This window comes from Heterocephalus glaber, unplaced genomic scaffold (genome assembly GCF_053883595.1).
Source record: "Heterocephalus glaber isolate CG9 unplaced genomic scaffold, H.glaber_assembly_v1.0 deba00000347, whole genome shotgun sequence".
NCBI lineage: Eukaryota > Metazoa > Chordata > Mammalia > Rodentia > Bathyergidae > Heterocephalus > Heterocephalus glaber.
The window spans coordinates 4,105,831-4,394,188 of NW_028258143.1; the positions used below are offsets into that span (position 1 = coordinate 4,105,831).

General features: G+C 35.2%; 1 protein-coding gene and 2 pseudogenes across 4 annotated transcripts; 2 read left to right on the top strand and 1 right to left on the bottom strand.

Moving 5' to 3' along the window:
- Positions 1 to 76,949: 76,949 nt before the first annotated feature.
- Kynu (kynureninase) lies at positions 76,950 to 200,574 on the bottom strand. 4 transcript variants are annotated; one of them, XM_004836128.4, is made up of 15 exons: positions 200,369 to 200,574; positions 195,656 to 195,775; positions 193,807 to 193,988; positions 183,215 to 183,335; positions 176,179 to 176,261; positions 156,045 to 156,106; positions 154,545 to 154,616; positions 153,282 to 153,356; positions 150,398 to 150,544; positions 131,988 to 132,086; positions 131,144 to 131,217; positions 87,911 to 87,963; positions 85,723 to 85,808; positions 79,665 to 79,895; positions 76,950 to 77,887 (listed from the first exon to the last, which is right to left on the bottom strand). In XM_004836128.4, the coding sequence occupies exons 3-15, from the start codon at positions 193,973 to 193,975 to the stop codon at positions 77,774 to 77,776; spliced, it is 1,386 nt and encodes a 461-aa protein (XP_004836185.2). In that variant the 5' UTR covers positions 193,976 to 193,988; positions 195,656 to 195,775; positions 200,369 to 200,574; the 3' UTR covers positions 76,950 to 77,773. The 4 variants fall into 4 exon arrangements, with proteins under 4 accessions (XP_004836185.2, XP_004836184.2, XP_004836186.2 ...); XM_004836127.4 differs by having other exon boundaries at positions 195,656 to 195,781; XM_004836129.4 differs by lacking the exon at positions 195,656 to 195,775 and having other exon boundaries at positions 200,369 to 200,573.
- On the top strand, positions 151,966 to 152,082 carry LOC147829839 (small nucleolar RNA SNORA40; annotated as a pseudogene).
- Positions 200,575 to 237,158: 36,584 nt separating the features above from the next.
- Positions 237,159 to 239,006, top strand: LOC101709775 (mitogen-activated protein kinase kinase kinase 3 pseudogene; annotated as a pseudogene).
- Positions 239,007 to 288,358: the final 49,352 nt, after the last annotated feature.

Below are 288,358 nucleotides of genomic sequence, written 5' to 3' on the forward strand. Positions count from 1 at the left end.
TTTCAAAGAAATTTCCATCTCTAAAGAGCCTTTCTCCCTGAGTTTAATGTTGACAATTTGAATTTGATGGGCATAATGTTAGTTAATTCAGTGTTAAGTTTCAACTGTTAATTTCCTTTTAAATGGTAGGCTATAGAACTGATTATAGCAATTTTATGAACTATAGTTTTCAAGCATTTGCTTCACAATTTCCTCCTTTCTAGGGGATTTCTTACTGTCTGTGTTTCTTTTGATGTGCAGGGCCATTTAAGTCCTCCATGCATTTCTGGAAAACTAAAACTCCAAATCTAAGCCTGTTGAACCTCTTGTCACACAAGTATTTGAAAGAATGATACTTAAGGGAAATAGAAAATGACACTTTTCCCCTCATCTTTTGAAGACGAAATGATCCACCCCCTTCAATTCTACCGAAAGAGATTCCCAGCTCATTTTCTTTAGCAAGAGCTTTAAAGTGTAAAAAACTCATCAAATATCTTTTCCTCTGAGACAATGTCATCTGAGTTCAAAGGATGTATACAGCTCTGCAAAACTGCTGTCTTGTTTCAGTGATAAGGCCTTGGCTTTCATTTTATGTTTGATTCTAAGAAAATCAAATCTGTTTTTATGTACACTATGACTAGAAGTCAGAAAATTAGGAAAAATAATCTATTTCTGCAGATAGCTTGGGAGGGGTTCCAGTTTTTTTTTTATCCTAAAATAACTCTTCAACTAGGTTACATTTTCACTCTCTAAGACATGTTTGATTATTTCAACTGAAAACACACACTTCTCCTCCCATGCAAAGGAAACCTTGACTTGGGGTCTTGGGAAACAATACTGTCTTATTCCTATGGTGAACTTAAAAAAAAACTTTGCTGGTTAACTGAAGGACAATACTTGGTTATTTAATTATTTTTCCCCAAATGTGATCAAAATTCCTTCACTATAATTACTGTAACTTTAAAAAATATATATCATAATTTATCAGTTAAAATGTGTATGAGCTTGTTGTTGTCATATAGGTAGGTTTTCAAGCTAGGAATATACTTTCTTTAATAGGTGCTATTCAAATTTTATATTTCCTCCAGAGTCAGTTTCATTAATTTGTCTTCCAAAGTACTTCTTAGAAGTTGTCAAATTTATTTCAAAAAAGATTTTTGTAATATGCTTTCTATATCCTTTTAAATTCTGTAAAATCTGTGGTTATGTCCTCTTAATTTTGATATTGTAATTTAAAAATGTATAATTGATATTGTGTAATAGGAAGAAAAGATTTAAAGGAGTGGGGGAAGTGGGAGGGGTAGGGGAAAGAAAAGAAGGGAAAAGAAAAAATATGAGAAAAGAAAAAAATAGAAACAAAGTCTTTGCAAATAGGGAAGGGTGGAGGGGGTGAAGGGAGGTCAGGGGAAGGAAAAATAAATAAGAACCAAGATATTCATGTAATGGTACAAGATCCCAATGATGAATGTAACTGTATTGTATACCTAAAATGTACCAATAAACTTAATGGAAAATAAAATAAAATAAAATAAATACGTATGTATATCAAAATCTCAGCATTAGTCACCTATTGAATTAGAATTTGGGGGCAAAATGTATAGAACATACTCATTCTTAAAAACATTCTAGGATGTACAATTGTATACCATATTCTAATCCATTAGATAAAACAATATCCATTATAATGTCTGAGCCATAATGTATTTTTTCCTATTCATTTGAAATGATCTACAGCTTTTAAGCAATAAACTGCAATGGGCTGGGGATTTAGTTCAGTGGTTCCGCCGCCTGCCTTGCAAGTGCAAGGACCCGACTTCGATCCCCAGTACCAAAAAAAAGAGACTAGATTCTGCTAACATGTAAAATAAAAGACCCAACAAAACCACTAGAGGAAGGAGCACAGAGTTTTGGGCGGAGGATTTAGCTCAGTGGTTCCACCCCCTGCCTTGCAAGTGGAAGGACCCAAGTTCAATCCTCAGTCCCCCCCCCCCAAAAGCAATAAACTTCGTATACTTCAATGAGGAATTAACCCCCTCGTGCAGAACCTGATACCATTATTTGCTGTGGATAATAGGCAGATTTCTTAAAAAGTAAACGTATACAGTAGTTGTAAATAGTTTTTCAAGTTAATATATATTTAGAGGCAAAGTTGACAAGACAATTCAAAATTCACAAATAAAAATATTTGCCATGACAAAATGCTAGCATAGATTTTATTTTAGATGAAAGATTTTACGTATCTTTTATTCTCAGGTATCTTATTATGTAAATAGTTAGAAAAATTATTCTGTAAATGTCCTAGTAGATATTTTCGAAATGAATGAGATTCATTCAACTTCTCAAGAAAGATTTCCCCATCCTATACAACAAACATTACTAAAACTCTTGGCGTCGGAGGGGTGTGAGCACCCACAGAGCAGATGAAGGCAACACAGAAGATGAGCTTTGTGTACTACTGTCACTCTGAGGCCCTTCATCAACCTCACTTACAGATTCAGCCCTCTGTTAAGAATCTAATAAATGTCGCCTGCCTTGCAAGCACAAGGATCCGAGTTCGATCCCCAGTACCAAAAAAAAAAAAATACTAATCTAATAAATGAATTAAAATTAATAACGCTCAAAAAGTGAATTGAACTTTGAGAAATATTATGTTTAAGAATTTGTCAGTTATCGATGAAGATTTCTCTTGTTACCTAGTTATTGTATTTTAGTTAATAGTGAATATTGTCAATTAACATAAGATATAGATAAAAATTTTAAAAGTCAAACTATTATGTATTTTTTGGTCTTTCAGATCAATCCTAATTATTGTTAATTAATTATACAGATAGGATAATTTTATGACAGTTATAATATTTATTTTTTTCCGTAAATATTTCTTGAGACTATATGACACATTAGGTGCCTTCTCCTTTGTGCATTACTTTAACCCCATTCAGTCTATTTTTCCCTTTCTCCAAATCTGCAACACTCCCATTCCACAGGCCACTATTTATGCTGTCTCCTCTGCCTCAGAGGCTCTGCACCCCACTCCCTCATGTTACTGCTCACTTTTCCATGTCAACTTCTAACAGGTCTTAGCTTAAAATGCCACCTCTTTGTTCACTATCTGCATCATGCCATGATCACATGTTCGGTCTTGTCACACTATCGATTTTTTATGGTATTATTTCATCTATTTTTTATTTATTCATTTCAGCACTTTTCCAAGAATGTGAGCCCTAATTAGGTCAAATATGTTTTGGATTACAATATGTATCTCCAGTACCCAGTTACACCTGGCTTATAACATGTGCTCAATAAATGAGTCAATTAGTTTCACAATAGGGAACTCAGTTTATAAATAATAAAGAAGTTATGCAAAATAATATTTAAATTCATTTCAATAAATATTTATTGAGTATTGCTTTGGGGTAAGTTTTAAGAGTACCTATATATTCAAGGCAGGTAAACAAACATGATTGATATTCATTTTCTATATAGTTAGGACTACACTATATTACATATATAAAATATGTAATATCAATGAATATAAATGACAGACTAAGAGTTCATTTGTCTTACATAATAAGAAATCTTGTATGATATGGTGTCTCACACTGATACAGTGGCTTAAAATTGCAATTGTCTAGCTAGCTGTGACTCTGCCTTTCTAGCTTCTAGATGGCTGTGTTAGCTCATGCCTGAGCTTCTTACATAACAAAAGATGAACAAAAAAGCATTCTTCCAAATGTTTCACATAACAAGTTTTCTTTTATTCTTTGACTAGTAATGGCCAGAAAAATAATGTGCTCTTTTAGGGAGGTGTGTTGACAGCCTAAAGAAAGTTGGAATTCTGTTTCATAGGACAAAGGGGAGAATGGTCATTGGATAAGTCACTGTTTCTCCTTTCTAAAAGAGATGTTTACCTAAAGATATATTAATTAAATTATATTAATTTTATACAACTAAGATTGCTAATTTTTTTTTTACTTTACAGATCAAAATATAAAAGACTATATTTACTTTAATTATAGACAAGTAAAACCACGATTAGTGAAAAAATAGTTCTATATGTCTAGTGTTTTTGTACACATATATACACACATAGATGTAGATGTACACAGACATACACATTAAGGGGTCAAAAGAGAGTGAAATATGTGATTAAGCTAAAGTCTGCTTTGAGTTTTTCTTGTCATATGTGATCATTCTTTATTCTTAAATCAAGGATAGCCATCAAACATTTGTTACCCAATCTGTGTTAAATATTCTGGCATATGTATTGCAGATGTTTTCATTATTCTACTTAACTAAGGAACTAGTTCTTGAGACACTTGCAGATGCAGGGCAATGCCACATAGTAAGCAAAGGCTGCCAACAGAGGAAAACATACTGAGTCCTCCTTGAGAATGCAGAACTTCTTATACGCTCTAGACACTCAGCTGCCCAAACTCCACTTCCCTTTAGACAAACCTTGCTATATGGTTTTACTGATTGACTGGTGTCTCCATGTCCTCCCTCAGTTTCATTTATTTTTAGAGTAATGGCAGATAGGATCCACATCAGAAAAACAGGAGGCAAACACAGAAATACATTATTTAATGGAATATCAACTGTCATATCATCATCTACCCAGTGGTCAGTTCTGGGAGAGCTACCTGAAGAACACAGACTGGTGTCAGTTTTATATGTCATTTGGTGCCACCTTGTGGCACTTGTTTACAAGTTTTGTGGCTGCTTGGGACTTTACAGGGAGGCCATGAATTCAGAAATCTCAGCTCCATGGCTTTATAGTTAGTTGGCACCTTGGTTTGAGTCCCATCAACTAGATATAGGGATCTGTGGGCAGAAAAAGACTGGAAATGCAAAATTCATAGCATCTCATGAATCAGGGCTTCTTGTGCTTGCCCTTTGCCTACCCTCTTCTTGGAAGAAAATAGAGTTACTCTATCTCACAAAGCAAGGTTGGATAGTGGAGAATCAATATCATTCATTTTATACTTCAGTGTGATCTGCTAAAAAATTGTACTATATTTAAAATATAAATAATTTAAAGAGCCAAATATGAGAAAGATGACAGGAAACAGGTAGGTAGACTTTGCAGACCTGAGAAAGGGATCTGGGGAAGGAGAGAGAGGGAAATTGACATGTTGACATGGAGAGGGAAAGGGAAATAAAAATTGTTAAGATGCAACTTGTATAAATAACAGTTCCCTAAGGTAAATATAATTGTTGTGTTTCTCAAACATATATTAATAATAAAGAAATTACAATTTTCTCATATATAGCCTTCTTGAGATATTTCTTTCATATGATCCAAAGGCAATAGACAAATCTAAAAAATGAGTATGAAAACTCAAATATTTAAATACTGGTAAGTCATAGAGATTGGTGAATGATTAGTAGGTGCTGGTCATTACTACAAGTAAACACCTGCAGCATCCAGACATGGTGCCATCTCCGTCTGGCAGACTGCTCTGTATTCTAACTGGTGGAGCAATCTAGGGCCAAAACCTCGCCCCCCAAGATCTCTACTTAAATTATATGTTTTTCAAGTTAAGGAGACTTGGATCTGAATAGTCCCAGGACACTAACAAATATAGTCATGTTGAAAAGTCAGTACTGAGAGATTTCAAGTTTTATGAAGGATTTTAGGAAATTAAAATTTTTCTTTTATATTTCTATATGTAATTTAAATAACTAGCAGAGCAACATTAGTGTCATTTCTCATTTTCTTTTCAATAGTTTTCAACTATTTTAAACTATACAGGGTTTTTTTGACTCATCTAACCACTGATTTGCTGCTATTCACCTGCCAACCTCCAAACAACCACATTGCAGATGAATCTTTAAAATGGAAATGCCATGGCTTCATTTATCTCAGAAGCAGGAGGTCATATCAATCCCAGAGATTGTTGTCAATGACCATTCACACATCAATATAGATTGCTTCTTCTCTAACAAGCAACTGAGACAGGGAGGGAGCCCTTCATTGAGATGAAACTCACATTTTTAGGGGACCCAGTTCTGGCACTCTTTCTGCCCATACTAGGAGGAATCTAGAGGAAAAGGGAAGTTTGACCATCTGGAGTCTGTGTCTTTGCTCCATAGATGTCTGCTGTCACTGAAGATGGGGGAATTTCCTGCCAAAGAGCTCAGTGCCTCTTCCTGGAGCTTATTAATGTCCCTTCCCTATATCCTTCCTTGCTAGGGCAGGTCACCTAGCCAACGTGTGTACCACTAAGCCTCAGGGTTTTAACTAAGAGAGAGATGGGGTTTTCTGGTAGAAGGGTTAGATGAAGCTTGGACATGCATTTCAGTGAGGAACCTCTAGCTGCGTCAGGGTGGGAAGAGAGAGTAAGGCTCAAAGAGAGCACCGAGGACAAGGACTCGGCTCTGCTACACCCTTATTCTGGGGTGGACTACATGGCGCAGCAGGACTCCAACTTTAAATCTAGTTTTACACGCAATAGTGAAGTGATACAGGCCAAGGTGAAAAAATAGAACTATGTTTTATATAACAGTTTATTAACAATTTATATTAAAACATTGAAATATCTAGCAATATGGTGTGAGTCTCTTTGTTCTCCTGCTTTGGGCTCTACAAATGTTAGTGGTGGACATAAAAGGTCAATCTTCCAGACATGTGATACTAGGTATCATCCCCTGCATTTTGACACAAAAAGGCCAGTGAACTTTGGTTCATTTCCATATACTTCTTCATCAGCCTTCTTGCCCCTTTCCAAACTGCATCAATCACTGCAACTTCTACTCCTAGTGACTGACTTTTTTTTTTTTTAAAGAAATAAACTTAAGAAAAAAAGTTAGCAGGGTCGGGAATTTAGCTCAGTGATTCCGCTGCCGGCCTAGCAAGCATAAGGTCCCGAGTTTGATCCCTGGTACCAAAAAACAAAAAAACAAAAAAACAAGGTTGGCAAATGGAAATTTGAATCCCTGTAAGCTGAGACATGTAATCTGGAATAAATCAACTTGATGAATATTAACCAAATTAAGTTCAAAGGTAAAATGTAGCAAACAAATCTCTCAGTTTAAGCAAAAATCTAAAACTATCACAGTAAGACTGGATAGGAAAGGATAAAATTAAACCAAAAGTAGCTTCTGAAAATAAACAACAATCTATAAAGCATATATGGTATGGGTCTTATCATAGTATGTCATAAAATTTTTTCTTAAATTATAGAGGTTTTTTATGATTGTTAAGATCCCAAAGGCCTTGATGGTTTTCTTAAATAATCTATAATATATGGAAAAATTGAATGAGTGGAGTTGAGAACTCTGTCTCACTGCTTCTCTAGACCCAAATGACATAGGTCATTTTAATAGTTAAATGACATTAATATGTAAATAAGCAATATTTTAGAATTTGAACATATTTCACTAGCATAGAGTGCAACACATATGCAATTAAATAAATAGGTGTTTTGATAATCTATTGGGCAGTTCTTTCTTGGTGGTCTATGACACTTTATCACAAAAATATTGAATGATGTTTTGTCATGCTGGAAAATTATACTTACTAGTCTATCTTCAGAAGATTTATTATTGGTACAAAATATACTTTTTATAATGTACTACATAGCAATATTTTATTCTCATAATTTCATTCTTAAAAACGTCTTTGACCCATTTGTAATCTCCACATGCTTTGATAAATGGCTGAACAAAATCCCTATTTTAAAAAGAGTGTTTCAATAATTTCAAATGGGAATTGTTTTCATGTTCATGTTATCCATTGTAATCCCTCATATGCATTTTCTCTAATTGCAATTTTATGTGCTCTAAATTGCCTAAATATGCTTTTTATGATTTCATTTATTTATTCTCTTTACTTTTCCTCTCATGCCACTGTATTTTGCAGTTTTGAAAATTTTTGATACCTCCTGGGTAGAAATGTGGTGTTATAGTTGAGAAGTGAAAGTACTGTAGTATAAGTCAGCCACCACCAACTATATCAGGCATATTTAATAAATTTTAAATGCAAGGTCTATGTTTTACTTTTAGCTTTTGCTAAAAGTAGCAAATTTTTGATGCATTACTTAAAATTGAATACAAAGACAAAGAGAATTTTGAAATATATACCTCAGAGTATTAACAAGTATTCCACTCTTGATATAAATGTCAGAGAAAAAAAAGATCTGATCAACTCTATTGGTGAAATACTCAATTGTTGTTGAACAGAATTATAAATGCCTTTGAGATAATGTTTTATCCTGGAGCAAAATAATTGCTTGCTATGTAAATTTTGACTTAATGTTATAAAATATTGTTGTAGAAGTAATCGAGAAAGTGGGACCACCACGTAACTGTCCAGCTCATTTTTGTGTCATAACATCTTAGGTTAGAATTGTCCAGGAAATAATACATTTTAGTCATTGAAATCTCTTTTTTCCCCCAGCACATTATAGCACCATAAGTTTTCATTTTCCCCAATGTCTTTTCTGCTATAATAATGGCTTGAGGATTTAAATCCTGTGCTGTTCTAGTGACTTCAAAGCCTTAAAATTGCAATTGAATGAGGCAGTTCATCTGTCATTATTCAAATATGGAGCAATTATGATGAAATAAAGATAAAATTCCATTGAGAAATACTCCAATCAATTTTCACTTATATTTAACTAGAAACATAAAATGATGCTTAGAAGAGTAAGTTTAGGTAATAAAATTGAAGAATAAAAAAACATTGAATTACTGATCTATAACTGAGTCATTTGTGAAGGTTTCAGGGCATGTAAATAAAATGTGTCATTGATATTGAGTGAAAGTTTGTTGCATGATAAACAAAATAAAACAAAAGCCAAACCAAAAAAAAAAAATCCCTATTACTTAATTGGTCAAAACTGTTGAAAATTGCTATCTACCACAAGTCTCTTGTAGAATATTATGGCCACATTCAAATCCCAGCTAGTCAGTATAAAATACAATTGGCCAAAGTCTGGAGATATAGCTCATTGGCAGAACACTTGCCTAGCAAGTGTTAGGCCCTGGGTTCATTCCATAACAGTACAAAAATAAATAAATAAAAATTAAATGAGCCTACATGACTTTTGTCTTTCTTTCAGAAAAGGTGTTTATGCAGTGACAAACACCTGCTATATCAAATAAAAGAACTTTTTATTCCAACAGAACATTTTTCATTTCCTAACACCAACTGCAGTTTTATAATTCTGTTATCTTTAACTTTACTGTATTGTTTTTATTTAAATTTCAGTTTTCCACTTATTTAATCAAATTGACCCAAAGGGCCATCCTGTAGAATGCTAAGCTGTGTTCTAAAAGGAGCTACAATAGAAGTAAAATATATAGCATGATGTCATATAATAATTATACATATATAACTTTAATGAACTGTTCTTCCATTCATTTTGTATAATTTTATTGAAAACTTTTCTACATTAATCTTTTTAAGTTCTCATCCTTCTTAAACTCATAAGCAAAATGTTCTACTTTTAGCTGGTATGATTTATCATTTTCTCATTTTTTGCTTTACATATATAATTTCTAATGTAAAAGGGAGCTATTAATATTTGTGCTTCAGCTATATGAGGTTTCTAACATTAAATGAAAAATATGATGAGTGAGTTTAATATTTCAAGCAAACAAATAGGTACATGATGAATGCTTACTTATGTTCCAAATCTCCATGCACTACTTAGTGGATGAGAACCAGTACATGGATAAGGTGAAAACTTGGCAATGGAGGAAATCTTTAAGGAAATAACACTAAGGAAATATTTAATTTTGTTATGAGAATATTTAGTTAGCTCATATAACTCTGCTAGAAGAGATAATGATCATATCCATCAAAAAGTATCTTGTCAGGGAGATGTGAAGAATGAGCTGAAAATAATCAGAGGTAAGGCAGGAGAAACATCTTCAAACATTAGTATGGCTAATGCCACAAAGGAAGGGAAAACACGGTCTGGTTTCATTGAAAAATAGTTTAGAGGTACAAGTGTGTGACAATTAAGCCTCGATGGAAAATGAATTTGTTTTAGCACTATGTAAGGGATTAGTAAAGCGTGCTTCTAAGTGTGACTGCACAGGACATGGAAGCATGACCTCAGACTGTGCATCTGACCCTTGGCTCCTTCCTCTCTGGCACTGGTCCTATTCCCATTTTGCTCCCCAGCTGCCATGAACTAACCATCTTCGCTCCATAATGCCATTCAATCATGATGTTTCTGCCTTGGAGCCAGCCTCACCATAGAATGAATCCTCTGAAACTGTGAAGGAAAATAAACCCTTAGTCCTTTAAGCTGTGTATGGCAGGTATTTGTTCCCAGTAATGAAAATCTAACCAGTAGAAAGTGACTGGTTAAATATGAGGCCTAAGAGGAAATGGCTGTATATTGTACTTATTTTGTTCCTGAATTCTTGGAAATAGTGACAGTTTTAAGAAGGACTTAATCAGAATATATTTGCCTTTAGAATATATTTTCATCTGTAATATGAAAACTCAAAATGTAAAATATGATCTAAGACATAAATATGTACAAGAAGTGCATTTTAGTAATCCAAGGTAACCAGGCATGCTGTTGCATGCCTGTAATCCCAGCATGTGGGAGGCTGAGACAGAACAATCATGACTTGAAGGCCAACCTAAGCTGCCTTGTGAGACCCTGTCTAAAAAATTTTTTAAAGCTATAACCCTAATAATAGGAATAGAGAAAAATGAACAAATTCTAAGGATGGTAAGAGGTAGAATCAATATAATTTGATGATTGATTACATGTAAGAGTTTGAAGGGAGAAAGCAAACAGTAAACAATGGGGCTAGACTGAGCAAATGAATGGAAGGTAGGGTATTTACACAGAAACAGCTTGAAAGAGGAAGAGTAAGAACAACTTTTATTTGGGGAATTTGGGAAGACAGCAGGTTCAGTTTAACCATGTTAAGAATGAGATGTCAGCAAACTTCTCTTGTAGACCTGCTAAGGAAGGATGAGAATTGTATCCCAGTTAAGTTCTGATGACTCACTGGGTAATAATAAACACTTAGAAAGTGAAGGGTATATAACAGAAATAGAAGGAAAGAACATGTAGATCAATTTGTATATTTATTTTTGTGCTATGAAAACATTACATTTAAATCAACTTAGTTGAGGTATACAGAATCTTTGTTAAAGTGTTCTAATAGACATACTCACATTGGGGTAGGAAATAATTTCAATAACAAACAGCTTTCAGTAGTCCTTTTATGATGAAGAGAAAAGCTTTTCATTTTTGATAGTGAAATCAATGACAATAGGCTCCAAATTTTGGTCCTCACATTTATTTGACTGTTCTCTTTTGAAAAGTCCATTAGCTTCTTTAGTGTTACAAAAGCAATAATAGTAATATAGTTTATCTTAGAGGGTTATTGAAAGGCTTAAATAAATACAGTATATGCAAATGCCTCGTGTATTGTAGAAGTAATGCCTGGCACTACATTGAAATAAAAAATGTCTGATGTAGAACTTAAAAAATTAATAAATGAATTTTAAAGTGTGTATTTTTCTCTCCCTATAAAAAAATCTCTAGTGCATTAAGTGCTAACTGATAGAAACCTGGGTTCCTTTTGAAAACTGACTGCCCCATTTATTAAAACAACTACTTTCTCGCACGTGCCCTGTGTACAGAGTGATGTTGCAGGTCACCAAGGAGCTGCAACAATGTAAAACATATTCCCTGTCTTAGAGCAGCTTACTGTATAGTTATTAATTTAAACCCAGCATAGATGAAACAGCAAAAGAGAAATAAAAAAATATTTGAGAATGTTAAACAAAATTTTCAAAAGGATGGTGAGAGGAAATATAGACCAACTAAGACTCGGATACTGCAAATTAGACTGATCACTTCACTGTTGGTTGCCTAGAGCACTTTGGGCATATGAGATTCATTTTTATTAAACCATTGCTCATATAGAACTGAGATTAAAAGAGTTAGTATATAGTCTTACAGATTGGCTTTAAATTCTGGTTCTACCGGTATCAGCCACACAACCATAAGCTTATTATTATTTAGCCTTCAAAGCCCTACTTTGGAAGTAGAGGTTACTATTATCTATCCCATAGCATTGTTTAGTGATTTATATGAATAATATAAAGCCACTACTGCAGTTTCTTACTTATGAAAAAAATTCAAGAGATAGTACAGTAGTAAAAATAAAAAAAATTAAGTAATAACCAGCCAGGAATAATATTTTATTACTAACAAATTTTACAAATATTATATATTTAGTGTTCATAACTTACCTGTGAGTTGGATAATACTCTTAATTGTGGTAGGGACAATGAGACTTGGTGACAGTATTTTCAGACAAGGAAAACAAGAAGTAAGAGGGCTTAGAGAAAGAACAACGTCACAGAATGACTTTGTTTTTTGAGAGTTGATAATCATACAGATCTGGAGAAATATATGGAACTGACTGGATATCATTTTCATGTCTGTTAAAGTTACACGACACTGAGATACTGTGAAAATCCTCCAAGCTTCATAGTCCTTAGATCAGGAATGGAGAGAATGCTAAGTTTAATAAACGTAAGCCTTTGATGGAGATTATAGACTTCTTTTATCTGAAAATTTGACATTACTCAAGCTCAAGAAAATAATCCAAGTGTTTCTGCATTTTAAGTTAGACAGGTTCTGTGCCATCCTGTACATGGACATGGGAAGTCCCATCAGAATCCCAGATAAGGCCTGATGTGGTGCTTCCGGCCTGTATTCCCAGCATTCTGTGAGGTTGATGCAGGAGGATTACAAGTTTGAGCCCAGCCTGGGCAATTTATCAATTTATGGAGACACTCTCAAAATAAAATATTTTAAAAATGAGCTAGGGATGTAACTCGGTGTGAATGCTTTGGTTTCATTTCTCAATACCACAAACAAACAAACAAACAACATCTGGTGCTTTTTTGGCAATATATTCTGATCCTTAAGAACCACAAAACTGTACTGCAACCCTAAAAGTTTCATGGAAAATGTAACCTCCAAAACTCTTATGGGTGTCAGAATTGTTTCCTATGTGTAGCATTTTTTTAAGCTCTGGTAAGATTTAGAATTAAACATCAAAATATTTAAGAAAATTAAACACATGATACTATTGTTATATTGTTATTATTGCTAAGCAAACTACATACTTACTATTTTAAATATTTGAAGCCATTTGAAGAATTTAGCCTATTAAAGTTATTGGTCAGACTTGTAACTCCAGTTCAAAACATGAAATTGTTTAATCAACTTAAACTTGAGTTCATAATTTAGAATATTAATTTATATAGAGAATTAGAATATGTATAGTTTTATTAAATTTTAGAATTTAAATTAATAACTTTTGTAACAATTACATAAGTACTCAAAAAATTTTCAGATAACGTAAACATTTAATAGTTAAATCAAGTATTCTAAGTTCATATTTGTAGTTTAAAATGTTTAAAGGATGTTTCCCAATGACACCAAATGTTCATTAAATGCTTACTACTTGAAAAGGATCTTTTTTGAGAAAGTTTAAGTAGGTTCACTAATAAAATTTTATTTTCAAACAGTTGAAAGAGAAGAGTTTTTAAATTTAGACTATTTGTAGATTCTCTCTCTTTCTCTCTCTCTGTCATATCATGAGACATCTTTCGCAGACTATGTACAGAAAGAAAAAAAAGTCTTGTAAAAGATCACTGAACTCTTGACTATCACTCAGCTAAGTGGAATGATAATGGGTTTCCCAGAAGAGGTCTTAACACCATTAAAAGTTTATCTGAAAATTGCTTAGGCAGTTGATCAAGAATGTTAGTTTCTTCCCAGAAAGGGGTAGTGATTTAAGAAGTCTGCCCCAGACCAGGTTACAAACAGTTTTCCCTTTATCCATCTTTTTATTTATTAAAAAAGTTTGAATTTTCTAAACATATACATGAAAGATAAGTTTTGTAAGCTGATTAATTCTAGTAGTTACTGAAGAAATAGTTTTTCAAAAATTTTCTTTATTTTTTAAACAAAAGCATCTTCCTATTAGACTATCAGTTATCCCTAACCACCTACAAGATCACTTCTTGCCCCCAAAGACCCAAAAATTTAACAAACAGAAGCAGTTCTTTGCACAGACCCCATGTAATATTTGTGCATATATATATATATATATATGCATTGCATATGTACATATTTATGATGGCTCAATTGTATTTTATAACATTTCTATATTGTCTAAACTTGTAAGGGCTTGTCATAAAATATACATATATACAATATACTGGGCTCATTCAAATAAAGATAAAAGATTAGAAACAGGGAAGGGGAAAGTAGAAGGAATGAGAACATGACCCCTTTTCCTTTCCCAATAGCTAATCCTAACATCTCACATAGGCCAGTACATACAAACAATAGTAAGTAGAAGCGATTGATATAGGAAATACTAGCTATTCCACCTCTATTGGCTCCCAAATATTTCATTTTATCTTCCTGATTCCAGTCTGGTGTTTTTCCATGACTTTGATGCCCAACCTCTTCTTTAGGACTCAAATACTCATATTTCAAAACTGTTATTTCTTGGAGTTCTGGGGACTGATACCTGTCAGTGAATTTTAGTGCCTATCCTGAAGCTTTACTGCCTCCCCAGGATCAGTTTGAAATTATGGAAAAGATGTGGGAGCCCCACTACAAGGGAACTCAGTCAAAGGGCCATCCCACCCTGAAACACCTTGTGGGATTGGCTAAGAAATTTGTTTTGAATGTATTAAAGTTCTTTTTTTCATCAGTGCAGTGACCCCTCCAGAAAAGTATGTTGAGCTTAAGAACATTTCCCAACAAACCTCCTGTACACCGATCTCCACCTGACTCAACTTCCTGAAACCAGAAACTTCAAAGAAAACATGGATAAATGAGCAGAAAGCCTACTTTTCAAAGGAAAATCTGCCTTTTTACTGATGGGAAATAGGACATGGAGGTAAAGTGATTCAGGTTAAAAAAAAAAAAAAAAGAATCAGGGATTTCCATGGTAACTAAGTCACAGTAAGGGACGAGAAAAGGAAAAATCAGAAACCAATGTGGTGGGTAATATAATTACTCTCATAGATGTCCATGACTCAATATCAGAACCTGTAAATATATTATCTTGTATGAGAAAAGGGACTTTTCAGGAGTAATTATGAGTAAGGGCCTTGAGGTAGGGAAATTATCCTGTGTTATTCAGATAGGTCCAATGTTATCAATTATTTAAAGGCTGAGAATTTTCCCACTTGTGATCAGAAGCTTTGGAGCAATAATCAGACAGAGGTAGTGTTGCAGCTTTGAAGGACGGGGCCAAGAGCCAAAGAACTGGGGCAACCTCTAAACTGAAAGATTCAAGAAGAAGAATTCTTTTCTTTTCTTTTTCTTTTTTTGTCCTGGGGATGGAACTCTGGATCTTGCACTTGTGAGGCAGGAGGAAGCACCACTGAGCTAAATCCCAGGCCCAGAGGAATTCTTTTCTCAAACTTCCAGAAACCAACACATCCTATCAATAGGCTGATAGTATCCCTAGTGAGACTTGTGCTGGATTTCTAACTCACGGAACTGTCAAATAATAAATGTCTGTTGTTCTAAGCTACTAAATTTGTACAAATTTGTTGTAGCAATGGCAAACTAACACGAAACCTTAGGAAGAACTTGAAGAAACCAAAAATTCATTGAGCAGGTGGCCAATTGTAATAAGAGAAGCAGATGGCAACTTGGAGATGGAAGCAAGAATTTGAGAAAGGAACAGATTTCAGTTCTTATGCAAGTTCTGTATCAGAAGGTCAGGAACAATAGTTGTTGCTGTTAGTTAATCATTTGGTCTTCTTCTGGACTTCCTGCTTATGATAGATATAAGATTCTTCCCTAGTTTCAGTGCTGGCTGGATATTAAAATATGTGTCAAATATGTATTGCCACAATTCGTAGGAAAGGTTATGTCTGGATATAAGCAGCAAGCATGCTATGGAAATCAGTGAAGACAGCATAGACTTACTAATCAAGGAGAACCAAGAGTTAAAGGCCAAGAAACTAAAGACTTTTTAAAAATTATCCTAAATTTTGTTATTTATTGTCAACAAAGTATGTAGCTATCAAAAAGTAAATATTTCAACTAAAGTAGGCAAATTAGTTTCTTGAAACTCTCAGTAAGAGTTCGTTATGGAATAAGGCAGTTTTTGCATTTTAACATTAAATTTATTAGTAACCTGTTGTTATAGATTAGATGAAATTTTTATGTAGAGTGAGATTGCTGTTTGCTCTAATGTCCTATTTATGCCTCATTTTCAAAGCTTATTGGGCTAGAAGAAAAAAAATAAAGCTTCCCAAAACCTTCCCTGTGTGAACGTATGGCTGAAGAACTGTTGACTTAGCTGAGATACAGGAGACACTAACACTCAGGGAACACTTCCCATTCTCAGTAGATTTTTGGAAAGGGAACACGATTATTCACATACTTAGTATCTACCAGGTATCTATCATTTCTTTTTCTTGAAGTTAGTATGGTAGTGAAGACCACAAATAGACACACAGTTGTAGCCCATCCTGTCTCATGCGAAAGAAGCTGATGTATGAACAGGGCTGCTCATGTATTTTCTGTGAATCAATGAATAGATCTTGCTCTCCATGCTGAATGTCTCAGATTTGAGACAAGTGTGCAGTGATTGAAACCAGAGAATCCTCTGAGGGACTATGCTGTTTCCTGTCAGGTGAGAAGCAGGATTATAAAGATGTATATGCAGCTAAACTGAATACTGTGTAAAAGGGTTACTCACAACCTTGTTATCCCCATTAAGAGGGATTGTGGTGCAACTGAGAATTGTGGAATGCTCACAGAAGTGAAATGCAGAGAGGAATAAAAAGGAACAAAGAAGTAGAACTTAAGGGATCTGGATATGGACTACTTCGACAATCACTTTTTACTCCTGAAAGATATGGGGATGAAGAGCTCAAGGCTCCATTGACCCTTCAGCAAAGTGCACATCTTTAGTGGTAGAAATATTGGAGAGTTATATTCTAAGTCATATGTGAGCATTTTCCCTCCTTTTCTGGAAAACGGGATACTTTGTCTGATTTCCAGCTAGAGCATCTAACTTGTATTTGAACACCAGAACTCGTTTTAGCCTGAAGTTGCGCATTTGTCTCTCAGAGGCAGCTGGCAAGACAGGAGAAGTTTGTTTTGACCTTGTCACACTCAACCTAGGTGCTCACCCTGCTGAGCTATATCAGGCAACCACACAATATAGGGTTTTCCTCACTTTTTATCTTTTCTGACTAAATATATTTAGCTTGAGCTTTGAAAGTGAAAACTTCTATATGCAGCAATGCCGCCAATCACTGTTTTCTATCTGATTCCCTTATTAGTTCCCTGAAAAAAGCCCTGTAAAGTTGAGTTAACAGAGGATTTTTAAAACCTAAAAAGAAGTGGAATTCTTCATTTGTCCCCTAAACTAGGATTATAACTCTCCTCTCCTTTCACAAAACTTGGTAAATACACTTCTGATTTAGATTTTATTGATTTGTATTTCCAGTTCTTCATTTGGGCAAGAAACATTTTTCTCTATTTTAATATCGATTTCTATGTTGGATATAAGGGCTTGTAAAATATCAAAAAATTTAAACAGTATTTTCATTGTGGAATAATTGTCAGTCTTTTATGATTGTGAGATTGAAGTTGCTTCCTACTTTCTACCTTTGAAGAAAATATTTGGAAAATCTTGCCTAAATACGTATGTGACTATGTCTGCATTCCATTCTATTTCCAAAGATAACCACGACCATACATCACATCCCTTGGGGGTTTCCTTACAATACTTTAGTCTGCTTCATCATCAGGAAGTGGAGTTTATCTCCCTTTCCCTGAATTCTAGGCCAGCTAGCCCTGTTACTTGTTTTGACGAAAATGCAGATATGTAAGTAATGCCATCTTGAATATTTTGACCCTTCACTCTTATCTCCATGAAATGCAATCCTGTAAGACATGACAAACTATGGTTCATAAACAAAAAAGCCAGCCAATGGAGAACCATCCAATTTTAGAACTGAAGAATATTGAGTAAAGAGAAGCATTTTCTTTCAGCCACCAACATTTGGGATGGTTTATTATTCAGAAGTAGATAATTGAAATATTTGGTTTTTTCTCTTAAATTCTTTTATTGGTACATTTTAGGTATACAATACATTTACATTTATCATTGGGTGCTTGTAACTGTACATGATATGTCTTGGTTTTCACTTTTTTCCCCCATTACCTGTGTGCCCCTCATCCCCTCCACCCTTCCCTATTTACATAGACTTCGTTTCCATTTTTTTTTTTTCTCATAATTTTTCCCTTTCCTTCTTTCCTTTCCCCGTCCCCTCCCACCACTCCTACACCTTTGGAACTTTTTTTATTTCAAAGTATCAATTATTCATTATTAATCCTTTTAACCCTTATTTACACTTTCAGTTTCTCACACTAGAGAAACCATTCAGTATTTATACATGTGTGTCCTATTTATTTCACTTAAGAGTATGGCTTCAATATGCATGCATTTAGCTATGAATGACTCTTGTTCCTCATTCTTTATGGCTTAGTAATACTCCATTTTATTAAAAAAATATTCTTCACTCAGTTTCCAGTTGATGGGCACTTGGACTGTTTCCAAGCTTTAACTATTACAAACTGTGCCATTATAAACATGGGTGCACATATATCTCTGTGGTGTGATTCTTTTAATTCTTTTGGGAAGATACCCAGCAGGGGAATAGCTGGGTCAAATGGGACCTCTAGTCCTAGTTCTTTGAGGTATCTGCACACTGATTTCCATAGTGGTTGCTCCAGTCTGCACTCGCATCAACAATGGAGAAGGGTTTCTTCCTCCACACAACCCTGCTAGCATTTGTTATTGGTTGATTTCTTGATAGCAGCTATTCTTTCTGGGGTGAGGTGAAATCCTAGTGTTGTTTTCATCTGTATCTCTTGAATGACCAGTGATGTTGAACATTTTTTCATATGTTTATTTGCTGCTTATACTTCTTTGTCTGAGAAACGTCTGTTCATTTCAGATGTCCATTTTGAAATTGAGTCTTTGAATTTGGGGGTCTGATTTTTTCCAGTTCTTTATATATTCTAGATAGTACTCCTTTGTCTGAGGTACAGTTGCTAAATTTTTTTTCCCACACTGTAGGTTGTCTCTTAGATCTGGTGATGGTTTCTCTTGCAGTGCAGAAGTTTTTAAATAAGATGAGATCCCAGTTGTTGATTCTTTCTGCTAGTTCCTGTGTTATTGAGGTTTTGTTCATAAAGTCTTTTCTGAGCCAGGGATTAGCTCAGTGGTTTTGTTACCTGCTGTACAAGTGCAAGGACCCGAGTTCGATCCCCAGTACCAAAAAACCAAACAAACACACAAAGTCTTTTCCTATGCCAACAATGTCTTCAAGAGTTCTACCTAACTTGTTTTCCAGCAAGTTTAGTGTTGCTGACTTAATATTTAGATCTTTAATCCACTTGGTTCTTAGTTTAGTGCATGGCAATAGATATGGGTCTAGTTTTAATCTTTGACAGGTTGAAATCCAGTTTTTCCAACACCATTTATTAAATAGGCTATCTTTCTTCCAATGAAGGTAGTTGGTTCCATTGTCAAAGATGAGGTGGCTGAGTATGTCTGAAGTTGTTTCTGTGTCTTTTAATCTATTCCACTGATCCTCAGGTCTGTTTCTTTGCCAGTATCATGCTGTTTTTATCACAGTAGCTTTGTAGTATAGCTTCAAGTTGGGTATTGTGATACCCCTAGCCACGTCTCTGTTGCCTAGAATTGCTTTTGCTATTCTAGGTCTCTTCTTATTCCAAATGAATTTTTGGATTATTTTCTCTAGTTCTCTGAAGTATATTGTTGGAATTTCCATCAGCATTGTATTAAATCTATATAGTAGTTTTGGAAGTATGGTAATTTTCACTATATTGGTTCTTCCCACCCAGGAACAAGGGATGTCTTTCCATTTTCTTATATCCTCCTCTATCTCTATTTTCAGACTGTTGTAGTTTTCAGTGTAGAGGTCTTTTGCTTCCTTTGTTAGACTGATTCCTAGCTATTTCATTTTTGGGGGTGCTATTGTAAAAGAAATTGTTTCCCTAATTTTTCTCTCAGTGAGTCTATTTGTGTATAAGAAGGCTATTGATTTTTGGGTGTTGACCTTATATCCAGCTACTCTACTGAATCTGTCAATTAAGTCTAGAAGTCTTTTGGCAGAGTTTTTTGGGCCTTCTATGTAAAGTATCATATCATCAGCAAATAATGACATTTTAACTTCTTCCTTTCCTAACTTTATTCCTTTTATTTCTCTTTTCTAATTGCTGTGGCTGGTGTTTCCAGAACTATATTGAACAGGAGTGGTGATAGTGGGTATCCTTGTCTTGTTCCTGATTTTAGCATGAAACTTTTCAGTTTTTGACCATTTAGTATGATATTGGCTGTTGGTGTTTCATAGATAGCTTTAATCAAGTTGAGATAAAGACCTTCTATTCCAATTTTCTGTAGAGTTTTTATCATGAATGGGTGTTGGATTTTGTTGAATGCCTTTTCTGCATCTATTGAGATGATCACATGGTTTTTGTTCTTGACTCTGTTAATATAGTGTATTACATTTATTGATTTATGAATGTTGAACCATCCTTGCATCCCTGGGATAAATCCAACTTGGTCAGGGTGTGTGATCTTCTTGATGACACTCTGTATTCTGTTTGCCAGTATCTTGCTGAGGATTTTAGCATCTATATTCATAAGGGAGATTTGCCTGTAGTTCTCTTTTTGAGTTGTGTCTTTCCCTGGTTTTGGAATTACAGTAATACTTGCTTCCAGGAATGAATTTGGAAGTCTTGCTTCCCTTTCAATTTCCTTGATGAATTTAAAGAGTAATGGCATTAATTCTTCTTTAAATGTCTTGTAGAATTCAGCAGTGAAGCCATCAGGACCTGGGCTTTTCTTTGCTGGTAAAATTTTTATTACATTTTCAATTCCACTCATTGTAATTGGGGTGTTTAGAATTTCTATATCTTCTACATTTAACTTTGGCAATTTGTATGTATCTAGGAATCTGTCCATTTCTTCTGTGTTTTATATTTTATTAGAGTACACATTCTTGAAGTAGGTATTGATGATGCTCTGGATTTCTGCTGGATCTGTTTTGACTTCACCTTTTTCATTCTTAATTGCATGGATTTGAGCCTTTTCTTACCTTTTTCGATAAGTTTTGCTAAGGGTTTATCAATTTTATTTATTTTTTCAAAAAACCAACTCTGATTCATTAATTTTTTGTGTCATTCTCTTAGGCTTCATTGCATTGATTTCTGCTCTGATCTTTATAATTTCCTCTTTCGTGCGAGCTTTTGGTTTGTTATGCCCTTCTTTTTCTAGGAGTTTGAGGTTCTGCATTAGGTTATTTATCTGAGTTCTCTCTGTTTTCCTAATATGGGCATTCACTGCTATGAATTTTCCGTGTAGAACTGCTTTCATTGTGTCCCATAGATTCCTGTATGTTGTACTGGCATTTTCATTTACTTGTAGAAACTGTCTAATTTCTTCTTTAATTTCCTCTGTGACCCATTGGTTGTTCAGGAGGGTGTTATTCAATTTCCATGTGTTTGTGGGAATTTTTCTGTTTCTTATGCTATTGATCTCCAATTTTATTGCACTATGGTCTGATAATATATAGGGGATAACTTTAATTCTTTTACATTTACTTAGACATGTCCTATGAACTAGCATGTGGTCTGTTTTGGAGAATGAACTGTGTGCAGCTGAAAAGAATGTGTATTCTGATTTTGTGGGGTGGAACACTCTGTAAATATCTATTAAGTCCATTTGTTCAATAGCTTGGTTCAGTTCTGGAATTTTGTTGTCAATTTTTTGTCTATATGATCTATCTATTTGTGATAGTGTGGTATTGAGGTCCCCCACTACAATTGTATTAGTGCTTATTTGGTTTTTCATGTCCATTAATATTTGTTTTGTATAGTTGGGGGCATTCATATTTGGTGCATATATATTTAGGAGTGTCATCTCTTCCTCTTGGATTGTTCCCTTCACAAGGATGTGGTGACCATCTTTGTCTCTCTTAATTAGTTTTGGCTTGAAATCTACTTTGTCTGCAAATAACATTGCTACCCCTGCTTTTTTCTGGGTTCCTGTGTCATGGAGAACTGTTTTATATCCTTTTACTTTCAATCTATGAATTTCTTTTTGAGTTAGGTATGTTTCTTGTATACAGTATATTGTTGTATTTTGCTTCTTAATCCATTCTGCCAGTCTTTCTTTTGATTGGTGAATTGAGGCCATTAACATTGATAGTTATAATTGATAGATATTGACTCATCCTTGTCATGATGTTTTACTGTTGTTGGCTCTTCTATTTCTTATTTTTCCCCCTTTTCCTTTAGTTTCTTACCTTGCCTGGTGGCTTCCCTCTGTTGGGCCTCATGGAGTTGTGGCCTTCATTGTTTTCTTCTAGGATAATGTTTAGAATTGGTTGTAGTGCTGGTTTGGTGTTCAAGAAATTTCTCAGAAATGGAAAAATAGGAACAAAATCTTTGTAAATAGGGAGGAATGGAGGGGGTGAAGGCAGGGCTGGGCAAGGGTGAAAAATAAGAACCAAGAGAGACTATGTAAAGGTGCAAATTTCCAATGATGAATGTCATTATACTGTATACCTAAAATGTACCTATGATTAGAATGAATAATTGATAATGCAAAATAGGAAGAAAAGGTCCAAAGGGGTAGGGGTAGTGGGAGGGGCAGGGGAAAGAAAAGAAGGGATAGGAAAAAATGCTGAGAAATGGAAAAAATGGAAATAAAGTCTTTGTAAATAGGGAAGGGTAGAGGGGGTGAAGGGAGGGCTAGGAATGGGGAAAAAATAAGAACCAAAATGCATTATGTAAAGGTAGAATTCCCAATGAGAAATGTAATTGTGTTGTATACCTACAATGTACCAATAAAAGAATTTAATAAAAAAAAGGAAATTTCTCAGGTGCTCTTTGTCATCGAAGTATCTAATTTCCCCATCAATTTTGAAAGATAATTTTCCAGGATACTACAGTCTAGGTTGGAAGTTATTTTCTTTTAGGGCTTGAAATACTTCACTCCAGGCTCTTCTTGATTTGAGGGTTTGTGTTGAGAAGTCTGCCTTGATTCTGATGGGCTTTCATTTATAGGTGATTTGTTTCTTTTCTGTAACTGCCTGTGGGGTTTTGTTCTTCTGTTGGGTTTCTGGGATATTGACTATTATATGTCTAGGTATAGACTTTTTTTTTATCATGTCTAGGTGGAGTTCTATATGCCTCACTTATCTGTATGTCCAATTCTCCATCTCTGTCTGGGAATTTTCTACTATTATTTTTGTGAACAGCTTTTTTATGTCTATTGTACTTTCTCCCATTTTTTCGTGGACTCCTCTAGGTCTTATGTTATTCTTCTTTGCATCATCTAGCAGCTGCTTGATTGATTTCTCATGGCACCTTACTATTTTAAGAAATCTCTGTTTTCATGGTCCATAACCACAATCCTGTCCTCTATATCTGATATTCTATCTTCAGATTCTCTTAATCTGCTCTGCATGCTTTCAGTGGAGTTTTTAATCTCCTGGATATCTGTTTGAATCTGTTTCATAGATTTCATTTATTTCTTATGTTGGGTGATCATGGTTTGCATTTCTGTCTTATGCTGGGCATTCATGCCTTCCAGCATGTTTCTGAGCTCATCTATTTTTTTATCTGTTTCTGTTCTAGAGCCTCTAATCATGTCTTTCACTCTGCTCACCATCTCTGTAATTATCTGGGAGATTATTTCTGCTTTGAATTTTTCTAGAGCCTCATTCATCTGTTTTGTTACTCCTGTGCTATCAGTTCAGGGTATCCAAGTGGTTGACTATCAGACTTTTCCACCTCATTTCCCCCAGATTTTACCTTTTGTGGGGTGGAAGTCTGAGTTTGTGACTTGCTTAAATGTCTTCTCATTTTTGTTTTTGGTGCTGTCCTTGGCTTAGTTCCTGGGTTGATACTTTGAAGTTGCTTATTGTAAGTATCTTTGTTGATGTATTTAGAACCCTTGTAGAATGATTGTTTCTCAGAGGTGTCTTCCAGATATAGCTGGTCTTTAGGTTTTGACTCTCTAATGGCTCTGAACTGTCTCATTTTCATTATACCAGGAAGGGAAACTGATTAGATCAATCACAACACCTTAGCCCAAGTGATACAATCAGTAACACAACAGCATCAAGTACCTCTTATAAAATGACAGTTTGTGGTAGTTATTAATCTATCACCTGTAACAGTGTGTATTAAATCAAAATCAAGAACCAACCCAACATATGCTTATATTGGATAAACTCTTCAATATAGCAACTTTACCCAAGCATGGTGGTCTGGTGTGCCTTTATTGCAGAGGTTCTCTTCACTTTTCCAGTGGGGTTGTTTTCATCAGGGTGCCTGAGAGAGGCCCTCTCTCTGTTATTCACTTCTGCAGCTCAGGACAATGGCTTTTATGTCCCCCTGTGCTTCATGTCCTGGTCACAAGTTGGTGGAGCAAGCCAGAGAACGCAGGTCGCAGTGAGCCTGCAACTGCTCTGCTCATGCATGGCCAAGCTGGTGGCTGCTGGGCATGCCCAGTGTGTGTGTGCGTTGCGGGGGGAGGGGGGGATGTTTCTTTATTTAGTAGAAATACCTAGAAATGTAATGATAGTATTAGTGTTAAAGAGTCTAATAATTCTGGAAAGCAATAAATGAAAAAATTTATTTCTTTAAATCATGATTTCTATAAGAGCTCATAGTAATGTTTCAAGGAAAGACAGACATAGTCTAACAAAATTCATTGTTCAGCTCTGTAAAGTTATGCTCCCATGAGTCTTCACTGAAGTTACAGTATTAACAATCAGGGTTTTTTCAAGGAGGAAAAAAAAAAAGACTTTTTGTGTCTTCCAATACTTTTCTCAAGTTATAAACAGATTAAGAAATAGTTCTGGTAGAACATAGAGTTTTCAATAGACTAGGGATGATAGACTTTAGCGTGCTTTAGAATAACCTGGATGGTTTATTAAAACATATTGCTAGACTCCACCTGTAGTTTCTCAATCAGTAAGCTTGAGATAGAGCCCAGGAATTTGGGTTGTAAAAAGGCCCATAATTCTACCACTGCTGCTGCTGGCCAGGGGACCACACTCTGAGAGCCACTACATTAAGCCACCATGGTGAGATAAAGAAATTTAGAAGTATGCAGACTATATCCCAGAAGAGAGTCTATAAGATTTGTTTATAAGTGATGTAGTCAGGATTTGCAAGGGAATAGATTTAATAGAGGACACATAATTTATAGGATTATTTTATAATATTCATATAAAAAGTCAATACAGAGAAGTGCAAGAGATTGTCCACATGCTAGAGACCCAAAAACTCCAGCCAAGTCCCTGAATCCCATGGCAATGTCCCCCAAGTCCAGCCAAAGGTCTAAAGCCCAGGTCAATGTACTCCATGAGTCCAAATGGAGGCCTAGAGCCCACAGATCCCACAGCAATGTCTCATGCAAGTCTATATTGAGGATCTGCACCAAGAAGGCCCAAGGGCAAGTAGCAGAAGATAGAAAGTCTGCATTGGTGGGGTGATGGATTTGTGCCACCAGGCTGAGGGACTTGCACTGGACCCAGGAAGTGATGCTCAAGGCAAAGACTAGAGCTGCCCTGAAAAAAACAAAAGCCATTCCCAGTGACAGCAAAGACCAGAGCTTCTTTGATGATGAGAACAGTCAAGTTCATATCAGGAAAACCCGCCACAAAAAGCTTTTTGAAGAAAATCAACAGAAAATGATTTTCCTCTCCAGGTCTCTTTTTATGCCATTGGCAACAATCCTCAGGTGGGTCTTCCATGCCAAGAACTATGCAGACTCAGTTCAGCTGGATTTTCCAAGTTGACCATTAGTTAATCCACCACAAGTATTTAGAGTTAAACAAAGATTGTGTTGAGAATGAGAAGCATGTAAATACCCCTAGTTTGATTTCTGAGTCAAGGGAGGACTTTGAATTTTCAAAATTCTAAATAAATAGAAATCTGACTGGGAGAGTGATTGATCCCCAGCTGGGATAGCTACAGACGAGAAGAAATCTTGGTGCCACCTGATGCCAGGGGAAGGAGAGGCTCCAATTCCTACTTTCAACCCATTCCTGGTTGTTGGCAAACAAAACTTAGATAATAACAACCCTATCCAAGTGGAAATCTGAAAGCAGATAAGAGTTAAAATGATAAACTTTCCAAAATGGAACACAGAAAGAGTATCCATTAAAAAAGCCCCAGCAGGAGAAAGGCAATTCACATCAAGGGGATTTGGGCTAGATCAGATTTTGCCATCAAATGAGTTAAGATTACCTTTAATTAGCAAGTTTGAATCTTCTCCTAATTGCTTCATAGGGGTTCAGACCAACAGACACTTAGTGGGAACAGGCGTGGGAGAGTGTTGAGGGCACATTATTTTTTCCATCATTGAATTGTAATCTTTACATTTTCACTTTACCATAAAATCATAAATTATATAGCAACTAAAGGATTTTTTCTCTCCATATCCACATTTTTTTCTCTCCAGTTCACCAACATTCAAGACTGTCTCTTGATGTTTGAGAAATCATCCCAAACTTTTAAGGCTAAAAATCAACATACCTCATGAATTTTGGGTCCAGATTATGAGTTGTCTTGGCTTTATGATACTCAGTTACATTCTGCTGGCAAATGGACTGATTTATAAATTCAAGATTTCTTTTCTCCCATATCTTGTGCTTTAGTCAGATGGTGAGAGCTGGGTTCCATTGGTCTGCTGATAAAAATATCTCCACGTGACTTCTCCGGCCTGAGAATCTTAGAGTGAGTGACTTCTAAAATGGTAGCCACCTTCCTCTTGAGAGAGCATTCTGAGAGAACAGAGTAAACTACAAGTCCTCTATGAAGGCTATAGAAGACCCACATCATGTTAGTGAAAAAAGTATATTCCCAAAAGAATTAAAAGAATCTAGAGGCCTGCCATTCCATTGAGGACTATGTGCAGATCTCAGAAAGCAGCTGTGTGGTCCAGACCAGTGCGGCTATAGGCAGATCCCAGTTGGGGGTCTGCCTCCAACCCAGAGCCTCCTGCAAGACCACCCAGGCCCTGGGTCCACCCGGAAAGGAGCTGCATGGGCATGAGGGTTTCTGCCAGAGGCTCAACTTACCATTAATGACAGCCAGGGACCCTCCTGGAGAAGAGCTGTACAGTCACACAAGCAATACCCAGAGGCTTGCCCAATACCATTGATAATTGCATGGTGAGCCTAGCCAAAGCCTGTGCAGACAACAGAAACAGGTGCACAGCCCCCAACCAAAGGGCCTCCCAGACAGTAGCTACATAGGGGTCCCTTGGAAAGGCACATCTAGATACCATCATAAGAGTACTCAGGCCCCAGCCAGAAGCCTGCCCAAACAACAGGTCAGCTCAGGGATCCAGAAGAACACCCACTCTGAACCCAGGAATTGGTGTACTGGTGAGCAGCAGAGTAAAGGCTGCTCTGTGCTTGCTGAGAATTCAAGACCACTGGGTGATCAAAATGTTGTCTCAACAAAGGCACAGCAGGCTGCATCTGTTGAAATGAGAAGACACATAAACAAGTCTCAAAACCAGACTCCAGATCACCTACAGCAACCCCAAAGGGAGACAAGATGGAACAATCTGATACTCAACCACCTGGACTCCCTGAACTGGCAACAAAAGAGGATCTGAAGAAAATAAAATTGGAAATAATTTCTGAGATAACAGCAGAGATTGTGCCCATAGTACAAGACATGATTAATAAACCTAGAGTGGACACAGATGAAAAAAATAGAGGAGCTGAGGAACATAATGGAATCCCAACATAGGAAACAAATGGAATCCATAAAACAGATACAAACAGATTTCCAGGAGATTAAAAATGCCATTGAAAGTTTACACAGCAGAATGAGTCAATGTGAGGATATAATTTCAGATATAGAAGATAGGATTGCAATTAGTGACCAGGAAAAGAAAAAATTCTTAAAAACAGTAAGGGACCATGAGAAATCAATCCAGCAGCTGCTAGACAATGCAAAGAAGAATAATATCAGACTGACTGGAGTCAATGAAGAAACAGGAAAGAGTACAGACTACATTAAAAAAAACTGTTCACAGAGGTGATGGCAGAAAACTTGACAAATAGGGTAAAAGAACTTGACATAGAGATAAGTGAGGCATATGGGACTCCAACTAGTCTTGATCAAAAAAACGCTACACATAGGCATATAATAGTTAAGATTCCAGAAACCCCAAGGAAGAACAAAATTCTACAAGCAGTTGGAGAAAAGAAACAAATCACATACACAGGAAAGCCCATCAGAATCACAGCAGACTTCTCAGCACAAACCCACAATGCAGGGAGAGTATGGGCTGATGTATTCCAAGCCCTAAAGGAAAACAACCTCCAACCCAGATTGATGTTCCCTCCAAAACTATCTTTCAAAATTGATGGAGAAATAGGATACTTTCAAGACAAAGTGCACCTTAGGCACTTCATGAATACCAAACCAGCACTCAAAAAAATTTTACACAATATCCTAGGAAAAGACAATGAGGATCACAACACCAGGAAGCCCTGCAGAATGAATCCATCAGGCACGACAAGAAATTAAATGCAAATAGGGAGAATCCAACAAAAAGAAAAGGTCACAACAAGGATAAGTCAATATGTATCAGTTATAACCATCAATGTTAATGGTCTCATATCACCAATCAAAAGAAATAGACAGGCAGAATGGGTCAAGAAGCAATATCCAACAATACACTGCATAAGAGAAACACACTTAATTCAAAAAGAAACTCATAGACTGAAAGTCAAAGGGTGTGAAACAGTACTCCATGTGATAGGAATGCAAGAAAAAGCAGGAGTAGCTATCCTCTTTGAAGATCAAATGGATTTCAAACCAACACTGATTAAGAGAGACAAAGAAGGACACTACATCCTTGTAAAGGGAACAACCCAAGAGGGAGAGGTGACAATCATTAATATATATGCACCAAACACTAGTGCACCCAACTATATAAAACAAATACTAATGGACATGAAAAATCATAGAAGCACTATGTAGTGGTGGGGGACCTCAATACCCCACTGTCTCAAAGAGATAGATCAACTAGACAAAAAATAAATAACAAAATACTAGAACTCCATCAAACTCTTGAACAAATGAACTTAACAGATGTTTACAGAAAAAATCAGAATACATTCTTTTCATATGCACATGGGTCGTTCTCTAAGATAGACCACATACTCATAGAACATGTTTAAGTCAGTGCAAAGGAATTGAAGTTATCCCCTGTATATTATCAGACAATAGTGCAATGAAATTGGAGATCAATAGAAAAGAAGCTGCAAGAATTTCATAAACTCATGGAAACTGCAAAACACATTTCTGAATAACCAATGGGTCACAGAGGAAATAAAAGAAGAAATCAGACAGTTCCTACAACTAAATGACAATGCCAGTACAGCATATTGGAATCTATAGGACCCAATGAAATAGTCTAATGAGGAAAATTTCATACCAGTGAATACTCACCTTAGGAAAACAGAGTGAGCTCAATTACACAACCTGATGCTGAACCTCAAGCTTCTAGAAAAAAGAAGAGCAGGTCAAACCCAAAGCTCTTACAAGGGAGGAAATTATAAAGGTCAGAGGAGAAATCAATGCAATGGAGACTAAGAGAACAATACAAAAAAATCAATGAAACCAAGAGTTGGTTCTTTGAAAGAATAAATAAAATTGACAAACCATTAGCCAACCTTATCAGAAAAAGGAAAGAAAAGGCCCAAATCTATGCAATTAGGAATGAAAAGGGTGAAATTACAACAGACCCAGCAGAAATCCAGAGGATCAGCAATACTTACTTTGAGAGCATATACACCAATAAGATGGAAAAAACAGAATGGCCAGATTCCTAGATACATATGAATTACCAAATTTGAATAAGAAGACCTAAAAATCCTAAACGACCCAATATCAATCAATGAAATAGAAAATGTAATTAAAATCCTACCAACTAAGAAAAGCCCAGGTCCTGATGGCTTCACTGCTGAATTCTACAAGACATTTAGAGAGGAGCTATGGCCACTATTGGTTAAACTCTTCAATGAAATTGAAAGGGAAGCAATACTTCCGAATTCATTCCTGGAAGCAAGAATCACCTTGATCCCCAAAGCAGAGAAAGACCCAACCAAAAAGGAGAACTTTAGGCCAATCTCACTAATGAACATAGATGCAAAAATCTTTAATAAGATACTGGCAAACAGAATGAAGAAGGTCATAAAGAAGATCATACACCGTGACCAGGTGGGATTCATCCCAGGGATGCAGGGATGGTTCAACATATGCAAATCAATCAATGTAATACACTGTATCAATAGAGCCAAGGACAAAAACCATATAATCATCTCAATAGATGCAGAAAAAGCATTTGACAAAATCCAACATGCATTTATGATAAAAACTCTACAAAAAATTGGAATAGATGGTCTCTACCTCAATCTGATAAAAGCCATCTATGAAAAACCAACAGCCAATATCATACTAAATGGTCAACAACTGAAATCCTTCACACTGAAATCAGGAACAAGACAAGGATGTTCACTATCACCACTCTTGTTCAATATAGTTCTGGAAACATTAGCTACAGCAATTAGACAAGAGAAAGAAATAAAAGGAATAAAGATAGAAAACAAAGAAGTCAAATTGTCATCATTTGCAGATGATAGGATACTCTATATAGAAGACCCCAAGAACTCCACCAAAAGTCTTCTAGATTTAATAAACAGATTCAGTAGAGTAGCTGGATACAAGGTCAACACACAAAAATCAATAGCATTCCTCTACACAAACAACAGACTCACTGAGACAGAAATAGGGCAAACAAATCCTTTCACAATAGCATCCAAAAACTGAAATACCTAGGAATCAACCTAACAAAAGAAATGAAAGACCTCTTCTCTGAAAATTATAGCACTCTGAAACAGGAGATCATCAAGTATATCAGAAAATGGAAAGACATCCCTTGTTTCTGGGTAGGAAGGATCAACATAGTGAAAATGGTCATATTGCCAAAACTGCTATATAGATTCAATGCAATCCCAATTGAAATTCTGGCACCATAGTTCATGCACCTTGAGAAAAAAATCCAAAAATTCATTTGGAACAAGAAGAGACTCAGAATAGCAAAAGCAATTCTAGGTAACAGAGACATGGCAGGGGGTATCACAATCCCCAACCTGCAACTATACTACAAAGCTACTGTGATAAAAACAGCATGGTACTGGCAAAGAAACAGACCCGAGGACCAGTGGAACAGATTAGAAGATGCAGAAACAACGCCAGACACACTCAGCCATCTCATCTTCAATAAAGGAGTCAAATACCCTCATTGGAGGAAAGATAGCCTCTTTAATAAACGGTGCTGAAAAAATTGGGTTTCAACTTGCCAAAGATTAAAACTAGACCTATATCTCTCACTATGCTCTAAACTAAAATTGAAATGGATGAAATATTTAAATATTAAAATAGAAACGCTGAACCAGCTGAAACAGAGGTTAGGTAGAACTCTTTTTGCTTTTTTTTTTTTTTTTTTTTTTTTTTCCCCATTAACCTTATTGGTACATTTTAGGTATAAAATACAGTTACATTTATCATTGGGATCTTGTACCATTACATGAGTCTCTTGGTTCTTATTTTTCTCCCCCTTCCCTTGCCCTCCCTTCACCCCCTCCACCCTTCCCTATTTGCAAAGACCTTGTTTCCATTTTTTTCCTCTTCTCATATTTTTTCCTTTCCATTTTTTCCCTTTTCCTCCCCCTCACAATTCCCCTGCTCTTTTAGACCTTTTCTTCCTGTTACACAATATCAATTATACATTTTTTAAATCACAATATTAAGATCTAGGAGACATTACCACAGATTTTACAGAATTTAAAAGGATATAGAAAGCATATTACAAAAATCTTTTTTGAAACAAATGTGACGACTTCTAAGAATTAACTTAGAAGACAAATTAATGAAACTAACTCTGGAGGAAATATAAAATTTGAATAGCACCTATTAAAGAAAGTATATTCCTAGCTTGAAAACCTACCTATATGACAACAGCAGGCTCATAAACATTTTAACTGATAAATTACATCAAACATTAAAGAAAGGAACACTTCTCCCCTCATTTTAGGAACTCAACATTGTGCTAATCCTAAAACTGGATAAAGATAATAGAAGAAAAAAGTATGAACATAGATAGAAATTTGTTTAACAAAAAAAACTATTAGAAGTCACATCTGGCAGGATGTAGAAAGCGGTTTCATTATAGGGATGGTAGTGTTGGCTCAGCATTGGAAGATCCACCCTCAAAAGTAATCATTTTAACCAAGGAAAGGAGAAAGCCATATGATCCTGTCATTAGTTGGAGAAAGAGTATTGGACTAAATTCTACAGCTATTCATGGTAAAAGCTATCAGGAGACTAGAAGTAGAACAGAACCTTCTCAACAGATCAAAGACATGTACTCCATACTTCCAACAAAACTCCTTCTATGAATGGAGATGATACAATGCTTTCTCCCTAAAGTGGGGAACAAGGGCACATATGCCTACTCTTCATCTGTCCATTAGACTTTGAAACATAGGTCTAAACCAAAATGGTCTGGGAATAAAATGACACAACTAGGATAGGACTGGCATGACAGAAGCAAAATCTTTATATGTTGATGAAATGATCATCTACAGAGAAAATACTAAGAAATCTCTAGGAACCCCTAGAACTTGTACTTGAATTTAGCAGTATTAGAAAACACAAGGTATATATAAAAATTCAGATCTGTGTATACTTGCTACAAATGAAGAACTGGATGCTGAAATTTAAAAGTTATGTAGGAGTACAAAGGACCCAGAAAAGCCAAAAAAAACAACAACAACAAAAAACTGTTGGAAGACATTTAGCACCCAATTTTAAGACTTCTTCTAAAGCTACAATAATCAAGGCAGTGTTGGTGTAAGGAAAGACATATAGATCATTTGAATAAAACAGAGAATCTAGAAATAGAACCACACATATATGCCCCAATGAGTTTTGAAAGATTATTTAACATTAGCATTTTATAGAATATAAACTCGATTCAGGAGCCGAGGAAGAGATAGTGTCTTCAGCAAATGGCACTAGAACACCTGGTATCCGTATATAAAAAAATAACCTCAGGGCTGGGGATTTAGCTCAGTGGTTCCAGCTCCTGCCACACAAGCTCAAGGACTGGAGTTCGATCCCCGGTACCAAAAAAAAAAAAAATTAACCTCAACCCTTTTTTTCCATACATGAAAATAACTTGAATGGATCTATGAACCTAAATAAGAAAGCCTAAAAGTATAAAACTTTAAGAGGAAATTATAAGGGAAAATATTTATGAATTCAGGGTAGGCAAGAACTACCTAGGATACAAAAAACATGATGCATAAAAGAAAAAAATTGATAAATGAGATTCCATCAAAATTTAGAACTTTAAATGACATCATTAGAAAAGTAGACCTTAAACATACCATATTTACAATACATATAACCTATGACCAGAATATATAAAGAATTCTTAGAGCTCATTAATAGACAACCCAATTAAAATGTAGACATAAGAAGATGATAAATAGCCGGTATAGCACAAGGAATGGTGTGCAACTCTAGAATCAGAAAAATACTACTCAGTACAATAATAAGATTGAATTATACACTCATTAGGGAGATGAAGTCAAAAGTTTTAAAAGCCTTGTCATGACTTTTTCTTTTTGTTGAATTCTCCCCCTTTGCATTTAATTTCTTGTCATGCCCAACCAATTCATTCTGCTGGGCTTCCTGGGGTTGTGATCCAAATTGTCTCTTCTTAGGGTATTGTCTAAAATTTTTTTGAGTGCTGGTTTGGTATTCATGAAGTTCCTGAGGTGTTCTTTATCATGAAAATATCTTATTTCTCCATCAATTTTGAAAGATAGTTTTTCAGGGTACATAAATCTGGGTTGGAGGCTGTTTTCCTTTAGGCCTTGAAATACATCATTCCAAGCTCTTCTTGCCTTAAGGGTTTGCATTGAGAAGTCTGCTGTGATTCTGATGGGCTTTCCTCTGTATGTGATTTGTTTCTTTTCTCTCACTGCTTGTAGAATTTTGTTCTTCTGTTGGATTTCTGGAATCCTAACTATTATACACCTATGTGTAGATTTTTTTGGATTAAGGCTAGCTGGAGTCCTATATGCCTCACTTATCTGTATGTCAAGTTCTTTTCCCCTCCTTGGGAAGTTTTCTGCCATCACTTCTGTGAAGAGCTTTTTTTTATGTCATCTGCACTCTCTCCTCTTTCTTCATTGACTCCAATCAGTCTTATGTTATTCTTCTTTGCATTGTCTAGCAGCTGCTGGATTGATTTCTCATGGTCCCTTACTGTTTTTAAGAATTTTTTCTTTTCCTGGTCATTAATTGCAATCCTATCTTCTGTATGTGAAATTATATCCTCATATTGACTCATTCTGCTGTGTAAACTTTCAATGGCATTTTTAATCTCCTGGAAATCTGTTTGTATCTGTTTTATGGATTCCATTTGTTTCCTATGTTGGGATTCCATTATGTTCCTCAGATCCTCTATTTTTTTATCTGTGTCCTCTCTAGATTTATTAATCATGTCTTGCACCATGAGCAAAATCTTTGCTGTTATCTGAGTAATTATTTCTGATTTCATTTTTCCCAGTTCCTCTTTTGCTGCCAGTTCAGAGAGTCCAGGTGGTTGAGTATCAGATTGTTCCATCTTCCATTGTTTCTCTTTGGGGTTGCTGTAGGTGATCTGGAAGTCTGTTTTTTAGCCTTGTTTATGTGTCTTCTCATTTCCATGGGAAGGGGTGTTTCTGGTGCCCATGCAGCTCACCTTCTCTGCCCTAGGAGCTTGGAATGGCAGTGGTGGAGCTTCCTTCTGGGTGCTGGGACAGGCTCACCTTCTTGGCCCTCGGTTAGGTAGAACTTTTAAAGACATTGGTGTAGGAAAAGATTTTATGAACAAAACCTCAGTTGCCATGAACTAGCACAATCAACAAGTGGGATCTTTTCTTATTAAAATCTTCTGCACAGCAAGAGAAACCACCAACAGTGTGAAGAGACAACTTGCAATGTGGGAAAGATTTTTCACTCATTGTTCCTCAGACAAAAGTCTACTATGTAGAATCTATAAAGAGCTTAAAAAATCAGACCTTCCAAATTTAATGACCCAATCCAAAAATGGGCATCTGAAATGAACAGACATTTCTCAGACAAAGTAGAAATAGCAAATAAACATTTGAAAAAATGTTCAACATCACTGGTCATTCAAGAGATGCTGATGAAAACAACACAGATTCCACCTCACCCCAGAAAGAATGGCTGCTATCATGAAAACAACCAATAACAAATGGTGGTGGGGATGTGGGGGAAAAGGAACCCTACTCCAGTGCTGCTGGGAGTGTAGACTGGTGCAACCACTGTGAAAATCAGTATGGAGATACTTCAAAAAACTAGGATTGGAAGTCCTATTTGAACCAGCTATTTCCCTGCTGGGTATCTTCCCCAAAGAATTAAAAGAATCATACCACAGTGATTTATGTGCACCAATGTTTATAGCAGCACAATTCATGATAGTTAAAACTTGGAAGCAACCCAATTGCCCATCAACTGGAGACTGGATAAAGAAGATTATTTTTTAAATAAAATGGAGTACTACTCAGCCATAAAGCATGAGAAACTGGAGACATTTATAGCTAAATGGATGCACATTGAGGTAATACTCTTAAGTGAAATAAATAGGTCACACATGTGTAAATACTGAATCGTTTCTCTAGTGTGAGAAACTGAAAGTGTAAATAAGGACTAAAAGGTATAATAGATAATGCAAAATAGGAAGAAAAGAGGCAAATGGGGAAGGGGAAGTGGGAGGGATAGGGGAAAAGAAAGAAGGGAATGGAATTAATAAGAGAAAAAGAAAAAATAGAGACAAAGTCTTTGTAGATAGGGAGGGGTGGGGGATTGAACGAGGGGCAGGGGAATGGGGAAAAAATAAGAACCAAGATGCATTATGTAAAGGTGCAAATTTCCAATGATGAATGTCATTTTATTGTATACCTCAAATGTACCAATAAAATTAATTTTTTAAAAAGAATTAAAAGAATCGTACCACAGCGATATATGTGCACCCATGTTTATAGCAGCCCAGTTTGTAATTGCTAAATCTTGGAAACAGGCCAATTACCCATCAACTAGAGACTGGATAAAGAAGATTTTTTTAAAATAAAATGGAGTACTACTCAGCCATAAAGAATGAGAAACTGGAGACATTTATAGCTAAATGGATGCACATTGAGGCCATACTCTTAAGTGAAATAAATAGGACACACATGTGTAAATACTGAATAGTTTCTCTGGTGTTATAAACTAAAAGTGTAAATAAGGATCAAAATGTATAATTAACAAAGTGAAATAGGAAGAAAAGGTCTAAAGGTGTAGAAAGTCCGAGGGATAGTGGAAAGGCAAGAAGGGAAAGAAAAAACTAAGAGAAAAGGAAAAAATGGAAATGAAGTCTCTGTAAATAGTGAGATGTGGAGAGGCTGAAGGGAAGGTAGGGAAATGGGGAAAAAACAAGAACCAAGATATATCATGCAAAGATATAAGTTCCCAATGATGACTATAACTGTATTGTATATCTAAAATGTACCAATAAACTTAATGAAAAAAGTGGTTAAAGTCAGCTCAGATTCAAGAGAAGACGGTTAGATTCTATTTCTCAGAGGGAAGAACAAACAAGTATTGCTGACTCCCTTTTTTCTGTAATAGAGATTGAACAAAGGGCCTTTGTATAAAGCTACATTTTCAGCCCTTTTATTTATTTATTTTTAAATTTTGAGATAAGATCTCACTAAGTTAATAAGTTTCTCCAGCTAGGCTTGAATTTGTGACTCTCTTGACTTATCCTCTAGGAGTGCAGAAGGTACAGGAATGTTCCACTAGGTCCAGCTGACCACTTTTAATCCTACATCCATTCAAGGAAAAGAAAAAAACTGATGATTCTCAGCAATTACTTTTCAACCTGTTTCTGTTTTCACTTTATTCTTTATTAACAAAGATTAATATTATCTTAAATATTTATGGTTCATATGTGATATTTAGGAGTGTATATACATAGTCATGTTCTTTGCCATTTATTGGGTGTTTATTTCTTCTTTAGAAACTTATTTAGACTCAATATTTTTTTTATATCTTCAGAAATCCTTTTTTGCTTTTGTGTTGCATATAGACATACACTAAAAGCAAAAAATGAGTAAACCATAAAATAAACTAAGACTAAACAATTTTCAGAGAAATACTGAATTGTGGAAGAGATTTGATGTTATATAATCTCTGGCTCTAGGAAATTATTTTAAACTTGGTGAAGTAAATAAAAGGCTATTGAGAAATACAAGACATCATATGCATATATATATGCACACACACATCCCAGCACATACATGGAGATATAATATTCTGCATGATTAAAGGATTATAAAAAGGAGAATTTCTAATTTTGTTTTTAAAAATACAATTTCCATTTTATTTTCCCCCATAAAGGATAATTTTTCTTCAGTCTTTAAGGATGCAGCTCCCTAAACTGGGTCTAAATCAGGGTGGGCATATTTTATCTTTTGTGGCTTCAGGAGATCAACTCCTCACCACCTGTGAAAGCTTCTACTTCTTGAAGGTCATATGTTGATTCTTTTTCATATGTTAAATTAACTCTTTCTTTCAAAACAGTTTAAAGATAAAAGAAACATAAGAAATGAAAAGTGGCAGGTGATAACATTTGTGGAGTGTCAGTTGAACCATGTTATTTCATCTTCCTAGAAACTCAGAATGGAAACTAGATGATTCCCCACCCCACACTACAAATTTCAAAAAATAGGGCATAGATAAGGAAATTACACAAATCATAAAGCTATTAAATCTTGGAATAGGATTCTAACTTAGTATCTCTTTCCACTTCCCTAAAATATGACCTGGGTATTCTTTCCACAAAACCACACTCTCATTAAATGTTTTCTATTTTGAAAATGAATTCAGATCTCTATGGAGAACATTTGGAGATTCTTGTTAGTACTATGTTAAGATCTATTCCTACACACACATATGACAAAATTATAGCAGTATCTAAAAAATGGTACTTTTTAAAAGTTAAAAATATATTTCATAGAAATCACAAAGATCATTTTTAAAGTATGGAAATCAAAAATAGTACAACAAACAGTATAAGCAGAGTTTAAATTTTCCATTGAAAATGCTGTCTGCAATAATGTAATCCATTTTTGACACACTTAGCAAATAATATGTAAAACACTGACACCTAATGTTGACATTTTGTATTATAATTTCAGAGAAATTTTGGATATCCTATAATGAAAATTAGGAAGCTATTAAAGAATTAATATTAAAAAGTCAAATTTGTATATAAAAGTATTTGTCCTGTATATTAATAGAATATTCTTCAAAATTAAAAAAGTAACTCATGTGTATTTGTACATAGTATTAAAATAGGTGTACAAGTAGATTGAATATTTGCCAGTATAAGTCTATTGTTGATAATTCTCCAAGAAGTTAATGTTTTAATTCAATAGTCAGTATTATCTTTTGCTGTAAAGGAGCAAAGAGAAAAAATGTTGTCATTGTGGATGATAAAGTCCATAACTCTAACATAATAGTATGAAAGATGCCATGAACCATGCATGCATGAATAAGCCTGGCTGAATTTTAAAAATAGGTTGACAGTTAAATGTGAATTTTATATAATTTTCATGTCATGACATATTGTTTTAATTTTTTTCACTGTTTGAAGATATGAAAACCATTCTTAGCTTAAGAATTGAACAAGAAGAGATTGTGAATTGAATCTCCCCCACCCCCGGGGTTCATAGTTTGCTGATCCTGTTGTAATGGCTTTTAGTTCAGTGGGCAGTATAGGACCAGGTGGAGGAGTACTTCTTTCTCTTTTGTTAAAAACACATTAAATAAAAGGGTCATTGAAAGATCTAATGGATATTTTGCTTGATCATGATAATTACTCCCCTCAGAGGGATGATGATCTATAAACTTTTTGATATTAACTGGAAAAGGTATAAGAACTAACTGGTTAATTTTTAAATTACACATATGAATTGATGTTTTTGTTTCTTTACATTATATAATAGTTGCACTGGAAAGGACTTTAGAAAACTTAGAGAATGATTTTAAACTTTAGGTAGGAAATCTTGGGGTATGAATGAAGTTTAGTGGTAGAGCATTTGCCCAGTATGGAAAATGCCACAGGTTCCATCTTTGCCACAACCTAAATACATATAAATAAATAAAATAAATATTGACAAGTAATATGATTTTTAAAAGCATGACACTAAGTTCAACATGCATCATTCTTTGGCACACACACTGTGACTTTTGTTTAGAATGATCTGTCCTGTCCCTCTCTTTTGTGTTTCTTATCATCCAAGTCTTATTTAAATATCACTTCCCTAGCAGGGGTTTCACTTACTACCCTATATGTAAAAAAAAAAAAAAGAGAGAGAAATGTTATTTTCCCATTCTATACCCTGTTCTTCTTTACCAATATCTGTAAACCTTTACTATGCTCCATGTATTAAAATCATGGCTGCCTCTTCTCTAAACTGTAAGCATCCTATAACTAAGATGACGGTTTCGATTTTGCTCATCACTCAAATCTCTGTGCCTATTACAAAGCAGTGTCTATAACCAAAGCTCAGTGAATATTTTAGAAAGATAAGTATATAAATAAAGTAGTTTCAAATCTACTTTGGTTGAAGAACAATGATGAGAGGCATGCATCTTTATCTGCCCCGATTCTTGCTCTTCCCTCTGATTTTAAGGAAACTACAGGACTCCATTTTAAAATGAAAAATCTGAAATCCAATTAGTCAATATTGCATATCTATAAAAAGTATGATTGGTTTTTCCTTTTGGAGGGCAGAAACTGAAAAGTTTACACTATTAGAACTGAATTTACTAATATAAAGAATAAGCATAAAAAGACATGACAGAGAAGTAGCAAGATGACTTTATGACAGGAGAGAAAACATGGGACAGCCCTGGTCTGTGCAAAAGATCTCATGATAGAATCAGAGCTTACAAAATGCTTCCTTGTATGTATTTTTGAAAGTGACTGGACTGAGTAGTCATTGTAGCTTCTCTTACATTTGATGAAATGGATTTGCAATATTAATACTTTGAGGGTTTTCCATGTGTGAAAGACAGTGGAAATGAAAGATTTTCTGAAATTTTAATGTTAGTGAAGGAATTGTTAAAGTAAAACTTTATATAGAAATTTATATTTTAGGAATATTTTAGTTATGTTTCTTCATTATGTACTATACTGAAATGTAGTGGGTTCAGATAACAATCTTTTACTTCTATGATTTAATAGATTTACTAAATGCACTTTCTGATTCACACAAATGTGATAGGCTGGCTAGAATTTTCCAAATTGTTCCTCCTATATGTTGTCTACTTTGTTTTTACTTTTGGCTGGTATATCAACAGTGGTCATTATTACAGCCTTAATTAACTTGGACTGCCCCAGATGACTAATTAAGGTTTCTTAGGGTATAGTAGGCTAATTCAAAGAGGATTCCAAGTGTCACAAGTACAGCTATAGATTTCTTAAGGTTAAGCTCTCAAAGTTACAGAGTGCCTTTTCTGCTACATTTGTAGATTGAGTCAAGGGTTAAATTTCATAAAGGAAACACTACTTGACATAGGAGGGCAGACAGGTCCCAATAAAATTATAGTGGGTGACCTTAATGTTACCCTCTCAGCAATAGATAAGTTGTAAGAGAGAAAAAATCAGTAAACAAACATTCCTATTAAACTATATCATACATTAAAAGGACTTAATAAGCACCTACAGAATATTATGCCCAACTGCAGAATACACATTCTTTCAGCTGCTCATGAAAAGTTCTCCAAAACGGATTATACTTTTGGTCATACAACAAGTCTCAACCAATAAAAAATTAGAGGCCCTACCAAGGTCCCAAGTCACTCAGAACATGCTCCATCAGCCTGCTGCAGACAGACAGGTCTGTGCACTCCCTACTGAGGTCCTGAGATGCATGGAAGAAGCCGAATCAGCCCTCTGCAGACAGGCAGGTCTGCCCATGCCATACCAAGGTCCCTAGTCGCAAGGAAGATGCTGAATAACCCAGCTGCAGACAGGCAGCAACCTGGTTCCACGCTACAAAGACACAGAGGACATCAGAATACCAGACCAAGGTACTGAGTCCTGCTGTTCCCGCCCCAGAGGTAGGGGCTTCTGAGCCACCATCCCACTGCTCCTGGTCCAGAGGAAGGGGCTTCCGGGTCACCATCCCTCCCACTGCACCCAGCCCAGAGGAAAGGGCTTTTGGGCCACCTTCTGTCCCACTGCTCCTGGCCCAGAGGAAGGGGCTTCCTGGCCACCATCCCTCCTGCTGCTCCCAGCCCACAGGAAAGGGCTCTTGGATTACCATCCCTACCGCTGCTCCTGGCCCCTGTCCCACATCTCCCACCTCAGAGGAGGTAATCTGCACAGGTGCGAACAGCCCCTCACCCCAGTTGAAACGAAAAAACACATAAATAAGTCTCAAAACCAGACTTCCAGATCACCTAGAGCAACCCCAAAGGGAAATGAGATGGAAGACTCTGATACTCAACCACCTGGACCCACTGAACTGGCAACAAAAGGGGATCTGGAAAAAATGAAATTACAAATAATTTCTCAGATAACAGGAGAAATTGTGCCCCTAGTGCAAGGCATGATTAATAAATCTAGAGAGGAACTCAGGAACATGATGGAATTCCAACATAAGAAACAAATGGATTAAAAAATAAATAAATAAATAAATAAAAAGAAAAGAAACAAATGGAATCAATAAAACAGTTGCAAATAGATTTCCAGGACATGAAAAACTCCACTGAAAGTCTACACAGCAGAATGAACCAATGTGAGGACAGAATTTCAGATATGGAAGATAAGATTGCACTTAGTGACCAGGAAAAGAAAAATTGCTTCAAAATTATAAGGGAACATGAGAAATCAATCCAGCAGCTGCTAGATGATGCAAAGAAGAATAACATAAGACTGATTGGGCTCAATAAAGAAACAGGAGAGAGTGGAGATTACATAAAAAAATCTCTTCACAGAAATAATGACAGAAAGCTTCCCAAGCAGGGGAAAAGAGCTTGACATACAGATAAGTGAGGCATATAGGACTCCAAATAGCCTTGATCAAAAAAAAATCTACACATGGGCATATAATTGTTAAGATTCCAGAAACACAACAGAAGAACAAAGTTCTCCAAGCAGTCAGAGAAAAGAAACAAATCACATACAAAGGAAAGCCCATCAGAATCACAGCAGACTTCTCAACACAAACCATCAAGGCAAGAAGAGCTTGGAGTCACATATTCCAAGCCCTAAAAGAAAACAGCCTCCAACCAAGATTGATGTACCCTGCAAAACTATCTTTCAAAAGGGATGGAGAAATAAGATACTTTCATGACAAAGAGCACCTTAGGAACTTCGTGAATACCAAACCAGCACTCCAAAGAATTTTACACAATATCCTAGAACAGACATTGAGGATCACAACCCCAGGAAGCAAAGCAGAATGAACCCATCTGTCATGACAAGAAATTAAATGTAAAGGGGGAGAACCCAACAAAAAGAAAAAGTCATGGCAATGACAAGTCAATACATTTCAGTTATAACCACCAATGTTAATGTTCTCAATTCACAAATCAAAAGAAATAGACTGGCAGAATGGGTCAAGAAGCAAAATCCAACAATAAGCTGCATATAAGAAACACACTTAATTCAAAAGGAAAATCATAGACTGAAAGTGAAAGGGTGGAAAACAATACTCCGTGCAACAGGAACCCGAATAAAAGCAGGAGTGGCTATCCTCTTTGCAGATCAAGTAGATTTCAAACCAACACTGATTAAGAGAGATGAAGAAGGACACTCCATCCTGGTAAAGGGAAGAATCCAAGAGGAAGAGATGACAATCATAAATATCTATGCAACAAACACTAGTGCACCCAACTATATAAAACAAATACTAAAAGACATGAAAAGTCATATATGCACTAATATAATTGTAGTGGGGGACCTCAACACCCCACTGTCACAAATAGATAGATCATCTAGACTAAAAATAAGTAATGAAATACTAGAACTCAATCGAACTCTTGAACAAATGAACTTAACAGATGTTTACAGAGTCTTCCACCCCACAAAATCAGAATGCACATTCTTCTCAGCTACACATGGGTCATTCTCCAAAATGGACCACATACTCACACATAGAACATGTTTAAATAAGTGCAAAGGAATTGAAGTTATCCCCTGTATTTTATCAGACCATAGTGAGATGAAATTGGAGATCCATAGCAAAAGAAACTCAAAATATTTCATAAACAGGTGGAAAGTGAACAACACACTTCTGAATAACCAATGGGTCACAGAGGAAATTAAAGAAGAAATCAGACAGTTCCTTCAATTAAATGAAAATGACAATACAACATATCGGAATCTATGGCACACAATGAAAGCAGTCTTACAAGGGAAATTCATAGCAGTGAATGCACATGTTAGAAAAACAGAACAAGCCCAATTAAGCAGCCTGATGCTGAACCTCAAGCTTCTAGAAAAAGAAGAGTGGGACAAACCCAAAGCTCATACAAGGGAGGAAATTATAAAGATCAGAGGAGAAATCAATGCAATGGAGACTAAGAGAATGATACAAAAAATCAATGAAGCCAAGAGTTGGTTCTTCAAAAGAATCAACAAAATTGACAAACTCTTAGCCAATCTTATCAGAAAAAGGAAAGTAAAGGCCCCAGTCCATGCAATTAGGAATGAAAAGGGTGAAATGACAACAGACCCAGCAGAAATCCAGAGGATCATCAATACCTACTTCCAGAACCTATACGCCAATAAGTTGGACAACACGGAAGAAACGGACAGATTCCTAGATACATATGAATTACCAAAGTTGAATGAAGAAGACCCAAAAATTCTGAACAACCCAATATGAACCAATGAAATTGAAAACATAATTAAAAACTTATCAACTAAGAAAAGCCTGGGCCCTGATGGCTTCACTGCTGAATTCTACAAGACATTTAGAGAGGAACTGCTGCCACTACTGTTTAAACTCTTCAATGAAATTGAAAGGGAAGCAATACTCCCAACTTCATTCCTGGAAGCAGGCATCACCTTGATCCCCAAAGCAGAGAAAGACCCAATTGAAAAAGAGAACTATAGGCCAATCTCACTGATGAACATAGATGCAAAAATCCTTAATAAGATACTGGCAAACAGAATGCAGAAGATCATCAAGAAGATCATACACCCTGATCAAGTGAGATTCATCCCAGGGATGCAGGGATGGTTCAATATATGAAAATCAATCAATGTAATACACTATATCAATAGAGCCAAGGACAAAAACCATATGATTATCTCCATAGATGTAGAAAAAGCATTTGACAAAATCCAACATGCATTTATGATAAAAACCCTACAAAAAATTGGAATAGATGGTCTCTACCTCAAACTGATAGAAGCCATCTATGAAAAACCAACAGCCAATATCATACTAAATGGTCAAAAACTGAAATTCTTCACACTCAAATCAGGAACAAGACAAGGATGTCCACTATCACCACTCTTGTTCAATATTGTTCTGGAAACATTAGCCATGGCAATTAGACAAGAGAAAGAAATAAAAGGAATAAAGATAGGAAATGAAGAAGTCAAATTGTCATTATTTGCAGATGACATAATACTCTATATAGAAGACCCCAAGAACTCCACCAAAAGTCTTCTAGACTTAATAACCAAATTCAGTCAAGTAGCTGGTTACAAGGTCAACACACAAAAATTAATAGCTTTCCTCTACACCAATAACAGACTCACTGAGAGAGAAATAGGGCAAATAATTCCTTTCACAATAGCATCCAAAAAACTGAAATACCTAGGAATCAACTTAATGAAAGAAATCAAAGACCTCTTCTCTGAAAACTATGGCACTCTGAAAAGAGAGATTGAAGATGATATCAGAAAATGGACAGACATCCCCTGCTCCTGGGTAGGAAGGATTAATAGAGTGAAAATGGCCATATTTCCAAAACTGCTATATAGATTCAATGCAATTCCAATTGAGATCCCAGCAGCATACTTCTTGGACCTTGAGAAAAAAATCCAAAAATTCATTTGGAGCAAGAAGAGACCTAGAATAGCAAAAGCAATTCTAGGTAACAGAGACATGGCAGGGCACATCACAATCCCCAACCTGCAACTCTACTACAAAGCTACTGTGATAAAAACAGCATGGTACTGGCAAAGAAACAGACTTGAGGACCAGTGGGATAGATTAGAAGATGCAGAAACAAGGCCAGACACACTCAGCCATCTCACCTTCGATAAAGGAGCCAAACACCCTCACTGGAGGAAAGATAGGCTCTTTAATAAATGGTGCTGGAAAAATTGGGCTTCAACTTAACCAAAGATTAAAACTAGACCTATATCTCTCACCATGCACTAAACTAAAATCAAAATGGATTAAAGATCTAAATATTAAAATAGAAACTCTGAACCAGTTGGAACAGAGGTTAGGTAGAACCCTTGAAGACATTGGTGTAGGAAAAGATTTTATGAACAAAACCTCAGTTGCCCGTGAACCAGCACAAACAATCAACAAATGGGATCTCTTCTTATTAAAAGGCTTCTGCACAGCAAGAAAAACCACCAGCAGTGTGAAAAAACAACCCACAATGTGGGAAAAAACCTTCACCTGCTCTTTCTCAGACAAAGGTCTACTATCTTGAATCTATAAAGAACTTAAATAGATCAGACCTCCCAAATTTAAAGACCCAATCCAAAAATAGGCATCTGAAATGAACAGACATTTCTCAGACAAAGAAGTAGAAATAGCAAATAAATACATGAAAAAATGTTCAACATCCCTGGTCATTCGAGAAATGGAAATGAAGATGATGCTGAGATTCCACTTCACTCCAGAAAGAATGGCTGCTATCATGAAATCAACCAATAACAAATGCCGGCAGGGCTGTGGGGAAAGAGGAACCCTGCTCCACTGCTGGTGGGAGTGTAGACTGGTGCAACCACTGTGGAAATCGGTATGGAGATACCTCAAAGAACTAGGACTGGAAGTCCCATTTGACCCCACTATTCTACTGCTGGGGATCTTCCCCAAAGAATTAAAAGAATCATACCACAGTGATATATGTGTGCCCATTTCATAGTAGCAAAGTGTGTAATAGCTAAAACTTGGAAACAGCCCAAATGTCCGTCAACTGGAGATTGGATAAAGAATATGTGTTTTGTTTATAAAATGGAGTACTACTCAGTCATAAAAAAATGAGAAATTAGAGACATTGATAGCTAAGTGGATGCACATTGAGGCAATACTCTTAAGTGAAATAAATAGGACACACATGTATAAATACCAAATAGTTTCTCTGGTGTGTGAAACTGAAAGTGTAAATAAGAACTAAATGTATAATAGGTAATGTGAAATAGGAAGAAAAGGGGCAAAGGGGAAGGAAGTGGGAGGTCTAGGGGAAAGGATAGAAGGGAATGGCATTAATATGAGAAAATGGAAAAATAGGAACAAAATCTTTGTAAATAGGGAGGAATAGAGGGGTTGAAGGGAGGGCTGGGCAAGGGTGAAAAATAAGAACCAAGAGAGAGTATGTAAAGGTGCAAATTTCCAATGAGGAATGCCATTATATTGTATACCTAAAATGTACCAATGATTAGAATGAATAATCGATAATGTAATAGGAAGAAAAGGTCCAAAGGGGTAGGGGTAGTGGGAGGGGCAGGGGAAAGGAAAGAAGGGAAAGGAAAAATGATGAGAAATGGAAAAAATGGAAATAAAGTCTTTGCAAATAGTGAAGGGTGGCGGGCATGAAGGGAGGGCTAGGAATGGGGAAAAAATAAGAAGCAAGATGCATTATGTAAAGGTACAATTCCCAATGAGAAATGTAATTATGTTGTATACCTACAATGTACCAATAAAAGAATTTTAAAAATAAAATAAAATAAAATATTAAATCAATGTCTGTATCTTATCAGATCATAATGGGAAGAAAGTACAAATCAATAGCAAGAGAAATTACAGAAACTATACAAATACATGGAAATTGAAAAATGCACTTTTGAATAATCAGTGGGTTATTGGAGAAATCAAAAGAAAAATTAAAAATTTCTAGATTCAAACAGAAATTGAAACAGCATAAGAGATTCTGTGGGATCCACTTAAGGTAGTTCTTAGAGGAAAGGTTATAGATATGAATACCTACATCGAAAATCAGAAAAACTCAAATAAATAAACTAATGATGCATCTGAAGGTCTTTCAAAGATGTGAACAAACCAAAGCCAAATCCAACAGAAGAAAGGAATAACAAAGACCAGAGGTAAAAGTGAAGACATAGAGACTAAAAGAACAATATGAAGGATCAACTAAACAGAGTTGTTTCTTTGCAAGTGTAAACAAGGTTGATAAACTTTTAGCCAAACTAAACAAAAATAAATCCAACATAATTCAATTTCAGATTAAAATAGGTGTATTAAAAAAAAAGAAGAAAAAAAAAAGAAAATGGGTGTATTATAATAGACACAACTGAAATCCAGAGGATCATTAGGGATGATTTTGAAAATGTAAGTTCCAAAAAATTGAAGAATCCTGAAGAGTATGCATAAATTTCTAGACACGTAAGACCTGCTGAAATTGAACCAAGAAAATCAAACAAAATAAACAGATCAATATTGGTCAATGAGATTGAAGAAGAAATTTTTTAAAAGTCTACCAAAGAGGAAAAGTCCAGAACTACACAAACTGACTACTCAATTTCTTTTTAGAACTTTGAAGAACAACAATATTCCTTAAATGATTTCATGAAATAAAGAGTAGCAATGCTTCAGTCTATAAGATTAATATCACCCTGATGCCAAAACAAGACAAGAACAGATTTAGAAAGAAAATTATAGATCAATATTCATGATGAACATAGACTCAAATACTTAATAGAATATTTACAAACTAAATAAAATGCTTAACAAACTTTAGTAAAATACTTGCAAACCAAATTAATTAATGCATTTAAAAAACCATACACCACTGTGATTAATTTGATTTCATTTCAAAGATGTAGGGATGGTTCAATATACAGACACTAATAACTGGAAATCAACCCATAAATAGAATCAAGAATAAAAATCACATGATTGTCTCAAGACATCTAACAATATTCAATATCCCTTCATGATAAAATCCTTAAGCTAAATATAGAAGTATCATTCCTTAACATAATTAAGGCTGTATAAGATATTCCCATAGCTAACATAAGACTGAATGAGGAAAATCTGATACCATTTCCTCTAAAATAAGGAAGGAGTTGAGTATCTATTATTGTCACTCTGACTCAATATAATACTTGAAATTTTAGCCAGAGCAATTGAACAAGAGAAAGAAATAAAAAAGGAAGAAGTCAAATTATCTTTATTTGCAGATGATATGATCCTATATTTCAAAAACCTTAAAGACCTTAAAAGCTCCACCAAAAGACATTTAGATTTGATAAATTTAGCAAGTAGCGGAATAAACAATAAACATAGAGTAATCAATAGCTTTTCTATGCAGTAATAATGAACTCACAAAGAAAGAGATCAGGAAACAACTGCATTCACACTAGCTTAAAAATACATAGGAATCCATCTAATCAGGGACAAGAAAAATCTCTGCAATTAAAATTATAGAACATTGAAGAAAGAAATTGAAGAATATACTGAAGGATGGCAAACCTCCCAGGTTCATATAATGGCAGAGTTAAACTTTTAAAATGGCCATATTACTAAAAACAATCTATGGGTTCAATATAATCATCATTAAAATTACAAAAGCATTTTTCACAGAGCAGAAAAACAATCAAATTTCATATTGAAACACAGAAGACAGAATAGCTAATGCAATCTTGAGCAAAAAGAGGAATCTTGATGGTATCACCATACTGATTTTAAAATATCTTGCTGATACTTAGTAAAAAAAAATTAAGTACTGCCATAAAACAGACAGACTGATGGAATAAAACACAGGACACAGAAATAAATACTCATAGCTGCAGCTATTGTCAAAACAGCCAAAAACATATGTTTGGGGAAAGACAGACTCTTCAACAAACAATTCTTGGAAAACTCGTTATCCATATGTGAAAGACTGAAACTAGATCACAATCTCTCTCCCTGTATAAAAATCAACTCAAAATGGATCAAAGATTTAAATACAAGACCTGAAACTTTTCAACTAATAGAAGAAAACACAAGGGAAATACTTCAGAACACAGACACATGAGTGACTTCCTGAACTGCACTTTAATAGTTCAATAAATAATAGCAAGAATCAATACACAGGCTCTCATCAAATTAGAAAGCTTATGCACTGCAAAGCAATGAATGATTAACAGAGTGAAGAGACAGCTTACTGAATGAGAGAAAATCTTTGCCACCAAATTCTTCTGAGTCTTAATATCCTGACAGAATAAATAAAGAACTCAAGAACTTAATTTAAAAAAGAAAACCCAAATTATGAAAATGAACTAAATAAACATTCTCAAAAAGAGAAATGCAAACAACCAATATATCAGTCACTTGACCAATTCTGGGACAAAATACTGAACATAAACAACTTATAGGAGAAGAAGGTTATTTTGGGTTCCTGGTTGCAAAGAGTCCATTCCATGGTTAAATCAGAAATGGCATGGTGGAAGGCCAAGGTAGAGGAAAGCTGGTCAACTCATGGAAGCCAGAAGACAGAGAAAGACGAAAGAAGCCAGGGTTAAGAATCCACCCATCCAGGTCACAACTCACCTTTGTCCAGGGCCCATCTCCTAATGACTCATTCAGATATGCATTCATCAAGGAATTAATCCAGTGAGGAGTATAGGATACCTGTGATCCAATCACCTTCCAAAAGCCCGATTTCTACACACTGGAATTTAGGGGGCATTTCACAGCTAAGCCATAACAACTAAAATATTTGAAAAATGTTAAGTTGCTTATACATCAAGAAAATGTAACAAAAAAGAAAATGTAAACTAGAACTAGATTGATAATCCATCTCACTTCAGTCAGAACTGCCATCATCAAAAATATAAAAGTAATAAATAGTGGTAAGGATGTGAGGAAAACAGAACCCTTATTCACTTTTGGAACACAATTAGTCCAGCAAGTATGGAAATTAGTATAGAGGTTGCCCAAAAAACTAAAAATAGAACTATCATACGATACAGTTATAGTGGACCCTCAAGTTACGACTTGCCTGACATGAAAAACTTGGGTTACAACTGGAATTTTAGTTTTAACTTGCAAAGTCTTTAGTTATGACCCAAATGTTGGCTGCTTGTGCTTCCAGTTGGTCTCAGATACAGATTTAACCCTTAAAGAGTTTTGGAAGGAACATTACAACATCCTTTGCTGTGTGTGGTTAATTGAGAAATCCTGAGCCCATTTCTCTCCAAGGACTTTGAGATCTGTGTGTGTACATGAGAGAGACTTTGAAGGCTGTGTAGAGGACCCTGAGCCTTCAATTGACCAACTGGAGCCACAACCAGCCCTCATGAACGAATTAAGTTTGTAAGTCAAGTGTCCGCTGTACACTACTCCTTGTTACATACCTACTAGAGTTAAAGTGATCATATTAATGTTTACACCTGTATACCCATATTCATTGTGACATAATTTACAATAGTCACATTTTTAAAAAGTAGTATGTGTACACAATGGAGTACTGTTTAGTCACAAAGAATGAAATCATCTGCAAGAAACTGGATACAGCTGGAGATCATCATGTTATGTAAAATAAGACACACTGAGAAAGACAAGTATCACATTTTTTCTATATTCTTTGGAATCTAGAAAAACGATGACATGAAGGTAGAAGGAAAACTATTCAACAAGAGGAAGAGGTTTGGGATGGTTGAATGTGGGTTTAAGGAGGATGTTAATGAATGGATGTTATCAAAGTATGGTATATACTTGTATAAAAACGCTACAGTGAAACCCAATATTTTGTTAACTTAATATAAAAAACTAATAATATCAGGAAAAATGTCAAGGACTGGCCTACATTCAATGTGAAAATGGATTGCATAATGGTTTCAACTTCAGGATATACCATCTTGAATCTAGAAATTAGAGTTAATTATCTGAGCTCTAAAACCACACGACCCTTTCAAATAGAAAACACATTTACTTCTTCTATTACCTTCCAATTTCATTCTCGTTTGCCATCAGGCAAAAATTTAGTCAGTTTTCCCTAATTAGCATGGTTAGACACAGACATGGAAAATGCAAAACATATAATTCCATTCAAAGTGTGGGTGAGAGTACGGAAGGCACACAGCAATCAGTGGTCCACAACAATTCCATTCTGTAAGTGCCACCCATTCCTGGATTACGACTCAGTTTTACTCCATTGGAATAGTTCTCCAGAGTTGTTTGGCTCATCTTCTGGGCTCTTGATTTAACATTATGAATCTTTATTCCTTTTATTTATTTATGCATTGGAGGGGGTACTGGAGATTGAACTTGGGTCCTTGTGCTTGCACAGCAGGCGGTGAAACCACTGAGCTAAATCCCCAGCCCTTTAATCCTTTTATATGAGAAATACATCATATTTGAAGATGAGTAGCTTTGCCATTCTGCTCCCTATTACATTTTTTACCCGTGAATGATTATGTTCCAATTTATCTGTAATAAGTAAATTGAGAAAATATAAATTATCACCTCGGTTTTTGTAGCCAAATGTTCAGTAACAGCTTAGTTGGATCTGCTAAATCAAGTATACTTACAATCCTGCAAAGTGCTGATTTGGGCTGCAGTCACCTCAAAGCTCAGACAGAGCTGATTCTTTTCCACCCCCACTTCATTAAAGTTGGTTGTTTTGAATTACATTCATTTTTTTAAAGACAAACTGATGCAATTCTCTTAAAACTGTGTAGATTTTCTATGTATCAAATTATAGAAGTATCATTAAACAAAACTATCATCTAGAAAGTTCCCATTCCATATTTTGTAGAAAGTTATAGTGCCATGGGAAGGACAGTGTTAAGATTTTCAGAAGCAATGATGTCTAGTTAAGCAGGCTTATTTTTATATCTCAGGAAAAAATAATTACAGCTTCACTTTTGATATTGAGTCAGAGGCCATGTTTACAGAAAGATTTGATCTCTGCTTTCAGGTTTTATTTTCTTGGTTAATTTTTTTCTGGGAAAGAGATTTATATTTGAGAAATTGAAAAATTTTATTTTTCAACCCTAAAAGACCTGATTAAAATGTTTCCTCTATATTTTTACTAAAAATTGAACAGTAGTTCTTTCCTTATTTCATCTCTACCCCTGATTCTTATCATATGAAAAATAAACAAACACAACAAAAAAGTATTGTCACTTTTACCATTCTGTCTGGAACTCTTCATATTATCTCTTGTCACTAGCTGATGGGCCAACAGTTCTCAAGCCTCTGATATCTAAACACTCATCATATTTTCAATTTTCATTGAGAATCTTTTTTTAAACCCTTCTAGCTCCAATTACTTTCTGGTCTTAAAACTAATGGCAAATATTCTAGGCTTCAGTTACATGCTCACCCCACCTCTTGGTACCAAGTTTTTGTTTAGTTTTGTATTAATATATAACTATCCCAGACCTTAGAATTTTAAAACAACCAATATTATTTCTCACATCTTTGTGAGTTAAATAGGTGATTCTTTTGCTTAATGTAGTACAAGCTGAAGTCTGAGATGGCTTACATGCCCAAAATGATCTCAACCATGGGGTAGGTCATTAGTGTTACCTGCTATGGCAACATTTCCTACAGAAATGCATGTGTTGGAAATCTGGGCCCCAGTGACACAGTGGTGAGAGGTAGAAACTTTGGTAGATGATTGGTGTGACCTTTGGAGAACCTCTATTAACAGATGTGTCTACTCATGCCTTAATGTATTAATGGATTATCATGGGAGCATATTTCTTATACAACTGGGCTCTCTATAACATGGTTACACTTTCTTGAAGTGTGATGTACTCTACCTTAATATGACAAAGCAAGAAGCCCCTCATCAAATTCCAGATAGATACTGGAGTCAAACTCTTATACTTCCCAGTATCCAGAATAGTAAAGCAAAAAAACTTTTTGTTCTTTATACATTACTCAGTTTCAGATAATTTGTTATAGTAGCAGAAAACAGACTGAGACAATCACTAATGCTGCAAAATAGATTTTGTTTTATGCAGAACATTACATGAGATTGTTTTGCTTACTTGAAAGAATATTCACAATGGTGAGAGGAGAAGCTGCACAATTCTTAAAGTCAAGCTTTGGAGGTTATATGATGTGACTTATGCTACATTTTATTGATTGAAGCAAGTTACTGCACTAGAATTATTTTATGTTGCAAGGGACTACAAAAGGCCTACATACCAGCAGGAATGGTTATTAGGAGCCATATTTAGAGTTCAGCTACACAGCATAAATGCAGTGGTACTGGTGTAAACTATGAGTTAAAGGGAATGAGACTTAAACCTGACAGAATAGGAATCTATTAGACTACCCCAGGCAAGAAACGTTTACAGCAGAATCCATGGTATTTATAGTGGATGGAAAGAAAACAAACCCAAAATACATGAATAGCACCAATAGATTTATACTTGAGAGAGAGAGAGAGAGAGACTTAAAATAATTTATGAATTTTTTCTAGAGCATTTTTAACCACAGTGACATCATTTAACAAGTGAACGTGAAACAGCTTAATCTCGATGCTTAAATCAATATAGATGTCTATCTTCAAGCTTTGAATGCTTTTAGTTTTAATTAGCCATAGGCTTTGTCTTCTGTCTGTCCCCCTAACACCAAAGAGGCAGGGTAGAAATAAGCATATTGAACTTCTACGTACTTCCAGGTCTAGAAGAATAGTAAGTAGTTCCAATATGATTTACATTTGTGGAAACTGCAACAGATTATGAGACTTAGATGCTCAAATAAATGTCCATAACCTTTACTTCATACACTAAGTTTGACTAAGTCACACAAATTACAATTCTATTGATGGATCATTTTATTCTTGTCTCACAATCTACAGAATTTTCTATTTTTTCTTTTTTTTGCACTTTATTAAATTCTTTTTTTGTATTAAATTATTTTATTGGTACATTGTAGGTATACAACACAATTACATTTCTCATTGGGAATTGTACCATTACATGATGCATCTTGGTTCTTATTTTTTCCCCATTCCTAGCCCTCCCTTCACGCCCTCCACCCTTCCCTATTTACAAAGACTTTATTTGCATTTTTTCCGTTTCTCAGAATTCTTTCCTTTCCCTTCTTTCTTTTCCCCTGCCCCTCCCACTACCCCTACCCCTTTGGACCTTTTCTCGCTATTTTACATTATCAATTATTCATTCTAATCATTGGTACATTTTAGGTATACAACATCATGACATTCATCATTGGAAATTTGCACTTTTACATAGTCTCTCTTGGTTCTTATTTTTCACCCTTGCCCAGCCCTCCCTTCAACCCCTCCATTCCTCACTTTTACAAAGATTATGTTCCTATTTTTCCATTTTCTCATACTAATCCCATTCCCTTCTGTCCTTTCCCCTAGTCCTCTCACTTCCTTCCCCTTTGCCCCTTTTCTTCCTATTTCACATTATCTATTATACCTTTAGTCCTTATTTACACTTTCAGTTTCTCACACCAGAGAAACTATTCAGTATTTATACATGTGTGTCCTATTTATTTCACTTAAGAGTATTGCCTCAATGTGCATCCACTTAGCTATCAATGTCTCTAATTTCTCATTTTTTATGGCTGAGTAGTACTCCATTTTATAAACAAAACACATTTTCTTTATCCAATCTCCAGTTGACGGGCATTTGGGCTGTTTCCAAGTTTTAGCTATTACAAACTGTGCTGCTATGAACATGGGTGCACATATATCACTGTGGTATGATTCTTTTAATTCTTTAGGGAGGATCCCCAGTAGTGGAATAGCAGGGTCAAATGGGACTTCCAGTCCTAGTTCTTTGAGGTATCTCCATACAGATTTCCACAGTAGTTGCACCAGTCTACACTCCCACCAGCAGTGGAGCAGGGTTCCTCTTTCCCCACAGCCCTGCCGGCATTTGTTATTGGTTGATTTCATGATAGCAGCCATTCTCTCTGGAGTGAAGTGGAATCTCAGCATTGTTTTCATTTGCATCTCTCAAATGACCAGTGATGTTGAACATTTTTTCATGTATTTATTTGCTATTTCTACTTCTTTATCTGAGAAATGTCTGTTCATTTCAGATGCCTATTTTTGGATTGAGTCTTTAAATTTGGGAGGTCTGATCTTTTTAAGTTCTTTATAGATTCAAGATAGTAGACCTTTGTCTGAGAAAGAGCAGGTGAAGATTTTTTCCCACATTGTGGGTTGTCTCTTCACCCTGCTGGTGGTTTTTCTTGCTGTGCAGAAGCTTTTTAATAAGAAGAGATCCCACTTGTTGATTGTTTGTGCTAGTTCACAGGCAACTGAGGTTTTGTTCATAAAATCTTTTCCTACACCAATGTCTTCAAGGGTTCTACCTAACCTCTGTTCCAACTGGTTCAGAGTTTCTATTTTAATATTTAGATCTTTAATCCATTTTGATTTTAGTTTAGTGCATGGTGAGAGATATAGGTCTAGTTTTAATCTTTGGTTAAGTTGAAGCCCAATTTTTCCAGCACCATTTATTAAAGAGCCTATCTTTCCTCCAGTGAGGGTGTTTGGCTCCTTTATCGAAGGTGAGATGGCTGAGTGTGTCTGGCCTTGTTTCTGCATCTTCTAATCTATCCCACTGGTCCTCAAGTCTGTTTCTTTGCCAGTACCATGCTGTTTTTATCACAGTAGCTTTGTAGTAGAGTTGCAGGTTGGGGATTGTGATGTGCCCTGCCATGTCTCTGTTACCTAGAATTGCTTTTGCTATTCTGGGTCTCTTCTTGCTCCAAATGAATTTTTGGATTTTTTTCTCGAGGTCTATGAAGGATGCTGCTGGGATCTCAATTGGAATTGCATTAAATCTATATAGTAATTTTGGAAGTATGGCCATTTTTCACTATATTAATCCTTCCTACCCAGGAGCAGGGGATGTCTGTCCATTTTCTGATATCATCTTCAATCTCTCTTTTCAGAGTGCCATAGTTTTCAGAGAAGAGGTCTTTGATTTCTTTCCTTAGGATGATTCCTAGGTATTTCAGTTTTTTGGATGCTATTTTGAAAGGAATTATTTGCCCTATTTCTCTCTCAGTGAGTCTGTTATTGGTGTAGAGGAAAGCTATTGATTTTTGTGTGTTGACCTTGTAACCAGCTACTTGACTGAATTTGGTTATTAAGTCTAGAAGACTTTTGGTGGAGTTCTTGGGGTCTTCTATATAGAGTATCATGTCATCTGCAAATAATGACAATTTGACTTCTTCATTACCAATCTTTATTCCTTTCTCTTGTCTAATTCCCATGGCTAATGTTTCCAGACCTATATTGAAGAAGAGTGGTGATAGTGGACATCCTTGTCTTGTTCCTGATTTTAGTGTGAAGGATTTCAGTTTTTGACCATTTAGTATGATATTGGCTGTTGGCTTTTCATAGATGGCTTCTAGCAGTTTGAGGTAGAGCCCATCTATGCCAATTTTTTGTAGGGTTTTTATCATAAATGCATGTTGGATTTTGTCAAATGCTTTTTCTACATCTATGGAGATAATCATATGGTTTTTGTCCTTGGCTCTATTGATATAGTGTATTACATTGATTGATTTTCATACATTGAAGCATCCCTGCATCCCTGGATGAATCCCACTTGATCAGGGTGTGTGATCTTCTTGATGATTTTCTGCATTCTGTTTGCCATTATCTTATTAAGGATTTTTGCACCTATGTTCATTAGTGAGATTGGCCTATAGTTCTCTTTTTCAGTTGGGTCTTTCTCTGCTTTGAGGATCAAGGTGATGCTTGCTTCCAGGAATGAATTTGGGAGTATTGCTTCCCTTTCAATTTCATTGAAGAGTTTAAACAGTAGTGGCAGCAGTTCCTCTCTAAATGTCTTGTAGAATTCAGCACTGAAGCCATCAGGGCCTGGGCTTTTCTTACTTGATAAGTTTTTAATTATGTTTTCAATTTCATTGGTTCATATTGGGTTGTTCAGAATTTTTGGGTCTTCTTTGTTCAACTTTGGTAATTCATATGTATCTAGGAATCTATCCATTTCCTCTGTGTTGTCCATCTTATTGGTGTATAGGTTCTGGAAGTAGGTATTGATGATCCTCTGGATTTCTGCTGAGTCTGTCATCATTTCACCCTTTTCATTCCTAATTGCATGGATTGGGGCCATTACTTTCCTTTTTCTGACAAGGTTGGCTAAAGGTTTGTCAGTTTTGTTGATTCTTTTGAAGAACCAACTCTTGGCTTCATTGATTTTTTGTATCATTCTCTTAGTCTCCATTGCATTGATTTCTCCTCTGATCTTTATAATTTCCTCCCTTGTATGAGCTTTCGGTTTGTCCCACTCTTCTATTTCTAGAAGCTTGAGGTTCAGCATCAGGTTGTTTGATTGGGCTCTTTCTGTTTTCCTAATATGCGTATTCACTGCTATGAATTTCCCTCGAAAGACTGCTTTCATTGGGTTCCCTAGATTCCGATTTGTTGTATTGTCATTGTCATTCAATTGAAGGAACTGTCTGATTTCTTCTTTAATTTTCTCTGTGACTCATTGGTTATTCAGAAGTGTGTTGTTCAATTTCTACGTTTGTATGAAATTTTTTGAGTTTCTTTTGCTATGGATCTCCAATTTCATCACACTATGGTTGGATAATATACAGGGGATAACTTCAATTCCTTTGTACTTATTTAAACATGTTCTATGTGTGAGTATGTGGTCGATTTTGGAGAATGACCCATGTGCAGCTGAGAAGAATGTGTATTCTGATTTTGTGGGGTGGAAGACTAAAACATCTGTTAAGTTCATTTGTTCAAGAGTTCGATTGAGTTCTAGTATTTCATTACTTATTTTTAGTCTAGTTGATCTCTCTATTTGTGACAGTGGGGTGTTGAGGTCCCCCACTACGATTGTATTAGTGCATATATGACTTTTCATGTCTGTTAGTATTTGTTTTATATAGTTGGGCACACTAGTGTTTGGTGCATAGATATTTATGATTGTCATCTCTTCCTCTTGGATTCTTCCCTATACCAGGATGGAGTGTCCTTCTTCATCTCTCTTAATCAGTGTTGGTTTGAAATCTACTTGATCTGCCAAGAGGATAGCTACTCCTGCTTTTTTTTCAGGTTCCTGTTGCATGGAGTATTGTTTTCCACCCTTTCACTTTCAGTCTATGAGTTTCCTTTTGAATGAAGTGTGTTTCTTGTATGCAGCTTATTGTTGGATTTTGCTTCTTGACCCATTCTGCCAGTCTATTTCTTTTGATTGATGAATTGAGACCATTAACATTGATAGTTATAACTGAAATGTATTGACTTGTCATTGCCCTGACTTTTTCTTTTTGTTGGGTTCTCCCCCTTTACATTTAATTTCTTGTCATGCCAGATGGGTTCATTCTGCTTTGTTTCCTGGGGTTGTGATCCTCAATATCTGTTCTTAGGATATTGTGTAAAATTCTTTGGAGTGCTGGTTTGGTATTCACGAATTTCCTAAGATGCTCTTTGTCATGAAAGTATCTTATTTCTCCATGAATTTTGAAAGATAGTTTTGCAGGGTACATCCATCTGGGTTGGAGGCTGTTTTCTTTTAGGGCTTGGAATATGTGACTCCAAGCTCTTCTTGCCTTGATGGTTTGTGTTGAGAAGTCTGCTGTGATCCTGATGGGCTTCCTTTGTATGTGATTTGTTTCTTTTCTCTGACTGCTTGGAGAACTTTGTTCTTCTGTTGTGTTTCTGGAATCTTAACAATTATATGCCTATGTGTAGTTTTTTTTGATCAAGGCTATTTGGAGTCCTATATGCCTCACTTATGTGTATGTCAAGCTCTTTTCCCCTGCTTGGGAAGTTTTCTGCCATTGTTTCTGTTAAGAGATTTTTGATGTCATCTCCACTCTCTCCTGTTTCTTCATTGAGCCCAATCAGTCTTATGTTATTCTTCTTTGCATCATCTAGCAGCTGCTGGATTGATTTCTCATGTTCCCATATAATTTTGAAGCAATTTTTCTTTTCCTGGTCACTAATTGTAATCTTATCCTCTATATCTGAAATTCTGTTCTCACATTGGCTCATTCTGCTGTGTAGACTTTCAATGGAGGTTTTCATCTCCTGGAAATCTATTTGCATCTGTTTTATGGATTCCATTTGTTTCTTATGTTGGGATTCCATCATGTTCCTGAGCTCCTCTCCAGATTTATTAATCATGTCTTGCACTAGGGGCACAATTTCTTCTGTTTTCTGAGAAATTATTTCTGATTTCATTTTTTCCAGATCCCCTTTTGTTGCCAGTTCAGTGGGTCCAGGTGGTTGAGTATCAGAGTGTTCCATCTCATTTCCCTTTGTGGTTGCTCTAGCTGATCTGGAAGTCTGGTTTTGAGACTCATTTACTTGTTTTCTCATTTCGACTGTGGCGGGTGGCTATTAGTGCCTGCACGGATTACCTCCTCTGAGCTTGGTGAGGTGGGACAGGGGCCAGGAGTACCAGTAGGGATGGTGGCCCAAAAGCCCTTTCCCATGGGCTGGGAGCAGCGGGAGGTATGGTGGCCAGGAAGCCCCTTCCTCTGGTCCAGGATCAGTGGAACAGCAGCTCAGAAGCCCCTACCTGTGGGCCGGGAGTGTTGGGAGGGATGGTGCCCTGGAACCCCCTTCCTCTGGGGCAGGAGCAGAGGGACAGAAGGTGGCCCAAAAGCCCTTTCCTCTGGGCTCAAAACAGTGGGAGGGATGGTAGCTGGGAAGCCCCTTCCTCTGGATCAGGAGCAGTGGGACGGTGGCTCAAAAGCCCCTACCTCTGGGCCGGGAGCAGCGTGACTCAGTACCATGTTCTGGTTGTCCGGTGTCCTCTGCATCTTTGTAGTGTCGAACCAGGTTTCTGTACAGAGGAGGGGGGGTGGGGGGGCGTCCAGTGGATTGTTGCTGGGGCATGGGCTGATTCGGCATGTTCTGCACAACTTGTGACCTGGGTACGGCGTGTGCAGACTTGCCTGTCTGCAGCGGGCTGATTCTGCATGTTCTGCGCAACTCTCTACAGACTTTTTGATAGACTCAATACTTGAAAAAATTTAAATTCCAATATGAGATCAGGATATTCAATGTCATTACTTGCATCTACCCAGTTGTGACTTCTTTCAGAATTAGACCACATGGTCATTGTAAGTGGGTGTATGCTGGTAACTGTTTAAGAGCCATCAATTTGAGTATATTTCCTACATGAAATTGTTGCTTAATGATGTATATTAATGTGCTAGATGAAAATAAAATAACAATCAATGATATTGAATATTTCTCCAATTTATGTTATTCGTAATGCAGCAGTTATAGAAAGACACATACATTTTATTTAAGTTGTTAACATTTTATCCTTAAGTCTAGAAAATCAATGAAACAATAAATCAATCTTGATTTGTGGTGTTTGTCACTTTCCATGGTATAAATCATCCTACCATGGCTGACTGCAATCTATCAATGTAATGTTAATGAACGAAGAATTGAAAAGAGGTATGTCATTAGGTGCCATTTTTCCTAGTCAGATGCAGTAGACATAAAATCCTCAAAAGTATGAATGATAGTAAAATGGGTAGGAAGTGATCAGTTTTGAATATTTATTGCCATCTTTAAAAAATACTTTATTTGAAAATAATTATAGATTACAGAGAAAGGTGCAAGAAATACACAGGCAGATTGCTTGTCACCCCCTTGACTTTCCTTCTTCCCTTGCTTTCTTCCATAAATATAGTTTGACAACATAGCACTAAACTGACATTGTACAATGCACAGAGCTTATTCATATTTCACCAATGATATACGCTTTCACTTATATGTATATGTAGCCCTATGCAACTTATCACATGTAATGTTGTGTAACTACCACAACAATAAACATACAAGCTTTTCTCTCACCAGCACCTCAAGTTACTTCTTTGTGGTTATTTCTCTATCAATTCTCAATGCTGAATTTCTGGTAACCACCAATCTGTTCTCAATATTTTGAAATGTATTATTTCAAAAATGTTATATAAATTAACCTGTACAATGTGTAACCTTTTGAGATAGACTTTTCCCCTAAACATAATTCTCTTGTGGTCCATGCAAGTCACTGTAAATATTAAACAAATGTTTATTTTATATTTAGAAGATTTTACAGTATGAATGGATCAAAGTTTAATTATCCATCCATTAAAATATTTGTGTTTTTCTTCTGATTATTGATCTATTATGAATAAAACTGCCATAAATATTTGTGCATATATTTTTGTATAAACATAGATTTTCATTTCTGTGGTATAAATTCCACAAGTGTGGAATTCTAATTCTAAATTCTAATGTTAGCATATTTTTTTCATTCTAGAAAAAACTTACAGACTATGTTGCAGAATACATGGCCATTTTACATTCTAACAAGCAATAGAAGAATGATCTAATTCTCTGCATCCTCATCAGTATTAGGTATAACTACTAATTAGAATTTTAGCTATTTTCTTTGGTGTGGACTGATACGTCATCTTCATTTTAATTTGCATTTTCCTACTGGCTAACAATATCAAACATATTTTCATGTGCTTATTTGTAATCATTATATCTTCTTTGGTGAAATGTCTGTTATTTTGACCATTTGCTATTTGGATTATTTGGCATATTAATTGAGTTTTGAAGCTATTTTACATATTTCAGCTAAAAGATTACTTTCAAATATGTGGTTTGAAAGTATTTTTTTCTTATTGATTAGGTTATTTTTCATTCATGAAGCAAGATCTTTCTTGGAGCAGAGACTTTCAATTTGGTAAGGTCCAATTTATCAATTTTTCCTCTTATGGATTATACTTTTGTTAACAAGTCTAAGGAGGGCCAGGGATTTAGCTCAGTGGTTCCGGCGCTTGCCTTGCAACCGCAAGGTCCCGAGTTCAATCCCCAGTACCAAAAAGAAGAACAAGACTAGGGAAACTTTACTTAACAATAAGTCTGAAAGATTTTCTTCTATGTATTTTTTCTAACAGTTTACAGATTTGTGTTTTACATTTAAGTCTGTGAATTATTTTTTCGCTCATTTTTGTGTAAAGTGTGATATTTGGATTGAGATTTATTCTTTGTTAATAGGTGTCCAACTGTCTCATACAATTTCTTGAAAACTTTCCTTTAATTTGCTGCTTTTTTGCATTTGACAAAAAGAATGGGCCACTTTGGCATGGGTTTCCATGTTGGTTCTCTATTTGTCCTATTCATTTACACACCTATACCTCCTCCCATATCATGTTACCATATCATTATTGCCCCTTGTATTGCAAGTTTTAATGTTGAATAGAATGATTCTTACCCATTATTCCTCTTAACATAATTTAGAATATTTTGTATTATTCCAGATAATTTTTCATTCCATACAAATTTTATAATAAACTTGTCTATGTTTACAAAAACTTGTTTTGGAAGGACTTGTCTTAAATGTATCAAGTTAGAAGGAACTACCATCTTTACTATGTTGAATCTTCAAATCCATAAATACAGAATGTCTGTACATTTATTAATATCTTTGATTTCTTTCATGAGCATTTTATCATTTTCAGCATACAGAGTCTGCATATTTTTTATACAATTTATAACTGAATATTTTATTTTTTTGGAACTCTTGTAAAGGCCTTATGTTTTAAATTTTGGTTTCCCTTAAATTTTCATTGTTTGGGCTTATACTCAGTTTCACTGTTATGTGTACAGAAGCATGTGATTTTTCAGTGTGGAAACTGCTTCCATTAAAATTACCTAGTTTAGTTTAAAGCATGATATTCCTTCTTTCTTTGCTGATGTTACTAACCAGAGCTTTATTATCTTTTTATTGGTTCATACATACATGAGGTGGATGAACAGAAGGAAAGGGATCAAGAGACAGTGGTGAGATGGAAGGGATAGGGGATGAGAAAAGGAATTAAAATGTGTGACGTACCTGGAGCAACTCCTGTCAAGGAATGAGATCACCGTGTGCTGCAAATAAGGACTAATAAAAAATAATATGTACATATATCTGTATATATTCCACCCTAAAAAAGAAAAGTATGTGAATAGTTTTTCATCATATAATTTCTCCTCACCTAAATTTTTCTGACTAGAAATCTCTTTTAAGTATTGTGTGTCTGCAAGTAATGGCAGGATTAGTCAATACCTTTTGGATGATTTAATTCCTTTGTTTTTCATACACATGGCACACACTCACTCACTCACTAGGGTTACTTTTTAAAAAAATTATATAATTTTTCAAAATTTCCAAAAAGTATTTAATCTAATAAAGAAAAAATTTAGTTCAACTGTGATTTTTCATGATTCAGCTGCTTATAATAAAAGCATTTATAGATTTATATTGAATATATGATTTTGTGAATTATCATATAATACCTTCTCTTTTTCAGATTTTACATGTAAATGTGAGTAGAAAATATATTTCAAAAATAGCCTCTATTTCCTCATATGTAAAGTAAAAGTAATGCTGTTAGGAGGGCTTATATGTGGCATTGCCTGTAAAGCGTGTCACCAAGTGTTTTGAGTTGGCAAATTCTCAATGAATGTAACTTCCAATTTTATATTACTTCATGTCCAAGCAGAATTGAATTATTCAATTATCAGCCAATTTAACAATCCTAATTTTATGTATCTTATTATTTGTTACTTGGAAACATGGCTGATGGTGATATAACTTAATTCCACCAAATATTCATTAAAATAGGAACTTCCACTTAAGATTTAAATAAAAAAAAATAAGGCTATATTTCTCCTTTTGTAGATGAGCTCTGTCCATGAGGTAAACGTTCTGATTTTCATGTGAAAATCAGGGGTAGGGTAGTGCAACATTTTATGTTGAAAATAGTGTAAGTCAAATGCATTCAATGTACCTAAAGCAAGGAACATCATAGCTGTGCAACACAGTAGACTGTAGAGTACCAGGTGTTTACCCCATAGTCACATGACTGCCTGACACCTCTAGCTCACTACAGCTGCTTACCAAATCAGGGGAGTAGAGTAACAAAAATCTTTAGCCCAGGAAAGTTTTAAAATTCAGAATTTGGCATATAGTTTTCACTCATTGCCATTGTAAAGCAAAAATATTACAAATTTAAAAAGAGTGCATCAGGGAACATCTGTAATCCTTCTTTATTCATGATTTGCCTTTCCATTTCAATTATGTATGGTCAAATCATTAAATGGAAAATTCCAGAAATAAGCAATTCGTAGTTTTAAATAACATTTAGTGCAGTATATTGTTATAATTAATCTATTTTATCCTTAAATATTAATCTCTTACTGTGCCTAACTTAGAAATTAAACTTTACCACAGGTGTGTATGCTTGGGGGAAAAATAATATATATGAGATTTGGTACTATCCATTGAGAGGTATTGGATAAGGGGAGACTACTGTATTAACCTAGCTATTCCAGTTGTGGCAGTTTAACCCAACAAAACTGATCAAAGTACAGCTATTGTATTTTTGAACTTTTGAAGGTCAATTGAAATAATCAATTTAATTGAAAGTAAAAGAACAATTTAACATGGGGGATAAGAAGACACTCAAAATAATTGGAAGTGTTATATATATTTTTTGACTTTTAAGTTTTGAGACCTAGCTTAAATTTTAGGCATGTCATGCTATTTTGTTATTAATTTGAATATATCTGCATCCTCCAGCAATGTTTTTGATATATAAATACATATTACAGCTATACTTAACATGCATATATATATATATATATATATATATATATATATGAGGTGAATGAACAGAAGAAAGGGGATCAAGAGATGGGGGAGAGAGGGGGGAGGGGAGAGAGGGGGGAAGGAACAGGGGATAAAAAAAGAAAATTAAGATGTGTCATGTACATGAGCCATGATATATACATATATATGTATTACATATATACAACTATATATATATATATCATACAGCTATACTTGTCTCACCAATTACCTTGTATTTAGCAGAGATTAAATTGTGCGTGAAGACTTGAGGCAAAGAATTGGCCCATGCATGGAAGAGCAGGTTTCTATTTATACAACACCATTCTTCCTCAACGCACTCAAGCCTGGATAGCAGTATGTTGTCTAGCTTCTCCAGAAATCTTCCTTTTTCATTTACAATAATAAAAATTCATTTTTGTCCACATGTTTAAAATGTTTTGAAGCTGCCATTCACTAACAGCCTTAGTTTAGTTACACACAAACTGTTTGAATGCCATCAAAACTTAAGTTACAGCTTTCTTTCTAATTATGAGCCATACATTATTGTCTACATCATCTGTTGAATAAACAGCCTTTGTGCCTGCCAAAAGAATATCTGGAGGTGTTCTTGTTTACACTGTATTTTGATAATACAAACACAAACATGGCTTATTGCATGTTATAATTAATAAAACTACCATGCTCAAAACATTACCTTATTTTTTCCCTCTTAATTGCAGCTCTTTAAACAAAGTTGATATTAGAAAAAAGTTAACTTTTATTGAAGGGAAAACAAAACATTTAAGATAAGTTTTGCTAAAACTTTGGAGTCACTATATACGAAAGAGTATATATGTGTTAAAATATGATGCAAAGTTAAGATTTTCTATCTTAAACTAAAATATAGAGAGGATACCTTTTACCATGAGCATATCTACAGCAGATATAATACATTCAGATGAAAGAACTATAAGAATAAGTATTAATTAGTTTTCTGACAACATTAATTACCAGTTTGAAATCAATTGTACTTTCTTCATTCTTTTCAATGAATGAGATTTCTAACTTTAAGAAGCTATTTTAATTCACATTTTGGGAAATATGATTGCATAGTTATAATGGACATGAGTTAATGTTTCATGATTAAGCATGATTAATAAAATATTTCTGTTTAGACATTAGACAATAAAGGATAGACTTTTGCAGTTTATGTTGACCTCTCACTATTGGTCATTCATTGACTTTTTTCTGGTTTTACATATAATTATTTATTTATTCAATGCTTCCCAGATAGAAAACAAAATATTGATTTCTTTAATTTTTTTTATCAAAGTAAATGATGTAGTCAACAGTCAGGTGGAATTACTACTAATTTTTACTACTAATTACTAATTACTAATTACTACTTATTTTTACTACTAATATTTGTGCAGCTATTACTTAAATAGTTTCATGTATCACCTAAATTTTAGAACAAAGCTATGACATAGTACTATTATTATTTTGTGAACAAGAAAGTCAATGCATTAAACATTTAAGATACAAGATCATAATTAGGTGGTGAAAACAATATTTGAAGTCTGAAGTTTGTTCTCAAAGCCTGTGAATTTAACCTTGAGAGAGTATTTCTTTAAACAATGCAGCTTTTATGTTAAAAACTGGTCCTGGGGCCGGGGATTTAGCTCAGTGGTTTCGCCGCCTGCTGCGCAAGCACAAGGACCCGAGTTCAATCCCTGGTACCAAAAAAAAAAAAAAACAGTGGTCCTCTGATCCATCCACACCAACTTTGAATTCCTACTAATTGGGAGGTAACTGGTGTAAATTATTTTCTCTGTTTCTACTTATATTTAACTCAAAATTTTAAAACAGCATGGTTTGATTGTTATTTTTTCATTTTAACTTTACAATAATACTGTTTTTCTCATTGTGAAAAATGAGAATCTGGCTATTCTAGATTATCCTCCCTCTCAGTGTGTGCTCATGCCACACAGACATACACGTTTTCTCTCCCCTCATCCTCCAAATACAGTTAGATGATAATATTGTTTACATCAATATTCATTGCCTGCTTGTAACTACAGAAGTATTACTTACAACTAATAATGCATATATATGAAAGAGTAGGGATATATGTTAAAATATTAAACGGCATTTTAAAACATTAAATGAGGTATATTTTGTATACTACATGGTTTACTCTGAATTTTTAGTGCACTATTGCATTTTTAGAGTGAATAATTGTCCCCTTGCACATTTACTCAATATTGCTGTCTATTATTTGGATCTTCAAATTAATTCTCACAGAACTCACAGTTCCTCTCATAATAACCACATGTAGCAAGCATTGGGCATCTCATCAGTTTGTGAGTGTGGTTGCTGGGGTTGATTAAAAAGGGAAAAGTTAAGCAGCGAAAGACAGAAAAATGCAGAAATCAAACTCCCTGGACCCTCTGATCAGTTGCTGCAATCTTGTGTGTTTTCTCTCTCGGGTTGATGAACTGCTGTTGTCAAGGAACTTGTCTTCGTACTCAATTTGAGAATCTCCTTGCCCGCCTCCATCATCCAAGGTAGTTTTCTGAGGAGTAGGACATGGGAGCCAAACATTGCCAGACCTTAGTCACCTAAAATTACCTTTGATCTACCTTCATTAACTGATAGTTTGGCTTGTCATGGAATTCTAAATTGGAAATCTTTCCCCATCCGTTGGCTTCTTGTATTAATCCTCTAATTATCTAATCTGTTTCTTTTTTTTTGGTACCAGGGATTGAACTCGGGTCCTTGCGCTTGAGCAGCAGGCGGCGAAACCACTGAGCTAAATCCCCAGCCCTAATCTGTTTCATTTTTGAGATAGTGTTGAGATAGTTTCACTATTTCGTATTCTAAAATTTCCTTGAAATAGTATTTCTCATTCTACATTTTTAATTTTCAAAAACTCTCTGAAGGTTTTTATTGGGGTTTTTTTTCCTTTTCTTCCGCTTTATCTTCTCAATTGTTATTGAATTATTTGCTTTGTTTGTACTTTTGGACTTTGTCCTGCATTTTAAATGTTATTGTTCATGGTCTAGTGATACTTTGTGTTTTCATTCATTTTTAAAATGAGAACTCTAAAATCCAGGTGCACCCGTTTTGTGCAAGGGCAGAACTTTTGATTGGTGGACACGATTGTACTACAATGAGCTCCATAAAAGGATTTATTGCTCTTATCAATTGTACTGGGCCATTTTCCCAGAAAAAATATCTATAAACATCTGGATGGGCTGGAGCCTAGGTATATCGAGTAAGTTCTTGGGATTCAAGTGGGGGTCAGTGGTTGAAACATTCACTATTCAGAATGCAAAATTTCACTGAGACATCCTGTTTTTCAGCCAAATGAGTCATATGTCTCCTCAAGTGTACTGATGTCTCCAGCACTAGAGTTACACTGATTCATTCTCCATGTAGCCTCCTGCCATTTTGGGTGTGGAAAAAATGCAGTGCTGTGGTTGCAAAGGATGGAGAAAGAAACTTAAGTCTCTCTCTGCTAATTTTACATATTTTCCACCACCTGTTTTCCATTTCGCCTGCATCCTGGCTCTCAGTGATATCTGTACTTATAATACCTACACATTTCAGTGGTCCTTTGACTCGAATCAAATTTTTGCACCCTGACATCACTTCCTCCACCATACAGGGGCAATTATATTCAGCTTTCTCTACCTTGTTAAGTCAGTTTCCTCTACTTTCCATCTTTGAGTGTGTTGACATCCCTCTCTCTCATACATACACAGGTCTTGATACTTGTAATTTGAAGATAGGGCGTTTTTATGTTTATGTCACTTTTATTCACTCACTATAATTTTTTAAATGATTAGTTATCTGGAAATGCAGATTATTATATCACTCTTGATTCTGTGAAGTGATTGTAGTTCCTCCAGTTTTCCAGGAAAAGTGACTTAGAACATTTATTGTTCTTGTCATTTTATTTCATTGTTATTTTCTTTGGCACACATAGAGTGCACATTTATATTAACAAAGTAGAGATATCTAATGAATATGTAGTCATACAGGTATTGAGCATCAAATCACATGGAAGTGTCTGAACAGATCACAGTGAATAGATCACCTTTGCCTGGACTGAAAGCCATTCAAGAGAAGTTTTTTTTAAATTGCTTTCCTTCAATCTTGCTAACTGTTGTTGAGACAAAGAAATATAAGAAATAGGAAGATAATGAACAGAGTTTATAATAATATAAGTAACCAGTTTGTTATGAAATAAGTTAATATACCCACCAATATAACCAGGGAGCAGTTATAAAATAGCAATATTATTTAACAGCCAGTGAAAAATGTGACATTTTGAGTCAGCTACCAGTTTCAAGCAGTCTGGTTCTGTTGTTGCCACCTAAAAAAAGACTGTCTGTGATTCTCTCTTTCTGTTCTTTTTTTTCCTTTTAATTGCCATTTTTTTCCCAGACCAGCTGTAGCATCTATGTCCTGACTTTGATCCAACTACTTACTTTAACTCAAAGAAAATGTCTCCCAGAGACTATGTATATCACTGCAATGTCTCCATTCTTGACAAGGTTGCTGTTTTAACAGAATAGAATGCAAAGAGAGCTGCGGTAAGTGAAGCTCCCACATACTAGGAAGAGAAAATTAAGACCTCTGTTTAGTAAATATTGGCACAAAAGTGCAGAACTTTTCACCTAAAATAATACTGTGTACATGTGAGATTAAAATTTCAGCTGAGGCCATGAGAGATTAAAATTTCAACCGATACCAATATCAGCTTGTTTGCCTTTTCTAGTACATAAGAACATTTCCATTTGATATAGTACAATTAAGTCATTTCATCTTTAGTCTTGAATGAGACACTGGCAGGGATCTTTGAGGTCTCCCTAAGGAAGCTGCAAGGTGATATTAAATTTGACATAACCAGGGCATTTAGACACCCTTGAGTTTTAACATTTTAAAGTTATATCCAAACTGGATTTCAGAATGAAATTGAATTTTCACAAGTAGAAAATCGGTAGCTGTTCAATGTACAAACTCTAAATACAACTTATTTTGGATATATTCTAGTGGGCTTAGGTCAGAACCATATTCAGTCATGAAGAATTTTATATGAGCTGCTCTTTTGATTGCCTCAAAGTAAATGTGTGTGGCTGATACTATTTCTTAGGACTGCACATTTTTCATTAATTTACTCTTCATGAGAGGCAAACAATATTTTCAGCACAATGGTAAGTACTGAGGGTACAGTGAAAAAACTAAAATATTAACTGCATCACTGAGTTAACAGGTGAAGAAAGAAACATAAGCATGCAAACACAGTAGAGAATTTAATACTACCTTCCAAGTTGAAGTGTATTTTTAATAATTTTATCATCAGTTTAAAACATGAGGTGGACTTTCTTATGCCAGAAGAAGGGCTTTGGCCTTATATCTCACTTTTGTTTCTTACATAGTTGTATTAGTCACTTCCCCACTGCCAAGACAAAACATCTGACCACCACAACTTAAAAGACCACAGGTTTATTTTGGCTCATGTTTTTTGAGGATTCAGTCCATGGATTGTTGGCTCCAAGGTAGAAATGGTATGGCTGAAGGCCGTGGTAGAGGAAAGCTGCTCAACCCATGGAAGCCAGAAAGCAGAGAGAGAAAAGAGAAGGGCCCGTGCTGGGGACAAGTATACATATTGAATGCCAGGGATTTAGCTCAGTGGCACTGTGCTTGCCTGGCAAGTGCTAGGTCCTGAGTTCAATTCCTGATCCTGGAAAAAAAAAGAATACATACATGGAGGTCATGCCTGCAGTGATTCCCCCTCTGATGGGCCATCTATAAACATGAGACTTTGGGGGAATATTTTAGATCTAAGCCATTAACATTCTGCCCCAGTAAACTCATATCTATCTTATTGTTAAAAATTGATGTATTCCATCTCTAACAGTCATTACAGTTTTAACTGTTCTACAATTACAGAAAAGTCCATGTCCAAAGTCTCCTCTGAGACTCAAGCCAAAGTTTTTATGGTGAGTCCTGGTAAAAATCAAAAAGAAAGTGAAATATTTTAAACACATACAGGCACAGCATAAACATTTCCACTTCAAAAGGGAGGAATAGAGCAATAAAAAGGAATGTGTGTGGGCTGGGGATTTAGCTTAATGGCACCATGCCTGCCTGGCAAGTTCAAGGTCCTGAGTTTGATCCCTGTTACAAAAAACAAAGAAGAAGAAAGAGAGAGAGAGAGAGAGAGAGAGAGAGAGAGAGAGAGAGAGAGAGAGAGAGGAAGGAAGGAAGGAAGGAAGGAAGGAAGGAAGGAAGGAAGGAAGGAAGGAAGGAAGAAAGGAAGAAAGAAAGAAAAAGAAAGAAGGAAAGAAGGAAGGAATGTTGGACCAAAGCAAGCAGCACCAATATTAAATCTTATACCTTCATATCCAGCACTTGGTAAAGGTTGTGTGAGATGTGAACTCCAAAGGGCTTAGCAAGCCCTACCTCAATGGCTTGGCCAGTTGCAGTGCACATGGCCTCTCTCTTGGGCTGATTTTCCTCAGGAGATTTTACAATCTTCCTGGGATCGCCAACTTCTTGGGGTCTCTATTGCACTTTCAGCTTTACTTTCATTGTTTCATGTGTTGGCCCCCTTAGGGCACTTCCAGTATCTTATGGCCCCATAACTCTTGTATTATATGTACCTGAAAAAGCAGTATTACACTGATGACATCAAGGTTTGCTGTAGCTTGAGCAGTAACTCCCTAAGACCATTGCTACAGGACCCTCTGTGTGTCTGGATGACTGAACTCAGGAATACATTTTCCTAGGCAACTCTGAAAGAGTAGCTTTCCCTAGAGCTTTCTTCTAAAAACAAAGTTTTTGAAAATAAGTTTACCTTTTCCACCTTTGAACTTGCAAACGGTGGGGGTCTCTCCAATTCATGAGATGCCTTCAGACTAACTTTTCTATTGTCCTGATGCTTGGCTTCTTTTTTTTTTTTTTTTTTGATACCAGGGATCAAACTCAGGTCCTTGCACTTGCAGGGCAGGCAGCAGCACCACTGAGCTAGATTCCTGGATTTGGTTTCTTTTTAATATTCATGTTTTTGTCTGCAACTTTTTAAGCTCTTCCTTTCTGGGGAAACTTCAAACTTTTCTCTTAGAGTTTTTATTCTTATTTCTGATTGTAGATATAGCTAAAAGGAGCCAGCAGTACCTATGCCACAATCTGAACATTGGGCTGCATGGAAATCTCCTCTGCAAGATTAATTAGTTCATTACATTTAGTTTCAGTTTCCTGCTAAGTCTCAGGACAAGGGTAAAGTATAGATACATTCTTTGTCAGGATATAATATGCATGGCTTCACACAGAGACCACCAAGAGACAGAAAGATACAACCTGTGTGACTCACCACTGTGATCTACACCTTTCATAGACTGTGGGGATATGCCATTTTGACCACCACTTAGTCACTGTGTGAACCTCTTGGAACTTGTACATATTTGCTTTAAACTGACCAATTAAACTTCACTGTGGGAAATCCGTTTGAAAAAAATCCTGGACCTAATAAAGGCCATGGTTTATGAACATCTTTCTTTCTTCACTTGTTCACTGACCTTAGAGTGTGTGTTCAAGTGTGTGTGTGTGTGTGTGTGTGTGTGTGTGTATGTGATCCAGGTTCACTATTTACCTCCCAAGTATTTATAAATAACAAGTCTAATGTTTCCATCTTTTGTATCTATCTTAGATACTTTTCTCAGAGCTGAGATACAATAATTGCAACTCTATAGAAAAAGGTGTATTTTGGATGACAGTTTGTAGAGGTTTCAGTACATAGTCATCTGGCTCCAAGGCAAGGTGGTTTGGCAGAGTGGCATAGCACAAGAGAAAGAGCCGTGGCATAGCAGCATAGCAGCAAGCATAGCAGCAGAAAGCAAAAGAGTGATCAAGGGAAAAAGGAAAGAGATACAACCCACCAGTTCACAACCCTATTGACCCAACTCCTCCAAATATGCTTTACCTCTGATCATCATGGTCAACTATAAACTCATCAGTGGACAAATGCACTGGTGAATATCACACCCCCATGATCCAATCACCCCACGCCCTCCCAAAGCCCCATCTGTGAGCCTGAGTCTTTGGGGGGAGAACATCTAGACACAAAATATAACAGTCTTCTAACCACTAGAGATTGATTCCAAATTAAAGACCCTAAATTAATACAAAATTCTATCTTAAGAAAATTATAGATTTGTTTTACATATGCAGACAGAAGGGATTGTTTTGATTATAATAAGATATGGTAAAAAAGTTATATATATGATTTTATTGAAGTCATGAATTTTGAGGCAATTGTTACGGATTTTCATTTAAATCATCATTGTTTGTTATTTTTTCCTTAATTTTCAAAGATTAACAAAAATAGAGAGAATCTCAAATATCATCACCCTGTTTTCAAACTTCTCAAGATTTTATCATTTCCTTCCTTCCCTCTTTGCTTCCTTGCTTCCTCCCTTTCTTTTTCCTTTCTTCTTTTACTGCTTTCTTACTCAAGATTAATAATTACCAAGATATTCAAGTATTTATCTCAGATATGTGGATATTTAACTTATATGGCAAAGGGTGATTATGATTAAGAGGTAGAGGTAAGGTCATAAAACATTTAAAGAATACAAACTATAAAATACTTATCATTATTAAGAATATTTGAAGAGGGCCGGGGATTTACCTCAGTGGTTAAACCTCCTACCTTGCAAGTGCAAGGACCCGAGTTTGATCCCCAGTACCAAAAAGAAGAAAAGAATATTTGAAGGAAATGAGGTATTACATTGGGTTCCCTAGACACAAAGCTTGATAAAGGGATTTGTATAAGTCTGAAAAACCTGGAAAGGAGAAAGTGAATAATCCTATGAAAGGGGAAAAAAGCTGAACAAGGTGAAGTCTCAGATACATTGAGTCTTGTCTTAATCCATTGAATAAAGGAAGTTTGTGAAGCATAAACTGCAATATGCAATTCCTCACTCTTCCTTCCTACAATAGGTGAGGGATTTTTGTAACATTTTCAAGGTGGTTTTCTTTTTTCCAGTCAGTCAGTCAGTCAGTCGTCAGTCATAGTGTGTGTTATCATCCCGTAGAGAAGGGAGACAGCTCTGTGTAAGCTATTCGCAGATGCCACTCAAAAACTGGTAAGGGGAATAAGAGCAGGACCCTGACCCCTACTGCAAGGGCTTGAAAACATATGCAGGCCCAAAACATTCAAAGTAACCAAGTGATTTTAAAAAGTCAGGTAATTTAAAATGTAATTCAATCCCAGTTTCAGAAAATTAAAAATAAGTTTCAAAACTTTTAATCAGGAGCACAATCTGGGAATTCAAGGAAACAGAAAAGATGAGAGGGAAATTAGAGAGATTAATAAGAATGAAAACATTGTAACTTGCACCTTATTGGAGTTTCAAAAGGAAATAATGAAAAAGTAATGTTTGAATTAATTATATCTTAAAATTTTCTGAAATTTAAATTAATTATCAAATTTTAGAAGTACAGTAAATAAAAAAGTGAATACCTTCTTAGGTAAAGAATAATAAAATTACAAATCACTGAAGATAAAAGCATTAAAGAGTTCAAAAGAAAAACTCAGAAGAAGTAATACAGGAAAATTAGAAAGGAAATGGAAAGTTTATTTGCAGATAATGACTTCTTACATAAAGACACTGCATAACTAAGTGACTAAAATTTAGTTAGAATTCTGAACATAGAAAAAATCAGTCTCAGTCTATGTCTATATAGTGCCAACTATGAGTTAAACATTACATTTTATAAAAGACAATGTGTCAAATAATAATGAAATTATAAAACGCTTAAGAATATTTTAAACTATATAAATGTGCAGTTCATTAATGAGAAAATAAAATATTTGAAAAACATTTAAAAAGTCATAAATAAATGGAGATAAATGTTATATTCTTGGGTAGGAAATCACAACATGAAATGAGTCAATTCTTCCAAAATTGAACTAAAACTTAATTGCCATTCAATGAAATCTCAGCAGGAGTTTTAGGAAGCACAATAAATCCATTCTAAATTTATTTAGATATATTCTAAATTTATAAGTAAAAATAAAAGGGCTCTGGATAATAGATAATCTTTACACAAAGAAGATAAAAATTAAACTAGCAGATGCCAGACCTGACTATGTTATAGTAATTCAGGCAATGTAGAATTGAGAAAAGAAGAAACAAAGTACCCTAAACAAAGTACAGGTAGCCCAGAAAAAAGCACACACACCAGTGTGTGTTTGTGTGTGTGTGTGTATATATGCGTGTGTGCCTGTGTATTTGTGTTGCTATGTGTGTATAGGAAATTAACATATTGAAATACACACTATACAAATAATCTGTATGGGTGAATATGGAATAAATTTAACACCTCGCATCACTTATAAAATTACTCTTAGAAGTATTAAAATTTAAAAATGGGTTTGGGATATAGGTTAGTGGCATAGCACATTCCTAGCAAGTGAGAAGACCTGGGGCCAATCCCCAGCCATAGAAAAACAATTTTAAATTTGATTTACCACCTCTTTAAAAAGTTTGTTTCAACTTAGCATAAAAATTCAGAATAGAATACTATGTAGCAATGAAAAAGTTCACAAATGGATAAAACTCACCAAAACACAATGTTGAACAAAAGCAGCAGAAGAATATGTACAGGATCTTTACTTTTATACGAAGTTTGTAAATAGGCAAAATCAGCTAGAGTATTTTGTGGGTACCTACTTAAGTGTAAAACTTTAAAATGTAAGCAATGATTTATACAGAATATAACTCTCTGGTTATCTCTGTATCTGGGGAGGGAAAGGAAGGTAAGCTGGGAGGGGAGGATTTCCAGTGTTCTATTTCTTGGGAGACCAGCACATGGTGCTGATTATGCTTTGAATGATTTATATACAAATAGCTAAGCTTTTAATGTGGTTAACATGAAATAGTTTAGAGCATAACTTCATAAGCACCCTCAGCACTTTTCCTCAGTTGCCTCCCTTATTAACTCATTCAGTATCCTAACTCATAGTATCTACTCTTTCATAGGAGTTATAGTTTGTAGTTGTACACTTTCTTGGGTGTTTCCACATTGAGTATCTGTTCCTCTTACTAAGCTAACTACAGTATTCCTTGAGAGCTGAAACTGTGTCTATTTTGTTCCCCACTGTAAGACTTGAAACAACTCTTTCTAGATGAAGCCGCACATGGTTGAGTTCTAATATTTACAGAACTCTCCCATCAATGAAGGTGAGTTTCACCACATGACTGAGTGGGAAGCTCTGCTAAGGCAACTATGTAATCGCTCGGTTAAGTGAGATAACACAAATGGTGCAGCACAACCTGCACATGTTTTCCACGTACAAGCAATCATCGATATTGTAAGTTGTTGGTGTTGGATTTCACACGCTACTTCACATTGCCATGTAAAGTAGTTGTCTATTTTGTTCACATTTATCGAATGAACAGCAATGTCTATGTTGCAATCACTCTTTCTTACTAGTTTCATGTGCAAATATAGAATGTCATGCTAATTCATAAACACATTGTGGCATCAACACTGAAAACGGGAAATCCAGCAGGGCTGTGTTTAACTTTGCTTTTCATGGTGAATAAGAAAGACCCGTATATGTGGGATAAAGAGGCCAAAAGATGAAACCCTCATTTCCTAATTCTAATCTTCAATCACTAGTATCTGGAAGAGTCTCGACTCTTTTTTTTTTTTTTTTTTTGGTTACTGGGAACCAAACTCCGACCTTGTGCTTTCAAGGCAGGTGGCAGCACCTCTGAGCTAAATCCCTGGCCCTAAACTTTTCTCAGAGTAAGTTTCCATAAGAAAAGAAGAGATTATGGTAATATAAAATAAAGGACAACCTTTGGAAAAATATTAACTACTGACAAAAGTGAGTGGGGATATCAATTTAATTTCAAACAGCATTTCTTGAAAGAGATAAATTACAGTGATAAATATCAGAGCACAGACATTTTATGAATGTTTTTTTCCTACACCTACTATTTTAAAATTAAACCTGAGATGTTACACATTCATTGTGAGAGATGGTAATGCAAAATAAAGGCTAATGGTGGTTTTAAGAAGCTAATTATTGAAAATGGAAATACATGTCACTTTTTGGAGTTGATAAAATGTGACACAAATATCACATGTGGTCTATAATTAATTATAATGGCATTAATTAATACTCATCTTTGATATTAAATATATTTTAGTGTAGATTGTGAACAAAAACACAGTTGAAAGCCACTGTCATAGAAAATGTATTTTCCTCAAATTGGATAGAACATTATAAAATCATACATAAAACAGATTGTTCAACTACAATTATTTAAAAAAAACCCTGGTAAATTAATATTAAAGGAATATTTCCAACATTGTCCCAAGAATTCCACGTACATTATGAAGCTGTCAGTTGGATTATAATTAAACCAACAAAATCATTTCAAAGCCCGTGAAATGTGGTAGCTAATAGAAAATTTAAACCCTAAGGATTTGTCAAACATCAAGAAAGAAGATAGCCCTGTGCATTCCTCAGGACCATAGTCACTTGGAAAAATCAGATTTTTCTGTAACATATATGATTTGTTACCAGTGACAGTCAACCAATGTTTGAATATTTCTTAATAATTACAATGTGAATAGTAAAAATGCTATTATAGCTTTCAGAAAAATTTGCTAAAGTTATTTTAACAAAACATTGCTAATCTTTTATTTATGCAGAATCAAGTACAGAAGTGAGCAACTTGACAAACTTATAAACATCATGAAAAGAATTGTAGAGAGGCACTGGAGCCACTCGAATGCCATGGGGTTCTCTCTTGTCACACTAAGGAAAAAAATAAGATAAGGTCAAAATATTATTAGCACTTTTCACTTACTAAAAATCTACACTTAAGATCAACTTTCAGGAAGCATTCACACTGACTTCCCTAAACCCTAATATATAAGTAAGTTTTGTCACTTTAAGTAAGATATGGTATTTGGTTTTTTTTTGAAATTGTCTTCTTAATGACCATTTGAATAATAATAAGTTGGAACATGAATAGCCAAAGCTCTTTGTTGAACTGTACTCAGCAATTACCTTCTATTAGCATTAAATAGATCAAGGGTCCCCAAACCCCTGGCTACAGACTTGTCCTGACCCATGGGTGATCAGAACCAGGCTGCACAGCAGGAGGTGGACTGGCAAGCTAGTTACCCCTCAATGCTGAGTTCTGAATCCTGTCAGCTCAGTGGGGCACTGGCTTCTCATAAGAGCAGGAACTCTACTGTGAACTATACACTTGAGAGATGTGGGTTGTGTGCTCCTTTGAATCATCCCCAAACCATCTTGCCACATGCCCACACTTCATCTGACTGTGGAAAAATTATCTTCCATGAAAGCAATCCATGGTGTCAAAACATTAGAGACTGCTGATAGTAGATCCTATTACAGTTTTGCGGAGAGGAAACTCTGGAGGAGATAAAGCCCTTGGACACATTTAAGTGAATATGAATGTCACAGGGATTTAGAGAGCTTTAGCATATTATCCTCAAATTCAATTCTCTGATCCCACAATAATGAGTTGGGTATATTTCTGGGAATGTTGCTAGGTCCTGAATTAGGACCAGATAATTTGACCTGGCCTGAAGATCAGCAGGGTTGACTTTAAGAAATAACCATTAAAGGCTGTATAATGGAGTATATATCTGTGTGCTGTCTCATTAACTTCCCCCAAAATACAGATGAGAAATTTTAAATAAACAGATCTTCATGAAATTTCCCAAGAACACTCAGCTTAGAAAAAGCTCAGGTAGGTATGCAATTCTGATTTTCTGATTTGTGCCTCTGGAATCTGAGGTGACTTTTCCTAAAGATTTGAGAGTGACATGAGTGGAACAATGTCTAAATTATATCATCTTTTGATATAGCTGGGGATTTAGGTCCGTGGTACTGCTGCCTGCCTCGCAAGCACAAGGTCCTGAGTTCGATCCTGGGTACCAAAAAAAGAAGAGAAAGAAAAGAAAAAGAAATATATTGCCGTTTCCCCTGAAGTTGTCAATTAACAATTTCTTAGCTCTTTTCAAGAGATTAAGAATGCCATTTAGGGCTATGAGTTTACAAAAAAAGAGAAGAAAAACAAACCATTATTTCTTTTAGTGTTACTGTCCTTGAGAAATTGACAAGAGTAAAAATAACAGTACAATCAAGCAAATAAATAAGGCTGATTGCTTTTTTGTTTGTTTTACTATATTATGTTCTTTCACTTTGTATATAAAATAAATATATATTGGGGATTTTATGATTCAAAACTAGTGAGTTGATGAAAAATATGTTCTAATCTACTATGATGAAATAATTTCATTTTGCCCTAACAGTTGTGAAAAGTATTAGTAAGTTATGTAAAATGTATTTCTTGTAACCAAAATTTGAACTTATTAGAACTGACAGGTGGACAGATCTTAGTACCCTTCGATTTGCACGGTGGGTGATGAATGTTTAATCGACAATTTTCTCAACTGACTGATTACTATGAAATGATACACAACAATGAAGAAACCTAAGAATCCAAACTTTATCCCCAGAAAGAGAAAATTGAGAACAACACAAGCAATACACTTACCACCACGCCTCTTTTTTGTAGTTCTTCAAAAACATCTTTTTGGGATCTAGGAAACGCTAGTGTTAACTGGCAGCCCCGCTCCTCTATATGGGATGGTGTAATTATGTTCACAACTGGTCCCTTGATTTCTGCTTTCTTTTTGCTACAGTAAAGCTTGATCAGGTATTCCAGATAACCAGTTAACAAAATGGATTTTCTCCTCAACGCTTTTAAAGTTGCTTGCTTAAAGATCTACAGAATGAGAAACAATCAGATTAACAGTGCCATATTGATTTATAAAGGAATAAAAATTAAGTGCAAATCATGCATAAAAAGGAAATGCCCACTTTTGACCTATCCAGTAAACATCTCATTTTAGATAATTTGTTCTGTACAAACATGACATGTTTTTCATGTGTTACCATTAAATATTGGAGGCAAAATTTCCATGACAGAAAAAATGTAAAAATGTCATTTAAATAATACTTTCAAAAGAAAAAAATTAGGAATATATTCTTTCAGAGTTAATTGACAGTATAATCACCAAGTGAAATACAATTTAATAAACTCATTTAAATATTATGAAGTATAAACATTTTTCCTAAAACCATTTTACTAAATCATAACTAAAAAACATTTTCTATATTCTTATGTATACTTTCTGAGGTCCACAAAAAGTACAGGATGAGATACACATGTCTATTGTAAAAGACAGTGTTATGAGCATTATCTGTAATTGATTTACAGGTTCCTCCGTCTCCCCAGATTAGAAGTTAGAAAACACACAGTTAAACAATGGAGTGAAGTTTTTTCAGAAACAGAAGCAAATAATGTATCAAAATACATTTATTATTACTGAAGCACTTGGGCTTTCTTATTTCCTTCCTTTTTTCCTTCTTTCATCATTGTTTTCTTGTCAAACTCTATCACTGGTGTGAAAATCCTGCATTTTGCTGCCTGAGGTGCCTTGTGTTAAGGTGAGTGACAAGGGTCACACAATAACTGCTGTTGGAGCATCAGGGGTCAGAACAGACTTGCTTTTCTGGCTTATCCCTTAAGGTCAGGTAGAGTTTAAAAATATATCCTTCACAGAAGAGCTGAATGAACTGCTAACAGCATGATGCACTGGCATGCCACCTAATGTGACTTTTCTGTACTTTTCCATATCATGGGCAAAAGTATCAAAACCAAGAATAGGGTCATGTGGTGATACCTAGATTTTATCAAGTCTATGAAGACAGTTACTTTTGTATGTGCCCATGGCCTGTGTGGGCAGTCATTCGAACAGTACTCAAACCTGCAGGCACAGATTTTCTGGTACAATATTGAGTGGATCCGAAGCCTTGGCTGAAGGAAAGGATGGATGTGTGGAAGGTAACTGCATCTACCGAACATGGGAGGAGCAGAGAAGACAGACTGGTATTCTTTGCTCTTCAAGCACCCATCATGGACTAGGGCTGAGGCCTGTGAAGGTATCAGCTGCAATTGCTGGCCAATATCTTTGTTTTCAGAAGGAATGTGAGGTCTAGGCGCAAACAGCACTGCCTTCGGAGTCAAGTGACCCAAGTTGTATGGAACTGATTGGAGCAATTTCTTCATTTCCGTAGGTAAAGCAAAACATAGATAGCCTTGGAATAAAGAGGATTCAAGGGAACTCAGCTGAATTTTAGATCAGTATTGACTCAGAGCCGGGGAGGAGACACTGGCAAAGTACAGCCCACATGTACTTTTATTGGTAAAGTTTGGAATGAAATACTACAAAAGCAAATTTTCCAAGATTCTCTCTGAGTATTAATAATATTCTAGAAAATTTTAATTAAGAAACAATTCTATAAAATATTATAGTTCTACTATTTGCCCTATAATATACAGGTAGGGTAATGTATGAAGTACAATTGTCCCTCAGTGTTGGTGGGAAACTGGCTCCAGGGCACCCTGAGATATCAAAATCTGCAGTGCTCAACTCCCTTACATAAAAAGCGATAATACTGACATATAACCTACATACACCCTCTCTTTTTGTTATCTCTTGTTATTTTTTGAATGTAGGCACTTGAGCATGCTAAGCAAGTACTCTACCACTGAGATACAACCTCAACCCTCCTTATATATTTTAAATCATCTCTAGATGACTTTAAATACCTAGTCCAATATAATTGTTATATAACTAGTTGCTGTCCTATATTGTTTAGGAAATTATGATAAGAAAAGAAGTCTGTATATTTGTAATATATTTCCCAAATATTTTCAATGCGCATTTTGGTTTCACAGAGACAAAACCTATGAATAATGGATACTTTTAATAATAGCTCATAAGTTCATTAGTTCATAGTTCGTTAGTTGCATTCATAAGTTAGTAATTCTTTGGAGAATATTACTAATAGTTTTTTAGGTTGCTTTTACAGATTTCTCTCGATAACTAGGCATCATTTTTAATGACAAATTGTCTGAATTTTAATACACTGTGAATGTTATTTCTCTTTAATAAAAACTTTTAAATATAAAAGTATTTTCCACATTATGAGTCCAAAATAATTTGTGTTCTGAAGGTCATTTTAAATTTTCCTGATAAAGGGAAAATATATTCTGAGGCTTCACATAAAAACAATAAGAGGGGCTAATAGGAGTTAAGAGGGAAATGGAACATATACCCTCTCTTCTTTTTTCCCAGAGAATTTTCTACTTTCAGTATTCAGAAAGAATATTTAATAAGAAAAAGTTTTAACATGTAGTTTAAAGGTGTTCAACTTGTAACAAAATTCTTGGCAGTTTCTGCTATGTGGGTTATATTTTCTTAATGAATAAAATGAACACAAAGCCAGAAAAGTTAAAATTGAATAGAAAAAGTTTGCATAGTATGGTATTTTCGATGTCAGATTTTTCTCTTAAATTCTTAAAATGGTTCTGTAATGCCACTGTGAGGAAAGGGTGCATTTGTATGATTGTTCTTTTGGGTCTTCCGAATTGCCATATATTGCAATTAAATTGCTCTATTTTTATTTTGAAGCAATTTTTTTTTTTTTTTTTTTACCAGGGATCAAACTCAGGTCCTTGCACTTGCGCAACAGGCAGTGAAATCGCTGAGATAAAACCCCGGCCCAATTTTGAAGCAATTTATTTCACTAAGAATTTGAATATTGAATAGATCTAAATTCGTCTACCTATTGGTATTTGTAAACACGAACCTTTGAAGTACAATATATATAAATTACAAAGAAATACCTGGAAGGATTAAGAAACTTGCAAAGTACTCTGCTATAAATATCTTCATTGTACCGGTGGCAAATAAATTCAAGAGGAATAATTTATTATTTAATGCCATATTTAGTGTGTGCTGTGGAATGGGGTGCTTGTCTCCTCATTCCTAGTCTGATTTCTATTTCCCTTCATCCACAATATTTTTTAAACTACTGTATAAATGATTATGATTTAACAATATAAAGAAAAAGTTTGAAACTGTGAAATACCCTTTTAATGATATCAATCTATTATATCCTAATATGGTTTGAACAAAGCCATATTAATATCTTTTTGAAATTATTATATTGAGACTCTGAGGTCATTTTCACGCAAAATCAATCCTTAAGTACACACTCTCTCCTCCAGATGTAAGTATTTCTAGAAAGGAAAGTGTTGAAACAATTCAGAGGCTGTGAATTTATTCCTTTCACTTATTCAAAGTTCATTCACATTATCACTTACAAGGGAATAATTGTTTTTAAAAGATAAGGTAAATACTGACATGATAAACCGACTCAGACAGGTAACTCAGAAATGTATAGAAAATGGGGTATTTTAACAGAGAATGAGAAGGATATATTATTGGGTAATTTTAAAATGTTATAATTTATCATGAAGAGGGTGGATTTTGAAAAACATTCCCACTAATATAAAACTTGACCAACTGAAGATAATTCTGGTCATAACAGAGTTCATAGTGAATGACTTCTACAGGAAATTCTAGAGAAGTACTGAAGTGATAATAAACTCCAGAGATATGCACATCCCTCTTCTTTTGGCTTTCAGGATCCTTTTGGTAGATTTAAGTTTAATATTAGCGGGAAAAAATTAAAGCAGTCTTCAGATTCTGAGGTTGAAAACTCTGCTTAAGTGTCTAAAACGGTGTAGTAGGAAACTAGTAGCAAGAGAATCAGGAATTTGCCTCCTTTCTCACATCAGGAGGTGTGTTGGGAGAAAAGCCAGCTCTCTGCCTGGACCATATCAAAATGAGAATTTCCAAAAGAAAATTTTTAGGTATGTCTGAGAAGCCATTTTGTAAAGAAAAGAAAAATCAGAGGAAATTATGTCAAGTCATTATGCCAGTCATTCCCAAGGCACGATTGGGTGCCTTTCATATTTTAACTCTTCTCTGTGAAAAAACTTGCAGAGTTGGTTGAAATTTGCTATATTTTAAAATCTTCAAACAAAATATTTATCTAGATGGATATTATAAAGCAACTCAAATATTGGCATCTGGCTTAGTAATCACATTTTTCTTTTAAAAAAAATTTTAAAAAGAAAAATGTGTTGATGGGTGGAAATCTTGTCCCTGGGGCTATTTTCCAATTGAAAAAAAAAAAAAAAGCCAATTTGAAAACAGCACATTCCCCATCTAGTGGTCAAAATGGGTAGGTACATTCTAAATTGGAGGGAAATGAAAGTGAGACTTTCACTATCTAGTGGTAAGGCGGTATGAGAACAGAGGAATTTGACACTGCCCTCCAGGGACCAGAATAAAAAACTGCTACGAATATTCACCGAATTACAGAATTCAAGATTTAGAATAAATTTTATCTCTGTCCCTTATTTGATGCTGAAATCCCCCACAAGGTTTTACTAAAATATCATAAAATAGATGATTTTAGAATATATTGTAAAAAAAAAAAACTTCACATTTTTCTTTTAGTAGCTCTATATATGAGCCAGGGATGTAGCTTGGCACCATGCTTGCCCTGACAAGTGCAAGGTCCTGACTTCAATTCCCATTTCCAGAAAACAAAACAAAAACCCTTCTGTTTGTGCATAATATTTATGCATACTTACTAAAATATATTTTACTCTATGCATTTAAAATTATGCTTAAGCAAAGCTTTTGTAAATAGAGAGGGGAGGGGTCTTGAGAGGGGGAAAGGGATAAAAGAAAATTTGTTTTAAAAAGTAAGATAAAATTATGTTTAATGTATGCATCATTAACATATACTCAATAATTACTAACAACATATATTTACAGGAATGAATTTAATCTAGCCCTAAATAATGACAAAGAAATAAGTTTGTTTTTCTATATATGTACATATATTTTATCTCTTAAAAATATAGACATCTGTATATGTAACATACATATTATACATACAATATATATTACATATATAGCCTAACTCACTATATAAATGTTAATTTTAGGGTGAGACTATATTTATGCCAAAACATGAATTAATTTAAGATGAAATATTGACTTAAATTAGTAGAGATTATACATGGATATGACATAGAAGCCCCAGAAAATAAAGCAAAAATCTACCTTGTGTAATGAGGCAAACTTTTTAAAATATTTGGCTTATTCTAATTATTCATACACTCTTCCCACATTAAAGTAAGTCTTCTTTAGCTTTGTCACAAAGTACATTTCCAATTCATTGGTTCATGGAACTAGAAGAAACAAGATTTCCAGTAATCATGTCTGACCCCCTAATACTTTCCCAATAAATACCTGTTGCTTGAGTGAATTGATGAAGAATTAAATATTACAAGCTTATTTTGCTTAAAGAGAAAACTCAGAGATCAAACAACTTATTCAACTTCACTAACTGGAACAAACTAATGTCTCTCCAGGTCAGTTCCAGGTATTATTTACAGTCAACAATGTATGGAACACTATGATAGGGGTGGGATATACCAAAAAAAACCATGATAACCTTATATTCACCATCTCAATAGAAAAATGCTGCCTTTTGCTCATTGTTCATTCATAGTGCATATTTATAATATTGTTGATTAGCAGAGAAAGCACAACAATCTGGCACAACCAGGTAGGGAGAAAAGTTAAAGATGTGAGAAAGCTGAAGCATAGATTTCCTACCTCCAAACTGGCATGCAAGGAACAGACCAGCAAAATGGGAGGATTGGAAATTCGGAATCCACTGACCCCAGGGATTAACTGCAGCTCTGAAAAAATTAATAAATGGTCACTATGATAGAAGATATATTAAAAGAAGCCCCAAATTTGTAAAGAAATGAGAGTAAAAGAGTGAGAGTAAAAATAAAACTTTTATTCTTAGGCAGGATTTTTGTGATAGTCAAGAGAAACTCTATGGAATGAAAATATTAGCATTGAGTTGGTTAGCTTTCCGTTTCTGGAACATAATATCTGATGCCCACAATTTAAAGGAGGAAAGGTTTATTTTGGCTCACAGTTTCCAAGGTTTTATTCCATGGTCAACTGTCTTCAAGGGGTAATGGCTTTGTTGGGGAAAGCGACTTAATTTATGGTGTGCCAGAAACAACATGGCAGCCAGCATTGCTTACTTGTGACAGCTAGGAAGCAGACAGCAGGGGAAGAGCCAGAGCAGAAGGGGCCAGAGAACAGATACAGTCCACAAGGTAATGCCCTAACTACTCACTCTAAAGAACTCCATCTTCTAATTGCTCATTCAGCTTTGAACTCATCATTGGGTTGACACATTGATGAGATTCACGCCTTCACAATTCAATTGCCTCCTCAGAAATGTATTAATCCAGTCAAGCTGACAATGAAGATTAACTGGCACAAGCATCCCCCCTACCGTGCCCCATGGCGATTCCCGTCTTCCCTCTCCCATCATCTCAGTAGATCATGGAACACAAGAACCCTTACACACAACATAAAATTGATCTCTTCTAGAAGTTCTTCTGGAACCTGCCCTCTCTTTCTGAGTCTCAAGCCATCATTTCCTAATCTACTCCATGTTTTGCTTTCTTATTATGAAGACTGGCCAGGAGAGAGAACAGCAAGATTGGGGTGACATGTAATTATAATGTCACCCAGAGGCAGAACAATGAATAGCATGACCTAATAAGGTGACTATTAGCTCTAGAGTTATTAGTTACAGTGTTTTTTTAAGGAAAAGAAAGAAGCTTCTTTTATTCTTTATAAAAAGAAAAGCTCTACCTAAGTATGATATATTAAAAAGATAAATTAATAACAGATATTATCATAATTAGATTTAGTACAATAAATTATAGCAAATCACCTATAAATCCAAAATAGTTAAGATAGCTACTTAGGAATTAAGGTAAAATGATGAAAACTCATAGATCCTTAGAAATGCATTTAATATGTGACTAGTCAAACTATAATGTTTACATAGTTTAATTGGAATGTGGTCACAATCATTTATCTGTGTTTCCCTAAAGGTGCTTCACTACCACAATACAAAGCTCAGCATTTGCCAGAGAGATTATATAACTCAAAATTTAAAATATTTTCTACTTTTTCTATCTCTGATCTAATCAAATTTCTTTATTTACTGAGAAGAAAACCCTAACTCAAATAATTTAAATAAATGACGTAACAGAGCCTATTATTTCAGTGGACAAGATAACACACAGGTTTCCTGATTTATCTGGAAGAGACCATCCTGAATCTTTGACTCATAAACATTGAAGTATATTTAAAATAGTATCACAGGATTGGCAGTATTCTGAAGGATCTAGTTTATGCTGTACCCTCAAAACACTTCATGATGCTTTCAGTATTGCATAGTTTCAGTTTTACCCACTGGAGCTTGAAGTACTGCTATATGTAACTTATTTTATAGCTTTGAATTTGTTATACAGTCATCCAAATCCTGAAATATATATTATTCTCCTTAGATATGTGGACCAACAAAATGATGGCCCCTCAATATAACTTTGATTTGCAGGATCACAGAACTGTTAAGCAACCATTTGGACTGACATCTCAGTCTCTCAGGGTCTGACCTCAAGTGACAAATTCGCTCCTGATTTTACTGCCTGGTGTTTGGACACCATGTTGATGGGATCTGACCATCCTGCATGAGCTGTATATTAGGGTTCATTTCCTTTTATCTCTCTACAAAGGAAGAGACTCAATATCATGGTAAAATCTATAAACAGTCTCACACACAGAAAACGTCATTTCTTATTTTAAGAACTCTCAGTGACATTTTCAAAGAGCACGCTTCCTAGGGCATATAATACAAAAACAGATGAAAATTAAAATAAAGTTAAAATAAGATAACATTTGAAATGAAATTCCGTATACTTACTATTATCCATTTTAAATCTGGTGCTCAGTTCATGACCAAACCATCCCACTAACCTAAAATACAAGATAACTTTAGGTAGTTTAATCTACAAAAATAACTACAACTCATTTTGGAATTTAAATGCTATTATAAATAATAATTCTAAAGAGTATTAAAATCACTTATGATTTATTATTGCATACTTAGGCAGATAAATGCTAATGATAGATTGATTATATACAATATTTTCAAGAAGAGGATAAAATCAATTTACCCATATCAATTACTTAATATTTGTTCAGTAGGATTACCGAAGGTATATCTAACACATTTTTCTTATTTAAAAATAGTTTCAAAATGATGAATTGGAAGCAAATCAAAACTAGAGACAGGCCATGCAACAAGGTAAGTGACGCTGAGAAAGCGCTAAAGCCCAAGAGTAGACAGTGACTTGGAGAAACTCAGAGTAGAGAATGGAACGGAGCAGAAGTGCCCGGGGAACAAGCGAAGGCAGTGAGGTGGAGGGTGAGGGCAGCCCACACAGAGGGAGAAAGAGAGAGGGTCAGTAAGCACAACTAGCATGGAAATCAGCAATTAACAGAAGGGCAATGGGACCGTCAATTATAAATGCGACTGGGCTGGATTTGTAGATGCCTCGCAGATTCCTAAGGCACACTCCCAGTGTGTCATGGGGAGCCGGGGTGCAGTGGGCCACAGGAAAGTGAGCTTGGCGACTGTGTCTGGTTTCCAGCCCTTTTCCTTCGCAGTGTTCTTCAGCAGTGCTCCGCTTCCAGGCTGCCTTGAACTAACCAACTTTGCCTCCCAGGCCCTTCCACCATTCTGTTTCTGCCTTGGAGCCAGCAACTACAGACCGAAACCTCTGAGACCATAAGAAAAAGTCAGTGCTTCCTCTTTTATGTGTGTTTTCTGTATGTCGGGAATTGGTGCCAGCAACTAAAAGCTAACTAATAAAGGTGATGTGAAACAGTTGATCTGGGATCCACATAGTGAGCTGGTGCTGGAAAAGCTCCTGTACTCCCCAACTATGCCCGGAGTGATGAATAGGGGCCATTTTGAAAACACTCTGTCTGAGCTCACCGCTTTGGAAATAAAGACCCCTGCTTTCTCCTGTTCTTGGGGACATACAGAAAGTGGCTTCCTACCTTGAGATCCAGTTTGGTCCTTGGCAGTGCCACTGAAGCAAACCTGCTAAAACACACTGTGCTGCGGTGGCAAAGCATCTGGTGGTGTGGAAGGGAGTGCAACTCACTTACCCTGTAAGTGGCTATGTCAGCTGGGTCTCAGAAGCCTGGAGTTGTGAGTGATAGGTTGTGTGGGTCCTGCCAGTGTAAGTAGCTGCCCTCCCCTCTGAGTAGGCTTCACAAAGGGCACTGGAGACCCAGACACACTACAGCAGTTTCAGCCCAGCCCTGAGAGTTCATTGAGCTAAGTTCTTGGAGTAAGTTCCCACCAGAGGAACGGGTGAACAGAAGAGCTGACAGATAATTTCAACTGGCTTTAGTCCAAAAATGTTCCCAATCTAGGCAAGCACACAAAAATAAGGAAGGAGGAAATAATCCTCAGCCTTTGCAGAGGCAGTACTCTCATTTTTATTATTAAGACCCCCTCTTTTGGTATTTGATGTTTGGTTCATTTATACATACATATTTTTAAATGTTTCATTTTTCTCTTAATATTCAATATTTTTTAAATTGTCTTTATTTATATTTTGAAAGAATTTGCTTTCAATTTCTCCTTTCACCTGCATTTCCTTTTCTTTTCGAATTTTCTAATTTTTGGGCTTTCCTTTTTCCTTTTTTTTCCCTCTTAATTAACTTTTTTAAAAGTTGATCAACTTTTCAGTTTATGCCATATTAGTTTTGTCTCCACCATTCATCTTATTAGTGGTGCTGTGGATACTGCAGTTTTATATTTTCTCATTTTAATGTAGATAATAAGAAAGAAAATGTTAAAGAAAAGCACTCCTTACTTCTATGGAAAAATAAAACAAAATTTTAAAACATAATTAGGAATAACAATAGTTAGTATGCTGCATACCATAATATTAAAAGAATAGCCAAAATATTACTCAGAGTAAAAGGATTCGGTCATTTTTAACTGGTTTTGCTCTATTTCTGTATCTGGTTTGCTTTTATTTCTTGTAGTTTTTGTTATGTCTTTTCCTCTCACTATGTGCTGCTGCAGCTAAGAGACTGACCCTTCACACCTGTTGGATGGTTGCTCTGCTACTGAGCCAGACTCTCAGCCCAGTTAAAAAACTTACACCTTACTCCACCTATGACCCAGAGCCACTTGAATTTTGGTGAATATTTCAACTTAGAGAATAGGGAAGATAAAAGTCTCCAGCCAATAAACCCGCCCCAGGCAGGCATGGCGGGGTGGGGGAGGTTGAAGATGTGTTCCTGGTATTCAACCCAATAGTGGCAGAGAAATGCAACTCAAAGACTGTGTAACTTGCACCTAGGAATATAACCTATTATATATATAAACCCCAACATAGGTTTTACCCATGACCTATCAGACCACATATTGCTGACAGGAGTGGAAGAATGACCACAGAATGTGTACCTCATATGCTTGGGTGTCTGCAGCACAACTTCCTGAACTACCAGAGGGACCCCAACTTTGCGAGATCCACAAAGAAATTGGGACCCTGTTGCTCTGACTCAGTACATACTATGCTAAAATTGACTAATCCCTATTGCTAAAGAAGCAACAGGGAAACTACATTACCAAATTTACTTACAATTAATCTCAATATTAAGTAATAATTTGCTTTTCTAGAACACATTGTTGTGAGAAGGCTGTTATCTAGAAGGCATTCACATAAAAGTGGAAGTGATATCCATACCCAAAATGAAAATATTTCAAAAAGAAACACAAGAAATATGAACCAGGAAGGCAACATTACTTCTCCAAAAGTTCATAACTCTCTAGTAATGAACACCAGAGGTACTGAAGAGGATAAAATGCCAAAGATTTGAAAAGAGTAATATGAAAAATGGTCAATAAATTCAAGGAGGATACAAACAAACAGATGAGTAAGTTAAGGCAGTAAACATAGATTGTGAAAGAACAACTGAATGAAACGAGACTCTGAGAAAGAACCAAGTAGAAATTTTGGAAATTAAAAGCTTAATAAAGATAATAAAAATTAAGTTGAAACCTCACTAATAGAACAGATCTAGCAGAAGGAAAGAATGTTAGTATTTCAGGACAAGATTAATGGATTATTACATGCACACAATAATGAAAAATAAGAAAACATGAAAAGAATATCTAAATTACATGGGGCACCGGTTAAAAAGACTAAACAAATTATAAGAGTGAGCAAGGAAAAAGTCAAGGTACAAAATAAAGTCATAGAAAATCTATTCAGTGACATAATCACAAAAAAATTCTGAAGTATTGGGAAAGGTATGCAGAAGTGGGTACAGGAGGCATTCAGACCCCCAAATAAACATCACCAGAAAAGAACATCTCAATGACATGATATAATTGAACTTCCAAAAGTACAGAACAAAGAAAGAATATTGAAAGGGACAGAAAGAAATGTCAAGTCATGTATAAAGACAAACCCATTAGAATATCAAGTTTCTCAGAAAAAATGCTGAAGTCCAGTATGTCATAAAACAATGTATTTCAAGAAATGAAAGGAACCATGGGAGAAGGTGCCAGCACATGTATGTATTTTTACTTGTCAGTGTTTACTTTAGGTGTTTGTACAGTTTTATGTTTGTATATCTCATGTTAATGTATTTATACAGTTTGCCATCAGAAAAGGGCACAAGAGTTCCTGACTAGAAATGTTGGGACTTTGCTGTAGCTGTGGATACTGCTCTTCTTGTACCATTTTGTGAAACAAGAGCAGAGGTGTTCATTGCTCCTTTACTGTAGGGAAGGTGTTTGGTGTCTTTGTCAAAAATTGGGTGGCTAACTCCTGGCCCAGAGGAAGGGGCTTCCAGGCCTCTGTCCATCCCCGTGCTCCTGCTCCAGAGGAAGGGGCTTCTGGGCCACTATCCATCCTGCTGCACCCAGCCCAGAGGAAGGGGCTTCTGAGTCACTGTCCCAAAGCTCACAGCTCAGAGGAGGCAAGCCCGATGGGAGCCAACAGCACCCCCCACACCCTGTGTTGAAATGAGAAGACATGTAAACAAGTCTCAAAACCAGACTTCCAGATCACCTACTGCAACACCAAAGGGAAATGAGATGGAACGCTCTGATGCTCAACCACCTGGACTCCCTGAACTGGCAACAAAAGAGGATCTGTAAAAATGAAATCAGAAATAATTTCTCAGATAACAGCAGAGATTGTGCTCATAGTGCAAGACATGATTAATAAATCTATAGAGGAGCTGAGGAACATCATGGGATCCCAACATAGGAAAAAAAGTGGAATTCATAAAACCAATGCAAATAGATTTCCAGGAGATCAAAAACTCCACTGAAAATCTACACAGCAGAATGAACCAATGAGAGGACAGAATTTCAGACATAGAAGATAAGATTGCAATCAGTGACCAGAAAAAGAAATATTGCTTCAAAATCATAATGGACCACAAGAAATCAATCCAGCAGCTGCTAGACAATGCAAAGAAGAGTAACATAAGACTGACTGGAGTCAAAGAAGAAACAAGAGAGAGTACAGATGACATAAAAAAACTCTTCACAGAAGTAATGGCAGAAAACTTCCCAAGCAGGGGAAAAGAACTTGATATACAGATAAGTGAGGCATACAGGACTACAAAAAGCCTTGATCAAAAAAAAATCTACACATAGGCATATAATTGTTAAGATTCTAGAAACTCAACAGAAGAACAAAGTTCTATAAGAAGTTAGAGAAAAGAAAAAAAATCATGTACAAAGGAAAGCCCATCAGAATCACAGCAGACTTCTCAGTGCAAACCCTCAAGGTAAGAAGAGCTTAGAGTGATGTATTCCAATCCCTAAAGGAAGACAACCTCCAACCCAGATTGATGTACCTTTCAAAATTATCTTTCAAAATAGGTGGAGAATTAAGATACTTTCATGACAAAGAGCAACTTAGGAACTTCATGAATACCAAACCAGCACTCCAAAATATTTTACACAATATCCAAGGAACAGACTATGAGGATCACAACCCCAGGAAACACAGCAGAATGAATCCATCAGGCATGACAAGAAATTAAATGTAAAGGGGGAGAACCCAACAACAACAAAAAAGTCATGGCAATGACAAGTCAATACATTTCAGTTATAACCATCAGTGTTAATGGTCTCAACTCACCAATCAAAAGAAATACACGGTGGAATGGGTCAAGAAGAAAACTACAACAATATGCTGCATACAAGAAACAGGCTTCATTCAAAATGAAACTCGTAGATTAGAGTTAAGGGTGGAAAACAATACTCCATGTGATTGGAACCCGAAAAAAAGCAGGAGTAGCTATCCTCTTTGAAGATCAAATAGATTTCAAACTAACACTGATTAAGAGTGACAAAGAAGCACACTACATCCTTGTAAATGGAAGAATCAAAGAGGAAGAGATGACAAACATAAATATCTAAGCACCAAACACTAGTGCACCCAACTATATAAAACAAATACTAATGGACATGAAAAGTCATATATGCACTAACACAATTGTAGTGGGGGACCTGAATACACCACTGTCACAAATAGATCAACTAGACAAAAAATAAGTAATGAAATACTAGAACTCAATGGAACTCTTGAAAAAATGAACTTAACAGATGTTCACAGAGTCTTCCACCCCACAAAATCAGAATACACATTCTTCTCAGCTGCACATGTGTCTTTCTCAAAAATCGACCATATACTCTTGCATAGAACATGTTTAAGTAAGTGCAAAGGAATTGAAGTTATCCCCTGTATATTATCAGACCATAGTGTGATGAAATTGGAGATCTATAGCAAAAGAAACTCAAAAAATTTCATAAATATGTGGAAATTGAACAACACACTTCTGAATAACCAATGGGTCACAGAGGAAATTAAAAAAGGAATCAGACAGTTCCTTCAATTAAATGACAATGACAATATAACATATCGGAATCTATGGGAGACAATGAAAACAGTCTTACAAGGGAAATTCATAGCAGTGAATGCACATATTAGAAAAACAGAATAAGCCCAATTAAACAACCTGATGCTGAACCTCAAGCTTCTAGAAAAAGAAGAGCAGAACAAACCCAAAGCTCATACAAGGGAGGAAATTATAAAGATCAGAGGAGAAATCAATGCAATGGAGACTAAGAGAACAATACAAAAAATCAATGAAGTCAAGAGTTGATTCTTCGAAAGAATCAACAAAATTGACAAACTCTTAGCCAATCTTATCAGAAAAAAGGAAAAGAAAGGCCCAAATCCATGCAATTAGGAATGAAAAGGGTGAAATTACAACAGACCCAGCAGAAATCCAGAGGATCATCAATACCTACTTCCAGAACCTATATGCCAATAAGATGGAAAACACAGAAGAAATGGACAGATTCCTAGATACATATGAATTACCAAAGTTTAATGAAGATGACCCCAAAATTCTAAACAACCCAATATCAACCAATGAAATTGAAAACATAATAAAAACTTATCAACAAAGAAAAGACCGGGCCTTAATGGCTTCACTGCTGAATTCTACAAGACATTTAGAGAGGAACTACTGCCACTACTGTTTAAACTCTTCAATGAAATTTAAAGGGAAGCAATACTCCCAAATTCATTCCTGGAAGCAAGCATCACCTTGATCCCCAAAGCAGAGAAAGACCCAACCGAAAAGGAGAACTATAGGCCAATCTCACTAATGAACATAGATGCAAAAATTCTTAATAAGATACTGGCAAATAGAATGCAGAAGATCATCAAGAAGATCATAGACCCTAATTGAGTGGGATTCATCCCGGGGATGCAGGGATGGTTCAATATATGAAAATCAATCAATGTAATACACTATATCAATAGAGCCAAGGACAAAAACCATATGATCATCTCAATAGATGCATGAAAAGCATTTGACAAAATCCAATATGCATTTATGATAAAAACCCTACAAAAAACTGGAATAGATGGTCTCTACCTCAATCTGATAAAAGCCATCTATGAAAAACCAACAGCCAATATCATACTAAATGGTCAACAACTGAAATCCTTCACACTAAAATCAGGAACAAGACAAGGATGTCCACTATCACCACCCTTGTTCAATATAGTTTTGGAAACACTAGCCATGGCAATTAGACAAGAGAAAGATATAAAAGGAATAAAGATAGGAAATGAAGAAGTCAAATTGTCATTATTTGCAGATGTCATGAGACTCTATATAGAAGACCCCAAGAACTCCACCAAAAGTCTTCTAGACTTAATAACCAAATTCAATAAGGTAGCTTCATACAAGGTCAACACACAAAAATCAATAGCTTTCCTCTACACAAATGACAGACTCACTGAGAGAGAAATAGGGCAAATAATTCCTTTCACAATAGCATCCAAAAAACTGAAAAACCTAGGAATCAACCTAACAAAAGAAATCAAAGACTTCTTCTCTGAAAACTATAGCACTTTCAAAAGAGAGATTGAAGATGATATCAGAAAATGAACAGACATCTCCTGCTCCTGGGTAGGAAGAATCAATATAGTGAAAATGGCCATACTTACAAAACTGCTATATAGATTCAATGCAATTCCAATTGAGATCCCAGCAGCATACTTCACGGGCCTTGAGAAAACAATCCAAAAAATTAATTTGGAACAAGAAGAGACCCAGAATAGCAAAAGCAATTCTAAGTAATGGAGATATGTCAGGGGGTATAACAATCCCCAACCTGCAACTATACTACAAAGCTACTGTGATAAAAACAGCATGGTACCAGCAAATAACCAGACCCGAGGACCAGTGCAACAGATTAGGAGAAGCAGAAACAATGCCAGACACACTCAGCAATCTCATCTTTGATAAAGGAGCCAAACACCCTCACTAGAGGAAAGATAGCCTCTTTAATAAATGGTGCTGGAAAAACTGGGCTTGAACTTGCCAAAGATTAAAACTGAACCTATATCTCTCACTATGCACTAAACTAAAATTGAAATGGATTAAAGATCTAAATATTAAAATAGAAACGCTGAATTACTTGGAAAGGAGGTTAGGTAGAACTCTTGAAGACATCGATGTAGGAAAAGATTTTATGAACAAATCCTCAGTTGCCCATGAACTAGCACAAACAATCAACAAGTCGGATCTCTTCTTATTAAAAAGCTTCTGCACATCAAGAGAAACCACCAGCAGTGTGAAGTGACAACCCGCAATGTGGGAAAAAATCTTCACCTGCTCTTCCTCAGACAAAGGTCTACTATCTTGAATCTATAAAGAACTTAAAAAGATCAGACCTCCCAAATTTAAAGACCCAATCCCAAAAATGGACATCTGAAATGAACAGGCATTTCTCAGACAAGGAAGTAGAAATAGCAAATAAATACATGAAAAAATGTTCAACATCACTGGTCATTTGAGAGATGCAAATGAAAACAACACTAAGATTCCACCTTACTCCAGAAAGAATGGCTGCTATCATGAAATCAACCAGTAACAAATGCTGGTGGGGCTGTGGGGAAAGAGGAACCCTACTCCACTGCTGGTGGGAGTGTAGACTGGTGCAAGCACTATGGAAATCAGTATGGAGATACCTCAAAGCACTAGGACTGGAAGTCCCATTTGACTCAGCTATTCTCCTGATTGGTATCTTCCCCAAAGAATTAAAAGAAGCATACCTCATTGATATATGTGCACCCATGTTCATAGCAGCACAATTTGTAATAGCTGAAATTTGCAAACAGCCCAAATGCCCATCAGCTGGAGACTGGATAAAGAAAATGTGGGTTTTTTTATAAAATGGAGTACTACTCAGCCATAAAAAATGAGAAATTAGAGACATTTATAGGTAAATGGATGCACATTGAGGTGATACTCTTAAGTGAAATAAATAGGACACACATGTATAAATACCGAATAGTTTCTCTAATGTGAGAAACTGAAAGTGTAAATAAGGACTAAGGGTATAATAGATAATGTGATATAGGAAGAAAAGGAGCAAAGGGGAAGGGGAAGTGAGTAGAGTAAAGGAAAGAAGGGAACGGAATTAATACGAAAAAATGGAAACAAAGTCTTTGTAAATAGGGAGGGATGGAGGGGTTGAAAGGAGGGCAGTGGAAGTGGGAAAAATAAGAACCAAGAGAGATTATATAAAGTTGTAAGTTTCCAATGATTAATGTCATTATATTGTATACCTAAAATGTACCAATGATTAGAATGAATAACTGTTAATGCGAAATGGGAAGAAAAGGTCCAAAGGGTAGGGGAAGTGGGAGCGACAGGGGAAAGGAAAGAAGGGAAAGGAAAAATTATGAGAAATGGAAAAAATGGAAACAAAGTCTTTGTAAATAGTGAAGGGTGGAGGGGGTGAATGGAGGGCTCGGAATGGGAAAAAAATAAGAACCAAGATGCATTATGTAAAGGTACAAATTCACAATGAGAAATGTAAATATATTGTATACCTAAAATATACCTATAAAAGAATTTTAAAAAAAGAAATGAAAGAAAATAACTGTCATCTATACTATAGACTATTATATCCAGAAAAGGTTTTTTTTTAGAATTGAAAGACAAATATAGAACTTCCAAGATAACCACAAGCTGAAGAAATTCAGGACGATTAAACCAGCATTACAGAAGACACTTAAAGGAATCCTACATTGTGATTGTGCAGAAGACACAAGATAATCACACTCATCAGAGAGCAGGAATAAAAGAAAATGCTATAGAAGAATAATAAGCAAATGATAATTAGGAAAAAAATCAAACATTACTCAATGAGTCATCAAAACTTTTTATGATAAGTAATGAAATAAACATAGGTTTTTCAAAATCATCAAAGGAAAAATAAGAAAATGAACAGGAACAAGCACAAACCTTTCAATAACCCTTAAAGTAAATAGTATAAATTCACCAATAGTAGATGCAATCTGACTGCTTTGATTAAAAACCCAGACCCAGTTTTTTGCTGCCTTAAGAAACATACCTTACCAATACAGACATACCCAGACTGGAAATGAAAGGTCAGAAAAGGATATTCTAAGAACATGGAATATAAAAACAAGCAAGAGTCCCATGTTTATACAATTGAGGAACATTTTGAAAAATTATATGCTGATAAATTATGAAAAGTAGATGACGAAATTTCTAGATATAAGTGATCTTTCAAAATTGAACAAAGAGAACATACAAAACCTATAGAGAGCAATAATAAGGAGTGTGTTTGAAGCATTGATAAAGTCTCCCAACAAAGAAAAGTGCAGGACCAGACAGATACACTGCTGAATTTTACCAAGCTTATAAGGAACTTATTTCACTATTACTCAAACTATTTCAGAAAATAAAAAGGAAATCAATCTTTCCAAACTCATTGTACAAACATAATGTTAATCTGTTATCAAAATCTGACAAAGCACAACAAACAAAGAAAACTATAGGCCAAAATTGTTGATGAACATGTGTGAAAAAAATCCTCACTAAATTCTTGCAAATAGAATTCAACAGCACATTAAAAAGTTCTGACAACACAGTCAAGTTGGCTTCACTTCAGGAATGTATAAACGGTTCAGTATATGCAACTCAACCAATGTGATTCAGCACATAAATCGAATCAAGTATAAAAATCATATGATCATCTCAATTTATGCAGAAAAAGCCTTTGACAAAACTCAACATCTCTTTATGCTAAAAATCTTGAAGAAATTAGGCATTGAAGGATTCAATCTCAATTTTTTAAAAAGGCTATATACCAACTCCCCCCCCAAAAAAAAACCCCCTGAAAATATTTTCTCTAAAACCAGGAATGAGACAATAATAATAACAATAATGAAATTAAATTATTACAAATGTTAAGGGGTTTTCCTAAATTTCAAAATAATTTTAAAAACTCAAAGGGATGAAACAGTAATACAATATTTTTTCACAAGAGAATCACTATGGGGAAACAGTCCCCAAAATCCTCTACATAATTGTTGAAAATTTTGGAATAATTTTCAAAAGAAATTACTTAGTTTCACAGCACACATGCTTCTTTGATATATTCTATAATAATTTATGTCTAATAAATATAAACAATATTCAATAAAAATCTCTACAAAACAGTTTCAAAAATTATTAAAATTTGAAAAAAGAAATATGGTGTTGCTAATCATTGTCTCTAAATGTTATTTTACTTTTATGCTTTCAGAATAATATATACAGGTAAAAAGGAAAGAAAGAAATAGAAAAGTATTCAAAGGAGTATATTGTATTAGTTCCTAAATAACATTTTTCAAGCATTAGAAGATAATAAAGGATGCTATAAAATGCATTAAATGAATGAATATAGTACTAGCATAAGCATTAGTAAGACAAAGAGAACATGATAGAAAATGCACCAACAGTCCTCAGTTCATGCAATAAACTAATAAGTGATAATTTTGACATTTCAGGTATGAAAATATATATTTATATTGATTTTAGAGATAGCTTTCTTTTCAAGTATAAAAGCAAAAAGAAAAAAATAAAGGAGCATACCCTAACTTTATAAGCATTTGAAATTCTGTATTAACAGACCAACAAAATGATGAAGCAAACATAAGATGGGGAGAGAAGTTACACTTGCCACATTGAAAGAATTTTCACCAAGAGTTTTTTCATAGAAAAAGAACAATGCTCCAAGAGCAACACAGCCATGAACATGGATAGGGAATTTATGAGAGGAGAAATGGAAATGGCTCATGAATTCTTCAAAAACAAACAAAACAAACAAAAATTCCTCATTCCACTAAAAAAACTATAAAATAACATGGATGAGGTCATATTTCACATAGAAAATTGGCCATGTGATTTAAAAGTTAAGGTGATTATTTTCATCCAAGATTCAAAAAAGAAAGAAATTAGTCTTTTATTGATAAAGAATAATAAATAATGATAATTTGAAAAGATACACCGAAAATACCCATAGTTTTCTTTCTCAGTTTTACCTCTCCCATTTATCCAAAAGAATATTTAAATTTCACTATTTGTATTACACAACAGTTTGTGTACTAAAATAATTATCACAATACTGCTTACTGTGTCAAAACCACCTTACACATCTTATAACAGAAAATTGATAGGAAATTTTACTTCATGTATATGATGAGCTGCTTTGGAGCCATTACAAAAATCCTATATTAAAAAAATTATGAATTTTATATTTTAAAAAATACAATCATAAAGGGTAAAGATCACAATATTTAGAGCACAATTCCAAACTTATAAAAATGAAATGTATGCTTTTATAACTAACTACTGCACTTGGATTATGTTTTTAAAATTTCTGCTTATACATATCTATTTCTTGGAACATTCTAGAGAGCATGAATTGTTTCTTCGTCAGAGAAAAGGTCTAATTATTATTTTAACTGCATCATTAACCAATTTTAATTACAAAACATCTTACTTGTATATTTCACACATACATTTTATATAGAATTTAGCAAAGTCCAATTAATTACATAAAAGGATTAATATTTTAATCCCTCATTTAAAAATATTAAACGGTCCCCAAAATTTAAGATTGAAATTCATAATTTATCAGCCCAATCATACATTTCAAGACGTATTTGTATTATTTATTCCCTCATTTCAAATAATTTCATTCTCATGGAGTACTCTGGCATAAAGAAGGATAAACATGACTCATTTGTAGGAAAATATATGTAGACAATAATGTTAAGTGAAGTAAATCAGACGCTCAAGCTAAAGTATTGCATGATTTCTCTCATATGAGAAAATCAATATATAAGTAAAATGCAAAATAAAAGACAATAGAGAAAAAAGAGAAAAAAGTTATAGTCATCTAGCATGGAAAATGTGTCTAAAACTTTACTTTGATTTAGTATAGTTGTCATATGTATCTTACAGGTTTTTGGCCTCTTAGCTTGGCTGTGAGTCTGCACATATGATAATCAATTTCATAAGAACTTATAAATAAATGAATCTGATGATGGCAAAGAAGTTAGGGGTGGAGAGAAGGGGTAAAGAAGAATTGAGTTGAGTCAGACATACGTACCAATTTCCCACAATGAGTGTAATGATTATGTACTGCAAAAATGTATTAACAAAAACTAAAAGGTGAAAAAAAGAAAAAAAATCATTATCGGAACCTACTGCTCTCCTTTTACTCCACTGGTTCTTTAGCCTGTAATGGTGACATTGGATCGAAGCTACATAGGAGAAATTAAGCAGAATCAGGGCTGAGTGGTAGAAGCTCAAATGAAAGACTAAGAAAGTTGTGGCGAAAATATAGTTCCTGAAGTGATAGCAAGCTTACAAGTCGATATACAAAATCCACATCTTTGAAAGAACCATCAGGCATGATAGGGCCATTTACAGTTATGTCTTGTATAGAAAGAGGGAGAAGGCACACCTGGGTAGGGAATCCTGAGCAATCCACATAGCTGCAAGTAGTCAGGGAACAAGCAATTTGAAAGAATAGTCTGCCCTCTTGTCTGTCCTCCTGCCTAGGTATTTTGGCCAATAGTTGATCCAGGAATATTCAATTCATTCAATACTAAGTAATGGAAAAGGAAAGGGTATACCCCTGACATAAAGACTCTACATGGAAAACTAGGAGAAAATAGCAGGACCTACCCACAGATGAAAAACATGCACCAGGAAAAGGTTGATAGAAAGCTGATGAAAAATATAAAGCAAGTACATAAATAATGAAAACAATAGAAATTTAGTGAAGTATTATACCATTGGAGGGAACAATGTCAAATAAAAATGTAGAAACAGAGACAGATGATAGATCGATCAATAGATAGATAGATAGTGATAGCTTGAAAATACAAGAGGTAAAAAAATGAGCTTTCAGCAGGCAGAAAAAAATTAACAAAGAAAAATAAAACACATAAAGAAAGAAAGCTGGCAGACTGAGGCAGGAGAATCATAAGTTTCAGCCCAGACTGGGAAATTTAGTGACATAAGAAGACATTATCTCAAAATTATAAACAAAGGAGAAGCAAAAAAGAGGACTCCAGGTATGTAGCTCATTGTGAAGACCCTGGGTCCAATCCCTAGTCTCCCCTGCCTCCTATATGCGTGCGCGCGCACACACACACACACACACAAACACACATACACAAGCACACACGGGGCTGGAAGGAATGTGAGGAGATTGAATACTGGTGAAAAGACACCAAGGAGCAATGGATACTTGTGAGGAAAAAAAAGATATAAAAAAGGTTTAAAATAATTTAGCTAGAAAGTGGTAAATATAGTACTCAAGGAAGGAAGTTCTGTCAAAAGTAAAATGTTTTTAAAGAAGAAAATTTTTTTAAAAATCAAGACAATTCTGGTCAAATTAAAAATTACTTGAACCTATGTATTATAGTTGACCATAGCTAAAAGGCCAACAAGTGATTGAACTTGCGTATTGAAAAAATGTAACATTTTCTATGTTGAGGGTTTTGGTCCTTTTATAGTAAAATTATTAGATTTTAAAAACAAAGAAAAATCAGAGATCAGGAAGAAAAGAAAGTCAGAATACAGGGAGAAATGTTAGATTGGTTTAAAATTAATCAAATTTAAATATTCAATGACATAATAGTATAGAATACTTTTGAAATACTTAAAGAAAGCAAACATGAGACAGAAATGTTGTTTGGGTCCAACAAACCACATAAAGTTTACTAGTGTTGATCAAGCAAGAGTCTAGCTAATATTTTCCCATGAATTCTTCATGAAAATTTTACCTAAGGATAAATCTGTTAGCCAAGAGACAACTAGGTAAACTACAGCAAAAAGCATGTCACAATCTTGAATAGATTTCATTATATGCTTGATATTAAACAAATATGAGTATTAAGGTGACAAAACATAATAGAAGAATATGGTAGAAGAATATAAAAATGCACAACTTATACACAGCAGTTAAAGTAATTTCACTTATAATCAGTTGTTAAACTTTATACACTAAGTACAGTAAGCATAAAACCAAGTAATACAAAACAAACACCAAAATGTTAAATTTATTGACTTAATCATTTGAGTTATGGGAAATTAAGTGAGAGGAGCAGGAAATCTGCCAAATCTATCATTTTTCAAAGAAAAAACTTATACAGTAAAAGAAGAAAGAAAATTTTAAATTAAACTTTCTTACATATGGCAAAAACTACTTTTTCAAAAAATGAAAAAAAGAAAAATATCTCATCCTGAAAGATTTTTTAGAAAACTCTAGAAACAAAATATGACATTAGACGACACAAAATTAAGACTAGATATATCTGTCAAAATAATAAATGTTAATGGATTTAATTAATACATTGAAAGAGAAAGTTACTGGGTAATACCACAAAGCAAAGGCACAATTAAAATAAGTGATTCAGAAAGAAACAAAAGGAAGAGTGGAAAAGTGCGTAGAAAGTGAATGAAACAAGGTGCTATTTTTATATCCAAAAAGGGGGATTCTGGCTTGAAAAGATTAAATCATAAAGATATTTCATAATGTTAATGATAAATCACAACAAAGATAAAACCATTATAAATTTGTCGGTATCACACATTGTGGCAGCAATATTCACTAAACAATTATTTTAAAAACTATATAGAGAGATAAGTAATCTGTTGTAGAATAGTTTTGTTAATCTTTCTAAATCCATGACATATTAAATGGCCAATTATATTAATTAAGATAAATCTGATAAGTGTTTAATGATACACTCTGAAATATCACAGCTCTAAATCATGTTCAGAATATGATCACAACTCCAAACATCTCTAATGCAGTATTTCCAAAGTGTACATATATATATTACAGACTATATTTTTCTGAAAAAGACCCAATAACACTAGCAATTAATAAGAATCTCAGAAAATAAGACCACCTAATTGACCAAGAAATTAAAACAAAAGCTGTCTAAAAGTACATGTAGAATAAAAAGGAACATATGGAATTGACAACTTTTTAAAAAAGAATGATTGTGAAAAACCACATGTCAGCACTTTGGGTACATTTGCTAGCATAATGTTAGATCAGAATTCATAGTTTAAAAATTCAGATTAGTAAAGAAAATTTTAAATGAAATCAAATAAATAAAAAACACTACTGAAAATTTTATAAAAGAACAAAAAAGCAACTGAAATAAAGCAGCAGCATGCAGCTAATAAACAAAAGTTAAAATAGTTAGAAAATGTAAAATAATGTTTACATTGGTAGACAAATCAAAGAATTGTGGTAGAGGGTCACAACACATGAAGAAAATGTAAGACACGGTAGCCATACCAAATAAAGCATTATCTGAAGGGATAATCATGAAATCGAGAAAAATAAGAGCATTGTAAAAGAGATATTGCTTGAATTAATTGAAAAATCTAAATAAAATAAGGAGTAATTTTCTAAGAGAATGTTATTTTTCCAACCTAATTCCAGGACAGTAATGAAATCTAAACCAACAGATTTACATAGAAAAATCAGAAGAAAAAAAAAATTCAAAATCCTACATGTCATAAAAAAAAGTGATTTTATAGGGAAATTCTGCCAATGTTTTCCATTAGGTATTTATTCCCTGTACTTCTGTGCACAGAAAACAAAAACCAAATCAAAAGAGGAGTAAGAAGAAATTACTATTTTTGTGATACTAATATAATATTCATACTAAATTTGCACATATATAAAGCAAGCTAATCTTATTTAAGTATATTAACCGAGGGCTGGGGATTTAGCTCAGTGGTTCTGCTTCCTGACTCATAAGCTCAAGGACCCGAGTTTGATCCCTGGTACCAAAAAAAAAAAAAAGTATATTTACAGAAAAATCAGAAAGTCTAATTTAGATGTCGCAGGGAAACACCAAAGGTAATTTCATTTAAATCAAGATTTTACAGATGTAAGAATTGGAAAGAAGAAGTAAATTACTACTACTACTAAATTATACAATTGTGGACCAGGTATGAGCAAAAAGATAAATTTGTATAGCAGTCCAGTACAAAATTAATATGAAAAATACATTCTAAAATTTAAAGTTGAAATTAACAGATTTATTACAAAGAAGTAGTTGAGACCTACATCCTAAACGACCACAAAAACTTGAACAGTAGCCAACATCGAGAGAAAAGTCAATTCTCCACAAATTGATGGGTAAATTTCTTATGACTCAAGAACAAATACAAGTATGTCTTCATTTGATTTTATTTTTAAATAGGCAAGCTGATTTTAATTTTAAATGGAAAAATAATAAAAGTTACTAAGAAATCTCTGTAAAAATAGAGCAGTGAAGTGGAATATTCCCGTAAGATGTGTTTGTATTATAAAGATTCTAATGAAAACAACACGGTACTTAACTGACAAATTAATAATATATAATTTATTTTATTGATACAGTTAAAGAGAAATGTGGGATCATTTCTACAGATCCATGAATCAGAAAAAAAACTTCTGTTAAGCAATAATTTATTTTTAAAAATCATTTTTAATTTATATCATAGGGGATTAGCTAATCTTCTCATAAAGACATATATCTAGTGATATGACTCAGCCATAAAAGAGAATGAAATACTGTCATTTGGAACAACATGGAAGATACTGGAAGCTACTATGTTAAATTAGATAAGTCAAGCACAGAAAGATGAGTACTACACGATTGTAAAAAAATGTGCTCGCAGGGAATTAAGAGTAAAATAGTGGTCATCAGAGACTGGGAGGGGACATAAAAGGAGGAGATGAAGAAGTGTTGATGAAGGGGTACTGGGTTCAAGTTAGAAAGCAGTAAGTTCTAATGTTCTATTGAAAAGTAGGTTGATGAGGTGATGATTATCTACTGTATAGCTCAAAAAGCTAGAATAAAATTTTAATAATTTTGCCACTAAAAACTGATAAATATTTGAGGAGATAGCTATATTTAATATGACAATACTGTCTATACAAAAATCAAAACTTCACATGGAGGCCCATTAATATTTTTAATTTTTGTTTTTATGTATCAGTTGAATGAAATTTAATTAAAAACATGTAGAGATGAACAAGACAAAAATAATCAAATAAGAACAGCCAAAGAATATAAATAGAACATTTATTTTTTAAAGCGTGCCTTAAAAGTTATAGAGAAAATCTCTACACTTATTAATCATAAAAATACAAATTAAAAATATAGTGAGATATCATTTTTCACCTCTCAAAATGACAAAAACTCAGTTTGATCATAAATTCCATTGGTATGACTGTGAGGTAAAGGATAATTCCCAAGTATCATTGTGGGGGTATAATTTGATGTTCTCTGGTGATGAACAAATAAGTAGTAACTATGGAAGTTGTAAATATGTACACCATTGTCTAGCAATTTATGTCCAGGAATTTAATCTGGAGCCATTCTTATTTAAGTATGAAGCAAATTATGTGTTGGTGTAGGTATTGTATCTTTTTAGTAAGAATCCACTATTAAAAGAAAAAATGCATATTCTTTACTAGGAGGCTGGCCTTGTAAGTTATGGTAAATCCAATGAATCAAATACTACATAGTGTTGTTAGACACAAAATGAGTTATATGTATGGGTAGGAAATGATTACAGCATGGAGAAAAATGTATTGTAGAAGGCATTAAATTGTTTTATGCATACAGAATGATTATTGCTTATGTACTTTTCTTTTTCTACCCCAGTTGGAGGGCGAGCTTGTGAGGCTTGGGAAACTGTTTCTTAGTGTCTGTAGGAAAGGCTAACGTGGGTAGTATGATGTGTGATAACAGCTGACATGTGAAACAAAAGTTGGGACATGGCAATGATCAGGAAAAGTCCCGTGAAGAGGCTTAGCAAACATGTATATACCTTAACAAAAGAGGAAGGAGAGTTTCAGACAGTCAGAGGAGCATGTACAAAGGCTAGAGCTGAGACTATACAAATCATTTTGATAGAGTGAGGTTCCCAAGGAGACTAAGACATACTGTATAACTGACATTTGTGTCAACCATTTGAAATGTAGTTGATGTGTACTGGAGAGGCATTATCTGGAATTTATTCAACATTTAAAAATTGCTTTTAATTTAACTTTTTAAATCCTTCATTTAAACTGGAAGGAAACTAAAATTATAGTAAAATTATAGTTATCAAAAGATATTTTTATTTTCTTCCTTTTTTTGCATTGTTAGAAAGCAAGGCAAAACATTCTCAAGTCTATGAAGAGAAGCTCATGGAAGTATATCAGCTATGTAAATAAAGAGAAAAAATTATGACACAATTGCTTATATAAGATGCTCAAGTTTGTCCTAATAGACATTTGAGAATAATTAAGAACTGATTTAAAAGACAAACATAATAAAGAACCCAAGAATTTTCTGGTAATTATTTATAAAATCCATGTCCACTCAGAAATTAAGAAATTAAGTTTTATTGTGTACACAAAAGAAAGAACTTTAAAACCCAATTATGAAGTAACCAAATTGTCTTCTACTTCTGTATTTATGTTCTATTAATGTATTGCAAGATAAATCTATGAGAAAAAAAATTTAAATATAGGTGAATATAAGGTCTTGCCTCAGATGTGAAGAATGTGCATCATTCTGACTGAAATAATCAATAATACTAAAAGCAACAGCAACCAACTTAATACTTTATACAGATGTTCACTTTTACATTTTAGTTTCAAAACAGGTTTTATTTTAAATGTTAATTTACTAAAATACTTCAACAAAATGAGCTTTGAGGGAAAAGTATATTCTGTAATTAACTATTCTTTAGATTAATAGCTTAAATAACAAATTTTTAGATATTTTAAGAAATAAGTAAAGGAGATGAAATATATTTTAGACTGGAGGAAATGATCAATTTTGAGGGCAAAAAAATGAATTTGGCATTACTCCCATGTTTTATCTTTTGAAAGAAAGATATTAAAATTTAACAGAATTATTTCTTCTATAGTTATGTAACAAAAATTTTGTGACCCCTTGCTTTCTATAGAAACTGATTGAAAATTTATCGCATCATGTTTTTTTAATCTGAGGTAAACAGGGGTTATGAGACAGAGTGATACAAAAAAAATAGCAACATATTTTCCACTTATTTTCATTCAGATCAACAAAAACATTAGGAGTAATATTTCATTCTTTTCTTATTCAGCAAACTTTTCCTTTATTTATAAGTTTAGTAAAGAACTGTGTGTCATTTCTGTTTATAGAGTGATATTAAAACTTCAAGAATGTGTGTTATTGCCCAGAGGAAAAGGCTTTTGGGCCACCTTCTGTCCCACTGCTCCTGGCCCAGAGGTAGGGGCTTCTGAGCCACCATCCCACTGCTCCTGGTCCAGAGGAAGGAGCTTCCTGGCCACCATACCTTCTGCTGCTCCCAGCCCACAGGAAAGGGCTTTTGGGTCAACATCCTACCGCTGCTCCCAGCCCCTGTCCCACCTCTCCCAGCTCAAAAGAGGTAATCTGTGCAGGTGCTAACAGCCCCCTGCCCCAGTTGAAATGAGAAAACACATAAATAAGTCTCAAAACCAGACTTCCAGATCACCTACAGCAACCCCAAAGTGAAATGAGATGAACACTCTGATACTCCACCACCTGGACTCCCTAAACTGGCAACAAAAGGGGATCTGGAAAAAATGAAATCAGAAATAATTTCTCAGATAACAGGAGAAATTGTGCCCCTAGTGCAAGACATGATTAATAAATCTAGAGAGGGACTCAGGAACGTGATGGAATCCCAACATAAGAAACAAATGGAATCCATAAAACAGATGCAAATAGATTTCAAGGAATTGGAAAACTCCATTGAAAGTCTACACAGCAGAATGAGCCAATGTGAGGACAGAATTTCAGATATGGAAGATAAGATTGCACTTAGTGACCAGGAAAAGAAAAATTGCTTCAAAATTATAAGGGAACATGAGAAATCAATCCAGCAGCTGCTAGATGATGCAAAGAAGAATAACATAAGACTGATTGGGCTCAATGAAGAAACAGGAGAGAGTGGAGATGACATCAAAAATCTCTTAACAGAAACAATGGCAGAAAACTTCCCAAGCAGGGGAAAAGAGCTTGACATACACATAAGTGAGGCATATAGGACTCCAAATAGCCTTGATCAAAAAAAACTACACATAGGCATATAATTGTTAAGATTCCAGAAACACAACAGAAGAACAAAGTTCTCCAAGCAGTCAGAGAAAAGAAACAAATCACATACAAAGGAAGCCCATCAGAATCACAGCAGACTTCTCAACACAAACCATCAAGGCAAGAAGAGCTTGGAGTCACATATTCCAAGCCCTAAAAGAAAACAGCCTCCAACCCAGATGGATGTACCCTGCAAAACTATCTTTCAAAATTCATGGAGAAATAAGATACTTTCATGACAAAGAGCACCTTAGGAAATTCGTGAATACCAAACCAGCACTCCAAAGAATTTTACACAATATCCTAAGAACAGATATTGAGGATCACAACCCCAGGAAGCAAAGCAGAATGAACCCATCTGGCATGACAAGAAATTAAATGTAAAGGGGGAGAACCCAACAAAAAGAAAAAGTCAGGGCAATGACAAGTCAATACATTTCAGTTATAACTATCAATGTTAATGGTCTCAATTCATCAATCAAAAGAAATAGACTGGCAGAATGGGTCAAGAAGCAAAATCCAACAATATTCTGCATACAAGAAACACACTTCATTCAAAAGGAAACTCATAGACTGAAAGTGAAAGGGTGGAAAACAATACTCCATGCAACAGGAACCTGAAAAAAAAGCAGGAGTAGCTATCCTCTTGGCAGATCAAGTAGATTTCAAACCAACACTGATTAAGAGAGATGAAGAAGGACACTCCATCCTGGTATAGGGAAGAATCCAAGAGGAAGAGATGACAATCATAAATATCTATGCACCAAACACTAGTGTGCCCAACTATATAAAACAAATACTAAAAGACATGAAAAGTCATATATGCACTAATACAATCGTAGTGGGGGACCTCAACACCCCACTGTCACAAATAGAGAGATCAACTAGACTAAAAATAAGTAATGAAATACTAGAACTCAATCGAACTCTTGAACAAATGAACTTAACAGATGTTTTAGTCTTCCACCCCACAAAATCAGAATACACATTCTTCTCAGCTGCACATGGGTCATTCTCCAAAATCTACCACATACTCACACATAGAACATGTTTAAGTAAGTGCAAAGGAATTGAAGTTATCCCCTGTATATTATCCAACCATAGTGTGATGAAATTGGAGTTCCATAGCAAAAGAAACTCAAAAAATTTCATACAAACGTAGAAATTGAACAACACACTTCTGAATAACCAATGAGTCACAGAGGAAATTAAAGAAGAAATCAGACAGTTCCTTCAATTGAATGACAATGACAATACAACAAATCGGAATCTAGGGAACCCAATGAAAGCAGTCTTTCGAGGGAAATTCATAGCAGTGAATACGCATATTAGGAAAACAGAACAAGCCCAATTCAACAACCTGATGCTGAACCTCAAGCTTCTAGAAAAAGAAGAGCAGGACAACCCCAAAGCTCATACAAGGGAGGAAATTCTAAAGATCGGAGGAGAAATCAATGCAATGGAGACTAAGAAAACAATACAAAAAATCAATGAAGCCAAGAGTTGGTTCTTATCAACTAAGAAAAGCCCGGGCCCTGATGGCTTCACTGCTGAATTCTACAAGACATTTAGACAGGAGCTGCTGCCACTACTGTTTAAACTCTTCAATGAAATTGAAAGGGAAGCAATACTTCCAAATTCATTCCTGGAAGCAAGCATCACCTTGATCCCCAAAGCAGAGAAAGACCCAAATGAAAAAGAGAACTATAGGCCAATCTCACTAATGAACATAGATGCAAAAATCCTTAATAAGATACTGGCAAACAGAATGCAGAAGATCATCAAGAAGATCATACACCCTGATCAAGTGAGATTCATCCCAGGGATTCAGGGATGGTTCAATATACGAAAATCAATCAATGTAATACACTATATCAATAGAGCCAAGGACAAAAACCATATGATTATCTCCATAGATGCAGAAAAAGCATTTGACAAAATCCAACATGCATTTATGATAAAAACCCTACAAAAAATTGGAATAGATGGTCTCTACCTCAAACTGATAGAAGCCATCTATGAAAAACCAACAGCCAATATCATACTAAATGGTCAAAAACTGAAATCCTTCACACTCAAATCAGGAACAAGACAAGGATGTCCACTATCACCACTCTTGTTCAATATAGTTCTGGAAACATTAGCCACAGCAATTAGACAAGAGAAAGAAATAAAAGGAATAAAGATAGGTAATGAAGAAGTCAAACTGTCATTATTTGCAGATGACATGATACTCTACATAGAAGACCCCAAGAACTCCACCAAAAGTCTTCTAGACTTAATAACCAAATGCAGTCAAATAGCTGGTTACAAGTTCAACACACAAAAATCAATAGCTTTCCTCTACACCAATGACAGACTCACTGAGAGAGAAATAGGGCAAATAATTCCTTTCACAATAGCATCCAAAAAACTGAAATACCTAGGAATCATCCTAAGGAAAGAAATCAAAGACCTCTTCTCTGAAAACTATGGCACTCTGAAAAGAGAGATTAAGGATGATATCAGAAAATGGACAGACATCCCCTGCTCCTGGGTAGGAAGGATTAATATGGTGAAAATGACCATACTTCCAAAACTGCTATATAGATTTAATGCAATTCCAATTGAGATCCCAGCAGCACACTTCATAGACCTTGAGAAAACAATCCAAAAATTCATCTGGAACAAGAAGAGACCCAGAACAGCAAAAGCAATTCTAGGTAACAGAGACACAGCAGGGGACATCACAATCCCCAACCTGCAACTATACTACAAAACTACTGTGGTAAAAACATCATGGTATTGGCAAAGAAACAGACTTGAGGACCAGTGGAACAGATTAGAAGATGCAGAAACAACGCCAGACACATTCAGCAATCTCATCTTCGATAAAGGAACCAAACACCCTCACTGGAGGAAAAATAGCCTCTTTAATAAATGTTGCTGGAAAAATTGGGCTTCAACTTACCAAAGATTAAAACTAGAACTTTATCTCTCACCAAACTAAAATCAAAATGGATTAAAAATCTAAATATTAAAATAGAAACTCTGAACCAGTTGGAACAGAGGTTAGGTAGACCCCTTGAAGACATCAGTGTAGGAAAAGATTTTATGAACAAAACCTCAGTTGCCAGTGAACTAGCACAAACAATCAACAAATGGGATCTCTTTTTATTAAAAGGCTTCTGCATAGCAAGAGAAACCACCAGCAGGGTGAAGAGGCAACCCACAGTGTGGGAAAAAATCTTCACCTGCTCTTCCTCAGACAAAGGTCTACTATCTTGAATCTATAAAGAACTTCAAAAGGTCAGACCTCCCAAATTTAAAGACCCAATCCGAAAATGGGCATCTGAAATGAACAGACATTTCTCAGACAAAGAAGTAGAAATAGCAAATAAATACATGAAAAAATGTTCAACATCACTGGTCATTCGAGAGATGCAAATGAAAACAATGCTGAGATTCCACTTCACTCCAGAAAGAATGGCTGCTATCATGAAGTCAACCAATAACAAATGCTGGTGGGGCTGTGGGGAAAGAGGAACCCTGCTCCACTGCTGGTGGGAGTGTAGACTGATGCAACCACTGTGGAAATCAGTAGGGAGATACCTCAAAGAACTAGGACTGGAAGTCACATTTGACCCTGCTATTCCACTGCTGGGGATCTTCCCCAAAGAATTAAAAGAATCATACCACAGTGATATATGTGTGCCCATGTTCATAGCAGCACAGTTTGTTATAGCTAAAACTTGGAAACAGCCCAAATGCCCGTCAACTGGAGACTAGATAAAGAAAATGTCATTTTTTTATAAAATGGAGTACTACTCAGCCATAAAAAATGAGAAATTAGAGACATTTATAGCTAAGTGGATGCACATTGAGGCGATGCTCTTAAGTGAAATAAATAGGACACACACGAATAAATTCTGAATAGTTTCTCTGGTGTGAGAAACTGAAAGTGTAAATAAGGACTAAATATATAATAGGTAATGTGAAATAGGAAGAAAAGGGGCAAAGGGGAAGTAAGTGGGAGGGCTAGAGGAAAGGATAGAAGGGAATGGGATTAATATGAGAAAATGGAAAAACAGGAACAAAATCTTTGTAAATAGGGAGGAATAGAGGGGTTGAAGGGAGGGCTGGGCAAGGGTGAAAAATAAGAACCAAGAGAGACTATGTAAAGGTGCAAATTTCCAATGAGGAATGTCATTATATTGTATACCTAAAATGTACCAATGATTAGAATGAATAATCGATAATGTAAAATAGGAATAAAAGGTCTAAAGGGGCAGGGGTAGTGGGAGGGGCAGGGGAAAGGAAAGAAGGGAAAGGACAAATGATGAGAAATGGAAAAAATGGAAATAAAGTCTTTGTAAATAGGGAAGGGGGGAGGGTGTGAAGGGAGGGCTAGGAATGGGGAAAAAATAAGAACCAAGATGCATTATGTAAAGGTACAATTCCCAATGAGAAATGTAATTGTGTTGTATACCTACAATGTACCAATAAAAGAATATAATAATAAAAAAAAAGAATGTGTGTTATGGTTTCTGGTTATATCTAACAGAAACATCAAAGACCTAGTGCTCCAACATGGTAATACTGGAGAAAAAATAACTTGTTCTTGAAAATGCATGATGACATGTTCATAATCTAAATGTGAAAGAAACAAGCAATCACAGGAAAGGAAAAATGTGTTCTTAGAGAAAAATCTCAGAACTGGTTTCTTAATTTAGATCCAGACATTAATTTTTACTCTTTATTTACTAATTTTAAAGTAGTTACTATGTTTAAAAAGTCTAAGCACAATAAATTCCATATAGAAAAAGAATTTCAAAATTGCCTCTCATATTTCTTGTTGATGCTATGCCTCTTTTGAATTGATTTACTAAAACTATTATATAATTTTTTCTCTAATGTCTTAGTACAAAAGACATGAAGAAAGCACTTGGATCCTGGGCCAGCTCCAGTGAAGATTCTAATTGTTTGCCATCCATCTTTTTGTTCACACCCACAACATGTGCATTTATTATCCCTGGTTGGAAATTATACAGCCCCATAGAGTGTTTAGGAATGGTATAGCTAATTAAATTGGGGGTTCTTATACCAATATGAAATCTTGTTCAAAAGCATGACTGAGTAAAGGTCACACAGCTAACTGCTAAGAAAAAAAGGACAAAAACTGAAGACAGGTTTGCTGGGAAATGGGCACAAGGATTTCATGTATTCTCAAGTAAACTTTGCACAATGGCAGTTCAAAGCTGAATTTTTTCCACAGTTGTAAATTTGAGAAAAGTGAAGGCATAAAGAAGTTGAGTAACACAGCCAGTAAAGCCCATGTGCTCAATAAATAAGCAGGAACACTGGCCCTAAACAAGAGCTGTGGTGCAGAGAGCATCAACAGAGAGAAGCTGAAAGCAGGGCTGTAAATGAGTGACTGAACAAGCCTGTGAGCAAGTAGAAGTGCTGATTCTCAGTCCCTGCAAGCTGAGAGGAGGAGCAGAAGCCCACAACAGATTTTTGGTTAAGCAAATCAGTTTAATAATGGTAAAGTTATAAAGCTTTGATACTTGTTATGCGGGGCTCTATTTTTATGGTTTATGTTCCTATTTAAATTACCCATCTCTTTTGAGACTTACAGTTTTTCCATGTTTCTCTAGTTATTTTTGCAATAGACAGTTAATAAGACACTTTGCTATAAGCAAGAGACAGCGGTGGCAGGGTAAGCTAAACCAGACACTGTCCCTGAGCATGTAGTTCACTCTATTGCGTATTAATGTGGCTGATGGTAGTCGCTAATTATGCAGTATTAACTCAATGAAAGTGTGGTGGGAAGATTCTTAAGGTGTCCCCATCTGTGCCTCCTAGTTTTCATGCCTTTGTTTAGCAGCCACCCTCTTGACTATGGACTGTAAGGGGTAGACAAAATTAAGAGAAGGCAAATAGACTCAAAGCTAATGAGTGATATTAAAGAATGCCTAAAGAACATGGTTGCTGACATACCCATCAGGGGTGAAACATAACTGAATAGATTTAAATGCTGAAAAATGAAACCAGAGACTTGAGATGAGATTTCAGTTTTATCTTCATGAGTATTAAGTTATTAAAAGAATGTTGTAGAGCAACATAAACAGAAGAAAGAAAAAGCAGCTCCTTATAGAGGCCATTTACATCACAAGTTATTCTCTAGTAATTAGTAGTATATGGAGTATGAATACTCCAAACTTGAAAATAATAAATTTTTGTATAAAACATAGAATAAATGTTAATAACTAGATGTGACAGCAATGCCACTGAATTCAGTGGTCAGGGGAATAACTTAAATTCTAGAACCACTGGTGATTAATAGTTTTTACCCCACTCATTTTTATAAGATGTTTTTCTTCCCTGCATCTTTATTCTGATAGATTATTAATAATTACCTCATTATTTTAATCTTTTGTGGTATCTATCTTCAATCTTAATGAAAATTTGTCATTTTTTGTGGAAAAAATGTAGCTTTCTAAGATTAATTGCTGTACATTTCACTTGATAAAAAAAGGAATTTAATCATTTAAAAGGGTATTATAACCAGAAGATGATATCTATATCTTATTAAAATGTATTTTTTTTCCTCAGAATCTCCTGTGAAATAAAGAATTCTTGGGTTCTTTTCTCCAGGTGATATTTATCAGGTTACTCAATATTTTCATGAACAACATCAATGATATATTTTTCATATAAGAGCCCATGATAATGTTTGGTTAGCTAGCTAAAAATTTTGTAAAACATTAAATAAGAAAAGGAAGGAGAATTCTATCTAATAAAATAAAACACTGAAGAGATAAAGTGTGACTCACAAATCACCTTCCTACTGACAGAAAGCAAACACCTTGAACCTTGGTGAATGATAACTTCTCAAACATGTAGCTAAGCTCTTATAAAAACAGTCAAACAGGCTTAATGTGGAGTAGCTTAGAGAATGTGTTCCTTTTTCCTTGATTTAATTTTTATAGAGATTTTAATAATTTGGGGACTAGAAAGACAAATGACAATTGAGCTTTCCTTATGAAACAGATTGTTCTAAGCAGTCATTTCATTTTAAAAATAATCTTCTGAAATATTATACACATTATACAGAGGAGGATATTGAGCTTCTAGTGGCTTGGTAAAATAGTCTTTTTCTACAGCTTTTACTTGTTGAAGCACACATGTTGATAGTAACCATTATGAATAAAGATATTCGCAAGAAATAAAAAATGTTGCCGGGGATTTAGCTCAGTGGTGCCGCCACCTGCCTTACAACTGCAAGGTCTCGAGTTCAATCCCTGGTACAAAAAAAAAAAAAAAAAAAAAAAATGTTTGGGTCAGGTTTTTAAAATGTGTATTGATAATTCTATAAAAACCATATTTCCCAGATTATTTAAATAATGTACTTAGGATTGAACTGAAAGAATGCTATATTACATGGGAGAATATGATGATAAAACTGCCAAATTCTTTTAATTAGGGATAGTACTTACTCTACCTAAAAACAACAACAACAGCAACAACAAATCTATTATTTTAACCTTTTCTCTTCTTCAGAAACTTGATAGATACTAGTCAGTTATCTTTCTTCAAAATGGATAAACCTTCTATATTATACCTTGAAGGTTTTGCAAATGAGGACTGCTTAAAGTCTTTTATAAAACAAATAAGTATTTTGAAAAATATTCAAGCTTAAAATTTTGTCATACAGAACCTAGGAGAAAGTTAAATCCATCTTAATAGAGTATCACTTGGAATCCAGGAAAGGTAAAATCAGAACAAAAAAGAAATTTCATCTAAATGAAATCTTGGCATGGGTTCTAAAAAATATTATAAGGCTAATGAAGTAAAATTAAAAACATTAAATTAGTTTATAAATAGCTATTATTACCTGGTCATAAATCATTGGTAAAATTGAACTTAAACAAGAACAATTAAGATAATATTTCATTGTACTAGAAATTCTAATCTTTTCCCATCAAAAGTTAAAAATCAAAAGGAAAGCTAATTTACTTAGAATAGTGATATTAACAGAATCTTGAGAGAAGCAACATACTGGAAGAGAGCCAATGAATAATAACAAGTAAAGATTTTAACGTCCGTGTGTTCTTTGAACATCATAAATTACTTACAAGGAGTTTCAAATAAATGTTATCAAATGGAAAATGTGACTGTTATAAAAGCATCTTTGAAGCATAATCAGTTTCAGTAGGAGAAAGCCACAGGGATCGACTGAATATAATTTTGGATGCTTGGAGTTATGGAATGAAATATCCAAACTCTCATTGATCTCTTTAGAAATATTTTATTGGCAGAGACTTCGGTATGAATCTTTAAATATTTTATGCAGTGATTTAATTTAACTTATCCTTTAAACTGCTTTCTTTTCCTCACCCCAAACCTCACTAAAACTAATTGAAACAATCATCCCAATTTCTTAGCATAAGTTAAAATAAACCTCCAATATCCAGTTCATCTTTGGAGCAAAACCAAAATATAATAAAATCAGATCTCAGTTTTGTTTAAGAGCATATATTTTCATGAAAGATTGGTTTTATAATTTCAATTTGATATCTTATAGCCTTACACTTAAAAATTTAAGTGTGTAAATTAGGAATGTGAACATAATTAACAATATCTCCCTCTTTCTCTCTCTCTCTTTCTTTCTTTCCTCTCTGTGCTCCCCTTCACTCTCTAAAGGTCAAAACTTAGAATTAACTGTAATTGTCTTATTGTTTTCATCGCTTTAAAAAATGTGTTGAATCAGACAAATTATTACAACATTGCAAAAGCATAGAACGTGTGGAGTAGAGTATAATTGTTTATTCTTAAAATAAACAAAATCTGTAAAAGCAGTTGGGGATAAGTTAAAATATCTGTCATTTCAGAATCTTCTGTAGCTAAACCTTGAGTAAATTGCTTATTTTGCTCATCAAATAATCATGTTTTATGAAGTCAAATGTTCTACAAAGGTTGTTTTGTACAGAGAGGAATCTGAAATTTAGTTGTTCAGTAAATTTTATATATATTTAATTTTTATTGCCAAAATGTTGGCAACTTGATTTTTAAAAGTATATAAATATGAAGAGATACCTTTACTCCCACATTTATGTGTCACTATTCATAATAGCCAAGATATGAAATCAACTGAAATGCCCATCAATGGATGAATGAAGATGTGCAATACAGACACACAGAAATATCATTCAGCCTTAAAACAAAGCAACATGTATGGAAATTATAGTATATTACAAAAAATTAAAAGAGCCAGACACAGACAAACACTGCACGTTCTCACTTGTATGGAGACACTAAAAATGTGGACCTCATAGAAGAGAGTAGAATAGTGATCACTAGAGGCTAGGAAAAAGAAGAGATGGAGCATAAAGAGGGATAATGAATACCCAAGTGGAGTTAAATAAGAGGAATAGATACTAGTATTCTACAAAATGTCAGGGTGGCTATTGTCAATATAAAGAGAGGATTTTGAATGTTTCACCACAAAAAAACAATAAAATTTTAAGGTGAAGGTGATACTAGTTTCCTTGATTTCACTGTAATCATTTATCAAAGAATCATATTTCACCCCATAAATATGTATAATTATCATCTCAATTTAAAAATAAAAATACAACCACACAAAAAGAAATATATAGAAAACACATTTCCACATGGGAAAAGTCAAAATCTGAAACTTATAGTAAAGTTTGATGCAGAGTTTTATGAACTTCTTGTGATTTATTGCATCTACCTACTATAAAAATGGGGAGTGGGTACAGTCAGTGACACACCAATTTGCATTAAGTTGGTTTTAGTTTCTGGGTATTAATTGGCAGTAGTTCACTTTAATCTGATGCTTCTGATCCCTTCAGCATTAGAGTTTAAGAGATAGAAGAAACATTCCAGAGATCACCTACTGTTTATTTTTCTAATGAGCAAAGCAAGAGCTACGGAGATGAAGAGGCCCGAATTTATAACCTTGTTCCACATGAAAATTTATCTGTACCCTTGTGTCTTTATGATTAAACCAAAATATCTTTCTTGGAATGTAAGGACCTTAGTAATCTGTTCCTGCCTGATAAGTGTGTGAAAACATCTCACCTAGAATGCCCCTGCTCTGGGTCTGAGTTAGGAATAGTTCCCCAATCAGCTTAAATTGCCTTAGACAGATTTCATCAACTTCTGTCTTTCCTTGCATGCTCACGGTGAATGGTAATTTCCAGGATGTTGTGGTTCCTTGATATCTGTATCTCCAATTCTTGGCCTATTATTCCATCTATGGCAGATGATCCAAAAATAGATAAATCATGTGACATAAGACCAATGATTTAGCATTTCTTTGTTCAAATATCAAAGTCATTTTGTATTCGGGAAAAGTAACTTTTATAAGGTTATGGTGTATATGTAAAATGCCCCTCAACTGTTTCACGTGTTCAGAGGTAGGAGTTTTGGAAGGTGATACTCATGAGTAGATTGATCCATGAATGAGTTCATAGCTGAATATACTGTATGGAGGTGAGGCCTGGTTGAAAGAAGTGGGTCATTTGGGGCTTGACATGGAAGAGTACATTCTTGTCTCTGGGTCTTCTGTTCTCTCTCTGCTTTGTTAGCCACCATGAGGTGAGCAGCTTTCCTCGGCCATGGTCTTCTACCATGATACTCCTGCTTTGGAACCAGATGACCATGGACTGAAACCCGTAAAATTGTGAGCCAAATTAAACTTTGGCTCCTTCCTTTGTGGTAGGTGTTAGGTATTGTTTCTTTACATAAGAAAGCTAATTATGACAGATAAAGGCAGGGATTATTGGTTTGTTTGTTGGTATGTCCTAAGTACCTTAAAAATTGCTCAGATTATTGTGAGTACCCAATAAATATTTCCTTAAGGAGTGCACATATAGTACAGAGGCATTATGAATATGATTTAAAGAACTTTAAGTGAGAATTCTTCTGTAATGTTTAGTACACATATCAACATTTTCATGGAAAGTTATAGATTTGTTCTTCATTTATGGTTGCTTTAAACCAGTGACGGTGAAACCTTTAGAGACAAGTGCCCAAACTGAAACCCCAAACCGACTTATTTATCACAAAGTGCCAACAGTGCAATTGAACCTGAATCCTAAGGTTTTAGTTTAGGAAAAAAAATCAAGTCATTCATTAACATATTTTTTCTTAAAAACAAATATGCATAATATAGGTTTGCCACCACTGTTCTAAACTGTATTCATCTATTTTCAGGCAAAAGTGCTCCTTCCAGCTACTACTGACAGTCGTTTCTAGCCAATCAATTCAATGTGAATGACCAAAACAAGCAAACATAAATTTGAGTATATTGAAATTCTACTCCTGGGAAGTAAGGTCTGTATGGTAGGATTCAGGCATGGTTGTGTGGGTACATAATGCTCCTGGTCAAGTTTTCAGCTGTGTTCTCATGACAGGTCATTAATATTGATAAACTGCCATATGATGTCAGAAGAAGGGCTTGGAAATAGGAGATTTCAGTTACAGTTCAAGAAAACATTGGGGTTCAGCAATGACAGTTCAGGAACATATAGAGAAGGTAGAACCAGTGTACACAGGAGTAAAAATCAGAGAAAGCAGTTGAGATAAATTAAAATAGTAGGCCAAAAACAACAAAATAAGAAATAGAAATGAGAGAAAGATCAATGAATGCTTAAATTCATGCAGTTGTTAATCACCATATCAGTAGGAAAAGTAAAAGAATGGTTAGGTGACAAGAGCAGATACAAAGATCCCAATAACAAAGACAAACAAATTTACAAAATAGCTTATTTTAATCATGAATTTAATGTTCATCCCTTGACACCAGCAAGTGGTCCCGGAGCATGCCTGATGTAAGGCTTGTTAAGACATGGCAATAAGTTGGTAGAGTATTTAATGCTAACTCATTTTTAGTAATGAAAATATCTATTAATTTCTCTTTTATAAAAATAGTCATCTGGTCATGTTGTTATGCTTTCTTCTAACTCAGGTGATCTAATTCTACTCTAGAAAGTAATTTGAGAAGGTATAATGAAGTTCAATTAATTTTTTTCTTCTCATTTGCTAGCCCATCTGTAAATATGAGTGGAACACTTGGCTCTGTGAACTTACTACCTCTTCAAATCTCACTCTGCAGGACACTTCTTCAAATATGTCCAGCGAGCTATCAATCTGATAAGCATAGTATTAGAGAAGCACTTCCTGGAATCATAAATTTTAGTTAATGAAAATTATTTTCTGAAGTTTTACAGTAATATCTTAGTCTTATGAGAGTTAAGTAAATATTTTTGATGTGAAAACATTAACAGAAAATCTTTGAAAATTTTCTAAATATATTTTCTTGAAGTAGTTTATTATCCTAAATACTAGTTTATAATATTGATGTTCTAAGTACAAGAACAGAATGATGTCTCTATCTGGGACTTTAGAAAGAGCTACTTGACTTTTTTTCATCAATATTGATTAAAAACTCATGAATTTAAATTGTATGTAGCAAATTTTCATGGATATATTTGGTCTTCATAGAAACATATGGAAATGCATATTTAATTTGTCAGTATTTTGCAAATCACACCCTTTTTGGAATAATTTGCAAAGTGAAAAATGTTTCCATATGCTAGAAAATGGTTTGTCTCTTATGCTGAGAGTAAAGAATCATCTATTCAACACAAAAGTTTTTAAAATATTTTCTTCAGCAATGGATTATCAAAGAAACATTAATAAGATAATGTCCCTGCACTCAGTGAAGTTAGAAATAAGATTTCAACTTATATAGAGTTTTTCATTAATATTGGATAAGCTAAAACCAAATTTTAGTGGTATTACAGGCCCATTAATTTAAGAAGAATGCCATATGGCCTTTTTCTGCCTACAATACCATGGCCATTACCAAATCTTTTGAGAACCTGAGCAAAGCTGATTGGAGTAGGCTATGATGTAGGAACCAAAGTCAGGCCATATGCCAATCGTGGGGATGAAAGATCAAAGGATAATTCATGCCCAGTCCATTTCCCTCCTCAAGGAGAGTAAAAATAGGTAAATATATTCCCCATGATACTCAGACAACCGGCTTAGGCATCATTACAATACACTTTCAGCCCGGCCCTTTTGATAATCCTTTCATCTGAAAGAATAAGATGAACACCTGTATTTTCTACATACTAAAACATATAAAAAGAATATATAAAGATTTGGCATCAGCTGCCCATAGTTAATTGTGAAAAAAACAAAACTCTACAGATTTCAAAGCTCAGTTTAGGGACAAAATGAAGTAATTAAAGTAAGAGCTGAAGCTCTTTCACAAGTTTTACTTTTCATATCTGAAAGGATCATTGACCTCATATGTCTTCAGAGACGCTAGACTGCAGTTTTAGAACAGAAAATAAATTTGGGGTTTTCAAAGGACTTTGGTGTTTCCAAATTAATGATTTTGTCATTATTATCTAAGAGTGGTGATTTGTGAAACAGAATGGACTTAATGTATCTTTTAATACAGATAATTACTATTTTGGCTTTCTTTAAGTGTTGAGATGATTTCCTGAGCTGAAAAAATAAAAGATTATGTACTAAATTTATTTTTAACTGTGATCACACCTGAAAACAAATAAGTTATTTTTATGACCACAGCCTAATTCACCACATGGGAAAATTATAAATGAAATATCATATAGCAAAAAATGTCAAGCCAAGAAATACATTTATTAATCTAAAACAGTTTCCAAATGATAATATGTGTAGGTCATATGTCATAGATCCATAGATAAGTCTTTTTCAAATGATTTGTCTACTTTTAGGTTTCTTACAGGGACACCGAGAAGGACTAAGTCTGAAGATAGCTGTAAGTCACTTTACAAGGATGGCTCTATAACACAGAACTTGAAGCAATACTGGTTTTACCACTGTTTATGGTTTGTAAAATATTGTAGAATAGGAATAAAGGGCAATTTTATGATAATGAGGTAGGTTTTAAAATGTTAAGTCAATAACTCAGGTTCCATAAAAATTCTAGTGAAGAGAATAAAAAGGAAATGATCACTTGACATATACCTTTAAAAGAAGTGCCATTTGAGTAATTCTCTCTTCTTTTTTATACCTCCTTAAATTCATGAAATTTATGAAGTGAATCTCTCTTATAGGCGGCAACTTCCACTTTCAAAGTAACAGAGTAAATTCATTCACTTGGTTAACATTGCATTATCTTTTACAGAAGATCTGCATCTTTAGGTTTTCTTCTTCTTATCTCAAACTGTTCCTAAGCAGCTCTGAGTTAGTCACTTATGCCTCCATGGTTCCCATGGCAAAGTTATTCTGAGAATTTGCCCAACCACTAATTAAAGTTTGCCCTAGGACACATCTCCTAGTTTTGCATTGTCTGTCATTTATATCACTTTTTTTTGACCATTTAAATGATATTTCTCTAAATATTTTCTTCCATATTGATTTCCATCAAGGCAGTTTTTTTGTTTATAGGGCGGTTTCTGTACAAAAATGTTTGCAGGTAGTATTTATTTGTGTCTCTTCAATCAACTCAGGATCATCCCTTGTCCATGATGAAGCAACCAGCTGCTTAGAAAGATACATGTGTCTCAATAAAATAAAATGTGGGTTTTACTGTATTTAATTTTTGAGATACAAATATACACACATGCACACGTAGACACACATATGTACATAACATATATTGGAAGTCCTCATTATATGATGACAAATGTAATATATAGGGAAAGCTCTTAAAATAAATGAAGTTTGAACATGAAAGAGGGAAAAACTAAATTGAGGTATCTTAAAATGTAAAATGTAGCTACTTTAATGTATACTTTGATAAAATTTAGATTAAATTATGATATCCTAGTTCTTAAAAACAATAAATTTTCCTATAAATGATTCAAGTCTATCTTTCTTTATGGCAGAGTAGTACTCCATTGTGCATAAATACCACATTTTATTTATCCATTCATCTACTGATGGATGCATGTGTTGCTTCTAAGATCTAGTTATTATGAAAAGTGCACCTATAAACATTGGTATGCATGTATCTCTGTAATATGATGTCTTTAACACTTTCCAGAAGATACCTAAAAGGGGGATAGCTAAGTCAAATGGAATTTCTAGTTTCAGTTTTTTGAGGAAGTCTCCATACCAGTTTCCATAATGGTTGTACTGGCTTACATTTCCACCAACAGAGCAGAAAGTTCCCTTTTTCCCCACATGCTCTCCTGTAGAGTTATTTGTAGGAAAATGGATGGGCCTTGAGACCATAATGTTAAGTGAAATAAATCAGAAACACAAGCTTAAATATTATATTGTTTATCTTATATCAGAAATCCAGAGTAAAAATAAGGAGCAAAATAAAAGATAAATAATAGAAGTCGGGAGATAGATTGCTCTTAAGGGGAAAAGGATCAAGAGATAGAGGGAAGGAGGAAGAGAGGAAAGAAAAAAGGGATGAAAAGGGGGATTAGGCTGTGTTAAATACAGCTACAGCTCCATACAAGGAATGTAAACATTAGATTTTAAACACATGTAATTCATTTATAATTCCACTGTGCATATGTGGTGTGTATTTTCATTAAATATTAGAATAAAATATGATCTCTCTCATATTACATTTAACTTTTTCATCATGACCTTAAAGATGATTTTAGAAAGATTTTTTGAGTCATTCATCATTTCCCTCAAACCATTGATATTCAAGTCACTTGCTTCTCAAGTAGCTTTTCAAATTTCCTCTCCTTCACCTGCTAACAACTCTATTCTCATTGTCCATGATTTTGTGATTGAGCAGTTTTCCAACTTCACTAATGTTGTGAATAGCCTAAGTCTTGAAATTTTTTTACTTTACAATACAGTTTTCTCTACATTCTGTGATATTTACACTATTCTGGAATCAGGAAAAAAGTAAGACTAGAGTAATTCATAGTACTAATTGGAAAAGAGTGTTCAGGTAAGAACTAATTTTATTAGTCCTTATTATTTTATTATTAGTGATTTTTTTCTATTAAGACAATCTTCTCTTACTACATTACTTTTTGTATTTAAAAATTGGAATAATGTTTGGATGATGAGCAACTTTAAAATTTGCAATTAGATGAAAATAAAGCTAAAAATTGATCAAGTTAATGAAGTTGGAAATGGAAATTAGTGTCTTATACAAGTGTGTATTGTAGATAAAATACTCTGGGTCAAGAGGAACAAGGGCTGAGGCTTTGAAAGAAGTAATGGAAAGTGAAAGAGGAAATCTTGAAAAATACAGAAGAGTAATTACCGCGAATGGAGCAGAAGAAAGAGAACACAATACCATAGAAGCTTAGAGAGTAGGAAGTAGGAAGCTAATGTTAAGGACAAAGAGGACAGCCAATTAGAAGTTGTAGCCAATTAGAAGTTGTATCCGAGACATCATCCATGTTAGGACTGAACACACAACTTCAATATCAGGCTAAATTAGTAGATCAGATGCCTCTGGAAGCCTAGTTTCTGCAAAAATTCTCACTAAGAAATTGAGTTCATGTTAGTCTACCCTACATGAAAGCATCAAGAGTCTTGTGAAGCAACCTGCCACTCACTGCCCCCTGTATCCCTTGTTCCCTCACACTTTACACAAGGAAACTTTATCCCAGTACTCAACAAACATTTATAAATAGTAAGTCAGAATAGATAACTAAGAACCTAAAGGAAGATTAAAATTATTGATAAATTTTGGGCAGGAGAGTCAAGCAGGAGATTCCTCAAAAAACTAAAAGTAAAAATTCCATTCGAACCAGATATTACCCTACTAGATATCTTCCCAAAAGAGTTAAAGGCATCAATAACATGATGCATACCCATGTTTATAACAGCACAACTCACAATAGCTAAATTATAGGAGCAGCCTATATGTCTATCAAAAGATTAATGGATAAAGAAATGTATTACTTATATACAATGGAGTAGTACTCTGCTATAAATAAGGATACTTTGAATCATTTGCAGGAAAATAGATATATCAAGAAACTGCAATGATAAGTAAAATAAATGAGACACACAAGCTTAAATATGGTATGGTTTCTCTTCTATGACAAACCCAAGGTATAAATAAAGAACAAAACAAAAGATAGATAAAAGGAAACAGGGAAATAGATCTTTGCAAGTGGGAAGGAGACAAAGATGCAGAGAGGGAAAAAAAAAAGAATTAAGAATGGTCATGTATATGTTCAAATATCCACTATGGAAATAGTTATTATGCATCGCAAACATGTTATAATATAAAAATCAAAAATAGATGGAATCTATTAAAAATGCAAGTACATGGAGTTGAAATGTACCAACTCTGTATTCTCCAGAATATATTTGCATGAAATGATCTCCCCAAATAACTTTAATAGCACAATTGGACCTAAGCTTATAATTTTTAAATCTTTCATCCAAATATTCTTGGTATACATTTTTATTTTTGGATTTTCCTGAGAATTGTTTAATCTGTATTTTTTTAGTTGCCAAATAGGAGTGTGCATTTCTAAGATCTGAAATTTGCCTGCACTTAACCTGCACTAATGCCGCACTGAAGTCAGCAACCCTCTTCAGCTGATTCCTTTAGCCTGTAATTACCTGTAACAATAAAGATGACTCACGCCCTTGGTAAAGCCTGCAAAATACTTCTTTTCTATTTAAAATTTCTAATCAAACAATTCTAACTGAGTGTGAATGTGTGTTGGCATGACTTAAAATTAGAGCATTTTCATCAAAATTTTCATTAGGTTTCTTTGTTGGCCACTCAGAGAAGCTCAAAGAGCACGAAAGGAAAATTGAGTACTTCAAGAGATATAACATAGCATGGTACAGGGAGGTTTGTTATTCCAATATCAGAAGTGAGGAATAGTAGGTTTCTGGTGTGTATGATTTTAATGTGTAGAGTAAATAGTCATTATAGCTCATATGACCTACTTGTGTTTCCATAGCAGAATCTCTATGTTAAAATAAGAAAGAAGAAAACAACAACAACAAAAGGATAAAGGCAGTACTGTATGCTAAATTGCATTGTATACCTATGCGATCTTGGAGAAGAATCTTTTTATTGGATTTAGATATCTTTGAATCCTTTAAAATATTGCACTCAAAATACAGAACAGAGAGGTCAACATTTGTGAAGTTAAAACAAATTCAAGGTCATCAAAGCACTTTTCTTAATTATACATTTCTGTCAAATTTGTACAATTAAAAGTAATTCACTGTGTACATCATGGCAATAATTAACGTTGTAGACTGAACTGAAGTCTTCCCTAAAGTCGTGGCACAAGTTCCGAGAAGTCATTTATTTATAACCAGTCCTCATTTACCATAATTTTTAACTACAAACTAGGTTTAGAACATGACATTTCAGTGACAGAGGTGATGGGATGGACTAGAAAAATTTTAAATATGAGTTGAGAGTAAAAGCCTGAGTTCTGATGTTTGATGTACGGACTGACTCTGCCTTGTAATTTACTCATTCTCTTTATGTGCAGGGCTCTTGGAAAAAGTCTTAGGTCATCAGTTTTGAACAATCGCCAATGTGCCTATTTAAACAAAAACGGAAGGTGTGAAATTTCTTGATACAAATGTAATTCATCAGTTGATAATGGAAACATCAGATCAAAAACTGTTTCAAAATTATATAGCAGATATTAAACTTCAAGCCTTGGACCTCCTGTGCCCTAAGGGGGCCACTCAGTCCCACAATGTCTCTCCTGCCCTAGCCACGAGGAACCTTTGAGTCTTCTCTTGACCACATACCCGAAATTCCTGTCACCTTCAGTGTCACCTTCATCCTATTCTTCCTCCTTCTGAAAAGCTGTGACTGCAATATTACTGCACTGTAAATATGTAGTAAGATGATCACAAATAAAAGTAAATAATTAAGTTATATAATTTAAAATAGTTGTTAAAGTGTGTGTGGATTAGGAAAAGAAGTTATTTGGATGGTATTTTTTCAAATAAGATGTTTAGCCACTAGATGTCACCCTTTTTTAAGCAATCAAGAAGCTTCACTGTTATATCAGCAGTTACATTTATTCCATTATATTTGGTGTTCTCCTTATGATTCTCAGCTACAATACTGAACTCTTTAACAAAAAAGTCCTTCTTAGTCACTCCACTATTCTAAGAAAGTTTCAAAGTGTATAGGTGATGGAAAATTCACTGCATGCTTAAACAGTTGATCTGAGAGACCTAGTAACTGAAATAAAAGTTTATAATTGGCAAAAGTATTTCAACTGGAACATTTGAAGTTAAATTGTACATAATCTCCACATTGCAAACATTATTCACAAGAAAATTTTCTTCCCCTTATAGTCAAAATAATTTTACTCATTGAATATCATTATAGTATGTATAAAATTAGTCTTATTCAATGTAGTATATTTGCTTTTTAAGCTTCTTTTTTTGCTTATGCAAACACTCTCCCTGCAAGTAATTCTTGATTTGTAGAATTAGAAAGAAATAAAACACATTTTGGAGTACAGGTAAAGTTTTGAGAAAGGATTTATTTTTCTATCTGTGACAATAAGCAAATAGCTTATCATTATCTTACACAAATCTGGTACATATCATTCCTAGTGAAGGATCTCCAATTATCCAACACAAATTAAATTCAATACATGACACCTGGCCCCGAAGAGGTAACAAAGTATAGAAAGTGACAGCAGTGAAACTATTCAGTCCAACATGACCTTAAAAGAAGCCTTAAGAGTATGAGAACACAAACAAATGGAAATAAAACACCCCAGGGTTTCCCGTATTGCAGCCTTCATTGGTCATTAATGACTTCTAAAGCTGAGTAGTAAAAATGCAATGGACAATAACATATATTTTCAAAAAATATTAAAAGTATGGCTCTCATTTGAAGACAAAATGAACACGTAAGAAAGATCTTAGGCCACTCACTAATAAATGGAAGCCAATAAGATGGTAAGCCCAGAAGAAGAGAAAATTTAAGGAATGGAGATGTATACTGCCTGTTGGTCAAAGGTCTATTGAAATAAACTTGATGATAGACAAAAACTGTCCTACAAGGTCACCATAACCTTGGAGTTATTCTTATTTACACCTAGTAAATGTCTAAATGTTAACATGCAAATTCACAGTTAACAAAGTACTTAGGTCTCAGTATTAAATAATTATCAAATAATATTTATTAAAGAATACCTCAATGACATTTTTTAAAAATTACACCCATCATTTCCATTTATTTTTCAAACTTTGGAATTTATGTATGTGTGTATGTGTGTATTTAAGGTACTAGGGATTTAATCCAAGGCACCCTCAGCCCTTTTATTTTTGTGGTACCGGCGATGGAATTCGGGACCTTGCGCTTGTGAGGCAGGTGGCGGCACCACTGGGTTAAATCCCTGGCCCTTCACAGCCCTTTTTTTATCTGTTCAGTGTGGGTCTGAACTTGTGCTCCGGCCTCAGTCTCTCAGAGTGCTGGGATTACAGGGGTGCACCACCATGCTGCCACTAGATATGTATTTATGCAGCCCCACATGTATTGATCACAAAATGCTTAAGTGGACATAGGCATAATCTCATTATCCAAAAATTTGCCTATGATATAAATGTTGATATTCTTTCTATAAAAAGGATAGAATACTGAGAGATCAGAAATATTCTTGAGATTGCAAGCCAGCAAGAGACCATGCTGGAACTTGAACATACTCTGCTTTGGTGATATTTCTTAATATATATTTAAACATTGGCTAGATTTTGGGACTCCTCAAAATGAAGCTCATGAACACCCTAGTTACATTACCTCTCCTTTTTCTCATCCATGGTGAGAAAAATCTTAAGTGCAATGCACCTGCTGTAAATTCAAAACTCATCTCCAAAAACTGCCTTTCTCTAGAATCTGCAGCTTTCACACCGACCAACATCACTGGTTAGCCCTTGAAGTTGACTTAATACATTAGATCCTCTATTGCACTTTAAATAAATGAAGAATGATGTCATCAAAGAGATTTGTTAAAGATAAAAGAGAATATTTTCAACATATACATAGTATTCTCATAATACATGCTTTATATTTTTCTCAGAATAACTGGCACATAGAGAGAAATCTAATGTCCTGACTACAGTATATTCAAGGAAGATCTCGGCCTGACCAAGTAAAATTACTAAGTTAAATTTACTCTTTTATTTTAAAATCTTGGAGAAAATTTAGATATAATTAAATCAGCTATACAAATCTCCACAATTCCTACATTTATATGTACAGAACTCCAAAAATGTGAGATCCTCCAAGATTTATTATTAGTTCAGCTTCAATTTCTGTGAAGATTATACCACTCGGATGCAGAAAACTAATCAATATTATTATAGTATCTACTGGAAGTCCACACAGTCCTTTCCTCACACACATTGCAATACAACAACTATAAAAAGGCTTTTTTTCTAGAATATTATTTCTTTTTCTTCACACCAGATGAAAATGAAAGGAACATTGGTGAGTTCCCCAGTAAAATAAAAATGTATAAATGTGTTGATGTATTATATTTGCATTTGTACTTGCTCTAAAACTGGAAGAGTTATATAAAATAGAAAAGTACTACTTTTATGTAGTCAGGCTGCTGTTCAGTGTTCAGCTTCTTCAGATTTCATGGATTATAAAGTCTTTTAGGACAGAAGATATTTCCTACAAGCAATCATGTAACATTTATAGCTTTAAAGGTAGATGTAATTTTAATAATAACATGCCACATTTAAGGATCTATTAGGCACAGCTCTGGTTGTCTTTGATTTATCCATCAGGTACGGAATATGAAACTTTCTAAAGTCTAATTTTTGAAAAAAAATATAGTGGCCTTTTGCATTAAACCATTTGCTACACATGATTGCAGTGACTCGTTTTTACCATTGAAGCTTCCATTTTTTGATTGAATTTCTTGTTCAACCATTTGAACTCTTCAGAAAGCAATTATTTCTTATAAAGCATATCATTCTTAATAGGGTAGTAAAAGAATTATAATCCAATCCAGATCCTATTGGATAACATTTTAAGAAACTTATGTAAATTTAACATATTATGAATGCACATTAATTTGCTCATCACTAAAGAAGAATCTGAAAATGGTACTCACGTGGGCTTAACTGTATGGGCATGCTTTTCATGTACAAAGGCACCACCAAGACCTCCTGCCCCTGAATTTAAGTACTGAATTGAAAATAAATTAAACTGTATGAGTTTATCTGAATATATAACAACAACCCCAATATAATCATTTAACTTTTTAAAATTAAAACTACAACTAATGATCAGTTCAAAACATATAACTATTTAAATTTGTATAATAAAGCAGGATCTCCCATTGTTTCCTTTAAAAAAAAGTGAAAAATAATATTACTGGGCTGAAAAATACATGGCTGTAATTGTTTTGGCTAAATTTTGCCCCAACTAGTAAGTAGTAATTTCACTGAGGTCTAATTGAATTCAAAATTCATATAAATTATTTGTCATAAAATTTTGAAATCATTTTGAACACATATTTGAAAATATATACATTATTATTGGATTTACTTCCATGTTTTATATTAATTAAATTGTCTCCAAACACCAATACCAATTTGATTTCTTAAGAACTTTGGCTATACATGCCAAAAATTTCACAGCTTACCAACCAAAAACCTAAGGATCTTAGTCAATATGAATTAAGTTCTAAGTGTGAGACATTTTTTCCAGAAACTTCTAATTTTTTTATAATGACCTACAATTGAAGAAATAAGTTCTCTATAATAATAGAAATAGTGTAATTAATTTATCATATGATTTCACTATTAACTAAAATTTTAAAAAATACAATAATGGATGAAATAGAGGAAAGTAACTCAAATCCTTAAAATTGGCCTACAGATCCACTTTTGTTTTTCCTTCAGATTAATATCAATGAGAAATAAAAGGATGTAAATATATTAGCTCATTTTTACCTTGTAGGAACACCAACAGGCAAAATCAACTCCCCAGTCATGTAAGTGGAGTTCAACATTTCCAACTGCATGTGCTAGATCAAAGCCAACAAAACAACCCTAGGGAAGAACATAACAAGTTTTGAATTCACTTTATGATTAGCAGTAGTTAAGTTCGAATATCTTTAAGAAATTCTTTGCCAAACTTCTGTACTATAATAATAGTTTATCTTTTGATGCAGTACTACACGATATATAATCCCTAATTCCCAAATTGTTTTTGAAGCCTGGCACACAGGAGTAATTTTTTAATAATGAGACATTGTTTCCATTCTTCACTATATTGACATTTTCACTGATAGTGCAAATGAAGTGATTGGTAAAACTGCTGGCAGCTTTGCAGGAAACAAAATGGTGACCCCAAACTGTAGTAGGAGTCATTGCTTTTGCCCTAAGACAGTCAGGGGTAGGCAGTGTTCACTTGTGAATCTTCTTGTTAGTTTTTAAAAGGATCAGTAATTTTTAGTAAACAAAATCATCTTATTTCTCATATTTTAATATTTAATGTGGGAAACACATGTCATACACTTGACCACTTTCTGAAATAAAGTACTCTCAAATGAAAACACTTGAGTTTCAAACTGAACTAGCCACTTTAAGTTCATGGAGAACCATTAAAGAGAAACTAATAAATAACTGAAAGTCATACTTAGGTTTTGACAGATAGTCTTCCGAAAATAGACAAAGTATCATTTCAAGGAAATCAACTCGCAATATTTGTTCAAAAAAAATAAAAATTAGTTTCCAAAACAAACTGAAATTTTAGAAAACTTGTATCTACTTCTAGGAGTGGGACTGTTTTCCATTAAAAGAGATATTTCTGAAAAATTTAGTAGCAATAACTAATTTAAAACACTTTATATTTAAATATGTCAATATTTGGAAAATACACATAATTCTATGAACCAAGTGTTTCCAAATGACAAATGCTTGATGTTGCATATCATGCATTGATAAAAGATCTGTTCGAAATGCAAGATCAATCAGTGAATTTTAACTTAATAAAGTAAAGCAATTTTAGTGGTTTAGTTTTAAATCCTATACCACAACTCCAAAGAAATTCTCACGTGTCAAATTATGGTGCAAATACCCAAACATATCCACAATTAACTGGAAAGACTATTGGAATTAATTTTGACTTTTTCAACTATATATCTGCATGAACACTTTTCTATTTCATATTCTTTACCAATGGCAAAAAAAAAAAAAAGAATGTAGAGATAGGTATAAAAATCCAAATGTCTGAGAGTATTTTAAATTTAATTTTGATTACATAGTGTTTGTTCTCTCTATATATTCACTTCAGGCACTGACAGATTCTTAGGGTCTAACACTATTCTTAGAGATTTACTTGGTGTACAGTTTCAAGGATTTTGTGTGTCTTCCTAATAGAATTCATTCTGTTTTAGAAAAAAAATAAAGCCTCTGTTTTCATTAAATTCCACCACAGACAACTGAAACAATGAATACATACTATACAAATTGTACTCAAGTTGTAACTTTGTAATTTAATTGCTTAGGGTCAAAACCATTTAAGTTTCTCAAAGCATTAAACTTTTCCTAGAAGATAGAGTAATTCCTTCTGCAGAGGACTGTAATATTGGTAATGCCCCAAGCAGGTTGGGCAGGTGGGTACTGGAACCTAACTTCAGGGGTTCCAGGCACCATCCATATGCAGACAAATGTTGGCTTGAATATGAATTTAAAAATAAACAACACTGGTCTTTTTTTTTGCGGGGGGCGGGGGGCGGGTACCGGGGATCGAACTCTGGATCTTGCGCTTGCGAGGCAGGCACTGGAACCACTGAGCTAAATCCCCGACCCCTAACAACACTGGCCTTTAAATAGGACTGATAGAACTTTGCAAAACTTTTCAAAAAAAACTTTTCACCACTGGATTCATTTATTATTAGTTTAACAAGTGCACATATAATAACTACATGTCCCAAACTTTAGATTCCCTGCAACATCTGCAACATCTGAGGAAGACATCTGTTGACTAAAGAAGTGTTTTTTGGTTTTGTTTTGTTTCTTTGGTACCAGGGATCGAATTTGGGACCTTGCGCTTGCAAGGCAGGTAGCGGAACCACTGAGCTAAATCTCCAGCCCCTGAAGTAGTGTTTTTGATGTAAATAATTTTGGCAGTACCAAATTTAGAATTTTTCTAACACTTCTTAATAATAAGTAACCCCACACTTCTAAAACAGGTATTTTCCCTAGAGCAGAGAGATACAATTTATGACCTATTTGTATAAATAAAGTTATATTGTGACGCAACAAGTTCCAGTGTCATTTGTTTAAATATTATGCACAGCAGTTTTTGTACCGTGACAGCAGAAGTAGCTACCACAAGAATATGTGATCACAAGGACCTGAGTTCGATCCCCAGTAGCAAAAAAAAAAAAAAAAAAGAGTATGTGATCAACAGAACCTAAAATATTTACTACATGGTCCATAACAGAAAATATATACACACTCCTGCTCTATAACCTTAGTTTCCGTAAAGAAAACTTAATGCTTTGAAATTACAATTAATTAAAAACTGTACTCATTAAAATATGATTAGATCTAGTATTTCACACAAAAAAGTTTATATCACTATTACATAACTGATTTTGTTGTTACTTCTGGGATGGAAACCTGGATTTGTGCTTTGCTTCTTACCAAAAGTAGAGCAATAGATGTCCTATGACTAAAGTCATTTCTTTGTGCTAATATAATTTTGTGAGGTATAGTTTATCTCTATTAAGACATAGAGATTATTAAAAGCTGGGTTTACAAATGAATGGTTAGGTTCAATGGCCGCATGGGCACATTTGTTAGTTTTTTATTTTAAGATACACTTATAACATAGGGATTCCATTTGGGAAAACATTGGAGTTTTCTGAATTTGAAATCCTCTTTCTCTTCATATACATTTCTAACTAAAGCAATGACTTGAGGAGGCAAATTTTCAAACTCAACTTTTCATATTTTTTATACACTCTTCTTAGAAAACTCAAGGCATAGAAAATGCCATACTTCTATTTTACTATCAATTATTTATAAAGAATGGCACTTTGAAGAAACCACAAGATTTCACCTACTGGATCCTGTTATTAAAAGCCCTGTGGCCACAGCAGTGAGTTCACATCAAAACATCACTTGCGGCTTCTACAATATATTTTAATGCACGTGCAGTTCTTTCCATATGACTGGCAGAAAATATCAATTATTCACATGAGACAGCTTTGAGGAATCAGATGGAAGATACAAATTTGAGACAATCAGGATGTGATATTCCAAAAGTGTCACTAGGTGGCACCATCTTAAAAAGAAAGAAGAAAACTTCTCTACAACCATCCTTTTAGGTATTTTCATTGCTTGTAAGAGTGTGTAACATAATGTGAATAGGAAAAAAGAAGAAGCTACACTTGAGGGTCTGCTTTAATACATTTTTGTAAAACTCCAAATATTTTTCAACACATTTTTTTTCCCAAATTACCCACAGATGCTCACTTTATTCTCACTGACAGGACCACATAGGAAGGTCGCGGTGTTCAACACAGGGCTTCACTTTCTTGTCAGTTCCCAAACTATTGCCTTTATCTCTTAATGAATCTGAATATTTCCAGCCTGGTTTTCTCCAGTGAATTTTCTAAACTACACATTTGAATATGAGACACCCTGTTTCCCTTGAAGGGAAAAACCTTTAAATTCAGAACATAACTCATAATCCTTGGCATGGCTCCCAAAGACTTGATGACCTGGCTCCTTCTACCTCTTCTTAGAGGCCTCAGACTTCCCTCCCTGTATTTGCAGAAACTTTTCTCTTTCTTCGGGACTGTTTTTCTTTCCTTGAAAGTGGCCCCCAAAGCTTCACATGTTGGAAAATAAATTCTCAAATTCGTATTTAGTAGTATTTTGATCGAGCCTTCTAGCAGTATTTAGGGTTAGATGACATGTTGGTGTATCCCTAATAATAACACTAATGGCCTTATCTGGTAAGGAAGAAATACCAGAACTGGCATGATTACTTTGCTTTATTTTTTTAATTTTTATTTTATTGGTACATTTTAGGTATACAATATAATTACATTCATCATTACTTTGCTTTTTCGTGTGACGGCTTCCACTATGTTATGATGCAGAAGAAAGGTCCTTATCAGATGCCAGTTGCGTGCTCATGGTTTCTCAGCCTTCAGAATCATGAGCTATATGGGGCCGGGGACTTAGCTCAGTGGTTTCAACGCCTGCTACGCAAGCTCAAGGACCCGAGTTCGATCCCCGGTACCAAAAAAAAAAAAAAAAGGAATCATGAGCTATATAAACTTCTATGCCTTATAACTATCCGGTATACAGTGCTTGGTTATAGTAACACAAAATGGACTACGACACTGGGCTGATTCAGTTTTCTTTTACCAACTTTCTCCCTTTTCTCATACTATAGCCCCATTTGAGTATTTCCCTTACAGTATTTTTTTAATCATATCGTCTTTTACTCTCACATAATATATACTCAAAGTATTTTTAATAAATGAATGAACAAATAAAATCCTACAATTCTCAACAGATATTCCTTTAACTCATAATTAAATTTTAAAGCAGTGTTGAGGTCCTTTGTCTCTTATGCAATCATACTGCATAAGCTAATTACTCAGATATGCCATTTTAAAAATGAAGGATCTTAGGGTAAATAGTAATTAGAATAATTTTCAAAATCCCTGTCAATTAAATAAAGAATATGATGTGTGTTTCATTCTTTCCATAGGTACTAACAGAGCACTGAATTTTCTAAGCAGTGGAGTAGAATAACACATAGGACTTGTGCTGAAATTTCTGCAGGAAGAGCAAGCTTATATTTTCTCAACTTTGATTCATTTTTATTTCTGTTTATTAAAATGAAATATGAAATGGTACAGCTGCCATTTTTAAAGTAGTTAAAGTTTTGATAATTTTATTAATTCTGTAACATTCATTTTCCTATTACTTATTTTGTTCATTCTTCATCTGAAAAGGTTCTCTGAATTATGAAGATCATTAAAAAGTAGCAAATTTGATATGAAAAGTATATTTATATAAAATATTTATAGATATATCTAGGATTGATAGTCAGCTGGTAAGCATTAGTATAATCATGGGAATTGTTAAAAAAAATATATTGTGGTAGGTAAATAGCCCTTTTCCTAAGCCACATGAATCCTCACTCATGGTTGTAGCCCTCTATCCCTGGAGGTACTTGCAGAGATGAGTGCTCCTATCCACAACTTCCATCCTCTGAATGTCCACTGCTAGGTTCTGCCCAGACACAAGTGGACAAGCTAGTTCCCTTGGCAGTGCTACCAGCTGGATGGCAGATGAATTCCAGGTTTCTGTCGTTCCCTTCAAGGTTCCTATGACACTTCTTGTGGCTATGAGGATGACAGCTTCTACACTACACCAACGAGGTCTAAAGTGCTCTGGTGACCCCATGGTTGATACACAAGTAGTAGAAAACAATCCAAGAACTACAATACTATAAATTTGGACACTGTTACATTAAGAAGAAAAAAGTGTTATGGGAAATTTGAAAAAAATAGCATTATTAGGAAGAAGAAATGTATGTGATGTGTGTTTGTGTTGGTGTGCTAGATAACTCTATATACATGGTACAGACAAGAGGTCAGTTAACAGTAGCATATTATCTATTTAATTCTAATTTTAAGATTTCTCAAAAAAGTTATAGTTAGAGAGATGCGGTACAGTTCCAGAAAGAGGTAGAAATGGAGAAGAGAAAGACTATATCTGTTAAGGTTACTTGTCATCATACTGGAACATTTAACCTTCCCAAATTCACCCAAATGTTGGAATTCAAAAGCATCTCTAGATGCTAAGCTAAAGAAAACAGTAACAGTGAAAATCTGCAGGACAGCCTCTACAACCTCTTTAAATATCTAACTGAAGGGTGAATATTTTAAAAATTCCTTCCTTTCATTTCAGAGAAAATATTCCTCTGGATTTTCCTTTCACCAGCATCATATTTAGCATGCACCAAAAATAAAGGAGGGGCAGAAATCAAAGGATGAGTGGAGGGGGAAGGAAGAAGGAAAGGGGATAAAAGAGGAATTAAGATGTGTTATGTACCAATTTTCCATGGGGAATGTAAACATTATGTGCTATACACATGTACTAATACACTAAAATAAAACTTTACCATGATCTTCAAGACTTTGTCTCACCCTTTTGCTTTGTATCTTTTTTTCCATCTCTGCTCAAGATGAAGGATTAATCATTATTTTGTTTATTATGTGCCTTCTGAATTCAATGTCAACATTTTATATGGGTCACAATTTCTTTCCAAAAATTACTTTAGAAATAGGAGATACAGTTACCTGCTATTTTTTTAGTGTAGCATGTTAATTTTCCTTTATTTACATCACTAAGAGTAGTAATACTTCACTATTAAAACATAAAACAACACAAAATGAGAGCAAACACACAAATGAAAGTGGACAGGACACAATTTTGCATGTGAAGCTTCAGGAAAGCATTTCAGAAACCAAGTAACATGGCAATCAGAATCAGAGCATAAGTTTTCTGTATGGCAACAGCTCTAATGATATTGAAAGTTTTATTAGTACTAAGATACTTACAGGTAACATGCAAGACGCCCCCCCAAAAAAATAAAGAAAAGAAAGAGGGAGGGAGGAAGGAAGGAAGAAAGAAAAAGAAATTAGCACATGTATTATAGAAAAAGAAATACATACAATATTTTATCCAGGAAACTGACCACCCAATCGTCTACTCTAAATTTTTATATTAAATTTCAATACCAAACCGCTACAGAATAAAAGGAAATTAGCACGTTTATCTAGTTATTCTGTGGGGAGAAAAGTTAAAAATAAAAGAATCTAACACAATGATGGATGCTAATGAGAAATAACTGCTTCTGAAGTCAGTGAGAATGTGGCTCCTGAACTACCTGAATGCTCTCCTCGGGTCAATCCGCGTTGTGTTTCTTCTGGCCCAACTTTAAGGCCAGCTGAATTGGAACATAATTTTGGTGTTTTGACTATGCTGCTTTTTTCATCGTCATCTGTCCTTTCCAATTGTCAAGCACATGGAAGAATCTAAAACAACTGTCTGTTTGTATGCTTCTATCTCCCATTTGATTCTGAGCTATTTAAAGCCAGGCATGGTGGGTTTTTTTCATAATCCTTACTCTCTCCCTTTTCAAACCCATAATCTGACATGGAGAAAGAGGTTAACATTCCAATGAGAACGTGTAGTTTCTTGAGATTTCTGTGCACCTCAGATACTCCTGGACCCAGAGATTGTCTGCTAGAATTCTGTCTGATCTTGATTTGTGTTTCTGGTCATGTGGAGACTTGCAAGCTCTTTTGTATTTTTCTCCTTGGTACTGGGGACCAAATATTGAGCCCTAACTATATTTCCAGTCCTGTCTATCTATGTATCTATATACCTATGTATCTATGTATTTATCTATCATCTATCTATTATTCTATTTATCTATGAATCAATTATGTATTTTGAGACAGATATCTCTAAGTTACCCTGGCTGGCCTCAAACCTATAATTCTTCTACCTCAGCCTCTCCAGTAGCTGGAATTACAGGTGTATGCCATGAAACAGGACCTGCAAGCTCTTTTAAATGGTGAAAGACCCCTGGAAAATACCCAAATGCTACAGAAGAGATGCTCATGTGTGATGTTGGGGTTATCATTGCTAGGAGCAACTGCCAATGGAGCAAGTGCCTGGGAGACCCCTAGCAGGAGCGATGACAGGGCCAGTTTCTTGGCATCTCTAGAACAGAGTAGTTGGGAGGAGTGGACTTGAGGTGCTGAGTATGGGCTCTGCTGAATGCTGAATTCTGAAGGCTAATCAGAATCTTATTTGGAAAGACTTTTATTTCCTATCCTTGAAATCCTAGAGTGAAAAAAATATGCATTTTCAATATTTTCAAAAGAGACAATTACATCAACTATTGAGAGAGAGAGAGGTCTTAGAGTCTCAAGAAAAGAAATGACAAGCAAAGAAAAATTATACATTTCTTTGACCTTTGTAAATGCTGAGACCTCTTTGCTATTATATGATTAGGTTACATATTAAAGAGACAGAGTGGAAAGAGAGCTTTGGTATCAGCTACAAGCAGACTCCAGCTTCAGCCCTTGTTAAGCCGAGTGTGGTTAATGCTTATCCTGTCTCAGACTTTGATTTCTCAACTAAGTCAGATTAAAGCTTATTATTAACTGTTAAGATTATTGTGAAAATTGGATGTACGGTACTACATGTCAGATGCCTGAATCATAGTAGGTCGTCAACATTAGTATTATTACGATTAATCCAACTCATTATTTCAAAATCTCCTTATTACTGAAGGCATGATTTCAAGAAGCTGATGTTCGATGTGTTCAGTAGTAGAGTGCTTGCTTACATGCATGAGGCCATAGGTTAAAATGTCAGCACCAATAAAATCAAAAGTAAACATAGATTAGATGAGACTGACAAATCCAGGAACAATAAATGAGAGGAGGGGAGAAGAGGATCATTTTCCTAATGAAATTGAATGTGTCAATTTAAAAGAAATGAGACAGAGCTAATAGCCACATAGAGAGCAAGAGTAAAAGATTTGGCACACAGGAAAAAGAAAACAAAGAATCTTGAAACCCTAAAGCAGGTGCAATTTTCAGGTGAAAACCTCTTGCTGTGTAGTAAAGTGTACGTTTTAAAGAGCAAATTTCTGTTACTTTCTTTCTAGCGGGAACAAACAATGCTTATTTTCCTCAGAAGTAACTATAAAAGCAGGAAAATTAAACAGATACATTAGTACTGTTCTCTTCTAGAATCTCTGGGAGGTATATACCTCACATGAAATTGTTTGATTTCTTTCAACGACCCAAGATAGAAAAAGTAGTTTAAGGTAATTATTCAATCTTAATTGAGTTCATTTAATTTTTGATGATTTAATGGAGAAGTTTGCGTGTCCTACGTGTGTCAAAGAATAGAAACGGGATTTAAAAAAGAGCTCAAAATTTATTTTTAAAATCCTGATTTTAAGAGTAATTAATCATTATAATAAATTCTGCAGAAATTTCTGATTATATTTATATGGTGTCTGCTTTTCATGCAATTCTATGATTGATATCATTAGCCTGACAAATACTTTTGCTGATGTACACACACTTATCCATTTGCTAGCTTCACAAGTACATATTTAAAGATAGATCTGGATATTGAAAATACTCTAGGAGTCTGTGAGGTGTGCAGCACCCACTTTTAGTCAGTCAGTTAACAGTCCACTGACATAAACCTAGTAACTTTGAGAGTTAAACAGGCGCAGTGATAATTATAAGGCAGTTCAAAATGTGGCCAGTGGTACGTTTTCCATCATGCTGTGGAAATCCAATAGGAAGATAAATTTATCTTGACAAAGAGAATCAAAAAAATTGTGTTGATGGAGGTCAAGAATTTCACACTCCAGTCTCTACAAGAGGTCACTCAAGTAATATATGAGTTGGGGCTGTAAGAACTATTTCACTTTACTCCTTGTTGTAAGAACACCACAACATACAACATAAGCAAGATTCAGTTTCAGAACCCAAGATGAGAGGTGGAGGTAGACATGCTCTGAAGAGTTTATGTCTCATCAAAGGGGTAAAGCTGCTACTGACTCTCATAATTTCTTACCCTACAGGAATGATGGTCTAGCATTGCCAACTTCTAGTTTTTTTGAAGAATTTGAAAGTAGAAGTTTTTATATAAAATTTCATAATTTCTAATTGTTGTCATGTGCTTCAATTTCTAAAACACACCACATTTACTAATAGAATGAAAGCTACACAAAGAAAACCTGTAAATGAGTTTGTAACCTGTGAGCTTACAGTGCTTGAGCTGAGCTGGGGTAGAAATACAGAAAATCTTTACCTGTGAGGTGTCTAGGTGCAGGGAAGGCTAGGAACAAAGACACAGAGGCAGAAAATATGCTAGCTGGACAGGGGATGTATACAATGTTTGGTTTAGGTAATGCATTAGTTATGTGAAGGAAAGCAGAGAAAAATATGATTTTGATAATTTAGATATATACAAATCATAAAGTGATATTGTCTCTACTCCACAAAGAGTGAAAAAGTGGTTGGCTATCATGTGGGGAAAATGTGGTATAGGAAATTCAAGCGTGAAACACAATGACCTGATTACAATGATCCCCACCAAACAGCTGACTTTTCAGTTGCAAGGTGCTTCTAACCTTTCCTTCCGAATGAATCTAGCTGTCTTGTTATAAGGTGTCTTTAAAGTGCTTACTTAATTTATCCATCACATGGTAATGGTAATTATAAATGAAAACCGCTCAATTTAGATATTTCTCTTTTTTTTTCTTTTTTCTTTTTTTTTTTTTTGGTACCAGAGATCGAACTTGGGTCCTTGCACTTGCAAGGTAGGCGGCAGAACCACTGAGCTAAATCCCTGGCCCTTTAGATATTTTTCTAATGATTATTGTGTCAATTTCAAAGTTCCCTTTCTAAAAAAAGGTTTTTTAAAAAAATATTCATTTGCAGTTTAAATTTGATGATATTGTATAAATGTCTACAGGACAATTCTTGAACACTTCTTCAAATTTGTCTCCTTAGGCCAGTGTTTTATGACAACATGATTGTTATCATTTCTGCTCATCACCCTCTTTAGTACAGATTATCTGTGATAAAAATGGACATTTTCTTTTCAACTCAACTAAATTTTGGTACTTATATTCCTAATTTTGCTTGCACAAGTAATTTTGCTGCTAAAAGAACTGAACAGTTAAGAATAACATGGGAGAAATCTCTCATATTTAACAAGGTTTTTTTTGTTGTTTTTTTTTTTTTTCCTGACCAGAGACTTTCTGGTGTTCAAGTTTGACTTCCGTAAGACACAGCCTTCTCTTTCCATTCTTAGTGAGGTCAGTGTTACATTAGAATGGAGGTAGACATTTCATGTTGGAACACTTTCACTTTTCAGCTTAGCCATGTCAGCCTTCTTTGGTTAGTAAAGAGGCATGAAAAATAAAGTATCAGAGAAAATACTCTGTATTTTAGACAACTCTTATTTTTTTTTAAAAAAAGTACATCATCAGCAAAAAACTATATGTGTAATGTCTCCTTTGGGATGTCTCAGAGTTGGCTGTTTCATCAATGAGTGAGGATTAATCAGGAGAAATAGTTATTCCTCATGGCTTTTAAGAAAGGGTTGCAAAATCACATATCCTGATTGACAACCAAGAGGCTTGTTTTTTCCCAGATCTGTGATCCTAAGACAATATCTGGAGTCCAGGCTCTTCTGCCATTGAGAATTAATCACTCATGCTCAGATGGTACATTTCATTAAAAGTTAAATTAAATAAATCACTTGGTGAAGACTTCTTAAGAACAGTTCAAAAGTTTTATATGCTTGGGCAGTTTCTCATCAACATTTTTGACTAACTGATTTTGGGCTTACACACGGATGGGTTCCAGACTATAGATATTTCACTATATATCTTCACAGAACAGTCCTCCACTATTTTCAAAGACTAAAGTCCAGTATATGAATGGGGCATACCATCTAAACCTTTTTAATTGCTCATTTTCAAAGCACAGATACAAGTTCCTCAATCAATAAGTTCAAGTGCAGCTGCAGCAGAACTTTTATTCTTCTATTACCATGAGAAAGTATGTCTCAAGAATATTTAAACATTCCTACATATGCACCCCCCCACACACACACTCACATACGCACACCGACAAAGTTCACTCATGACAGGCAGGCACTATGGAACCAAATCAACATCACTTTTTAAACTTTTATGTTGAATCAAAGTCTCACTGAGTTGCAGGAACTGCTTTCTCTTTTCCTGCCTCCGCTTCCAGAGTACCTGGATTTACAGACATTTACCACCACATTCAGTTCAGAATTAATTCCTTTTTAATGAAAATGATAGGATTAAATTGGGATTATTATTTATTAATAATGTGAACATGTTAGGGTTGGTTCTATCATGTTTCCACTCAATGTCAAAAGTGTCACAGAACTAGGGAGAAGCTAATCAAAGTAGAGTTGTGCAGAATTTGGTCTTCTTTTTAGTCACCATCTGCATTTCAGTTTGTTAAATGCAAACAAACATGCCAGCATCCATATATATAGAGAGAGTGTATGTGTATATATATATATACATACACACTATATATATATATATACACACACATATATATATATATACTAAAATTTGTGAAAGGGATACAAAATGAAGATAATCATTCATCATTCATTCATTCTACAAATATTTATTTTCCACTTGCTGTCTTCCAGAAATAATATAAATTTTAGTGTAATGTAAGGCATTTTATAGGGAACTGAACAGGGGAAGAGAGCATAAGCAGTTTACACTGAGTTTTTTAAGGATAATACTATTAACATTTTTAGTAATCCATCACCTAACTTTTCACAAATTTTAGTCTAGTCTCTTGAGTCAAAATCAAATTGTTTAGGCTATTCCATTTTCTTTTATATTCTATTGTGGAAGTGTTTAGCAAAATATCTTTGGTTAAATTTTGATATTTTACTTTCTATCTAAAATATATACTCATTTATTCATTTTTTATTTTTCTAATGAGGCTGGATATTCCAATATAGATTTTTTAATATGCCAAAATTGCAAACATTGAGTACTTATGATATGCCAAGTCCTACATATTTAAAAATGGTATCTCTCTTAACTCTTCTTAAAAAAGCATATGAATTAGGGATGATTATCTTCCCTCATTTGCTAAAAAGACAAGCTAAATTACAATGATAAATCTAATTATGCCAAAATATAATTTTATAATACAGAATTACATCTAACGTACTATATAAAAATACCTACTTTAATTTCTATTAATTATATATGAATTCCACTCTAGAGGAATAATTATGTGTTAACATATAGTGTATGACATATACTATATTATGTAATTAATAAAAGTAGTATTAATGAAAATGCTACACTGCTTCTCCAAAGGAGTCTAGGTGGAGCCTGACCAGCAGCTGTTCTTGAGTGCACAGTTGTACTTCACTCCCCAGTCCAGGCCACACACACTGATAATCCACAGAACCAAAGATAAAGTAAATTTTGCCATTTTTAAGGCTGTTGTTTAAGAAGTAATTGTGGCCTTCCACATCCTTTTATCCCATTCCTTTGGCTGAATCCAGAGAGGAGTTCTAGGATATGAAAGTCAAAGGAAAAACCCTGAAATATCAGGAACCTGAACAACTACATGGAGAGAAAGTTGATTCCTGCCTCTTGCACGAGTAAGAAATAGAGATGTAGCGCTGTACAGGTGAGCATACCTGAGATGCTCACTCTGAGATGCTGGACAGAAGGACTGTGATTCCAGCCTAGCCTGGACAATTTAGCAGTTTACTGAGAAATTACCTCATAAGATTAAAAAAATAATTAAATGAAAAAAAGGCTGAAGATGTAAGTCAGTGTAAAGGCCCTGTGTTCAATCCCTAGCAAGACAGTCAATCAATCTATCAATCAACTAATAAAATAAAAGATCCTATTCTTAGTAACTAAGCACTATTGTACCTAATACACCAAGAATTTTCAACTATAATTTTTATTATTTATTACCTTTTTCTTCTCACAATTCTAATTGGCAAATTATAATCTGCAGAAGTATCTATTCATTTCAGTATGAAACAGAGATAGCCTCTCTATTCCCCTTTTTATAACTCATTCCATCACCTTATCATCTCATCAATTTCCCATGAACTGTTTTCAAATACTTTGGGAAATGATGTGTAAAATCTCATTCATGCTCTTTTTTTTTTTTTTTTTCTTTTTGGTACCGGGGATCGAACTTGGGACCTTGCACTTGTGAGGCAGGCGGCGGAACCACTGAGCTAAATCTCAGGCCTTTTTTTTTTTTTTCCTGGTACCGGGGATTGAACTCAGGACCTTGCAGCTTTGAGGCAGGCACAGTGTCACTGAGCTAAATCCCTGGTCCTATTCATGCTCCTTTTTTTAGTTGCTACTTCAGAAACTAATGAATCATGTGCGGGAATCTGTAGTTTTTGTTTTGTTTTGTTTTGTTTTGTTTTGTTTTGTTTCCTGGGAAAATATAGCACTTCAGATGAAAGAGATAGGGTGAAGCTTCATTGTTACTTCTCCCTTCTTCCTTCTTTCTGCCTTAAATATAAATTCTGTATCTAGATTTTGCCAACCACCTTAGAACTGCATTGTGAAAAGTCTGGCAAACTGTTAAGAGAACCCTGGAGATGCTGCTCATACTGAACTGAGTTTCTGGATGCAGCTCAGAAGCCTTGATTCTAAAGTCTGATTTGATTAAAAGATGAAATTCTTGCTTTTTTTCTGATTTTAATTGAGATTCTGTTTATAGGGCTTTAAAATTTTCATCTGTGATTAGGAAATATATTAGGAAAAAAAAACAGTCCCTGGAAGAGGTGGAATTACAAAATAATTGGTTAAAAAGATCAAGAATAGGAAATCTGTGATGGGTCTAAAGTTCTAGCAGTATGGTGACAGGAAACAAAAGAATTATCTTGGGAGGAGACAAATCTGCTTGGAGCATTCTTATCTCAAGGTGCACACAGGACATCCAAGTGCAGTACACAAATGAGCATAAGCAATACTTTTCTATTATAGAAGTAGCCTGGAGCTCTCACTTGACAGTGAGCCCAGTGTGTGTGGGGGGCTGGGAGGTTCGGAGTAGGACTCACTGGAGACAGTAAAGCAAAGGATAGTGGGAAACATCTGTATTCAATTGAAATAGAAAGGAAATTTTTATAGAATATAAAATATATAGAAATGTGGAAGCATAGGAGGGTTCCAAAGAGATGGGTTAGCGAATATTATAAAATAATATACATGGTTTCAAATGTAAAAAATGAAAGTGTCTTCAAGCTGATAGCTTTTGCCACGTGCTAGCCTTCTCTTGTGATTTAGTTCTTTGAACTGACCCTGTTTCATTTTTCTTAACCTCAGAATCTTAAATTTATTATGGGAATTAGTCAGACTGTCAATTTCTTTTTTATTAATTAATTTATTTTCCTCTTTGATGACTACTGGAAATCAAGTATATCCTTTTCTTCAATGTCAGTTTCTATACCATGCACAACCAAATCAGAAAATGATTGATAACCAAATAGAAAAATGGGCAGGAGAATTATTTCATAAAAGACACTATCCAGAAAGTCAATAAACATTTTAAAGATTTTCAATTTCATCAATGATTAGGGAAGCAGAAGTTAAAACTATGTTTCTACTACAACCTAATCAGAATGGCTAAAATTTCAAACACGTACAATAGCAACTATTGGTGATGAACAATGGGAACTGTTGCTTATACTGGTGTGAGAGAGTATATGTCAAATTTATACAAACCCTTTGGAAGACTATCATTATTGATTAGTAATGGATATACACATAACTTATGATCCAAGAATCCTACTTCCAGGTATAGATTTAACAGAATTTTATGTGAATGCTTACCCTTCTAAATGATAAGAATATTAAGAGTAGCATTTATTGTGCTAGCCTACAAGCTGACAAAAAGCGAACTACCCTGACTAGAATAGAAAAAATAAATTGTGGTCTATTTCGTACAGTGTAACAATATACTGAAATGAAAAGCTAAGCAAAGAAAAAAATCTCTACTGTTAAATACAGTGTGCATGCATAGTTAAATACCTAATAATAACAAATAAGCCAAACATTAAAAAGTTTATATATGAACTTAAATAAAGTGAAGTGGACAAACTTCAGTATTTATAGAATGACCAAAAATCAACAAAACTAAAGGCAGCAGAATGGTAACTTCAGAAGGGAGGTGTTACCATCTAAATGTTAGCATTCCCCCCAAATTCACAAGTCCTTACTTTGGGAGGCGATGATGCTGTGACAGGTCTGCCCTCAAGGAAGGAATTCTTGCCCTGACAAGACAGGCTCCAGGGGCTTCCTGCTCTGTTCTGCCACGTGACAACACAGCAACAAGGTGCCAACCATGAAGCAAAGAACTAAGCCTCACCAGACACCGACTCTGCTGGTACCATGATCTTCATTTAACAGCCTGCAGAACTGTAAGCTATGTAATTCTCTTTGTTTTTAAAGTATTTTATAACTGTCTGAAGGGACCAACACAGACTTCAGTACTATTTGGAAGATAGCAGAACTGAGGATTCAGAGTATTGGAAATGTTCTGTGTTTGTACTGGGATGGTGGTCACAGTGTTCAAAGAAACTTACGAAGCCATTTATTTATGATTGTCCTGTCCTTGGTATACATGCCTTTCTTTAAATTATTTTTCAAATTCCTATCCCAAGTCCTCTCTCACTCATTTGATTTTGAATATTTTACTTCATAATATTAAAGTTTTTACTTCAAAATCTAATTGTTTCTCATTATCATCCCACCATTTTTTCAGGCTGCAACCATGCTTAATTTCTGGAAACTTTCCTCTTTTATCCTACTTAGCCAATCTTATCAGTGAGTATTAGAACTCTCTTTTTTTTTGGCTAAAATTTCCTTATCTCATTTTGGATTGACACTTTTAATTTCCTTTTGCCTCTCCAGCTTCATCTTCATAGCTCACCCACAGGAGTTATGTAAGTGTAATTTTAAATTAGCCTAATTTCTCAACCTCAACTAAGAATGGGAGGAATTGTCTAGCGAGAGGATAAAAATTTGTTAGATTAATTTTGATAATGGGTGAATCTGAGTCTGTTGTAGCCTCACTTCATTCCCATGGTATCCATTACTTCTCTGCAGCTCCATTTAGAATCAACTTCTCATTTCTACCTTTGTGAATTTGGCTGAGAGTTCCATGAGAGTTTGACTCGGTAAGCATTTAAGTTTTGTGAGTGAAAGAAAGTCTATGAAACACTTGTAGAATGGTTTTAGCAACAAAAATATTTAAGAATGAGAATTACACATATAAAAATCTAAGTAAACAAATTTATTTTGTTTTTAATGGGAAATAAAATGAAAAAAATCTGAATCACTTCCAATATTAGTTAAAGATAGCAAGAGAGAGGGAACCATTGCTTAATAAAGAATGTGTGCCAATCCAAGAGATGCTCTACATTTTCATACTGAATTAGTGAGGTAGGTGTTATTATTCCGAATTAAAATTTTAGAAAAAGAGACCCAGAAAAATCAAGTAACTTGGTCAGGATCATAAACTAATTAAGGGGCCTAACCAAGATTTGAACCTTAGACTGTGTGATTCCACTGTTTAGATACCTGTGGTCTTCTCTATCTTCCTGTCTATGAAGTTTAATGACACAAGCATGTATACTAGCAGAGCAGGGGCTGCTGATTACTTGCATAACATTTTAAAATAGATTTTTATAGGCCTTCATTTATTTTGGTGCCCACCATTTAATATCTAAATTAAGAAGAGATTATCTTTATATCTTTTGTAATGTGTCACTTTTTAAATTATCTGTCAAACAAGTTGGAAGTCATGGCTGGGAATTCCTAGACTGCTGATAATAGTGCTAAATTTCTTTTCATTAGTTCCATTCAGTAGCTTCAATAACTGCATATATTAACTAGACCTCACATATATATTAACCCATAACTTATTAATGTTCAGAATAAAATTTCATTGACACCTTTTTAAATACATGACTTGATTGTGAATTAAATAGAACTGGTATCTAAGGATTTTAAATACGAATTGTGACTGTTGAATTTTGCTCCCCTGATTTCTTCCTTTCAGGCAAATAAATACTGAAAACGTTTTTTAATACTCATACACAAAGACACACAATTTCCAAATGGTAATAATTTAAATGTAATTTAGTAATGCATAGGAAAAATCTCTTGTGATAGGCAGTATAATAATTTCTCAAGTTTCTTAAAAAAGAAAAATGTTTCCTTGAAGTAATTTGGGTAAACCTTGATCTGCCGATAAAATCTACTCGATCTTGTGATGAAATCTGCATTTCTCCATCTTTAGACATGGAGAGCTCAGTGAGAGCTGGTCGTTTTAGCGTGAGTGATAGCATGACAAAGTACCAGAGTTTTAGCAGTCCTCACATGTAGTTATCGTCTTCAGTATTTTGTCTTGCTGTCTGAGCAGCTGAGTGGAGGTGACGTCACCTGTGGAAAGCTTGCCTGACTGAGGCAAACACAGAGAAGAACATCTGCTTGTAAGGAGGTGAGAACCCAGAAATGGTAAAAAAATGATTTAAATACAGATGCCTGAAGCAAAAGAGAATACAGATTTTCTTTTAAAGTAAGACCTGCTCTTAAAACAATTCTTATAATCATTTCACACAGCATATGTGAAGGCGCTTCACAGAAGCGCAGTTGAACCACTGCTCCGCAGACTGATGTCTGGGGAGCGGGGGAGGAGGCGGGATGCGAGTACCTTTGCTTGTCCAGCTTGTGTAATGGCAGGAATGTTAAAGAGCTGTCCAGTGTAAAAATGCACCCCGCTGAACAGGATCACTGCAATCGAGTCTCCTTCCTTCTCAATTACTTCAAGAATATCCTCCATTCTCAAGATTTCTTCTCCCTAAGTCAAATTAGACATACGTTATGCAGTAATTAGGATAGTTTGTCACTTCATGCTTAGCAACCTAGCCTTCACCGTATCTTTCTCACCGTAAGGAAAAAGGGAAGGTAGATTTTTATTCCCACACTAATGCTCTTTAAAAACCTGGCTGGCAGAAAAGCAGTATTTCTGGGTATACACTGATTATTAAGAAATGATAATAAAATAGTAAAAGGGAGTTTCTTTTAAATTTTACCCTTTGCAACAACATACTCTCTTGATTTATCCTCTAGTTTTTGGATTAATTTTTACTATTTATATACCCATGAATTGTGTTCTCATTAAATACAAATTGTGACTGTATAAAACACTCAAAATGTAAGAAATCTATGAAAAATCATATAATAAGAGAAATTTATTGAAAATAATATTTGCATTTATTCATGTGATGTAATTCTTTTTTAGAAAAAATCACTTATATGTCTTTGTTCTGAATATTAACTGACCTCCGTTAGCTTAACTATAAAACCTTCCCCAAACTAGTGATCAAGATCCAATCCTGAAAAATAAAATCAAAAATTTTCACTACCATTTAGCGTATTTTCTTCTGTATCACCCCATTATAATTCATGACTGTAAATGAATTTGGATTTGTCCTTGCAAACAATTTGACTTGAAAGAAACTGATTAAATACAAAGCATCTATTTGTATTCTAACAATTTTGATCAACTAACCAAGTGTTTATGAACTTTCTCCAGTGTCAAATTTGACATGATTTTGATGTCCATGCATCATTCATTAATTGGATTAATGTTTGAGGAAAACTTCCTTCGATTTATTTTTAAATTATAACTCTTGTTACTTGTCAATCACTCTGATTCACTCTATATGTTAGTTGTGGTTTGTCTGTGTGTTGAGGTGGGGGTCTGTGACTATAAGCGTGTATGTGTGTATTTAAAAAGTCTGGAGGGCTGGGGATTTAGCTCAGTGGTTTCACTGCCTGCTGCGCAAGTGCAAGGACCAGAGTTCAATCCCCGGTACAAAAAAAAAATTAAAAAATAAATAAAAAATAAAAAGTCTGGAATTTGTTTCCAGAATAAGAACAGGATATTGAAATCTCAAAAATACTAAGTGAAATATACTTTATATGCATAAAGAGAAAAATTTAACACATAAAGAGAATAAATTATAAGAAATTTTCCAAGTAAAATTTAAAATTTAGCAATTTGAAATTTTTATTCATAAAAGAATTTAATACAGCTGCCTACCACAATTAAACATAAAAGTTAAGGGCAGTATTGTGTAAACTGATAAGTAGTTTATTTCTTTAAAGAATCAGTATTAGGGCTGGGGATTTAGCTCATTGGTTTCCCTGCTTGCTGTGCAAGTGCAAGGACCCAATTTCGATCCCCGGTACCAAAAAAAAAAAAAAACACCCCAAAGAATCAGTATTAAAAAGGTAAGAAATGTTAATGGACAGGTGCAAAAATAAAATCCTCTTTTGCAACCCAGAACTCATTGCTCACTATGAGTTTTGATTCATATAAGAAGGAATATTGCTGCCAGGCACAACGGTATGAGCCTGTGATCCGGGGACTCCTGTGGCTGGGGCAAGAGGAATGAAGAGGAATATAGTGAGACTGCCTCAGAAAACAAAGCAAAGATAAAAAATTACAACCTAACACAGATTAAAGTAAGAAAATAAGAACTATAGTTTACAAAGATAGGATAGGTGAGTCATTCATGTTGCCTTGTTTTCATCTAGTGTTACTAAACACTGGTCCTGAAATTGTGATTAACTCATGGGACATTAAAATTCTGATCACTTATTTATAAAATTAAAGCTTGTGATTGTTACTGGCCATATTCATTTATGCTAGAAATCAGTAATTTATATAGGACATGCACAGTAGATATCCTCTCAGAGGTGTGAGAATGTTTTATTCCATTAATTTCCTGCATATTGGCAAATAGAAGTGAATAGAGCAGATCTTTAATTTTTTCAAAGTAATTCTGGATGGAAGGAAGTAATTGCTCAAACATTGGCTTAATATCCTGGAATCTTCACATGTGAAATCTAAAATTTATTCTGTATGATTCTCTTGAGAAATTACACAATCCCCAATGTTTATATGTCAAAATATGTACAACTTAGCCTCAAATCTCTATTAGGGTAAAAACATAGTATTTTAGGTCTTCAACATATGATCAGATTGTATTAGATATATTCTTTGCTGTTTAAATACAAAGAAGTCCCAGATAGATAAAGTAACTTAACTAAAGTCATATATCCCATACATTGGAAGGTCTGGATTTCCACTTTATATATTAGTCATGCTGTACAGCCCAAATTTTCCCCTCTATCTTTTATCTCTTTTTCCACTCTAAGTACAAAGGAATGTATCTGATACACAGATTATGAAGGAACACTAAAGCTACTCATTTCATTTTAGCAAGTAGCACTGACAGCTGATTTTAATGGAAACCCTGGGCAATGACATGCAGATATCCAGTTTGTCACTCTCTTCACATCTTCTTGAAGATTATGGAAGATTTTAGTGGTATAATTAGAAAAATAGTTTGCTTTCCACATGGCCAGTACTTGAAAAATGAAAACAAATACACTTCAGAAGGGTTTTTTTTATACTTTCTTGAAAGTTCCATTAAAGTAATGAAGATAATAAACTTTTGAGGAAATGGGGGAAGAAATCAATACTAAATAGAAGCATGATGAATATTTATTTCTTTGTCATATACCTCTCTTGGCTTTATCATCCGCATACTTTTCTCAACATCAAGTCCATGAAGTTGAAGCTGTGACTCAATAGCATACTGGAAGAGAAGGATAAGTTATTTATTAAATCAAACTGAATGCACAGAGGTGCATTGAAATAACAACTCTGAAAACAAACAATAAAATATCAATAAAAGCTTGTTATTATATTAAAATGAAGCTCAAGGTTAAAAGGGACTAAAGTATACATCAAAGAAAAACTACTTAATATGAGTTAAGCAGGAATCTGAGCATCCTTTAAAATAGTACTAATTAGAGAGGAGTGGAAATATAGGGATCATTTGGACTTTAGGAGTTACAAGAGATTTTTATATTAAAAGTCTACTAACCCAAGTCAAAACTTGAATTTCCAAAATACCTAGTGAGTAATATATGGATTTCTTATGCTTCAACCACAATATAAAAATGGTTTGATCTAGAAAGAGTAATCTAGTGAAATGAAAGGACATTAAAGAATCTACCAACGATATGATATGTATGGGAATAAGCAGTTACACGGACTCAATTTTTTAAAGATATTTGGGTTTTGCCCCTTTTTAGTAAGATAATGGCTATTAATGTCAACATAATTACATGCCATAGAATTAAAAAAATGTGGGCTAGTACAGTTAACATAAATACAGAAATCAAGTTCTCTAATACTAACACTGACATATGCAATGGAATTGTGTGTGCGTGTGTGTATGTGTGTGTATGCGTTTTTCCAGAACAAATTTCTTATCAACTGACTTGCTGATACGGTAGCACTCTTTTGTGATCCACAAGAAATATTTTTAATCTTTAATAAATAGATCTTTTGATAATAATGTATCAATAATTATGCTAGCATGCTATGAAAACAAGGGGCAAATGAAATTTCAATTTTACGTAGCTAAAAGTTTAAGCACTGAGGTTTGTATTGATTTGATTTCAAAAAATAAAACAGCAACAAGGATTAATAAAACTTTTATAACTATACTTGATTTAAACTAACAATTTACTCAATGTCTTTTAAAAGACTAATAAATCAATGATATCCAATCCTTTCCTCCCTTAACACGTTTCAGTTGAACAACAGAAACAAATCTACAATCTATAAAAACTGCTTAAATCAAAAGCATCTGACAGATGTTTTTATAGTAAAGTTACTTTCAAAAAATTAATGAACACACATTCAAGTCAGGCAAATGATACCTCCCTCTAAGAAGAGAAGAAATAAAACAAATATCATTTGAGGAAGTCCTTACATGATCAGAAGAGAAGGCTTTGGCTTCTAGAAGAATTTTATGCCGTTTGGGTGTGGGTTTAAAAAATGATAACTGCAATGAAATGGATTTATTGAGAAAGCATTAATGCACAATTTACATGTTTGCTCCTTTTATGCCATACTTTCATTTTATAATCTCCAAAATTTCAGAGGTATTAATTAATGAAACATTTAAGATATCTGTCAGGGCTACATTTTTAATTAGACTTGTTTAGAGTAAATTATAAAGAGGAAGAAGATATTGGCTCATTATGTTTTTCAGTGGAAAAGCAAACTCAGGAAAATGTATATCAGATAAAACAACTCCTCACATTTTACTTAAATGTTAATTGAAAATTTATCTTCCAAAGGACTTAACGATAATTTCTCCAGTATGAATCTAAAATATTTTGTTCTATGTATATTTTATTTATAATGCCTTACCATTCACTATTAATTTGGCTTTCATTACATAATTTTCCACAGTTTTCTTTATTTTATGGCATTTTGTTTCACATCTAACTAAAAATATATCAATATGAAACATTTATCCTTAAATACACCAATGAGAAGTAGCCCATTTGTTGAATGAGGTGCTTTCATTTCTCCACAGTTTCAGGAGAAATGAATTGAGAATAACAACGAGGATAACAATATTATGCTCACTGTCAATATTACTGAGAATATCAATATTAACTAGGTGCTGATTATTGGCTAGGGTGTTATAGTAACTTCTTATCACATTCAATCGTCCTGTAGATCTATGAGGTAGATATTCTTGTCCTCACTTATGCAAAGGAAACCATCAAGATTTAGAGATGTTGAATCCATTCTCCAATGTCTAATAGACATTATCTAACTTAGCTGAGGCCTAAAACAAAGGATGTCTGAGCATGTAGAAATGTTTTCAAGACACACTTAAAACACAAGGTAAAAATTTTTCAATGCCAAGCAATTACTATAGACACCATATCCCAAATTGAGAATACATTTCACATTTTAAGGTATAAGTATTGCATGTTTAAGATATAATGAGTACTTTAAGAATTTAGCTCATTGTAAGTACTAAGATCCTTTTTCTCCAATTTAGCCTTACATTTCATGTCTTTTTAACATATTTAAAAAATTAATCCACAATAGAATACTAATCGATCATACCACCCTGCTGAAGTCCAGCATATTGGAAATTGTCTCTCTGATAAGTTAAATGCTCTGGCAGCAATTGTGCAGTATAATATGGTGTACTTGCAGTCAGTTCACCTTTTCACCCATCATGACTCTCTGTCCTTATGTTCGGAGATATTCTAAAACCTGCATGAAGGTTTTCTTGTTTGTGAAAAAATCATTATATCATGGTCCAACATTTTCTGGTAAAAATGAAAATAACCTCACATCTTATTTTTAAATAAGTAAAACCTCAAATGCTCATGAATTAAATATACAAAAGCATAATATTTTATAAATGAGTGTATTCTAAACACTGGTGGGAAAGGAAACTTACCAGTAGGAGATGTAAGTTAACACTCAAAGCATTCATTAAGGCTATTTCTTTCTCACTGGCTCCTGTAAAATAATCATATCATAATTTATAGGGTTTTATCTAAAGTTACTTGAAAAACAAGGTAAAGAAGCTTCACTCAGTCATTCTTAATGTTTTTAGAGGTAAGGTCACATTCAATGTGTCATCATAAAGAAAGAGAAGTTTCCCCACTTGACTCATTTTATCAAATGGTAACTGGACTTACATGCACACAGCCAGTCATTTTATCAAATGGTAACTGGACTTACATGCACACAGCCAGCTAAAAAAAGCATTTCCTTTTTGAAGTTATAAGCAACAAAACAAAACAATGAAATCTTTTCTTTTGCCTATAAACTAAAAATGATTTATCCTATTTTCAACTAGTTTGCAAAATACCCAAAGAACATTTTTTTTGTGGTAAGTGTATTTTCAACAGGAATCTCTACAGAAATTAAGGTCAATCACATTTTTAAAGTTGGCTACATTAAACATCATATTTTAAATGCACCTTTAATATAAGAAGGCTACTTTGCCAGACACATTTCACTGTTATTACTATGAGATATATAACAGTTAACATAACTAAAGAACCACAGAGCAAAATATAATAGCTTAAATAACTTTATGGTTTATTTATACACACTGGGATAAACGATAATAAAGATGTATATGGCCCAATAAGAAAATATTCAAAATTAAGAAAGTTACTAACATAATAATATTCTGACATAATTACTATTAGAAAAGGTTTTGGTAGTATCAGATCCAGAGAATAAATTAGTTGCTTAAGAATTCAGGGCATAAAAACTGTTTTTAGTTTTTATGCTGTCTCTTAAAGGCAACTGGACTCATGTAATAAGAATAATGTCTTTACCAACATGAGAAACATATGCTATGTACCTTAATGTTTGGAAGGCTCTACTAGATGTTAGAGAACATGTATAATACAAGCCCTATGTTTGATATTCAAAGAGATACTTCTGATAGGATTCCATTTTAAAAGAATAGACAATAAATAGAAGAATAAGTCTAATAGATATCAAAAAAGGGGAGGTCCCTGAAAATAAGTTTTTAAATTAGGACATTGAAAATAGTAATATAAGGGCTAAAATTTCATTTATTCAATAAAAAATTCTTGCATTTGTTACATGAATTTCAGCACTTAACATACAGAGCTGGTGAACAAGTGATGGACGTCAAAAGATGTGTCCCTGGTCAATGTAAGATGACTATAGTCAAGGGGAAAGAAGGGAATCTCATTCTATATTTCTACCACTAAATAAAATCCTCCTATAAATACTAGACAGATGTGATAAGCTCATGTTGTGTTTGGTGGCATAACCTTCCTACAGTAAGAAGGTCTCTTTGAAATACAGGAAAAGACAAAACACTTCCAGCTTTAATTATTGCTGCTTCCCTATACTATGTTGTGAATTTTTATTGTAATTTCTAAACAAAATATTATCTAAAATATCTAATTTCATCATATTCTTGACTTCCTGTTAGTGATTTACACACATCTTTTCTGAAAAACTTATTACTAAATGTTATCAGGGAGAGTGAAAAGAGGAAAGGAAGAAAAACAGAGAGAAGAATTAATAGAAAAAGTACTTAAAATACAGTGAGAAGAAAACATGGTAGTTATCAAAAAATGAAATAAAATAAATGGAAGAGCAGGCAACCCACTTTCCGGTCCCCCTTCTGTCTCTCTTAGGCAGAAGCTTTCTTTCTCCAAATAAATTTTTCCTACTCTTAACCTCCGTTGTTCCTAGAATTAATTCTTCGATTTTATAGAACATGAACTCCCATTTTGGATATCTAGCAGGTTTGGGATTCATATCTCTTCCCCCTATATCATTTTGGAGGTCTTCCACCGAGATTACTGGTCAGAGGTAAGTGTTTGCTTTTGTTCCATAGGTTCTAACTTTGGTCTTTGTGCTTCATAGGTTGTTACTATTAATTTCATAAGCTCTGACTATTTGTTTCATAGATTCTGGTTTCTGTTTCATAAATTCTGGCCTTTTCTGTTTTGAAAGTGTCTTAATTTCAGTTGTGTAATTTCAATTTGTTTTTCTTATGCATTGTCTTTTGTTAAAATTATGTTTTATTCTTGTTTTGCATGTGTTGCATTTGGACTTAGTTGCCTACAAATGTTGTAAAATGGGTCTCTTATGATATCATCTCAGATAAAGACAGTTCAGGCTTTTATCTGTTCCTTATAGAATGCCAAACAGTGGTTACTCTGCCAGCTAGCAATTGCCTTTAGGGCAGCTGCCACTCTCAAAGCAGAGGACAGGTTTCTCCAGTTGCCCTCTGGTGAATCCCCACTCCCATTGAGACCAGTGGTGAGTGGAATGTTGACCAGATAAGCAATTGGGTTCCTTTCGGAGGCATCTCTCTGATGCATGGAACTAGCAGAAACTGAGGTGACAACTGAGGAGTCACGGCCAGGGCTACTCTCTGGCAGATACCCAAAGGTCCCTCAGAAGAAACTAGCTCCCGACAGCCCCTTCAGGTAATCAGCAGAAAATCTCCACATCTTGTCCCTATTTGGACTCCTCAGTGAGGTGAAAGGGAAACTCTGTCAGTGATCGTCAGATATCCTCTGTCTCAGAGTGATCTGAAACAATGCTGTCAGAGCCCTTTCTTAAGCCTCTATTAAGAGTTGAGCTACAGGTTTGGACTGCTTTCTCTACTAGTAAGACCTCTAGAAAAATGTAGAAAATAAATCTTTGATAGATTAAAAACTACCTGAACTTTCTCTACCCTTCCTAGTCATGGTCTTCATCATTTATGTGTGTAGGGGAGAAAAATGCCTTTTTAGATAGGTTGTGGACTTTGGTAATTTGACAGTGGACTTATAGAGTGCTATATGGTGATTTTTGGATGTTTAACCAGTTTGAGCTTTATCTGGACCTTTTCTCTCTGCTAGTGAGTTGAAAACTCCCCTTAAACTTTTCTCCAACATGTTGGGAGTTCATTTGAGAATGCCTTGTAGTCAGATCATTCCTCCTTCCAGAAAGTCAGACTAAGGCAACTTGCAACAACTGTTTTGTCTTACACTAGGGAAAATAGTAATCAGTAACTTGCCTTTGTGTTCTTACTCCTTGACTAGAATACGGGACTATTTTAGCAAGTCTTTCTCTTCATTCATGCAGGCATAGGAAGTAGATAAGAGTGCCTTTACTATGTCGAGTGTGGCTGCTAGAAAGACTTTTGAGTTTCAAATACTTAGTGAATTTTAAATGGACCTTAAAGGAGTAGCCTTGTCTTGCTGCTAATAAAAGTTGCCTAAATGACTGGATAGACAACAGAAATTTCTCAGAGCTTTCTCTGCCCAAGGGCCCAGGACAGAATCTCTGACTTACCATCTCTGGAGTTGATCTCTTTAGCAGGAAAAGTGACCTATTTGACTGTTGACCTATTCCCCTCTCTCTCTCAAGAAACTAGAAAGCAGAGGTTTAAATCTCTTGCTTTGCTAGCAATACTTCCTTCTCTAAACATGACTGTTATGGGTGAAGTCAATTGTAACTTGCACTTTAAGAGTACCTACTGGAGTGAGGATATGAGTTACCTGAGGAAGATAAGATCGAGTGCTGGTAAAGGGTAGATAGTTCAGTCTGGTTTTATTTTCTGGTTCTCTCTCCAAAGGGTAGCTACCTACCCTGGAGTGGTATAAACCTTGGGGGACATGCTGGGGATGCCCTAGGGGGCACAGCAATCAAGCAGAGACTTATGGGATGCCATATTTCTTTCTCTTGTTTCAGGTTAGGAGCTCCATATCTGAACCTTTTACTCCTTTGGAATGTATTAAGGAACAATTTAATATTTCTCTACACCTGCGTGTGGTGTGCCTACCTCCTAAAGCCAAATACACAGAGGAAAGTACTGTGATGCTATCTCACAATTAGAATTATACTGTTAAGAGAGAAAAAATGGTCAAATCTTTTTATGTTGATTTTCTTTAGATTAAGTAATTCTTGCTTGTGTTCAAATATAAATGTAGGACATAAAAAAATGACAGACAGCTCACCCTTTAGACATTTCGTACCTCCAAGCCTGAGACTATGCCTCACCCTAGAGTTTCTAGGCCAGCTATAATTAATCTCTCGATGAGGCTGTATCCATCCTTAGCTAAGGGAGTAAATGGCAAATATGGGACTACCTGTGTTCATGTGTCTTTTTCTCACAGTAATCTTAGCTCAAATGAGACTTAAAAGTTTCCAGATGACCCTGATATGTACATTGAGGTCTTTAGAGGACTTACTCAGACCTATGAACTAGATTAGAAAGATGTAATGTTGCTCTTAAATCAAACATTGATATCTAATGAGAGACAAGTAGTATTACAAGCTGCTACTACATCTAGAGACAAATATCTTAATTTTGGAAGCTCAAAAGACAGGCAGCCAGGGGAACAACTGGTTCCTACTGGAACACAAGTAGTTCCTACACAAGAGCCCCACTGGCCTGCCAATCAGATAGGAGATTAAATAGAAGACATTTTCAGGCATGTATTCTTAAAGGTCTAAGAACTAAATCCTTTAATTATTTTAAATTGTCAACTATTTATCAGGAAAAATAGGCCATCTCTACATCCTGATTTGATAAAAGGAAATACTATAGTTTTTCTCATGTCACAGTCTTGCAATATGTAGATGGTATGCTGTTACATGCCAGCTCAGAAGAACTTTCTATCCAAGATATCTGCTCTGCTGAATTTTCTAACAGACAGGAGTTATCATGTTTCTAGATCTAAGGCCCAGTTTTGCAGCCTTGGGGTAAAATATTTAGGCCTTATTATATCTAAGGAAACCCAAAGACTGGGGGAAGAAAGAATTAAACCAATTCTTTCCTTTCCACAGCCCAAGACTCTAAAACAGCTAAGGAGATTCCTAAATATTACAGGCTTTTGTTGCCTTTAGATAGCAGATATAGTGAGATTGTGTGACCCCCCTCGATCAGGTTATTAAAAAACCCCAAAAGACAGATACCCACATTTTAACCTGGGAACCTGGTTCCAAGACCTTATTCCAGAAGCTCAAACAAGCACTTTAGGTGCCTACTTATAGGACACCGTTTCAGTTTGTATGTTAATAAAAGGTGAGACATGGTGTTGGGAGTGTTTCTACAACATCAGGAAGCTACTCAATATCCTGTAGAGTATTTCAATCATCAATTAGATATTATAGATTCAGAGTAATTCATTAAAAGGGTAAGCCCTAAATAACATAGTTAGAATACTTTCATTCTCTTTCAAGAGGCAAAAAGCAGCCATTTGGGTTCTTTGCTTATTGATTTGATTTTTCTGGCAATTCAGTTGGAGTCAATTATAGCTTTTGTCTCTGGAGACAAGTTTTGTTAAGGATTGCAGATCCACTCTGGAAAACCTCCTGATCTTAACTGTCCTTCTACACCTGAGATGGTTAAAATTTAGTTCTTGAGCCATAGTTTAAGGCACTGTTCTGTCCCTTCTCCACGGCCTTGCTCCTGAGAAATAACGCAGTTTGATTCAAGGCACTTCCCTCCTCTGTGGCTGCTGGATTTCAAGACAAAGCTTCCAGAATGGTGAGTTTCCTCTCCCTGGAATCCTTCCAGAGTGAAGCTGACCTTCATTTATCATTGGACCATATAGAAAACTGGTCTAGGTTTAATCCTGAAACTCTCAAAAGATAAATGTAAAAATTTTAGTCCAGATTTATCTGTCTTTCAGCCCTCAGGCAAAATTAGAGAATGGTAAGAACAGCTAACCTGACTCTGGCCACTTCCTTGCACTTCTAGTCTGTACCTCTAGGCACTGGATGAGATAAAGTCTAAGGAATGCCTTAGATAGGGCACAGAACAAGAGGAACAGACTGGGATGCCTTCTTTGCCTTTGTTTCTTTTCAAAATGAAAAAAAAAAAAACTGTCGTAGGTAGACATCTGCAGCACAGCAGGTTGGAGCCTTGTCAGGCCTTCTTCTCTTACTGCTTGGAATTCATACTTAGCTCCAAAGAGTGTCACCTAGTCTCTTCTACATGCAGACCTGGCCTGAGTGGACCCCACTGGAGAGAGATAAAATTACCTTTAATGGTGTGTCCCTTTAGAGGGAACAATTACATGTGGCTATCAAACAACTATGGTTATCAAAACAATTATAAGAGGCCTGTATAGCTGGGTATTCCAGTCAGATAAACTGTCAGCTTAGGGCCCATTTTAAAACCATTTTTACTTTCACAGATGTAGCAGATTATTATTCCTTTTGATTCTTATTACAAGAGATCTCTGTTAATTGATCTACAAAGTTCTGACTAGTCTGTTTTATAGTTATAAATCCAAAAATTATAAAAGTTATTATAATTCAACTTGGCCAAATACATCTGAGTACACTCTGGTTTATAAACAAGTTGTCTTACGTGTGTATGTGTCTGTCTGTTCAATTTGTTATAACACATACAGCTGTTTTGTTCGAGAATTTTTTCTTTCGGCATTTTCAATTTTTTAAGACTTTTGCCTGTAACTCAAGTTGGCTTATAAATGTCACTAAAGACATGCTTCCCCCAGGTTGTCAGATTATCCAAATAATGTCAACTGGTTTTCAAAAATAATGTGTTAATTGTTATGATCTGGTTCTCATAGGTCATCTAAAAATTTATTAAGATAATTAAATAAAGACTTTTGGGCTTAGTAAAATTATGGGGCAGGACTCCCCTTGGTAAATAAAGGAGAGGCTGCCTGGAAAAAAATTTATTCCAGCCTTTGTTCACAAAGGTGAGCCCAATAATTTCCACAGCCTTGTGGAAAATACATCACTAAACATATCATTGTGATAGGTATACATTGGTCATGGGCTAAGTTTTCTGTGAAACAACAATAAGGTTTTATTTAAAATGTTCTTGGTATAAACCAAAATTAAATGACAAGGGGTTTCATATAATTGATATTCATTGTTATTTCATGGTGTACCTAAATATGCCTTCTGGGTGTACAGGTCTTCTAAGATATTGTTTATGGTAATGATCTTTTTTGACTCAAATATCTGCCTTTCTCTTACACTCCAGCTACTTGTGATAAGAGGTACAAGTCAAGCCAGCATGAGAAAACCAGTCAAATTATAGTTATCTTAAAAACTTATGCAATATATGTTATATGCATCACCACTAAGGGATGCTCAGTCACCAAACAGTTGAAACAATGTCACACTAAAATTAGAGGCTAGACATTATGAACTCCTAAGATACATTTATAGGCCAATCTATATGTTCTCTTTAGTGGCATCCTATTAAAGGATAACAAATAAGAGTTTTCTTTGTGTAATGTAATGTCTTATGATCAGATGAAGGTGTTTGACTGAAAGACTATTCCTTACTAAGGTAGACAAGTGCTACAAGGACAATGTCATCATGATTGTCATGCTAAAATACTATGTGTGACTCTTGATCTTAAGTTTCTCTATAATATATAACTGTTGTCTGTTAATATTCCACAAAGATTCAACTACTAAAACAACCATGTTTGGTAAAAAATAGCAGCCCTCTAGCTGTGCATTATACTTCAAAAGTGCTTGATGTCTCAACTATTATAATAGTTAAGCTCACTGCTCCTACTGAAATACTTATGTCACCGATCTTCTCTTCTGGGTGTTCAACAACTAAAGTTTAGAGGTCAAAACTAGAAAGGTAACTGGGCTATGAGGAAAGTCAACATTTTTGCCCTGGCCCCTCAAGGTCAACCAAGACCCAGGACACAAAAGAACCTTTCCTACAGGATCCTCACATCTTTGGTAAGTTACTCAACCTCCTGAGCAGGGAGAATGCTGGGCACCAGAGGACAAATGTACCATGTGCCGAAGGAGAGTCACCAAGAGGGAAAAATCTCCCATGCTTTCACTGAAAGTAACATGGTCAAGCAAGGCCATGTGACTCATCCTGACAGTTGACACTGACAGAAGAGCTGAGAGACTCTATGCATGGTTCCAAAGCAATACCTGAGGAGACTTAACTGACCTTGATAGATAGCAAGAGGTTCATACTGATTGACAGGTCTCACTTTAACTTGGTCTTAAATACCCAGCAGAAAAGAATTACCAAAAGAGGTATAAAATAATGCCATAGTAATAAAGGTAGATATAAAAGGGAGCTCTAGTCACTGACCCCTTCTGGCAATTTCTAGCTACATGAGTGATGGGTCTCCCACTACCTCAGCAGCTATTATGGAGAGTAGCTGCCCTCTTCCTATGGTGCCTTGCCCCCTCTCCTGTGTGATGTCATGCCAAGATGGTTGCTCCCACCAAAGAACAAACCCTTCTTCCCAGCATGCCCCTGGTCCCACCTAAAGAGTAGCCTAATACTCACTCACCTCCTACCATCTAGTGATGTCACCGGCTCCTCCACTCCCTGATCACTACCTCACTCAAGCCCACCTCAGCCCCTACAAGCCCCACCCCAGTCTCTATAAAAGACTCTCCCTGCCCCAGCCATGCTGCTTTTGTCTCTCCTTTGTTCAGAGACAGCTTGGCAGATCTATTCCCCTAATAAAGGTTTGTTGTGGCCTGGTCTTGTCTTGGTTTTCAGCCCTTTTACCTGACAATGAGTAGCTGATCACAGTTATGGATCATTGGGAAAAAACTATGGTAGAATCTGTAAGAGCTCAGCTAGAGTTTTAAATTTCTTAAATGAAATTTGTTCTTCAAATTGTCTCTTATCTTCTTACAGCTAAAATTAGAGGGATTTATGACAAAGTATCAGACATACATACACAACCTTCATCAATGAAAGAATGTAAGTGCTGGCAGGTTAAAAGCACTATTTCAATTCCTAAGTGTGACTTTCTCCCCAACCTGCCCTCTCATTCTAGTGTGCTCATGCTTAGATTACACATGCTCTATTTCTTAAAAGTTTTGTTTATTCTTGCTTAGAGGCTGCCAAACTCCAAGCAGTCATACAAATGGAACCAATGATAAATGTGCTAGATTTCTTTTACCTGGATCCACCAGATCGACCTTGTAAACAGCTTATAACTGCTAAACTATATAATAGGACTTCTATGTTGGGATTCTGAAGTCCTCTGGACCTTCTCCTTATCCTCTTTGTGGCAGGCTATTACTAGTTCCTCCCAGTGGAAACCCTTGTTGGCTATATTCATAGCAATCCTGCTGACCTTATAATTTGGTCTATATATTAACTGTTTCTTTGGCTTTGTCTCCTCCAGACTCAAAACTATATGGCTACCAAAATGACAATGCCTGGCTCCTACTGAGGGCCTTTAGATAGACTCTCTGTACAGTAACTCTAACTGCTGATGACAACTATGACCCTCTTCAGTTCAAAGTAGCTAGAACGGTCTTTGCCCTTTGCCTTCTCACAGAAGTTAGAGGTACTTCTTCAGAGGGGGGAATATTGCAGATAGGTAAGTTAATTAGATATCTTCCATGCACTTAGAGGGGACCAGCCCTTCAGGAGCCAACACAGCAAGGAGCTAACATGGAGGACAATCAAGACACATTCACAGAAGGCCAGAATTGTAAAAGGAGAGAAACTGCTCACCCTTGTGCTTCCCCTGGGAATAAATAGCAGTGATTGATATTCTAAATAGGTATCAATCACCTGGGTAAGGGGTCAAGGTCTTAACCCAGCCTCTCCAGTAAATATCCCTGACTCTCACCCTTACTGAAAATCCTTGTATGCTTGCTACAGGACTTGCTCCCCTATTTGACCCCCATTTAATCAGTATTATCTGGATGACTGTACTTGTAATCTTATTGGTTGGTCTTAGTTTTGTCCCACCACATACCCACCTTGTAAATTTCCACTGGGTCTTATAGTTTTGTCCCACTTTGTACCCGCCTCACCACATGGCTTTGCTGTATAAAATATCTTTGAACCATGGGGTGGGTGGGCAACCCACTTTCTGGTCCCCCTTCTGTCTCTCTTGAGCAGAAGCTTTCTTTCTCCCAATAAATTTTTCCTATTCTTAAAAAAAAAAAAAGAAATGGAAGAGGCAGGAAATGTCAGGTTGAAGGCTTCGCATAGAAATTTAGGCATTCTATCTTGCTTCAATATTATATTCTAATTAAAAATATGGATTTCTGGGAAATTTTGATCCTCCAAATAATACAGTACCATTTTAGCTTACCTCATATTTTTCTAGGAATTTCATGGGAACACTACGAAGTTACATGTATGTCCATCCACACATATATCAGGGCAAATTAACTCAAACTCACACTGGAGAGTCCTCACTGCAGTGAAGTTTGAAAACATAAACAGAAGTGTTTATTCCAAATATTACCTAAACTCACAAAAGTCAGGCATTTTTAGTATCAAAGCACCTCCAATTTAACTGATTTGCAGTTTATTTTCAAAAGAAAATTTGCCTATTTCTTTGGGTTTGTAAGACCAAGGGCCTTACCAAAGGATCCGAGGAGCTGACTGCAGTGAAGAACACCCAGGAAGGAACACACTGGACAAGTTGGAAAGTAAAACAGACCTTTATTAGTCTGGCCAGACGGCACTCCCAAAGCAAAGTAGCTTAGAGAGGCAACTGGCTCAGAGCCCGAGGCTGTTTTTATAGGGGGTTGCAGGGGAAGTTAGCAAGAGAAAAAAGAATGTTGATGGTCAAAAGATGTTTGCAGATTGTCTTACAGATAGGTGTGTCCGGAACATCAGAACGTCGGTTTCGGACAAACAAGGAGTCAAGTAATTCACTTAGGAACTCTATGTTTGTTACAGATTTTATCTAGTGTCCCAGAACTAACAAGCACATTTTAACCATTAACTCACAATCAGTCACTCTGTTGGGGCTGGAGGAGCTTTTATGGTTACAGAGTTATGTGGTCCCACATGTTCACAATGCACTTCTGAAAACAGCACTGTTCTTCCACGTTATTTCAATATTATTGGCATTCCGCTAGAAAATAACCCTTCCTTACCCCCACTTTGTAAACAAATTCTTTCAACTTATTTTTTGTTGTTGTTCTTTTTCTTATTTCTAGGAGGTTTCTTTGAATTAACATGAATACAAAAACTACAAGTATTTAGGGGCAAACATTTTAAAAGTATCTAGAAAGTTGAACAGGGTTTGAAAGTATGTTTATTTTAAAAATCATCTAGGATTCACTGTAATAAATGCCAAGGTTTGAATCACTTCAGCTCTGTCTTACCCTCCAAAAATACTTGTGTGCTACTTATTTACTGAACATTACGTTTGCTTTTTCAGAAGGTGAAGCTTAGGTAAATGTGAGCATTGTCTGTCTCTAAGTCTGGCAAGCTAACAATGAAGGACCCATCATCATGTGGCAACACTTCTAAAACCATGACTTGCTTTATCTCATACGGTCTTCAAAGCAACATGACAAGGTCTCCACTGATTTTCCTTATTGGGTCCATGAGGAAATGGACATCAAAAGAGATGAACTAACTGACTCTACATACGTTAGGAAAAAAATAATAATAATCTTTGTTCACATTTATGTTTGGAAGCATTATTTACAATATACTCAGGGGCTGGGGATTTAGCTCAGTGCTGCTTCTGCCTGCCTTGCAGGTGCAAGGTCCCAAGTTTGATCTCCGGTACCAAAAAAAACACAACAATACACTCATTTTATGGTACATACAGGAGATCCAGGCTCATAACCATCTTCTCTCTGTGTCTTTATTATAATTTCAAATCTTTCACAGCGTGAAGCTGTCAAGGGCCACAATATGCTTTCTACTACTTTATAATGAATGTTATTGGAGTCTTGTAACTGCCACAGCATGTTCTGCAAATGTTATTAAGCAGATGCAAGTATTATTGTGGCTTTGGTTATTAGGTCTGTAATTAGGCTAAGTGCAAGAGTTTTACCTCTATTTTTCAAGTAGCAAATTTCTGTGGCCTCTGGAGGTGGCTGGCATGTAATAGAAGACCTGTGACTATTGGGGTAGAGCTGCCAGAGGTTATTGTTTTTTCAAGGCCAACCACAAATTTCATAAAGCGAATTTATGTTTATATTGCAACATTTTTATAAGCTCAAATGCATGTATCTAGCCCTTTGTGATTTTTATGTATCCGGGGAGAAGGAGGCATAATAATAATGCTAATAATATTCTTCAGCAATTCTATTTCTAGCATCTTGATAATATGACATTAATTATAAAGGAAAATTATTCCATGTTTTGTGGAATTGTTGGCTCTGTATAAATGCTTTATTAATAGTTTTCTTCACATCTAAAACCAAAACTTTTTCTGTCTGTGAATAAATATGTACATTGTCCTTTTCTCTTTATCCAATCTGTCAATTTGTATGTATAATTTTTACTATCCTCTTGTTACTTCTTTTTGAGAAATTTTATACTAAAATAAAGCTGTGATTTTAAGAACCTAGAAGATTCCATTTTTACCCCAATTATACAAATTTCTGCTTGCTCATGACACATTTACATAAGCCTAGTAAGTAGGAAGAAATAAATTTGACCTTTAGTACACTTTTATGTACCGCACAATTATTATAATTATTTTATGATTTTAAACCACATCTACTTTCTGAGTTTGCAGTTTCTTATATAACAACTTCAGAAAGAATGATACAAGTTCATGACATGGCTAGGGATATAGCTCAGTGGTAGAGCACTTGGCTAACAAGTGTAGGTCAGTGGTGGAGTGCTTGCCTAGCATGTAAGAAGGCCTGGGTTTGATCCACAGCACCAAAAACAAATGAACAAACAAAAATTAAATAGAACAATAACAATAACAGCAAAAAACCAAGAAAATAAAATGTACCAATGAAAAACAACAAAATGTTATTAAATATTAATATCAATCTGTTAACTTAATATCAATCCAACTTTTTTCCAGAAGTTCCTAGTAAACAGGATAAAAAAGGGTACCTGTATGTGCCTTGCAATAAACAAATGAACACACTATTAAATAAAAACTTCAGAAAGTTATTGTTTTAAACAAAGCTCCTAGTAGTCCTCAACATCCCTGACTAAATACCAAAATGGAGTTGCTTAGCTCAAGTTCCAGGTCACCAGGCTGAAACTTAGCTGAGAAGTCATGGTTAGAGAGATAACCCAGTTTCTCAAACATGATGGTTTCAATTGCCAAGACAGTCAACCTCCCTCTGCCTTAATCCTTCCACTGGAAAAAAGTACCCTAAAGTAACCAGATGTTAGCCAATCTATTTCTTTGTCCCCAATTTGCAAGGAAATAACTTTGAAATGAACAACCTATTTTCTCTTTCTTGTTTCTGCTTTTTTAACCTCTTTTTATGTCTATAATGCCAATCTTTTCTGCATAACACACTGGAATACTTATTCCATTTTATGGAAGAGTTATCCAATTCTAGAATAAAAGATAATGTTAATTATGATCTTTAAATTATTATAATTTGTTCTTTAGTGCACACATACACCACATATATAAAAACTTTCTGAATCTTTTCCTATTAAAGCAAGCAGTAAATTGATTTATAAATTTGATTTAAAGACCATTTTCCTAATACATACAGTTTTCCAAGTAAAGAAATTTGAAAGATGATAATTATTGAAGTAAAAAATAAATGACACAGGAGCAGTGGTGCATGACTTTAATTCATACTACTCAGACATTAAGGCAGGAGGCCAGCCTGGGCAACTCAGCAAAACCTTATATCAAAATAAAATTTTTACAAGGGCTATGGGTATAGCTCAGTGGTAGAGTGCTATACACAAAGCCCTGGATTCAATCCCCATGTACTACCAAAGAAAGAAAGAAAGAAAGAAAGAAAGAAAGAAAGAAAGAAAGAAAGAAAGAAAGAAAGAAAGAGAGAGATACATGTGTATTTGTATGAGTGTGTGTGTATCTCAAGCTTTTAAAATATCATTTATAGGGGCTGGGGATTTAGCTCTGTGGCACTGCCTGCTTCACAAGCACAAGGTCCTGAGTTTGATCCCCAGTACCAAAATGAATGAATAAGTAAATAAAATATTGCTTATAATTCACTTTTGCAGACATGGGAAATTCATATTCTATAACTAAATCTAAATATAGTAGGAATATTTTCTCTGATAAATTATGAATTGTAGAAAAAAATCCATGTACCTTAACATGGTACATGTATGATCACTTAATCCATGTAAGATCACTTTTGTTCACTGAAAGTATTACAAATGAAAGGTGAGCGTGCACTTCCCATATAAGTTTTGAGACTTTCAGATGTTACATATGTTTTATTGAGTTTCATGTCTACGCAACATACTTTGTCTATTTCAAAAACAATTTTCTTTTATATCTCATTATATTTTTGGAATAAACCTTGTGCAATTTAAACAATATCACATTCAAAGACAAAGATAAGCAGAACTAAATGAAGTTTGTCCCACATGTGTGGAATTTGTTTCTAGTTCCTGGTAGAGAGCTCCTAAAACCTACAGGTTGTCTTTCATGTATCTAACAAACCGTCTTAGCTAACATGCAAGTTTATATTACCCTTGAAAGTCTCAGGGTGGGGCTGCTAACTAGAAAGATAGCAATTACAAAGTGGGAAATGTCAGCCTTGCCCACAACCTTCTGGGCTGGGAGCAGGGCTGGAATTTGAGCTCTGTCAACCAATAACAAATGTTGATGGATTTGTGGGAAAAAAAGGAACCCTTCTCCACTGTTGATGGGAGTGTAGACTGGTAAAACCACTGTGGAAATTGGTATGGAGCTACCTCAAAAAACTAGAATTAGAGGTTCCATTTGACTCAGCTCTTCCCCTGCTAGGTGTCTTCCCCCCAAATTAAAAGAATCATACCACAGTGATATATGTGCACCCATGTTTATAGTGGCACAGCTAAAACTTGGAAACAGCCTGATTGCCCATCAGCTGGTCACTGGATAAAGAAAATATGTTTTTTTAAAAAATAAAATGGAGTACTACTCACCCATAAAGAATGAGAAATTAGACATTTATAGCTAAATGGATGCACATTGAGCCATACTCTTAAGTGAAATAAATAAGACACACATGTGTAAATACAGAATCATTTCTCTGGTGTGAGAAACTAAAAGTGTAAATGAGGATCAAAATGTATGAGAGATAATGTGACATAAGAAAGAAAGATCCAAAGGGGAAGGGGAAGGGGACATGGGAGAGGTAGGGGAAAGGAAAGAAGGGAAAGGAAAAAATATGAGAAAAGGAAGAAACAAAAAGTCTTTGCAAATAGGTAGGGGTGGAGGGGTTGAAGGGAGGACAGGGGAATGGGGAAAAAATAAGAACAAAAATATATCATGTAAAGGTACAAATTCCCAATGATGAATGTTATCGTTCTGTATACCTAAAATGTACCAATAAACTTAATGAATAAAAAAAGAAGTCTTGCGCAATGAGATGGAGAGAGCTTCTGAGATGCAGAACAGATCTATATGCTGAGGGGGTGGCATGCGTAAGAGGACATGTAAGGACACTCCATGCTTGTCACCCCTTCCCACATGACCTTGCTGTCTGCCTGTCTTCCATTAGCCATTGCTGAGTTGTATCCTTTATTAGAAAGTGGTCAGTGTGAGTGATGTGTTTCCTTGAGTTCTGTGAGATGCTATAGCAAATTATCAAACTGAAGGAGATGATCACCAGAATCAATGTACAGACGGTCACTTAAAAGTATGAATGGTTCTAGGGACCTGTGATAGGTGTGGTACAGAAGAGAAGTCCAGAGAAGCTGCCCCTTAAGTGCAGATAGTGAACGATTCTGGGCAGTTAGTGTCAGATCTGAATTGTAGGACATTCTCTTTTGGTGCCCAGAATTGGTTGCTGGTTTTGGAAAACACTCCAGTACATGTATTATATGACTTTTTATGAATTTTGAAAGACAGACAAAAACTCTTAAAGGTAAGGTACATATATTTTTCTTTCCATATTAAGAAAGTATATTCCTTTTATTTTTCTCAACAAACTGAATATTTATAGTCCTTTCTACTTTTTTCATTGTAGTTGATAATGAGAGGTGACTGTTTTGAAATTACTATTATCTCTATGTCACATGCATATGTTTATTGGGCAGGAAAACAGATGCACATTTTATAAGTTCCAATAGAGCTATAAACTTTTAAACAGTCAAAGGAAATCTTTCTTCAGGGTTTATTGGCTTCATAAATAAATTTCACTAATTAATATCACCTTAGTTTCCTGGCCTGTATATAAATATCCTAACTCCTCTTTAGAGGATGATAAATATTAACTACAAAATAGCAGGATTGGATTAGAATGCAGTTTATGTTTTAAAAGCAAACCTTGTAAACATGAAAAAATTTCAGAGCTAAAAAAATTATATATCCTGAGGTCAAATTAATCAAACATGCTTTTCAGTTTTTTCATTTGCTTACATGTTAGTTATTTGAATGAGCAAAATTGATTTTCAAAACTGAACACAAATGACAGTTTTTATGAAAAAACTACTTACACACTTTTAAGTGCAATCCAGTGTTTGCTATTCAAGTGGATTTTTTTTTTTTTTTTAACCAGAATGTACACTCAAGGTAATTCTGACATCTAGATCAAGTGCTCTGAAAAACAACCTGTATGCAGGAAATCCTCAATTTTGGCTTTTACTGGGCCAAAGATTCTCTCCCTGGATTCCAGATTCAAGAATCCAGAGCTGCACAGACTTACTTTGGGACTTCATATAGAAGTCCCTCACTCAGCTCCTACACAACAACTTTCATGTGCTACCCCCAAAATACTACATTACCAAATTTTTTTTATTCATTAAGTTTATTGGTACATTTATGTATACATTATGATCACATTCATCATTGAGAATTTGTACCTGTACATGATATATCTTGGTTCTTATTTTTCCCATTCCTCTCCCTTCTCTTCAACCCCTCCACCCCTCCCTATTTACAAAAACTTTGTTTCCCTTTTTTCCTTCTTTTCTCATTTTTTTTCCCTTCTTGCTTTTCCTCTGTCCCATTTCTTCAATAATGGAACTAATTCTGAAATATAGAGATTTATATTTAATTGTTTAATGTGCTATTATTTCTGTGCCATAGAATATAGCGTTTTTAGTATAGTGTAATGATTACTCAACAATAACTGATAGGAAATAGAACTGGTTTTGGCTTGTAGAAAAGTTTTTTGGAATAAGTAATATATTTTTGTGATTTATAAATACATATGTATAATGTGTATGGATGCATTAAAAAAGAATGTGTTCTTTGTGCAGAAAGTGGGGCTTGCTGTAAGGAGGTCCCATTGGGCTTCTGTGTGGGTATCCCCCCAACCCCAGTCTGCTGAGGTAAGACTTTAAATTGTCTACGTAGCACAGAGACTTGTCCTGTCTTCTGTATGAGTTCTGGTAACTAAATTACAGTCCATTTATTTGACTTTTTTTTCCTACTGTGGTATATGTTATGGACTGAGTCATGGCTCTCCAAATTTATAAGTTGATGTCCTAGTTCCCTAGTCAATATATTTGGAGATAGCATCTATAAATGGGTAATTATGATTAAATGAATTTATAATAGTGAAGCCTTAATCTGGTAAGGCTTATTTTATTCTAAGATGAGAAAAGGAAATCAGAGGTCTCTTTTCCCCCTTCCATATACAAAAGACAGGCCACATGAGGACATAATGAGAAGATGGCCACGTACAAGCCCGGAAGATAGCCCTCCCCAGAAACTAATTGAATGGCATCTTGGCCACAAATGTCTAGCCTCCATAGCTGTGAGAAAATGGACATTTCTTATTTAAGCCATCCAGTCTATGGTTCATATTATGTTATCCTGATGTGACAAATACAGCTTACATATCATCCTTACTATGGACCTGTTTATGCCTTCTGCTGATAATAACCTTACTCACCCTGGTGTCGGAGAATTCTTCAGGAAGCATGGTATGGTAAGAGAATCTAGCATTTTACCTACATTTTACACAGACTCTCCACAAAACTCTCTGATTTTATTTCTATCTTTACCTTCACTTTTAGAAGTGTTTAATTTGAGTAATTCCCAAGGTTTAAAGGATCTGAAAGGAAAAGCAGGTAACTTTATTTTTTGCTATTAGGAGATTATGATTTGATTTACTTTTTATTTTTATTTATTTATTTATTTATTTATTTGGTATCAGAGATAGAACTTGGGTCCTTGTGCTTGTGCAGCAAGTGGTGAAACCACTGAACTAAATCTCAGGCCCTTTATTTTATTTTATTTTTTCATTTTTTATTTTTTTATTTTTTGGTACCAGGGATTGAACTTGGGTCCTTGTGCTTGCAAGGCAAGTGGCAGAACCACTGAGCTAAATCCCCAGCCCTATTTTTATTTTTTATATGAAAGTTTCTACTGGGCTTTTTCTTACTGATACTTATGTTAATGGGCGATGTTATGCCTGGTGGTAACTCCTCAGGAAAGAGATTAAGGTCAGATGAATTTGTTCCTCTATGGGCTTCTGCTCATCTTCCCTCAGAGTGAGTCAATAGCAGCTGTAGTATTAGGGTCTCTTCTCAAGTTCAGATTATGTTTCTTTCTCAGCTGCTTATTGGCCAGATGTTTTCAGTTTAAAATATTCTTCATGGTACTTTGGTGGACTGTTGGCTTTTTCAGTTCCTTTTCTAAGTAGTGTTTTCTGTACTAAACATCCCTACATGGATTCAGTTTGCCTCTAATTCCAGGGGCTTGTGGTAAGTTGTGATTCACCACCAATTCTTCCTGGGCACCTTCAACCCCACCTCTGTCCTACTCTGGCTGATCCTCAAGTCAAGCTTGGGTTTCATTCTTGCTTTGGTTCTATTCCTTTCTATCCACCTATAATTTTCTTTCTTTTGGAATGAGAATGTTCATCCTGTGCCATTGTATATCAGCAATATGTAACTTTCCTTTTGATTTTTACATATCATCAGAACTAAGAGTTTGCCATGAGTCTCAGAGAACACTTTGGCATTGTATTTTTCAGCAATTCTGAAACTTCTAAAACTTTGGTGACTTTTAGATGTGGACTAAACACATTTTAGATAAATAGGTTGGCAAGAGTCTTTTGGGGTCCTGGTGTAGAATGTCATGGTTCGGATCTAGAATGTCCCCCAAAAGCCTCATGTGTTTAGAGGTAGGGCATTTAGAAGGTAATTGGATCACAGAGGCAAAATATACTATTAGGAGGTGGGGCTTGGTGATTGGGAGTGTGACCTGGAAGGGCATATCTCCCTCCCTAGTTCCTCCCTTCTCTTTCTGATTCCTGGCAACCTTAATATGAACAATTTTCCTCTGACAGATCCTTCCATCATGTCCTGTCTACCTTGGAATCAATCAACTATGCAATGAATATTATAGAAACCATGAACAAAATTGAAGCTCTTCTCCTTTAAGTTGTGGTTGTCAAGTATTTTTTCCCAGTGGTAAAAATGAATAAAATGGTGTTTTACACTTCTACATGTAGAGTTATTGTTTATCATGTAGTGATATTATAGAAAATTCATTTAAATTGATTTTGTAAAATTTGTTTATATATTAAAAAAAGGTACATGCTTTTCACATGCGGGGTAAATATTATTTTTAAATTATTCAAGAAAAAATAATAGGTATCTTTTAGTTTTATACCAAATGACCTGGCTATGTTGATGCTGTGACATATCTAGATGTCTACCAGAGCCTCCTGTGTTCATAGATGGGGCTTTTGGGAGGTGGCTGTATCTATGGTGTGTGATTATGGATTAAGGGTGTGTGTGATAACTAAAGGGTTAAGAATAGTTCGGGGTGTGGATAATGGAAGCCCCACACTGGGTGTGAGTGGCACACACATAGCCTGGATGGGATGAAAGGGAAAGGAAGGCTCATTGCTTTCTGGTTTGTTGCTTCATTCTAACTCTGCCATGGACTGTTTGTCCCCTGCCATGCCTTTCTGCCATGCCTCCCTTCCTTGGAGCCAGCTGACTATGGACTGAAACCTCCAAACTATGAATTAAAATAAACCTTTCCTCCTTTAACTTGTGAGTGTCAGGTATTTTGTCTCAGCAATGAGAAAAGTGACTAAGATAGTCCATTATAGCAACCTTTAAATGAAGAAATCTATGTTAAAAATATGGATTAAAATAGAAAAGCAGGATATTATTCAATAAGACTTTGTCTTTATTTCTTATGCTTGTAACTAGTAATATCTTTACAATTCTATTGGGGAAAAAATTCAGTGCATTTTGTACTTACCTACAATGTCCTTCATAAGGCCTACAATACTCTCATCTCCTATAATCCAAGGACGTTTTCCTACATCATGACCATAGGCTCCTCTGAAATTGAAAAAGAACATAAACATTTCTTAACTGTGTGTGTGTGTGTGTGTTTCTGTATGCATGTGTGGCTGTGTGTATGTGTTGTCAGATATTAGCTTTGGCAAGTAGTCATTTCTATGTGGGTTTTTGTAATATTTAAGTAACTATATAAACATTGCTATTTTAAAAACAAGAAGTAATTCTCAGAAAGCCCATTTTATAACTTGACTTTTTATTTCATTTTTGTTGGAGGACGGATGGGATTGCTCATACTACTTTATTATTTTGCTATATTTTAAAGTCTAAGATGTTATTATTTTCCTTTATTATTTTCTCTTTTATTTCAAAAATTTGAAGAATATTCGACACTTTTATACTTGTAACATACTTTTATACTTTGTATCTAAACAAAAAAGTTATGTGCTACTTTTTTAGGCTAGAGACCAAATGATTATAAATTAAATTTTAAAATGTTTCTACATTCTTTATGTCAAATAGTTGTGTATAAAATGTGACTCTACTCATAATGACATTTTAAGGAAAATAATAAGCTTAGTTATAGTTAAATCCAACACAACACATTGCTACTTGCTAGCAATTCATCTCTTATACTCCATTTATATGTATTATGCTAGCAAATATTCTAGTGAACATATGGAAAAACACAAATGTATCAGAATACTTTAAGTCTCAAGAAGTTTCCATTAAGTGAGAAAGAAAAATGCACTTGACAAACATGAAAGAAACTGAAACAAAGAAAAAAGGGAAGTCCAAGTGCCTTGCATGCTATTATGTACTTGTATCTTATACATCTCTGAATTAGATTGTCCTCAGGCCAAACCTTTGCAGGTTTCGAAGAGAGGAATGTGCTTATTCCTTTTTTAATGCAAGCCTGTGTTTAAATACACCGAAATTTAGTAAACCAGCAGTAGTGGGCTGGCACAGCTGCTTCAAAAAGGGAGAGGAGACTGGAGTATTGGAGAAAGGAAATCAGCCTTTGCAGATTTTCATGATATAAATTCTCCTGACATGGAATTTCATGCTACCAACAAAATTCTGAATGTTGAACAATTGGCTTTCACCACTTAGTACAAACCAGCTGCCTGTCTCTGTCGGTATGAGACCATACTTATTAGATGCTAATAGGGCTTAACTCCACATTTGTAAAAGCAAATGAATGACAATATGTATCTTAAAGGGTCACCATAAAAAAATAAATGAAGTAACATATAAAAGGCACATATCCCTTTGCTGTGACTTCTTTCCTAATGAAAATCTAATACTAAAATTCCCTTCATCAGCATGTGGTGCATGACAATTTTTAAACTAATATTTCCATTACCATATAAACTAACATGAAGGAAGACCATTTTCATGCAGAATAAACATGGTCTGCTAAGAAGGAAGGGAGAAGGGCAATTATTGGTTATTATTATTAAATAGCCTGTAGCTTGCCTTTTCCTTGACTTCCAATATAAATGCTAAGACAAAAATCATTATCATTAAATGGTAGTTAAAGGCAGATACTTGGATCCTTTTTTATTTTAACCACATAGAGCTCCATGGCCCTTGCTGATAGATAGCACAATACATCTTATTACACTGAGGTAGTAAAATTCTACATTCTGCCTCAGAAAATTTACATCTCAGAACATGATGCCACCTACTCCTTACTTTGGTAGATACATGGCAATAATCTTTAAAGATTCATTACTTCCTGTACAGTTTGGCATTTCCCTCCCTTTAAAAAATCACATATCAAGTCTGCTTCCTCATTTTGTCAGCCTGCTAGCCTGTAGTAGTGAAATGCATTTAAAAAGCGTTATCCAGATAAACTTGAAGTAAAGTGGCCTGTCATTAGAAAGAGTTGATGTAGATTAAACTGCAGTTCTAAACATATGTATTAGAGTTAAGTAAAATGTTATATTACTCTCTTTCAAAGCTGCTTAAAGTAGTTGTTGCATAGCTACAATCTTCTTTTACAAATGCTGGAAAAGAGAAAAGAGAGCATGAGAGAGTTAATTTATTACTACAGCATAAATCATTCCCATGCGTGGTGTGTTCTCTAAGATGTGTATGAGCAATATTTGCTCATGAAATTAGATTGCAGGATATAAAAGCTAATTGTGAAGTTAATAGAAACTTGGATGCTCTTTACAATAAGGCCATGTTTGAACCATCTTCCAAAATGAAAAGTTGCCCTACCTTTAGGGAACTTTCCACTCATGAGTAAATAAATAAATTTTCACAGCCTTCCTTAATGATATCACAAACTTTTCCCATTAATTTATGATTAAGCAAGATAGGTGTTGGCAGGTCTTTGTAACATGTCATAACATGTATTTTCTTATACTTTCTTTCCATGCAGATTTTTTAAAAAGAAAGGCTTATGTTGAGTAAGACTAGTGCAGGGGTATTGAGGAAAATCATTCCATGCTTCCTCAGTGTTACATCCACACACACACATTGGTTGAAAAGTAAGTCACTGTCTGTCAAATGGTTTATTTGCATCTGATACAGAATTCAGTGGGCTATTTTCCTGTCTAAACAATCCTACCTAAACTGTCATTCTTCTTATAAGATTCCTATGGAGACACAGAAGTAGCAAGTGTTTACTCTTATGAAAAAAAGAGAACATCATTTATCTAGCAGATTTAACAATTCAGGTGATTTAAATACTGTCATTTCATCTCAAAGCCATAATATCTATTTCTCAAATTATAATGTGCCCTTTAGGACTGATCATTGTGATTGTTAAGCTATGCTATTCTCTTTTAAATAATACAGGCCATTAGTAAATAATTAATGTATAATATTCCTCACAAATTATTTAAGCTTATAGCATACTGATTTTAGCAGACCTACAGGGTTAAAGTATATTATTGCCTTTTGTTATTATAGTACCATTTTGCTAATAATTATTATAAATCAAATAGGTACAATCACTTTAAATGTTTTCTATTTCAGAAAGCAAAATTATCGAAATGTTTTTATTTCCCAAAACAAATGTATTGTTCACAGCAAATTATTAATCAGCTGTAGAAACTCAAGTTTAAAATGAAGTTTCAGAATAGTAATAACCATTGTAAAACAGGCACAGAGGTAAGTGTACCTAAGGAATCTGAACTTTCCTTATCAAATGGAATTTTAGAAGAAATCATTCGCATCCTGCAATTGTTTGTGTGTGTCTCTTCAAAATTCATAAGTTGAAATTTAATCAACAATGTGAGGGTATTAAGAAGTGAGAGCTTTGGGCAGTGACTTAGGGTTATTCCCTCATGAATAGGAATAACATCCTCATAAAGAGGTGGGATGAAGGTGTTTTCTCCTCTGCTATGGAAAAACAGAGCAAGAAATTCCATCTTGGAAGCAGAAAGCTGCCTTCATCAGACATCAAATGAATCTACTGAACTCTTGGTCTTGCAGAATAGTGACAAAATAATTTTCTGACTCATAAATTATTCAGTCAGGTATTTTGTTAGAGCAGAAGGAACAGACTAAATCAAGTCCATATATACATATGTACTTCTGTGATTTTTTTTTTTTTTTTCTGGTACCAGGAATCAAACTCAGATCCTTGAGCTTGCAGGGCAAGCAGCGAAACCACTGAGTTAAATTGTGGGCCCACATATGTACTTCTAGACTTGACTTTCCTTTAATGAAAGTAATCAGGATGGTGGCCATATAAATCACATGGACAAGCTGCCTTATGACCAGAAATAAACTGTTGGCAAGTTTGATAAACACAATAGGCCATAAACAGGAAGAAAATGACAACCATGACCAAATGGCATTTCCTATTTTATAGGCACTGGATGACCAGAATCTTGACATCCCTGAGTGATATCTTATTTTGTCAAAGCATGCTAACCTTTAATGATATTGTTAGAATTATACATTTTTACTTTGTTTTCCAATCCAACAACTAACTTCAAGATGCATTAGACTGTTTAGTAGATGTGTAGCTGTGGTTGACTCATCATCTTCCACTGGCCAGGACGAGGAAACCCTAGCTTGACTTGAGGATCAGCCAGAGTAGGACAGAAGTGGGGTTGAAGGCACCCAAGAAGAATTGGTGATGAATCACAACTTACCACAAGTCCCTGGACTTAGAGGCAAACTGAATCCATGTAGGGATGTTTAGTACAGAAAACACTACTCAGAAAAGGAACTGAAAAAGCCAACAGTCCACCAAAGTACCATGAAGAATATTTTAAACTGAAAACATCTGGCCAATAAGCAGCTGAGAAAGAAACATAATCTGAACTTGAGAAGAGACCCTAAAACTATAGCTGCTGTTGACTCACTCTGAGGGAAGATGAGCAGAAGCCCATAGAGGAACAAATTCATCTGACCTTAATCTCTTTCCTGAGGAGTTACCACCAGGCATAACATCGCCCATTAACATAAGCATCAGTATGAAAAAGCCCAGTAGAAACTTTCATATTTTCCCATGGAAATCCTAAAACTATTTCCTTAAGCTGGTATGTAAATCCTGTCTCTGGCTATTTGGTGTCACTCCTTGTAGAGTTCTACCTGCCTGTGAAATGAACTTTCCTCCTGTTAATGTTTCCTCCTCTCAATGTTTCCTCCCATTAATGTCTGTTGTCAGTTAATATTTAAGCTCTCCCAAGTCCTAACTTAGTGGAGGGAAAGAATTCTTCCAAACAGATACTTAGGTGGAAAGTCCAGCAGTGGGATTTTAAATTATATATTTTGAAGTAAAAAAATCATAACAGACATGGACTTTGGGGATCAAAGGTAGAGGTGAGGCAAAAGAGAATAGTAATAAAATTATGCATCTCAAACACCACTGATATTTAGAAGGGAGCTGAACGATGATAGTGGCTGGATTACTATACCTTTAAGGAAGAAGCCAAAGTAAAACAAAGCAATTTTGTGGTTGATATCTTTTGTTCAGAAAAAATATTTATTAGTTTACATTGTCTGAAGCATGAAAATGAAGCTCCTTTCTGAAGCATTTATCTAATGTAAACTAGCTAGGAAGATTTAATTGAAACTAAGCAGTGTCTATTTTCATAAGGTAGAATATAAAAACAAGGTAGAATATAAGAACAATAAATGATATGACAGAGAAGCACTTTCTGGAGATATAATGTTAATGTCTTGAAAAATAATCAACCATTTCCTTACTAATACATAATCTCAAGGATATGAATAGAATATCAGGGCAGCATCTTCTTTAAATGTCTCAAGAATAAAAATGCACAGCCTTACCGAATGAATATCCAAGAGGCAAGGACACTCTCTAAAGTTCAAATTCATTCAATCTAATTGTCTGCTCTCTCTTACATTAAGGCCAAAAATGAATATCAACCATTTTTATTAACTATGACCCTCATTTATTAAATACTAAAACCTGTTAGTGCAAAATACTTCAAAATGGGGTGATATGTATTTTGCAATTTTATGCATAAAAGTTATGCAGATAAAGTTATAACAGTCTCAATAAATTATATGAATTTCTGTCAACTCTTGCATTAATTTGAGAACTTTCATTCTTAGCCATGAATACTAAGAACTCTGCAGTATGATCTAATAGGGTAGTAATCATTACCACAATAAGTGTAAACTATAATGAACAGGCATTGTTACAAAGACAGAGCACTGGCATGGAGAATGAAGAAAGACTGAGAAATTATTATGAGTTTCTATGAGAGCCAGATATTTTGCCTCCAAAATTTTTATTTGATTTGGTTTCATGTTTCTGAAATTTTGTTTCCTGACCTTCAGGTTTGACTAAGCTCCATACTGATTTTTCAATGTCAAATGACCAGAAAATATTTTCAAATATTTTTACTTATTTAAAATAGGAACATAATACAATTTAAATATTTAAAACATTTCTAGTTTCAACTTTATCAGTTATTACTGGGGAAAGGCATAAAATACATAATATTAGGTTATTTTCTTTCAGGGATTTGTAATATAGCTAAGAATATAAAACTAAAGAAAATAGATACCTCTAAACTGGCTCCCCAAGAAAAGATAGTGAAAAGTTAGATAACCAGTGCACACAGTGAGATAGAACTAATAAGTTCCAGCATTCTGGAAAAGAGTGGGAAGGCCATAGTTTACAATAACTGTTGTATATTTTATGAATAACAAAGAGCCACTCAGTGGCTCAAACACAAACTAATAAAAAAGAGATAAAAATAGTAATTATTCTGAATTGATTTGTACATGTTACATACATGCATTAAAATCTTATATCACCCCCCCAAATTACTTGGAATTATTATATATTAATAAAAAAACTTTACAATGTTTAAGGACATGAAAATGTTAAGGAACAAAGCTGTGACATTTGGGAGGCATGATCAATGAAGCTGTGAAGGTTAGACTTAGGATGAGGGTTAAGAGAGAGGGAGTGTGTGATAAGGTTCAGAGTCAGAAGAGTAAAAGCAAAAAAAAGAAGATGGAGGGAAAATGGTCCTGATTCTACTCCACTAAGCTGAAATGGAGCACCTTTCTGTCTATCACAGTCCTTGGGGAGAGAAGTGCGTCTAAATCACCCAACCTTTTTCCTTCTTAACAAGCTTTATTTCTCACTTATAAAAATGAATAAAAAGCAGAAAATAAATAAATAATAAGTGTTGATTAAAAAAGAAAGATCAGGAAAAAATGAAAAATCTAAATATTGTCTCAGTGTTATTCATTAAAGAAAAAAATGAAATGACTGTATATGATGTAGATGTGTCAACATAGGGGAAAGATTCAAACCTTTAAAATTTTCTAAGTTTTTACTTCTCACTAATTTGCCAGATGTCCTAATTCTGATCCTCAATTGATTCATCAAAATGTGTATTGAATATTAAGACCCCTAAAATTTCTTTCTGGTTTAAGGTCATAGGTTTCTGTCATATATGTTTCAAAATATTGGCAACATAGTATTATTTTTTTAAAATTCTTAGATGAGATTGTAGAATTTAAAATAATACTGCACTTACATTTTGGCCCACTTATCTAATTCTTCTTCAAGATATGTTTTAACCATTTTTGGTTGAAGGCCAAGAGAATGTCCCAAGAAGTAGATGGCATCATCATTCTTATTCACTAAAGATAAATCAACTGAAACAGAAAAAAGTCCAAAAAAATCTTATTGAATTAATTAATCCTTTCATTTGGTATTATTAATACAGTACAAACAGTTAATATAATTAACTCCAAGAAAGCCAATAAATAACCTACAATTACTCTCCAATGAAACATCAGGTTCTCCAAAAAGTAATTAACCTTTTGTATTTACATATTAAAAAAATTTAATTCTATACAGGTACTTGCAGGGATATTTCACATTTATTGGGCTATGTGACAAAAGACTGAATTAACAATTTCTCCCAAATGTAAATAGCCAAAGGTACTAGAGTAAAAAACGGAAATTTACAGGAAATCTGTTAGCCAATCTAATTGTGTTAGAAGGGTACCATAATTTAGGCAAGTATTAACATTCTAAATTAATGAGTGTTATAAATATGGGAATTTTTAAAAACTTGATTACATATTTGAAGTAGATATATTGGATTGATGTATTTTATAGTATATTTATACATATATTAGTACTGAAAGATATATAGGCAATGATATTTCTATATCTATTTCTTATTCAAATAAATCAAAACTTTTATGATTTGTCCATCATATAACTTACCTTTGACTGCAACATACCCCAAAACAGAACAAAACAAAAACAAGAAAATAATTCACACACTTAAAACTTAGTCTAGGACTTGTACATGTTTACAATCTCAACTGTAAACCATTGAGATTTCTTTTCTATGCAGAAAAAAACTAAACTTTTTACTGATATTTCACCAGAGTCACTGAACATTGTACTTATTTTCAAATCAAGGTATTTAATTAAAACCTTAAAGATATTTTTCAAGGCATATCATCTATTTCAACCTGATCATTTTCACAGATATTGCACCTATTATTCACTGGCATCTTTTAAACCTGATGCAATAGAAGAGGTGTTGACATTGTCCACATGCTCAAGTTGAATTCCTTTATAGCCATTGGCTGACCTAGAGAACAAATATCAAAAGGTTTTATTTGAAACTTAGAGCTTTAACTTGAGGTACCATGACCCAACATTCAATTTAGAATCCACGTAAGTACAGTGTGAAGGCTAAAATCATTCTGTTCATGCCAGTCACATCTATGAGTTAGGATGAGGCAGCCATCCACTGGGCTTCTCTCTCTCTCTCTCTCTCTCTCTCTCTCTCTCTCCTCTCTCAGCATTTCTAGAAAGACATACTTTCTAAGAGAAAAGAGAGCATGAAGTTAACAATTTAAGGGGAGTTGAGACCTGAGTTTGGGAAGAACAACTTCTCATCTTCAGTACAACCTGTAAACAGTGTCTCAGTTAATTGTAACAAACAGTATCTATGGTATCTTTGGGCCATGTGTAGTCAAGAGACAACAGTAAAGAGCTCTTGAGGGTGTTGAGAGTATACTTAGCAGCTGTACAAAGAATATATCATGATGCACATAAATTCTTATAATTATGCAGATCAAAGTTGCTCTCCCTCTTTCTCCTCTTTTTTCCATTCCTTGCTGTTTGCTACAGCCAAGCTACTCTTTCCATATTCTGTATGAAGAGGAAAGAAAGTAAATTGAACCTAGCATTCCCAATCTGTGATCAGACTTACATTTATCAGCTTCCAGATATTCTGGAATGATAGGATTCATTCTCTACACATTCCATGATTACTTAGGGGTTGTTCTGCATTTGTGCCAGGAGGATCCCCTTACTTAAAATATTTCTTTTTTGCTGGACCTTGGGTCACCCATGACTTCAATGCTTCCCATCCTCAAGATTCTCATGTCAATTATTACCAACTGTCACATCAGTATTACTGATAATCACCTGCTACTTCCTCATAGCTAGAGTCCAAGTGGAGAATCTTATAGAACACATCCATGTCTTTCTTGTCCCCCATGTCCTTATGAATAGCCTTTGAGAATATGTAGGCTCTGTATGCATGTATATTTCCAAGTTGTTCAGTACCAATGACCTGAACTTGCACAACTTGACAGATTGTGGTTCTGATGCATGACTTGTTATTTAACAGTCTAGTTTTGTAGACTAAAGAGAGTCCTTTACTGAAGTACTTATTTTGTTTATTCTTCCAAATCCAATTTGGGATTGATGGACATCAGAAATTCTTGTTCCCCAGGATATTTTATGTCATCTGACAAATTTTATTTTTTATTATACAGAGAGCTTCATGTTCTCCCAAAATAATTGATATAGGAGAGGTATAACTCCCAACTTATCAGATGTCAGATATGCTGTGTTCTTGTTCCCTGAAATCAAAGAATGAATTTAAAAGAGCCAAAGAAGTTAAGAGTAGGAAAGATTTATTGAGAGATAGCTCCTGAAAGACAGGAGGGGTCCCGAGTCCCTTTGTCAGGGACATTTATATAGCAAAGTCACAATGTGGATAAAAAGTTGGTCAAACTACAACCTATAAGATTACAAGTATAGCTGCTTAGCTAATATTGATCTAATAGGGAAATGAGTCTTGTAGCAAGGGTACATGGAAAGAACAAAGACATTTTTGGTAAAGAATGGATCAAGATGCTCTAGTAACCCACCTGGGGAACTGATGCCTATCTGGACTTCCTAGACCAGTTGGTGCTAATTACAGAACAATTCCTAGTTACTATTTTTGCCCTGGAAATGCTGGAGATAGTATGTAAACAAACATGCTGTTTGAGTGTTGCTTGGGGTAAATTGTTAAGTGGTTAAGGGAAAGGAAAGAAAAGAAAGGAAAAGAAAAGAAAAGAAAAATGAAAATAAAAGAGAAAAATCATTCTCTGAAGATAAACAATACCATTGCAGATGAGTGAACATGAAATTGTTGCTGATTGTATTATAATTAGTAATAGAAAGCATACAGATTCCAGCTGTGTTTGCTTCATTTATGTTTTAATTATTTGAAGCTCTGATATTACCAAGAAGAGCACAAAAATCTAACATGAATTTTTTGGTAAGAACTAATTGTGAAATTGTCTCTATCTTAATAATTGTGGTACTAATGTGATTGCCTGTGGTTCTTGGTAATTCTTAATTCCAGTTTAGCAATTTGGAGTAGCACTTCACAGAGATACATGTTTATATCTACAAATCTGAGATCATAGTCCTCTGAGGAATTAGAATAGGTCAGAATTTATCAGTATGCTGGGCACAGTAATGCCCACCTATCCTCCCAGCTACTTGGGAGGCCGAGGTAGGGAATACCTTGAGTCCAGTAGTTTAAGAACAACTTAGGCAACACAGAGACACCCTGTGCTCCCACCAAAACAGTAAGCAAAGCAAAGTTTTGTCACTAGGCAAATAAGCCCCAGAAGCAAATCAATGCAGAAAGGTCTTATTTATTTTTGTTATGTAACACATTGCATCGAATGTCAAAACTCTCTAGTCATCAAAATGAAAGACCAGTATGCTAACATGTTCTGCTTTGAACAGATGCTTTCAAACAAACACTCTTCTTTTTAATATAGCTTAGATTTAATAGGCATTTTTTTTCTTAAACTATGGAAACCTTTTATTGTCTTTTGTGCTTCTGTGGAAGTCAGATATAACTTGACATGTTGCAGCACACTCTGCTCTGACATACTGAATGTAACTAAAATATGTTGAAGATTCTGAAAAATATAAATAGGTACAAACAGTCTTACACTTGTGGTGGTTCAACTTAGAGTGTTTAGATTTCACTTATAGTTTTTACGATTTTATTCAAAGTTTTTGAACTTTATGATGGTGTAAAAATATAAATTTTCATTAGAAAGCCCACTTCACATTTGGATTTTTTCCTGGCCTAGAGACATACTCTTAAATAATTCCAGGCATGACCTGTGAGCCACAGCTCCTATCAGCCATGCGACCAGGAGGGCTCTGTATTCTTAGACTGTGCCATTCAGTAGGTTAGATGCATTAAATGCATTTTTGACTGAGGATATTTTTCAGCTTTTGATGAGTTATTTTATATAATCCTATCATTAAGTCAAACGGGATCTATGTATTGGAACCAAAAATAAAAGCAGAACTTGAAATACAATCTAACTGGTATTAAGTTTCAAGTTTTCTTCTAATCTTTTGGAAATGAAAAAACAACCTAGTTTTAACAGTCAGAACCCCAAACTATGAACTGAGTGTAGACAATAAGAATACCACGTGATTTTCACTATCCCTACTTCCGGTCAGAAGGGGAGTAGATCCCTACACCTGACAGAAAGGAATCTTTGTTTTGGGGGGGGGGGTTTGGTACCGGGGATCGAACTCAGGTCCTTGCTCTTGCGCAACAGGCGGCGAAACCACTGAGCTAAATCCCTGGCCCCATGAAAGGAATCTTATAGGGGTTTTGTTTTGGGTTTTTTTTTTCTCTGTCCTCTTCCATGTTAGCCATTATCCAGACCTTTGGCAGTCGTAGTGTTATACCAGCCACAGCCCACAGGCACCCTAATTTCTGAGGAACAGAGGCATATGGGATGATTTGTTCTCTTTCTATCTTCTTGCTTCTGGGTACCAGAGGCAAGTTTAGTGTCAGGACATCAGAACACAAGGGCAAGGCCTATGTTTTCCATCTACAGGAACATCAACATAGGACTCCCGTGAGCAGGAGAATGTGAGTCCTGTTGCTGAGAAGGAGAGGGAGCTCAAGGACATGACCATATGAAGTTGGACATGAGCTACTGAGCTTGCACCTACACTGTGTTTGAATGGATCAGAACTGAACAGTATAACAGACACACGGAGAACTGAGCCTAGTTCCAAACCAGTGACTGACTGTAATATACACATAATAAATCCAAACAGAATTGGAAAGATTTTGAAAATTAAAAGCTTACAAGCCAATTTTCCTGGGTGCTGGCAAAGTTCTGCTTCTTGATCTAGGATCTTGTTACACAGATTTACTCATGTTGTAAAATCCATAGTGATGTCTGTGTATTCTTAGCCCTCAGGAGGCTGAAGCTGGAGGATTACATGTTTAAAGCCAGTCTGGGCTACAGAGTGAGACCTTGTTTCAAACAAGCAAAGAAACAGCAACAAAAATCCATAGAGCTGCAAATTTTGTACATTTTACTAAATAAAAAGTCCATATTTCCCCTTTACTCTTTCAGAATGTAATTAGTGAAAAAATTTTAATATTGTCATATGCATTAACATTAATATTGCACTCAGCAGCAATACCTAATTAATGTTAATTACAGCTTAATAAAATTAAATTTTCTTCCATTGTCCTGAGAGAATACCAGTATTCTTTTACTTTACAGGGATTCAAGTCTATGGTTCTAGAATGCTCATGAGACTTTTGAAGAGGAGAAAGCTTGAGAAAAGTACATAATCCCTACAGTCCATTTGCATATAGTCTTTATATAGTCTTGTCTGCTTTCAAGTCCATTAGTCCTGTCTGAATGGTAAAAGGAAGCACCTAATGAAAGGATGTATTTTAAGGATTTCAAAAGAAATTATCCACCCTCTAGAAAATAAAATCTATTTCCAAAAATATTCACAGTTGTAGGTAAAACCAGATCTTACCCCAGGTAAAAGGGACTTAACTCTTTTGATAAAAACACTTCTGTTCCCAGTCCTCTCTTTCTTGACTGAGGCAGGCATGGGAACATATGGCCAGAAGGGTGAAATGGCTTGGGGAGGCCTTGAAATTTCAATCTGAGTCTTGTTAATGTTGCTACTGGGACCAATACATCTTTTATGAGTCAGCAAAGATTGTCTTAAGCAGCTCACCTTATCCTAGGGTCTTGGGTTATGTGTGATAAAAATGGTGGTAACAGACAAGAGATCCAGTTATAGATCTTGCTTAACTGAAAATTTTTTCTCAACTCTTTCTCTGTCAATTAAGCCCCTATATTCCTTTAAAATATGCAAGCATTTCTTTCTGTCCTTTTCTCATAGTTTTCTTTTTTTCATAGCAAATGGTCTTAGAAAATCATCCTAAAAATCCAGTTGCCGGTACTTCACTCCTTCAGTCACACACACACACACACACACACACACACATACACACACACACACACTATAATTTCTTTCCTTGTCATTGCAAGTATGTTATTCAAATTTTGAGCATTTTGTAATATCTCTTTGGGCTGTGGATGTAGCACAATTGTAGAACACTTGCCTTATATATATGAGGCCCTGGGTTTGATCCTTAACATCACAAAACAACAAAACTCTCTTATAACTGCTACAATGCAAGGTTAGATAAATAGCAAGTATGATATTTGATGCTGGTAGATTCTACTGTTTCTCTGAATGACTTTTTTTTTTTTTTTTTTGGTGCTGGGGATAGAACTCGGAACCTTGTGCTTGCACTGCAGGCACTGGAACCTCTGAGCTAAATCCTCGGCCCGACTTTCTTACTTGATTTTAGAAGTCCACATTTTCTTTTTTCTATATGTTTTGTTCTTTGTAGAGTGTTTTTGCCAGTCCTTTGAACTTTGCTTCCACCAATTTCTAACTCTAGGATTTTTGTGTAAATAATATCATCCATACCCACAATTTCAGCTATTATCTAAATCTTGATGAGTCTCAAAGTCTTATCATCAGTCACACCCAACTTCCAGCTGTGTCCTTTGGCGTGAAAGCATCACTAGCCTTGTGTATGGCTGCCAAGAATCAAAATGACATTTTACCCTCAGTATTTTTTTTTTTTTTTGGTACTGGGGATCGAACTTGGGTCCTTATGCTTGCGCAGCAGGCAACGAAACCACTGAGCCAAATCCCTGGCCCCCACCCTCAGTATTTTTTGCAAGTAGCTAGGCCTATGACCCAAACATGGCCCATGGTACATAGGTGGACATGTTAGGAGGCAACATCTGAAAACTTCTTCAAAGCAGAGAATGCGTGCATTCTTTTTTCTTCTTTGTGCCCGCCTGATTCTTAGTGTTTAAGGCACAGCTGCTACTTTCTTGGACTCTGAAGTCAAGACCACCGATTACAGAGCAACACAAGAAAGATATATTTTCTAGGTTCTCTTTAGATGAGCAGTTCCCCAAGACAAAGCTAATTTCCCCATTACTCTCCTAAAACAAAAGCTTGGATCATGCCATTTCCCTTGATATCAAAGCAGGGTTATTTTATGAGATTTCAAATTTTCCTTGAGTCTCTTCCCTTTACTTCACCTCCATTATATTCACTTTTTCAGTCTTATTTTCAGTTACCCACAGCCACTTATTTAGTATTTACATCTCAGAAACATTCTAACGATAAAAGAAAATGCATCCCTTTGATAAAATTTCTTTTGGAAATCCAAATAAAACATTATAATGGCAAGATATCAGAAAATCATAGATTGGGCCTATAGTTCTTCCTGAAGGTCACAGAAAAGTCAACATTGAGAGCCTTCTTCCTTTCATTACTCCAATATTTTTTATGTTGTTTCTCATTGTTTGGCATTGCTGAGGAACATTTGTTTGGGGTGTTACGCTGGATTCTTAAAAGATTTTGAGATGCCATATTATTGTTAGATCTTCTTGGAAGGTTTTAATAAGACAGGAAACATTGATTTTTGTGTGTGTGATGTATTTGTTTCTTGTCAAAGAAACAAAGGGAAACTAAAATAATTTGCTCCTGAGCTCAGTGCCTTTTTCTGCAGTACAAACTTGAGAAAGCACCTACTCAGCTTCACTTATGCACACACATGGCTCACATTGTCACTCTATTCTCACTCTACTTAGACCCTACCTTTTCGGTGTTTTCTTCTCTGTTTACCTTTGACAAAATAACACCTTCCTCCTTACACCTTCCTAACACCTACTTAGAGCAAGACCTGACAGTGAGGTATAAAGTTATCTGTAACTATATTATTTCATGTCTTCTTACACTAGATGTTAACTCTTCTACATTAAAATTTTCTTTTTGAGTTCATTGAGCTATGCTGAGTAAAGTGTGTCAAGTAGAGGAAATAATTAATACAAATTTGTTAAATGGATGAATGGTTAAAAATAAGAAGTAACTAGAGTGTGTGAGGATACTGAGAATGGAAATGAACTGATACAACTCTACATTTCTATCCTAACTGGTCTAGAACAGGTGAATGGGCTTCACCTTCAGTCTTTGACTTGGTAATTCTGGGACAGAATTTAAGAACTTGTGTTTCTATTAAGTTCCTTGTTGATGTCCATACTGATGGCCAGGGAAGCACACTTTGTTTTAATGAAGTAAATCTTTATACCACTTGAAATTGTATTTTTTTAAACAGTTGCTCAAAGTCTTTATTGAATGAATTCATCTTATATCACTTTACTTCTCTTTAAGAATTAGCAGTGATTCATCCAAGGTATAATAGGTAGAATTACTTTATGTTGGACAGCTATTCAAAACAATTATTCTATCTTTAATCAGGATACTAGAGTCAACTCTTACGTATAATAGAAGCGATTATATGCATAATGCTGCTTTTAAGGGAAAATTTTTATTTTTAATAAATACAAAAATAATATGCTAAAATGTTCATGGCAAAGAAAATACCACCTTAATTAATTTTAATTGTCTAATTCTGTGGTAAGTACATTCACATGGCTGTGGAACTAGTCTCCAGAATTCTTACATTTTGCAAAACTGAAACCATGTACTCATTAAGTAATAACTTCATATTTTTCCTTTTCCCAATGCCTCTTTGGACCATCATTCCACTTTCTGTTTATTTGAAGTTGACTAACACCTCATATACATGCAGTCATGCAGTATTTATCTTTTTTGTGACTGGCTTGTTTTACTTTTGCACAATGTGCTCAAGAGGAATGCATGTGGTAGCATGTGTTAGACTCTCCTTTCTTTCCAAGGCTGAATTATATTTTATTGTATGTATAGTCCACATTTTTCTTCTGTATTCACCTGTTGTTGGATGTTTGGGGTGCTTCTTTCTTTTGGATGCTGTGAGTAATGTTGCTATGAATTTAAGATCATACATACCCTTTGGGGTGTCCACTTTTCATTCTCTTGAAAATAAATCCAGAAGAGGACCTCCTGGATTACCAATAATTCAATTTTGGATTTTTGTGAGGAAATTTCAAAGTATGTTTCATAGTAGCTGCATCATTCTACATGTCCACCAATAGTAAACAAGAGTTAAATTTTCTCCACATCCTATCTGGTACTTCTTACTTTCTGTATTTTTAAACTAATCTTAAATATGATTACAATGTGATATCTCATTCTGATTTTGATTTGCTTTTCCCTTATGGTCAGCAATGCACAATGCAGTTTTTAGACTGTTCTCATCTGATACCAAGTCCTGGTGGGCTAAAAAGCACATCGAGGGAGAGGCACCACCTTCTGGAGCTGACTGGACTCAGGTGCATCCTGGTGAGTCTCGACAGCTTTCACAGTGGAATATACACATCACCAGGCCCCCATTTCTCTCTCTTTAAAGAATTCTCTTCCTAAATTTTATTCCCTCATAACTTATCAGTAGCTTTTTATCCCTGAACATTAAAATAAAAATATTCTTTCAACTCCAGAATTACTTAAAAATATTTTTCTTTATGGAGTCTAAGATCACTTCACTTTATAGCCTCATTTTATTTGGCTCTGCATAGCTATCATTTGTGGTAGGGATTCTCTCAATTGATATTAAGTCACATTAAATTGGATACTGGCATTGATCACTTCTTTCTCTTTCTAGAATTATATTGGTGCTGGGTATAATAGTGAGAAATGAATAAATGTTGTAAGTGCATCATTTCAAGAGAGTCTGTCCTTGTGTGTTTCATAACATGCAAGCTAAATTAGAGTTATTTGTATTAAAATCATGCTAGCTGAGGTTCTTCGATTCTGAATATTTTACATTTTACCTAACCTAGTTAATCTGAAGAAGAATGAAAACTGGACTGTGACTAAGTATGTGAAGCCAATTTAGGTATAATAGTTCCATTCAACCTTGTAGCCTTTTTACTTGATGTAGAACACAGTAAAGCAAAGCTAAATATGACAAAATGTTTCATATTTTTTATACCTGTACTACTTATGTTTGAGATAAAGATGACTTCCCTGAAAACAAAAAGTTATCTTACTCTATCATATTCAGAAAAGTAGCACACATTTCTCAGGTAACTTTTACATTTGTCTTCCTTATATATAGTATGCAAAGATGACTATTCATGTCCTTACTGGTGTATCCAGATAACAAAGACAAAATCACACTATCATCAAGTAGGTGCCAGAAAATAAGAAATATTCCAATATTGCATTGAAAAGAATTGCTTTCAGCTCTAAGTGCTTGTAGAAGATGTAAATGTCTCTGCTTACAATTTTCAATCGGTACCTCTATTGTTCACTAAAGTAGTAGACAACAGAAAAAGCACCCTGTAAGTATTTTATTCAGGGAAGGTAGAAAATATAAAGAATATGAGTTCAATGTATGTAGACAGGTTGATTTAGTAGTACGAGGGACCTTATGTTTCTCAGACACTATGACAATGGCTTTATTATTTGGATAGCAGGATAAGCATATTCTGTAGAAAAACTAAATTAATTAATAAACTGATTTAAAAACCTTTTTGATATTCTTACTTGGAGGCAGATCCTTCATTTTGGGAATATAGAAATACTCCCTGAAACGCCTTAGCACGTCTTCCTCATCTAGGAGGAGGGCGACCTTCTCATCTGTTGGGTGACATCTGAGTTCAGCTGCAATGTGTTGTACTCTGTCAGCTGGTAGCTCAGGAAGTGAAGCCGCCATTACAAACGGTGCTCTGAAAATGTAGAAAATAATAAAACAACTGGACTCTTTCAGAAGAAAATTAGCTCTTTGTTTAATATACATTCTAAAAACAGGTTATGATTACCATTTTTGTAACTGTGGAAATAATAAGAGAAACACTGAATCTACTGGATGATGTAATTGAAGACATTGCCATAGGGAAAGAATTTATGAACAGAACCTTAATTGTGTGAAAAATAATGGTAAGAAACAATATATGAGACTATATAAAATTAAAAAGCTTTTGCGCAGCAAAGGAAACTACCAATAGAGGGAAGAGACAACCTACAGAGTAGGAAAAAAATCCTTATCAGCTAACTTCTCTGACAGAGGAGTAATATTTTGAATATGTAAAGAACTCAAAAAAATTAGACCACAAGAAATAAAAGCCCAAATATAAACGGGCAATTAAAATGAATAGAAACTTCTCAAAAAAAGTGCAAATGACCAATATGTACAAGAAAAATGTTCAGCATCTTTAACTGTTAGGAAATGCAAATCAAAATAATGCTGATATTCAGTATTTTCCACAAAGAATGTCTATCATGAAGTACTCAAAAAGCAACAAATGCTATAGAGGTCATAGTGAAAAAGGAATCTTCTACCATGTTGGTGGGAATATAAACAAGTATACAATCACTGTGGAAATCAGCATGAAGAATCCTTAAAAAAGAAATTCAGTTTTACCCAGTTACACTTCTTCTGTCATGATATCCCAGTGAGATATGCAAACCTATGTTTATAGGAGCATAATTTATAATAGTTAAATTTTGGAAGCAGCCCTGATGCCCATTAATGATGACTAGATAAAGAAAATATGGTATATACACACTAGAGCTATACTTGGACATAAAGATAAATTTGAATCATTTGTAGGAAAATGATCGGATCTAGATTTTTAAAAGAGGAAGATGAGTTGGGATGAGGGAAGAAGATAGGACAGGAAGAAGTAGGGGAAGTAAAATTGCCTAAGATATGACATGTATATGTACCAATTCCTCCAAGATTATTGTAATTTCAGATAGATTCATAGCTATGCAAAAACAAAGCACAGTAATGAGATGGAATAACTAGGGTGTAAAAGAGCTACATTAGTGTAATCATATACTTTTTTCTGAAGGAAAAATATGAGATCATTTCTGAATCAACCTTGTGAATACCTGGCTCTGAAGGAGACATTAGCAAGTGCAAAGGTTCTAGGGAGGAGATACTTATTCTGTTCAACTAATACACTCGGGAAAGCTGAGGGTCATGGTGATGACAGGGCATGAAGTGAAATGGGTACAGTAAGTTAATCATGAAGAGCTTTGAAGGTTGGGAAAGAATTGAATATTTTTCCAAGTTGAATGGGAAACCACTGGAGAGTTTTGAATAGTGAAGTGATCATATAATTTTACATTAAATAAAAATCACTGCACTGTTATAAGTTATAAAATTGAAAGAGACAAATTAAGGCTATTATAGTAACTTGACAGAGAAGGATGAGAATTAAATTGGGTCAGGAGGGTAAAAGTTGAAAGAAATGTTGCGGATTTTGGTATATTTAGGGGAAAAGGAGATAAGACTGTGACAGATTCTCTCTGCTGAGAAGAGGAAAAGAGGTTACTTTTAGCACTGGAATCTGAGGAAATATGTGAAATATGATAAAAGAAGAAATACCTGGGAAAGAAAAATTTTGAGGAGGAAAATCAGAGTTCTCCATGGAGCATGTTAAATTTCAGGCAAGTATTTGAACATCCAGGTAGCAAGCAATGTCAAGGTGATCATTGTGATTTGGGTCTGTAACTTAGAGGAATATTGAATCAAAAGATGTATTTGGCATTTTTCAACTTATACATGGTATTTAAAATCTAGAATCCCTAGGAACCAAATCTAACACAGATGTGAAGCCCTAGAACTTTATTTTAATCATCTTTCTTCTATGTTCCTTTCCCTGTTCCCATCCTAACCCACACACAGTGTCAGACAGTAATTGTATATCTGAGTATTATGCAATGCTAGTAAAACAAACACATTTTCTGTATGCTAATTTAGATTCTTCTGTTTGCTTGACCATTTCTTTTCTCAATTGCCAATTGTGTCCTAATAAGTCATCCTTTACATTTTTATGCAAAAATATTAAAATTCACTTGTGCTTTTTTATTTTTGGTTTAGATACAGTTGTAGATCCCAAACGCTCTAATTCATGATTCTGCACAAAAATCAATGATTCTAACATTGATGTTGATATGGTTTCAATATCTCAATATACTAGAGCTGGGGATATAGCTCAGTGGTGCCATGCCTGCCTCACAAATGCAAGGTCCTGAGTTTAATTCCTGGTACTGAAAAAAAAAATCTCAGTATACTAAACTCTGGTTTATATGTCTCAAAAAATTTTCTATTTATGCAAGTTTTCTCATATTATTTCATTTGCCCAAACGGTTCAGCTTTCCTTCTGTTGGTACAGATTCTAGACATATTTCAGAGTTCTTGCTTATAAATTCCAAGTTCTTCCCGAGGCTTGCCATGACATTTCTGCTAAAAGTAATGTTTTATACTTTAAACATTTGTAACTGTTATGACCACACCTTTTATGAGAAGTAATACATTCTCCCAGGTACTATATCTATTTAGGTACATGTGTGAGTGGAAAAGGTGAAACACTTGCCATTCCTGCAACTTTATTCTAAATGATTCCCTAATTGCAGTTTGCTGATGAAGGAATCTATATTTTAAATATCAAAGATAGTGACTCTACCACTTTTCAGAACTGTTTGTCTGGTCATAGTTGATTAAACCTCTGCTGGACACATAACCAACTAAAGAAAATACACTGTTTTGTCAATGGTCTGTGAATGACTAGCTATGAAACCTCTAACCAAGCAAGCAGTGATGATGGTGTTTAGCTGAGCATATAATCAAATTCTTTCAGGAATCTGATCTGTGAGGTATATTTATTCCTTATGTTAGAAAGAGAAGCATAAATTTATAAGAATAAGAGCAAAACTATGAAATTGGAGGGCTTAGGAGGGATAGTGTCCTGAGTACTCATTTTTTAGAGGAAAATAGAAACCGTGTGTTGTTGAAGCAAGGAAAGCATGAATTGATTCCATAGCAAGTAGAATCACTCAGCTACACAATGGTTGGGGATTGAACAGTTATGTCTCCTGAAGAAATGGCAGGGAGACAATCTCATCTTGAGAGTCAATGTGTCCTTCCATGCAGCAAATTCTGTACAAGGCGCTGGGGGCCTGACTGCTTGGCTATTTCTAAACTTCTAGGAGATATTTTTCTCCTGTTTGGTCTTGTATGTCCTTACTATAAGCCTGTTACTTAACATAGCTACACTGAGTTTCCAGGCTACTCTACTGAAGGCATAATCTACTTTGGGCCTAAGTCATGTTTACTTTATGTTTATGGCCATCCCACTGTTGAGCAGAGTCCTTAAGAGAGAATACCCCCCAAATGATAGTTAAATAAGAGAATAAATAGAAAAGCTTAGTGAATTATGTGATATAACTGAAGGGCCCTAGTTAGCAAGACAGACTCCATATGGCTGCTTGACTCACCTGTCTGCCCTTTAGATGAACTCAGAAGGAGGAAGATTAGAAACCTCCTCCCCTTAGAAAGTCTCTTTAGAAATAACAATCAACTATTGTTTTACAAATGTTCTAACAGCAGGGCATTCTGCTTCTGTACCTTTCACTTGCTTTGCTAGTTCTATCCCATAGGGGGGCCTAGAAACTGTTGGCCTCAAAGGTGTATAAAACATGTTTGTCTCCCCCGAGTTGGGGCTTGAGTCCAATGCTCGGCTTGGGTCCCAGCTGGTAATAAACTCCTGTGTGGATTTACTATCAGTCTCTGGTTGGTTCTTTCTCCCTGGATCTAACAATAACTATTGACCAATTCCTAAAAGGCTATCCTCTCTCATTCTGATCACATGGAAAATAATTAGAAAATTTAAAAATAATAATAATAATTAGAAAATAATTTCTAAGAACCAAAAGTTTGTCTCATATTCAGAAGCTTCTTTGGAGAGTTGGCACTCTGAAACTTCATTTGAGATTACTTTAAATTCAAAGGTGCTACTTGAATAAATATTTAGATTAGTTTACTGCAAATATTAACTAGTATAATTAATCATCCTGAGTAAAATGCAACTTTTGCATTTAAATATTCTTTAGATTCTTTATATCTATATCTCATATAATCCTTGTAATAATCTTGAAGAGTCAGAACTGTTTTCCCTCATTTGGAGACCAGACTTTGGAATAGTGTAGAAACAAAAACAAGCTATGATGATAATACTGTCCAGTGTTTACCTCTGAATTGTGCTTGATATGCTAAGCCAGCTGGACTTTGAGAAGGAATGAGGACTGAAGCATGGAGCAGAAGTCTTGCTCAGAGACTTAAACCTATTTTTTTCTTGCATCTTCCTTCTTGATTTTTAAAATTAATGTTTCTTTAGCTCATTTTCTTTTTCTTTGAGTTTTTTCAGTCTTGCAATCAATTGGTTTATAAAGAACCATGGGGTATATTAATGTATTTAGTCTTAAACTTTCTCAAACTGTTACCAGCCAGGCAAAAGTTACAGCCTCCTCTTGCTTGGGGGCTTGTCACGCCTGGGGTGTTATAAACACTTGGTAGGAGTCTCTCTCAGAGTGTAAGCTGATCCAACTCACCACCATGCAGAGCCTCTGGCAGACTTAAATATCACCCTTTGTCACAAAGTAACACAGTCCCATCCCTCCAAGGAAGTAACTTACTAATTCATACTTAGTTACTTAACTCTACATTCACCCATCCCATCAGCTAAGATAGTTAATGCTTTATAACCCAAAATTTTATGCCTCATCATTTGCAAGTAAATTAATGAGCTTATGTTTTGAAATGAAGAATTTAGTAACTAGTTTTCAAAAAAAGACTTCCAAATATTTTAATTTCACTATTAAGTGCCAATTTTATTTAGAATGTGGACAAATACACCAGATGATCTCAAGCAAGTCACATAACTTCTTATATAATATGAAGTTGAAATTTCTTTTCTTTTTTTTTTTTTTTTTTTGGTACTGGGGATCAAACTCAGGTCCTTGCTCTTGCACAGCAGGTGGTGAAACCACTGATCTAAATCCCTGGCCTGAAATTTATTTATTTAAGGCAAAAAATTGTTAGGAACAATTCACATTAATGAAGTCATTTATAAAAAAGATAAAAGACACTTTTAGATATCTTTTCTATGGATAGCTTTTGATAGAAATTGGCTTTTTGTCTTAAATTTAGGTTTGGAAATTTTGTAAGATAGGTTCTCATGATGTTATTTAGATACTCAAAACTTTAGAGACAAAATTTTCGTCTTTACTAAAACTTGATTTTATGGAATCATAGGATCAGGATAGTCTACTCAAACACTAGTCTGAGGTTAGTTAAATAAGGCATGGTAAGTAATCAATAGTTAATCTTTAGACAGTAAATTTCATGCTTGAAATGAGCAAATTGTACTGAGTTCAAAGTTTAGAACCTAGTACAATTATATATATTTATAATACATATATATATATGTTTTTTATGTAAAATGTGAAGTCTTTTATCAACAAGGGAAGAAATATCTTGAAACAGATCAAGCTTTTTTAACAGCGTCATTGTGAAATGTGTGACACTGCAGTCACAACTGTATCTTTCATCTCTAGGATAGAAATGACTTCTGAGCCTCACAAAAGAAAGACCAATGTATTTGTTCCAATGCTATTACCTAAAAGACACACCATCTTTCTCAAAATAAAATCAGAAAAGAAAAAAAAACATTATAGAGAAAAATGCATCGACTTTCTTTCCTTAGGCAAATGTTTCATACAGTAAAAGAGGAAGACACTCTTCACAAGAACAGACATTTTCACTTCTCTAATATTTACTATGAGTAATTACAGCCTAAGACAATGTAAATTGCCAGAAAGCAGAAGTCTCAAAACTTAGAGATATTTTTACATTCAGCATATGATCTAACCTTACCATTTAAATTTAGATAACTTCAGGATTAACTTAATTATCAAATGCAATCAAGTTTAGTAGATAAATTACAATGTACTATTGCCAGTAATTCTTTTTCAATACTTTGCTAAACATCTCTTTACTTAACCTGCTTTTTTTTTTAATTTTTTAATTTTTATTTATTTATTTTTACTTAACCTGTTTTTAAAGATGAGGGCTTTTAGGGAGATTTTACCATCTTTGTTTATGAAGATAATTTGGACAGGGAGTAGAGAAGAGGAAAGGAGCAGAAGAAATCTCCAAAGCACTGTGACAACAATTCTAGCAGAGAAAACTTTCAAGTGGAGAAAAACCACTGACCAGGACAATTGTGTACAGAGTGCCTGCCCGTGACTCGCTGCTTACCGGTTAGGATTCCGCACAGTCCTCAGACTCCAGGATGGTTCTTGGAGCCGCTTAAGAATTCTTTGCAACTTTTATACAGGACCTTAGAGTGAAAAAGTGAAAGAACTGATCAGACTCCACCCTGTGGGAATTTTTTGTGTTAAGTTTAGTTCCTCCCACTTCATCAAAACTAAATCTCCAGGCGCGAGTGCGCGCGCGCACACACACACACACGCACACACAGCTAAGAAAAATGCTGCCCTTGCTCATTCATGATTTCAAGCACAGGTGGCTCTCCTAAGGGATCCTCCCCTCAACAATTCTGATCTTTAGACTTACGGAAGCACTTTCTTGTCCAGTATTTAGGTCTTCAGTGTGTGAGCTAAGGAGTTTATTCTGGAGTTGAATTTCAAAACTTGCACTCATTCTTTGCTCTGAAATGTTCTATACACTGGAGAAAAAGTCTCTCTTAATTAGAGATTTTTCCTCTGGATTTTGAGGCTGTATGTCAACATCATATACATTGTAAGTTTTTAGTCTGGTGCAGAGTTTGTGGCTCCTAAGGATTTAGTTAAAAATGTAAAGTAGGCTCTTAATTCTAGGATACTTGTTTGTCTAATATGTGAGACATAAAAACTTGCAGTTCATGCCAGGCATGGTGGAACATGCCCCTAATCCCAGCTACCTGGAAGGCTGAGATTGAAGGATCAAAAGTTCAAGGCCAGTTTGGGTAACTTAGTGAGATTCTTTCAAAATACAAAACAGAAAATAAAGAGGTGGGAGATGGTTGGGGATTATAGCTCAATATTCCCTGGATTTAATCCCCAATACTGCAAGAAAACAAACAAGTAAAACAAAACAAAAACAAGCAGACCTTTTCTAGTTCATAAATCTAGACAGTAAGACAATCAGGAAAAATAAATTAAGCCAAATGAAAACTAACCTGGGAAACTACATTATTTTTGGAAACAATTCTTTTAAGCCTGTGAATTTTCTATTGCTCTACCTATGTTATCTCTTCAAACAATTATTCCTGAGCTTGATCTTTTGATGATGAACATTCTTTAGAACAAGGATTTTCAGAATTAGTACTACAGAATGATGCTGGACCTAAATAATTCAAACATTTATGTTTTGTTCCGAACCCACCACACACTGGATAATGGATTATTTAATTTAATCATTTCTACAAAGTGTTCACTTATGATCTTGAGCAATTTACTTCATTGCTGCTGAGGTACAGGCTCTTATGTATCAGATAGATACAAAAATATATTCCTTATGAGATTACTGAGATAATGAAAGAAAACACATAAAAAGCCATTGTACAATAACACTTAAATCAATCAGTGATATGTACTTTATTTTTTAAATTAATCATACCAAAAGCACTGCCCTCTAGTCTCCAAGAGAAAGGGTTATAAAACATGAAATTATTGTTAATACAATTAACTGAGCAGTGTAAACAATACATATTTAATCTCACTAATCCTATTCTTATAATCTTAAAAAATAAAATATCCTCATTTTATTAACATAGAACAATAAAAATTTAAATCCACTCATAGGGTCTCAAGATATACACCCCTCTTTTTTATTGTCTTTGCCTTGAAGGTAAGAACCCAGAAAGGTTGGTTCCATTCTAACATGGATGTGAGCCAGGGTGGCAGAGTGGGGGAAGTTGGTGTCAGTTAGTAGGGATGCAACACTCTGGTGACTGACTAAAGATACAAATACAGGACTAACATAGAGGTCTACATATCAAGGTCTCATTTTCACGTTGTTTCTTGTGAAATCTTTTAGTGATACTATTAAAAATAATTCCGTCAAAATCCCATTTTAGAAACTATTGTTAACATCACTATTTTTAAAATAGTTGCTTGGAAGTCTAATTACACTACTGTTTTTTATGATTTCTAAGTTTCTCTCTCTAACTCTCATTAAATTTGATAACTTTACTCACTTAAAAGATGTATTAAGAATATTATATGTGGGACCGGGGACTTAGCTTGATGGTTTCACCAACTGCTGCATAAGCTCAAGAACCCGAGTTTGGTCCCTGGTACCAAAAAAAAACAAAAACAAAAAAGAATATTATATGTATCAGACATGGATTGAAATGCCAGGGACATGATGGTAAATAAAAATCTTTATCATGACTGAAGCTCTTAAAATATAAAGGAATTATGGGATATAGAGTCAAGAAGTAAAAGAAATTAAGATCCACTTCAAGGCTAGCTATGAAGGTTAAAATTGTTTTAAACATTTTTTTAAAAAGAAAAGAAAAAACAGAGTAAACTACTATTCCTTCTTTTTCTGGAGGGGAACAGAGAGAAAAAAAACATTGTCAGGGTAAATTATACCAATTCATATTTTCTTATTAATTTCCATGTCTGTTATCTCAGTTACAACTTAATAGATCTTCAAAAGGTGGAATCTGTGATTTTATCTTTAGAAGAAGTTGCTTATGAATGGAACAAAATAAATATCTGTGGAATTGGTTAATTTCTATTTTTTTAAAGATTTATTTCCCTCCACATTAGCCATGGCAATGAGACAAGAGAAAGAAATAAAGAGAATAAAGATAGGAAAAGAATTTAAACTATCATTTTTTGCTGATGACATGATACTCTACATAGAAGACCTCAAAAACTCCACCAAAAGACTAGACTTAATTGCCAGATTCAGTATAGTAGCTGGATACAAGGGCAACACTGAAAAATCAATATCCTTCTTGTACACAAATAACAGACTTGCTGAGAGAGAAATTGGGGAAAAATTCCTTTCAGAATAGCATTCCACAAAAAAGAAATATCTAGGAATCAATCTAATGAAGGAAGTAAAAGACCTATTACTTGAAAACTACAGCACTCTGAAAAAAGAGATTGAAGATAATGTAAGAGAAATGGAAAGACATTCCTTGTTCCTGGGTAGGAAGAACCAATATAGTGAAAATGGCCATACTTCCTAAACTGCTATATAGATTCAATGCAACCCTAATTAAAATCCCAACAGTATATTTCATAGAACTAGAGAAAAGAATCCAAAAAATATTTTGGAACAAGAAGAGTCCTAGAATAAAAGCCATTCTAGGCAGCAAAGTCATGACAGAGGGTATCACAATCCACAACTTGAAACTATACTACAAAATCACTGGGATAAAAACAGCATGGCACTGGCAAAGAAACAGACCCAAGGATCACTGGAATAGATTAGAAGATGAAGAAACAACTCCAGACATACTAAGCCACCTCATCTTTGACAAAGGAGCCAAACACCCTCAATGGAGGAAAGATAGCCTCTTTAATAAGTGGTGCTGGAAAACTGGATTTCAACCTGCCACAGATTAAAACTAGACCCATATTTTTCACCATGCACTAAACTGAAATTGAAGTGGATCAAAGATCTAAATATTAAAACAGAAACACTAAACTTGCTGGAAGAGAGGTTAGGTAGAACTCTTGAAGACATTGGTGTGGGAAAAGACTTTATGAACAAAACCTCAGTAGCACAGGACCTAGCACAAAGAATCAACAACTGGGATCTAATCACTATAAGCATGGATGCACATATATCAATTTATGAGATTTATTTTCTTTCATTAAGACTGATGGCTAGGCATGGAAGGAACATTCTGTTTGAACCATGAACCCTACATTACTCTTTAGGTTTGTCCACTGTAGGTTGCAGTCCCCAGCAATGACTTCACTGCATGCTTCCTGGGTGATTAGCCACTTTACATTTGGTGCAGCACTTTTTTTTTGACAAGAATTCAGAGATTTTATATCAGCGTGAACTTAATACTGTGGTGCTGGATATTCTGTTTGTTTAAATGGTTGATGACACAGAGAGAACTGCTGCCAGTCTCAACTTGTGGGACAAGTTGGGGAAGAGCTGATTAAAAAAAAAACTGAAGTCTCAAACTTAAGTATGTAGGGCATTTCCTGTCACTTTTTCCCCCCAGTTAAATAAAATCTTTCTCTGGAGTTCACTTCTCACTTCCCCAGAGGAGAATTTAATGAGTCATTATGGGACCCTCCTACCCTTTCCATAGGGCAAGGTTCCCGTGTGATTTGCACAGCACTCTGCCGTCTAGGATGGGTCAGACAGCTTTTTTCTTCTTTCTTCCCCACCTCTGTCTCATTTCTTTCCCCATCCCACTCTGTACACCCCAAGCATTTGTTCCCTTTCTCTTGGGGATAACACGTATGTCATAGCATGAGCTTTCTCAAATGCTGGGTCAGGAGGTTCTCCTCAAGCAGTTTCTATTCTGAAGCAAAGTAATATACAGTCTTCTCCATATGAGAAGGGAAACTTTAGCTTTCTCTCTGTAACCATGGAGGCAGGTTCCTGGACCCCCACAGGTACTAAAATCTGTAGATGCTCAAGTCTTTTATATAAAATGGCACAGTTTTTGTATATAGCCTATATATATACTCCATATGCTATAGGTCATTTCTAGATTATTTATATACCTAGGACAATGTAAAAGCTATATATAGTTATACAATATTAGTTATTGAATAACGGCAAGAGAAGAAAATCTGTACAGATGCAGTTTTTTCTGAAATATTTTTTATGTTTTGTAGAACCCATGGATGTGGAAGAAAGAACACATGAAGAATAGAGTGTATCAGCCCCACCTCTCCGCTGCTCCACCTGTTCCCCTTTCCTTTTTCCCCTCATCCGCTTATGTTCTCCCCTTCACTTTCTCCTCTCCTCTGTGCTGCTTCCTTTCTTTCTATTCCTTCTCTCCTCCTCTCCTCTTCTTTCCCTAAGCCCCCCTTTTCTTTCCCTCTTTCTTTCTTCCTTTCTCTACTCCCCTCTCCATTCCTACCATGCCTTTTTCCCCACTTCTTTCATCAAAACATTAGTCATTCATAATAAGCATTTATATTTTCTTCTGAAAAGTGAAGAAACTACATGTAGAATATTACTAGTAAATTACTAGTAATTACACATTACTAGTAAATATTTCTAATACCTAAAATACGTATCTCACAGAAAGGAAAGAACAGACGGTTTTAAGATAGCATTGTGACTTATTAGCCTATACACGTGCTTTGTTTTCCTGTATAGAAGGGAAGGAGAGGAACCAGAGAGGACAGAAGTATATGGGTGAAAGAGAGACAGAAAGTAAAAGAGGTGGGAGGAGCATAAGTTTTGCCAGGTAGTCATTAAAATTCATTCAGAAATTAAAATTCCTATAACAATTCACTTCTTCCAATTCACTTCTCTAGATCAGAACTTCTGATCTAGAGTTACAAAATCATTTAACACAATCTATACTTTGTGTTATAGCAAAGGAACTTTAGGAGTTACATGCGTCTATGTGTCAATTTGCCCAAATGTCTTATTTTTATTTAAAAACTGGAATGAATAAAGTGATCTTTTTTCCTCTGCATTCAAATAGTAAACAGAAAGAGCTGTCATTTCTGCATTTATTTTTCAATAAGCAAATGTCTTTAACATAGCTACCTCTGTTTTACTCTGCTGCCCCTGATTTACTGAGTCATAATATTTGAATACATGAACATAAATTAATTGATAAATTACCAGAAAATATTTTATGAATAGCAAGGGTTTGCTTTCAAACAAATAATTTTGTAGTAGTTACCTCTATTGCTTGTCTGATGACAGCTTTGCACAAATTAATATTGTTACATGTATTATCACCCTCTTGATAACTAAATGTTCTCTGAGGTTCCTATAAATCACAGAAAACATACAGTAACTTATGTTTTATTGATATCATTGACTGCATTACAATACCATTGATATAATTAAGACTCCTTGCAAAATGGGAACACACATTGCAAATCTTGTCCATGTGAAAACAAAGCATGTGCATACTAGGGTTGTTTCTACAATATAATAATGATGTCCCCTTCTTACTTTAACAGCTTTCATCACATAATTTTCTTTTAATATTCAAAATTACTGGAAAGGATGATGGGGAAGACTGGATGTTTACAAATATCGCTTCAAGACCTTTTTCTGTCATTGGACATATCTTCCTGTGTTTGTCTGGCAAAGTGATTCCTAGTGTCATTAATAAATTCAGTTAAAGTACCCATTATGGATGTGTCCAGTATCTGCCATGCCTCCCTGGCCCACTCAGACACATCCAGAATCATGGTCCAACAGTCCTCCTGTGTGTATTTCAAAACCAATTAACCATTGTCAACATGTCTCTTTAAACTATACTTAATCATCAAATAAAGACAATAGCAAGTTCATAATTTTGTCTAATATAATACAAATATACTGTGCAAGCCAGAATTACAATAATCCTTTCCTCAATGCCTGAATAATTCCTTTATTTTGCAAAACTCCATACATCAACACAAACTAATTCATGAACCTCTATAAAAATAAAAAACAAGTTCTATAATCCCAAGATATGATGGCACAGGGTAAATATTCCCACCCTGGAAGGAAGGTATGGGAAGTTAGAAAAGAAATGAACTACAGCAAGACAGAAGACTACCAAGACAAAAATGAGGCTCTGTAATTCCATGTCTGACAGTAGGGGAACACAATGGTAAATGTGAGTTTGAAGGGGCTTGTGTGGCCCTACACCTACGGCTTTGCGATTTGCAGCCTACATGGCCCCCCTTTTGGCCTAGCTCTACTCATGACCTACAGCTTTCCTCAGCAGATGTTCCACATTTTTAGCATTTCTGACTTCCTGAAGCATCGACAATTTTGCCTTCATTCCTACAGCTTGAGGCACTGTCTTCTCAGAGGTTTCTTATCTGGCCTCTTAGACTTTCCTGTCAAATCTGAGTAAAAGCCTTTCTGGCAGCACAACATCTACATTCCAACTGTCAGTAAAACTAGAGTCACACAGATGTCACCAAGGCCTGCTGTCATCAGAAGCAATAGCCAAGCCCTCTTCAACCACAGCTGCAGAGGCCTATCAGTGTCTATACGGCTGAGCAGGGTGAAATGAATTCCAGGGAACAAATTGCATAGGAGGCCCTACTAAAGCAGGGGTCCCAAGAGCTCCCTTCTCACATGAAATAATTATATTTTTCCACCTTAGAGCCTATGATGAGGGGATCGGCTGATTCTGAGATGTGTTCAAAGCGTCTTTCTTCTTGTTCCTATACAAAGTTCTAATTTGTAACCTCTTCAGATATCACAATTCCTTTGACTCCAAGTATACACATGGCTATTTCTGGGCCAAAATTTAAATTTTTAAAGTTTTTCTGCTTTACTTTAAAATTTTTTTCTCATTTTTATTAGTACATTTTTCTAGTACATAATGATTACATTCCTTATAAGAAGTTGGTACATGTACAAAATACATTTTAATTCATTTTTTATACTCTTCTTTTCCCTCCCTCTCTCTTCTATTTATCTCTTGGTCCCCTCCTATTTTGTAAAAGTCCTATCTCCATATTTCCTATTATGTATATTTTATTTTTCTCTTTATTTGTATTTTGGGTTTCTGCCCCAAACTTTCAGTATAAATTTGGCTAAAAGCTGTCAGCAGTACCCCACAACCTGTTGGGTTCTGTCAAAATGTAGACAGATTTTCTGCCAAAGTGTAATACACATGACTTCTAATCAAACTGCCAATAGAGTATTGTTTCTACTTGAAATTCCCTAAGCCTAGCATTCACAGTCTTTATTCCTGTCAGCATTCTTGTCTTCTGAACTCTGACCAGAAACAGTGATCAGGCTCTATTTACAGCATTGTTTAGTTCCTATCTTTAAGCTTTTCCAAACTCTTCCCACAAACCAGTTCTGAAGGCTTCTAAAACAAATGGTTAGGTGCAGGCACAAAAACAACCTCATTCTTGGTACCAATTTTCTGTTTTAATCTGTTTTTTTATTACTGGGACCTATGTGACATCCTAAGTTTAATAGAGGAGATGTTTAATTTAGCTCATGAGTTCTGAGGATTCAGTCCATAGTCTTCTGGCTCCAAGTCAAAATATCATAATATAAAGATATGACACAGCAAAGATGTGTGTTTCATGGTAGCTGGGAAGCAGACCAGATACCAGAGAGGAAATGGAAATATTCCAGACCTAGACCCCAAGGTATGCCTCCACAACACACTGAAAAGTGTGCTCTGCCAGTCTCTGGGGAGGTTTCTTAAGCCAATCAAGTTGACATTCTACCCTTACTGCCGCACTGGCACTTCGAGAATTATGGTGAAATGGCTTGAGATCTGGATGACTTTTCAAGAACATTATATTTTACACATCTGCACATTTAAACCCCATTAGTTTGACTTTCAATAGATTTGGTTCATGTAAAAGTTCAATTTGGCTTTCTAATCTGGTGTGAATTAAGGGGACTTTTAAAAGAAACAAAGACATGGAATTTACTTTTATATGTTTCCTACCTCAAAAATGACTTTAAATAAGAGCCATTGGAGAATAATCTCTCAGAACTTAGTGTTTGGGAAAATATGCAAACTTCTGCCACTCCTTGCTTGGGTTGCTAGGGAGGTAAAGGTGTACATTGTCTTTCATTTTTAGTGAACTTACTGTGTTCTAATAGTCTCTCCTGTTTATTCTAGCTTTTTCCCATTGCATCAAACCATTTATTTAACTTTTTCACTTTTTGTGTGTCTTACTTTACTTCAATGAGTATAGGTTCCCCAACTCTTATTAAATAGTAAGTTGTGGATAAGTAGGTGATTATTACTCCCTTAAAATTTCCTGTCTTGCACTCAGTTATTACCTGCATTTCCTATGCAATTTTCTTAAAACTTACATCCAATAGGGCAATATTTATAAATTTTTTATTTTATTTCTTCCATTTTATGTTTGTCTGAGCAATTGCTAGCATGAGACCTCTGTATCTTTATTGTGCTTGAATGAATAGACCTTTGAACTCAACTGTTGTGACACAGGATGGATGCAGTAGAGGTTAATGTTTTAATAATACTGGAGAGTAATTATGCAGAATACTTTAAAGTTTGAATTAATGAAAGGACACTAATGCAGATTAAAAATATTGTCTTTCAGAAAACATATGTATGTGCAGGAGGAATTGTTTCCTAACTTTTTTAATCTATTTTTTTATGAGGGCAGATGCTGTGGATTAAACCCAGGGGATTATCACTGAGGGATATACACCCCACCACCTTAATACAGGTTTTCACTAAGTTGCTAATTGCCCAGCCTGAGCTCAAATTTGCAATTCTCCTGCCTCAGCCTCTCAAATAGGATTAAAAGCCTACTGCAATCCTGCCCAGCCGCAGATTAAATTTTCAAAATACAAATGAAAGCACCTTTTAAAATGTTATCTTTGTAACATTTGTAAGTGGTATCTGGAAAAGATAAAGTTCTTGACATGACACATAGACAGGGTTTCTTAGGGTATGGTGTGTGAGGGGCTCAAGGGTCATATTTTGGGTGCTTACATATGGATGGACCCCAACTTAATAAATTCTGTGTGAGAATTGGACAACCTCAAACTCTTTACTTACCTCTGTGCTTTTCCTTATGTGCAGTTACTTCTTTCTGGTTGCACTATTTTTTCTCTCTTGATTGTCCTCCTTCAATAACCTAAGTGTTAATTTTTTTGTTTGTTATTTGGGCTTTTTGTTCTTTTGCAATATGGTCTCACTAGGTAGTTCAGGCTGGCTTTGAACTCACTATGTAGTCCAGGCTGGCCTTGAAGTTACGATGATCTTCCTGCCTCAGTCTCTCAACTGCTGAGACTATAGGTATGTGCCATCATGCAGGGCCACTTCAGTATTAATTTTAACTTCAAGGTTTTAAGACCTCAATATTCCAGCCAGACATTTTTGTCTGTTCTATAATGCTTCTCACAATATTTTATTTACGTGATTGATTTTGTTCTGATACAGGTAAAATCTTTGTTATTCAGAATCATGACTGAGATACCCAGGAGATGTGAGGGATTTATTCACCCAAGATGCCCCAGCCCTTTTTGCTATAGTCTAAGGAGGAAATCTGTGTGTGTCAAGATTAGCACCAGCTGACATGATTTGATATGTTTAAATGATCTAGGTAACTCTGATCATTTTGTGTGAAGCAAATTGCTGCTGTGTTTTATTCCACGACTACAACTGCAATTTCTCACTATAATGGCTAACTTATGTAACTTATCCTCTAATGCTTTTTTCTTGGAAATATTCAGAGTAGAACAGAATTTATAGATTGCTTCCCTGTCTATCCAATTTTCCATAATGACTGCTCTGGGTAAGCTGTTCTTCAATTTTCCAGCTAGGCCCATACCACCTCCCTTGGGAGAGTTTCAAGGCTATTGGAATTACAAGTGCCTCCTCCTCATACACGCTACCTAATCTAAGCTTTTATTCTATTCAGCAGCTATTCTTCATAATTTTTGTTTGGAATTATAGCAATAGCCAATTTTATTAAAGATAGAATTTTCTTCTGAGTTTTAAAAAAGTTTTCCTAGGCTGTACCAAGGTAACGAGTCATGCGGAACATGCCAAATCAGCCCGCTGCAGACAGGCAGGTCTGCAGACTCCATAACAAGGTCACGAGTCACGCAGAACACACCCAATCAGCCCGTGCCCCACCAGCAATCCACTGGACACCCTCCCACACACACACTCCTTTGGCCTCTTATCTGTACAGCCACCTGGTTCCACACTACAAAGTTGCAGAGGACACCAGACCACCAGACCATTGTACTGGGTAAATTGGAGTCATCTTCACCTCCCATCAGGGCTGGGACTATCTTCAGGGGAAGGGCAGCTGGAACCTACAATACAACTCTGCAGAGTTCAACCCTACAGGAGGACAGGGAGCTCAACTTGGGACTTGCAGCCAGAAATCTGCCTGAATCTCACGGGTCTGCGACTAGCTTGCTGAGACTCATTGACTTATATCTGCACACTGCTATCCACGTTGTCTATTGTGACAGCAGAGACATACCCTGAGAGAGGCCCTTCCATCTTCATTGTTATTTTATTTTATTTTATTTTATTTTATTATTATTATTTTTTTTGGTACCAGGGATTGAACTCAGGTCCTTGTGTTTGCACAGCAGGCAATGAAACCACTGAGCTAAATCCCCGGCCCTTCATTGTTATTTTTCATTCCCAAAATTAGTATTATTAGTTTGGTTTTTTTCTCTTTTCTTTTCTTTTGCTCCTTTTATCTTTAATTTTTTTCCTACTCTTTGCAAATATTTGTTTTTCTCCCTTTTTTCTTTTCTTCTTTCTTTTCTCTTTCCTTTCTCTCTCTCTTACACTCACTCTCTTGCTCTCCCACATTGTTCATCTTCCCTTTTTGTCCCTGTTTTGGTCCTCATTCAGAGTTTTTCTTTATTTTCCTATTATTCTCTTTTCCCTTCTCACCTGTGTTCTCTGACCACACTGCTAACCTTCCCCTATCCTTCTTCCCATCTGTCCCTCCCTCCCCAACCCCTTCAAACTCCCCATCCCAAAGGGTAAAGTTGTTATATTGAAGAGTTTATTCACTATATGTTGGGTTGGTCCTCGATCTTGACTTAATTCACACAGCTAAAGATAATAGATTAATAACTACCACAAAATGTCATTTTTGAAAATGTACTTGATGCAATGATGTTGCTGATTGTATCACTTCAGCTAAGGTGTTGGTATTGATCTAGTCAATGAACCTTCCCAGTATAAGGAAAATGAGATAGCCTTAGAGTCATTAGAGACTCAAAACTTAAAGACCAGCTATATCTGGAAGACACCTCTGAGAAACAATCATTCCATAAGGGTTCCAATTACAAGCAACAAAGATACCTACAATAAGCAATTTCAATTATCAACCCAGGAGTTAAACCAAGGACAGTACCAAAAACAAAAATGAGAAGACATTTAAGCAAGGCACAAACTCAGATTTCCATCCCACCAAGGGTAAATCCTGGGGGAAATGAGATGGAAAAGTCTCATAACCAACCACCTGGATACTCTGAACTGATAGCACAGGAAGTAACAAGACAGATGAATGAGGCTCTAGAAAAATTCAAAGTGGAAATAATCTCACAGATATCTACACAGATGGTGAGCAGAGTGAAAGACATGATTAGAGGATCTAGAACAGAAACAGATAAAAAAAAATAGATGAGCTCAGAAACATGCTGGAAGCCATGAATACCCAGCATAAGAAAAACATGGAAACCATGATCACCCAACATAACAAAGAAATGGAATCCATGAAAAGGTTCAAACAGATATTCAGGAGATCAAAAACTCCATTGAAAGTATACACAGCAGATTAAGGGAATCTGAAGATAGAATATCAGATATAGAAGACAGGATCGTGGTTAGAGACCATGAAAATAAAGATTTCTTAAAAATAGTAAGGGACCATGAGAAATCAATCCAACAACTGCTAGACAATGCAAAGAAGAACATAAGACTGATAGGAGTCCAAGAAAAAACAGGAGAAAGCACAACTGACATAAAAAAACTGTTCACAGAAGTAATAATGGAAAACTTCCCAGACAGAGGTAGAGAATTGGACATATAGATAGGTGAGGCATATAGAAGTCCAACTAGCCATGATCAAAAAAAATCTACATCTAGACATATAATAATCAAGATCCCAGAAACCCAACAGAAAAACAAAATCTTACAAGCAGTTAGAGAAAAGAAACAAATCACCATTAAAGGAAAGCCCATCAGAATCACAGCAGACTTCTCAACACAAACCCTCAAATCAAGGAGAGCCTGGAGTGAAGTACTTCAAGCCCTAAAAGAAAATAACTTCCAACCTAGACTGTTGTATTCTGTAAAACTATCTTTCAAAATCGATGTGGGAAATTAGATACTTCCACAACAAAGAACACCTGAGAAATTTCATGAACACCAAACCAGCACTACAAGCAATTCTAAACAATATCCTAGAAAAAAGAAATGAAGGTCACAACTCCATGAGGCCCAACAGAGGGAAGCCACCAGGCAAGGTAAGGCACTAAAGGGAAAGGGGGAAAAATTTAGAAATAAAAGAGCCAACAAAAGTAAAACATCATGACAAGATAAATCAATATCTATCAATTATAACCCTCAATGTTAATAGACTGAATTCACCAATCAAAAGAAATAGACTGGCAGAATGGATTAAAAAGGAAAATGCAACAATATGCTGTATACAAGAAACACACCTAACTAAAAAAAAAACTCATAAACTGAAAGTAAAAGGATGGAAAACAGTTCTTCAGGCCACAGGAACCCAGAAGAAAGCAGGGGTAGCAATCTTATTTGTAGACAAAGTAGATTTCAAACCAAAACTAATTAAGAGAGACAAAGATGGTCACTACATCCTTGTGAAGGGAACAAACCAAGAGGAAGAGATGACAATCCTAAATATATATGCACCAAATACAAATGCCCCGAATTATACAAAACAAATATTAATAGACATGAAAAACAAATAAACACTAACACAATTGTAGTAGGGGACCTCAATACCCCACTATTAGACAGATCATCTAGACAAAAAGTGAACAAGGAAATTCTAGAACTGTACCAAGCTACTGAACAAATGGACTTAATAGGTGTTTACAGAGTGTTCTAACCCACAAAATCGAAATACACATTCTTTTTGGCTGCATAGGGCTTATTCTCCAGAATAGACCACATGCTAGTTCATAGGACATGTCTAAGTAAATGTAAAAGAATTGAAGTTGTCCCCTGTATATTATCAGACCATAGTGCAATAAAATTGGAGATCAATAACATAAGAAACCGCAAAACCCCAACAAATACATGAAAAGGGAATAACACCCTCTTGAACAACCAATGGGTCACAGAAGTAATTAAAGAAGAAATTAAACAGTTTCTACAAGTAAATGAAAATGCCAGTACAACATACAGGAATCTATGGGACACAATGAAAGCAGTTCTACCTGGGAAATTCATAGCAGTGAATGGCCATATTAGGAAAACAGAGAAAACTCAGATAAATAACCTAATGCAGAACCTCAAGCTCCTAGAAAAAGAAGAGCATAATGAATCCAAAGCTCATACAAGAGAGGAAATTATAAAGATCAGGGCAGAAATCAATGCAATGGAGACTAAGAGAATGATACAAAAAAATCAATGAATGAAAGAGTTGGTTTTTTCAAAAAATAAATAAAATGGATAAACCTTTAGCCAACCTTATCAAAAAAAGGAAAGAAAAGGCACAAATACATGCAATTAAGAATGAAAGATGTGAAGTCACAACAGATCCAACAGAAATCCAGAGGATCATCAATACCTACTTCGAGAAACTCTACTCCAATAAAATGGAAGACACAGAAGAAATGGGCAGATTCCTAGATACATACTAATTGCTAAAGTTAAATGAAGATATAGAAATTCTACACACCCCAATTACAATGAGTGGAATTGAAAATGTAATAAAATATTTACCAATAAAGAAAAGCCCATGTCCGGATGGCTTCACTGCTGAATTCTACAAGATATTTAAAGAAGAACTAATGCCATTGCTCTTTAAACTCATCAAGGAAATTGAAAGGGAAGCAATACTTCCAAATTCATCCCTAGAAGCAAGAGTTACTTTGACTCCAAAACCAGGGAAAGACCTAACCCATAAAGAGAACTACAGGCCAATCTCCCTAATGAACATAGATGCAAAAATCCTCAACAAGATACTGGCAAACAGAATACAGAGTGTCATCAAGATACACCCTGACCAAGGAGGATTTATCCCAGGGATGCAAGGATGGTTCAACATTCATAAATCAATAAATGTAATACACCATATTAACAGAGTCAAGGACAAAAACCACATGATCATCTCAACAGATGCAGAAAAAGCATTAGACAAAATCTAGCACCCATTCATGATAAAAACCCTACAGAAAATTGGAATAGAAGGTCTTTATCTTAACCCAATTAAGACTATCTATGAAAAACTAATGGCCAACATCATACTAAATGATCAAAAACTGAAAACTTTCATGCTAAAATCAGGAACAAGACAAGGATGCCAACTATCACCACTCCTGTTCAATATAGTTCTGGGAACATTAGCCACAGCAATTAGAAAAGAGAAAGAAATAAAAGGAATAAAGATAAGAAAAGAAGTTAAACTGTCACTATTTGCTGACAATATGATATTTTACATAGAAGACCCAAAAAACTTTGCCAGAAGACTTCTAGACTTAATTGACAGATTCAGTAGAGTAGCTGGATACAAGGTCAACACTCAAAAAACAATAGCCTTCTTGTACAAAAATAACAGACTCACTGAGAGAGAAATTAGGGAAACAATTCCTTTTACAAAAGCATCCAAAAAAATGAAATATCTAGGAATCAATCTAGCAAAGGAAGCAAAAGACCTCTATACTGAAAACTACAGCACTCTGAAAAAGGAGATCGAAGAGGATACAAGAAAATGGAGAGACATCCCTTGCTCCTGGGTAGGAAGAACCAATATAGTGAAAATGGCCATACTTCCAAAACTACTATATAGATTCAATGCAATGCCAATTGAAATTCCAACGATATACTTCACAGAACTAGAGAAAACAATCCAAAAATTCATTTGGAACCAGAAGAGACCTAAAATAGCTAAAGCAATTCTAAGCAACAGAGACCTGGCTGGGGGTATCACAATCCCCAACTTGAAACTATACTACAAACTACTGTGATAAAATCAGCATGATACTGGCAAAGAAACAGACCTGAGGATCAGTGGAATAAAAGACACAGAAACAACTTCAGACATACTCAGCCACCTCATCTTTGACAATGGAGCCAACCACCATCATTGGAGGAAAGATAGCCTATTTAATAAATGGTGTTGGAAAAACTGGATTTCAACCTGTCAAAGATTAAAACTAGACCCATACCTATCACCATGCACTAAACTAAGATCGAAGTCAATTAAAGATCTAAATATTAAGTCAGAAACACTAAACTTGCTGGAAGATAAGTTAGGTAGAACTCTTGAAGACATTGCCATAGGAAAAGACTTCATGAACAAAACCTCAGTAGCACGGGAACTAGCAGACAGAATCAACAACTGGGATCTCATCTTATTTAAAAGCTTCTGCACTGCAAAAGAAATCACCAACAGAGCTAACAGACAACCTACAATATGGGAAAAATTTTTAGCAGCTGTGCCTCAGACAAAGGACTACTATCTAGAATATATAAAGAATTGAAAAAAATAAGATCCCCCAAATTCAAAGACCCAGTTCAAAAATGAGCATCTGAAATGGACAGACATTTCTCAAACAAAGAAGTAAAAGCAGCAAACAAATATATGAAAAAATGTCCAACATCACTCGTCATTCGAGAGATGCAGATGAAAACAACACTGAGATTCCACCTCACCCCAGAAAGAATGGCTGCTATCAAGAAATCAACAAATAATAAATGCTGGCAGGGGTGTGGGGAGAAAGGAACCCTTGTCCATTGTTGGTGGGAGTGCAGACTGGTGCAACCACTGTGGAAGTCAGTATGGACACACCTCAAAGAACTAGGACTAGAGGTCCCATTTGACCCAGCTACTCCCCTGCTGGGTATCTTCCCAAAAGAATTAAAACTGTGGTATGAACCACAGTGATATATGTGCACCCATGTTCATAGCGGCACAGTTTGTAATAGCTAAAGCTCCCAAGCAGCCCAAGTGCCCATCAACTGAAAATTGGATAAAGAAAATGTGGTTTTTTTATACAATGGAGTACTACTCAGCCATAAAGAATGAAAGACTAGAGCCATTTATAGCTAAATGGATGCATATTGAGGTCATACTCTTAAGTGAAATAAATAGGACACACATGTGTAAATACCGTATCATTTCTCTAGTGTGAGAAACTCATAGTGTAAACAAGGGTTAAAATGATTAAAATGAATAATTGATAATTTGAAATTGGAAAAAAGGTCCAAAGATGAAGGAGTGAAGGGAGGGGAAGGGGAAAGGAACAGAGGGAAAGGAAAAACTATGAGAAAAGAAAAAAAAAATGGAAATGAAATCTATGCAAATAGGGACGGGCAGAGGGGGTGAAGGCCGCACAGGTAATGGGGAAAACAGTAAGAACCAAGATCCATCACGTACAGGTACAAACACCCAATGATAAATGTAAACGAATTATATACCTAAAATGTACCAATAAAAGAACAACAACAACAAAAATTTTCCTACTTTTCTCCTGCCTTCAAAAAGAAGAACCATGTGGCAGGGATTGTAATGTCCTTCTTTAACTGCACGTTCCCCTTAAATCTCAGACTCATTTCTGTGCTGCAGAACTTTTGTTGGCAACTCTCCCACGGTTTCCTAATGGACAACCCAAGCTGTGTTTTCTGCTGACCGCCTCTACGCTCAAGGCCTTGTTTTTATTGGTTCTTTTACAGCACACATCTCAATCTCTGTTCTCATTCTCCTTTGTCTCTTACAGCCTCATTTTCTCACACTTTTATTTGTTTCATAGTGAGAGATAGCTCTCTGCATTTTTGTACTTGGAATCCTTTTCTACATCTCTCACTTAATCGTCAAAAGGACAGGCTAAGTTTTTAACTTTACCTACATTTGTGATTGCTGCTACTGTTTCAATGCATGTGTTCCTCCCAAACCAAATATCAGAATTTACCTGCCAAGGCGGTAGTATTAAGCAGGGTCCTTAGAATGGAGTTAGGCTGTCGGGATCTGCCCCTATGAACGGAATTCATGCTCTTGTAAAGGAGGATTCAGAGAGCAATGTCCTCCCTTTCACCCCTTCTGCCATATGAAGTCATAGATTCCTTGTATGAGTCTACAGAACATGTGACAAGACAGTATTTTGAATGTAGACAGCAAGCTTGTGCCAGATATTGAATCTGTCAGTATCTTGACCTTAAACTTCTATGACTAAGGAATTGTGAGAAATGGATTTCTTTTATTTATAAATTACTCAATCTGTGATATTTTGTTCTCACTCCCTAAACTGCTCGAGACACAAATTGATACCAAGAAGTGGGGTGTTGCTGTAACAAATACTACCTTAAAACTTGGCGTCAACTTTTGAATTGGTCAATAGGTAGAAGCTAGACATAAAGATGAGAGCTGGGAACAAGAGGAAAATGGAAGAGAAAGACTAATCTTTTTAAAGATAATTTAATTGGTTGTAATCAGAATAGCAAGGGAAATAGACACAGTGAAGTTTATTTTGATAAGATCTCAGTTGCAAAGAAGCAATGAAGATTGGCTACTGGAAAAAAGGTCATTCTTTTTTAAAGTGACAGTTAATATGGCTGAATTATATCTGTGTCCTAGAACTTTCTGGAAGGTGAAATTTATCAGCAATGAACTTAGATATTCAGTAGAAGAAATCTCTAATCAAATTGTTGAATGCCAGGATTCTCTTGACTGTATATTGTAAAATGTGTAAATGAATTAAAAATGGAATTTATCATATAAAACAGAATGTAGGACTTAAGGATTTGGAAAATGTTTACCCTGGCCAGGGGGTACATAAGAAAAAGGAGTGTTCTTGAAAGAATAGCAGTAGTGTGTCCCAATGAATATTTAATAAAGACAGAAGTGTGGATATAGGGAAGACAGGCGCTATTTATCAAGAGAGTAAAGTAATGACTGCAAAACACTCTTGTCATCTTTGAGGCTACTATTCTTACCATAGGCCCAATCTAATGGGGCCTTCATTTTAGAATGGTATCCAGAGAAGTGCACAGGGCAACCACAGGAATTTGGGGTTCATTATCTAGCACTTCTTCCTCGATTTGGATACTGTGCTAGCTGAAATCTCTGGGTATGGTTTATTAGGCTTGGGGGACCATATTGGAACCTAAAAATCACTAAAATTGGTAGTGTTCATATATCAACTCTTTCTAGTTATGCAGAATGCAAGAGCTGTAGAACCATAGCTTCTTCTAATTAGGTTTCAAAGGATGCTTTGTAAAGTCTTGGGGCCTAGGTAAATCATTGCCCTAGAAGTAGGAGTACCAAAGAGAATCTCCTCTAGGGCAAAGTCCAGTGCAGCCTTGAAGATAGGACCAGTCCTGAGACCCAATAACCAGGGTCACAATGATCCAGTGCGAGCCTGGGAGAGTGGCTGGCACTCAACTGCAAACCATCAGAGCAGCTGTATAGGTTAGACCCAGAAAAAAATGTGTGTGAGGTCCCACAGAGCATTAGGGCCAACTCTTGCCCCAGTGTGTATTGAAAGCAGGACATGGAATCATGCATTATTTTCAAGCCACAAGAGTTAATGTTGCTTTCTTTACTTAAGGACTCTTGACTATTTTTCCCATTTGAATGTGAATGCCTATGCTACACCTGTCCTAAGATTGAATTCTGGAAGCACATAATTTGTTTGAGTCCATAGGCTCACAGCCAGTGGGAAATATGCCTCATGATGAGTCATACATTGATGACTCATCCTGATTTACATATGATGAGTTGTATCTGTTTATATATTTAGATGGGACATTGGACATAGACCTTAAAGGTCATGCTGGAATGAATGAAGACTATTGGAACTATTGGAATAGAATGAATGTGTATTGTATCTGAAGATGACATAAATTTTATGGGGCCAGTGGTAGAATCACATGGTTTGAATGTTTATGTTCCTTCCAAATTCATATTAACCCCTACAGTTGCAGTTTTAGGAGATGAAGTGCTTGGGGGATGATTAAGCCACGAGATACTGAATTAATGCCCTCATAAAAGAGGCTTAGAGAGCTGTCTCCACACTTTTTTCCTTCTGTTATGTGAGGATGCCTTGCTGGTACCAGTCTATGAAATATGAGTCTTCACCTTCTATTCCTCTTCTTCTATGTGAGGATACACTGTTTTGTCCTTTCCATAGGACAGGACAAAAGGGTGCCATCTTAGAAATGGAATCTCCCAATTCTTTGAGAAATAAATTCTATTATTTACAAATGATATACAATTTCATTATAGCAACCTGAACTGAGTAAGACAGTTACTTTCCTTCAAAAATTGTTACTTGTATTTGAAATTTCTATTTTTTACTGCCTTTTTATATAGGAGGAAATAGAATTCAGATTATTTAATTAATTAGATTGTCCCTGTGCTATTAACCCTTTATGATGAAGAATAAAAAATCAAATAAAATACTACTAATTGAAATCATGAGCAAATAAATGAAAGTATTATGCTATGGGAGGCTAGGGATATGCAAACTATGATCAAAATACATGATGAATGTTTACATTCTTAAAAATTTATTGCAAGACGGCCCGGGGATTTGGCTCAGTGGTTTCGCCGCCTGCTGCGCAAGCGCAAGGACCTGAGTTTGATCCCTGGTACCAAAAAAAAAAAAAAAAATTATTGCAAGAAAGACACATTGTCATTGATCACCCTCAAAGTATTCTCCCTCTTTTTGCATACATTTATCCCATCATTCCTGCTACTTTCTAAAGCAGTTCTGGAAGTCCTCTTTCATGTCTTTAGTTGTGCCACTATGGATGCCTTGATATCCTGAATTCATTTAAAACATTTACCTTTCATGATTATTTTGTATTGAGGAAAGAGTCAGATATTACACAGTGCCAAACCTGGTGAATAGGTAATGAAGACACATGTTAGTGTTTTTATTTGACAAAATAAAAAGTGGTGTGTAACCTGGATCATTGTCTCCTTAGAGGATAAAATACCTTGCACACTTCTTTGGCTATTTTAAATTCTCTCGATAGTGAATCTTGATTGACATTTTCTTTTTCCTAAGACAATTGAGTGATATCCATTAAGAACTCTGACCCTGGGTCTCAGGATGATGCACAGACCCAAATTTCATCTCCTGTTCTGACATTTCTTCCGAAGCTGGAATCTGAAGCAGCACAATTTCACAAGTACAATATTACTGACAAAATTCATCTTAATGTGTTGTTCAGAATAAATGATTTATGGCATACTTTAAAATGCACCTTTCCTAAAACTTAGCTCACAACCCATTGACCGTATCAAACAAGTTGAATCTTGTAACATATGGTTACTGAAGTCTGAATCGCGGGTTTTCTTTCTTTCTAGTGAAGATTTCTGCCTTTCTTTCGGATGGCACTCAGCAGTACCATTTACCATATTATTTAGTCACATCTTGTAGCTCAGCACAGTGGCAGAGCACTTGCCTTGCACTGAAAAAAAAAAACAGCATTATGAAAATGAAAGAGAAATTTAGTGGAGTGCAGCAATATGCACCTGTAATCCCAGGTACTTGGGAACCTGAAGCAGGAGGATCGCTTGAGAAAGAAGTCCAAATGAGCTTGAGCAACATCGTGAGACCCTGTACCCACTCACTCCCCCCCCAAAATAAGAAAAAAACATTAAAAGGACCAACAAACAACTCTGAACCGCCTACACTCAGCATTTTCAGAAATGAGCACAGGGTTTTAGGATGAGTAAGCATAAACCAACTGACAAAGAAAAGTTACTTCATATAAAGAATATATTTTTCTTTTTGAAATGGTAATTTTTAGGTCCTCTAATATTCAATAATTTACTTTTGTTCTTCACATAGGAAAATATATTGAAATAAAATGATGTTTATAATCATTGTTTGAAAAGTTTACTTTAGTCTACCTTTCACTATCACAAAAATTTATAAGTGAAACATGGCACAGATATTCCATTTCAATTATAATTTTTAAAAATCCATCAAGAAAATACAAAATTAAAAATACAAAATACAAAAATACAAATAAAAAATACAAAAATAAAATTCTTTTTTTTTTTTTTGGCTCCAGGGTTTGAACTTGGGTCCTTGTGCTTGCAGAGCATGAGGCAGAACCACTGAGCTAAATCCCCGGCCCAAAAATAAAAATTTTTGAGAAGATTTCACATTAATACAAATGTCTATGAGATATCAAACTCAAGCCATAGAAGCGCTATGCACATCTGCTTTATGAGAGCAGCCCCTCCATTTTCACACCCTGCAGCCTATTCCTTCGCAATGGTCACTGAATTTACAGATGTGGTTAGGGAAACATTCGCAGGGCCACACAAGGTTCGAATTCTTTCCACTTCATACCCGCAAAAAAGATGGTGATTACATTTTCAGCTACAGAGATTTTATGAAAAGCTTTTCTTTGCAACTCTATGTCATAGCCTAACAGTTGACCAAAGCCTTTGCTTATTAAGTGAGTCCCACTCATGATTGGGGACATACACCTAGCATATGTATTACTATTGCTTTATGTATGCTGTAACTTGATTTTGTAACAATTACAGTACAAAGCAATAAAAATAGCACTTTTCATTATGTTTGAGCCTACTGACATATGGTTTACAGGAAACTGTGGTATCTAATAAGACTTTCTTAATAATCCTTACATCATACGTGTATACCTGTATTGCTTATTGAATTAGATAAAAGGGTAGCTCAATTTGGGAAGCCCTGGTACATGTGCCATTTCTAAGAGCACAGTATCTGGTAAAGAATTTAATTAATAAAATGAATTTATTGATAAATGTAATAAAAAGTCCAAAATAAATCTGAAAGCTTCCAGGAGAAGTAGTTATACTCTCATTTTATCTATTCGAACTCCAGAGGACATGACTAGAATTGAGTCATTCAGAATATTCTGGAAGTGTAGGCACGTGGAATTGCTGGGAGGTGATGACTATCGTGCATGAGGAAGTCAGAGAAGGTTCCAGAGAAGGGGTAGACACGCCCCGTGCTGCTCCCTTTCCCTGCCTATGGCGGCTCCTGCTACTGGAGCTCACACTGCACTGTTGTCCTTCTTTTTTTTTTTTTTTGGTGCTGGGGATGGAACTCTGGTCCTTGCGCTTGCGCAGCAAGCGGTGAAACCACTGAGCTAAATCCCTAGCCCTTGCACTGTTCTCTTCTGAGGTAGGATATATAGCCTTTCACTCTCCCAACGAAGAACTCTAGAAGCTAATTTAAAAAGATATAATTTTTTTATCAATTTAAGCTGAGTGTTCATAATCCTACAACAGTGTCACTTTTTGATTAATGCAATTTAGGTGAATCGAAGGTATTTCCCATGAGTCCTTAATAAAGAATCTAAGAATATTCATTGAAAGTGCCCAGAATAGAGGGTATAGTGGGAATTTACCGAAGACTAGCAGTTCCTTTAAAGATCATTTCTGAGAACCTCTAAAATATTTTTAACAGTAAGAGAATTTATTTAGCAACCTAAAGGAAAACTTTGTACTAAGAAAAAATGTTATGCACCTGTAAAAATGTTCAAATTGCCCCATTATTTTCATATCTGCACTTGTCAATATCTATAATAAAATTTGAGAAAATATATCTTGCCTCATAAATTTATGAGCAATTCTATTTAATATCATGACACTAGAAGGGAATTTTTTCTTTCTCTAAAGAAAAAATAATTTCAATAACAAAATCACATACATCTCAGACTTCATGTTTGATGATATTTTTCAAAATTTTTGACATGCTGGGTGATACATCACTCAGCAGCTGTAAGAGCAATGGTGCAGAAAGTGTTTCAATTTTGAAAATATAAACATGGAGTTAGTGGGTCCTTCCATCAACACCTGGTCAGGTGGCTGGGGCAGAAAGGTAGGTCAGCAAGAAGAGCAGGTCTCCACCCACACAAGCAGGAGGGCAAAGCTAATATGAATTCAAAGCAGAGTAATAGCTTCTGATTTCCCAGCTGCATTATTCCATTATTCACTATCTTTTATGTTCTGAACTTCAGAAGTCTAACCTGACACTCTGGTGTGCCACTAAATGTAGTACCAGACCAATTATTCAATTCAAATATATAGTAGAATTAAATTTTCTAAATGCATAGCTGCATCTAGATATAATGAAAGTGCCAATTCATTTGAAAGAAATTTAATAAATCACTAATATTAATGAGACCCTCACTCCATGGCAGATGTTCTGCTAAGGTATTGTATTTATTAAAGCATTAAGTCTTCAGTGAATAAAAGAATCCTGAGTACTATTACTACTTTTACTTAACTTAAGTAAACTGAGTAGAAATAGAATAGATTCACTTAAAAAGAGAAATGACAGATAAGGAGACAATATTTTGACTATTGACGGAGTATTTCAGGAAGAAATGATGATAAAATAAAAATATCAAGGGATTAAAATAAGCAATTTGCAAAGGGAAATATGAATAACCAGTATATTTTTAAAGAAATTGACAGTTTTGGAATAAGAGAAGTGCACATTAATAGAATAATGAAAAACTTCTACAAATCAATCATGTTGATAGAAACTACAACTTTAGGTAACATTTGAAGCTGGAAAGACTGTGGACAAATGGGATGCCCATTGTGCACTTTAGCACAGGAGAAAGCTTTATAGAGACATTTCTGCAATTTATTGAAATGACCTAACAATTCTACTCCTGGCCACATGTCTCTTCACAGACAGACTAAACTCCTCAGAGCATACCCACTGAAGGCTTTTATTTAAAGCAAGCAGGCAAGCATCAGAAATCCAAAGGACATCTACAGTATGAGCTCCCTGTGGGCCCAAGGTTTGAACACAAGGACAGGGCTGAGTCACTAACTGGAATTGCAGAATTGTGCCAGGAATTTTGGCTTATTGGAGGACTTCCCAAAGTTCTCAGTTCCTCTCCAGGTACTTAAATCAAGCTTAACAAGTTGGTTAGGCCAGATGCTATCAGTAAAGAAACTAACTTTTAATTCGAAGTTTCAAACACTAAACAGAACATTATAAATTCACTGTTCTTATCTTGACTAAGAGTAAAAAAATCCAACTTTTGGGCATCCCCAGGGATGAAAATAGGGCTCTTCTTTTCCAGTTGGAAATTAGCTCTATCTCCACAAAATCCTGCAGAAACATATGCATTCTTCTAAAAATAAATGTGAGCTGAGTACATTTATATATATTTGCAGTACATAATGTTTCCATTCCTTATGCGGTGTTAGTACACGTATGTAACACGTCTTAATTCCATTTTTCATTTCCTTCCGTCTTCTCTCTCCCCACTCTCCCTTCTCTTGATCCCCTTCCTATATGAGAAAAAAAATCCATCTCTCTACTTCCTATTATCTATCTTTTATTTTGCTCTTTTTTATAATTTGGGTTTCTCATATAAGTGAAACGATGCAGTATTTAAGCTTCTGTGTTTAATTTATTTCACTTATCATTATGGTATCAAGGTGTATCTATTTTCCCACAAATCACTCATTTTTGCATCCTTTTCATAACAAAGATTTAGAAATGTGGTCAAGTATAAGGAAACTAATACAAAAAGATGTGATATGCATATGATAGGATACTATATAACAGTATAAAGAATACACTCTATGTCATCATAAATAGATATAAAAAATGAAATGTTCAATAAACCCCCAAATCATGACATTTTTACAAGATGTAGATGTAATTTATGAATGTAAAACACACAGAAACATAAACATTATTCAAACTCATATGGATTTAAACAAAGGCATGAATAGTGGTTTGGGAAAGATGCAGATTATTATGAACAAAATAAGTATCTGTTATGGTGAGAGGGAATTGGAACTAGGGAAGAAAAGGGAAAAGGGAGAGAGAGAAGAGAGAGAGAAAGAAAGAGAGAGAGAGAGAGAGAAGACAGATTCCCACAAAATGTAACTATTATGGCTTGTGTCTCCCAAAAGCCTCATGTGGTCATAGGTGGGGCTTTTCAGAGGTGGTTGGATCTAGGGTTTGTGATGCTGGCATTATTAAGTGTGTGATGTTGCAATTAAGGGTGTGTGATTACTAAATTAGTCCACTGGTTGGCCTAGTTTTGGGTATGGATAATGGGAAGACCCACCCTGGGTGTGGGTGGCACCACCCAAAGGGCAGTACTCAGGAAGGGATAAAAGGGAGAGGCAGGCTGCTTTTGCTGCTGCCTTTGCTTACTGCCTTGCTGCCTTCTTTATGCCTTGCTTTGCCATGGACTGTCTCTACTTTGTGATGCCTCCCTGCCATGCCACCCTGCTTTGGAGCTAGCCAACTATGAACTGAAACCACTACAAAATGCAAGCTACAATAAAACTTTCCTCTTTTAACTTTGAGTATTGAGTATTTTGTCTCTGCAAAGAGAAAAGTAACTAAGACTATAACCATTAAAATTACAACAGTTATTATATTAAAAGGAAAATCAAAATAAACATAGCTGGAATAAAAAAGAAAGCATATTTCATGTCCATGGATAAAAAATAGAAAAACAACAACAAAGCAGTGAACAGGGCTACAAATTATGGATCTAGAGGTGTGTGTGTGTGTGTGTGTGTGTGTGTGTGTGTGTGTATGGGTTTGCATGTCTCTGTGGCTCTGGGGGTGTGCAGTAGTAAAATTCACATGAAATTCTTTCTCAAAATAATGCCTAAATAAAATTCCAAAATATATGAAGTAGTATAACACTAACAAAGACATACACAGTGATTAAATACTCAGATGATCAACACATTCCATATAAAGCTGATAGTAGAAATAAATGTTTTCAATTATTTAAGAAATTTTAAAAGTAAATCCGAAATAAAAAGACATGAATATAAAAGAAAAATAAACTAAAATATTGACAATAAAAATGTAGGATTAAGAATAAAATCCACGAACAGTATAACTCCAGGCTGTACATAATTGATAGATTTACTAAATTGTAGGTCTGTGATTGGTCTCAATATAGATATCCATTGACCAAAAAAAATACCTAATGTACTCCACAATTTGAATTTTAGAATACCCAAACAAGCCCCATCTCAGAGATAACAAACTTGACTATTTTTACGCAGAGAATGATTTGTCCTTAGTCCTCAGATCCAGAGATATCTGTTCTAATTGTGTTGTTACTGTTTTGCTCTAAATTCATTCTTGACAATTTATCCTGATATACATAGAGTAATATAGTTGTGAATATTTTATAAGTCAACAGATAACTTTTCTTTCTGCCAGGTGGTATGGAAGTACTTGGATAGCTTTCCTTTTCTTTTGATCACTATGTCATAACCTCAAGTTTTTCAGATATTTACCTTATATAATGAATCATTATTAAAATTTTTTTTTGTATTTTTATCTTTTAAAAAAAGTTTTTATGGTGCTGGGCATTGAATGCAGGGCTTGAACATATTAGGTGTGTGCTCTGTCATAGAGCTACATATGCAACCTGGAGTTCAGTCTTTAATTTTCTTCTCATTATTCAAAACTTGCTTAAATGCATCTATAGAGAAAATCTTAATAATCCTGTATTAAATGTTAATAATAAAGAAACTATATATTGATTCAGAAAATCTCTATCTATAATTCTTTTTTATTTTTTGGTACTGAGGGTTGAACTCAGGACCTTGGGGTTGCAAGGCAGCCCCGGTGCTGCTGAGCTAAATCCCCGGCGCCTATCTATGGTTCTTAAGTAGATCTTACTAGATACACATTTTTCTCTCAGCATTTTAAGGGAAAAGATCAGTATTAGTTTAGTTGCATTTTTCATTTGTAAATCACTTGTTCTTTCTGTCCAGACACCTTTTAGAATTTTTGTTTTCATTTTCATTTCTGGAGCTTAGACATTTTGCCAAAGCATTTCTGCATGTGCATGTGTGCATATGAGGTATGCATAGACATTTCTTCTGTTTCATTTTTTTCTTTCTTTCTTTGTGTTCCTCTCTTTCTTTTTAAACATTTTTTTGGGTCTGGTGATTGAACTCAGTGCCTTCTCATTGTGCTAAATTTACAGCCCTTTTAATTTTTTTAGGTTCTTGCTAAATTGGTAGGGTGGGTTCAAACTTGTGATATGCTCACTGCAGCCTCCCAGGCTGCTGGGATTACAGGCATGGGCCACCATATCCAGCATCCATGATTTTTCTACTTATGTCTCCAAACCTCTTGAATTTTTTTTTTGCTCCTATATTTCACATATTAGGCTTGCTAGAAATGTTTAACAAGTTCCTTTGTCCATCTCTTTTTATTCTCATTTAAAGATCTTAAGGTACTATTTTCCTTAAAAATCATCACCTATTTTTTCAATTCTAGTAATTTGTGTGAGATTTTTATTCCCTGAAATCCTATTCTGATACAATTGAGTCAACCCTACTGTTCCTTTTTGTTTCTGTAACAGTTGTAGTCATTTTTTTCTCCAGATTTACTTTAAAATCTAGATTCAGATTTCAAAGTTTGATTTAAAATCTAAGTTTGATTCAAATTCAAACTTACAACAATACATATAACTGTTTGGGTAGCTTTGCAAAATTCCCAAGTCTCTATGCTGACTTCTTTTAAGCAGACATCTACTCCTAGCTTTATCTGCTAGGAGTAGATGTCTGCTTAACAGATCTGACTATTGAGATAGCATGAGAGGTACAAATGGTGGAGGGTGCAGCAGTGTGCACAGCTGGGCCTTGACACTATGACAGTTGGCATTCTGTCTGCCCTCTGTTGAGGTTTCATTATAGTTTCTTTCATTGAAAAGTTTAGCAATCTCCAGAACCTGAGTTAGGATGTGTCACTGGTCTTCCAAGGCTGAAGTAACCCTAGGACCACACACTTGCTCAAGGCTACCCGCCTTATGAATGGGCCCTGAATTTAACTCTTACCCAAGGACTCTGGTTAAAAGAAGACAAAGATTTTTTTCTTGAATTTTTGTCTCTTTTCCCTGTGATTGGGTTTGTTGATAGTGTAGGATCTCATTTTTCCTTTTTCCTTCATTTTTTTTATTGGTACATTTTAGGTATACAGTATAATGACATTCATCATTGGAAATTTGCACCTTTACATAGTCTCTCTTGGTTCTTATTTTTCACCCTTGCCCAGCCCTCCCTTCAACCCCTCCATTCCTCCCTATTTACAAAGATTTTGTCCCTAGTTTTCCATTTGCTCATATTAATTCCATTCCCTTCTATCCTTTCCCCTACCCCTCCCACTTCCTTCCCCTTTGCCCCTTTTCTTCCTATTTCACATGACCTATTATACATTTAGTCCTTATTTACACTTTCAGTTTCTCACATTAGAGAAACTATTCAGTATTTATACATGTGTGTCCTATTTATTTCACTTAAGAGTATCACTTCAATGTGGGTCCACTTAGCTATAAATGTCTCTAATTTCTCATTTTTTATGGCTGAGTAGTACTCCATTTTATAAAAAACCCCACATTTTCTTGATCCAGTCTCCAGTTGATGGGCATTTGGGCTGTTTCCAAGTTTTATCTATCACAAACTGTGCTGCTATGAACATGGGTGCACATATATCACTGTGGAATGATTCTTTTAATTCTTTGGGGAAGATCACCACCAGTGGAATAGTGGGGTCAAATGGGACTTCCAGTCTTGGTTCTTCGAGGTATCTTCATACTGATTTCCACAGTGGTTGCACCAGTCTACACTCCCACCAGCAGTGGAGCAGGGTTCCTCTTTCCCCACAGCCCCACTGGCATTTTTTATTGGTTGATTTCATGATAGCAGCCATTCTTTCTGGAGTGAGGTGGAATCGCAGCATTGTTTTCATTTGCATCTCTTGAATAACCAATGATGTTGAACATTTTTTCATGTATTTATTTGCTATTTCTACTTCTTTGTCTGAGAAATGTCTGTTCATTTCAGATGCCCATTTTTGGATTGGGTCTTTAAATTTGGGAGGTCTGATCTTTTTAAGTTCTTTATAGATTCAAGATAGTAGATCTTTGTCTGAGGAAAAGCAGGTGAAGATTTTTTCCCAAACTGTGGGTTGTCTCTTCACACTGCTGGTGGTTTCTCTTGCTGTGCAGAAGCTTTTAAAAAGAAGAGATCCCACTTCTTGATTGTTTGTGCTAGTTCATGGGTAACTGAGGTTTTGTTCATAAAATCTTCTCCTACACCAATGTCTTCAAGAGTTCTACCTGACCTCTGTTCCAACTGGTTCAGCATTTCTATTTTAATATTTAGATCTTTAATCCATTTTGATTTTAGTTTAGTGCATTACAAGAGATATAGGTCTAGTTTTAATCTTTGGCAAGTTGAAGCCCAATTTTTCCAGCACCATTTATTAAAGAGGCTATCTTTCCTCTAGTGAGGGTGTTTGGCTCCTTTACTGAAGATGAGATGGCTTTCTTTTTTCTTTTATTTAGGTGGGGTATGGGAGTGAGGGGATCCAACTCAGGACCTCACACTTGCTAGGCAAAACCAGTACCACTGAAGTATAGCCCCACACACAAGTTACTATTTTGCTCAGTCATTTCTGTGTGCTCTATTTCAGAACTCTTATCTATAGAAGCTGCATTTTGTTTGGCTTATCTAGATTATGAGCACATCAGGACAAGCTCTGCCTCAGAACAGTGAAAGCCTATTTTTTTTCACTGGGGAAGTAGGTTTGACATGTCGCATGCAGATAGGAAATACGACATTATACCTCAAAGAAACTGGGAACAGAAATAAAGGTATCAAGAATGTAAACTTCAGGTTGTGGCTTCTTTAATTATTCTCCCATTGCCTCAATACTCAGCAAAGTCTAAGACATTAACTATTTTCCCAGTGATGTATTATTAGGGTGCAGTAATTGAGAATATGATCAGAGCCTGGAGGGAAGAGTGGTGCAGCATTCATTCATGTGTCTTTTTCCAGAAGTTCCTTGTGTTATTACGTTTTACCAAATATCTGTCAGGTTCCAATCCTTCCTTCCCTTCCTTCCCTCACTCCCTCCTTCTCTTTCTCTTTCTTTCTTTTTTATCCTTCCTACCTTCCTTCCTTCTTCCTACCTTCCTTCATTTGTTAATTTTGCGGTACTATGGGTGAATCCGGGGCCTTCATGCTGAACTACATCCCAGTCTTCCTGCCACTTAAAAAAATTTATAATTTTGACCCATCAGCACAGAGGAGGTGAGCCGCTCCCAGTGCACAAGAGGAGGCTTCCCAGCTGCCCTAGCCCCCCACCAGCACAGAGGAGGTAAGCTGCTTGGGGTCCAGCAGCTCCCTCCCACCACCCTGATGAAGTGAGAAGACATGTAAACAAGTTTCAAAACCAGACTTCCAGATCACCTAAAACAACCAGAAAGGGAAACAAGATGGAACACTGTTGATACTCAACCACCTGGACTCCCTGAACTGGCAACAAAAGAGGATCTGGAAAAAATGAAATCAGAAATAATTTCTCAGATGACAACAGAGATTGTGCTCATAGTGCAAGACATGATTAATAAATCTAGACAGGACACGGATAAAAAAATAGAGAAGCTGAGGAACATGACAGAATCCCAACATGGAAACAAATGGAATCCATAAAACAGATAAAAACAGATTTCCAGGAGATTAAAGCTCCATTGCAAGTCTACACAGCAGAATGAACCAATGTGAGGACAGAATTTCAGACATAGAAGATAAGATTGCAATTAATGACCAAGAAAAGAAAAATTTCTTTAAAATTGAGAGGGACCACGAGAAATCAATCTAGCACCTGCTAGATAATGCAAAGAAGAATAACATAAAACAGATTGGAGTCAGTGAAGAAACAGGAGAGAATACAGATGACATAAAAAACTGTTCACAGAAGTGAAGACAGAAAACTTCCCAAGCAGGGGAAAAGAATTTGACATACCAATAAGTGAGGCATATAAGACTCCAAGTAGTTGTGATAAAAAAATAACCTACATAACATAGGCATATAATAGTTAAGATTCCAGAATCCCAACAGAAGAACAACATTCTACAAGCAGTGAGAGAAAAGAAACAAATCACATACAAAGGAAAGCCCATCAGAATCACAGCAGACTTCTCAATGCAAAGCCTCAAGGCAAGAAGACCTTGGAGTGTTGTATTTCAAGCCCTAAAAGAAAACACCCTCCAACCTAGATGGATGTACCCTGCAAAACTATCTTTCAAAATTGATTGAGAAATAAGATACTTTCATGACAAAGAGCACCTTAGGAACTTCATGAATACCAAACCAGCACTCCAAAAAATTTTAGTCAATATCCTAGGAAAAGACAATAAGGATCACAACCCCAGGAAGCCCAGCAGAATGAATTGGTCAGGCATGACAAGAAATTAAATGCAAAGGGGGAGAATCCAACAAAAAGAAAAAGTCATGACAATGATAAGTCAATATATATGAGTTATAACCATCAATGTTAATGGTCTCAATTCACCAATCAAAAGAAATAGACTGGCAGAATGGGTCAAGAAGCAAGATCCAACAATATGCTGCATACAAGAAACACATTTAATTCAAAAAGAAACTCATAGACTGAAAGTTAAAGGGTAGAAAGTAATACTCCATGTGACTGGACCCCCCCCCCCTTCAAAGAAAGCAGGAGTAGCTATCCTCTTTGCAGATCAAGTGGATTTCAAATGAAAATCTGAAACACTCTGGTCCCAAGTATTTCAGATAAGGCATAGTCAACTTGCATGTACAAATCTATTGTGAACATGTGTTTTCATTCCTCTCAAGTAAAAATTTAAGAACAGGACTGTTGGTTCTTAACAGTAATACAAGAAATTTCCATATTGTTTTCCAAAATGGTTTTGTCAGTTTACATTCACATTAGCTGTATTAGAAAGTTCTAACTGGGCTGGGGATTTAGCTCAATGGTTCTGGTGCCTGCCTCTCAAGCAGAGGGACCCGAGTTTGATCCCTGGTACCAAAATAAATAAATAAATAAATAAATAAATGTAGAAAGTTCTAACTGGTTCACACCTAAGCTGACATTTGTTCTTTTAAAACTTTTAACTTTTATCTCCCTAATGAATGTGTAATTCAATCTTGTTATTGTACTGATTAGTATTTTTCCGATTCTAGTGTTGCACACTTTTCCTTATGCTGCACTGGCTATTTATCATCTTCTTGTGTCTACTTTTTAATTAGGTTGTCTATTAATGAGCTGTAAGAGTTCTTTATAGATTCTGGTCATAGGTTATATGCATTATAAATATGGTCTGTTTAAGGACTACTTTTCATTTTCTTGATGATGTCATTTAACGTTCTAAATTTTGATGGAATCTCATTTATCAATTTTTTCTTTTATACATCATGTTTTCTATTATCCTAGGAAATTCATGCCTACCCTAAATTCATAAACATTTTCCCTTTCAATTTCTTCTTAAAGTTTTATAGTTTTAGTCTTTCATATTTAGGTTTATAGATCCTTTCAAGTTATTTTTATGTATGGGAATAAAGGGTTGAGGTTAATTGTTTGTGGTTTTTTTGGTACTGGGGATTGAACTCGGGACCTTGCTCTTGCGAGGCAGGCGCCGGATCCACTGAGCTAAATCCCCAGCCCAAGGTTAATTTTTTATATACAGATACCAGGAGTTCTAGTGCCATTTGCTCCAAACACTATCTTTTCCTCTGCTCTTGAATTGAGTTTATGCTCTATAAATTGTTACTGTTAAATAATCTTTCAAAACTCAGTGGGCCATATATGTGTGGTTCTATTTCTAGATTCTCTGTATTATTCAAATGATCTATATGTCTTTCCTGATACCAACACTGCCTTGATTACTGTAGCTTTAGAGGAAGTCTTAAAATTAGGCACTAAACATCTTCCAACATTGTTTTTTTGGTTTTTTCCTTTTTTTTTTTTTTACTTTTCTAGGTCCTTTGTATTCCTACATAACTTTTGAATTTCAATATCCAATTCTTCATTTATAGCAAGTATACAGGGACCCGAATTTTTATATATACCTTGTATTTTCTAATCCTGCTAAATTCAAGTACAAGTTCTAGGGGCTCCTAGAGATTTCTTAGTAATTTCTCTGTAGATGATCATTTCATCTACATATAAAGATTTTACTTCTATCTTCCCAATCCTATCCTAGTTGTGTCATTTTATTGCCAGTCTATTTTGGTTTGAGCCTATGTTTCAAAGTTTCATGGATGTGAGACCAGAATGTACCCTCGAAACGCCATCTTGGCTTGTAGATGAACTCTCCTCATAACCCTCCCTTATAAAGTAGATGTATTCGTAACTGCTTGTTCTGCTTCTGTAAACTTGCTTCATTGCTTCTCAGAAGGAGGTAGTGCCTGGTGCCTTCCCTTCACTGTAAAGTGCTGAGTTGTGAAAAATATTTTTGTAACTAGTCAAAAACATGTTAACCTCCCCTTGAACTTGTCTTCTTAAAATAACACCTATAAAAGCTGTGCTGTTCTAGGACTCAGGACTTCACTTCACTTAGGGAGTGGAGTCCATGCATGTGAATAAACTCCTTTCAGTTTGACTTGTCCTTGGTCCCAGTGTTTGGTGAATTACCACCTCACTTGGTACAACAATGGACAGATGAAGAGTAGACATATCTGCCCTTGTTCCCCACCTTAGGGAGAAAGCATTGTATCTTCTCCATTCATATAAGGCATTTTCACTGGAAGTATGGAGTATATGTCTTTGATCTGTTGAGAAGGTTCTGTTCTACTTCTAGTCTCCTGATAGCTTTTACCATGAACAGCTGTAGAATTTAGTCTAATACTTTTTCTCCAACTACTGATAGGATCAGATGGCTTTTTCCTTTCCTCTGTTAAAATGATGACTTTTAGGGGTTGGTCTTCCAGTGCTGAACCAACACTGCCATCCCTATAATAAAACCACTTCCTACATACTGCCAGATTTGACTTCTAATAGTTTGTTTTGTTAAACAAATTTCTGTCTATGTTCATACTTTTTTCTTCTATTGCCCTTATCCAGTTTTAGGATTAGCACAATGTTGATTTCCTAAAATGAGGAAAGTGTTCCTTCTTTTTTCTGCTTTAAATGTTTGATATAATTTATCAGTTAAAATGTATATGAGCCTGCTGTTGTCATATAAGTAGCTTTTCAAGGTAGGAATATACCTTCTTTAATAGGTGCTATTCAAATTTTATACCTCCTCTAGTGGTAGATTCATTAATTTGTATTTCAAGGTATTTCTTAGAAATTGTCAAATTTATTTCAAAAAAGATTTTTGTAATATGCTTTCTATATCCTTTTAAATTCTGTAAAATCTGTGGTAATGTCTCCTAGATCTTGGTACTGTAATTTTAAAAATGTATAATTGATATTGTGTAACTGGAAGACAAGGTCTAAAGGAGTAGGGAAAGTGGGAGGGGAAGGGAAAAGGAAAGAAGGGAAAAGAAAAAATATGAGAAAATGAAAAAAATGGAAACAAAGTCTTTGAAAATAGGGAAGGGTGGAGGGGGTGAAGGGAGAGCAGGGGAAGGGGAAAAAATAAGAACCAAGATACATCATGTAAAGGTACAAGATCCTAATGATGACTGTAACTGTATTTTATACCTAACGTGTTCCAATAAACTTAATGGGAAAAAACAATAAAAAATAAAAAATTTATAATGTTGACACAGAGTCTCCTTAAGTGACTAAGTTGCCCAGGCTGCACTCAAACTTGTGATCCTCTAGACTCAGCTTCTGAGAGTGCTGGTATTTTAGTTGTTTGCCACCATGCACAGTTGGTTTAGTTCTTTTTTTTTGGTTCTGGGGATCTAACTCGGCTCCTTGTTCTTGCACAGGAGGTGATGAAACCACTGAGCTAAATTCCCGTCCCTGGTTTAGTTCTTCATGTGATAATAACAATATATCCTCTGCATGTTTTTCAAGGATGAGTTATACTGTTGATATTCAACTATTTTTGCTTATAATCACATAGAAAAACCCTTTTGTGATCTACATGCTCAGATCTATCAGTTTTTCCTCATTTGAGGTGTTAGTTAGCTTTCTGTTAGTATAGCAAATACTTGAGATCAATTTACTTACAAAGAGAAAATGTTTAGTTTGGTTTACAATTTTGAAGGTTTTTGTGTGCAGTCACTCTGACCCAGTTGCTTTTACGTCACTGATGGGGCATAGTACATGGCCAGGGTTTGTGGTGGAGGAAACTCCAGCTTAAGGTGGCTGGGAAAGAGAGAGAAAAAGGAGAATGGGCAGGTTCACACAATCCCTTCAGGCTTATGCCCTCAGTGACCTAATTCCTTCCATGAGGCTCCCTCTCACAGAAGTTCTACCTCTGAACAGTACCACAGGCCAGGGAGCAAGCCATCAACATATGGGCCACAGGGTCACGTAAAGTCTATGATGTGATAGAGGTTATACGTAAACTACCAGTGTTCATTACAAAAGATCTATTGAAAATACAGCTAATAAATTTACTATCACAAATGCCTCATTTATCTTCTTCAAAAATAATTTCAGAAAAATAAGTACATCATTCTATAGCACATTTCTGTCATTATATCTAGTCTCTGTGGTCTTAATTTTTGCTTTTACTGCAAACTAAGACTGAAATTCATTTATTGTTATATCATTGAGCTTATTTTTATTACAAAATTGTTCATATAACTGCTCATGTAAATACCTCTGAGAGATGGTTATAGTAACCACTAATTTCAAAGGAAGCCTCTTCAGTGTTTTATAAATATAATATACCATAGTGGAAGATGAAAATTATAAGCAGGTCTATAGAGACTTTTTATTATGAGGTTATATCTTCAAGTGTTTCTGATAATTTGCCTTATATACTGAAGCCTTATCAGGAAAATTGAATCCTGAATCTAAAGCTCATTATTTAAGAAGTGTTTGTCATTTTAACTTCTTTTGAGTTTTTTGTTCAACTTCAAATTTTGATTTTTGTCTAGTATTCAAAACATACTTAAATGCATGTGTAGATAAAAACATAATACACTTGCATAAAATTCTACCAAGAATGGAACTGCACATGTATACACACATAAATCTTGGCTCTAGTTTATATAAATTGCTTCCTTAAGAGCCAGATTTTTTCATGGAATATTTCACACAATTCTCATTATTCAGAAAGTATGAGTTTTACAACACAGGAAAATAAAACACGTAACCTTTTTTATCAATAGTCAATATAATATTTTCACTTAAAATAGTTTCTATTTACAATGCACATGCGGGACTAGGGCACTGGCCAGCAGGCGAGCAGAGCCGTGCCTCGGAGGCAAGGCTAGGCCTAGCCCGGGAGTGCCCGGGAAGTAGCCGCCCACCCTGCCCATGCCACAGAGCCTGGCCGCGGTCGGAGCCGGAGCCGGAGCCTGGGGAGGCGGAAGGGGCCCAGAGCGCAGCCCGTGGCCCCTGCGCGGAGCCAGGCCCGCCGCTGCCCCTGTGGCCCCCCCCGCCCAGCAGCATGCAGCCCCGGCTGCGAAGGTGACACTTCTGGGCCTGAGAAGCTGTCGTCTCCACCACGAATGAGCAAGAGGCATTGGACTCGATCATGAAGGATCTGATGGCTCTCCAGATGAGCCGACATCCCCGGGTGTCTGGATATGAGGCCTTGAAGAACAAGGACAGGAGTCACCCAAATAGGCAGAAAAAACACAGCAGCAGCCGCTCAGCCCTTCTGAACAGACCCACAATAACAACAAGCTCATGTGTGGGGGCCAGTGAAAAAAAGAAAATTTTGAGTGACGTCAGAATCAAGTTTGAGCACAACGGGGAGAGACGAATTATAGCGTTCAGTCAGCCTGTGAGATACGAAGATGTGGACCACAAGGTGGGAACCTCTTGATGTACGTTACATGAACAATGAGCTCTCCATCCTGCTGAAAAACCAAGATGCTCTGGATAAAGCAATTGACATTTTGGACAGAAGCTCAAGCATGAAAAGCCTTAGGACATTGCTGCTGTCCCAGGACAGAAACCATACCAGTTCCTCTCCCGACTCTGGGGTGTCCAGGCAGGTGTGGGTCAAGGCTTCCCAGTTCGCAGGGGATATAAATACCAACCCCCCGAGCCCAGAAGCAGGTACCTCTCTGTCAGCTCCCAGAACCCTGGCCGAAGCTTGCCTCCCTCTCGCTATGTGCCTGAGAGTACCAGCACATTGCCTGGCAGGGATCCTACACCAGCATCAACAGTGAAGGGGAATTCATCCCAGAGACCAGCAAGCAGTGCATGCTGGATCCCCTGAGCAGTGCTGAAAATTCCTTGTCGGCAAGCTGCCAGTCCTTGGACAGGTCAGCAGACAGTCTATCCTTCCGGAAATCATGAATGCCCCGAGCCCAGAGCTTCCCAGACAATAGACAGGGATATTTAGATGGAAAGAAACCCAGCTCTATGACAAAGGGATAAAAGGTTGAACCTATCCCTGCTAGGGTCTATTTGTGCTATGATGTGGACACAGGAGATGAACTTGCTTCCAAGCAGGTCCAGTTTGACCTAGACAGTCCTGAGACAAGCAAGGAGGTAGAGCTCTGGAGTGTGAGATCCAGTTGCTGAAGAACCTGCAGCACAAGCGTATAGTGCAGTTACTACGGCTGCCTGAGGGACCCTGCCAAGAAGACTCTAACCATCCTCATGGAGTACATGCCAGGGGGCTCACTGAAAGACCAGTTGAAGGCCTATGGAGCTGACAGAGTGTGACTTGCAAGTACATGCGGCAGATCCTGGAGGACATGTCTTACCTGCACAGCAACATGATTGTTCACTGGTACATAAAGGGAGCCAACATCCTCTGAGACTCTGCTGGGAATGTGAAGCTAGGGGACTTTGGGGCCAGCAAACACCTCCAGACCATCTGCATGTCAGGAACAGGCATGCGCTGTCATCGGCATACCCTACTGGATGAGCCCAGAGTTGATTAGTGGTGAGGGATATGGAAGGAAGGCAGATGTGTGGAGCCTGGGTTGCACTGTGGTGGAGATGCTGACAGAGAAACCACCATGGGCAGAGTATGAAGCAATGGCCACCATTTTCAAGATTGCCACTCAGCCCACCAACCCTCAGCTGCTTTCTCATATCTCTAAACATGGCCAGGACTTCCTGAAATGCAGTTTTGTGGAGGCTCATCAAAGACGTTCAGCTGAGGAGTTGCTCACACACCACTCTGCACAGCTCGTGTACTGAGCTTTCAAGGCCATGCTGCTGCTGGCCACCCTGCTGCAGGGCTCAACAAAGTCACTGCTTCTCCCAGGCAAGGGTGTAGACCATGGAGCTGCAGTCCAGCCAGCATTTACCTGTGCTCCTTCTGCCATTGGAGCTCAGAGCCAGATGGGATACCTGCAGCCTCAAGGACTGGGAGATCCCAGTCTGCCAGACCTAAGAGCTCAGCATCCTAAGTTCAGCGTGGGGAGGAAGGGCTGGAACAGTGTGCACCGCAGCTGTGGGCCCAACCCTTGGGATGTCCTGACACTGCAGTCCATGCTGAGGCCCAGAGAGCCTGGGGCCCAGGACTGACACAAGGGTTTGAATAGTGTTATTTTCATTTAGAGTGTTATTGTTTCTCCTCCCAGTGTCTGGAGACCACCAGAGCATCTGTGGGCTAAAGGAGCCCATTCAAGCCTAAGGTAAAGCCCAGCATCCCCCAACCAGTGGAAGGCAGAGGCCCAGGCCACCCTCTCCTATAGAGACCCAGGTCAGCTTTGTGAGTCCTTATTCTTTACCAAAGATGAAGCAAATGTTATGCTGCCTTATTCAGGGAAGGAGGAGCCTGTCCTGCCTGTTCCGGTGACCCTGGACCCTCAAGCAGGGACCTGAGATGTGGAACTGCCCCCACTGAGCAGGGAGACCCAGTTTTGTCAGTGCAATTGTCTCTGTTTTACAGGTTGGAGTCGCTCTTATGCTGTAACAAATAAAATAAAATAAAATAAAATAAAAATAAAATACACATGCAATGGATACACATACAGAGATTTAACTAAACCTGCTTGGTACCCTAAAGAAATGTTTTAAATTTTCTTCTACTCTGCTTTGTAATCTATTATCTAACTCCTTAATGAAAACTATTTTAGCAATGTTATTTCTTAAATTAAACTGCTATAATATATCTCAAACAACTGATAGATCTCAAACATAGTTTTCTGAGTATGGCCCCCTAATTCGGAGAGAAATTGATCATTCTAAATTTCTGAAGTCAAAATATAAGTTGTAGGAGGTGGGGTGTCTCAATTTGACTTTCAAGAGGGCATATTTTATTCTGCCCAGATAATCATTACCTAGGCATCATTTAGACATTCATTTTATGCAAAATATCAACAGATTGTAAGTATGAAACATGATAGTAAAGGTGTTTCGATTTTAAACAATTTTTGTTCTTTTGTACCTTGAATCGTGGCTCTTTCTATGCTGAATTAATCTCTACATTTTCAATTGGAAAAGGGATAATCTTGTTTTATTTAAGGTTATTGCTTCATGGAGGCTTGTCTTAAGTGAAATCTCACTATTTCTTGGATACACCATAGCTTTTATTTCTCTTCTTTACTAGATTGGTTCCACTTCTTATACTGTTTTCCATATTTATTTCCAAAACTCCTTATCTTAAAATCTTGCTAGGAAGTTCTACCAAGAAAAAGAGGGGAGATCTTTCTCTAAGCCTTTCAGATTCCATAGAACAGTGAGGGCGAAACTTTCAGAGACAAGTGCTCAAACTGCAACTCAAAACCCAGTTATTTATCACAATGTGCCAACATTGCAATTAAACCTGATTACTGAGGTTTTATTTTAGAAAAAAACACTCATACATTACCATCTTTTTTCTTTAAAGACGAACAAATACCTCGGGTGCCATAGGTTTGTGACCACTGCCACAAAACATTAATATTTAGCTTTTTAAATGTCAATACTTGCTCTTAAAAAGTTAAGAAATATTTTAATTTTTAAATTTTGTAATAAATATGTGAATCAGGCTGGGGATTTAGCTCAGTGGTTTTGCTGCCTGCTGCACAAGCGCAAGAACCGGAGTTCGATCCCCGGTGCCAAAAATAAAAAAATTAAAATGAATACATAAATAAATATATGAATCTATTGACAATAATACAATAAATATTAGAATTCCACACAGATTTGCTAAGGCAAAGTCTTTGTCATCTTCTTCTTTGCTGTCTGCCATGGATCTCAATATCAAACCATATATCAGTGTTGATTAATAAATTATTTCCCCTATTTGTGCACTGTCTTTTCACTGGACTCCCTTGCAGGAGGGCTCTGGGCTCCTTGTTACTATCTGTACTCACAGCTGCATCATGTGGTCAGTCTGGGTGAACAAAGTATTCGTTCAGCATTGCAAGCAAGTGTTCAAACTCCCGTATTGAATATTATGACTAGGCCTGAATAAAATTGTATAGCCATGAGTAATTCCAAAGAAATATTCAGAAATTTGGAATTAAATTACTAAATATTGTACCCTTCGCATCTATTTACAACAAAATATTTAGCCAAATTTCTAAGATTAGGAAACTTCAAAGGTGGGAAATCAACATGTCTAGGTAGAATATTAGCCCTTTTCTTTTTTTTTTTTGGTACCGGGGATGGAACTTGGGTCCTTGCCCTTGCAAGGCAGGTGGCAGAACCACTGAGCTAAATCCCTGGCCCAGCCCTTTTCTTTTGAGATTGATTCTATTCACAAATTTCTCCAAGAGAAGTTTAAAATCTTTGCTCTATCATTTCAGAAAGCTGTTGATTAAAAGACAACTACAGTCACAGAACACTCAAGTTTAAAGAGCAGAACTAAGGCTTCAAAAATGATTAAATAAATGAATGACAAAATATTAACTACTTTAATGAGAATTGTGGAGCCAGATGGAGACCCACAGGCATAAAATCCAATATGATTATTGGAAAAAGTCTGGCCAATGTTTTCAATTTGTTATATAAAGGGAGAAATTAAGGTGTTAACAGAAACCACTATAAATGTTATGGTTTGTTGCATATAAATATTTAGAGTGACATGTATTTGACTCTTATTACAATAGTAGTTTCAGCTATTTTCTACATGTTCTTTGCACAATATCTTCTAAAATTGTCTCGAAATTTTGCTATAAATGGAGCCCCGATCTTGCTGGACATTGACTTTCCATTGGTTCATATTCTGGTACACAGAAGAAGTAAAGGATAAAAGCATAAAATGTTATCTCAAAGATAATGAATTATTCCTCAGTATGTTGTATGTGTTACTGTGTTGAGATGTCAAATGCAACATAAAATTAATAAAACAAATTGTTATATTCAATAATTTTAGCTGACCTCATTACTTTAAAATTATCTCTTATTACTCAATAATATGAACTATTTCAACAAGTTTAATGTTTTAATGGTGCAAAATATTCTTCCTTCCTCCTTTTTTTCCCTCAACATAGATACAGATGCCATGATCAGGTTCCATCTGTCCTATCTGTCCTTGTCTCCTCAGATGGCTTCTTTTATCTCAGACCATCTGTACCCTGACCATCCTTCAGATTTCACTGGTCAGATGTCACTCACTGGACAATACTGAGGCCTCTTTTGTCTAATATTCTTTTATTGTTGTCAATTGAATCAAAGAGAGATAAGCAGATAAACATAGGAAACAGTCAGTTTTATGATGATTAATTTCTCTGCAGATGGCAATGTAAAAGCAAAGACCATGTGAGTAAAAATATATTTGTTACACTAAGTTGGGCACTGTCCCTATGAGCACCTTGTCACTTAATAGGGCATCAAAGCATTGGTATAGGAAAATATTATTGTACTTGATGTTGACCTCACATGTCAAAAAGAGAGCTCAAAAAACCATTGTTTTCCTTGAGAACCTATATGGAAATGTCATTATGCATCACTTAATAATATTTATTATGCTTTTATGTCTCTAACTTGTACAAGCAATTGATTTATAAGCAAGGCCAGTTATAGATAAAATCATGAAATAAGAAATGTGATGCTCCTTTCTCTTCTCCCTTCCACATCAATTTACTCAGTGCTCACACAGTGCTTATCTTTCTACTTTATGTAAGAAATTTAAATAGGTGACATCAGTTTCATGGATTCACTTGTTCCAGACTTACTGCATCTTGAAGTATGAGAAGAAAATGCCTAACATGATATAATGTAAAGCTATCAGGCGTAGGTCACTGGAGAATATATGGATAGTTTTGAGATGTTTTATAATTTTAAAAATTATACATATTTTAGTGCTTGTAAGGAAAACTTTTTATCTACCCTCTTAGGTTATGTAACTGAATTGTGAATTAGACCACCAAAAAATAGCTTAACAGCAGAAAAACAGCATATTTTAAGTTCACAGGAGTTTACAAAATCAGAATTGAACACTGGAAATAATTTAGGCTCAGTATCTTATATATATTGTCTTAGTTACTTTGTCTTTGTTGGGATCAAATATCTGACACCCACAAATTAAAGAAGGAAAGGTTTATTTTAGCTCCTAGTTCATGCAGGTTTCAGTCCATGGTCAGCAGGCACAAGGAAGAACAGAATGGGAGATGGACATGGCAGAAGAGAAACAGTCCATGGCAGGGTAGGCAGAAAAAGCATCAAGAAGCAACTCTTCCTTTTCATTTATATTCTATTCAGGCAACAAGCCTATTGGTTGGTGCCATTCATACCCAGGCAGAGTCTTCTGTCCTCATTAAATTCATTCAGCCATACCCAAAGCTATGCTAAACCAACCAGTGGACTAATCCAATTATTCCACACCCCAAGTCAACTATCTCATACCCGTGATCCAGCCACCTCCCAAAAGCTCCATATCTGGAGTGCATGAAGCTTTATGGGGACATCTAGACGTAAGGCATAGCATATCATTTTGACAAAGGAAAAAAAGGTGATTGAACTTAAATTAAAAATAAACCAAGGGGAATTGACTATGAAGTTTATTGGGGAAAATAATAGTGTGTTATAATACATGGGGAAGCAAACACTAAATTGAAAGAGTAATGTTCAAGCTCCAGGTTTGATACTTACTGTGGGAAAATTTTTAGATTCCAGACTTTCCCTAAACCAGCTTTCTCAGTCTGTAAATTATAGTTAATACCCTAAAGTTCTTGTGAAGTTCAAAGTTAATAGTAAGTATACAAGTATAAATAATTTATAAAACTAAAAAATATATAAGATTTTGCTATTCTTTGTTCCTCTTGCCCATAAAAATTATTTGGGCCCATGTAGGGTTTCCTTGATGAGAAATAATGTATAATTCTGATTTTTCCAGGGCTGGAATCATCACATTGAACTCTGCTGATAATGCCACACTATCCTGAGATCCAACTGGGGAGTTACATAGTATGAAATACACATGAAATTTAAAATCAGAACACATGAGATACATATTCAGAATCTGTCTCTTTCTAGTTTGGTAGCCTTTGGTAAAAGACAAAGTCTTTAAGGATCTGTTCCCTTAGCTGCAAAATGTGACACTTCCTTCACAGAAATTTTGGGTGGATTCCATGAGATTACATATGTGTAGGAGTACTCAGAGGGACATTCATTACGTGAATTAATTGACATATGAGGTTGTATAGAGTAACACACTCATGGGGTATCCCTTTTACCCATATCCCATCCATCTCTTAATACTATTCTCTATGGATATGGAAGAAAGGTAAACATGGATAAGCCATAAAGCTTTACTATAAAGCTTTGGTAAACATTAGTAGAAATGCTAGCATAAGCTTAGAGATAAAAAAATTAAAGCTCAGTGCTAAAAAGATTGAAAATATTAAAGATATGAATAAGTACAAATATAAGGAATAGTACAAGTATATGTTGTAAATCTCAACAAATTGAAGAACCAGGGGCTAACAAGAAAATAACTATAATCAATATAGAAGAGTAAAGTAGAAAAATGATTTAAAGCTTGTAAATTATATAATAGAAAATACTAGGGCATAGTTAATACATAAATAATCAAATTAATATTACATATTAGCCATTTGGTTCATCTGTATTTCTATGTCTTATACCAGGGACAAATTTTCTATACCTTTATTTATAGAATCAAAAGTATTTGAGTTATGTTCAGAATTTGTTAAAATGATGGTGATCACTAAAATGATAGCAGATCACTATTTTAAATTATCTTTGCTGGATGCATTTTAAAAATACAAATTATGTGTCATTTTAAGTTTCTTTTGAAATTTCTATCTTCCAAGTAATCACACTCTGAAAGAAATACTAGCTTGAGAATTTCTATAGTCTCTCACTTCATTTGTTCATAGATACTAGCTATATTCACCCATAACATCCTCTGGGTTGTTAGGAAAGCTTTCATGAAGCTCAACTTCAATGTCATTGTATATTCAGGTTACACAAACAAAGAACTGTTTGCCTACTAATCATTATGTAGACTGAGTTGATCCTGTACTTAAAGAGGTGACTAAAAAGACATTAACAATGCATTACACTTAATTGTGTTTGAATCACAAATTGTATTACACTCTTTCCGAGCCTGCCACTGGAAGCTCACAGACCTTACTTAATTCCAATCCTCAGTATAATTAATGATGACAGATTTCCTATATCTATTTGCTGACTCCGTTTATTGCCTGTGATGTTGCTCTAAGATAAATGACTTAGCCAATTGCAGATAAAAACCTTTTCCATCAAAAGTAGGCTGTGACACTACAATGGAAAATAAGTTCAATCTGGCTTTATGAATAGTAAAAATTTCCTTGCCAGAATATACAATGCCAAATGTTATTGTTAATATTGATCTCTATCCTTACAAGAGTAACAATGTCAACAAGATCAATTCTATTAGTTAGATCTGTTGTAGGATAAAAATGTATCTACTTCCTGCCAAAAATGAATTTAATACAACCTTGTGGTTTAGACTTAAATTTACTTTAGCATATCAGGTTTTAGTTTTTAAGGAGGAATCAAATGTGAAATATTGGTGATTTTTTTCCGATTGCTATTATCGAGGATTAATGTGAAATTTCACTTGAGACAAAAGTAAACCAAAATTTAGGGTTACTTTCAAAAAAATTTTTACTTTTATTAGTACATGTTTGTAGTACATAATGATTAGACTCATCACAGAGAGTTGGTACATGTATGTAACACAACAATTATTTTTACACCCCCTTCCTCCATCTAAAATGTACCAATAAAGTTAATTAAAAATTTAAAAATATATAAATTGGTACAGCAATCTTGGAAATAGGGTTACTTCTTTTTTTTTTTTGCTGAAATTCTTTTATTGGTACATTTTAGGTATATAATACGTTTAGATTTATCATTGGGTGCTTGTACCTATGCATGATGGATCTTGGTTCTTATGTTTTCCCCATTACCTGTGCACCCTTCACCCCTCCACCCTTCCCTATTTACACTGACTTCTTGAGAAATAGCCTTGAACTGGAATGACTGCCATTAATTTTCTCCCCAGACCTATGAGGATTTAGGTTAGTTCTATAAAAGTGAACACCTTAAAAAGTGACTGGGGCCAGGGATATAGCTCAGCAGCACAGTGCCTATCTGGCAAGTGTGATGTCCTGTTTGATCCCTAGTACAAAAAAAAAAAAAAAGAAGAAGAACAAGAAGGAGAGGGAGAGGGAGAGGGAGAAAGTTTCTGAAAAGTGTCTGAAGGAAAAACATAAATAATAAAATTAAAAATTTTATATTTAAAATATACATGAGTAAAATTACAAAAATTGTCTTTTACAGCATGAAAGGCAAGATGTATGTGTGGAATTATAATAGTAAATCAATATTACTCTGTTGTTATATTTTCTCACTGATAAATTCAAGAGAAAAAGGAAAACTATATGTGATGCAGATATTTTCCTTGTGAGTACAGGCCTTTTTCTATACATAGCTGGAACGTTTTCTAAAAGTATGAATCAAATTGTGTTACTTGCAACATGAAACCCTCCAGCAAATTACAAATGAACAAAAAGGAAAGCCAAACTATCTGTGTAGGCCAGCAATGTCCTATATGATTTAGCTTCTGATACTTTTCCGACTAAATCTCTCATTCTACTTCTCTTTTCTCAGGGATCTCCAAACATACTGGCTTTTATTACATTTCTCAAACATGCTCATTTTTGAGCTATAGTTTTTTGTACTCTTTATTTTCTATTCATTTTATAGCATCTGTAATTTCTTCATCCTGGGCAAGTTCAAAACTCATTTCTAATAGAAATTCTTCATGAATGCCTTATCTGAAAGTGAGATCTGCACCCTTTCCCCGTCGTATGTTTCCACTGCATTTAGATTCTCTGCAATAATTCAGTTTATGTAGTGCTTGCATGTGTTTCCATAAGGTCAGAGACACTGCTTTTTCCTTTTCAGAGCTGTGTGACTCTGACATCGTAGAAGCTCAAGAAATATACTAATTGTTGAATATACTGACAATTTTATCAGCACATTTAAAAAATTCATTACATTTGTATAAACTAGTCTCCTATTTGTTCATGTTGTTTTTCTATATTTTAACAAAAAAATAACTAATCAAAAATATCATCTGTAGCAATTGCATCAGGCTTCTGAAGTTGAAAGGAAAGACAGGCAAAGTTAAATGGGGCCACTTATCATAAGATTGCTTTAAAAAACAAAAATGCAGAGGATTTTTTTGAATTCATCAAATATTATTAATTCATCATTTTGAAATTATCATATTCTTTATTGTTTATTTGCTCACTCATTTACCTGCAAATTTTTTAATTTTACAAATATTTACTGAGTCCCTGCTCTTTGCATTTTAGCATTCTTGGTGCTTTTATTACACAAGAAAACCCCTTTTGGCTGGAATAGCTATAAAATAAAACTGAAAAATAAGAATCATACATACAAGTGCTAGAAGGTGATTGAAATAATGGAAAATAGAGCAGGTAGGCTGGGGAGGGCTGCAGGCTACTCTTGAGGATTACTGATTACTACATAAGTATAGCATTGTTCACATGATGTAGGTGTTGGTATTTGTTCCTTGAAATCAGTATTATTTTCAAGAGATTCACCTCCAGGCACATACCATATTTGTCATTTTCTTCAAATATTCAATTATTTTTATTCCTGTCACTTTTTGTTAATTTATAGTGATTGTTTTACTAATGTTTTCAATATTTACCTTGGTTTTGCACTGTTTAGACATAATGGAGACAATGATAATCTCAAAGTCAAGCCTGACCTAGGTAATCTACAAATTGCTGAACAAAGCACACAGTGACTCAAAGGATCTCACACCACAGATAATGCCATCCACTGCAATTCTGAACTTCCTCTTGTTTCACAAGCCATAGTGATTTATGACAATATTCTGTCTTTAACTTTTTACTGCTTTAATGCTAGACTTGTAGCTTCAGAGAACAGACTCACATTTCAGTTTAAAAAAATACTAAAAAGGAGAGGGAGGAAAAGCTGGTGATTAGTTATAGAGTAACTGGTTCACACAGATGAGGCCCCCTGGGTTCAATCTTTATCATCAAAAAAGGAAAAAAACACATGTATTTATTTTTATTTAGCAATGTCAAGCCTATAATGGGCCGTTAAAACAACTCTGGAATAATTGAGTACCTCTGTAAAAATTCAGATGATACACAGTGTACACAACCGTTGCTCTATGGGAGGAACTAAAGGTTCTAGTAACCTAAATATAAATGAATTAGATAAGGAAACTAAATATACAGCTTTGCAAGATAAAAATGTGGCTGGGCATGATGGCACATGCCTGTAATCCCAGCTCTTAGGAAGATGAGGCAGGAAGATTACCACAAGTTCAAGACCAGCCTGGAATACATAGTGAGCTGCTGTCTCAATCCATCCCCCCAATTTTATTTTAAATATGTACGTTTAATTGAGCCAGGTTCTGCGTCTGCTGACATGATTGCTGGTTTTCCCTGGATGAGAAGGCAGAAGGAGAAAGATGGTACAAATTCTTCTTTTCTCTAGAAGATTTGTAACTGATTAACTTATATTAAACTGTTATGCTGTAGAAATGAGTGCTTTTGTTGAAAATAAGATGAATAGTCAGAAGAGGAAAGAAATGAATTCTGGAGACGAGCCTTTGGTTTGGGGTAATGTGAGAATTTTTCTCTCCTGACCTCATCACAGTTGAACTTAGAGGAAAATGCTTCACTGTTTCCTTTTCGATGGTGAAAGCTGAGCTGATCCTTGACACTTGCAGATATGTTGTCAGCTGGATGGTGAGACTCTGAAGAATCTATGAGAATAACTGGATGTGTGGACTCTGAAAGGAACCATACATATTAACTGGTATAAATAACCACTAATTACACATCTTTTTGTTTTTCATGAATTTTCGGTTAGAATGTTTGTTTGCTTGTGCCACTTGTGTAGCTGGCACTGAGCTACATTCCCAGCCACCCCTCACCTTCTCTTTTAATTTTTTATTTACAGGTAGGGTTTTCTTATGTTGCTAAAATGCCTAGACTGGACTGGAACTTGTCATCCTCCTCCCTCAGCCTCCCAGAGTGATGGGATTATAGCTGTGCAACACTATGCTAGTTTTGATTAGATCATTTTAAAAGATGCAATCAATTCATAATAATCCCGAGAGGAATGGGGGAGATCTATATAATTCTTGTTGAAAAATTGTAAAGAGGAGACTTCTCTTTTCCTTGCCATTACTCTATTCCCACCTGCTTCGGGTTCACAGCTGTAGTGGTCCAGAAAATTGGGGGGAGGCTGCAGAGAGAGCTGGACATTGAGGCCATCGTGCATGTGGAGATAAGAGCCACAGCAAGAAAAGAAAATAACCATGAATGTTCATTAAATCTGTATTCTGTTCTGAATTCTATTAAATTATCAATTCATTTAATCCTGTCCATTGTGGGAAGCAATACTGTCAATAACATGTGAATCATGACCACAATAGATGAGGAGAAAAGATCAAACAAGGAGCTGGTACTCTGATCATATAGAAATACTGTATATCTAGGTGGATTCTCAGTAGCTTGCTCTAGATGTTCTATGTGTGATGGGTTCCTTTGGAAGATCTGACAGCAAGATTTAGACTGGCACAGTAAGTTTTAGAGAAATCTATGCATGGCCAACAGATCTAATCTACTTGTATTAGAACACTAGTTTTTGTTTTTAACGTTAAATAGTTGTAACATCTTTGTTTTAGTTGAATACTTTTCAACTTCCATTCTCCCAAGTTTCTTTGTGAACTTTTCAAAAAATAACCAATGACACTAAGGCTATACCTTACCTCATGATTTGTAACAGAATAAATGATCAGTTAGCCAACAGAGCTTTTTAGGCAAGCCGATCGAATCATTCTGAGTGCCAGAAGTGACCCTTGAGAGCCACGTACCCTTGTCACTGTACTTGTGGTCATCACCACATATCAAGGCCGAGACATTAAAGAGGACACTTTGCATCTCACCTTACCTCTCACCTTGACAGGCCTAGGAGAACCAAAGTTTATTTCACTTTCACACTGAGACACCATCATCAAAAGTAGGCTACATAATGTATTTCTCATAAGATCATTTGTAGCTAGGAGAGAGAAAATGAAAGAAAGAGTGGTAAAGAGAGTTGGACGTGTGCCACAGTGACTGTCCAGGCTCGACACCTGAGCTAGGATGCAGTGCAGTGGGAGGGAGGGATGATTCTGTCTTTGCTATAGACATTAATTGCCATCAGCACATGGATGTGGCAGAGATCTCTTCTGATTATAAAGGTAGCTTTGTAAGCAGAACTCTATAAGCTTTAGTGATTTTTGGTACACATCCATAAATCCACCTATTTATTTCATATTCTTAATATTTTATCAGGGGAAAATACGTGCTTATTTTCTTCATGGTGTGAAGTAGTTTAACTCCTTCATAAGTAAATTCAGAATAAAAGCATTTGTTGTGGAAAGATATAAATATCAGTCACTGGGCACTAAAATGGATATTCTCAAGGGCCTTCTAAGGTTATTAAGGTGAGACTTAATGGAGCAGAAAATTCATAAACATTTCAAGATAAACTATGAAATGTGATGCTCAAGTTGACAAGTCTGCTGTGGAGCAGTTTGCTTTGAACTTAATGCTCCAAACAAGCATAAAATCTTTTAGAAACTTTTAAGTGTTTATAACATACACACATTAGGAACAGTACCACCAAGTTCATCACATTGTTATGTTTGCATTGAATTATAACCTTGTATTAGCTTGTTAACCCTTCTGCTTTGTTTTTACATGCACTTGGCCCCATGCACCAAGTCAAACCTATTGAAGGTTCTGCTTTATATGTTCCTTCGAGCTGTTCAAGCATCTACACCATAGCACATAGTAGGCTTAAATATATTTAATGTTTTTTTAATTTTTGTTTTCTTTGTTAGCATATGCTGCACTTATAATGTTACTGTATAGTTAAAGAAAAAAGATGTTTAGAAAATGGTTAATCTTCTAAACATCTAGGAAGTGTTAAAAATTACAGAATACACAACTGAATACTTGTATTGATATTCCCATCAACAACCCAAACTTCTCTCAAAATGGAATTACTTTAAAAAATAGGAAAATATATTTTTGGAAAAGAAAATGCACACAATGCCTAAAAGAGTTTAAATTATTATATTTAATTTTTCCAGCTGAATATTTTATTAGAAAGAATTTCCTATAAAATTGCTGTCAAGGGAGCCAAGAAACTGACTTATTTTTACAAGAGCAGCTCAGCAGAGTTCTTTCATTAGGACCCCTGAGTATTAGCAAAGAACTCTGCTGTATTAGCATTTCTCTCACATTTGTTTGCCTTGTATCTTTGCATTGTTCCTTGTATCTGACAGTAAAGAGCATTGTTCCTTAGCAAAAACAGGAAACTATGCAATTTGGGACCTTACAAACTTCTCTCTTCTTGGGATTTTTCTCTTCTACCAATTGAGAGCATATTAAATATATCTCAAATTTGATGGCAAACTGAGAAAAGAGACTTATTACACCTTATTTTTTTTTTTGTATACCATGAAACAATAAGAATTTCTACAGGTCAGTAATAAACAAGTTAATTACTGATTCAAATGGATTGAATACCCACAGGTGATAAAAATTACAAAGGAGTATTTTTATCTGTGTAATTTTATTTGTACAGCTTGGACAAATAGCGCACATTGTAAATGCCTTCAAATATGTTTTTCAATCAATCAATAAATATTTACTGAAAGGTTTCTGTGTTCTCACTAGAGCACCGGATGAATCATAATAAGGCTGAGAACATCCTTGAAATCTACTGTTAGCCTAGTTCTATAGAAAACATTTCTTTCTCTATATTTATTCCAATCTCCAGATGACTGTGATTTTTACATCAAACGTGACTTCTTTTTCTAATGTGTTTTGAGAAAACTACCTAATATTATGCCATGTTCGAGAATTAAAGTAACATATTCAACAACTTTTAAAAAGAACAATAAAAAGTTCTTTGCTTTCAAATATATTGACATATATGTAAATTTGTGATATTATATACTATACTTAAACATTTAATTTGATTACTAAGAAATTTAAGTAAAATTTGATTTTTATGTTTAAAAATCATCTTAAAGTTGTATTTGCAATATATATTAAATATATTAAGAATGCAATTTTAAGATGATTTTAAAAAATGAGTGTATTTTAGGGTGGACAATTTGAAGAAGAACCATACAAAAGCAGATTTAACTACATAAAATCAAATCTTACTAGGACAAAAAGAATGAAATTAGAAGTAAAAAATTTTAACATATATAGTAAAATTATTAATCTTACTGTTAAATGAATTTGTAAAATAATTTGGATACTGTTTATAGTTGATAACAAAAGAGTCTATTAATTGCACAAAAGAATTGAGAACAAAGGACCCCATGAAATGTTATTTTATTCATATACTTAAAAGGAGGTGGAAACAGACAAAGCAAATTTGGGCTAAGTATTAATAAAAATACAATCCTTTTAATGTTTTTTATTGTTTATTTCAGATCTTCCATCAAAACTTACAGAACATGTAAATTAAGTTAAAGAAATTAAAGTAAAAGAAATTAAGTAAAATTCATATAAATAGAAAAGTGGCTGAGGTACACATAAATCACTCAATACTTAAATAAAATTTAAAAAATATAAAAATATCCTCAGCACCTCTTATAATCAAAATGAAATGTCATTTTCTACCACACTAACAGAAAGGTTGAGAAGCTACAATATCTTATGTTGCAGAGGATGTGACAAAACACTGGTACTCTTACATGACGAAGGTTACTCATAAGTTGGAAAAATCTTAGACTCTTTTGACAATTAGAACATTAAGCTTTAATAATATACATATTCTTTAAATCAAAAGTTAATTTTCTGGCAGTATACATTTTGAACAATGATCAGAGAAATTCACAAAATCCCTCTTTGCAGTGCTCAAGAACACACTAGTCATGGGCCGGAGGTTTAGCTCAGTGGCGCCAACACCTGCCTAGCAAGTGCAAGGTCCTGACTCCGATCCCAGATTCCACACACACACACACACACACACACACACACACACACACAAGAACACACTAGTCATAACAGTCAGATCACGAAATCAAGCTCAATTGTATTGACCATGTGCGAGGGGTAAATAGAGCTACTAAGTGTGACACTGTCAATGCATATCTATTGATTTGAAAACTGGCGTGAAATACATTGTCAAGACAATATTTCATACAAAATTGCTTGAAGTCCTTCTTAGTGCTCATTTGGACGATTAATTACATGATGAAAACAAAACTCTACTTACAAAAATCTGTATAGTTTGGCCCATATCCACTCCATCTTTCAATGTTCTCATTTCCCTCCAAGGAACTTTAATATTCTAACTGGTCTTTGCATATACATTGACTTCACAGGTGTAACTCTACACTCTTGTTTTCTACTTACCTAAATCTTAATTATTTTCATTTGCTCACTCCAATTTTTAAATTTGATTTTGTGCATGATTTATTTTATAGGAACACACAGTATGCAAAACAAAGAGAAGCAATGTGTAGAAACAGTGAATAACAAGGAAATACAAAATTATATAATATGATTAAGTAACATATTTTATAAAGCAGGTAGCATTTAAGTCAATCATGGAATGAGAACTCAGGAAGAGGAGTGAGGATAGCAAACATATAGCCCTAAGGCAGGAAAATGCTCATGTTTGAAGACTTAAAAGGAGGGATGATAGCTAGATTACAATGAAACCAAGGGACAGTGGTAGTAGGTGAATTAAAGTGCAGTAGACAGGGAACAGATGGGCAATCACTTTCATGTCAAGGCTGGGTTTCTGAATTTACACAGAGTGTAATCAGAAGCTATTAAAAGTGTTATGGATGGGTGTATTGATATGATTTATATTTTTAAAGGTTTCACTGGTTTGTGTAATTTTAGTTGTGATGCCCCTGAAAATAAACAAATGAACCAAAAAACTCATTAAATATAAACAAATTATTCAAAGCAATGACTTAAGAAGTGAGAACCCCAACATTCAAAAAATCAATAAATGTAATACACTATATTAACAGAGTCACGGACAAAAACCATATGATCATCTTAATAGATGCAGAAAAAGCATTTGACAAAATCCAGTATCCATTCAATGCTACAGAAAATTGGAATAGAAGGTCTTTATCTCAACCTAAGGCTATTTATGAAAAACCAACAGCTAACATCATACTAAATGATCAAAAACTGAAAACTTTCATGCTAAAATCAGGAACAAGACAAGGATGCCCACTATCACCACTCCTGTTCAATATAGTTCTGGAAACATTAGCCACAGAAATTAGAAAAGAGAAAGAAATAAAAGGAATAAAGATAGGAAAGGAAGAAGTTAAACTGTCATTATTTGCTGATGATATGATACTTTACATAGAAGATCCAAAAAACTCAGTCAAAAGTCATCTAGACCTAATTGACAGATTCAGTAGAGTAGCTGGATATAAGGTCAACACTCAAAACACAATAGCCTTTTTATACACAAATAGACACATTGAGAGAGAAATTAGGGAAACAATTCCTTTTACAATAGCATCCAAAAAATGAAATATTTAGGAATCAACCTAACAAAGGAAGCAAAAGACCTCTACACTGAAAACTACAGCACTCTGAAAAAGGAGATCGAAGAGGATACAAGAAAATGGAAAGACATCCCTTGCTCCTGGGTAGGAAGAACCAATATAGTGAAAATGGCCATACTTCCAAAACTACTATATAGATTCAATGCAATGCCAATTGAAATTCCAACAATATACTTCACAGAACCAGAGAAAACAATCCAAAAAATCATTTGGAACCAGAAGAGACCTAGAATAGCAAAAGCAATTCTAGGCAACAGAGACCTGGTTGGGGGTATCACAATACCCAACTTAAAACTATACTACAAAGCTACTGTGATTAAAAACATCATGGTACTGGCAAAGAAACAGACCCGAAGATCAGTGGAATAGATTGGAAGATGCAGAAACAATTATAGACATACTCAGTCACCTCATCTCTGACAAAGAAGTCAACCACACTCATTGGAGGAAAGATAACCTATTTAATAAATGGTGTTGGAAAAACTGGATTTCAGCCTGCCAAAGATTAAAACTAGACCCATACCTATCACCATCAACTACACTAAGATCGAAGTGGATTAAAGGTCTAAATATTAAGACAGAAACACTAAACTTGCTGGAAGATAAGTTAGGTAGAACTCTTAAAGGTATTGGCATACGAAAGGACTTTATGAACAAAACCTCAGCACGGGAACTAGCAGAAAGAATAAACAACTGGGATCTCATCTTATTAAAAAGCTTCTGTACTCCAAGAGAAGCCACCAACAGAACTAAGAGACAACTTACAGTGTGGGAAAAAAATTTTAGCAGCTCTAACTCAGACAAAGGTCTACTATCTAGAATATATAAAGAATTGAAAAAAATAAGAAAATGTTTTTTTTATAAAATGGAGTACTACTCAGCCATAAAAAATGAGAAATTAGAGACATTTATAGCTAAGTGGATTTATTTCTTAAGTGAAATAAATAGGACACACATGTATAAATATCGAATAGTTACTCTGGTGTGAGAAACTGAAAGTGTAAATAAGGACTAAATGTATAATAGGTCATGTGAAATAGGAAGAAAAGGGGCAAAGGGGGAGGAAGTGGGAGGGCTAGGGGAAAGGATAGAAGGGAGTGAGATTAATATGAGAAAATGGAAAAATAGGAACAAAATCTTTGTAAATAGGGAGGAATGGAGGGGTTGAGGGGAGGGCTGGGCAAGGGTGAAAAATAAGAACAAAGAGAGATCATGTAAAGGTGCAAATTTCCAATGATGAATGTCATTATATTGTATACCTAAAATGTACCAATGATTAGAATGAATAGTCGATAATGCAAAATAGGAAGAAAAGGTCCAAAGGGGTAGGCGTAGTGGGAGGGGCAGGGGAAAGGAAAGAAGGGAAAGGACAAATGCTGAGAAATGGAAAAAATGGAAATAAAGTCTTTGTAAATAGGGAAGGGTGGGGGGAGGGGTGAAGGGAGGGCTAGGAATGGGGAAAAAATAAGAACCAAGATGCATTATGTAAAGGTACAATTCCCAGTGAGAAATGTAATTGTGTTGTATATCTACAATGTACCAATAAAAGAATTTAATGAAGAAAAAAAAAATAAGACCCCCCCCAAATTCAAAGACTCAATTAAAAACTGGGCATCTGAAATGAACAGACATTTCACAGACAAAGAAGTAAAAGCAGCAAATAAATACACAAAAAAATGTTCAACATCACTGGTCATTTGAGAGATGCAGATAAAAACAACACTGAGATTCCATCTCACCCCAGAAAGAATGGCTGCTATCAAGAAATCAACAAATAACAAATGCTGGCAGGGGTTGTGGGGAGAAAGGAACCCTTCTCCATTGCTGGTGGGAGTGTAGACTGGTGCAACCACTCTGGAAATCAGTATGGAGATACCTCAAAGAACTAGTACTAAAGGTCCCATTTGACCTAGCTATTCCCCTGCTGGGTATCTTCCCAAAAGAATTAAAAGAATCATACCACAGCGATATATGTGCACCCATGTTCATAGCAGCACAGTTTGTAGTAGCTAAAGCTTGGAAACAGCCCAAGTGTCCATCAACTGGAAACTGGATAAAGAAGATATGTTTTATAAAATGGAGTACCAATCATAAATCATAAAGAATGAGAAACTAGAGACATTTATAACTAAATGGATGCATATTGAGGTCATACTCTTAAGTAAAATAAATAGGACACATGTGTAAATACCAAATAGTTTCTTTAGTGTGAGAAACTGAAAGTGTGAATAAGGATTAACATGATTAAAATGGATAACTGATAATTTGAAATAGGAAAAGTTCCAAAGGTGTACGGGTGGTGGGAAGGGAAGGGGAAAGGGAAGAAGGGAGAGGAATAATTATGAGAAAAGAAAAAAAAATGCAAACGAAATCTATGTAAATAGGGAAGGGTGGAGGGGGTGAAGGGTGCACAGGTGATGGGGAAAAAAATAAGAACTAAGGTACATCATGTACAGGTATAAGCACCCAATGATAAATGTAAATGTATTGTATACCTAAAATGTACCAATAAAAGAATTATAAAAAAAAAAGAAAGAACCCACAGAGACAGGCAAGATTGTACAGCTCCTTCCTTTAGAAGGAAGAAAACAAAATGGGTGTAACTCAAGGATTTGGGCTGCTTTGTCTGAATGCAGAGAAATTTTCCTCTTTTCAGTTCATGGGAATTCCATTCAAACAGAAAACAACCAATTTTACGGGGATGAGTTTAGTATTGGGAAAATGAATGAGACTTGAAGGGAAAAAATCCTGAGAGGGAGCTTAAGAAAAGTAAGTACTAAAGTTTACCTGGAAATGTCTCTCAGCTGGTTTTTAAGTGAAGTGCCTTAATCATCAGTCCATCCTGATACTCCAATTGGCTAATCCCTGAACTATGCCCTTGGAGTAAGATTGCAAGCAACCCATCAGAAACTAGCTAAAAGCCAATCAGATAAGCTTAGATTTCAGAAGCATAGTTCTTGGGAGGTAGATGTTCCACCTGGATCCTTCCAAAAGGAGAGACTTTGTTAAAGTCCCAGAGCTCCCAGCCGTGATCCCAGAAATGTCAGAACCTCATAGATCCTAATAAGGGCTCTATGGTAGTAGCACAATCATAAAGACAAAGGTCTAGAAGTAAAGACTGAGTGAAATGGCTGCTTAGAAATAGATTTAATGGAAGATAGTGAGTTAAAAAACTTCAGAAGGAGGAGCTTGAGGAGGTCAGTAGATGGGACTGGCTGAATAAATTCCCAAACTCAACTTTCCTAAGAGTAAGAATATTCAAGGTTGACAAAGAAAAATCAACAATATTTTATGGAATCTTTGAACTTTAGTTTGTCATGAAATCTATCAACTTAGAAAGATTTTCTTAAAGAACTAGAATGTTTACTCTAGGGAATTTACTTCATACTGTTTTCTATATTTGAATTATGGGAGAGTCTCAATTCTCCAGAGAAAGAGAATTGGTAGGATAGGATGTATGAATAACTTCTCTGTTTTTCTGTGTCTCTGCTACTGTATTGATCTCTGTAGATCTCTAGGTAGGATAGGTTTATGAAAGAAAAAAGAGAAAGAAAGAAAAGAAAGAAAGAAAGAGAGAGAGAGAAAAAAAGAAAGAAAGAAAGGAAAGAAAGAACGAACGAACGAAAGAAAGAAAGAAAGAAAGAAAGAAAGAAAGAAAGAAAGAAAGAAAGAGATTATAAAGAATCGGCTCACTCCATTATAGAGACTACCAAGTCTAAAATCTACAGTGTGGACTCACAAGAGCTAATAGTGTGGCACGGGATCAAATGCTAGAAGGCTGGAGATTAAAGTGAGCCCATAGTGCAGATAAATGCTGAAGGTAGACTGCTAACAGACTGCTTCTTGCACAAGGAAATTGTCTTTTTATTGGTGGGGCATATTTTACATCTGTAGCTCTCTTATTAGTGTTTTGTTTTATTTTATTGAGATAGAGTCTAAGTCATTAAATTGTCCAAGATGGGCTCTAAGTTGCTATTCTTCTGGCTCAGCCTCCCAAAGTGGTAGAATAGCAGGCTTGTGCTACTGTGCTGGCTAGGATGTGGTTCTTTTGTTATATTCAGATCTTGGAGTGATTAGATGAGGTCTATCTGCATTCTGGAAGGTAATTTACTTAGTTAATCAATTTAAGTTTTGATAGGATCCCAAAACACTTCCCAGTTGACACATAGAATTAACCTAGCAAGGTATAATTCACATAAAATTCACCTGTTAAATGTTCAGTAAAGTAACTTTTGCCAAGTATATACTCATGTGCTGCCACTGCTAAATTCGAGAATATTTCTGTCCCTTAGAATGTTTCCTCATGCACCTGTGCATTTACTCTTTCTCTATGCCAGAAAAACATTGACTTGGTTTCTATTATCAGGTTCTTCCCTCTCCTGTAACTGTTAATGGAATATGAATGTCTTCTTTTGCATAACATGGTTATTTCTATAAGATTCATCTATGCTTTTGAGTACTTTGATCATACTTTATATCAGAGAGTAATTTTTCATTATATAAATACTGTATATATCATTTCTTTGCTCATTTACATTTTAGCTCACTTCTGTGATTCAGTATTATCAATAAAACTGTTAATAAGTATTGTTATTCAAGCAATTGTGGAGTCTGCACTTTTACCATTTTGGAAAAAATGTCTAGTGTGAACTTGCTGCACCATGATGAGATGAGTATGTTTTAACTTTGTAATAAATTGTCAACTAATCCCAAGTTTTCCATGCAGTGATACTAGATTCTTTTTTTTAGCAGTGATATATATGAATTTCAGTGGCTCTACATACTTACCAATGTTTGGAATTTCCATTTTTAAAAAATCTTAGCCATTCTAGTAAAGTGATTTCTTATTGTTTTTAATTGCATTTCTCTGATAACTAATTATATAAAACATTTTTAATTGTACATTCTGGGGGAAGTTTCTATTAAACATTTTGCCTATTTTTATTGTGCTGGATTTTTGTTATTGAGTTTTAGGGATTTATATTAAAATATATTCTAGTTACATGTTTTTTATCAGATATATGCATGGGAAATATTATCTCTGGGTGTGTACTTTATCTTTTCATTCTTCTTAATGATTCCTTTTAATGCAGACATTATTTTTCTGTTGTAGAAGTCTTATTTATCCTTTTTTTATTAGTGCTTTTTTTGCTCTAAGAAATATTTATCTACCTTAATGTCATAAAATTATTATATTCTAGAAGTGAAATATTTTCACCTTTTATGTTTTTGTCTATTATCCATCTTGATATTTTTAATTTTTATTGAAGTTTAATTGTTATACATTAAACTATGTATAATTTTATGACTCAACAAATATATCTGAATAAAACCATCACCAGAATTAAAATAATGAGTATATCATTTATCATTGAAGCAATTGTCCAAAAATGAAATTGTACAAGAAGGCACATGTGGCACCCTTACAGAGACCCAGGGGTCTCAGTTTAATGGACGTGGCTTTACTTCTTTTGCTCACAGTTCTAAGTACACATTTGCAGTATATACTTGCTATTTTTCCCACCTGTGCAATGTATACTTTCAAGTCTAATGTACTTTTCTCTTCGTTCAATCCTATATCCCAAGCTCTCAAGTGAGGCTAAATAGCTTCATCCATCCTACTCGATTAGGCACACATTACTTAGGACCAGAAATTTTTAAAAGCTATTTTGCTTTCCAAATTCTTAATTACTTTGTTCAAATTGTAGTAAAATATACATTATAACAAAATTAAGTTTTAATCAGAGTAAATATACATTTATTGGTATTAACTCTATTCACTTTATTGTGGAACCATTACTATCCATCTCTAGAACTTTTTAATCACCTAGTTCTGATCCATCTCCAGATGGGTGTAGTGGCACAACCCTGTAATCCCAGCACTGGGAGAGCTGAGCCAAGAGGATCGCTGTGAGTTTGAGGCCAGCTTGGGCTAGGTAGTGAGTTCAAATGCAGACTAGACTACATAGTGAAACTCTGTCTCAAAAAGTCACTAATCATCATCATCATCATCATCATCTTTATTATTATTATTCCTCCTCATTTTCAAACCCCATAAGCTGTTGTTATACTATCTGTTATACTTTCTGTGTATAATTATTTTAACTGTTACTTAAAATTGAAGTGCTAATACATTTTTCCCCACATAAATACTAAGTCACTGTAACAATTTTTTAATTTTTATTTTTGTTTTGCTATGGGGGATTGAACTCGGGACCTTGTGCTCGAGAGGCAGGCGGCAGAACCACTGAGCTAAATCCCCACCCCTTTTAACAATTTTTAAATACAAATTTTTACCTAAAAATGTTACATTTGAATTTTGATTGAATAACATTGATCTATAGATTGATGTGAGGAGAATTGTGAGCTTAAAAGTATTCAGACTTCCAATCTTTGAGCAAGACAAACCTTGTTATTATCTAGCTCTTCTGAAGTTTTCTGTTTTTCTATGCAGGCATCATGCAGCCCTCTCCTTACATTCCCCCTGTGTTTTTGCTTTCTTATGGTATCATAAGTGGATTTTAAAATATTTCATTTTCCAATTACTTACTTCTTGACAAAGTTTAACTTCAAATATATTTTCTTTAAGATCAAGGAAAAACACAGTTCCAGACCATCTATGAGAATCCAGAGCATATATGCCTGATTTGTGTTGAATATTTGGAGTAGCGATGACGTATATCTTTAGCAAGCACAAAAGACAGAAGGATTAAGTTGTAATTCTGGAGTTATTCATTAAGCCAGCAACAGGGCCAAAAAAGAACCCAGAGCTGCTGACTCCCGTCCCAGGATTTCCATCGGCAGCAGTTATGAAAATATTATTTTAAGCAGTATTAATGAATCTGCAAATTGAAGTGTGGTGTGTATTCATAGATTGAAAAGATCAAAATCTTTTCGATTATAGTTACACACGAATAGAGCATTTCCGATTATAAATATTCATGATACTTAAAGGTCATTCTGACACAAGGTTCATGGTTAAATACAAAAATACATTCACAAGCCCTTATTGCTGAGAACGCTACCAGTGACATCTGTTTTCCAGGGAACATTGTGATCCTCTTGTGCAGGAATAGTAAAATTAGGTTTGATTAACTACGGACTACTTGACATTACTCATATGACTGCTTCTGAAATTTTCTATGAAAAAGTAAGTTATTTTAACCTGTTCTGGAAAATTTATCAGTAAATATCTTATTTACTAAATGAATTACAATACTGTATTTTAAAAATTACCATTAATGGTACATAACTACAAAGAAATTTTATCTTTCTCTGTTTCTGTCTCTATATAGATTCAATAGAGGCTATTTAATTCTGGATTTTAGCTAATCCAAGACTTTTCTGCACAATGAAAATGGTTTCTTGATTACCTTGAATTAAAAATAAAATCTCATCTTACCTTCTAAGGTCCAATTCTATGTAACACTCACAACTTTGTCCTTAATTTAACATCAGATCTTTCCCTACCACCTCTTCCTGAGGAGTTTATATATTGCATTTATATTTTGAACTCGTAAGTGTAAAGTCTGTCATATTCACTTTTGATAATCACTATTGTGGTGGGGTGCAGGGGTTGCAGCTCAATGCCTAGAATGCACAAGGCCCCTGGTTGAGTTCGCAGTAAACCTCCTCAACCACCAGTGAAAATCGTTAGTGATATCAGTATTGGCATTTTGCATCTTATCTCTTTTTTTCCTAGATCATTCTAACTATAAAAGTATTAGTTTTCATCTTTGCGAATAATTTTTCATTCATTTGATATATTTTCTCTCTATCCTGTGTTACCTAATTACACTTTTATCTATTTTTAAAATTTTTCCTTACTATGAAAATAATTTGATATTCTTTGTCTAGTTTTATAATGTGCGTTGGTTTTAGATTTCAGAATATTCTTTCTTTTCTAAATTAGGTGTGTGAGTGCTAAAATTCTTCCTAAGTATTGTGTAAGTTATAGCTCATATATTCTGATATGCTGTTTTTACTTTAATTCTGTTCAAGATATACTTTGTATTCTTCGACTTTATTTCTTAGAAGTACAGTATTTGGTTTTCAAATATTTGACAATTAAAAATATCTTTCAAGTGTATGTTTGTATAACTACACTATATAATTTATAATAATTTATAATTTCATTTCTTTGTGTGATTTGAACCCTTAAAATATTTTATCTTGTTTTATTGTCCAGAGTATGCCTATTTTTGTAAGTTTTCTGTGAATATCTAAAGTACAGTGTTTCTTCTTCAAGAGAAGTGTTGGGATAGTGTTCCTTAAGAAGTCCAACTAACCCTTTTTTGTGGTACTGGGGATCAAACTTGGGACCTTGCACTTGTGAGGCAGGCAGCAGAACCACTGAGCTAAATCCCCAGGCTACAAGTAACCCTTTTTATGAATTGTATTTTTGGCATTAAGTCTTTGAACTTTTTGTCTATTCCTATATCTCAAACATTTTTGCTTGTTTTCTTCAACATTTTATAGTATTTCATTTAAATCCATGAATCATTGTGAGTTATTTTGTATAAAATGTTTAAGTTTTTCACATTTTATTTTATTATTTAAAAATATCTAGTTGTCCTAGCAATATTTGTTGAAAAGTTTATTTCCTTTATTGAATTAGTTTTGGACTCTGTTAAAAATCTGTTTAGCTATACCTATTGATAATATTTTTGTGTTTTGTATTCAATCCCATGATCTCTCTATGCACCCACCAGTACTACACAGTCTTGCTTATGGTAGCTATATAATATAATAAAATTATCCATTTTTCTCACTTTGTTAATTTACCTTTTAAATTTTTTTCTTTTTTTTTAGGGAAGGGAGTAATGCTGAGTATTCAACCCAGGATCTTAGTGCACGTCAGGTAGATACTCTATAAATAAGCTATATCACCTAGCCACTTAAAAACGTTTTTAACTATTTTATATCCCTTACTTTTCCATAAAAAATTAACATAATTTCTATATATCCACCAATAAACTTTTTCAGATTTTTGTTAAAATTGAAAGTAATTTATGTATCAATTTAGGGATAATTGACATCATTGCTATATTATTGTTATGGCTAATACCTACATATTTCCCAAGAGCCTCATATTCTCATGGGCAGGGCTTGTGGAAGGTGATTGAATCTTGAGGGCTGTTGACTTGCTGTTGGCAACTCAGGCCTGGTCCGATGGATAAGGACATTGGGGGAATTACCTGGAAGATTCTATCTCCTTCTGTGGTTCCTTCCTTCTCTCTCTGCTTCCTGGTTGCTATGTCTTGAACAGCTTTCTTCTGCCCAGGCCCTTCTGGCTTGCTCTTTCTGCCTTTAAACCTGCCTGCCACACATGGCCTGAAACTTCTGAATTGAGAATCAAAATAAAACTGTTCTTTAATGTGTGTATATCTGGCATTTTGTTTTACAAACAAGAAAAGTGACTAAGACAATTATGCATTTTATAATATTTAGCATATAAATCCCATTTATACTTTATTAGATTTACTTACTAAGCATTTTACCTTTTAGCACCTTCTTTGAGTCTTGAGGTGTTTTAGCTAGTCTACTTTTTTTTCTCCCTTTAGAATCCTGTTATATTTGCACTGCATATATTAAACAATTTTTTTATTGGTAGTTAAGAGAAGAAATATGGAAAATAAAATTTATTTTATGTTTCTGAGTTTGAAAGCCTCAATTATTTTTAAAGATATTTAAATGTCAAAAATACACTGCCAGCTTAGGCATGACTTGGTGTGTTTTTTATCCCTGTTGTGTAGATATAGTGCTCCATCTGTTTATATTTGTTTTTCTCCTTGAAAGATGCCCTTTAATATTTTGCATAATACAGGTCTACAGATGATGAATTATTATTGGCAAAAATATATTTATTTCCTTTTTTCATTAAGTTTATTGGTACATTTTAGGCATAAAATACAGTTACATTCATCATTAGGATCTTGTACCTTTACATGGTGTATCTTGGTTCTTATTTTTTCCCCTTCCCCTGTCTCCCTTCACCCCCTCCACCCTTCCCTATTTGCAAAGACTTTGTTTCCATATTTTTCCTTTTCTCATATTTTTTCTTTTCCCTTCTTTCCTTTCCTTTCCTTTCCCCTACCCCTTCCACTTCCCCTGCTCCTTTAGACCTTTTCTTCCTGTTACACAATATCAATTATACATTTAAAAAATTACAATATCAAGATCTAGGAGACATTACCACAGATTTTACAGAATTTAAAAGGATATAGAAAGCACATTACAAAAATCTTTTTTTGAAATAAATCTGACAATTTCTAACAAGTACCTTGAAAGAGAAATTAATGAAACTAACTCTGGAGGAAATATAAAATTTGAATAGCGCCTATTAAAGAAAGTATATTCCTAGTTTAAAAACCTATCTATATGAAAACAGCAGGCTCGTATACATTTTAACTGATGAATTATATCAAACATTTAAAGTAGAAAAAAGAAGGAACACTTCTCCCCTCATTTTAGGAACTCAACATTGTGCTAATACTAAAACTGGATAAAGATAATAGAAAAAAGTATGAACATAGATAGAAATTTGTTTAACAAAACAAACTATTAGAAGTCAGATCTGGTGGTATGTAGAAAGTGGTTTTATTATAGGGATGGCAGTGCTGGTTCAGCATTGGAAGATCCACCTCCAAAAGTCATCACTTTAATAGAGGAAAGGAAAAAGCCATATGATCCTGACAGTAGTTGGAGAAAAAGTATTGGACTAAATTCTACAGCTGTTCATGGTAAAAGCCATCAGGAGACTAGAAGTAGAACAGAACCTTCTCAACAGATCAAAGACATGTATTCTATACTTCCAGCAAAAATGCTTTATATGAACGGAGTAGATACTATGCTTTCTCCCTAAGGTGGGGAACAAGGGCAGATATGCCTACTCTTCATCTGTCCATGAAACTTTGAAACATAGGTCCAAACCAAAATAGTCTGGCAATAAAATGTCACAATTAGGATAAGATTGGCAAGGCAGAAGTAAAATCTTTATATGTAGATGAAATGATCATCTACAGAGAAAACACTAAGAAATCTCTAGGAGCCCCTAGAACTTGTATTTGAATTTAGCAGGATTAGAAAACACAAGGTATATATAAAAATTCAGGTCTCTGTATACTTGCTATAAATGAAGAATTGGATATTGAAATTTAAAAGTTATGTAAGAGTAAAAACGACCTAGGAAAGTAAGAAAAAAAACAGTGTTGGAAGACATTTAGTACCTAATTTTAAGACTTCCTCTAAAGCTACAGTAATCAAGGCAGTGTTGGTATAAGGAAAGACATATAGATCATTGGAATAAAATAGAGAATCTAGAAATAGAACCACACATATATGGCCCACTTAGTTTTGAAAGATTATTTAATAGTAACATTTTATAGAACATAAACTCAATTCAAGAGCAGAGGAAAAGATTGTGTTTGCAGCAAATGGCACTAGAACACCTGGTATCCATATATAAAAAATTAACCTCGACCCTTTATTCCCATACATAAAAATAACTTGAAAGGATCTATAAACCTAAATATGAAATTCTAAAACTATAAAACTTCAAGAAGAAATTATAAGGGAAAATGTTTATGAATTTAGGGTAGGCATGAATTTCCTAGGATATGAAAAACATGATGTATAAAAGAAAAAAAATTGATAAATGAGATTCCATCAAAATTTAGAACTTTAAATGACATCATCAAGAAAATGAAAAGTAGTCCTTAAACAGCCCATATTTATGATGCATATAACCTATGACCAGAATATATAAAGAATACTTACAGCTCATTAATAGACAACTCAATTAAAAAGTAGACACAAGAAGATGATAAATAGCCAGTACAGCACAAGGAAAGGTGTGAAATACTAGAATAAGAAAAATACTAATCACTACAATAACAAGATTGGATTATACATTCATTAGGGAGATGGAGTTAAAAATTTTAAAAGAACAGATGTCAGCTTAGGTGTGAACCAGTTAGAACTTTCTAATACTGCTAATGTGAATCCAAAATGACAAAAGCATTTTGGAAAACAATATAGAAATTTCTTGTATTAATGTTAAGAACCAACAGTGCTGTTCTTAAGTATTTACTTGAGAGGAATGAAAACATATGTTCACAGCAGATTTCTACATACAAGTTGACTATCCCTTATCTGAAATTCTTGAGACCAGAGTGTTTCAGATTTTCATTAGAAATCCACTTGATCTGCAAAGAGGATAGATACTCTTTCTTTCTTTTGTGGGGCTGGTTGGGGGGGGGGTTCCTGTCACATGGAGTATTGTTTTCCACCCTTTAATTTTCAGACTATGAGTTCCTTTTTGAATTAAATGTGTTTCTTATACGGAGCATATTGTTGGATCTTGCTTCTTGACCCATTCTGCCAGTCTATTTCCTTTGATTGGTGAGTTGAGACAATTAACATTGATGGTTATAACTCATACATATTGATTTATCACTGTCATGACTTTTTCTATTTGTTGGATTCTCCCCCTTTGAATTTAATTTCTTGTTGTGCCCAACCAATTCATTCTGCTGGGCTTCCTGGGGTTGTGATCCTCATTGTCTTTTTCTAGGATATTGTCTAAATTTTTTTGGAGTTCTTGGTTCAGTATTCATGACGTTCCTAAGGTGCTCTTTGTCATGAAAGTATCTTATTTCTCCATCAATTTTGAAAGATAATTTTGTAAGGTACATCAATCTGGGTTGGAGGGTGTTTTCTTTTAGGGCTTGAAATACAACACTCCAAGGTCTTCTTGCCTTGAGGGTTTGCATTGAGAAGTCTGCTGTGATTCTGATGGGCTTTCCTTTGTATGTGATTTGTTTCTTTTCTCTAACTGATTGTAGATTGTTGTTCTTCTGTTGGGATTCTGGAATCTTAACTATTATATGCCTATGTGTAGATTTTTTTTTGATCACAGCTACTTGGAGTCCTATATGCCTCACTTATCTGTATGTGAATTTTTTTCCCCCAGTTTGGGAAGTTTTCTGTCATCACTTCTGTGAACAGTTTTTTTTTATGTCATCTGCACTCTCTCCTGTTTCTTCATTGACTCCAATCAGTCTTATGTTATTCTTCTTTGCATCATCTAGCAGTTGCTGGATTGATTCCTTGTGGTCCCTTACAATTTTAAGAAATGTTTCTGTTCCTTGTCACTAACTGCAATCTTATCTTTTATATCTGAAATTCTGTCCTCACATTGGTTCATTCTGTTGCATAGACTTTCAATGGAGTTTTTAATCTCCTGGATATCTGTTTGCATCTGTTTTATGGATTCCATTTGTTTCCTATGTTGGGATTCTATCATGTTCCTGAGCTTCTCTCTTTTTTTATCTGTATCCTCTCTAGGTTTATTAATCATGTCTTGTACTATGGGCGCAATCTCCATTGTTATCTGAGAAATTGTTTCTGATTTCATTTTTTCCAGATCCTCTTTTGTTGCCAATTCAGGGAGTCCAGATGGTTGAGTATCACAGTGTTTCTTCTCATTTCCCTTTGTGGTTGTTTGAGGTGATCTGAAAGTCTGGTTTTGAAACTTGTTTACGTGTCTTCTCATTTCAATGGGGGGTGGGGGGTTGCTGTTTGCATCCCTGCGGTCACCTCCTCTGTGCTGGTGGTGGGGGTGGGGTGGGGAATGGCAGCCCAGAAGCCTCCTCTTTTGTGCTGGGAGCAGCTCACCTCCTGTGTGCTCATGGGGGGAGTGGGGTACAGAGGCCCAGAAGCCTCCTCTTGTGCGCTGGGAGTGGCTCACCTCTTCTGTGCTTGTGGGGGTTATTTATTTCTATATGAAATACATTTTTTCTCACAATTGAATCATTGGGGGACTTTTGGTATTTTTGCAGTATTTTGAAGTTATTTATGCATTGTTTTCTCATTTCCATTATGTCCAATGAGAAATTTGCTGTCATCATTCCATTTATTCCTCCATATATAATTTTTCATTTTTCTTAAGCTGTTTTTAGGATATTTTTCCTCACTGATTTTGATAAATTAATTTGTATTTATCGTCTATAATTTTAAAATTATGGGTATATAATTTTAATTCAATTTGGATAATTTCTTCAAATATTTTCTCTATCTTCCCTTTCCCTTTAAAAACTTTTTCACATGAATTTTAGATTATCTGAATTATTTCAAAGCTGTTTTAAAATATTACCAGGTTTTCAGGTGCTAGAATCTCCTGCTAGAGGTTGTTTTTAGGTTCTTTCTCTCCTGAACAAAGAATCATTCAAGACAAGTGCAAATGGTAGCAAGATTTTACATTTATTAAAGGTAGGAAAAGAAATGGGATCTGAAGAGCAAGATTGGGCCAAGTGAAAGTAGAAAAATGAGGGCTGGAGATTTAGCTCAGTGGTTCTGCCACCTGCCCCACAAGCACAAGGACCTGACTTCAATCCCCAGTACCAAAAAAAAAAGAAGTAGAAAACTGAGTACACTCTACAGGTTGAGAGCAGGCTACTGTGAAAGAGCACAGTAGCAGAGAGACTCGTGGTGACTCTCCTTTTTGTATTTCCCACTCCTCACGCCGACATCAGATCTAGGCTGTCCTATCAAAAACCTTCCCAATAGCTTGTTAGAAGTCCATGTGCAGGGCTCTGGGAAATGTTCTGTTCAAGTGTCCTAGGATTTTATAATTAACAATTTACACCTACTTCCCTAGCCAGTCTGTCCTGCCCCATCTCCTGCCTTATTTCCTGCTGAGAGACACATATCCCCATAATTCTTTATGGAGAGTGGAGATTTCCACCTTCATATAGCTACTTCCTGCTACAAGGGGCTGTAGGGTCTACTGGGGATTATGATCTCCAGCCACCTTTGGGTGTTGTGGCTCACTGGCTGGGTTGAAGAAAAAAGAAATCTACCAGAAAGCAATGAAAAAGTTAGTGATGGTTGAGCTACCTGTTTGATGAGAGAAAAAGCATAACTTTTCTATTAGTTTGGGGATGTTGAGCCCAAATATAAGGAGGGGGTTAGATTTCTACACCTTCTGTGAAAGAGACAGTAGAGCCAAGTGGGATGTTAGATAAATTATCAAGAAGCCAAGATCTGTAACCTGAGCCAGATTACCCATATTATGGCTCTAATTAAAAATAGGTGCTTCAATACAGGCACTTGTTTAAGCTGTTATGAATTAGGGAAATTAGGGATTCTACTTATCTACATTCAGAGCAGTACTAAAGTCTTGGTCTTTGAAGAGGAGCCTCAGGTCTTCCTGAGTTTCCAGAAGTAGCTTTCCTTTTTTAAGTTTTTTTTTTACCCCCAGAAAGTTCAAATAGAGCTGTCTTTGTCCTAGAAAGATGACTCTAGCTATCTATCTCTCCCATCTTTACTACAGTGGGTATGCCAAAGATCTCTGAAAATAGGCCTTTCCACTTTGGTTTTAATTGGTCTGCAGGATTCCCTTCTTTTCAAATTTTAACAACTACTTGGTCACTGGGGTGGACAGTAGGTGGTCCTGCTGGGCCAGGAGCTAACAGGACCCTTTTCCCACACATTTAGATAGAATGTTGTACTTTGCCTAGACTAAGAAGATATTATAAGAGTCTTGTGGTCTGTGGGTCTACTTCCATATTAGAAGATAGAAAAGTAAGCCCACATAACATCTCAAATGCATACATATTTAACCCAGGTTTTGGGGTGTTTCAAATCCTTATAAGGGCTAATGACAATAACTGGATCAAAGACTCAGATGTCTCTTGGCAGTTTTGTCAGAATTTTAGGGTCTCATTAGCTCTCTAAACCTTTTCAGAAGACCGAGGACTCCATGTAAAATGGAGATGGTACTTTATTTCTAAACCTTTTACCACCCTCTGAGTTACATGAGAAATAAAAGAAGGCCCATTGTCACTCTGAAGAGACTGGAGTAGTCAAAAACAAAGAATACTTTTTTGAGGACCACTGGAGTATCTCTGTGGCCTTTTCCGAAAGGGTAGGAAGGCCTCAATCCAACCTATAAAAGTGTCAATTAGGACCAATATTTGTTTAAATCCCCCACATGATAGCATGTGGGTAGACTAGTTGCCAACCCTCCCCAAGGTATGTCTCTCTCCTTTGTACAGGTTCTCATACAGGAGTTGGTTTGGGCTTGCCATGGTTATTGTAGGCACAAAGTAGGCAAGTTTTGCAGCCCTGTCAGGTGGTTGCCACTAGTATTTGAGTGAACATTTCTAATCTAGAATCTCTTTCTACATGGAAAGAATCATTAAGGGGTTTTATAGCCTTTCACTGTGTCCCTTGAGGAAGAATCAATTTGTTTTCTAGATAACAGCAGTGTCTCATTTTAATTCTCTCTTGTCCTAACATCCACGTATTTTCCTGGGTGTTATAGACTCTTAATGGTTCTTCAGGAACTGAGAATAAGGCCAGAGTCTTGAGGGCCTATAAGCCTGCCCCTCTTGCCTCCCTATCAGCCTTTTGATTTCTTAAAGAAACTTTAGACCTGTCTCTTTGGTATCCGTTACAATGCATGACAGTCACCTGCTTGGGAAAATAGATTGCATCTAGCACTTGAAGAATTTCCTGCTTGTGTTTTATAGATGATTGCTTATTAATTAGAAACAAGAAAGGCATATTTAGAGTTTGCATAGCTTTTCGTCTTTTCATAATAGCAATGCCAAAGTAAGAGCCACAAGCTCTGCTTTTTGAGCAGAGGTCCCTGGGGAAAGGGCTTTGACTTCAATAACCTGTTGTGAACTGACAACTGCATAATCTGTCTTCTGATGTCCTTGGACAAAGGACATCGTTGAACCATAGCTCATCAAGGTCTTGGAGGGACAGGTCACTGATGCTGCTCTGCCTGGATTAGTCTGAGAAGCCCCCTGTTTGCAAAAATGGCTAATTTCTCAGCCTTTAGGCATAAAAGAGGCAGCAGGAAGATTAGTGCAAGCCTTTATAGTAACTCCAGGGATGGCTAAGAGCATGGCATGATACTTGCCAAGCAATTTCCCTGTTAACTATAAGTAACCTTTGGTCTCTAGAACATCCCTGTCCTGATGGGAAGTCAGAACTTCTATTTTCCATCCCAAAGTTAGTTTCACAACTTGTTAGCATAGCTGTAGCTGCTAATGACCTCATACAGGGTGACCATATAGCAGCCACTCAGTCTAACTTTTTTAAAAAGCATGTCACTGGTTGGAATTCTTGCCCTAGCCTTTAGGTCAAGACATCCAAAGAATCTCCTGTCTTTTCTTATATGTAGAGGAAGAAGGGTCTTCTTAAGGAATTTCTTAGGTATGTCCAGTGCTGGAGCCTGAGTAAGGGTATTTTTTTCCCCAAAAAATTTATTGTCAGTCAGGCCAGGGATTTAGCTCAGTGGTTTCGCCACCTGCTGTGCAAGCGCAAGGACCAGAGTTCGATCCTCGGGGCCAAAAAAAAAAAAAAAAAAATTTATTGTCAGTCACTTTTGTCTATTCTACAGGCATAGATTCATGACCTTTGACAGCCTCATATAATGGCTTTGCCACTAGTCCAAAATTAGGTATCTAGATCTGATAGAAGCTGCCCATTCCCAGGAAGGAATAAACCAATTTTATTATGGCAGAAGACCTAAAATCACTGGTCCTTAGACAGTTATCATTCTCTGGGTGTAAGAATGTATCCCAAGAATTGGATATTCTGGAGGATACCTGATCCTTTTCCTTTGAGAGTTTATATACCACATTAACTAGAAAACTGAGCCTGGAGATTAGAATATCATCTCCAAACTATAGAATGGTTCCCTATTTAAGCTCTAGGCTCCATAAGTCTTTTTCTAGTGCCTGAGCAAAAAGTTGAGGGATATCTCTAAACCCATGAGAGTACTATCCAAGTATATTGCTGTTTTATGTTTGAAATGTGACTTTCCCATTTAAAAAAACCAGAAACTATAAATCTGCATGGAATAGAACAGAAATGAAAACACCTTTGAGGTCTAAAACTGAGAACAAATTTGTGTCTCCTGGAATTTGGGAGAGAATTATATCTAGTTCCCACCAGAAGTAGGATTGGGATTACAGCCTTGTTAATGAAGTAGAAGTCTTTTACCATCCTGAAGGCTTTACTATAGGGAAATGACAGTATTGCAAGGGGACTGTCAAGGCCACAGAAGGCCATGCTTGAGAAACCTCTCTATGAGAGGCTGCATTGCATGCCTTTACAGGGCTCTTTGATTGAATACAGATTTTGGTCAGGAAATCAGCTGGGGGTCTTTTAGTTTTCTAACTACTGCCGTAGCTGAATTTGCCCTACCAGCTATTCCATTGAACCACACCGCAGGATCTACTTGTTGGCTAATAAGGTCAGGGAGACCTGATGTAATCCCAACAATTAAAATTCACTTTGCCCTTTGCCAGAATTTAAAAATTCACCCCAATTTTTGTAGTAAATCTATTACTGAACAATTAAAAACTCATGGTTTAACCTTAGATTTTTAAACTGACATTTCAAAGTAGGGGAAAAGACACTCTAAGTAGGGGTCATGTTGGTCTCAATTACCACTATAGATCAAGAGGAAGGTTTTCCAGAGAAGGAAGTTAAAAGATGATTGAATTTGCTTACCCATGACTTCCAGTGTCACACAAGTTCTCTTACAGGAGACAGAGATATCTGTGAACAGGATATTGCAAGTCACCCAGGGACCCTTCAGTCTTCATCAGAGCATGAAGTGAGGCTTTTGGCTGGTCTAACCTCTCTCTGAGAGCAGGGAGAGTCAACCCTCCAATGCTATGAGTCAGGCATATTAGTTGCTTAACAATTGGGGTAGGGGCCAGTTGGTTGCTTGTTGCACTCATATGTTCAGTGTTCGGTCTTCTCACATTTGGAATTCTTTCCTTGATTGTCCTTGGGTTTTCCCGAGACACCCTGGGTGCACTTAAAAAATTGTCAATTGCAAGAGCCACAATTTTTGCCTGTTTTTTTTTTTCCTCAGCCATTTTCATCCTTATCTGGGTCCTGATTTTTGAACACAGAAAATGCCAGATCTAGTAACTGGCTCATAGTAGTCCAGGGGCTTATCTGAAGTTTTTGTAATTTGCAGCAAATACATGAGGCTGACTGACTAATGAAATATTGTCACATTAGTGCCTGTCCCTCCCTGGAAAATGAATCTATGTTTGTATATTTACAAAAGACTTCTAATCTTCTATGGAAGACAGCAAGATTTTCTTCTTTGCCCTGTGTGACCTCTCTCACTCTTTAGTAATTAATACATTTTAATTTATCTTTTTATTCCCATGATAAGAGCAATTGTCATGTTAGATATCATGTTTAGGCCACTGCTAGTTTTATGGTCCCAGTTTGGTCTGTCAAAAGGACAATCTCTCTGGGGCAATTTCTTTCCCCTTTGGCAGCATATTCTTAAATCTGCATATCCCCTATCCTCTTCTAGGATTCTTCATTTTTCATCTGGAGTACAGCAAGTGGTCAAGATGAATTGGACATTTCTCCACAATAAGTCAAAAGCAGGAGGCAAAGTTTGAAACCCATTTACAAACCTTCTAGGGTCCTCAGAAAGATGGCCTAGCCAAACTTTACATTTCTGGATATTTGCAATTGAAACACGGACCTGGGCTCAAATAGTATCCTCCATGATGCACTCAAATGATCCCTTCTCCTCTTGGGACCTCTCTCAGCAGCAAAAGGAATGATGAGTGTAGTAGGAAGCTCCATTTCAAGTACATCCTTTGAGGCTTAAAGCTGCCTAAGAACCATGATGAAGAGGCAGAGGAATACTGAGTTCCTCTGGGTGCTAGGCTATGGTGGAGCTCAAGGGGAGAGTGGATTTATATATTAGCCTGAGAATTACAAGGAGCAAGATTGAAGATCTCCCATTATGATTTTCTTCATTAAACAGATGAGAGATACCCACATCCTTCTGGAAGCCAAGTGGGGGTCTGAGGACAGGACCAACAATATCACTTCTTTCTTCCTCTAAAATATCCTAGTTTCTGGACTTTTTCAGAGATAAAGAGACATAAAAGCCTAAACATAAGTGATCTTCCTTGCCTTTTGCAAAAGTGATCTAACTGAAAAGTAGTATTGTAATTTAAACTGCCATCTTGTACCCATGTCTCACCATTCCCTAGTTTATACTGCACACAAACTGCATGGCAATAATACATAAGTGACACCTTTTTCAAGTTGGTAGAGTCAAACCACTCCCAATGATCAAAGATATGGCCTAGTGGTGAGATTATGGGACCTACAAGGTGGTGTTCATTATTTTCCATGGCTCATCTTGGGGACCATAAAGAGAGAGAGCATGAACTAGGTCTTGGATTTTTCAGATGAGGCTCATTCAGATGGAGGAGATCTACTGAGTCCACAAAACATCCCTTGAGAGACTCAAGTACTTAGCAGAAATCTGTGTTCAAAGCTGCGGTGACACCAGTGTCTTTCCTAGAAGAGTACAGCCCTACTGAGGGCGCTCTTAGTCTTAGAACTTCCCATATTGTGGCCCATTAACTCCTTAGGGAGAAAGGTGAACCCTCTAGGAGATCCCTTAGGAACTCCCATGAGACTATGGTGGAGCCTCCCCTCTACTGGGGACTACTTTATGAGATCAGGGTAGAGCTCCCTGTTCCAGGACTCTCTTAGAAACAGTAACACTTTCACCACTTTAGCAGATTACTGTGAAGCCACTTGAGAAACAGTATCTTTTGCATTTACACCAACAGGAAAAGCTTGATATTTCATTTAAGGCAAGAGAGATAGAAACCTCTTTGAAAAAACAAAATTTTTAAGAGCAAGTTTGACTTTACTTTTGTATACTCACAGTCACTTTAGTTGAGCTTTTATTGGCTGTTCTCTTGTTCTGCCCAGGCCATCAGGCATATGTCTCTAAATTACCTGAATTTCTATTTGAAGAAACAAGGAGGAGAGGCAACCCAATTCAAAAAAGAGGGAGGAGGCTCACATGTTACCTGAAATCAGAAACTTAGTTTCTATCTTTAAAGGTAAGATTTCCTGGTGAACATAAGGCTAGTTTAAAAAAGAAAAAAAAAACCACGAAAATAACAAATAAGCATGATGGAACCATCTGACTGACTTCCATGAAAAACTAAAATGGCCAACAAATGTGACTGAGTCCATGTGGCTGGCCCACAGGATGAACCAAAATGATCAGCCCATGTGACGAACCAAAATGGCGAACCCGTTGGATTAAATCACATGATGAACCAAAATCGCTGCCCATCACGGCAGAGGGTGAACTGGCATGAAACAAGGGCCTGAGAAAACAACTCACTCATGATACTGAGAGATAAAATGCCACCTAGGAGAAAAGCGCAGAGGAGGCTTTCAGCACAAACACAAGTACACTGGGGTAGGTAGCGATTTAAGGAGGAGACCAAGTTACCAAGAGGTAATTTTTCTGAGCAAATTATCATGGAGAACAGGAATGTGTAGACAAAAAGGCACACTAACCTCTAGGCTGCACAAATGGATCTGAGCTATCTGTTCTGCAACTGCGTTAATAGCAGACTGCCTGACTGTGTTTTATTGACTCCTACTCACAATGAGTGACAGAGAATGAGAAAGAGAAGAAAAGGGAAGATATACTTGAGGTGGCCCTATAGGCTTCTTATACTCTGGGATAAACCCAGAAGGTATGCATTCCCTCCTCCTCCATAATGGGAAAGGCAGGAAACCATTCCTGGTGCCATGAGAAAGCTTCATGAGTTCCCCAACTGAGGTGGGGGGAAGATCCATAGGCGTAGATTTTAGAGAGAAAGAAACAAAATAACAAACAAACAAAAAAACATACTACAAGGGGCCTTACCTCCTGCTTGGCTGTGCCAACTGTGTTACTGGGTTTTGGACTGCTGGAGTCTCCTTCCAGAGGTTGTTACTACTAGGTTCTTTTTATCCTGTGCAAAGAATTTGTCAAGACAAGCAAAAGCAGTACCAAGATTTTACATTTGTTATAGGTAGCAAAAGAAACAAGTTCTGGAGAGCAAGTTCAGGCCAAGTAAATATAGGAAAATAAGTACATTCTATGAAACAAGAGGGGGCTATTATGAGAGAACACAGTGGTGGAGGCATCAGCAGGAACTGTCCTTTTTGGATTTTAGGCTGGGGTCAGATCTAGGCCATCCTCTTGAAAACCTGCTCAAGTTCTTATGAGAAGTCCATGTGGAGGGCTTTGGAAACTGTTCTGTGCATGTGTCCTGGGTTTTTGTAATTAACAACTCATGACTACTCTCCCGGCCGGGCTGCCACACTGTATACTCCTGCCTCAGTATCTCTCTTTATTTTCCTAATTCTGTTTAAAGCCATTGGTAATATTTTCAAGTTCACTAATTTTTCTTCTGTAATTTTTAATTGTCCATTGAGCTCTTTTTTCGCTTTTTATCACATGCATTGCAGTTTTCATTTTGAAGTAGGATTAAAAGAAATAAAAACAAGAGAGAAAAGAAATAAAGCAAATAATAATTTTAAGAGTGAACGTTGCAGCTTCAGGACACAATCCCAGTTTAATATTTTTTTTCTCTTAGACCACAGTAAGACTGGGCAATTGCCTTTTACCTGAAAATCGGTTTAGCCATTTGCTTTCTATTTGCAAATGGTCCTCTTTCCATTGTGCACAGACATTCTTCATCTGTAAGTTAGGATTTCTCCTGTTAATGGACAATTATCTTACTGTTGGTGGACCATCCTTCATCACACACCATGCATTTCTATCACAGACTACCTTTTCACTGGTAAACTAGACCATTGTCAAAACATATAAAGATCATCTTACTATGGGTGGCCCATTGAAGGGAACATAGAAAGAGTTACTCAGATGCATGTGACTGAAGTGGGACCTCTGTAGGTGTGGGGCTTGAGGAGGACTGGTGATTACTCTCTAAGAGGCTGCCCTTCAGGGAATAAACACCTTAATCTGAAATATTTGGTACAAGGACTCTCCCCCGGCTTCTAGCCAGAGCTGAGAGCAGACTCCTTCTAGGACACATACACTTACTGGCATGAGGCCACCTTTGTGTAACATGGTATATAAGAAAGCAGGAGAAAAGTGGACTTTGGGAGACTCTTAGAACTGCATGCAGGAATTCTGCCCAGCGGGACTCTGACCAGCCACTGTCCCCAGTTGTCCCCAGGTGTTGAGCCAAATTACTACCCCGACTGGTGATGTATTTCTGCCCAGACAGACCTCACCATCTACCCTCTCTGGACTCCCCCAGTTGTCCTCAGGTGTTGAGCCAAGTTGCTACCCCAGCTGGTGGGGTATTACTTCTATCTGTCCTACTTTCTTTTTACTATTCTTATTGGTTACCCTTGTAACAAAACTATCTTTACTTTTGCTTTCTTTTGGCATGGTGTGACTTTTGTCAAGGGTCTAGCCTCAATCTAAGTGTTAGTCCCGAGTAGCTTGGTATTAACCCTTGCTGCAACACCCATTTTCCCCAACCTACCAGACCAAAACCAAGACTACAGCTTCTCAAATTGCACCAATTTGTGCCAACAAAACACAAATACTCTTAGTTCCAAACTGTAGTGTACCTTATGTCCCCTAGTGCCTGAACTCCATTCTGGAGTATGACCTAAAATCCCTTCCTGGTAAACATTTCCCTTTATCCTGACAATTCTTTTTTTCTGAGACAGGAGTCAGTGAGCCTGGGAACTTATTCTACAGAAGAATGGGTTAAGTTCCTTATGTCAGCCTCAGGGACCTCCTCAGACGCAGCCTGGTGACAGTCTCAGGGTTTGATTTGGGTCCTTTTAAAATGTATCCCAAGTCTCTCCTTAGCACTTTAAATATATGCAATAGAATTATATTAACAATTTCACAATACTTGTCCAGTAGTTTTAATATCTATTTAACTTTTAGGTTGGTTTTAATTGATTGCTAACTTTCCTCAATGTAACATAGATAGTACAGTTGTAGCTTGTGGACCATTCCCCTCCATTCAACTTGAACCTGGGTGACACCCCAGAGCCAATCCCCTAGACTTTGTCCCAAGGCTTACTACCAGAGGTGGAGATAAGAAAAAAATCTGCTCTGAAAAATTCTGAAATTCCAAACCAGGATGCATGTGCACCAGACCTGCTGGCATGAGTTGCAATAATCTTTCTTCACATGGAACTCATTGAAGGTTCAGGTATATGGACTGGATCTCATCATCCAGTTAAGAGTGAATTCTCAGAACAGACATGAACAATAAATTCAGCTGACATGACTTAGCACCCTGTCAATCACATTGTCACTCATGCTCTGGAAGACTCAGTGAGTGGGAGGCACCCTAGACCTGGAGCAACATTTTAAACCCATAAACCCAACTCCTTCAGGGCTCCTTCCATTTTCCTTTCTGCCAGCAGAAGCCCACTCAATCTGAGCTTGCTGTCATGTAAATTAAACTTTGCTGCTTTTTATTTATTGTCAAGTGTCATGCCCAATTACTTGTTTATCACACACAACAACCTAGAAACCAATGTGAGACTCAATCAACCATGGTAACAATTCTATAGCTTTGTGTTTCCTTCTCTGCATTGTTGATAATCTTTAATTGGATGCATCCATTTTGAAATTTGTCTTGCATGTACAATTGTCTATTTATATAAATTTTGGGATTTGGGAGCTCAGATAAGTTACTTGGGAAAAGTCTTATTCTTTTGAGTGTTGTTTTTTTCAATTCATAGTTATATCTGGAATAGTAATTCTTCCCCACTACACAGATAAAATATTTCTATTTGTTGCACTACCTGCACTATGGATTTATGTTATGCAGACTCCAATTCCAGCCATGTATTTTTCCCAAGCTCCATTCACTCTAATTATTGTTGTTATTTTCTCAACTTCAGGTAATGCTTCACATGCAGATCTCCCAGAGTTCTATGTCTGCCGAGCTACTGTATTCTCTGTTTTCAGGTACTCTTTTCTGTGAAATCTTGAGACCATCCTTTCTTCAGATTTTTAGTTTAGTCTCCTCAACTCAGTGCCCCAAGTTACAGTTTCCTCTGTGTTGTGTCTGAAAATTCTTTCAAGACAGAAAACTAGGAAAAATTAAAAGAGTAATTCCATTTGTTTCATACCTGTAAGGAATGAAATTATTCTTCCTTATTCAATATCCAGTGTATTTAAAAATTTCCCTTTTTTTTCTGATCCTTTGGTGTGATTTCATTTGGTTTGGTTAGTGCAGGCTATTTTAATTATTTCAGATGACAAACTTGAGTTGAAAATCTAAGACATTCTACTTAATGGGCATAATTCATCAGTGTTTATTGTTCTTATAATAAATTATACCAAATTTAGTGAATTTTAAAAATGTGAATTTTTCTTTTAACAATTCCAAAGGTCAGAATTTAAAAACTAAGGTGTTGAGACGTCTGTTTTCTAGAGCCCTCAAGGGAGAGTGTTTTATTTTCTTTTCCAGTATTCTTTGCCTTTTGGGCCCTTTCTCTTCTTCAAGGAGAATCTCTCCCTCCTCTTGTTCCACTGTATGGTCTCCTTTTCCTGGCTCTGTTCCTCCTGCCTCTCTTCTCTTATATGGAACCTGTGATTCCTATTTGGCACACTCAGATAATTCAATGTAATCTTTGTATCATAAGATTCCTAACCATATTTGCAGAGTACTTTTTATTATGTTGAGTAATATTCACAGATTGTGGGATTTAGAATGTTGAGATCTTTGAGGGCCAATTATTCAACCTAGCACACATTGCAAATTCATTTTAAGAAAATTGCAGAACTAACAAGTAGATACTTTACAACCATATATACTACATCACTTTTCTGAGTACTAACATTTGGATTCTTGTTATTACTGCTGCTTATTTGTTAAAATATTTATTTAATATTTATTATGTAGTAAATATAATTACTTATTAGAATATAAATATCTCTGCAACTTACTTTGAATACATTTACATTCTAATATGTCCACATAATATGAGTAATTATAAGGCAAATGACTTTAATAATTTAAAAAACATGTATATCAGCCAAATGGATCATCTGTGCTAAAATTTTGAGCAAAATCATATTGTGTTAATGACATCATCTGTTATTTTACTTAAAATTTCAAATGAATTTGAGACATTATTATTCAATATGTAGATTTTCTTTGGATAGTAGTTGTTTTACTTCTGTATTTTCTCAAGTATAAATTATTTGTGTGTGTGGCTTTTTTTTTTTGGTGCTGGGTATTGAACTTGGGTCCTTGCACTTGCCAAGCAGGCGGCAAAACCACTGAGCTAAATCTTCAGCCCCCCCCCCTTTTTTTGAGACAGTGTCTTAGCTAATTTTCTTGTCATGGAGACATGATAACCAACACCCACAAGGTTTATTTGGCTCATGTTTGTAGAAGTTTCAATCCATAGTTGGTTGGCTCCAAGGCAGGGTGGCATAGCAGAAGGGCATCACAGAGGAGAAATGGTTCATGACAGGGCAGGCAGAAGGCAGCAAGCAGCAGCAGTAAGTGAGTCTGCCTTTTCCTTTTGTCTGGTTATAAACCTTTTGTGTGATGCCATCCACATCCAAGGTGGGGCTTCTGTTTTCAGTAAATCCATTCAGCCATATGCAGAATTATGCTTATTCCCATCAGTGGACTAATTTAGTACCACATAACTTTAAAGCCAGTATCATGCATCTTAGATCCAGCAAGCTCTGAATGAGCACAAGAGGCTTTGAGCGGACATCTAGATACAAGCCGTAACAGACATGGTCTTGCTATACAGCCCAGGCTAGCCTTGAGCTCATATATAGATCAGCCCAGTCTCAAACTTGTGGTGATCTTTTTATCTCAGCCTCATAAATGCTGGAATTACAGCCGACCACCAGTACACCCTGCTTTCTCAGCAATAGAAGACTATTAGATAGTCTCTAAAATCAGATATTTGAGGAAAAGCATTATTAGGAATGGCTATATAAATAAATTTTAATCAGTCATTTACCTTTTCACTTTGATAAAATTTTCAATATAATTTATAAAGTTTTATTTTGATACTGCATGATATTTCTTTATAACATCATGGTAAAGATGAGAAGTTAGAGTTCGAAAGACCTAGCTTTAAAGTGCTTCAACCTGTGACAAGTGTCTTTACCTTTCCATATCAATTCTCCTAGATTCAATAACATTATCTACCTCATAAGGTTGTTTTAAGATTAGATAAAATAATATTAGTAATGATTTTGGTACTTCAATTACAGAGAATTAAACATTTAGTGATATGCAATTAAAGATATAAAAATGTCTATCATTGATACTTTTATTTGGTCTTAAAATATTACATATTTAGAGAGAAAAAAGAGAACATTCTTTGTTACATAATTGTAGGAGATGCTTCATGTACTAATATTCCAATGGTGGTAATCTTGTTCTTTCAAACAAGGTTAAATTTGGACAACTCTAGAAAATAACTGGCAAGCATTCTTTAATGTACTATATGCATCAGATTGAGTAAATTTTATTGTTTTTTTTTACAATTTAAAATTTTGATCAACTTTGTAAGTGTATTTAGATAAGTAACCTGAAATAAAATAAATTACTTCTCTTGGAATTTATCTAAAAGAAATTGAATATTGGTTTATCTAAAAGTCAACGTGTGTATATCATACATTCACTAATTCTTTTTTGTGTAATTGTTTAATCCAGGATCAGATGTATCACAAACATAAAAATATACAATTATTTCACATATGGATCATGTAAAGATCGAAATCTAAGGAAAAAAGTTATGGAGTAACTTTTAAAATTAAATTATTTAGAAAATAAATTAGAAATTTCACTTCTAAGGAAAACTTATTCCAAATATAAGCAAAAGACATAGCTGCAAAGCAGTAAAACTATCTTTTTGAAAGTTTATAATAGAAATGCACAATGATAGCAATTCAAAAGACAACAGGGTAATTTAAATTTCAGTAAGTATGATATAAAAATTACTTTTAAATTCTTTTTAAAGCCATCACAAAATTATTTCCTGTCATAAAATAAAAGACGTTAAGATTTCTAATAAACTGCATCAGGCTGTGATGGAAAAATAAGAAAAGTTAGAGAATAAAAGAAAGATAAATCTTCAATATTTTTAACCCTTGCCTTGTTATATTGAAAGTACCTCTGTCCCTGGTCACCATAGATAAGTGAGATGGCCCCATATAAGCTTATATACCACATATACGTGTGCCTTTGAAACATATGAGATTGATGTCATCTTTTTCTCTTACACTGCATTTATATAGTGCTTAGTAATTTTACTCACAGCTCTGGCCCAGGACCTTATTTATCCTTTCATTCTCCAAATATTTATTAGAAACTACCTGTATTGCAGGCTCCCTTGAGAAGCCTCAATTATAGCTCTTAAGTAATCTGACCTTCTTTTGCTATCACAGAGGTTACACTCTTGAGTTAGAGAAGGACCACACAAAGTAAAGAGATTGTACTACATGTGAATGTAATGCATGCTGTGACCACAGGAGGCCATAGGTGGGAACAGGTAACAGAGAGTTGCTAGGAAGTGGCTTTATCCATGAGTCAGAAATGATACTTGACTCACAGTGTCAATTTGACTACTTATTTATTTTTCATCAAATAAGAAGATAAACATATTTTATTTATTTTTGTATGTTTTTAATAGGCAGGTATTATCTCTGGTCCCTGACTTAAGTTTTCACTGATGTAAGAATCGATGCTATTTATGAGCCTTTATAAATATTGAATTCAAAATTTGCTATTTTGAGGTGCTTTGCCATATATTTGGTTAAAAAAGACAGAGGTAAGGGAAGGGAAGGGGATGTAAAAAGAAATAGGATGTGTCATGTACATGTACCACTTCTACATGATTAATGTAATGATTATGTACTACAAATACACACTAATAAATGTAAAAATTAAAAAATAAAAAGTTATACACCATATAAATGAAGATGATGATAATCAGGCCTTTTTCCTATTTTATTTAAGTGAGAGAACCCAGCGCTTTCACACCGAACTACATAGGCAGTCCCATTTCTGTATGTATGTATGTTTGTATTATGTATGTATGTATGTATTTATGCAAAATCTCTCTAGGTCACTAAATTGCTGATGGTGGGCTCCAAATTTTGATCTCCTGTCTCAGGCTCCCAGGATGCTGGGATTACCAGCTAGATTAATTGTTTTGTTTATAAGAAGGCAAGGGGGGGCCGGGGATTTAGCTCAGTGGATTAGCTGCCTGCTCCACAAGCTGTAGGTCTGGAGTTCAATCCCCAGTACCCCACCACCACCAAAAATAAGAAGGCAAGGGGAAAATTTCATGAAAATTAGATATTAAATGAATTTGCACAATTGCTTCTAACCCATAATTTCTTTCTTAATCAATTGCTTATGTTTTTTGCAAAAATAGCCAACTTATTAGAACAAAATTTCATTGCCACTTAATGTCTTCCTGTTACTGGGTTTTGGAGTGTTGAAGTCTCCTTCTGCAGGTACTTTCTGTATTCTTTCTGTCTTTAGCAAAGACTTGATCAAGACAAGTGCAAAGGACAGCAAAGTTTTATTAAAAGTAAGAAAAGAGTCTCTGTGGAGCAAGTTTGGGCCAAGTAAAAGTAGGAAAAGAAGTACTCCGTACAGCATGAGGGCGGACCACCATGCAAGAGAGATCACAGTGGCAAAACCTCAGTGTGGACTGTCCTTTTTGTATCACCCACTCCTCAGGCTGGTGTGAGGTCTAGGACATCTAATGAAAAACTTATTCTCGTGAGAAGTCCACGTGCAGTGATTTGGGAGCTGTACTCTGCATGTGTCCTGGGATTTTGCAATGAACAGGTCACACTTACTTCCCCAGCCAGCTTTGCCACACCCCAATCTCCAGTCTCATTCTGGCAAATTGGTGTTACAACTAGACCTCATTACCATCCAAGTTGCTTCCTATGATATCAGAACTTGTAAAAGTAACTTGATCTTACTGCAAACTGTCAGTTTTAAACATAGGTGGTACTTTATCCTCTCTGAGATGCCACTGACTCTGGGATGCAATGTTACTTGTAAAAGATATTTTCATTTAAAATATTCAATATTTATTGTCAGTTAGCTTTATGTTTTGCACGTTTAATTTGAAAGAATTCAATTTTACATAGGGTTATAGTTTTGATCAACATATGCCTGCAGATAGGAAATTATAATCAAAATAAATTAGGTTTTTCTTATAAATTTTATACAGGGTACTATTTTTCTGAGTAATATTTTAATGCAGTCATAAATACCATCCTCAAAAACATTGGTAATCCAGTATTTTTTAAAATCTAATATGGGAAATCACTTTAGCAATAAGTTCTTAAAACAACTTGGCAATATGAAGATACCTTTAAATATCATTTCAGAAATTTTGCTAAATACTGTCTGATTCAGTTTCTTTATTGGTCGGTTCTAATAATGTACAGGAATCCTCCAGTATTATCTCTGGACTTTCTTAGAAACCACTGTCACCATGTTTTGATCTGGTATTTTAATGGTTTCCTATGTATAAATAATGGCACAAATGTCACAGTTGTTTTCTGGCTCATTGCTGCTGTGATACATTATTGATTTCAAAACATCTATAATTTCAAAGCTGTTAAAATGAAAAATCAGTGTCTTATGATTAATAAAACAGTAACAGTGAGCATATTCAGATATCATTCATTCAATAAGAGGCTTGATTTAACTTTGTATTAATCATAGTCAGGTGTTAAAGTCAGAGACCAAATTTTATATTATATACCAGCTTTTTATAAAAAAAATAATTCAGGGGCTGAGGATTTAGCTTAGTGGTAGTATACTTGCCTAGCATCTGTGAGGCGCTGAGCCCAATCACCAGTATTCTAAATATACAAGTTCAGAAATATATCATTTATTTTGGAATCAAAATAAAATTTCCATATATTCCAGCTCTTGTTTAAGTTAACATGGTGTATCCTTAACGCTTATCTGTAAAATGTCAAAATGCTTATTTGTCCTAATACAATGCAACATTCTCTGAACATTTCCTTGTAAAATATGCGACTTCTCTACCCCACCCCCAAGTTTTGCAAACCCTTTAGGAAACCAGCTCTTTCCAGTTATTGCTGTAGTTAACAGCATGGAAACCTAAAACAAGATTACTTTTCACAAGACATTTTAGCTTGTGTATTCCTGGAAATTTTGAAGAATGAAAAGATAATGAAGTAGACCAGGTTGTAAAAACCAAGGTGCAGACACCTGTGTTTATTAAGGCTGCTTCCTTGTTACTTTGACCCTCAGAAAAGATGAACATGGAGAGCAGTCGTCATAGCCACAATCCGAGATCTTTGTTACCTACTCCTTCCTACTTAGTAAGTCTCATTAAAAAATACTTTTAGAAAGTGCAACTGATGTGTATTTTAAATGGGGAAATAAGTTCTATTTGTCTTTAAGGATCATTTCAACATGACTCTGAAAATTCTGCTAAGAGAGACATAAAATAAGTGAAAGAATTTATTATTCATACATATCCTAGACACAGGATGCACAGCCAACTGACAGAAGAACAAATAGGAAGAGCTGCTTCCAGGGAGTCTGCTCAACTAAGCCAGTGAAGAGGAGAAGGGAGAGAGGAGAGAGAAGGACAGGAGGAGGTAGGAGAGTGTATGTTTTAGATACAGATGACAGAATTTCTAACAGACTGCCAGGAAGCTCAAACATTGTCTTTCCCTCTTCTTTATATTCTATCTTCATGATTATATTTCTGCAATGATAAGGGTACTGTATCTTAGAGTAAGAGATGCTAGTTATACTTAAAGAATGACAAGAATTGTATTTCTAATTTAAAATCAGAAATAAAGAAGTCTATCTAACTTAGTTTTTAACATACTCGACACTGCTTCTTTTCATCCACCCAAACCTGCTCCTGCTGCTCTTTTGCAAGTCTATTAATTGTTACTGGTTTTTTACAAGCTGAGTCAAAGTTTTGAGACTCATCTCTGACTTTCCTGTTTCTCTAAAGCTACATAATCTTCCCACAGTATATGAATTCTATACTCAGGGCACATTGAGAATTTGAGCATTTAACACAAAATGTGATTCAAAATATTTAACAATTTCATGATCCCATACCCAGCTTTCATTGGCAACTACTATCTTAAATTTTATATCTTACTCTTTGCTTCATTTTGCCATAGGGTTTACTACCACCTAATATTTTTACATGTTATCCTGTCATATAAATTCCATAGGACAAGGTTTTTTTTCTTTTCACTGTTGTATTTTCATTAGGCAGCATACTGTCTGGTGCATGGCAGGCATCTAACACTCAGTGAACACACCAAATTCCTTTTGTCAAGATAAATATATTCTTTTTTGAGGCACATATCAAATGTACAAGATTCTGGTGAACATACTCAGCAGAATAGCTAGTATTTGCATGATAATCCAGTGTATCCATTTCCATGAAGATATAATATGTATCATATTTAGAGTCAAGGTAGAGTCTTTGATTTGTACTTTTATTTCCCTGAAAGTGTTTCCTTGATTTTATTTACCTTAATCTTCATTGTTCAATTTTAAAATTATACAAGTAGTACCGTATTGCATTGGTCTATTAAAATATTGTGAAGTTAGATTTGATGCTTAAAACTCTTTTTACTATCCTCTTTCTTTTTCCCCATCTTTGCCTGAATTTAATGTGTATCCTAGCAAAATTAAAAAGAAATTTTATATTTAAATACATGCTAAAATACATGTAAAAGGTTTTTAAATAATACCATAGCATACATATAATTTTTATTTTCTTTTCACTAATATATATTTTTAATGTTTTTGTGAACCCATATGGGTCTAGCTTTTTCTATATAGTCGTTGCTGCATACTATTCTATGAAGTGAACAGACTAGATTTAACTGTTTCATTATTGTTGGACTCATTTTTCTCAATTTTTAATTTTTGCAAGCATCATTAAACACCTTCTTATGTCTCCATATGCAAATATGCATTTGCTTTCTCAGTCTTAAATACTTAGAGTTATTAATTTACAATGAATGTACATTTTACTGTTAACAAGCACAATATTGCTAAATTCTTGAATTATCTTCCCATCAGCAATGAAACAAAGTAGGTTTTCTCACTGTTAAGACATTATTGACAAATTAATGTTATTCATTTATTTTGTAACCTGATGGGTAAAAACTAAAATATTATTTTAATAAATTTATGTTTTTATGATTTATTACTACTAATGTATTTTTATATATGTATAGGTCATTTGAATTTCCTTTTAGTCATAATTTTTGCTGATTTTTATTTTACTTTTATCTTCATGTTCTATCAAACTATATATAATGTTTCATCATCTACAGTATGTTTAAAGATTATTTTCCTCTTTTCTGTTAAAATATTTAAATTTGGATGTTAAGTTCATTTATCTTTTGACACATGCATATGTGACAAAAATTACTTTACAATGAAAGGGAAAGATTATAAATAAAAGCAGGATAATGATAATATCAAGTGGGAGCACTTGGGTGTGAAATGTTCTTCTGATTTTATTGTTGATGGTTTCAGGAACTGTTTTTCAGTCCATGTATATTTTGAATGCA

What these genes read in the sequence shown, in the direction of transcription:
- Kynu (XM_004836128.4), bottom strand. Translation starts at nt 193,975, where the DNA reads ATGGCGGCTTCACTTCCTGAGCTACCAGCTGACAGAGTACAACACATT. An exon ending in AAGCCTTCTCTTCTGATCAT is followed by an intron (nt 153,357 to 154,544) that starts GTAAGGACTTCC and finishes CTTCTCTTCCAG; the next exon opens with TATGCTATTGAGTCACAGCT. An exon ending in CCTGTTGGTGTTCCTACAAG is followed by an intron (nt 131,218 to 131,987) that starts GTAAAAATGAGC and finishes TTTTCAATTCAG; the next exon opens with TACTTAAATTCAGGGGCAGG.